Below are 256,504 nucleotides of genomic sequence, written 5' to 3'. Positions count from 1 at the left end.
CGTGCGTGCGGGAGAGGCGGAGCCACACGTGTCCACAGAACGTGTCCGGGTCTGTCCAGCTCAGCCTCAGGGGTGCGGCAAGGACAGACTTCGGTGGAAGTGGCAGGAGTTGCCAACAGAAACAGCGCTTCTCCCGCTGCATTTCGCAGCCTCTCGGGCTGTCGGCCCCACGTGAATCCCCCTGGTTTTCTCACCGACTGTGTCGGGATCGCACATCTCACCAGGAGAGCGAAGCGCTTAACCACCTTCCTGGGATGAGCTCATTAGGAACAAGCAACCTGCTTCAATGAATTAATGAAACGCTCCCGGGTCCTGTGCAGAATATGGCGAAGGGAGGAACAGTGGGAAGAGGGGCAGTGCCCTCAGCATGTATCACACTTGACGGTGAGGCGTTCTTGCCTGGGTGGTTTCCACTCGTGAAGTGAGATGCAGTGAATCTACGTCCGTGCAGAAGACGCTGTCTTCTCCACCTTTATTCAGTCTGTCTGGCCTACGCATGCTACTCAGTTCCTTTTGCGTTTTCCTGCTGGACATAATCCTATTTTTAAGTCTTGCCTCAAAGATGATACTGAGTAGATATCAGTGTGTGTGGGCGGGGGGAGGGGGCGGAGAGGGGGTACATGAAGGCAAGTGGAGGATAAACCCTAAATTAACAACCCTGGTGCCAAGTTCGAAGCCATTGAACAGAAAGATGCAAGCAAAAAGCTGGTGTACTCTCTTGGGACTTCTCAGCACAGCCCCAAAATACAATTAAAATTGTGCAAGAAGCCAAACTTAAACCTGTAATCGCATAGCAAGTTATTTTTAAAACAATTAGCAGTTTCAAAGTTCTTACGATGTTAAAAGTACATACATTTTTTTTCCAAGACAGTTTTGCAGCACAGCTAATGGGCAGGTGGGAAGAGCTCAGAAATGGGGATACGTCAAAGCAGACGCCAGTGTTGGCCACTTCCACTGACGAGCCAGGAGCCTCCGGGGGGGCCCTGCAGTCTCCCCGAGGCTCAGTTCCTCGGAGGAAGGAGGAAGGCATCAAAGTCGTTCCCTTCTGGGCCTACTTCCCTTTGTCACATTCTCCCAATCTGCATCAGACATTTACTTGCTAAGGATTTAGCGAATCAAGTTTGTACACAGCACCGATAGAGAACTGAAGCTCCAACAAAATTGGGGTGCATCAGTCTTTATTTTCTTTTTTTAAAAAAATATATTTTACTGATTTTTTACAGAGAGGAAGGGAGAGGGATAGAGAGTTAGGAACATCGATGAGAGAGAAACATTGATCAGCTGCCTCCTGCACGCCCCCTACTGGGGATGTGCCTGCAACCAAGGTACATGCCCTTGACCGGAATCAAACCTGGGACCCTTCAGTCCGCAGACCAACGCTCTATCCACTGAGCCAAACCGGTTAGGGCAGATCAGTCTTTGTTAACGTCTCCACTCCCTCTACCTCACTCCCAAGTCAGCCTCCTCGCACTGGGCAGGAGCCCCACCGGCATCCCTACTCCCATTTTTGCTCCCGAACACAATTTGATTGTCATTCTCCAGAACTCTGCAACAGCTTCTGTGGTGGGCAAAGCAGACAGTTTTCTGCTCTGATAGAGCCTCCGTTATATAGGGAGACAGACAATCAGTGAATGCACGTGGCGGGATGCACACAGGACGTGGTAGATGCAATGGAGAAAGTGGAAGCAGAGGAAGGCGACAGTGAGAGGACGGTGCTAATTTAGACGCGGCCGCCGTGGAGGGCCTCTCTGGGGAATATTTGCACGGAGACTGGAGAAGGGTGGGAAGGAGTCATGTGACTCTCCGGTGCTGACCTGCCGGTGGGGGGAAGGGCTTGTGCAGATTCCTGGGGCGGGTGAGTTTGGCTGGGTTCCTCTGAGCACCGGCATGTGGGTCTGTGTTTGCAGAGCAGACTGAACAAGGCAGCGGCAGGCGGCGAGGGGAGAGAGCTAATTTTGGGATCAGATCATGTAGGTCCTTGCAGGTAATGGCAAGGACTTTAGGTTTTATTTTTGGAAAAAAAACCACTGGAGAGTTTTGAGCAGGGAAGTGACATCACCAAACTGGCGTTCTCAAAGTCTCACTTTGGCGGGTTGGTGGCGTGTCACTGACGGGAGAGGAGGCGGGAGGCGGAGAAGCCGTGGGCATGGGGCGCACCCAGGCGAGGAGTGCGGGGGCCGCACTGGGAGGGCATCACGGGGTGGAAAGCACTGGAATTCGGGTATATTTTGAAGCCGCTTTGGCCTTGCTTACGGCTTGAATATGGAATGAGGGGGAGAGGGAGCCACGAAGGCTGATGCCAACATCTGGCGTAAACGGGAGACGCTGAGGCGTCATCTGCGGGAGGGACGGAGGGGGGGTCGCTGAGACTTGGATGGCGGCTCCTCTGTGATGGGTGACACCCTGGGTGGGAGGCCAGGAAGTCAGGGCGTGGCCACCTTCTTGGGTGAAATGGAAGAGGAGGGGCCCTGAGCTCCCCAGCAGGTGGCCCGGGCAGGCTGGGCCATGGGCATGTCCGCAGGCTGCTTCGTGGTTCCTTTCTGTTTGTTTGTGTGTAAATCCTCACCCGAGGGTATTTTCCCACTGATTTTCAGAGAGAGTGGATGGAGGAGTGGAGGGGGAGGGAGAGATGGAAACATCGCTGTGAGAGACACATGGATTGGTTGCTCCTGCACGTGCCCCGACCAGAACCAGGGAACCTGCAGCCGAGGTACATGCCCTCGACCGGATTCAAACCCGGGACCCTTCAGTCTGCGGCTGACCCTCTATCCATTGAGCCACACCGGCCAGGGCTGCTTCATGGTTCTTGCTTTCTCTGTGTTTTTTTGTTTGTTTGGGGGGTTTTTCCCTGTAATTTTACGTTCCTTTTGAGCTTTAGCTTTTTGGACCAGCCCAGCCCAGCTCAGCTGTGTGCAGGATGGCCAGCGACAGAAGATTCTGTCCCCATTTGTGCCAGAGGCCTGGGCGGGGTGGGGGGGGGGCGGCGGCAGGTGGCAGAGGAGGTTCCTGGGAGCAGGTCCCTTGGGTCCCTGGGTGAATGACTCCGCCCTGCCTGGGCTTCTCGCTCCAGGGAGAAAAGCTTGTGCTTAACCAGGGAGGCGGGGGCAGCCGCGGGGCCTAAGCCTGAGGTCTGGCCGGACGGCCCCTGAGCCACACTCGACCCCGAAAGCCGCCCATGTGTGTGTCATGGGGGACTGGCGTGTGACCAGGTGGGAAGACGTCTCCCAGGTGCCATTATTTTTTTGCACAGGAATTACAGTCATCTCCGTTTGGTTTGAAAGAATAGTCAGAGAAAGGCAGCTCCGCCTGCTCTCCGAGAGGTTAATTTCTTTCTGCCCTTGAATGCGGGGTGGATTTTCCCCAAGCAGCCCGTGCCCTGGAGTAGTCACATCCTGCAAATGTGCTCATCCCCAGGTCGGCCGGGAGAGATGGGTTGTGGGGAGCAGCCGTTGTCGTGGCTGTTGTTTCCTGCTCCTCTCACGAGGCGGCTCTGCCCAAGTCCCGCCCCTGACCAGGGAGCAGGTGGGAAAAATGAACCTTCAATCACTTGCTCCCCTCTCCTCCCCTCCCCTTCCCTCCCTTCCCCTCCCCTTTCCTTCCCCCCCCCCCCCGCTCTGCCTTCCCCTCTCCTGCCCTCTCCCACCTCCCCCCCCCCCTCGCACACAAAACCTCTGCCCAGCTGCTAATGACTGACAGGAACACGAAACCATCTGCTCTATCCATCCTCCCCAAACGGGCCAGTCAGAGGGGCAGGGAAGTGGAGAAAACAGGTGGGCTTCGTCTTCCCTTTAGTGGTCGGCCTGCTGCTGCACTAACAACTCCTCTGCTTGGGGGAAGATGACTGTTCACATATTCCTCTGGCGCCCTTGCTGGTGTGGCTCAGTGGATAGAGCGACAGCCTGTGGACTGAAGGGTCCCAGGTTCGATTCCGGTCAAGGGCACATGCCCAGGTTGTGGGCTCGATCCCCAGTAGGGGGCGTGCAGGGGGCAGCTGATCAATGATTCTCGCTCATCATTGATGTTTCTATCTCTCTCTCCCTCTCCCTTCCTCTCTGAAAAAAAAAAAAAATCCCTCTGGCAATGTAGTCCGCCTTGAGCGTGACCCGTCTTCCCTGCCCTTTGCCGCCAGAACCACGAGGTGGAGGGCCCGGGCTGGCTTGGCGCTGCGGGACCTCTGAGTGTGTAAACGGCGGCGTGCTCCTTCTCAGGTGGAAACCGGTGGCTTCTGGCCGTGGGGAAGGGCAGGGACAGTGCCTGGATGCTCCTCAGGACGGTGGCTTCTTCAGGGAGAGGCGCCAAGACTTGGATCAGTTCTCCGACCTGAGAATCCGGAATAGTCCGCCCTCCTCAGTCTGACCAGCGCGGCACCTGCAGGGCAGCTGCCGGGCCCAGGGCACCAGCCAGACCGCAGGGACGCCCTACGGAGCAGGACAGAGGGGTCCACACGCAGAGAGGGCCGAGGCTTCTGGAACATGCCGCTGGGGCCCGGGACGAGGGGGGATGAAAGCGTGCAAGACGCCGGAGGGTCTGAGCTGGCTGGAGGATCGCCGACTAGAGGGAGGTGCAAGCAGGGACTTGACGAGGAAGGCTGAGTTATCCTCCTCGCGTTAGTGCAGACGCCAAACCAGGCCCATTTGGCTGCAGGAACAGCTGGGCTGGCGCCAAGGGCCTGGCTCCTGACGGGCCGGGCTGGGCCAGAGCCCAGGGAGGGAGCCGCACGTACGGCCGAGGCTGGGAGGGTCGGGCAAGTGGGGGCAGGACTGAGGCTGGAGGCTCCTGGCCAGGCAGACGGGCAGGGCCGGGAGGGGCAGCCACTGGGCCCTGGCCAGGCCCTGCTTGGCTGGGAGTGTGTGTGTGTGTGTGTGTGTGTGTGTGTTAGGAGTGTGTGTGTGTTGGGAGTGTGTGTGTGTTGGGAGTGTGTGTGTGTTGGGAGAATGTGTGTGTGTGTGCAGGTGTGTGCATACATGTGTATGTGTGCATGCGTGTGTGTGTTGGGAGTATGTGTGCATGCAGGTGTGTGCATGCATGTGTATGTGTGCATGCGTGTGTGTTGGGAGTATGTGTGCATGCAGGTGTGTGCATGCATGTGTATGTGTGCATGCGTGTGTGTGTGTTAGGGACCAGGTTCAGGCAGAGCAATGCTGCAGAGCCAGGAGGTGATAATGAACGGATGTGTTTGGAGGCCCTGTGGCCCACCCATCAGGGCACATCCCTGCGTCTGCACGATGCCAAACTTCTCAGAGACAGAGCCATTCATCAGGACAAGCGGTGTCTTCCCTGGTTTCCTGGGGACTTGGTGAGAAGACGGGCCAGCGCTGTCCGGAGCTGCTCCTCTTGGTGGCGTGACTACCCGTTCCGTCCGCGTACAACGCGGTCGTCTGTCTGGTAATTACACAGCACTCTCGTCTTACGGCCTCTCTTAATGTCCCCAGTAACCCCGAGGAATAAATGTTATTTCTCCTCTTTTATAGATGGAGAACCTGAGGTTGAGAAAGGTTAACGACGCATCAAAGGCTGCCCGCTGCTCCGGCGTGGCGGTGGGTTACCAGGCCAGCCGTTCTGCTTCCCGTCTCATCCTGTTCCCATCTTCCAATGGTTTTCGGGGTCTTCCCTCCCCGGCCTGGGGCTGGGAGACAGCTCAGGGGCCTGGGTGCTAACCCGGTGTAGCTCAGTCCCCTCCCTGAGGCAATCAAGGTCCTATTTTCTTTTCTGTTTTACGTGTACAGGGTCCCCCACGCAATGTGGTTTTGAACAAAATGTTCCTAGGGCTCAACCACAGAGACCACCAGGCACACCTCTCTCCCGTGGGTGCGGAAATGGAACCTTCATCAGTCCCCGTGCAGCACTCGGAGGATTCTCGGCTCTTCGTTCCAGCCGTGCCAGCTGGACACACTCTCTCCCAGGGGGCTGGCCGCGGGCACTCCTCCAGGTCCAGAGAGCCACGCTCTGAGTCGGTGGGTCTTTCACAGGAGACGTGTCTGGTTGACACCAAGCCAGACGATGTGCGGCCGGGACCGAGGCCCCATCCATGCCTGCCCGTGTTCCCGCTCGCCTCGAACCAGACAAAGAAAAGGCTGGTGTTTCCATTTGAATGAGATGAAATAATGGCATGTCACACATCCCCTAAGCAGGTTCGCATTTGCTCTCGCTGTAATGACCACATCAGCATTCAGAGAAGCCGCCCGGCGCCCAGTGCCGATGTTGGTCTCTGGGACTGTCATGTTCTTGGTGGCCACAAGGTGTCAGGCGAACATGGCCGTGGGAGGCAGGTGCGGGAAGGTGGCTCCGAAAATGCCATTGATGAGTTCATTAGCTGAGTCAAACCCTTCCAGCGAGCTTGCTAGAGGGCGGCTGGGGCAGGCTGTGAGCGGTGCCATGTTGTTGCTCTGCTGACGGAGGTGCCGGACGCCAGGGGCTGGAAATCAGATTAAGATGGGCAAATATTGATTGTCCATGCTGGCGTGATTAAGTCCTGAATAATTAAAGGCCGCCGGTTTCCCAGCTCTTGCTGCAGCCTGCGTTACCATCAGCAACGGGCGCTACCCTGACGGAGTCCCCGGAGTGGCCGGGGCTGCGAGCGGAACAGGATCGGTCCGGGAAGCCGTCTCCTCGGGACGTTTGAGGACCGAGGAGATCAGGACCGGGTCTTAGCCACTATCCTGTCATTGTGACACGTGTCCTAGACCGAAATACATTACACAAACAAAGCCGTGTGTCAGAGCGTGCGCGTGCAGCTAATGTAGATTTGCTTGCTCGGGATTGATGTGAAGGATGGGTAGTAATTAGCAGCGAATCTGACACTGTTCTCTTAGTCCCCTGAGTGGCTTTCTCGGGATGGGACGGAAGGAAAAGCATCTGCAGGTGATTTTGTCCAAGTAGACATCATGGGACATACCTACCCAAACCTACAAGGTACAGCCTACTGCTCCCAGGCCTTACCAGCGATGGCAAACCTATGGCACGTGTGTCAGAGGTGACACGTGAACTCATTTTTTGGTTGTTTTTTCTTTGTTAAATGGCATTTAAATATATAAGATAAATATCAAAAATATAAATCTTTGTTTTGCTATGGTTGCAAATATCAAAAAATTTCTCTATGTGACACGGCACCAGAGTTAAGTTAGGGTTTTTCAAAATGCTGACACGCCGAGCTCAAAAGGGTTGCCATCACTGCCTTAGACGGTATGTAGCAGCCTTAGGCAGATGTCCCAATAAAACTTTATTTGTAAGAACAGGCAACGAGCTGGATTTGGTCCATGGGTCACAGTTGGCTTACACCCCTCCCTGCTTATGTCTTTGTCCATGAAATCTTTCTCCAAAGAGGATCCAGTACTATTGATTTTTTTTTTTCCCTACTAAATCTCGATGATGTTCAAGGTTACCCTCCCCGAGTCAGCAGCCAGACAGGTCTCATTGGAATTTGGGGAGTTTCTAAAGCTCCAAGTCACAGAGAAGCTCCTGGTTCATTGCCGGCAGTGCTCGTCACTCAGCCAGTTGGAATTCCACTCGCTGCGTCCTCAGAAGCCAATCTTATTTCTCTACAGATTCCGGAGCAGCAGCTCAGTCTGTCTCTATTCTCAAACCCATTTTACAGAAGAGCGATCCAAGTTAAGTGGTACCAGCCAATGGGAGAGCAGAGATGGGGGGCCACTTTCCTGGGTTGGTTCTAACTCTGTGGGTACACGGTGTAGGCAGGGGAGTAGTAAACGGTTTTAGCTTCTTGTCACGACAGCAGGGACATGTGGTGGAAAATGATCGGAATTCGGGGGCGACACAAACCAAACACACTGAACTCTAAATCCAAGGCGGCTGCCCAGCACCCTCTGTATCTGCAGCAAACACGACCTTGTGGAGCAGGGAGAGGCCGCGACTTAGTCCCCGGCGTGGAAGCAGGCATCCGCGTCCGTGCGGGGTCGAATCTCCACACTCCATTAAGCACACGGTCGTGAGCAGTGTCTGCTTCTCACCTGAGTGACGAGGGGGCTGTGGCCAGAAATAGCCCTCTGACATCTGTGAGTGGCACCTGGCTCTGCCGGCTTGGCAGGCAGATTCGGGAAAAGGTGACTCCGAGGTCCCTCGCGGTCACGGCAGCTGTCTGATGCCGTGGAGGCCCTCCTGCGGCCGATGGCTCGCCTACGGCATCCTTCTGCCCCCGAGCCCCACCCCTGTGGGGTCAACCACACCCTCTTCTCTGTAAGTCTTGCTCTAATCATGGCGCATCCATTTATGCCTCATCCTCGGACTCTTTATTTTTTTCAAATATATTTCTTTATTGATTTCAGAGAGGAAGGGAGAGAGAGAGAGAGACATCAATGATGAGAGAGAATCATTGATCAGCTGCCTCCTGCATGCCCCCCTGCTGGGGATCAAGCCCGAAACTCAGGCATGTGCCTTTGCCGGAACCGAATCTGGGACCCTTCAGTCCACAGGCTGACGCTCTATCCACTGAGCCAAGCCGGCTAGCGCTCATCCTCAGTCTCTTTTGATACAACAATTAATTTGAATCTTTCCACGAGCACAGGGCCTGGCTCTTGACAGTCTATAAGTATTTGAAAAGGGAAAGAAAGCTTCTCAATACAACTTCCCACCCCATCCTTGTTCTTTGTATACTCTCTCCGGGCAACGAGTGGGTGGTAACCGCCGCCTCTTCCTTTCCTCTGCCCACTTGGTCTGTGCCGTCTGTCCCTGGTGGGACGCACGTCTCCGCAGTGAGTGTGCCGTGTGCCAGGCAATGCACACGTCAGCTCACTTCAGCCCTTTCGACCTTCTCAGCCCCGCTCTGCACCCACCGCAGGCCGGCGCTGGAGCTAGACGGCGTGGCTGTGGACGCTGAGTTCTTCACAACGTAGCTGCATGACTCTCCATGCCTCACCTGCCTAGGCCCTGGGGTCAGCAGGGAAATGATAGTGTCCAGCTCATAGGCCTCAGAAGCTTTAAATGAGAGGATACATGGAGGTGCCTGGCACGGAGTCAGGGCGCCGTAGGTTTTTACTCTTCCTGTTACGCGTGAGAGACGATCGATGTTCGCAAACGAGTGTCTGTTTGCCTTTCAGAGGTTTAATGCTGAAGAATTATTTATGCAGCATCCGCTCCTGTCCATGGAGCCGGGAACGCATGCCACAGACGTGTTCCAGGGGAGCCACCACTAGACGGAGCCGGGGGGGTGGGGGGGGCAAAGAGACCGCAAGGAAGACGGAGAGGAAGAACAGCAGGCCTCCGTGTGAACAAGGAGAGAGAAAGGTGCTGTTTGTGCCATTCTCGCCGCCAAGCATGGGCGCGACCGGCTAAGGGTGGGGTTGGATCCTCTGGTGGTGGATCATGTGACCTTCCAGATGTACCGGCAGGTTACAGGCGTCTTGGGTCACGCAGCTGATCGGTAGTAATTTATTGTGAGCCCAGCAAAGCGCCCTCCTGAAAGCACATGCCCCTCCCCCCAAAAAGGGTGACCCCGCTTTGTTGGAACGACAGCGGAGGCGGACTGGGACGTGATCTCCAGGCACCTCAGCAAGGGAGGGGCTCCCGCCAGCAGCGACCCCAAGGTGTAGTTCATGGGCACGAGGCGGGCTGTGGAGAGGATGCTGACAGGGGTAAGGCATTTCCCCACATGGAGGCCGCCTGACACCTACCGTTCAAATGGCAGTGAAAACCGTGACCAATGAGAGGAAATGGAATCCTCCTCTCCATCCTCTCCCCAGCAGGACCCGGGCCGCGGGGCACGGCCAGCGACACGGAAGGAAGTGACGGGGACCACCCAGCGCAGAGAGAGCCGGCCTCTGCGCATCCCCTCCCGTCCCCTGTTGTCCCAGTTACAGAATTCACAGTCCACAGCTCCTCCCGCACAGGCAGGAGGCCGCCCAGGGCAATGGGAGCACACCAGGCGCTTTTGGTGGGGAATGAGAGGAAATCTCACACCACATGCACACACATGCACACACAGTGCACACATGCACACACGCACATGCACACACGCACACACATGTACACATGCACACACACATACTCACACGCCTAATGGATACATAAATGAAAAATACGTGCATTAACTGTGGTTGTTTCTCAGTAGGAGACTTTAACTTTCTACCTTTTAGTTCATCAGTATTTTCTCTTTTTTCCCCTCCCGGGATAGATATATAATTTTGATTTCAGAGAGGAAGGGAGAGGGAGAGAGATAGAAACATCAATGATGAGAGAGAATCGCTGATTGGCTGCCTCCTGCACATTCCCTACTGAGGATCGAGTCTGAAACCTGGGCATGTGCCCTGACCAGGAATCGAACCATGACCTCCTGGTTCATAGGCCAGTGCTCAACCACTGAGCCACACCAGCGGGGCTCCAGTGGTATTTTTAACCTCTGTCGTTGTGTAATCAAAAAGTAATTTTTTTCAAAAAGAAATACGGGGTAAACTGCCGATTTATTACTAACTTGTGATGCACATCCGAGTGGCCCATGCCATCGTAATGAAACCCCGGAAGACTTCGGTGAGCTTGCAGGATGCCCTGTGTGTTCCCAGGCTAAGTGTATTGGCTTTAAGGTAAGCTACGTGATTCTAAGTCACAGTGATTTATGGACTAATTAATGGCGCACAACAAAAATACTTAGAGAAACTGGCTCTACCCCCAACCTGAAAAACCTCCCAACAACAGGGAAATGGGTTTTGCAAGTTAGGAAATTAAATTCAATATATATTTATGAGGCCATTCAAAACGCGGAGTCCATTCCGACAAGTCCCGAGTAAGCAGAAATGTCCATGTATCAAAACCTAATTGTGCCAGAGTCCACGGCTTGGGGAATAAATTAAGTCTTAAGCTACCGAAGACATCGGACATTAATTTTCAGGCTTATTATAGCTCTGATGAGATGGGCATTAATAAATCCAGCAGGGAGGAAAAGAAGGCAAGAGTGACAAGGAAGGCATACCTATTGGTTTTCCTCGGCCAGGTGTTGATTGTTGATAATTCATTTAAAGCGACAGAGGTATTTCCACATTGAGGCTTCATTGCCTCAGCGGCTGGTTAATAGGGCCCGAATAGGGTGCCGAGTATTTCATAGACTTTGAGGGGTTCGTGTCTTGTTTCTGAGGCGGGGAGGGAATGGAAAGGATTTCCTGGGATGTAGTAAAACAGTTACCGTCCATCCCACAAACCTTTCCTGAGCACTGTACATGATAAAGTGGTGGTGCAGGCCACGGGTGGAATCTGGTGGGCATTCAGAGGAGGGAGCCAGTATGTGGGCTGGAAAGAGCATCGTCTGTAGAACTGGCCTTTGAAATGTCGGTCGGACTGAAAAATACAAACGTGTGGCTAGGAAATGACGTCAGGGAGGCTGGGACTTCCAGGGTACGGAGGCCGTGTGGACAAAGACACAGGGTGGGCAACGTGGGGCAGGTCCTGGAGATCGTAAGTCACTTCATTGTGTGGCAAAGCAGGTTCATGAGGGAATGTAATGGTCGTAACAGTGGACAGATCGCGGGGGGCAGGTTGTGGACGAACCAAAGAGTTTGCTTGTTGTGTGGTAGACAACGCCATGACGGAACTGATTTTATTGAGCCCCTACTAGAAGGCGGCCTGTGAATGAGATATAAGATTTCAGTTTTGGGGGATAATGTCACAATGCAAAAGTAAACTTCAGTACAAAATGAAAAACGTGTGGTGATAAAATACATGCAAGATCTATGCCGATACATCGCCGGGGCAGTTACTATAGTCGTGGTGTGGTGGGGTGAGTGGTCAGAAAGGGGTTATTGGACAGATGACCTGAACTCCGAATCCTGAGAATTTTAGCAAGAAAATAGGAGAGAAAGTCACCCTGTGTTTGGGAAAACCGGAATTACATCAGGAAGGCTGGGACTTGGATTGAACTCATCAAGTAGTCCCTTCATGTTGAATTTTCCATCCGACATACTTTTGCTAAGAACATTGGTGACGGGCTGGCACGTGTTTTTCCCGTGTTTGACATTAAGTACCAGACTCTCTCTCAGAGCCCGTGATAGATCTTAGTTCAGGATCAACGAAGAGATGTCAGTTATGCCTGTATCTTGAACAGTGTCACTCTGAATGGAAAATAGGCCGGTTTTCCCGCTAACAGAGTTAAAATTCTCTTGCCAATAACGCCATCCATGGATGGCCCGAGACCTGCAGCCGAATGCTCCTTTTCCTGTTTACAGCTCCTTCAGGACTGAGCAATCATTTTTTCGGCGTAAATAAGAAATTCAGCAACAGCATGAAAGTGTTTAAGTTGGCCCCTTAATATATAACTATCTGCCACCTACCGACTCTAGTTCCATTAATTATTTATTCTAAAACTCAAGTGTTCTGCATGATCTGTATTCATGTGCTACTATTCATAAGATTTCGCTTCAGCACAATGTCTTGGGGGTGAAAGAATGAGGATTGTACCTCTTTTATTTCATAGAGTTTAAATAGACTCGCACTTAAACAACTGAACGTTTCCATTGGCCTGGCTCATTCCTTGTACGTAAGGCCCTACGGTAGGCTGGCATGCAAAAACTTGACCCTCCAATGCAAAAGTAATCACTCAGCCCTAGCCGGTTTGGCTCAGTGGATAGAGTATTGGTCTGTGGACTGAAGGGTCCCAGGTTTGATTCCGGTCCAGGGCACGTATCTAGGTTGCGGGCTAGATCCCGCATGCGGGAGGCAGAGTGCATGCGGGAGGAAACCAATCCATGTGTCTCTCTCACATAGATGTTTTTCTCCCTCTGCCTCTCCCCCTCCTTCCCATTCTCTCTAAAAATATCCCGGGGTGAGGATGAACAAAAAAACAGCAACAGAAAACCCCAAGATGAATCACTGTACTTTCAGGCCAAACTCGCGAAGATGTGGTCAGTGACGTTGGAAGGGCAGAGGGGGGGACCGGGAAGAGCCGGGGCCCAGCAGGAAAAGGCAAGAGGAGAGGAAGCCATTTTATCATTTATCAAATATTTAAAACTATTCAAAACTCAAGCATAGATCTTTCCAGCTGCTGGAGTCTTTGTGGCCCATAAACACCACCGCCCCCCAGAATCTGCTCCTGCAGTGGGAGAGCTGAGAACGCCCTCATTTCAAGATTTTATGGTCAAATGATTCCAACTCCTATTGACTCCCGGGAAGAGCAGGCCCCGTGCCAGGCCTGTGCTGGCTGATTCCCTTCTTGTCCAGGAGATCGGATGATCAGGAAGGCGGGCCTGCCTTTTCCTCTTGCTGGCTCTTTCCACTTGGCAAGGGGGCAGTGGTGAGATGTCACTCAGCCTAGAGCCCTAGACCATCCAGGACCCCCTTCTCCAGCTCCCTCTGCCTCCCCGCAGGTGGGTCTGCCTCATCCGGGGCGTCTCTGCATCCGCCTTGGAGGTGAGGTGCTGAGCCTGGTCTCCCAGGCAGCTCCCTGAGAGCGCTGATGAGCTCAGGGGCCCACAGCTGCTGGGGGCGGGCGGCAGGGAGAGGAGGTAGGAAAGGCACTTCCTGGAGAGCAAACAGAGCTCGAGGATGTTTCTGGAGGCCACGCATGAGCAACAGGGCGCCGAAGACCCCACCCCCGAAGGGGCACATGTGTGCGGAATCATCACCTAATTCGTGTGTTACGGTGAAACGCCCGTCGCAGAGTCTAATGAGCAAACACATTAATTAGGATTCTTGTTTACTTCTCCACTGTCAACACTGGTTTGTGTGAGCTAACCTCTTCCGCCCTCATGAAAGCGAGCGGCAGCCGCCAGCCCAGGAAAACGTGCCTGCACTTCATCAGGCTGCCACGGACCAGGCAGAGGTCCTATTTCTCTCCGTCTCCCAACAGGGGTACCGCCTTCCTACGTCCTGTGTGTCCAAAGGATGTTAGAACACTCAGCCGTGACCCCGAGACGCCAGACCTGCTCCCCACAGTGCCCAGTCCCCCCATTAGCCTGGAGCCGGGATCCAGGGGACACTCCCCTGGCGCTCGATCCATCCTGTGACGGATTGTGTCCTTGAATGTGGCTCATTCCAGGTGCTGATGATGTCATTGCACCAGGTGGCACTGCCCACCAGTGTCCTTACATCTGCAAACCGTTACGAGAGGCCATTCCAAAGAATTCAAATGTTTCTCCTCCTTATGCAAAGCGGGGACGATCCCTCCTCTTGATGTTTGTACATGGGCGGTGTATTAGTTTGCTAAGGCTGCCAGAACAAAATGCCAAAGATGGGGCAGAGCTTAGAACAACAACAAAATGATTTCCTCCCAGTTCCGGAGGCTGGGAGTCCACGATCAAGGTGCTGGCAGGGCTGGGATCTCCGTGGGCTCCCCTTAGCCTGCAGGTGGCCACACTTTCCCGTGTCCTCACGTGCCTTCTGTGTGCCTGTGACCCTGGTCTCTCTCTTTTCTCACACGGACAGGCGCAGGGAGTCTCCTAGCCCCTGCCAACACCTCATCACGCTTGATTCCATTCAGGTTCATCTAAACGCACCACCGAGCCGCCATTCCAACCAGCACCTCCTGGCGTGATGCCTTATTGGTGACGTTAATTGCGAACTATCTGAGCTGCTGTCGGCACCACACAACCCAAGGACGCTCTGTATTCCCTGCGTCACGGGCCTCGGGCTTTTTATGTTGCTGTTGGAACACTTTATTCGCGAGGGTAACTGCGACGTCCCCCGGAGCCCATTATATCGTCCTCCCCGAAGCGGGGCAGGTGTCTGGCTTCTGGAAGGCTCTCGCTTCCAGGGGACAGAGGGGCTTGGGGGGTCTCCTAAGGGACCACATTTCCCCCTGAATTTACCATCTCCTTTTTCCTTTTCAGGGGCACAAGAGGCCTTCCCCGCCTTGAAGAGGAGACCCCGCACTCTGTATCCTTGCGGGGGCCATGTCAGAAGCGCCCGCCGTGCGGCCTGAGGCTGCGGTGAAAGGCTCGCTCCTTACGGCCGCCGCAGGTGCAGGCGCTCTCCCGCCCTCTCCTCCCGGCGCCATCAGTTCCAGCTCCTTTAGGCCGATCCACTCCGGCCCGTAAGCCATTCCCGTTTCCTGGCTCCCCCCGGGAACCACACTGCAGGCTCCAGGGCAGGCTGAGCGCTGGGCGGTCAGCGACAGCGCCCTTCTCTCGGATGCGTCCTGCCTGCGACACCGCGGCCTCCAACCCTCAGGGCAGCTCGGGGCCAGCCGCCTGCAGGCCAGCGCGCTCTCACCACTGGCTCAGGTCATTCCTGAGCACAGTCCCGTCTAGTGGTTAGAGACACAGCACGGAGCGAGGCCACGGAGCGAGGCCACGGAGCCCGCTGGCCCGAGCAGGAGTGAGGACTGGCTGGCCTTGAACTTCGTGGGGTCCCGCGGAGGCTTTGCTTTTCCGCGTGGGAGCTGCCAGCAGGAGCCAAGGAGACGCCGCGGATGGATCTCGGCGCTCTTCCTCTCGTAGTCTGGACCCGGCTCAGGGCGGCCCAAGGCCTCCATTTAGGAAAACCCACGCGTTCCCGGCGAGGGACAATGCAGGCGACCTGCGGGCGCTCTGATGGCATCACTGCATGAAGCGAGGAAACGGCCGGGCCATGGCTCTGTGCGCGCGGCCAGCTCTCCCTGCAGACCCCCTCCGCCAGCTCTCTCCCTGCAGACCCCCTCCGCCAGCTCTCTCCCTGCAGACCCCCTCCGCCAGCTCTCTCCCTGCAGACCCCCTCCGGCCAGCTCGCTCTCCCTGCAGACCCCCTCCGGCCAGCTCACTCTCCCTGCAGACCCCCTCCGGCCAGCTCGCTCTCTCTGCAGACCCCCTCCAAGGCCTGCGGCCTGTGCTGCGGGAGCCTGTGATCTGGCCACGTGGTCAGGAAAGCATGGCGTTTGGAGACCAGAGTTTCTGATGGGCCAGGACCGCCCGGTGGGGGATCTGATGAAGCGCGCGCTTCCACCTGGGCTACGGCCTCATGGACACTGTGGCTTCCGCTCCCATCTCTGGGATGGGGGCCTCAGACCCGACGGCGCCATGCACGTGATCTCGTTCTGTTCTCCCCCACCTTGTGTGAGGAAACTGCCTCCAGGCAGGGCATTTCGGGGGAGCCCCACGGGGGTCTGCGTGAACCGCAGGTGGTGGTTTAATGAACCTAAACCGAGGGCAGCATCGGCCTCACCTGGGAGCTCGTTGCAAATCCAACCCTCAAGCTCCACCCCAGACCCACGGAGTCAGAACCCCGGGGCGGGCCCGCGGGCTGTGTTACCCTCCGGGCGCCTTTGGGGCCCCGCTGGAGTCTGAGAAAGGCCCGCTCACGGCGAAGTATGACGACGATGGAGGAACACAGACGAGGAACACGGAAAGGCGGGACCTGCAGTTAGAACAGGTAAGCCGGGCCGCGTTGGTGACACTATGAAGGTCTGTTTGCTTTTCCAGGAGCATACGCCACCGGGTTTCATCACAAGTGCTCCCTGCAGCGTTTAGAATGCGACTCAGCCTGCAACCCTTTCATGCACATGTGTTCTCTTCCGGGGTCCGGGTTGTTGTAGTTCTTTATATTCTTTAACACAGCAGTTTTCTTCAAATTGCATTCTTTAGCTATAACAAGAGGTACATGCACCCGGATTTGTATTATACTCTGTTGCTCTAATTATGTAGATCCCGGCACAGAATAGGTGTGCAATAAATATTGGAGCACGGATGTATAGGGCCCTGTTATATGCAAGATCCTGAGTGTGTGTGTGTAAGAGTGTGTGATGTTAGTGTTAACAAGAAAAACCTGGTAGGAGAGATAACAAGTAAATCAGAGTAACTCACACGCAGGGGTGAGGCTGTTGACAGGGTTCTCGGAGAGGCGGCGCTGCACCGGGGTAAGGTTTCTATGGTGGAGAATGTGGAAAGGCATCCAGATTTTAGAAAGATCGAACTCAAGTCAAGGTGGTGGTCACCTGCGGGGCATTTTCAGGCTTCTTAGGTGGAGAGGCGTCTGGGGCCAGCGTGAAGGAGGGCCTTGGGTCCAGGGCCGTGGGGTGAGCAGTCCATCTTGACAGATGGCTGGATGGAGTGAAACAGACTGTTCTCTTTGGAAGTCATCCTTGAGCAGGTGCAACTTCAGGCGAGGGACATCCCTTGAAGCCAACTTCAGAAGCCCTCACCCCTTCCACATTGTACACTATCCGTGGTCACACGGCCCGCCCAGACACGGCCACCTCACCTTCCGCCCTGTCCACTGAATTGCTGCTGGAAGCCACGTTTTACCACCTTCCATTCATTGTAGACACACATAACATATCAGAAGCATCCAAGTTTACAGGCAGAAAAATACGAGTCCACCTCATGCTTGGAGCTGCAGTGTAGTACAGTGAAACCTCCAAATAAGGGACTCATCAGGGCTAATTAGTAGGTTTCCTGAAGGTGTATGTTAAAGAATGGACAAATTAGTTAGTGTACCTGTTTTGATTTATGTAGACACGTTTATATAATTGAAATTAAGTATGTATGAAAAATTTAATTTCACAAACAGTTGTCTATATGTATTACTGTCATGTTAAAGCGAGACTCAGTGGGTCTGGTAAATGCAGGCATTCACCCGCCACCTGGTGAGCAGAAGGGCGTGGCTGGGCGGGCTTAGCGCCGTGGGAACATGGGCCGCACCTGTTCCACCTGCTGCAGCAAGTCCTGCCTCCTGACGGCAGGGCCAGTGAACCAATTACCGCTGGTGATGCGGCGGATCACGTGCTCGTCATTCCGCAAACATTGTTTATGAGCAGTGATTCTTGGATTTAAGTATGTCGACTAGAGTTGTAGGTATGTAATATTTAGTCATGGTGGCGAAATTACTACAGTGTTTTTTTTCCAACATACGGCCTGTTCGCTAACATTTGTTAAAAATAACAGTGGATTAATAACAAAAACATAACCTGTCAATTATAAGAAAATCCTGGTTAAAAGCATTTTCAAATTAGCAGGGTGTTTATTTTCACATATGACATAGGGACTGAAAATTTTGTCCGTTAATCTGAGGTCTGCGAAATCGAGGTCTGCAAAGCCGAGGGTTTACTGTTGAGAATCAAGATGGTAAAAGCACTTAACTGACCCCCGTACCTGGCCTAAGGCTGCTAGTAAAGTCGACCGGTGTCTTGCTGTCACCATTACCTCTCAGCATTGGCGACCCCCTGGCTGACACTGTTGCTAATGTGAGCTCCCTGGGCAGGTCCTGCCTCACATTCATCGCCCGGGAGCACTTTAGAGAGAGTCATGGCAAGGCCTCTCGATGAACATTTCCAGAAAAATCTGAAAGGGGGAGCTGGAGCTTGAGAATATCGCCATCGTGGCCATCAGCATTGTAGACTCTCTACACTTTACATTTTACCCAGTAACTTCACGGGCATTCGCTCGATTGGATTTTCCCGTGAACTTTGGAAAATGCTGTTTCACAGATGGGAACACTGGGTGTCTAGAGCGGTGTGGTTCAATGGGCAATATATAATGTGAGCCACACGTGTAATTAAAAACCATCTCTGGGAGCATCATTAGAAAAGCAAAAGGAAAGCGTGCTTTCAAACACCTGCGCGCTATTCTCTCACATCCCGTCCACAATTTATTATTTAAAGGGACCTCCCACAGTGGGGGGTAAACCTTAATGTTAGGTTGTAGAGCAGTCATCCTTACATGTTTAGGCCTTTTCTAAATTAAAAAAATACATATAGAGAGAGGATAGCCCCGGCCGGTGTGGCTCGGTTGAGCATCGTCCAGAGCACCAGGAGGTCACCAGTCAGGGCACATGCCCGGGGCTTTGGACTCGATCCCCAGTAGGGGGCGTGCAGGAGGCAGCCGAGTGATGTTTCTCTTTCTCATGGATATTTCTCTCTCTCCTCCTCCCTTGCTGTCCCTTTAAAATCAATAAAAACATATTTTAAAAATAGAGTATAATAGATCCTCTACCCAGAAAAAAATCATATATATCCACAGAGCCTTCCACATGACTTATAGCACTTCTCTGCTAGAATTCCCTTGGCCCTCCCCAAATCTGGTTTGAACGGTTGGCGAAGAAGTCAGGTTTTTAAGAAGCACTTACTGCCACGGTGCTGTTGGGCCTACTTGGCAGAGCGAGAACCACCGACAAGAACGCACTTAGACCGACTGCTCTCCCCATCAGGAACTGTAACGACACAGGTGTACACGCGTGTTTAAGTGCGTGTGGAACTGCTGCAATCCTGGTCACACTGTTAGATTAATAAGCGAGCTGTGTAGCTGGGGACAGGAACTGTAACGACACAGGTGTACACGCGTGTTTAAGTGCGTGTGGAACTGCTGCAATCCTGGTCACACTTATTAGTGAGCTGTGTAGCTGGGGACCTCAGAACTAGGCATCCACCGACGAAAGGCTCTCCTGGCAGCGGCATCCTCTCTTGGAGACTATTTAATTTTTTCCAAAGGGAGAGCGACAACGAGGCAGAGAGGGATGGTGCCAATCTCGTTGCCTCCAGGTGTTTATCACCCCACGGGAGCCAAAACAATGATTTGGGGCTTCCTGGGGTGCGCATGGCTGATAAGTAGCAAAATGCGATTTCCTGGGAGAGTGTTTGCTCGCTGTTTCCCACGGGCAGAGGGAAAACGGTTCCCGCGCAGGACGGCCTCCCGCAGAGCGCACGTCCAGTGGGCAGAAATGGCATCACGTCCTCGCCTCCTGGGCAGAGGGAATCGCCTCTTCTTGGCAGGACTCCAGGTGTGCGATTTCCTGCCATTTCCCGTCTTTCATTAGATTAGAAGGACACCCCTCGGAAGAGCAAAGCTATCGGCGCTACTCTCTGGGCAGGGCGGCTGGAGGCACACGCGTGTGCAGCTTGTCTTTAAGGAAATGGGCCGCTTTCTTGTCACGCTGGGACCTGAGCCTATTCAGACAGGCGGAGGAGGGGCGGTCATTATTGTTTCTCTCCCAGGTTCTTTTCCCATTGAATGCATAGCTCACGCATTAAATACTAGTTGCAAGGGCCGCCTCTGAAGAAATGGGACCAGGTTAAGAAAGTGGGAGTTGTTTTTACTTCCACTTCTCTGGTGTGCGCTAGCCAGCTCACCGACATCGTTAGTGCTCACATAATTAGGCCTCGCCGAGTAACCGCCCATTTTACCAGCTAGCATTTCAGATTAATAAACACATCACCTCATTTTCAATGTTCCCACACCATTTGCATGCATCCTTCAGTTACGAAGAGCTCTTGGGTGGCGGGAGAAAATACAGGGGGGATTTCGGCATTTGTTAAATAAGTGCTCAAATATATAGATCTTATCAACGCATCCTAAAATCAATGAGGTCTTCTTGTTTTAGGGCCTATGTTAAACATGTATTGGGGGGCCATAACCGGTTTGGCTCAGTGGATAGAGTGTTGGCCTTTGGACTGAAAGGTCCCAGGTTCGATTCCGGTCAAGGGCATGTACCTGGGTTGCAGGCACATCTCCAGTAGGGGATGTGCAGGAGGCAGCTGATCGATGTTTATAACTCTCTATCTCTCTCCCTTCCTCTCTTAAAAAAAATCAATAAAATATATTTTAAAAAAATGTATTGGGGGCAGAATTTTTCTGCCAAAATAGATCTTAAATAGCTGGCAGTCTTCAATGTTAATATAAGGTTTTCATAAATGTTAGTTTCTCATTTCTAGTTAAATGCAATAATGCTCTTTTGTTGTTATTAATGCTCACCCGAGGATATTTTTTCCATTGATTTCAGAGAGAGTGGAAGGGAGGGAGGGAGAGGGAGAGAAAGATTGGTTGGTTGCCTCTTGCATGCACCCTGACCAAGCTGGGAATCAAACCTGCAACCCAGGTACATTCCTTTGACCGGGACTCAAACCCAAGACTCTGGTGCTGGGCCAATGCACTAACCACTTAGCAACACTGGCCAGGGCTGCAATAACGATTTATAGAAGATATATGTCTTGTTTCTTAGTTATTTGATTTTTCAGAAGCAAAATGAAGAAGGTAACATGTGAGTCACACCCTACCAGGTGTTGTAAAGCGTTCGCTCTCTCCCTAAGATTGTTGGAGAAAATTTAAAATATGATAGTTGGCCTTCGTAATTCTTCTGGACATCAGGTTATGATTACGGGCAGCTTATGTGGAATTTGTTGGCATCTATTTTAGATAACTAAAGGGAAGAACTACTTGTAGTGTAGAAAAAGTTAAAATACAGTTACAAGGGAAACGTTCTCTTACATGGAAATGGTCAGACCTGGGGCAATATTGGTGCCCGATGGACACTGGATACTTCTCAGGAAGAAAATTGAGCAGAATCGAGTCCTGATTTCCGGAGACAAAGAAAGAATTGTCCACAACCAGATATTTGGATCAAAACTCGGGGGGTGTTCCTTCTCTGTATTTTTCATTCCCCTGTATGACTAAGGCTGTCCCATTGAATTTGCTAAAAAAAAAAAAACCACCCTGGAGTTCTACCTGGTGATTCATATTGCGCTAGTCATCAGCTTCATTGCTACCACGCTTGCCGTCCTTGTCGACAAAGCCTGGGGATAAAGATGGAGGGGAAAGAACTCTAGTTCCGTTTCGGGAAGTTTCGGGAACTGCAGGTCACACACAGCGTCCCGTCTGTAAGTACAAGGAGCACGGAGCTCAGGGTTCCACACAGTCTGCATCATTCTGGGAGCAGAGAAACTGCCAAACGGGGGCTTATTTAGTAGCTGACAGTGGGTGAATGCACCAGCCTGTTTCCCATCGAACACAGAGCTTCCCACTTCAGAATGTGGGGACTTTACATCCCAGTAGATCTGGGTTATTGACTTGATGGTGGGGAGCAAACGCGATGAGACGAAAGGCGATTCCAGGGTTTCCTCACGGCTGCCCCGTTCCACTCAGAAGTCCCCATATTCCACCCAGTGAGGCCCGTCTGCTTTCTCCCAACCTGTGACTTTTAAAATTTTATTTTTTATACATTTTTAATGATTTCAGAGAGGAAGGGAGGGAGAGGGAGAAACATCAATGATGAGAGACAATCATTGATCTGCTGCCTCCTGCACGCCCCCTACTGGGGAATTGAGCCTACAACCCAGGAATGCCAGAAAGCAGACAAATAAAACCCACTGGGATGGGGTTCTTCAGGGAGCACCCCCTTTAGACGCTAAAGTTTAGAGGAATCTGAGGATCCAGAGGAAAAAGAGCATTTCATTTCACATTGGCTCTATACCCCAACGTGAATTTTTATTAAAAGCAGATCACATCGCTGCAGGAAATTCAGAAAGCTGTATCTCAGTACACGGGCCGCAAGCTATTCCTCACCACGTAGATCGTAGAGCCTCCTAGAGATAAAATGCAGATGGAGCGATGCCGATCAGGCCTTCATTAAATTTTAGAATTAGCTCGCGGCCTCCCCGATACCCGGATGTGCAGACTGGCCCCTGAGCCTCATGACAAAGCCACGAGCGGGTGATGGCCAAGTGCGCCGTGGCCGGAAATAGAGGGGCTGCCTGTGGTTCGTGCTAATAAACTCCAAGGCGCCCTACACTCCAATTTTCCCCCGGGAGACCCACCTCATCATGAGCGGCCTCCGAGCCTGGGAGCTATTGGCAGTTCGGGAGGGTTCTCGGCTGAGCCTGATCTAGAATTTGCTTCTCATGTAAATTGAAATTGCCAGTTTCTGACTGGCCACGTTGGCTCTAATTCATGTCCATCTTCCCTTACTCTCACATCCAGAGAGACTGTGGGTTTGAATAACAAACATTCAATCGACCCAGACGTGGATGACAGGCAGGGCGGGCATTACTTGTTTACCTTTGATTGCCTTTTTCGAATTGGCTTTTTCTGGGAACAAAACCAATAAGACACACTGTTCCCTCATCTGGTGTAATTTACCAGATGATCCCCTCAACCCCCTGGTGCCCACCCCCTCCCCCTCGTAAAACTGCGACACAGGGAGTGGGGGATTCGGGGTCAGGGTCTCAGAGAGCAGGCTTCCACCCAACACTGTCTTAGCTCATCGTGTGACCAGGTCATGGAGGACGTCACTGTCCTGAAGTCTCTGGCCGGGGCTGATGCTGTTTCTGACGGCAGCGGAGGCGGCTCCGCCACATTGGTAACCTGGAGTGGCACCCACGCTGGTCCCCCGCTGGGACCTCCGCCTTTGCCCCCACCCGCCTCCCCTCGCTGTCTCGCCCAGTAATTGGCCTCATCAAAGGCAGAAATAAGAACTGATCACACCCTGGGCGGTACTTAAAACAAACTTTATTCTCAGGCCCAGCAGCCATGTCTACTCGCTGCTGGATGGTTGATAGTTCTTCTAGAGAGTTTGAATATATTCCAGGTCCAATTGCGAACACTCCACTCCCTGCCACTTCCCTGGGTCCCCAGGTTGCCCCCACGACACTCCCTGTAAACACTGTGCTTGGAAAGACACATCCATCAGCATCCGTCCCTGGAGTCGCGTGGTCACATCGGTCTGTGAAAATAGCATGGCTGAAAAATAAAAGTCTCTTCGTACTCTGCCAACAGGCTTTGGCATAAGCTCGGCAATCGCTTAGATTTATTTACTCTTTCCTGTTATCGTCTTCCCCAAGCGGAAACAGTCTCAGGTTTTGCAGAAGGTGTCCAAGCTAGCGCACACCCTCCGCCGTCCCGGGCACTAAACCCGCCTGGCTGAGCGCGATCGGTCCACCACGGAGACGGCACACGGCTCGGCGGCTGTCCCGGCCTCCCAAGAAAGCGCAGTACGTAGGCAGGAACTGGTGACTCGTTAACTCTTCCGGGTTAAAGCAAACAAGAAAACGGAATGTCCTTTGGTGGGATCTGATTACACTCGTTCTATATGTAAACGGAGATGCTCGGACGCCGCGCGCGCGCTGCCCTTACAGAGAAACCGCACACCAGAACGGGAGGCCAGCACAACGCCAGTCTGCGCGGCGTCGGACGGGGGAACGCGAACAGATTGTCTGGTAACACAAATCGGCAAGAATACAAAAAATCTACATAGTACAGTATTTCAAGAAAAATAACTTCATTTGAATACAAAAGGATAGATACACTTTCTCCTTCCCCGTCGGCCGCCCTTGGACAGCGCGGCGCTCCCCGGCACGCGGCCCTGGGAGGCCCGCCGGGCGCCGGAGGGGCTGTTGCACAGGTGCGTTTACTGACATCAGACAAGAAACCTTCCAACCAACGAGGGTGACAGCAACGTCCATGAAGCACGGGTGGGAGGGGGCTCGGCGCCGCGGCGGGCCACGCGGCAGGTGCCCGGCCAGCAAAGACCGCTCCGCGTGGTGGGGCCAGGCGCGCTGGGCGCAGTGGTGCTGGGCGCACGGCGGGAGCGCGCACGCCTCTGCCGGTCGGTTCGGTTCGTGGGATCGTTGGTGCGGTCTTTCCTGCGCGGAGGGGCCGTCCCAGCCTGTCCCACGGGCGCTTCGCTCTGCAGCGACGCCACCGCCGGCTCCCGAGTCAGGAACGACCGGAGGTGACTCGGAGGCGCTGTCCACGGCTGAGAAATATGGCTTCGTTCAGTCGGGCCTCCCGGGGCGGGCGCTGCGTGGGCGCGGGGTGTGAGTGTGGTTCTGGGTCGGGAGCGAATGCTGGGGCGGGCGGCGGCGGCTTCCCCGGGACCCGGGCCGGCTGGTGGCTGCGGCGCCGCCTAGACGGCGAGCAGCGCGGCGGTCGGGGTCGGGGTCGGGGTCGCGGGTGGCAGCAGCGGCAGCAGCGGCAGCAGCAGCAATAGCGCCGCGTGGCCGCGCGGGGGCGCCGCCTGGCCCGAGCGCGCCCCGCAGCCGCCGGTCTCCTCGCAGCGCCGCTTCTCGCACAGGACGCCCGTGTAGGCGGCGGGGCACAGGCAGCGCGCGTGGTTGTGGCAGGTGCCGCCGTTCTGGCAGTGCAGCAGCTCGTTGTCGCAGACGTTGGCTGCAGGGCGAGGGGGGAGGGGGAGGGGGGCGGGGGGAGGGGGAGAAGTAGAATCAGTGTCAGTGCATCGGGTACATCATGTTTGCAGCTTAAAAAAATCGCAATTGATGGACGGATCTCGCTCCCCCCCTCCCCCCCCTCCCCGCCGCACACGAAGCACGTGACTCCAATTTCCAAACACTAGTTTGCTGCCTCTGCCCCCCCCCCCCCCCCCGCATCCCATGGGTTCTTTTCCTATGGATTTCTGGTGCAATCTGGGACAGTATCCTTGTCCACGTCGGGCTATCCAGAGCGAGGTAGCATCGTACTCTCTCAGGGGACCCGCGGTGGCCTCCAGGCTCTTGAAGGACAAGTGCCTCATGCAGGAAGGCGGGGCTTTAAGGGCAGATGATGCTAATTAGAATGCAAAGCGGGGCGGCGAAGTGACCAGGAACCTCTAAGGAGGTGACATTCTCCCCGCAGGCGATCCCCAGGCTACATGCATGCGCACAGAAGCCAAGGGAAGGGGCTGGGTGGGCCGGGGGCGCAGGGCAGGCGGCATGCGCAGGCAGGGGAGGCCAGGTGGGGAGGGAGAAAGCTGTTTCATGGAGAGGTGTGAGGCAGAGCAGTCACTCCTGCCCGCGGCAGCCTATGGTGGTATTTATCCTCCTGTAAACTGGGGATCTGGAGGCCAAGGTTGCCTTGGTTTCCGGGGGCCATAAGAAGTGCAACCGTGAAACCCTGATTAGCAAAGATTTCACTATGTTCATCGATGGATCGCATCTGTTTGACAATTGGAGACCAGCTATGCCAGAGACGGAAGTCCATTCCAGGTCCCTGCCACGTGACTTTCAGTCTCTAATAATTTCTTATTTCTTCGGCATTCTGGGTATTCTCGTTCAGGCCACGTGTTTCTTATTCTTTAGATAATCAAGGTTTCACCGATTTAGCGGGATGCTCACTAGAACCGGGGAAATTAAGACAGCAACAGAGGAGAAGCGCCAAGAACACTTCCAGCAACATATGCTGCTGGAGCGCTTCATCTGCAGAAACCCTGGGATGGGCGTGGGGGCAGAGCAGAAAAAGGCGTTTTCTTATAAATTGTAACATTTTCCTTTTTTAAAAGAATGCCAGGGGTACCATGTGAATTACACACACACACACACACACACACACACACTCAATATCAACTGAAAAGTGTGTAAAAAAGGTAACCCCACCTCCCAAGTACTAGTCAACAGAGAATGCTGCCTGGTCCTTACTCCTGGTCAGTGGTCATGTCACCTCGCAAAGATGCTTCTTACGGACACGCGAATGCTCTGGGTGCAAGTGAGCCGAGAGGAACGGTTGCTGGATGCTCTCAAGGTTAATCACGACGTGGCCCACACAGGCCCTGTGTTACCACCGCCCACCGCTCCTAGGCCACCACCTGGCGACGCTTGTACGAGGTATTGGTGTCATTGTCCACTGTGCTCACGCTTGCTGCCTGCAAGTGATACACTGCCCACTGAGCTCCTCAGCTCTAAGTCTTGATAGACAAGGGGGTGTTCTGGCTCCACAAGAAATGGCTGAGTGTGCAAGCGACCTCTCATCGGGTGGTGTGGACCTCGTGAGGGCCACACCCAAATGACAGCATTTTCTGAGCCATGGTTAGAAATGTCCAGAGCGGTTGTCATGAGGCCCAGTCTACTGGTGGCGAGAGATGAGATCAGGGTCAAATTAGATCAGGGCCAAAGCCTTCACTCTTTTGGGGGGGGGGGGGGGGTTGTTGTTAATTTGGAGAGCATGCGTGGGTTTTGGGAATTTTGTCTTGCTTACACTTCAGGAAATATCTGTTTCATTGGGGAAACGTGGAATAAACAGATCCCAATAGCTGTTTCCATTTCAAGGTAAAGATTCTCAACAGCTTTGTCCCAGGCAGCGGATGGCTGAGTGGGACACTTCCTCTCACTGTGGCCTGGGAGCTAGTGAGATATCTGTCCCATCAATATCGATAATTGCTTGCCTTGAATAATTGAGAAGAAATCAATAGTTAATTAAATATGCCCCCTTAAAAAAAGAAAAAGCGATTTTGCTGCTTCTTGGGCCTGAATGTAGTTCAGCTGCTGAAGAGAAGTATCTTTTCTCAAGAAGGTGGTGGTTAAGTTAAAATTCAGTGCTTTTCCTATGTTTACATAATCTACTGATTGATGTTGATCATTGTGAGAAATTTCATAAACATAGGAGGAACAGATGTAGCCGCATGGAGTGGGGGGGGGTATGTTTTCTGTAAGAGAGGCACAGGGGGGAAAAAGAGACGAAGAATATGTTTCCTTCCTTTAGAATTCACTGTCAGACATACTGCGTTTGGTCTCTTGATTGGGCTGTTCTTCCAACAAAGACAGAGCCTGATTATCCGCACAGCACGCTCTGTTGGGATCGTGTGCTAGGAACACATCTAAACCTACCGGCAGGTCTCACCTGCGAGGCATAAGCTTATGCTGCATCTCTGTGTCACTCGGAATCAAATCATGGCGCTTCGTGAATAAACTAGGTGGTTAACCACGCTCCTTGAGCTCTACGCCAGCACTGGAAACCTTGTACTGAACACCACAAAGAAAGCAAAGAAATCTAAAGCTCTGCTCTTGAGGCGTTCGAGTCTGGTTGGGAAGATAAAATATATATACGAGAAAGGATCTCATGTTAATTTCATTAAACGACCCTTATCGATTCCGTCCAGCTCAACCCGCGTATCTGCCATGTGCTGGGCACCCTGCCAGGCTTTACAGCTGTTGCCCTACCTGCCCTAAAGGGGCTCACCGTTTGGCAGAAAACAAACAAATGAGCGTAAACAGAAATGATTATAATACTATATATATGTGTGTGTGTGTGTATGTATGTGTATGTATATATATATATACATATATATATATACATATACATATATATATATATATATATATATATATACATATATATATACACACACACACACACACACACACTCTAAAGGAAGTATTTTCAAACTGCAGGGGACCTCAGATGCTGGTGTGACTAATGATTTGGGGAGATTAGATAAGAGGAAAGAAAGGAGATTGTGTTTGCACAGAGGCATGAACCAGGCAGCTGTGGGTGGAAAGAGCATCATGGATGGGAAATGGGAAGTAAAGGCACAGAGATGGAGCAACTGTCTCTCAATTCTAAACCCACCCATCCCTGCGGAGGTCCAGGCTGGAACCCTGCAAGCTGTCTCCTGGCTCCCACCACAGGGGGCGCTGGAGGGGCAGGGAGGGAAGGGGGAGGAAGATTTCCCTTTTCCTGAGTCAGGGCTCTTCCCAGCAGGATCCATCACCCCAGCAGCGGCCCCTCCTCCCCACCGACCCCAGCATTGGATGTCAGGGCTCAGCATGTTCAGAACCTCTTCACGTCCCCCTTAGAGGTTCCCGCCCCAACCCGCAGCCTCCCTGCCCTAGAGTTTGAGCTCCAGCTGCCAGGCCCCTGCCCAGCCTGCGGGAGGCGCCAGCAGCAGCCGGGCGTCGCCCCTCCTTGGGCCTGCAGGTCCCGGGCTGTGGGGCCTCCTCCAGACTTTCCGCTTCTCAGACCCCGTCCTCTTTCCTGCCACCCTCTGCCCTAGCGTGGGCTGCTTCCTGCTGCCAGTCACCATCTCGGAGGGACTTCGCTGTCTCCTCTCCTCCTGTTTAAATCCTAAGACACCTGTTTGACCTTCCCTGCCTTCTCTCTGCTAGAATACCTACTGTGGTTTCAGCCGGGCCTGGGGGAGCCACGTGCCACGAGTGAGTGAGCGATGAGTGGGCTGGTGTGGCTGCAAAGACGATGGAGATGGGGAAGGTAAGCCGTGGCCCGGGTGAAGGTTCTGGGTAGCTCGCCACAGAGTCCAGGTGATGGGCAGTGCGGGCGGGCGGAGACCTGTGAGCAGGGCCGTGTTTTAAACAGGGAGAAGGTGAGGCTAGACAAGAGCAAGGCCAGGCTGGAGGCCGGGAGCCCAGATACCACCATACAACGACCGGGGCTGAGTCAGAGCAACCGGAGCAGAGAAGGGACAGGTCTGGGGGCGGGTCATTTGAAACGGGAGGAGAGATTCTGAGGTTCCCGCTTTGGTGTTTGGACGCATCACCGTTTAATTGATGAAGAAACGAAGGTGGGAGGCAGAGTGTGGTAAGGGAAGAAAGCGAACCTTCCTTTGGGGGAAGATCTCTGGACCTTGAGGGTGTCGCGTCTTGTTCTTAGCGGGATCAGCCGGTTAACGGCCCAGGAGATACCGATTTGGAGCAGGGCCGAGGGTGGTCATGGTTACCAGGGGTGAAGCTGCGGGAATAGAAGACCTGATAATGGTGGAACAGAGGTGACGTAGACATGAAGGCGGCAGGTAGAACACCAAAGAACAGCAGTGTTTAAGCCAGAGGAAGAGAAGCAACGGCGCTGAAGGATGCTGAGAGGAAAAGATGTTAACAAAATGCAGTGAGGGACGCAGCCAGTGTGGCTCAGTGGTTGAGTGTCAACCTATAAGTCAGGAAGTCAAGGGTCGATTCCTGGTCAGGGTGCATGCCCGGGTTGCTGGCTCGATCCCCAGTGGAGGGCATGCGGGAGGTGGCCGATAGATAATTCTCTCTCATCATTGATGTTTCTGTCTTTCCCTCTACCCTCCTCTCTGAAATCAATAAAAATATGTTTTAAAAAAATGCAGCGAGGGATTGAAATGGACCACAGAAGGCCTCCTGCTGCGCTTGACTGTGTCTGGGAATAAATTGACGGACCGGAAGGGGCTGAGAGGAAGGGCCCTGTGAGTCGGGTGAGGGGAATATGCAAATGAGCATGGCATGTTCTCGGCTGAATCTGACAGCAGGGGTTCTGGAATAATTAGGAGGAGGACTGGAGAAACTGGAGGCATGACCATCGAATGGAGGTCTTTGGTTGTCCATCAAGTAGTGCTTTTCCACGGAGGGTGACTGTGCCTCCCAGGGGGCACTGGGCAATGTCTGGAGACATCTGTTTGGTTGTCACGACCCTGGGAAGGGCACGTGAGTGGGTAGAGGCCAGAGAGGCTACTGAATATCTTGCAACGCCCAGGACCCCCCAGCAGAAAGGACCGCCCCTCTGTTAACGTCAGGATAAGATGAGGAAGGCCTGGCGCAGGGTGTCAGCCACAGCCATGAAGAAGGACCGCTGTCCGTGCGAAGAGCGGGGAGAGGAGAATGGGCCGCCTTGGCGACTCGAGATCAGAGACAGCGAGTTTTCGGGTGCAGAGCCACGGGGAGTCGGGGTGACCGGAAGCACTAGATGTTGGAATGAAGGAGCTGGGTCATCTTCCTGGGGGTGCAAACACAGGAAGACTGAGATCAAAGACAGACCCTTGAGTACCGCCCGCAAGGAATTGAAGGGCACGTGGAACCAACACCACCCTCGTGGAATCTGTTCTACTTGGCGCCGGTAGGAAGGGGACCAGCAGAGGGGGAGGGTAGCTCAGGAACTCTGCCGCCGGAAGCTGAGGGTTAGGGTAGCAGTAGGTCTAGAACCCAGGTCTCCAGGAAGGAGGAAGGCGGCTGCCCAGCGCTGTGCTCCGTGCTGCTCAAGACGATGGAAGTCAATCTGCAGATCCGCCGTCGATTCTCAGCGGTACTGGCCGCTGCGCTGCTTCCTGTCACCGGACTGTGACGCGGCGAGGTCTTCGCAAGTGGCACTCTGTCACACCTTCTAGAGTCCCACCACCTCCTGGTCGCGCTCCAGGTACAGATCAGCCCAGACACCAACTATGGCCCTGGGCAGCGAAGGTGCGGGTCGGGAATGGAGAATGCGCCGGTCCCCTTCCTCTATATGTAGAAGACACAGCGACCTTCACAGTCCCTCTCAACACAAGGTTCGGGCATCTACCACCAGCGGGTGGGACCGGCCCCGGGATAAACACTCAATCCTGGCATCACCTCCATGTCATCTTGTGTGTAGATGCAGATGGAACATCTACTGGGAAGGATTTCTGTCCAACGTGCACCTAGCAGCAGCCCTCTGCACAGGTGCCTGTCTGTGTGCACCCGCCTCACGCTGAGCGCTCTGCACGCATTCTGTGACATGTGGACATGAAGCATGTCCCGCTCCTCTCCTCTCAGCCTGGAGGGTGCCATCTCAGTAAATGCAGGGGGTTCACTTTCAAAGCCCTCTGCAGCACTCAGCCTGGTCCCAGAGGCACACTGCCGTGTGCCGGGCACAATGAATCCTTGTATGATGATAAAATAGGAGTCCTCGACACACAAAGCTAATAGTGCTTCGACCACAGCCTGACTATTCCAAAGGACCATTTTACCTGCGATAAAAAGAGCTCATTTATGGTGTGTCCAAGACCCCCCCTAGAAGCTGCACCCCTGATGGGAGCGGTGCTCTCAGATGGAGTGGCCGGGATGACCTTGGCCTCTGCTGGATGGTGGTAGTATTCCCCTGGGGTCCAAACTCTGATGAAGGGTGTGGTCCTGATGGAAGGGCTCGGTTGGCCATGCGCTGTGAGAGCTCTGATCACAGCAGCGGCCATCCAGCGCAGCAGCAGGTAAACCTCCCCCCACATCACCTCCCCTGTGAGTCTCAGAAAACGCTCAGAATTTTCACAGTGAAAGGACAGGAGCAAGGATCATCTCTTCCTCCCTCTTTCACATCTTTTTTTTTTTTTAAATATATTTTTATTGATTTCAGAGAGGAAGGGAGAGGGAGAGAGAGAAACATCAATGACGAGAATCATGGATCGGCTGTCTCCTGCACGCCCCACACTGGGGATTGAGCTTGCAACCTGGGCACATGCCCTTGACTGGGATTGAACCTGGGATGCAGGCCGATGCTCTATCCACGGAGGCAAACCGGCTAGGGCCACATCTTCTTGCTTTTCCTGTAGCTTGGACAATGAGAGTCACGGGGCTGTAGCTGCATTACTCAGTTCTTTAACTTGATTTGGGTGGGTTTCTTGACTGCCGTACCCATTTCCTCTTGCCTGACCTCAATCTATTGTCAAAACGTGAATGAGGAGACTTTGATTCGTTTTCCCTCCACCAGGCCTTTCTGGAAGGTATAGAAAAGCAGACCGAGGGAGGGGTCGCCTGTGCTCAGAGGGCACGGCAGGACTTCATTATCGCGGCCTGTCTTCTTCTTTCCCTCTGCGACCTGCAGGGCCACTGATTCCCATTATGGCCGGTGCTCCATTACATCGCCCCGAGCCCGCTTTCTGTTCCTTTTCCGTGTGGGTCTTGTTCTAAGCCGTACGTCTCGGCCGCCTGGCCAGGGAGCCGTCTGCTTGAGCAATGCTGGGGCTGTATTTATAGACTTGAAAGTTTCTCTTTCCGGCTTTGTCTCCCGCGCTTCAAGGAACTGATGCGATGCGTTACCATGACAGCCTTCCTTGATGGTCGTATTAATACAGTGACCTCCACCTCCAGCACCTGAAACAGGCCCAGGATTGCCGCGGGAACCATGTTCCAAATTGTTCCCGTCCTTTCAAAGCCCGGCAGAGAATGAATAACCCCCGCCACGCAGGCCAGTAACAAAGGCGCCAGCGCAGCGCTGGGCCCTGATTGAGGCGTTTGAGGGAGTGCGGCCGCGAGATGAAGAGCTGGGCCGAGGACCCACTCACTCAGCCGTGGCGGCTGTTTTGCTAAGTGGAGAGATGGGAGGTAGAACACTGAGCCCACGGTGAGCTCCTGGGGCTGGAAGGAACCTCACGGAGCCTCGTCTGATGGCCCGGTGGGGGGTTTAGGTACACGACGTGCATGTCCCTGTCTTTTCTCACCAGTGTCGGGCCATGCCTGGCGGTGATGTGGTGGGTGCGGTGGACAAACAGCCGGGCCCGGCCGGCGTGGCTCAGTGGTTGAGCACTGACCTGTGAGCCAGGAGGTCCGGCTTCAATTCCCCGGCAGGCTGATCCCTGGCTGGAGGAGGCCAAGGGACTTGGTTATTCTGATTTCGATCTTTTTAAATGACACCCTGTCCAAACCCCCTAGAACAAATATCCAGTCCTCCGATGCTCCCAACAGGTCCGTAAAAGGAACTGTTACTCGAGAAAATGCAAGTGTCTTGCACTGAGATGCTAAGTCATTTGGGTAAGAAATGAATCATGTGGCCACCTCTTGCCATATTTCAGTATTTGTGTTATTAACTAACATATTTCCAGTCCAAGGACCCATTATCCTAAATGCCTACAAACATGATCTCAGGAAAAGCATGATCCCTCAGCACTCCAGGGCCCCGGACAAAGGACTCCCTGCCTTGCAAAGACGCAGAGCCTCAGGCGGCCCTGGAGCCAGCACAGCCTCTGAGCTGCGGGGCCTGCCGCCGAGCCCGCGCTGTTCACCGGTGCGAAGTGAGGGACGCTTTTACCTGCGAACATCCAGCCACAGCGGCGACCGTGATCGGTCTCCCGCCGCCTTCCCAGCCGAGAGGCCCACAGTCAGATTTCACTTAAAGAAAACATGTCACCTGCCACTTGAGTTTGTGGGCGACTCATACCGCCCGCGTGGACACGTCGGCACCACCCGTGACCGCTCATTGTGGTTTTGTCCTGAGTATTCCCGTTGTCCCCGGCACTGAACAGATGCCCCGTCAACACGAAGCAAGTACATACAGGTTGTCTTTTGTTCTCCGTTGCTTTCTGGGGGGGAGGATAGATATCTCTTGTGAGTAGACAGATGATGGATGGACAGACAGACATGGCACAGATGGGTAGGAAGCGCGTGGGTTGGAGCAGGAAGTGGAAGTGCCTGAGGAAGAAGGAGAGAACTGGACCATGAATTCACATGTGTGGGTTTGATTTATTGTTGTGTTGGGTTTTCTTCGTCGTCGTTTTTTTGAGACAGAATGTTTTTGAGGACTTTGTAAAGCTAAAATGTTAATTTGAGGTTCCTGCTTGCTGAGTTCTAACCCAATGTCTCCTTAGAGACTTCATCTTTCCTTTATGGACTTGGCAGGAGCATCCTAAACATGGACGAAGCCCTCTTAGGATTTTTAAATGGCAGGGACACTTAAGTATGAAGAATAGCTACTAAAATCTCACAACAGTCACTTTTCTCAATGGTTCTGTCCTCCCTCCCCCCCCCCCCCTCTGGGATTGCTGTAATTCACTCTTGTCTGCTGTGGTCTTGCGGTCCCCATAACCACCTCCTGACAATGCCAAGCCAATCTTGGGAGGCAATTTTATGTCAGAATGAAATAAAACCGTTTCCTTGGCAATGCCAATGCCAAGGCAAAACGCCTTGGTGTTGCTACATTCAAGGTGAGGACCACAGCATTACGGAGTCACAAGCATGTGCAACACGATGACAGGAGGCCTGTAGGGAGGCTGAGCTCCGAGGGCAAATGACTGCTAATTTTCAAAAACGCCACTGGCTACCGGGGGCCAGATGTGTAAGGGATCTAAAGTATATTGGCGAAGTTAGGGGAGGACAGAGGGGGAACGATGATAGACAGGTCATCAGCGTACCTTCTCAATCAAGTCAGCGATGACCATTGCAACTCACACTGCCCTTTCCCATCGATAAATTCCCGAGCCGCTCAAAATACGGAGGGCGAAGTGCAGTATCTCCTTGCTTTTCCTTGTGGAGTTGACCAGATGTCTGGGGTCTGGTGCAGGCAGCTCTCACCTGTTCACTCAGGCACATTCCTCTGTGCTGCTGCTGTTGTTGGTTATCACTCTTCCTGCTTGTCACAGCTACCCACGGTGTTTGCATGCATGAGTGTAGCAGCTAGCTAGGCTATGGCCGCCTGGCTTTAACTAGACAGAGCCCGGCTGCTGCCTCACAGGTCACAGAGAGACAGGATTCGCGGGTGGGGTGGAAGGTGATACCCTGCTGATGCTGAGTGAGAGGAGGAGACACACAGTTCAAAGGCTGTTAAGTTGAAGGTTAGGCTCTTTACTTCAAACTCGAAAAGCGAAGCCTTCACCCTGTTGGAACTAATTGCCTTCCTGTTTCCAATATAGTGATGAGAGGCCTTTTTTTTAGTCTAGGAAGAAGGTATATAATTTCAAAATAATCCCAAGTCTCCCAGAATCCATCAAAATGAAAATGTGTCTGAAATGAATACATTGCACTTGGTAATCTTCAGGGTTACTAAAGGTTACTAGTGTTAAGAATGGTTAAGAACTATAATTTAATACAGTGGTCGCCAACCTTTCAGACCTCATGGACCACCAGTGGTGGAAGTGACTCCTAAGGACATCATCGGGGTCCTCCCATCGGCCAGGGAGCAAACCGTTTGAAAAATCTGGCCAAACACAAGTACATTTCAATTCTTGACAATGTTCCCATGAGATCGGTGATCCAGTCCCTAGTACCGCCTTCCTCTCGCGCACATGCTTGCGCCACGCTGCTTGCTCTGAACTGGCCCAGCTCCCTCCTGACCTTGACTTGGCTGGAGGTGTCTCCTCTGGAATACTCATCCTCCAGAACTTCCCCTGGTGGGGTGGCTCCGCCCACAGTGGCTGACTGCCATTGGGGTGACCCCACCCATGGTGGCTGACTGCCATTGGGGTGGCTCCGCCCATGACAGACAAGTTCCTTTGTCTCCCATTGCCCTCTGACCAGCGTGTGAGCCGGAGCAGGTCTCCGTGAGTCTTCTTGGCACCACGTGCTCGGTTCTGGTTCTCAGTACCCAGAACGGCGCCTGGCCCCGACTTCACGCGCAGCACCTGTTTCTTGAATAAATGAAGCACCCTTCCTTATGGGCCCGACAGTGGGCGGGGGTACTAGGTTTTGTGGCCACCCTCCTGACTGGGATGGGTTTTCATTGTCCTTCTATCCCAGGATTAGATAAACTCTCCTGACCTTTGGGGCTTTAAGACGCGATGGTGCCTGGCCGTTGTGGCTCAGTGGTTGAGAGTTGACCTATGAACCAGGAGGTCACGGTTAGATTACCAATTAGGGCACATGCCCAGGTTTGGGGCTTGATCCCCTGGGGGTAAGGAGTGGGGGGGAAGGGGTGTGTGCAGGAGGCAGCTGATCAACAATCCTTTCTCATCATTGATGTTGCTCTCCTTTCTCTCTCTCCCTCCCTCCCTCTCCCCTCCCCCCTTCATCTCTGAAATCAATTAAAAAAATACATATGTAAAGACGAGATGGTGACTATAGGGCACAGTAAGTGGCTGGGCATTGGGCGGCATGACCTCCAGAGCTAAACGTCTCAGGAGGGAGACATGTCTGCAGGGTTGGTCAGTGCAGCTTTGCCCGAGGAATACCAGGCACTTGGCAACCAGCAGAAAGTCTCCCTCGGAGACCAGCCCGCTCCTCGGACGGAGGGACAGTTGCCAGCAGCGGTTCCACCGCTGGGCCGCCTCCTAATGTCCAGTTGGCAGAAAAGGGGAAGCGGAAGGATGAGCCGCTGTCCCCCAAAGAGCCCGTCAGATGCTGACAGCCATTTTCCCACGGAACTCCCCGCCCTGGCCCTGCAGACGCTGGGAATAGAAATATTCCTGAGTCCGTATGAGATCGCGGCCATAGAGGGAAACATTTCCTTTTTTCTTTCTCTTTTTTATGAATCCTCAGCCGAGGATAATTTCCCATTGACTTCTAGGGAGAGTGGAAGAGAGAGGGAGAGACAGATCTTAAAACTCGGACGACCCTATTCCCGCGTCCTCGGGGAAACCCAGGTGCTGTGATGTAGGGTTTTGTTTTCCTCCCACCGAGGCCTCGGGCTCCGGGTTATGCCATTCATTCCGCCTCAAAATAGAACGCGTACTTTCCACCCTCTGCATGCACTGCGGCTAGAGCAGCTTGGAAAGTACCCTCCCCCGCCCCCCGTGAACATAGATGTCGGCCTGACGGGGGGTGGAGGGGTGGGGGGGTGAGAGAAACACATCATGGTTGCCTCCCGAACGTGCCCCGACCAGAGCCAGGGCTGGGGAGGAGCCTGCAACCAAGGTACCTGCCCTTGACCGGAATTGAACCCGGGACCCTTCGGTCCATAGGCTGACGCTCTATCCACTGAGCCAAACGTTGGGTTTCTTTGTGAGATTTAATTGCCACAGTTATTCCGATGGTAAAATCTGGCTGCCTGACCAGATGCTGTCAGCTCAGGCTTTTGGGGGTGTAAAGGGGCAGGGGAGCCCGTCACCCAGAGAGGCCGCTGAGGCCGGAGGGCGCGCTCAGGGGGGCCCTCAGCTGTCACAGTGCAGGGGCCGCCCCGCGGCGGCATTAGGGCATCAGCCAGCGTGAGGAGGCGCAGGGAGCGGCCATGCCCCGTTCTGACATGGTCTCCGCTTACAGCTGTGCTTTGAGGCTTTCTCTCCCAACAAATGGAGTTGTTTCCTCATCTCGATATTCTCAAGGACAGAAAAGAGCAAAGAATGGGGGTCCCACCAAGACTGTACTTGAACTGTCTGTTGCTCTGCGTTCCCTCCCGGGGCCTCTGACCAGCTGGGGAGCGGGGGACGGGGGACGGGGGGAGGCTGGTGTGTGATTGAAAATTGCCCCCTGGTGAGCCCACCAGCCAGGCCTTCTCTCAGGGCGCACCCGCTGGGCCAGGCGCGGCTCCTCTGTGCCGGGTTCTGGGTTCAAGCGCTCCATTCGGATGATGCTCTAACCGACTCCCTGTGGCTTCCTGCGGGCCTCGCTGCCCAATGGATTTGGGGTCAGGAGAAAGGAGGGAAGGAGAGGGGGGAGGCTCAGGCCTCTCCCCGCCTGTAAGGAGCCCTCACTCTTTATTGCGAATAATTCCAAAGGACCCGCCTGAATAGGAATAACCTCACCTTGGAAATGCAGGGTTTTTCCCTGTGACTTCTTTTCTATGCCTGCCTTGCTCTGCCCAGGCGCACCCCCCCATCCCTCCACCCCCGTCAGGCCCACATCTATGTACACAGCGGAGGGGGGGGGGTACTTTCCAAGCCGCTCTAGCCGCAGTGCATGCAGAGGGTGGAAAGTACGCGTTCTATTTTGAGGCGGAATGAATGGCATAACCCGGAGCCCGAGGCCTCGGTGGGAGGAAAACAAAACCCCACATCACAGCACCCGGGTTTCCCCGAGGACGCGGGAATAGGGTCGTCCGAGGTTTAAGATCAGGCCGCGTGAATTCAGTTCCCCCCTCTCTCTCCTCTTGAACATGTTCGTAAGTCTTTGCAAAGTTGCCAAAGGAAAAAAAGCAATGAACCGCTCTCATTTCTTTTTCTCTTTGATACATTCCAGGTAATCATAAACAGTGTGCACCAAAGCTACATAAAAATCCAATACCCACTTTTTTATTTTTATTTTTTGCAGAGGGAAAAGAGATGGATAAGAGTAAATAGAACACATCCTATGCATGGAAAGTGACTTTAAAACAGCAATCCTTCCAACTCCCTAACTCTTTGGACGATGCCTTCTGAGATTTAGGGCGCAGAACAAATGTAGGCAGACGCTGCATGGTGTTCTTCACGAGGGAACAGAATGGGCAGCTTGAAAAGGAGGGTCTGGCCCACAATCAGGGTCCCACGGGGTGGGGGTGGGGGGCGACTATAGGAATTGGAAGCGCTGGGCCACCCGTTGTCGGCTGCAACACTGTCCCGCACGGCCCCTGGGTGGACGCCGGTAACTGCAGTGACGGGAACGGTAAGACATTCGTTGCACACTTCCGCTTGTTTCTCCGGGTGATTCAGCTTCTAAGAGGCCACCGGGCTGTTCTCTTCAGTAACTGTTTCGTGGAGACGGTTAACATGTGAATTAACTGAGTTCGCGGGCCTTCCGACGGAAGCTGGGAGCACGGTGCTCATTGCGGCCCGAGTAGCAGATAACTATTTTTTAAAGCCAGATGGTGGGGGGTGAAGGCGGTGACCTCCGTAATGGCCAATGTAACGACCTACTTTTTTGTCCCTGAAATGGAAGCTTCATTGAAAAGAATTTGGTCTCTCGGTTTATTTCTGGCAAAAAGCGCTTTTCACCTTTTGAACTTAAGGACCGCTGGCCGCACAGGTGGCTGGAGGCTGCTGCGATGGCCTGGCGGCTCCAGAGAGGCCAGCGGGACATTTCAAAGGATGCAGGCTGCTTCCCGGGGCAGGTCCTGCTTTTAGAGGCCCGGCCCTGGACGGGGACAGCAGTGGAACTCTGTGTCACCCTGTTAATCTGACAGATGGGAAGTGAAGGGATTTTAAGCCACCTTTCTGTTGTGTGTGTTTTTTATTGACGCTAGCCGTGTGGTGGAGAACATGCCCGAACTTTCAGGTGAGAGCACGTCGGAAGGGAATGTGTCCGCACCTGGACTGTCAGAGCACACGAGGTTCACTTTTAATGGGAAACGGAGTCTTTCCCTCGAATATTATGGATAAAAAAGACCATCGCAAGGATGGGTTAATTTTCTAATATCTCTAACTAAGGAGTCTGGGATATAGAAATAAAAAAGCGTCCTTACACTACTCATAACACGAAACGCCGAGAAATGAATGTTCTGTTTCTTAGATATTCCGGCAAAGTATTAGCGTCATCATTTTCTGATACTTTAGGAGGGAGACAGCCTCGTACTACGAACTCATAAGTCTAGTGATATAAATAATGTATGTCTGACTCAAACGGTAATATTTATAAAAGGATGTTGCAATTATCCTGCAACAAAAAAAGTCTTAATAAAAAATAAGTTATTGTTAGATAAGCCACCAAACAAAAGGTCTGTTTGCCTCTTCGAACGTATTTCCTTCAAATAGTACAACTTAGATGTGCCCGTTGTGAGAGTCACGCAGAACCCGAAGAAAGCCGCTCCTTAGCTGTGTGGGTGGAGCTGGCGCAGGGCGTCTGCAGGAGCGTGTTCCTTCACCTGTACCTGAGTTCACGATGCTCCAGACGCGTGAGTCCCTGGACGTGAGGCCTCATGCTTCAGCGCGGCCTCACAGAGAATGGTTTCAGGGCGGCGTCTCTGAGAACTAATAGCACAAATGCCATCCGACAGGGGTTGAAGTTATGCATCATGTTATGTGAGCAATTGTATTGCAACGTGCAGCCAGACTGAGGTATGGGCGGACCGATATGAAACCACATGGGACCTCGAACCCTGGGCTACAGGGCTTCTTGGTTGGTGTGAGACACAGGATTTGGGGCTGGCGTTGCATGCCCTGCCTCCTTAGAATGGCAGTCCGTTCTGCTAACACCCCGTTCGGCCTGCTAATACCCCGTTCTCCCTGCTGACACCCCATTCTGCGTGCTAATACCCCGTTCTGCCTGCTAACACCCCGTTCTCCCTGCTAACACCCCGTTCTGCCTTGCTAATACCGTTCTGCCTGCTAACACCCCGTTCTGCCTGCTGACACCCCGTTCTGCCTTGCTAATACCGTTCTGCCTGCTAACACCCCGTTCTCCCTGCTGACACCCCGTTCTGCCTGCTAACACCCCGGGCCAGCTTGCACGTGAAGCAGGCAGTGAGGAACGTGGGCTCCGGTTATCAGCGGGAGAGGGGACAGGGAGGGGGGTCCCTGGCCTCTGCAGGTCAATGCTCGGCTCCGCCCGGAGGCTTTCTCTGGCGTGTGGCCTGTCTGTGTCCGTGAACACCCCGAGAATGAGCGCTGAGCTCGCTTCCTCTCACCGAGGGCAAGCGGACCCTGTCTCTGGGCTCGGCTCCAACACTAGCCACGCAGGCCCCTCCTACCCTCCGGGCTCAGCGGAGGATTGAGCTAAAGCGGGTCCAGTTTGGAGCCATGGCCGTGAGTGTGTGGCCTGTGGGACTAAGAGGCAGATCTGTGTCTTGGTTTCATAACAGCTCTGTCGCCTACTGGCTGTTTGCTTCGAACCCATTACACTCTCTGAGCCCCAGGTCCCGTCTCTCTAAAATGGGTAGAGCCCGGCTGGTGTGGCTCAGTGGTTGAGCATCAACCTATGAACCAGGAGGTCACGGTTCGATTCCCGGTCAGGGCACATGCCCGGGTTGCGGGCTCGATCCCCAATGTGGGGCGTGCAGGAGGCAGCCGATCAATGATTCTCTCATCATTGATGTTTCTCTCTCTCTCCCTCCTTCTCCCTTCCTCTCTGAAATCAGTAAAGATATATTTAAGAATAAATAAATAAATGGGTATAGTAGTGCTATTTGCAGGGTTACTGGGAGGCATCAACGTAATAATATGTGTGAAATCCCCAAGCATGCTAGGGTGCCTGGCAAGTTTATTACTAAACTACGTTAGAATGCAATTGAATGTATGAAGTCTTGACAGGATGGGCGTCTATATTTGTAAGACACCGGCCTGTTTCCCTCGATGGTATTCATCTTTCCTGCTGATGAAAGTCACGGCCATTTCTGAAGAAAGACACATTCAGCAGGAAAAGCTTAAGTCCATTGGAGGGAAGGAACTGGGCCGGGCCTGCACTGCAGGGACCCCTGGGGGTTTAGCCATGATCGCTGCTGCGTTTGCAAAAGCACTTGCCAGCGAGGGCTGCTGGCTTTTGTGCTGGAAACCAGGTACCTGCTGAGGCCAAGAAAAGATCCCCAGGAAACGCCCGTCTTCTTTGCAAAGAGACGTGTTTTCCGTGTCTTTTTGGACTCTCAGTACATGGCCGATGCCTTTGTCATCCGCGCTCTAAAGAAACATTATTTTCTGTGTTCCTGGTTCATTTGGAGCCAGGGACCGGCGGTGCCTCGCTTTCTTAGAGGGAAATGAAAGACTGCCTTTAATTTAGAGAGAAATAAAAGACCGCCTCTCCCTTCAGGTGTGCTGACGGACTTGGAAGTTGACCCTGCTGTTTCACCCAACAATACAGTTACTTCTAATTTGATTTGGACACAAGAAAAATCTCCCTTCTGCTGTACCATTGGCGAATGCTGACCCCCGTCTGGGGGCACTGAGCTAATGTCAGGGAGACCGGCACCGTGAAAGGGAGCTCCATCCTCTCACTCAGAGAAGCCGAGGGCAGCGGGCAGGGAGCCTGAGCCGGGCGGGGGGGCTGGGGCTGGCCTTCGTCACCTCCCAAGGACCGGGAGCAGGCCTGAAGGCCCCCACTGAGTTTCAGAGCATCAGGCAATCCATATGAAGGTCTTCGTCCACCCCTCCTCCCCCCCGCCCCCCGAATCTCCCCTTTCCCCTGCTGGCTTCCGGGCACCCATGATGAACTGTCTTGTCCAAGATTGCTGGAATCCCAGCGTTCATGGTTGGGACCCCCATCCACGGGCTGAACGGCTCATGGACACTCGCAGGCCCCTGAGCTCCTCTTCATCTAGGCTTGGTGCTGCCTTCGAGGCTCTGCTCCCAGTGGAGCAGCCCCGGTGACGGTGACATTCATGGCGCTCGCTGTGTCCCCTGCAGGGCTTTAGACGCATGTCCCTCTGTCCCCCAACAGCTCCGCCAGATGCAAGCGCTCTGAGTGGGTACAGAGAAGGGACAGCTTGGGATGGGGAGGTTCTAGAACTTGCTCAACGGGACGCAGAGTCAGAGGCAAAGCCAGGATCACAACCCTCTGCTGTACGAGAGAGAATGACAGCAAGGCAGACCAGGAAGGTTCCGGGTTCCTTTCACCACCAGGGCCTGTGGGAGAGCCTAGGGCCTCCGGACAGGAAACTCCCATTTCCGTCTGAATTTACGTGCTTTAACCCAATCTCCTCGAGTTGGGTACCGTCCGGAAGGCTCAGGCTTTGAACCGGCTCTATATCTTCCATAGCAGCTCTCACGGTGGAGGGGTCCCAGCCAATGGCTGATAAGTACTTGGTTACTTATGTTTTCTTTTTTGAAAAAATATATTTTTGTTGATTTCAGAGAGGAATGGAGAAAGAGATAGATAGAAACATCAATGATGAGTCATTGATTGGCTGTCTCCTGCACGCCCCCCACTGGGGATCGAGCCCCCCAACCTGGGCCTGAGCCCTGACCGGGAATCGAACTGTGGCCTCCTGGTTCATAGGTCGACGCTCAACCACTGAGCCACACCAGCCGGGTGGTTATTTATTAATGAGTCCCTCAACCCCTGGTCTCTCGTTCCGCCCTGCTCCTTCTTACCCCGTTTCTCCTTCGATGATTCCTTACTCGATGTGCAGTTAGAATGACATTCATATTAGGACAGAAGATAATATGCCAGGATCGTGTGCAGAGAGAAGGCGCTTGTCAAATGCACAGACTAACGCGAGGCTGGCTGCCCGTGACAATGAACCCCACGCCAGCCTGCGGCTGGTGGCCGTCACACTTCCCTCACACTCTCCTCGCTCCTTACAGGGTCTGGCTCCTTCGCATTGTCACATTCCGAGGTGACACGGCTGGGGCTGCGGGCGTAGGAACGCCTCCTCTGGTGCTCGGGCCCTCTGGTTCACCATAAACCTCAGCCTCACTTCTCCCAGGGCAGCATGACTGGGGTCCACCTGGTACCCCTCCTCCTCCGTCTCATCCTCTGCAGGAAAACAACCCCATTCCACGCAACGCGAGAGTCTCCCTCCATGGGAGTCTCTTTTTGGTGTAAGAGGAGGAGTCTGGACTGTGCTGAAAAACAGCACCTAGCATGAACTTGCTAAGAATAGCCCAATAACCCCGCGGAAAGGCTCCCGAGTGACACAAAAAGAAAAAGAAAAAGAGGCAGCTGAAGGCGGGTCTGACATCCCAATCCCACAGTCGCCACCACTAGGTCCCAGGGGGCCGCGATGGATGGGAGCTGTCCAGGTCACTCCTGGGGAACTGCTTTACGTCCACATGCAGAACCTGGTCTAGCTGTTGGTTTGTTAAGGGGTCACCATAACTCAAGACCCGGCTAGCAGGCAGGGGTTTGAGTATTACGGGGTAATTTCCAAGATTTAAGATGACCCTAAAATTGATGAAGTGCTGCTAAGGTTAGGGAGAATTTAATGGGTAGAAACTCAGTGTAACAGCTTTATATTCCTGTTTGGAAGCTGGGAAACTCGAAGGCGCTGATTTTAGAGACAAAACCTTAAATTTTGCAGTTACAGATCGCAATTACAACGTGAAATAACCAGAAACTGTGATGCAATAAGTACCAGAGCCCATTCATTTTTAAGTCATTCTTTCAGGAAGCAGCTCTGACTTGCACTTATCCTGTCCTGTGTGTGTAACTGGATCGCTTTCTGAAGTTCGTTGATACAGTCTCCACCATTTTCAATGAAACTTTGAGGGCAGGGATCATCACTTATGGTTTTATCTCACTTTATGCTCTAACTGTGATAGAAACTGGGCTGAGTAACATATTATTTAATTCTCGCAGATTAAATGAGGTGGGTCCAATTCTTATTTTCACTTTACCTCAGCAAATTAAGGCTACGTAAGGGGAACCACGGTACAGACTGTATTTGTCACACACTAAATATTGGGTTGAGTCTATAAGGATTAAGGTACATGACGTAGGGTTGCAAATATTATATTTTGCTCCATTATCTTGAATTTTCTGTCATTGTCCATAATGTTCTTACTTTTTATCCCAAGACTCTGAAATGAACAGGTGTTCATGTTTTTTAATAACCCCATTTATTTCTAAAAATATAATTGAGTATAAACATAGTTTTTTTGGAGAGAGAGGAAGATAAAGCTATGAACAGGAATAAAGCGGCCATATTTGTATCTTTATACATTTGCCTTCCCTCTCTCTTAGAAAATGTCTTATCAAGACAAGTGTGCAATGAGGAAGTGGATTTTAAAATATGGTAATTGGGCACCTGGTAAAATATATTTCGCAGCAATGCTAATCATGTGTGTCAAGATAAAAGGAAATTAAGGAGGCTTAAGTTTTCAGTTCTCTTCAGAAAAATCAATTACAAAGCAGTTACGCTGCTGACACTAAACAACAAATCCTAGGACTTAGTTAATAAAAAAGCTTCCACTTTTTGAAGGTTTGTTTTTCCATCCAACAGGAGAGACGGGCGGCATTGATTTTTTTGAGGAAGAAAGGGCTGTTTACATCAGGTAGCTTGAAATCCAGACGGATTCTTGATCTTAGCCTGTTTGGCTCAGAAATGGCTCCCCATCCAGGGAATACATCTTCATAACGCTGTCCCTGGCCTGCAGTGCTCCAGGCCTTGGTTGGGTGCTCCCCCCACCCCCTACCTCTGACTCAAACTAGGGGAGCTACGCTGGAGCTCGGCTGGCATCTCACTTGGGGTTCAGAATATCAGGACTCACATTCACAGTTGGATGAAATCTCTCTGATGATGTACAATGTGGTCCTCAACTTTGGTTGCGTATCATCATTGCCTGGGAGTTTTTGTTGTTGTTAATCCTCACCTGAGGATATTTTTTAAAAAATATGTTTTTATTGATTTTAGAGAGAGAGGAAGGGAGAGGGATAGAGAGAGGGAAACATTGATGAGAAACATCCATTGGCTGCCTCCTTCACACCCCACACTGGGGATCGAGCCCGAGACCCCCAGGCATGTGCCCTGACCAGGAATCAAACTGTGACCTCCTGGTTCATGGGTTGACGCTCAACCACTGAGCCACACCAGCCAGGCCTGAGGATATTTTTTCCATTGAATTTTAGAGATAGTGGAAGGGAGGGAGAGAAAGAGAGAGAAAAACATTGATGTGAGACAGACTCATGGATTGCTTGCCTCCTACACATGCCCTGACCAGGGCCAGGGATTAAATCTGTAAGTCAGGTACACGCCCTTGACCAGGACTCGAACCCGAGACCCTTTGGTCCTCCGGCCGACACTCGAACCTCTGAGGAACACTGGTTGGGCTCCTGGGGAGGTTTATACGATGCAGATGCTGGGCCCGCCCTCAGAGAACTGACAGGAGTGAGCTGGAGCAGGCACACCGATAACTATTCCATTTCACTCTCAGCTAACCTTTCCCTGAGATGCCCAGTCTCGTCATTGCTGCCTTTGGATGATCAGAAACTGCTGTCATCCTCTCTCCCTTTTGTCCCCGTGACACCAACGACACGAAGGTGAAAGCCACCGCGGAAGAAGTCTCCCGACAAGCGCAGTGCCTGCTGCGCATCGCCTTTCAAACGAGCGATTAATAATTCATAACAATTAACTGAGTTATGAGTTCCTCTCTCAATACGTTCGCAAACATGAATAGATTAAATGGTAATTGCCATCAAAGTTTATGTTCCATTTCATGTCCCCAATAAAAGTTTATCTTGTGGAACTCACTTTGTATTTCCTTTTGATATATTCATAACCGAGTGCAATGCACTATATTAAAATATTTATTATTAACCTATCAAATATTAACCACTTTTAAATTATAGGGATGAAAGAAAACAAATAGGCAACTTGTTTAAGTTTGCACGATTCTCCTTCTTTTAATAGGATGTGGATTGGTAGACCATGTGCCAGCAAAAAACGGCAAACGGATGGTGTGGGAAGCGATATGAGATCCTGCCCCTTCCACAAATTTTTACGAGGTACGTGTATGCCCTGGGCCTCCCACCACCGTTATTTTAACACGAAGTGATAAAGACAAACGCAACCCGTGAGCTTTCCATCAGCCCAGCCCAGGAATCACCTGGGCGTCTTGTTAACACGCAGATCAGGCTGGGCTGGGGCCGGGCTCTGCATTGCAACCCATGCCCAGGAGGTGCTGATGGCCTGAGCCCACGGGGAAGCTGCACTAGAGGAGGGTGAGCAGGTTACTTAGCCGCTCTCAGCCTTGGCTCCTTGACCTGTAAAGTGGGGATAACTGCTGAGAGGGTTTGATGCAGGGTCAACAAGGCCATGTGGATGGCGAGCCGCCATTCCTGGCACGCAGTAGGACTTCGGTATTTTTCAAACAAGTGATAGTGTGAATCCTAAATGAGCAAATGGGTGAATGAATGACTGCATGGGCAAATGAATGAATCAGGCAACTCTACAGCCAGCCTCATTTGCTAGGGAGATTGAATTCAAAAGATTCAGTAAGACGCTGTTAAGAAGCCCTTCGACCACCTGATTAAATTGAATTTAGGACCAAAGATGAAATGAAGGGCATACATCTCCTACTGAGTATGGTGTGATCTGACCTCAGTTGTGGTACATGGAGGAACTCAATGAACATGATTGATCGATTCAGTCATGTTTGATTAGATGCACCTGCCAATAGGTGACTCACAAACTCCCCCCTCCTACGACTCTGGACAGTCTTCATAACTTCAGAAATTCCCAGACCTGATAAAACCAGATAGAAGTTATATGTCACCTCTATAGGCAGTTTAGCATCCTGGGTGCAAAATCAGCAACTTTATTTTTTCTTTTAATTAGAAAGAAAGGGAGTGCACTATCTCAGGAGAAACCTTATAATACATCCAAAGACCTTCTAAGTGGAAACAGTGAAGATGAGTCAGCAGGGTCATTGAAAATGCTGTGATTGCCATCCATCCCCAAGAAATTGCCAAATTATCCTGGTAACAGGCCCACCTGTAAACTCCCAAACTTTGTCTTTTTGCACTTAAAATCTGTGTGGACAGTGCAGTTGTCCATATTATAGATTTTCATGATAAAGAACACAGATTAACAAGACTGAGTCCATAGCGTCAATAATACTAATTAAAAAGAGGTCTTGCTGTGATTCCTAAAAATAATTACATCAATATTTCATTATTTGGTAGCGTTTTGTCTCTGAGACATATGCCCGTTTCCCTAAAGGCGTTGTAGCTCAGAAGAAATAACTACACCACATGATATTAATCCTACGATGGGAAGGAATATCGTTAAAAATGCATCTTAGCAATGATTTCTGTTCTAAAAGATCCAGCCATGTCTGGATGAACTCAACTGATAGCTACAGTGATGAGTTGGGATTGAGGTTGGACGCAGAGCAGATGAACTGCGTGAATTTCTGTGTATGTGCCTGTTTCAGATGAAATCCAATTTTAATGAATTCACACCAGTTGCTGAGTATTTAATGCCAGCCTCTTCTCCCCACTGGCAGCGATGGATAACTGAAGGTTAACTATCCTTTTTTAAAAATAGAGAACTTGCCCAATTGGCGTGGCTCAGTGATTGACCTATGAACCAGGAGGTCACAGTTCGATTCCTTGTCAGGGCACATGCCCGGGTGGTGGGCTCGATCCCAGTAGGGGGTGTGCAGGAGGCAGCTGGTCAGTGGTTCTCTCTCATCATTGATGCTTCTAACTCTCTCCCCCTTCTCCCTTCCTCTCTGAAATCAATAAAAAAATATTTTTAAAAAATAGAGAAGTCGACAAAGATGGGACGAAAAGCAGATGCCACTTACGTAGAGCTGGGCCATGACATTCTATTCCTGTTGGGCAGAGCCACACGACCCAGAATTTCCGGGGTTCAAATAGGCTTAGTTGCACTCAAAAGGGCATCGGGACAGAAAAGACATGGGTTCAAAGCCCGGGCCTGCCCCTGATTCAGAATAATTACCTCTGATATCAAAGGCAAGGGTAAGAAATACATTCTCAACAGGGTCTGTTTTTCCCCTGTGCCCTCGGCGTGGCCGCCTGATGTTACTGTAATTCTCTCTCTGTAGAGCTTTTTGCTGATATTCGAGGTGACAGGCTGTTCTGCTCACGGAGACGGATGACTCCTCACCAGCCTGAGCAGCCGGACTGCACGGTGGCAGCCTCACGGCTCTTCCATTAGCGGATGATTGTCCCAAATTGATGTAAATTGACTTGGCCGGCTCGGGCGCCTTTAAATGGTTGGCACCGACTATGGTCTCGCCCTGGAAATTATACGGTCAAAGCCTCCATGTTTCTGGAAATCCTAACTCTTTTCTTAATGTGAATGAGGGCCTGGTACATAGGAATTAGACACATGCCCTGTGGTACCCAGGGCCAGACAGGGCACGCTTCAATGAAATGGACGGTTTTTGTTTTAATTTTATTTTTTTAATATATTTTCATTGATTTCAGGGAGGAAGGGAGAGGGAGAGAGAGATAGAAACATCAATGATAAGAGAGAATCAACCTAGGCATGTGCCCAGATCTGGAATTGAATCGTGACCTCTTGGTTCATAGGCTGATGCTCGACCACTGAGTCACGCTGGCGGGACTAAAATATGTATGTTTGTTTTTTTAAATGTTCTCTTCTGCCTCCTGCTTCTCATCCTCTCCCCTTTACTGAAAGGTCCTGTTTCTTCATTTCTAACTGCTGCGTGAGTTTGAAATAAATCAGGCTATGACATGCAGGCCAATCCCAGCCTTTCTACATTTTTAAGTGACTGAAACAAAATCTAAAGAAAAAGATTTCATGGCATGCGAAAATTGGATGAAACTCAAATTTTCAAAAGATGTTACTGGAACACAGACCACACCCGTCCATTCTTGTGTCGTCCACGGGTTCAGGCCCAGCAGCTGACAGAGGTGAGCAGCCGGGACAGAGATTACATGGTCCGCGGAGCCTCAGATAATCCTATCTGTCCCTTCACAGGAGAAGCTTGCCCGCCCCTGGGATCAATCACCAAAGCCTCTGTCGCCATCAGCAAAGCGGAAACGACAGCATCCTGTAACCTGCCACCGCGAACTCCACGAGCCATTAATACTCACTGATGCTCGTTCGCCACTTCTCCCTACTGGAGCTGGGGCTACCCAATTGAAACCTCCGGTTTCCCACCTATAGAGCGAGGAGAATAATCTTACCTCGCTTGGGAAATAAGATGGTGCATTTATTTACATTCCTGACACAATGGCAAATGCACCATAAAGAACTGTTTATGGTTTGAAAAATGATTATTATTCCTCAGAAATGTGTTCATATGCACACAGGTCAGATCATTGGTATCTATTTTTAAAGACATGGAGTCTACCTTCAGTTGTCCATTCCTGCAGGGCCCCGACCTGCATAAACAAACACCCAGCCATGGAGGTGAACTGCACCCAGTGGATTTCCTCTGAAACAGGCATGTACACAGAATTCAGACCGACAAGGAGCCTTAGCACGTCAGGCCCCGCCTGGGGTTTCCCGGGAGGAGGTGCAGAGAGAAGACCAACCAAGGTGGCCAGGGCCACAGTCCTTGGGAAGGCGGTAGCCGCCACCCCGGAAACAGGGGCCCCGGCTTCACTAGACTTTAGTTCCCAGGTGCCCTCCCATCGGGCTCACCTGAGGCTCCTCTACCCCAGAATCCTGCTGTGATGGCGACGGAGGACTGGCCCTTCCCCGGATTCAAAATTCTCCTACAAGTTTCAAGTGCCTGGCCCTTTAGCAGTTGAGCTGGTTTGCGTACTTAGACATTATATATGCCGTTAGAAGAGTCTGAGACTCTCTCTCTCTCTCATTCATACACACACACACACACACACACACCCTCACTAGCAGGTAAGGAATGGCTCCAGGGCACCTCCACTCATGCTCTGCCTCAAGGAAGGAAGGAACGTCAGGTGTTGGATGTCCACGTGGCCTCCTGATGGTCTGACCCTCAGCGAGTCCTCCCTGCTGCTTCCACTCTGGGCCAATAGCAGGTAGAACTCAGCCTGCGTTTCTCCACGAGCTCTGGCATCTCACACACCTTTCCCTGTTAAGCGTGGAGGGTCCTGTGGTGTGAAATGGTAGATTCGGGCGTATTTGTCCTTCTCAATATTCCCCCCTAGTAAACGGGAAAGTTAGCCTGGATTGCCAAGCACCTACGAAGAGGTGCCCCCAGGGTCGGAGCCCAGCTCCCTCTAGGTCTGTCCTAGTCACAGCATCAGCGGTTCAGAGCCTGGGGTTTTGAACACATTCAGGATCTGGTCCTACTGTGCGGGGCGCTCTGAACAACTCTTTCCTCTCGAGCTGCCCCAGCAGCCTCTGCTTCCTGTGGCTCCTCCGGGTGGGCCATGAGGATGGGAAGCGTTGAAGCCCCTTTCACAGCCTCCGTGTAAGCCCACCGGCGCCCGGGGCATCGGGTCGGGGAAGCATTAGAGGTCGTGGGCTTCTGCTCTTGATCCCAAGTTAAAGTGGCGTTAAGAACAGAGGGAAGCCGGCCGGCGTGGCTCAGTGGCTGAATGTCCATCTATGAACCAGGAGGTCATGGTTTGATTCCCGGTCGGGGCACATGCCCGGGTTGTGGGCTCAATCCCCAGTGGGAGGCCTGCAGGAGGCAGCCCATTCATGATTCTCTCTCATCATTGATGTTTCTAGCTCTCCCTCTCCCTTCCTCTCTGAAATCAATAAAAATAAAAAAAGAATGTCACTACCCAAGGGACAGCTTTTAGCATGACAGAGGGGTGTGGCCTCATCCTGACAAATCAGGAGGAATTTCACAGCGGGAGCCAGCCTGGGGTTCCCTCTTCCAGGTCATCAAATGAGCCTCTCCTCCCCTCCCCCCTCCTTCCACCCCCAGGAGGACTCCCCAGCCTGTGTGGTGCCTACAAATGACCGCTTCCTAGCTTCGGCCTCCCTAACATTTTCCTTCCCCTGGAGGCTCCCGTGGGTCTGTTTAGAGAGCGCCTCCTCCCCGTTAGGAGCCGAGCCACAGTGACTCAGCGCCCTTCCCAGCACTCCCTGTTGGGGCTGAGGCTCAGGAAGGGGCAGGAGACCCAGCCCACGGTGCTGGAAAGGCAATGAAAAGCTCTGATTCAGTGGTGTCCGTGGCTTCAGCGACAAGAGAGGTGAGCAGGCCCAATGAAGGACCTGATGCCACACAGACGGCCTTGTCTAAGTGACGTGACGCGCCTGTCAGTGGACTCAGCCTGTGAGGTCAACGGGTGAAATGGGAGCTGGAGGCTTTCAGACCACGCGGCAGAGGGAGTGAGAAATCACAGGGAGGCGCCAGGAGGTGCCACCTTCACCTCAGAGAGGTGGTTGGGAGCGCCAATGATCACAAGTTGTTGGGTGCATGGGAGGTAACTTCATTGGCGGGGGGGCGGGGAGGGGGGGGCGGGGGAGGAAAGAGCTTCCTGAACCATCATGGCCCGGGAGCCATGGTGGGAATGACTCTGAGAGGAAAGGAGGTGGAGGGATCCGAAATGGAAACCAGTGGGGACTGAGAACCTGGCCAGTGAGACAGACGGGAGTCCTGGTGGTCAGGAGAGATCGGAGAGAAGAGCGCCAAGGGCCCAGCTGTGGCTCCTGCACAAAACCTCACTGCCCTCCCCTGGCCTCCTGGGCTGAAGGTCATTACACAAAACCTCACCGCCCACCCCTGGTCTCCTGGGCTCCAGGTCATTACACAAAACCTCACTGCCCTCCCCTGGCCTCCTGGGCTGAAGGTCAGAGGGAGGGCGGGTGAGGCCCTGGGGTCTTTCACTTGACTTGCATTGAAGCCGTGCCTTTCCTGAAAGCATCCCTCCTAGCAGCCCGTCCGGCTTCTGCTGGAACTTTCCCAGAGTCTGGGGACCTCTCACTCCCCAAGGCAGCCGATGGCGGCTCTCCAGCAGCTGGGGAGGCCGCAACCTGCGCAGCTCCATGTGCCCACGGGTCCCCCTCCCTCTTCCTGAGCCAACACGTCCACTCGTTACATAATAGCCCTTCAAACCCCGCTCACATGTGCCACAGGCCAAGTCCTGTGCTCACCGGCCTGCTCAGCTCTCTATGGACACCCCTCCTCGGAGACCGGACCCCCCTCCATCACAGCCTGCTGCTCCCAAGGACTTTTTTGTTGTTGTTAATCCTCACCCGAGGATATTTTTTCCACTGATTTCCATTGATTTTTAAAGACAGTGGAAAGGAGGGAGGGAGGGTGAGAGAGAGAGAGAGAGAGGGAGAGAGAGAGAGATATCAATGTGAGAGAGAAACATCCATCAGTTACCTCCATACACACCTGGACCAGGGATCGAACCGGCAACCTAGGTATGTGCCCTGACCGGGAATCAGGAATCGAACCTGTTGGTGTACGGGTGATGCTCCAACCAACCGAGCCACCCAGCCAGGGCTAATCAAGAGCTTTTCAGAGTCACCTAGTCAACAGTTTGATACTTCTAGTAGCCAGTCTTGCTGCACGTTCCGCACTCCCATCGTGTATAATAAACTTAAGACATGACTTCTTGCCTAGTGCACTCACACAGCAACCTGTGCTTGGAACTAATTAATAACCGAGTGCTGACCATCTACCCCAGGGCCACATTCATCATTTTCCTTGAATCTTCACGATTATCATGTGTTAGGGCCTAGTGTTACCGCCATTTTTAGATGAAAACTGTGCTTAGAGAGTCCAAGTAATTTCCCCTAAGTCTTGAAGGTGGTAAGGGGCGGAGAGGAGATTCAAACCCAGGTCCATATCACTCCAAAGCCTATGCATACACTCACTATCATAGATATAAACGATGGTGTCAGTAACTGGCAAGATCCAGTCCTTTCTGACTGCTGTTCCACATGGCTCCTCTAGGGGGCCTCAGCTCCGTGTCCTGTTCCCTCCTCACCTGGCACTGCCCACCTAAAGGGCCGCTCCTTGCTGCCAAGGCCACTGTGAGCCCTGCTCTCCCACTGTCTCTTCTTGGTGTGGGTTTCCTCTTGTCAGGTTAATATCACTGCCATTGACAATGAGGCTAACGCAAGGATGGGTTCAACTCAGGGCAAGCAGAAGAATGCGTGGTGGTGGAGGGAAGAGAGACAGGGAGGGAGGGAGGGAGAGAACCACCAATCGGTTGCCTCCCGTAGGCATCCTGACTGGGGATCGAGCCCACAGCAACAACCTTTTCGGTGGAGGGGATGACGCTCTAACCCACTGAGCCACCCGGCCAGGGCTGGACTGCCTGCTAATGCCATGCTCCAGATGCTGGCCCTCTGGCTCCTGGATCCACCTAACCTTGACCGACTCACGGCCCACTTCCTGACGCTCGTGACATTAGAGTGGTGGAACATTCCACCCCGGCCTTGCATTACGGAGACCTGCACCTTACAGGCAACTTCAATTCCGCGAGGAGCCAGCCACACCTTCCGCACAGCCCTGGTGCCACGGGCTCAGACAGGCCCTGCGTGCTGACATTTTTTTTCCAAGTGCCAAGCAAGCAAAGAACCCTCTAGAGCCGCACGGTCCAATATGGTAGACATATGTGGCCATTCCGCCTCGCAATATGGCCAGTCCTAATTGAGCTGTTCTGTTTAAGCACAAAACCCACGTCTGACTGCAGAGCCTGAGGGAAAATGTAAACCGTCTCCTTGATCATTTTAATGCTCATTATGTGTTGCAATGATACCATTTCAGACATTCCGGGTACGGTGAGTTGTTAGAATCAACTTACATTTATTTTCTTAAATTTTTTAAGGTGGATAACAAACCATGGAAGGTTACCTATCTGGTTTGCACGATTTTCTACTGGGCTGGGGATTTGCCTGGTGCCTCGTAAAGCCAGCTGGCCGGCCCGGTATAGATGGGTGCAGAGTTGGTGCAGAACTAAAAAGCAGAGAAGGTTACGCAGGACGCCAGGAGGCTTCTGCTCAGATTTTGAAATTCGCATTCCCCAGACACCCCACACGACGTGCCACCTCCCCTGACAAGGTTTTCAGAAGGCCTGCTGACCCTCCGAGCGTTGAGGCTGGACCGCGCGACCCCGGCATCCGTCCAGGGCTCCCTGAATGGTGCCCAACCTCAGAGGCGTAACATCAGCATTGATTTTTGCCATTTATCCTCCCCTGGCGTTTACATGCCCCTTAGATGGACTGCCGTTAGGTTTCTGGTTAAGATTCAGTGATGGGAATGATAGCCAGGGTAGCGATAGAGATGTAGATACCATTTAATTTATGGACTCTGGGGCTCCAAGGTCCCTTCTGGCTCAAGAAATATACGAACCACAGACACACCAGCCCTCGTTTTGCGGTGAGGGCTTCCTGGCTGGGTCCCTGTTGTGCCACTGAATTTACGGTCTGGCCAGGTACATGGGTCCGCGTACGATATTTCAATGTGAGTGGCTCTAGCCATCAGAGGGGCCGGAGCCGGGCCTCAAAGACACCCGCTGGGCAGCTGATGAACTGCTCTCCCTCCTCGCCATAGAGCGTGGCATTAGGTAGCTTTTACTTTATTATTTTAAAAGAGAAACATGGATATTTAATGCTTCTAAATGCAACCTAAGAAAGGAACGTCTATTCCGCGAATATAACAGGTGATAAACAGGCTTCCATTCTTCATCACAGTGGGTGAAGAAGAACAGGAAGAAAGAAAAGCGAGTAGGACAAGGAATGACAGAGAAAAAAAAAAAAACCCACGTCTTTCCCAAAGCAGACTCTGTAAAATATCCCGACTTTAAAGAATGGATAAGATAGCTACTTCTAGAACTTGTTAGGAAAATGGCATTTGGGTCCTGGCTGGTGTCACTCAGTGGTTAGAGCGTCTGCCCACACACGAAAGGGTCTCAGGTTTGATTCCTGGTCAAGGGCATGCACTTGAGTTGCAGGTTTGATCGCTGGCCCTGGTCCGGACTCCTGCAGGAAGCAACCAATCCATGTGTGTGTCTCACATCTATGTTTCTCTCTCCTCCCACCCTCTTCCCCCCTCCCTCCATCCCTTCCACTCTCTCTCAAACTCAAGGGAAAAAACATCCTCTGTGAGGATTAACCAAACATAATAAAAACAATAAAAGAAAATGGCATTTGGTTCGGAAGCAAAGGCATTCTTGAAATCCGTCTCCAACACTAGTGCCAATCAGAACTCGCTGGGTGGCGGGAAGGCTCAGGTAGCTTTCCAGGCTTGCCAGGGGTCGGGCTGGGCGTTTTTCTGCTCTGAGCGCTGCACGGCCGGCCAGGCAAGCAGGGGGGCCATGCTGCAGCGGGCGAGGGCAGCGCCCCAGTTACTTACGTCGACAGCCGGCGTGCCAGGAATTGCCCGGCAGACACTCATCACATTTAGGCCCCGTGGCTCCCGCCTTACACTCACAGAATCCCGAGCCATTACAGCGCTCATGGACTGAGCCCAAGGGGTTACAATAACACTCTGCAGAAAGGAGACAACACACAGGCTGGAGAGCAGGCCCCGGGCCGGAGGGTGCCAACACCCGCGCCCACGGCCACCAGCGCCTCGCTTCCTCGGGACGGATGCCACTAATGAAACGCTCTGGCATAGGCGGCCGCGGCAGGCCCATCGATTTACCTGCCCGGCCTCCCAGGATATTGTTTTCATGACACGGGAGGAAATCAACCGAAACCTTCCAGGGAGATAAGGCATCGCGCGCCCCACCGCCCACGGGGCCTGATGGAGAGGCCATCGGTGGGGCCTCTCACACGGTCGCATGAACGCCACCAGCAGGGTGGCCAGCGAGGCTCCGTCATCCACCATCAGGGCCAAAGCTGCTGAAATGATTCAAATGGGCTGACCTGTGACGCTTCGGGTCCGAGAACCGCCGGACACGTGTACAGTGCAATACGGATGCACTTGGCTCACTCACAGGCAGTTTTCCCTTATGACTCGGGATGGACACCCTGTAGGGACTGATCTGGGAGGCTAGTGAGGCGCTTATGCCGCTGAGATGCACACTCAGGAAAGGAAAAGAAATGCCGAGATCCCACGTAACTTTCTACGTTTGAGACTTTCCTCACTAGACTGTCTGAACTGTGCGTAATAAACAGAAACGGGCCGTTTTCCTGACTCGGCCCACAGCCTCGTGGGGGTGTTTTTACGGCCCGAGCACTGCTTGGCCTCGGGCTACCACTGGCCCGAGAGGTTTCAGGACCAGCTGGTTGGCGGCGTGTGGAGTTTGGGGGACAAAGTTTCTTCGCTTATCACCCCACCGTGGGATCGTGGGCAGGTTCTTGGGCTCCTCCATAACAAGGGGCCCATGAAGAGGTTTTCTTGTTAAAAAAAACCAACAAACCCCAAGTAAAATCATACCAAGCACATAACCAAACAGCCGCCCATGAGCCGCCCTGGGAATCCGTTTAGTATCACCCGGTTGAGCACCCGTTAGCCATGGAGACTCAGGGTTTAACACCACAGCGGGCCAGAGGCCCAATCTCACTCTTTCTGTCATGGGAACTCATTAGCTAATTTCTTCAAAAAATGTGGAAGGCCTTAGAACTGTGATTTATTTCGTGGTGATTAAATCATTTTTTTTTCCTCTTTCTAGTTCAGCATTCTGCTGCTGCAAACATGTAGAAGACAAATAGGTATACAGAGGTAAAAATAAAGCGAGGTTAACTCTAAAATGCTCTCTCCTTGGCTGGCGTGGTTTGTCCTTAATAACCAGTTTTATTTTTAATTGGCATTTCCTATTTTAATGTGTGTGTGTAGGGGGTTGTTGTTTAAAAATTTTTAAAATAGTAATTCTGTTACGGCTTTAAGATGTTTTACTGTGCATATGTATAAGTATGCACCTATCTCCAAACTGTAAGATGTTTTTTACTGTTTAATGTGTATACATTGACAATAAACCACCAATGTTTTGTTAGCCAGGTGGTAGAATTTTCTTTGGCCAACATGAATTCACATACTACCCTAGTCAATTAGCCCATAAAAATTGATTATTATGCCCTGACCAGTTTGGCTGAGTGGATAGAGCATCGGCCTGCGGACTGAAGGGTCGCAGGTTTGATTCCGGTCAAGGGCATGTACCTTGGTTGCGGGCACATCCCCAGTAGGGAGTGTGCAAAAGGCAGCTGAATCGATGTTTCTCTCTCATCGATGTTTCTAACTCTTTATCACTCGCCTTCTCCCTTCCTCTCTGTAAAAAAATCAAAATATACTTTAAAAAATTGATTATTATAAGGTTTTAGATGCAAAAATATGTAAACAAAGTTGTTTTATTTCTCCCTCAAAAATGTGAAACGTCTAAACCACGGAATATGCCAGTGGTTGTCTTAGGAAGCGGTGTAGGTGTAATGAACTTACTCGAACAGTCATGAGAACTTTAACAAGAAGAGGTGGGGCTACCCTCCACCTTCCACTCAAATACTGGGTTTAAAAGTATATTATTGATGGGGCTATGCTGTACGGTAGGTGCTGGGCTGAGGAGGATGGCCTTGGAGAACTTTTTTTCTTCTATGAAACTAGGAAGAATAGGCAGCACTGCTAGACTGAAAAACACCATGAAACATGTTGGGAGGTTTGATTCCATAGTTACATTGCAATTGATTGATAGGTTCAAAGTGTCTTGCGTTTGCTTTGCTCTACAGAAGGGACCGCTGATGACTTGAACTTGCGTTTCAAGGGGAATAAAAAATAATCCAATATCAGCTGAGCTACGTTTAGTAGCAACGGCTGGGCCCTGGCAGTGACTACCCAACGTCACACACCAGGCATCCGCTAGCTTCCTGCTGGAGTGTCTATGAGACAGAGGCATGCAAGGCTGCCCTCTCCACGTAATTGCTGCGTCATACAGGGCGATGCCATGCATCTCTGGAGACATGGCTGTGAAATTGGAATTTGGAATTTGTGTGAAAACCGGTAAATTCACCAGCGATCCCAAAGCAGCGATCACTGCGGCAACATGGATCCGCCTGCAGTTTACATTTGCCGGATTATAAAATGATGCCAGCGGTGTACAGCTATTTCAGCAGAGTCCGTATTTGGTCAGAGATTATGGGCTGTTCCCCAGTGGATTTGACGGCCAGCTGTTAAAGCGCCGTTTAAAAAAATATTTAGGGAAGATTTAGATGAAGTTCACATTTTTGTGAGATTACCGCCTGATTCTGTGCAAAGGCGCTGGGTAGATACCCATTCGTTTCCATGAGTGCTTTCTGTAAACATGAGCCCTCAGTTCCTTGTGGTGTAGCCTCTCAAATTCAATCCTCAGTCCTGCCTTAAGCCCTGTGGGGAGCTGAGTGTGGGGAATAGTGAGAAGGGTCCTGTGCCCGCCAGGGCTAACCGTGGGCCTTGGCCATGAGCCACAGGCTGCCCGTGGCCCCCAGGAGCAACCCTCAGCCTCAGTCTCGATTTCCCTGCCCTTGGTCGCTCCTGTGGGAAAACCGGAATCTAAATGTTATTGCTTCGTTGCACATATGCAGGTATGGACTAAAGACAAAAGACAGACCATTGCTGATACCAGCTGGCCACACCTTTCAGTTCATTCTCTAAAAATAATCCCCCCCCCCCTTAGGAAAAGGGCAACAAGTTAAGGAGCTGGTGTGGGGGGGGACACTGTAGCTACTGGCTGATGTGGGTGACGGCACCCCACATCACCCATCTCTGTGCTCACCAAGTCCTTTCCTTGGTTTGAAGAGTGTAAAATAGTGCTCTCCAAAGATTTCTAATTTCTACAATTCCCCAAAGGTTTAGGGTTTTAATGAACAGACTTTCCAGAAAAGGAAACAGAAAACCAAAAAACAACGGCTCTTGATTTTTTTTAAAAGTAGAAATAAAAAAAAAATGTCTACTTAAACTTTCCATATTTTATCTGCAGCTTGTGTTTTAAAAGACAAAAGCGGAATGGGCTGTCCTCTTGTCTGTGGATAATCAAGCGTGGATTTACGATACAACTATATCTCTTAGAATCAGAGGGGGAGCACAGATTGTCCTTCATAGATTATTTTAGGACTGGAAAAAGGCCCCACTTCCTCAGAACAGAATATTACTCCAAATAGCACATATTGGGGCATTGTAACATTACCGGCAATGAGAAAGTCCCTGGGATAGAATCTTTTCTCTTGAGGCCTTTTTCTTTAATTTATTTCAAGTAATATGAAATTAAGTTATAAAATCTTGTAATCGTACGTAAATAGAAATAATTAGGTTTCATTCCTGCGCTATTTATTTTACCTTTTCTCTTGCTTCCATATTTATGGTGTGGCATTTATATATTTTTACAGGTGACATTCAGCAACATGGAACTCTGCATTCAAAATTCAGACAGCTACATGTCTTTGGGTTGCTAGTAATATCCCCAAGTCTTTGTACCCCCAGTGTTAGAAAGGCAACTGAATTTCTGTTCCTAAGGTTGGAGTGGAATTGTGGCTCTCATTCCAAAAGCATTCCAGACTGTGGAACCTCAGAGAGAAGGCGGGGGTGGGGGGTGGGGTGGGTGGGAAGAGATCAAAGACCTTGTGTGCATATATGCATAACCCATGGACACAGACAATAGGGTGGTGAAGGCCTGGGGCAGGGGGCGGGGGTGGGCTAGAAGGGGTCAATGGGGGAAAAAAGAGGACGTATGTAATACTTTCAACAATAAAGATTAACAAAAAAATTCTGTAAGTAAAAGTCTAAGAAGCATAGCTTTGCTAATTGGGTCAGGGTGGCTGGGAGAACGTGTACAAGCTTTGAAGTCAGAAAAGGGACTCTTTGCTAACGCCATATGATGTGCGTCAACTTGCCTTACTTTTCTCAACTAGAAAATGGGAAATTATCAGTGGAACACTTACCCCTGACCCCCTCCCCGCACCCCCCCCCCCACTTTGTTAATGAGGATCAAGTAAAAAAACACATTCACAGTCAGCCCACAGTTCAACCAAGAGCTTGCTGCACATCCCATGGGATCCCCATGTGACCAGGGGTTCTCAGATGACTCAGCTAAGGCACACGGCTATTAAATAGCACACTGGGACTTGAACCCAGGTCTCCGGCCTCTAAGTCCAGTGATGTCTCCACTAATTCACAAATAATAAGTGAGGAAGGCTTTGAAAAATAGGACATACTGGAGACATACACCGTCGAATGTAAACGTGGCCCAGCCGAATTCAAAACAAGGTGTACAGCTAGTTAAATGAGACACTTGGCAAGTACCTATATGTCCTTGACAATCCAATTGGAGAGCGATAATCCCACAACTGCATATTGACTGGGTTCCTTTTTTTGATGAAAAGACCATCTGTCATTTTTCAGCTCCTTCATTCTGTTGAAATTAGTCTCTATGTGAAATATTCTACCTTTAAAATGGGTTGCCTATATGGTTATACCCATTAGTGTGGTAACGGATACACAGCCTTTACCATTTTGAATATATGCATTTCTCCCTAGAAAATGATGACGTGAAATTCCATTTATTGGTTCTTACTTCTCCATCAGCTCCCTTTCTTAAAGACAGGTCCCACTCTGCACAGGCAGGAGGGTTTTTTTGGATGGGAAGGCCCCTGATTCTCTCCAGTTGACATGGTCAACCGTCATGGTGGGTGGGGACAGCGCCCCAGGGACCCGACCCTATGGACTCAATTTTCCAGGGCTCACGAAGCTAAGAGAATTAACCATCTAGAATAATTTTGAGAAATTGCTTCTCTTTTTGGGGACTGTAGAAAAATCCAATAAATGGAATTTCTTTTCTGTGGATGAAAAAGGCAGGCAAGACTTCTACATTACCAACTGCATGTGGCTTTCAGTTGCAAATGGCAATATTTGTAATCAACCAACATTTGTTGATTAGCGATTATGTGCAAGAGGTTGTATCCTAACTTCTCACATCGATAATTCAAGCCCCTCGAATGAGTCCCCATTTTGAATGCTGAATGCATAGCTTCACTTTAAGGTTAGGCTGAAATGACCAGGTTTTAAGAATTCATGCAAAAGGAAAATTGAAAATTCTTTTATCTCAGAAACATTTTTCAGCTCATTATCATCTTTAAAGCAACAGTCACATAAGGATTCGCCATATATTCCCCCAACTACGATTTCAACCAGCACACGTGAATTTTAAGTCTACCCCAGGGATGTTTTCCCCGTTGAGAAAGTTCCTTCGAGAAAGTTCCTTCTGGCTCAGCCATGGTACAAATCCCCAGCCTCTCTGCCTTCCATAGCTCCCCATCGCGTGAAAGGCACAGAACAGTAGCTGAAATGATAAGGGGACTGACCTATGCACACATTCTCATCGTCCAGCTGTGCCGAAGCATTTCGGAAGTAGCCCAGCCTGCATAACTCACAGTGCTGCCCTCTAGTGTTGTGCTTACAGCTCACGCAAATGACTGTATTTAGCAGATCGATATAACTGCATCGATTGGAGTGGCCGAAGCATTCGCAGTCTTGCAAGGAAGAAGAGAAATGTATACAGAGTGTATACGGCAGCGGAAGAGTCATCGCACACCACATGCTTGGATACAATGAGGGGTGGGGAGGAGATGGAAGCATGGCATTACATCTATGCGGTGCGACATGACACATGGCGACGGCAGGTGGCTGTGACGGGCATGGAGGGAGCATCTGTTTCGAGCAGGAGAGAAAGGCCGGACATTCAGAACATGACGGGAGGCTGTCAATTCTTGGCAGACAGGATGAACAGAAGCATTTGCAGGTGCACACCTTTTAATATCTGGGAAGGCTTGGCTTCCGTGGATGCGAAAGTTTAATTTTTGCACACGGGGAACTTTGCTGTCTTTGCATCCCTTGCCCCGTTTCCTGTCCGTCTTCGCAGACTGACAGAAGAGGTGGGGAAGCGTGTGAGCACCTAAGGCCTGAATCTGTCATCACCCACGGCTCCTTGGACTAGAGCAGTGGTTCTCAACCTTCTGGCCCTTTAAATACAGTGACCCAACCATAAAATTATTTTCGTTGCTACTTCATAACTGTAATGTTGCTACTGTTATGAATCGTAATGTAAATATCTGATATGCAGGATGGTCTTAGGCGACCCCTGTGAAAGGGTCGTTCGACAGCCAAAGGGGTCGCAACCCACAGGTTGAGAACCGCTGACCTAAGGCCTGAATCTGTCATCACCCACGGCTCCTTGGACTAGAGTCTCTCACTACTGATGCTGTCAAGAGAGGAACCCATTCAGGGGTTCACAGAAGTCATGGCCAGTTTAATAGGGATCCAGACAACAAGATACTCTTTTTGTTTTGTTTTCTTCCCCCAAATGTCAAGAGGAAAGGTGGCCTCTGAGAGCCTCTCGGCAGGCCAGACCCGCATGTTTGCTAACATGTAGAGAAAGTATAAAAAGCAGGGAGGTTATTTGTGTAAAAACAGGGGTTCTTGGTATTTCTTTTCCTTCCAAGTTTCAAGCTAAGTCTTTGACAATAGAAAGACCAGGCAGCTCCCGTATCCCCAGGATTTTTTCCTTTGTCTCCTCAAAATGTTGGCGGTGCCTCTGACGCATCGGGGTGACAAGGATAAGAACCAGATGAGGAAATGGAGCCGAGAGGACGAGGACAGGTCGGGGAGGGTGGAGAGGGACTGGATCGTTCTCTCGGTTGCATCTCAACCAAAGCAAGAGGTTGTTCATCTAATTCAACCTTTTTAAAGGAAGTGATGGAGACCAAGCCCCCATTGGTAGCCACAACTGTCAAATCAGCCCCTTAAAAAAAGGTGAGGGATAACTAGATGGGGATCTAATTTGTCTTCTCAAAAGATGGGGGTAGACCTCGCTGGACATCTAAGAGGACAGTCAACCAGGATACTGCAAACCTCGTTCACCTAAAAACACTCCTCGGACTAATGCCTGGCTTTTATGTCATCTCACCGGGAAGCTAAAGACAGTCCCTATTTGAGCCCGTCCATCCATCCATTCTTTCATGCACTCAGTCAATACCTTTTGGGTTTGTCTACCATGTGCCAGGCACTATGGGAGGTGCTGAGGGAAGCTTTTGGCCTAGATACAATTTTGGAAGTATGGCCTTTGATGACCAAAGTAAAAATGAATAAGCATCATCACAAATGAATAAGGAAGAAGGGAGGAGACTAGCCTTCTCCTTTTTTAAAAGAATTAACATGCTTTACCCATCGGAATGCTATGGATTTATGCAGTGGAGCGCCGGTTCCGACAACGGAGAGCTGAGGTCACGGTTCTGACAGAATGACAGGAAATTCGGACCGAGGCAGAGGAGGACACAGGAAATGGTGCAGGAACAGGGTCAGCATAGTGGGGACTCCAGAGGCAAGAAGGAGGGGAGGCTCCTGAGGGCGAGCCGCTTCCCGATGGAAGGCTGTCTGGGTCCCTGCAGGTGTGCCAGGTGGGGATGGAGACGGGGATCGGGGACCCAGAGTGCGGAGAGGACAGGGAACCTTGGGCCTCCAATGTGGGAGGTGGGGGAAGAAGGTACTTGCGTAAGTTTAGTAGTTTTAGGGCTTGCCACGTTAAAAAGGTAACGCTAGAATTACAGGTCACCAAATGAAATTCTCCTAGGAAACAAAAGCACTTCGCCCCAATACACTATCTCCCTGAGGTACAGTTTCCTTGCGGTGGCATTTCTGACTCCGAGGGAACCTAAAAGGCCTCGAAAACGTTCCTTGGTTGAGGGTTTGAAACAGGGAGAATCTTTTTGGTCTGGAGACGCCTCAGAGACATGGTAGCAGGGAGGAGACCCAAGTCTGACATCTCATTCCCAAGGACTTCTTCCAGCTGCCCAGCCTCCTGAGGAGTGGGCTGCCCCTCCCGGCAGGGGTCCTCAGCGCTGTCCTCCCTGGTCCCTACCCCAAGTTGGTCCTCAATGCACCTAATGTAACAGCTTGTGTCAAAAGCATCCTTGAAGGCATACATTCATCCCAGGAGCTTTCGGAACGACATAGGGGTCCCAGTTGTTAAGAAGCTACTTTAGTGGGCAAGACAAGCAGGTGCTCAGATAGAACACAGAATAGCTGGGGTCAGAACACCCATGGTGCCACACGCGGCCTCCGGAGAAACGCAGAGACTCCAGAGGAGTTAGGAAAACTGACTTCACACTGGACTTAATATGAAACCTCTAGAGGGGAGGTCGAGTGTATTAAAAAAATAAAAAAAGGAAAAAAAGGAGGGAATGAGCGTTTCAGGGGAAAGGAGTCGTGTGCAGAGGCAAGAAGTTGGGCAAGTTTCATGACCTGGTTCCTTTGTGGGTGTTGAGGGTTCGGTAACATCTGCCCCATGGCCAGACCACATTTGAGCTCCATCTGGCAAAGTTTATCCAAGAAAAAAATGTAGATTTCCGAGTTCCACACTCTCGAACCCAGTCCACGAATGTCCCGAGATATGTCAAACATGACTGCCACTGATTTTTTGCATTTAAGGAATGCTACACATTTCTGGGATGACACTATTTGTTTCCAGATCCTCTTTTGAAAGCGAATACATTACTTTTGATGAGAATAAATGATATAAGTAATTATATAGTGATACACAAAATCCTACGAAGCTCAACACCCAACATTATAAACTTATTCAGAAGGTAAGGGAATCTTTTACATGCCTTACAATCTAGGAAACGGGCTAGTGGACACTTGATTCTTTTAACACTTCTAAGACTCTCCCCAGACTTTGATAAGTTGCCTTGCTTGGCTGTGATGTAAGCTTGAGAATGTAAAACGAGAAAAAGACCTTGGAAAGCGACTTGAAAAACATGAGGACACTAGATAAACGCAAGACGCTGCACATGTAATTCTGAAACTGCCGTGTTCGCTTTCAGTATTCTGTGAATTCATCACTCCCCAGCAACGAGTCTTCCCAAGATGGGCACGGAATCCACGAATGATCATTCCTGATCTCGTCTGAGAGGCTTTAGCATCTTAAGATCCTGAAGGAATAGCTCAATGACTCTTTGATCGTCCAGTTCACGGACCTACCATCTCCCCACTTCCCTTTCCACAAGAATGGAGTCCATGGTCCATCCTGGTAATTACTTCCTTTCACATATTCTCACTCTTTCATCCCCTGCCCCCCTCACCCCAATCATCGTCTCCTGGGCAAGTCGGGTCCTGGTTATGTCCAACTCTCTAGCTCTCCGTGCCTATACACCTAACAGCTGACTGTGGGGGTTTTATCCAACCGTTTGGGATAAAGTCTCACTTTAAGGTCATGACCATCACTCTTCATGGGTCCTCGGAGCTGCCTGGCAACCCTCCCTGAGCAGGGGGCTTCCCTCTCTGTTCTCCGCCTTCGCACCCACCATTGTTTCCCCCGCCTTTCTGCCCGTCTCCTCCCACGTCTCAGGGCGCAGTCACTGGCCCTCTTTGCTCTTCAGGCTCACCCTAGAGCCAGGGTTGTTTTTGTTCTGCTTGTTAATCAGCCCCCGAGGATATATTTTTCCACTGAGTTTTAGAGAGAGTGGAAGGGAGAGAGACAGAAAGAGAGAAGCATGGATGTGAGAGAGACACATCGATTGGTTGCCTCCTGTACTCATCCCAACCAGGGCCAGGGATCAAGCCTGCAACTGAGGTACAAGCCCTTGATGGAATGGGACCTGGGACCTTGGGCTGATGCTCTGTCCACTGAGCCACACAGGTGAGGGCTGTTTCTGTTTTGTAATCCAGCTTCATGACTTCATACACCATCTACATGCTAACCTTCCCCAAACACTGTGAACCCCTGATTTTGCAGACCTCAATTTAACAGACTTTGGATTTAACAGACAACATTTCTGGTCTGTATGTATCCGCACCATTCAGATTCCCTAAGAGTCTGGCTATATCCGATACATTAGAGAGTTTAGAAAAACGATGGCCACCCGGGAAGATATAGCTGAGTTAGCGATTAGTTTAGCAGGCAGCTGACCGTGGGTCTACGCAGGTCCAATTCAGGTGCGTGGCCTCACGACTGCCCATGACACTGTGACATGCACACGTGTACACACACACACACACACACACACACACATGTGATAACCCAGCCTCCAGGCTGCTCGGCTCCTAAAGGAGTTAGATCCCCTGGGTTTCCAATCCATTTGGAAGCCCCTCAAAAGCTGCGTGAAAGTACATGGGCGCGGGGGGCGGGGGGCGTAAGGCGTGGCGTCAATCCTTCCGTGTCTGCTCTCCCCATGTTCTGACCAGCTTCCCCCTTTCTCCAGGGGCCTCGGGAGGACCGGCTGGGCGTTGATTAAACTCGGGAAGAGGGTTTGGCTACGTTCGCTAAGGAATGGGGAAGCTACTGTGGCCACTTTCACCACTTTCCCCAGGTGGGGCCGAACCAAACTGGATGTGGCTAATCCATCTATTCATGGGTAAGAGGCGTTCACTTCAGAAAAGAAACACATATGCCCAGCAGTCAAGGGTGGAAGACAAGACACACCTGTCACAGGGGACGTTTGAAGGAAAAAGGCGAACTAAGAATAGGGGTCTACGTTTCCTGGGAAAAATCTCCATTCTGTGACTGACAGACGCCACCTGGAACGGGCCATCCATGAGTGCCAGGGGAGACGCTGCTGGCTCCCACTTAAAGACTGTGGCCTGACTGTTCTTCTCGGGTCACGGCCATGGCTTATGCCCAGTGTCGGGCATCCCTCGTGTTGGTTCAAATTCATTCCAAGTAAGGTTTGGAAGCAGAAACCCCAAGGGGTGTCATTTGTTACAACATCCAGTGGGCACCGCATACAGCCCCTGCCCTTCTGTTCTCATGAAGAGCATCCTCAAAACTCACACCGCGTGGGTTTCCGTGTTTTCAGTGCGAATGGACAACAGTGTTCATACGCTCACGCTCATGCTACATGGGAACCTAAGCTGCTCTGCTTCTTAGTCACACACGGATCTTTCGGAAAACGAAGTTGCAGCGCTGTTGGTTTGCAGCAACTTTCTGAGTGAAGCTTTTCCCCCCTCCCTCTTACAGGTGACATTCCCAGGACGAGGGGGTGCATGGCTCGGTGTCAGGCCACATGCCTCACCAATAAGCTGATGGGTACACCCCACAGATATTCCCGATTCATACAGGACAAGGTTTCACAACACACAGCGCAGGGGACCACTGTATGAATCCCAGAACTCCTACCTCTCTTGTGGTTTGCAACTTGAACGGAAGGAACTGTTGACAAAGCTACTTTGGGAGCCACTGGACAGGTTCAAAAGAATGAACAGCACATTAGAAACCATCGCGCAACATTCCCACGGCTGCCACTTATCACCAACCCACGGGGGAGGAGCCCTACTAGTACATGGCGGCTACTCGTGCGTGTCCTTCCCGGGGGCCTGTTTCCTCACAGAGGGGAGTCTTATCTGTGGCCGAAGATGGCCTAGCCCTGTCCGAAATAAGTCTAGAGGCTTTCTTTTCAGGGGCAAGAGTAACTACCACTCCCATCAAGAATCCCGTTATGGCCCTGACCAGTTTGGCTCAGTGGATAGAGCATCAGCCTGTGGACTCAAGGGTCCCAGGTTTGATTCTGGTCAAGGGCATGTACCTTGGTTGCGGTCACATCCCCAGTAGGGAGTGTGCAAGAGGCAGCTGATCAATGTTTCTCTCTCATCAATGTTTCTAACTCTCTATCCCTCTCCCTTCCTCCCTGTAAAAAAAATCAATAAAATATATTAAAAAAAAAAAAAAGAATCCCGTTATGCAAAGATCAGTCTAGGATAGTGGTCGGCCAACTCATTAGTCAACAGAGCCAAATATCAATAGTACAATGATGGAAATTTCTTTTGAGAGCCAAATTTTTTAAACTCAAACTAGATAGGTAGGTACATTGTCATTAACCTAATTAGGGCATTCCTAAGGCTTAGGAAGAGCCACACTTAAGGGGCCAAAAAGCTGCATGTGGCTCTCGAGCCACAGTTTGCCGACTACGGGTCTAGGAGCAATATGGCTGCTGTGGGACTCCCCGGGGTCCCTCTCTTAAAACAGTAGTTTGCGTTGCTAAGTTAATCAGCTGTATCGTTGCCTCTGTTCACCATGTCATTCTCTCTGTGGGACCACAGGCTACCCAGACACTGGGCAGATGACCTCTATTGAACTGATAAGACATCACAGCCCTCTGTGACCACGGTCCCCCATTCAGTAGCACCTGGACCTGGCTCTCAGGGTCACCTTGAACCTGTCCGCCTTGCAAAAACGGAGCCTCCTTCCCAACATGGATTACTTTTGCCATGAGACCGGTCGCTAACGGCAGGCGTTTTGCTCTAGGTTTGCCCGCCGTTTCTTTTCCGATTATTCGTGGGGAGTTATTGCTGTGGAAACAGCCCCAGCAGCACAGAGCTGGATGCTCCCTGCGGATGTTGACAAGATAAATGGCGGCCGCCCAGAACTGGCCTCCGCCGGGAAGCGCACCTTTAGCTGAAATCTCACGTCCCAGCACTTTACTCCACGGGGCTGCTCCCAGATCCATTCACCTGAACTCATTACCCTCGTCCTAACGCGGGGCGGCCGGCACGAACCGGGGACACTGCTGGGAGCCTGGTGTCCCGTGACACACAGACACAGGGCGAAACAAGGACACGGCTGTCTCGGGGCCTGAACGATGCTGCTTCCGTCCACCTCCACACCAGGGCGGGGGGTGCAGTGTGAGAGCCTGTCCTGCCTCCTCTGTTGAGGCTGAAATTCAGTGGGCAGGGCCGCTAGCCTTCGCCCGAACCTCACAGAGCTCCTCTAACACGGGGGGATGGAGCGCAATTTCTCCCACGCCTGAACGCAGGAGATCCACTCGGGGCATTTGATTATAATTCTGTTTACTGGTGATGCGTGTAGCTAGGACGGTCTCCATTTCAGCACTCGGGTCAAGGTCGGGTGACGCAGCCCTCCCAGTGGACGCCCCCAAGCCTGCTAACATGCCGTTTTGTGTAGCAGCTATTTGGGGTCCTCCCTTCCCCCACGTCCCCCGGGTCTGTACTCATTCGAGTTTAAAAGGAGCACCTGCAGGGGACGAAGGAAGGGAAACCACAGCCGTGCCCTGTTCCCTTCTGAGAAGGGAGGAGGCACAGGAGTGCCACATCCTAGCAGGGTGAACTCCTCTTTGTGTCTAGGGAGAGCTACGGCCTCGACGTTAGTGCGAGAGGAACGTTCCGCTGCGTCTCAGGCATCTTGCGGCCCAGTTTTTAAAAGTTCTGTTTCCTCCCGTGTCATCGCGCCGCCGTCTGCCAGGCTCTCTTATGTATGTATTTACGTTTGATGTTGAAAGTCAGAACATAATGAGGGCCCTCGGGCAGACTGAACACGGGTGGCTCTCAGGCCGGCAGAAGTGGCTGTGGATTCACAGAAGATGGCAAGGGGGCGGGGGGAGGCCCAGCAGAGGCAATGCACCGTGATTGATGGGGGCGGGGGAGAGATGGAGAGAGAGAGAGAGGGAGATGGGGGAATCTAAATTTCTATAAGTCAATATAGAGCAACTGTAAGAGAAAGCTGGTCTCCTTAGGGGTGGCCATCCGGCCTTGACATGAATTGTCCCCGACCCTCGATACAACGGATGTAGCCGTTTCCTGAACAAAAGCAAAGGCAGGCAGTGGAGCGATGCCTGAGCCACTCACAAGCCTGTGGGCCTCATTGTTGGTGGCCTGGGCTGGGAGGGCCACGGCACCCTGGGCCGGTCCTGGGACGGCCTGCCGTCCCGTGTAGCACGGTGCCTACAGCTCCTACCCTATCGCATTCCCCCCACTCTCTCACTGGAGCATTTCTGGGACACTCTCCATATTAGAACAATTTTTCCAAGTACGATTCTTTCAAAGACATGGCACTTATGACAATGCTCATATTTAGTGCTAAAAATATTAGCATCTGGGTTTTTCCCCTCCACAGGAGGGACTGTTGTATCAGTAGGAATTGGACATGCTCCTACCTTGTTTGGGGTTAGAAACCTCAAGGGAAGAAATGTTCGGCCATATCCTATTAAACTTGGAAGGATCTGCACACGTCGAGGAGAGATCAGGGCACGTTATTGTCAGCTCTCATGTCATTGGGTCGAAACAGAAAGTCATACGGACAGACACACAAGCCACACATCTGCCCTTCCACTCGGCCGTGACGTGGTCCACAAAACACAACCCCACACCACATGAGGACAAGCCCTTGATGACTCCCCAAACAGTGAATGGACATTAAATAGAGAGCCCCTGCGCTGGCCCAGCTCTGGCCATTTGCTTTCGCCACAGAATCTTCTTATGCAAACAGGGGGACAGCAGCAATTCAGACCCTGTAGGAAGCTGGCGCCTGGAACCAGGAGATAACACGAAAGGAATCATTTCTCCCTTGAGGATCCCGGGCTCTGCAATTTATATTTACAGATACCAACTGGCTGCATTCGTCTTCCCTGAGAGATTCTTTGGGGTATGTTTTAAGTGTGAGCCATTATCTCTGCGAAGAAATGGATTGATTTCCTATTTTTACTTATGCAATTTCTCAGAGAAAGGAAGAGGGGTGCCCAGAAGTTGTGGCTGAAGGAGAAGGGTCCGAGGTGCCTCTGATCTTACTTAAGGTTTGAATGTTTGGGTGCGTCTACATATTTTCCCGATGTTTTTAAGCTCAAAATACGTTTCTGGAGTTATTAGTTCCAATCCAGAAGTAATGGTAAGCGTTGCTCATTTAAGAGTTGATGTAATTTCTCTCTTAGATTCACCAGTATAAAAAACAATGACCCAGGCCCAGCGGTGTGGCTCAGTGGTTGAGCGCTGACCTATGAACTAGGAGGTCACGGTTCAATTCCCGGTCAGGGCACATGCCTGGATTGTGGGGGTGCGCAGGAGGCAGCCGATCCATGATTCTCTCTCATCACTGATGCTTCTATTTCTCCCTCTCCCTCCCTCTTTGAAATCAATAACAATAAATTTTAAAAAAAACCACAAAAAAACCTAAACCCCCCAAAAACAATGACTCAGGATCAGGACTGGATGCTTTGAAAGGATGTTTGCTAAGGAGCCGAGGCCATTACTATCAGACCAGTCGTTTCATGAGTCAGAACTACCATCCGCTGAGCTCAGCTCCAACCCCTCCTGAGCCCACGGGAGGGCTCTCACCTCTGGCCTCGGGAATCGGGAATCAGTCAGTGCTCCTGGCTGCTCACTGCCACGTGAGAACTGCGTTTGCATATCGCTGGCTGACATCTCGTAGGTCTAGTTCTCATCCCTGTCATTTGATCGGATCTCTTTGAGGAAGGGCAGAGCCTGGCAGAAGGCCTCTGTAAATATCTAATAACCGAGTAATTGATAGCAAGTGCCTCGGCGACGGTAAACAGGTATCATCCGATTGTTTCCTCTGTAATTAGATGAGAGCAAGTAACGTTCTTGTAAGACATGGAACGTTCACTCTAATTTTGGTTTTTTAATATTTGGTAGAGAGCTGATATAGTGTTGCTGTGAGCATAGGCTATACACAAGAGCTAAGGAAATCTTAATGCGGGCATTGCTATAGCTGTCGGTCTTTATGAATGGGAAAAGCACGTAATAATTCTCCACATCTGTCTCCGAGCGTTACTAAGGAAACACTTGGTAACAGGCAGGCACAACATGCAGGCTGTTGACGGCATGCTGCTGTTCGCCTGAGCACTTTGGTGAGTGAAGAGCACGAGTCCACTTGGACTGGGATGATCACTTTGGAAAAATGAAAAATTTGCATTTCCAAGGAATTAGTATGATTTCTAGAAGTTGTTCAGAAAAAAATTCCAAACCATTGTTATGGCTCTAAATAAAAATTATTTGTATTCCTAGCATCAAATCAAGAACATTTTAGTTTGTTGACATGGTTCTTTTTCCTGTAGGGGAGGCAAAAACAAGTGAGATGTGCAGTTTCAGTGACTGGTTTGTCTTGTTTAATATACTCTTTTCTTCGTGTTTCATGATTTTCCCCTAGGATGCCAGGGTTCCATCTCTAGGGTCTTCCTGTATGTATAAAAATTAATGTAGGTCATTCTACTTTTGAATTGTTCGTTTCTAGCCTATATGGAATTGCCAAGATAGACAGTTACCATTTGACTCCTACCTAGAATATAATTTTCTTCTGTGTCATGTACTTAAGATCGTTTCTTGGGGGTGGGGAGTGCATAGCCCTTGTATTTCCTGGGAATTAGACATTTTTTTTCAAATAAGTTTTATTATGTGGGATGCCTAACCTTCCTGAATAATGAAAAGTCAAGATCATCAGCGCTCAGACAAAAATCCTAATCTAATCTATGCCTATGTCCACTGGGACCAATTTCTACGCTATGTTTTTCCTTAGGAGGAAAAATGTCCTAAAAAAGGATAATGGAAATTTGTGGCCCCTAAATCCCTATAGCATTTTACTGTCTGTGCATTCATGCTTTACTATTTGGCTGTCATGAGATTTTTAATTTATTATCTCATCCTAATCTTTAAAGATTTATTTTATTTTATAATTGCAATGAAAACAACTTAAAATTAGCCAGTTACTGTCTGGTTACTATTATTACTCTAAGATCCAAAAATATTCAATGAATATTACTAACGAATGTTTCATTCCCAGAAGTAAAAAAATTAGGCACTTCGGAGGCTATATTAATAGTATAATTGAGGCAAAGTCTATATTATCCTATGCCATTCCAATAAAAGTTCTTTGCATAACATGAAGCTTCTGAGAATTTTTACCTGTGGGCCACTTGGTTCGAGGAGTTAGAAATTACAAATAGGAAAAAATGGTAACACATCGATTTGCATCCCAGCTCTACCACCTGGACAAGTTCCTCACCTTCTCTGGGTCTAAGCTTTCTCACCTGTGGGAGGGGGATGATGATGCTACCTGCTGGTCCCAGTCAGGACTACAGAGTTAATATTTGCTTGTCACTGCAGTGAGCTTTCAGTAAATGTCAGCTCTTATTATTCTAATTGTGGGTGCCATTGTAATAGAAATCAGATAACTGTCGCCTAAACAGTTCCTGCTGAGTGGAAGTTGAGAAAATAATGGTGTGCCTCCTATTTTTTGCAACTTTAGCTGTTCCCAAAGCAAGTGGTTCTGATATGTTAAAAAAAGCTTACTGTAGGGAACAACCCAGTTCCAGGGCCAACATCGATGAAGATGAATACTATTCAGAGAGCAATAGAAATTATTTTTGGAATACTGCGAAAAAGAGTTGATATTTAACATTTAAAGATAAAATGTTAATTTTCGAGTTTCTTGTAAGTTTGGAAGCACATTGGTTTAGACTGTGCATCAACACGTATCCTGCCTGACTTACTTTCTCTTTTTCATTCACGAGCGAACTCAGGAAACTGTGATGTGACAGTTTGGCTGTGGCACTCGAAGTTCATTTCCATGAATCAGAAAAACGGAGATTCTGGTTCTAAGCATGGGGCTCTGGAAGGATTTGTTTTTTCTCCTCTGCACCCCCAGGAAAACTCTCTGTGCTGCAAGTTGGGAAGAACGATGTTAGAATTGCCAAACCTGACTGTCTATTGCTGAGTCCATAGTGTGTCAAGCTGACAGCAAGCGTGAAGCGGACAGCTAAGTAGGGTTGCTCTAGAATATTACCTTGTCTTCTATCATACAAGGCGTTCACTCAGCATGAACCGTAGGCAGCGTTCACCTCACTCTGTGGACACCCTTTAAATGCAGAGTAAATTGTGATCACGCTTTCCTATGTTTTTTTCTAGAACTGCCTACTCCATCGTTTTCCATGGTGAATGAGACGAGATGGCAACAACCCAATGTCAGGGTGCCATGGAAGGAGTCCTGGTTTAGAAACTGGACACTGAGCTGAGATGGGACACAGCTGACCTTTAGCCACAGTGGCCTCCTCTGTAAAATGATGTTGGAAAAATGCTCCTGAAGTTGCCTACAAACACTAACTTTTATGTGATGTTTGGGTTCTACGATGGGGGTGGGGGGGGGCGGGCACAGGGAGCCACCCTGGGCAGAAAAAGTCACCATGGAAAAGGGGCTGGTGAGCCCTCGTTCAATGTGCCACTTCGGGGAGCGTCTCGGGTGGAGGCAGAGTCCCAGGGCCCCTCGGGTAGGTAGTGACTGTGGCTGATCCTCAGGGGACCCCGAGACAGCATTATGGATGCCTAGACAGGAATCCACACAAAGCCCTAAAGCTTTCCGGCAGAAATCCCCAGGCCCTGGGGTAATCTTCCCATCTTCACTGCCTTCTGCCTGCTCTCAGAAACAAGCCTCGTTAAATCGGTGGGAGGATAGCGGTCAGGTGACAGCGGTGGGTCTGTCCTTGAGATGACACGCGATTTTATTTTGTTGTAAGCAACTGTCCTGATTCTTTTTAAAGGTTTTTACTGTTCCAGGCTATGGGCAAGCATGTTTTCTAATCTGCGTGGCTTATTTCATGAAATGTTCTGTGTTCTGCAATACATTTGACATCTACGCCTTCTCCCTCTTCCTCAGCATGCTGGGAAGTCGGTGCCAGAGGAACAGTCCCCGACCCCCTCTCCTCAGACGTGGTCCCTGTAACTTCTGTAACGAATATATGGCCTGGCCAGCGTGGCTCAGTGGTTGAGCGTCGACCTATGAGACAGGAGGTCAGGGTTCGATTCCCAGTCAGGATACATGCCCGGGTGCAGGCTCGATCCCCAGTAGGGGATGTGCAGGAGGCAGCCAATCCATGATTCCCTCTCATCATTGATTTTTTTTTTTTCTCTCTCTCTCTCTCCCTCTCCCTTACTCTCTGAAATCAATAAAAATATATTTTAGAAAAATATGGATTTCTGTGTTTTCCCAGGTCATTGAAGTTCCCTGCACAGAAATGGATCGTTCAGGGACCAAGAGGCCCCAGATGCAATGCCCGGGGTGGGAAGGGGTCTGTGTTAGAATCAATAAATCCAGATGTCCCTCTGACTTCTCTCTTTCCCTTGGTCTAAGGTTATGAGCTTGAGCTGTGGGAGCTAGATGGGCCTTCCTGGTCTTGTTACATGGGCGAGCCCCTCGCTCACTGAGCCTCACTTTCAACCCTCGGCAATGGAGTCCTGTAGACACGAGGGAACGTTCCCTCCTTCTGAGCAGCAGCTCCGTCTCATGCTTCCCAGGAAGTGGAGCTGCTCACTGGCCAGCTCGCCACTGGTACCCCAGGAGGTCAATGACACCCACACTCTGAGTGTGGGGTTCACAGCTCCATGTCGGAAGATGCATCCCAGGACCATTCAGAGATCTTGGCAAATCTTTGTTTGAGCTAGAAATTTCCGGGTTCCCCCACTCCATGGAGATAAGGTACAGATAGCAGCTCACACTTAAAAAGTGGCTCAGCATTCTAACATCACCTGGGACGAGATGAACGCCTGAAACAAAGTCAATTTGCTCAAGGTGGGCAATTGTAGTCAATAAAATTCACGAAGCCTCTTGGATTTTTTTTTTTTTTTTAAGGAAGGGGTACTTCCTCCTCCTTCATTGAAATAGTTGGTTTAGTCTTCAGGATTAAGGAAGCAGCTATGTCCTAATGTTCATTCAACTTTCGGGTAACCACCAAGGTTTCATGGACGCGAGATGCTAGTTACACAGATATGAAATGGATCTGAGATGAGGATACTGGGGACATGAGAGATCCGAGTCCCTCCGCTCTCCTCCTAGAACATCAGCAAACAGTTCCAAATGAATGCAGCTTTGTCGCAGAGCTACACTAGCCTGATCCTTCCCCCGCCTCGTTATATAAAACCTAATTAGTTAAAGGGCAATTCAAATGAAACTTTTATTGGAGGGATTTAGAAGTATTAAAGTGCAGGGAGAAAGCAAACACGGCAGCTCCCCGAGGAGCACGAACACGGTCGCTAATAACCTCGGGTGGGCACATGGCTGACCTTGTGATTCTCCTCACGACCCAGCTTTCCTCCGTAAATCGGTCGTGAACAGGAATATCTGGATGCTGCTTGGAGAACAACTTTGACAAGGTCTCCAGCTCGAATGTTTTCCAGCATGAAAACACGCCTGGGCTTTCCCAACAGGCTGCTGGACCCCTGCAGGTAACCCTGCCCTGGTTTCCTCGTCCTGCCAATTACATCAAATTAGAGGTGGACCTTTAACTCTGTGACGAAGGCCGTGCTCATGGTAAGAGCAAACAGGAAAACGGAATTATTTCCCTTATGTGAACGGTCGTCTCGAATTGAGCGAGTTGGAGAGGAAGGGATGGCCAAACACCTCCACCTGTGCATGGTCTAGGCCAGTGGTTCTCCACCTTGGCTGCACATTAGAATCACCTGGGAATCTTTTTGAAATCCTGATCTCTGGGCCTCATCCTCTGGAAATTGTTTCTTTGTTATGGGGTGGGGCCCCAGAAATCAGGATTTTAAAAAGATTCCCAGGTGATTCTAATGTGCAGCCAAGGTGGAGAACCACTGGTCTATGCTTTTCATGCCAATCATCTGGAAGTCATTTAAGGAAATCATGTTTACTTGGGTTCACAGAATGTTCCTCTCTCTTTTGTTCCTTTTCAAAGAAATATTTGGATTTATTAAAAAAAAATTCTAAGTTTTCTGAAATGGTGTTTTCGGACATGATCTTTCATTTCAACGAATGGCCTACCTTTAACCTCCAACTCATCCCTTTTTAAAGCGATAATCACCCACACAAACCTATCTGCACATTAGGCCAATGCTTGCGGTTCTAATTATGTTCTTTATAAGATACTGTTATAAAGACATAATTAGCGAATTTACTTGCTTTTCAGGATGAAGGATCAGATAATATACGTTAGGAGGTAACAATTAGCTTGCCACCTTAACAAAGACGCCCACACCAAACCAACTATTAATTTGGATCAACAGCATCAACAAATGTTCACTTGAATAAATCGTGAGTTTGCTTATAAGGGCATAAATACATGAAGAGAAAAAAGAAAAACCTGAATGAATTACTCCTACCCCAGCAGGTAGCCAGGGCTCCTAGGGATGACCTATTTCGGGATTCATTCATTGCTGACAACATCACCAGTGTTTTTTCAGCAGTGGCCAAAGCACACAGAAATGACTGAGTTTTCAGAAATCCAGGACCTTTGGGGATGAGTGGACAACCTACTTCCTTATAGAGAGACAACAGCAGGTACCAATGACCTTAATGGGAAATTTGTATCAAAAACTTCTAGCAGATGATCGGAAAGGGCGACCACCCTGTCCATGCATTTGAACCCAACTTAATACAGGTGTTGACAGTTCGAGATCCATACCGACATCTATCAGGGCTCCAAAATCTTTAGCCCTTGTAAGTATGCGAACTTACGGTTACATACGTTAATAATTTACGTCGATAATAGACATCATTCGTTTTCCTTGAGATGCACTTTGATGATGGGTCTCCTGAGTGCTACACCTGTTGTAAGGGCAGCTTTCTATATACACTCGGTGGGACTATGTTCATTGATTCCTTCTGTGGGATACAGGGAACAGCCCTGGCCACGGTTTGTACCTTAGAACCACCCTTCCTGGGCCCTCTGGAGCAGGCAGCGAGTCATCTACCATGAATTCCTGAGGAAAGGAACCGGGCAGAGTGCCTATGCGCCCACAAAGAAGGAACCGTGCGACTGGCATTAAAGCAGCCTAGAGATACAGTCATGTCTGATGGTTTTATCGCACATCTCTGGGCCTGAAGGCCAGGCAACAAGCAAGCTAGTCCTGCGTGATGGTGGGTGACCCCAGGAAGCTCTTACGTCCTGTTTTCTGGAAAAAAAATCTAAGGAAACACCCACCGCACTCCACGGAGAACAGCCAGAGGCCCACTGAAGGCAGGCACAGGCGACCACGCTATCTGCTAGAGGGCTTTGGTTAGGGATGCAGGAGCTAAATTTTCCTAATAAATAATAAAGCCGAACACATTTCCCCAAGGCACAACGCAGCATCCTTGCGGGCCACCAGTGATTTCAAAATACAAACAAAGCCCCGCAGAACTGGGGTTTCCCGACTGGGTGTGTAAAAGGCCAACATCTGCTGATGCTCGGAGATGAGGCATGAGGCGGAGGCGGCAGGATGAGATGTCCCGTGAGCAGTACGGTGAGAGACCCATGCAGCACGCCCGACACGCCCCACACACAAACACGCCCAGCCCCGAGAACCACTTTCCATCCGTCCATTTCTGAAACGCCAGGCAGGCCGATGGCCACAGCGGCCTCAGCCATCTGCCTCCGCTTGCTTCCCGGGGTTCCCTGTCTGCTCTCAAATGCACGTGCAAATGCGACCCGCGAGGCCTGAAAGGAGCAAGTTGTGGGGGTGTCTACAGTGCCTCTGAGCGCTGCAGGTCCTGCACATCTGAAGTGGCCCCCCTCCAGAAGGCGCCATGGGCAGTGCCAGCGACAGGGCAAGCCAAAGACTGGCTGCTACTATTCATAGACTTTATGGCAAAAGACATAAGCGAGGCTGGGAGATGAGTAGGAATTCCAAAGACATAAAGGACCTAGGAGTGTAATACAGGACAATTCTCTACCATCCATGGAGCCATTTCCTAGATATTTCAGTAAGTGGAGAATTAGGTAGAAGCTGAAAAGGGAAATTTGGCTAGAAATTGGAGAATATACTAGAACTCCGTGATTTGGTTTAATCAACCAAACCGTGGGGAAGCACATACGTTTCTGTTGCACTACAGGCCTATCATCCACCCCCCAGGCTCATCCATGCTACTGTACCTCAAGGCCTGCATCTGGGTCGTGTCCTGCTCATCTGCAAGCGGCAGCGCTGAGGCTGTCTCAGCAGCAAGGCTGTGGGGAGGAGGCCGCGGGGAGGAGGCCACGGCGTGGGTCATGGCTCCGGCGGGCCTCCACGTGGCTGAGAGCACGCCCGCTGTTTACGGAGCTGCCAATTATCTCGGCACCGGCCCGACCCCGGCCCCGGCCAGCCTTAACCAATCCGCATCCGGGTGGTCCCAGGCTGGGTAAACTGGTTGCTTTGTGAGTGGGAACACCTGACTGGCACTTACAAGGCTCGGGAAGCGTTTTACCTAAATGATCGGAGACTGGGGCTGGTCTCACTTTAGCTGTCACCCTGCGATCACCCCGCACCGCCCGAGGCCAGGGAGGGGGAGACCACTGAGAATTCCTCTCCTGCTCCCAGTGTGGAGCCTCGCCTTCCTCACGGCTTGCTTTCCCTTTCGTTACTCAGCAGCCAGAGGTTGGAGCCACCAGAAAGGGTGCGATGTGTAAAAATGGGTGCAATTCTGCAAAGTTCTGGGGCCTTCTCAGCTTTTCAGGCTCTTGTCAGGGGTCCTTGGTTTTGTACAACGAGGAAGCTCCAGGCCATTCTCCCGGGACAGCTGGGAAGGGCTCTTTGCAGGGGCACCAGGCCTGACTTCCCCAGAGGGTCGAAGGGCATTTTCCTTTCCATTACTAATATTTCCACAAAAAGATTTCCTGCGGAAATTCCTAGTAGCCTGACTCCTCCATGCTGCATGTATATATATATATTTTAATCCCTCTTCCCTAGCAAACTTAAAACTAAGTGATCAGGAAAACCTGGCTCTCGGTATTTTAGGAGGGACAGACAGACCGATTTGTTTGCCCCTCCATTTCTCCAGAAAGACGGATCAGGATCAGAAACCTGCTCCTTTCAGGCCTTCACCACGACTGACTGATGCTGCTGGGATAACACAATCCCCTCCCCCGGCTTCGTGGGATTCTCCCTGGATTCTAAGGAACACGCAAGCGTTCACTGGCGTCTGTTCTCTGATTTTCTAAGTGACGGTGGAAACCGTACCCCGTCCAGGGGAGAGCGTTCAACTGGGTTGTTGGTTACTAAGTTTGGGTAAATAGGACTGCTCCTCTTTTCGCTCAATGAGCTAGCAGTGGTCGGCAAACTGCGGCTCGCGAGCCACATGCGGCTCTTTGGCCCCTTGAGTGTGGCTCTTCCTAAGCCTTAGGCGTGCCCTAATGAAGTTAATAACAAGGTACCTACCTATATCGTTTAAGTTGAAAAAATTTGGCTCTCAAAAGAAATTTCAATCGTTGTACTGTTGATATTTGGCTCTGTTGACTAATGAGTTTGCCGACCACTAAGGGGACTTAAGTAATGGCACCTCTGTGAAGCGGGCCCTCATTGATCAAAATGAAGGACAGCTGGGCTGTGCCTGATCCACAGGCTCTACCAGGTAACCATTTCACCCGTGATCGCATCCCATCTGGGCCGAGAACAAACCCAACAATTCACTCTACCGAGAAAATACTCGTGTCAGAAATGGAGGCGGGGAAAGTGGATCTGAGGAGCGGAACAACAAAGCGAAGCGAGCCTGGACTGCTTGGTGATTTTTTTTTTTTTACTTACTACCAATGCTGGAAATACTGGGGATGCCTAGGGAAAAAGAAAAAAGAGAAAGAAACGCTGTTAGACATGTATTAGTGCACGGCGTCGTGAACTCAATATAAAAATCTCAGAAACATAACGCGATGACATTCTGATCACGAGGACGTCGGCACAGAGAAAGCAGCGTATCTAGCCCTCCGCAGAAGCCATGTTGCTTTCGTGGTAGAACTCCAGAACTCATCCCCGTTAGGAAGTCAAGGCTCGACTTGCACAGCTGGCTCAAGGCAGTTTCATATCAACCCTGTTGTGTTTGCCTGTAACAGTGGTTCTCAACCTTGGCTGCACATTAGAAGCACCTGGGAATCTTTTTAAAATCCTGATTTCTGGGCCTCATCCTCCGGAAATTCTGTTTCTTTGTTACTAATGTTGTGGCCTCACCCCATAACAAAAAAACAACAACAGAATTTCCGGAGGATGAGGCCCAGAAATCAGGATTTTAAAAAGATTCCCAGGTGATTCTAATGTGCAGCCAAAGTTGAGAACCACTGGCCTATAAGGTGAACGGACATTTGTATGTGGTTCAAAACATATTCAAAACTAGGCTTCTGTTCTGGGCACAGAGGACTAAACAGACACAGCAGGAGCCTCTGCAAATAGACCCACATCATGGAATAGGTCTCTTTCTATGTGTCATGAGAAGTACGTGTTAGTGGGTGCAAGTCATTTGGCCTGTTATTTGATTGTCACATAACCATCATTTCTTGTTCTTCTTTCACTCATCAGATATGTGGATTAAACTCCATAATAGAAACTTAATTCGAGAATACACTAGATTGTTCCCATTGACCATGGACTTCATAGATTTTTCCAAGTTGTGCGAAGGTGGTGGAACCATTTCAGAACGCACTGAACTTGGAATAACCATGGGCATGGATGTAGTGTGCATCCAGATGAGAACTCCTGGCCAATGCTCTAGACCAGGGGTGGGCAAACTTTTTGACTCGAGGGCCACAATGGGTTCTTAAACTGGACCGGAGGGCTGGAACAAAAGCATGGATGGAGTGTTTGTGTGAACTAATATAAATTCAAAGTAAACATCATTACATAAAAGGGTACGGTCTTTTTTTTCAATAGTTTTATTCATTTCAAACGGGCCCTAGACAGTTTGGCTCAGTGGATAGAGCGTCAGCCTGCAGACTTAAAGGTCCTGAGTTCGACTCTGGTCAAGGGCACATGCCCCGGTTGCGGGCTTGATCCCCAGTGGGGGTGGTGCAGGAGGCAGCTGATCCATGATTCTCTCTCATCATTGATGTTTCTATCTCTCCCTCTCCCTTCCTCTCTGAAATCAATACAAATATATTAAGAAGAAAAAAAAAAGAAGACTCCTGGCCAAGAGGAGAGGCACCAGCTGTCCGGGTTGGGAGCCTTGCTCTTGCACTTGCTGCCTGTGTGACCTTGGGGTAAGTTGCTTAGGCTCCAGGAGGCTCGGTTTCCTGCCTCATCGTGTTTGCAAAGATGACAGAAATTGTCATATGCAGAGCACTCAAAACATGGCTTGGCAGGTAGTACGTGCTAGCTCCATCCTTGCTATGATGACGATTATTGATGCAGTTGGTTCATCAAACAAGCAACCCCATGATAGATATCGCCAATTAACAGTCAGAGATTCATATCTTCTCCACTAAATTCGGGTTGAGAGCATGAGATGGAAGTCAGATTGCACTGAGGGACAGCCCTGCTCTGCCCCCGATGAGCTGGGTGGCTGCGGGCAAGCTCCCCAGCTCTACCCGTTTCCTCACTGGAGAGGGGCTAATGATGTCTACGGCAAAGGGCTGCTGTGCGCGTTGAATGGGATAATCCATAAAAGTGTCTGACACACGGTACATAGTCCATACAAGGCAGCTGTTAATGAGCTGTTCGGACGTGCTGGTTACATCGTGAAATGTACGAGCAGGTGGTAATTGTAGGAATCATTAAACTTCTATTTTAGTATTTATTTTTTTGAACGACTGCCCTCTGCTTATTTTAATTGATCCCTGTAGATTCCTAGCTTTGTTTTCTTTAAAACCAAGAGCTGTTTTCTTATTTCTTCAAAGGGAGGGGCGAAGGAGAAATAAAAGCTTGCCATTCCTTGTGAACACCTTGGAAGGAATGAGATCCTACGTTCCATTATTAGATACATTAAAATTCTCTAGATTTCATTTATCTTTATTTTTAAAATATATTTTTATTGATTTCAGAGAGGAAGGGAGAGAGAAAGATAGAAACATCCATGATGAGAGAGAACCATTGATCGGCTGCCTCCTGCACGCCCCACACTGGGGATTGAGCCTACAATCCGGGCCTGTGCCCTGACCAGGAATTGAACCATGACCTGGTTCATAGGTCCACAGTCAACTACTGATGCATGCTGGCTGGGCCAGAATCTTTCAATTTTAAATGAACAGAGTTTATGGGGCTTCAGCTCAATTACTGATCACTGATCAACCCAAACCGGAGACCTCAATTTCCATCTCCATGTTTCAGCACTGTCCGTGCAGCAGCTCAAGCTGCACACGCTCTCTGCAGAGGGGAGCTGAACTCCTGACCCCACGCTCTGTAAGCTGCCTTGCCACAAGCGACAGTGACTTGGTACTGAAATTTTCTTTCCTTTGCAAATCCCCTGTTGAGTGAGGAATGATGGCCGCATCATCATTTTAGTATCAATGGCGGGAGGCTCCAAATTTCCCCATGATTGTGATTGAAAGCCCTGCTCCACTGGGGGAGGCTGCTTGCCTTTTGTAATCCGTCAGAGAGAATGGAAGTTGGGCTGCAGGAAGAGACGTCTCATGCGCTTGCAAACTCACAGGGAGCTAGAGGGCCATGCATAATGCAAAGCGAAGTTCTCAGTTCTCAGGCCCCCCGCCATGGAGAGCCAATCCCCAAGACTGATGAAACCCTTGCTGCAGTAAAGCACCTCAGACTCATGCAAAACTGTCTCTGTTCCTTCGGGGAGCCCCGCACAGAGAGCCGTGTTCGCTGCAGCGACAAACCCCCTAAGCCAGGCTATCATGCGATCCTGTTTTCCATCAGCTGACATTTGGATGCTTAAAATTCAGGCTCTTCCTCACGCTGCGGCTGGCCTTTTTGTGAGATGTCACCAGGTGAGCGCGTCCTCCTCCATTGCTGTCAAATGGGAATTGCTTCGAAAAGATTTTTTTCGACTGCTGGTTGGAAAAGAGCTTTTTGAAGTTAAGAACAACTGACTGCCAAGGGATGTCTACTGGTGTAGTTTCAAATGTTCTTCTTTCCCTCATGTTTCTTATTTAATGTCCAAACACCTGGGTTTTGGTTCCCCACAGACAACTGGTGAAGAACTTAATAAACCCATTGCATCTATTAAAAGAGCTTCGAGCAAGTCACGAGGAATCTTTTAAATATTGAAGGAACTGAGATAGGAATACAGTTCATTTCTTGAAAGTGGGCTTCTTCGGGGTGGGGGATGAGTCAATGAGTGAGATCCTATCTCACACCAGTGACAGCGCCCCTAAGCCACGGGACAGATGGTTTCAAAAAGGCCCATCGAATAAGCGACCAGACTGCGGCCACCAGGAGCTCTACCTGCAAAAGCCCCGCCAATGAAGACGCGGGTGATGAGTAAGAACACGGGTGTGTTCTGTTGCCATTACTTCCGACGCCCTCCCAGCCCTGGTCCCTGGTCCAAAGGGCTGTACAGAGCCGTCTTCCAGGAACGTGAAGGTGAAGGAAAGACCGCCTTTACAGCATTGCGCTGTGGCATCATCGTACAGGGGATCCAATCCGAGATGGCTAAAGCCACCTTATGCCAACAGAAGGGCTCCGGGGCCTGAGTGTACATGACAAACAACAGAGGTGGCCTTAGCGGATTGATTGACATGTGTGAAGAATAGTCGGAAGAGGGGTGCCCTGCACGTGGTGGCAGGGTGGCCTAGCAGTGTCTCAGGAAGAGGGATGGGGAACCTCCCACCTTGACCTCTGTGCCGCTGATGCTGGGGAGGCTGGCCTGTGGTCAGAGGCATGTGTCAGGGTGTTTCCACCCGATGTTATTAGCATTCAAGTCATTTACATTTCGTGACCCCGTGCTTGGCAAGCAGCCTTCTGATGATTATCTGGCTCCGCAAGGAGACCGACTCACAGGGGAGAGACTACACTGGTCCTAAGGTCTGGGGCAGTCCGGACTCCGGCACAGTCCTTCCACACTGTGGGGGAGCAACTGACATGTGGACACACTTTATCTCCCCCATAGAGCTGTCGCCAAAGGGAGACACTGCTGACCGGACTGGGATGGGTCCTGGTGTGGGATCTCGGTGAAATTCAAATGACAACAGCAGCGGAGTGTATTGCGCGCTGACTGTGCTCCTGCCACTCTTCCAGATGCCTCACATGCACGAATTTGTTTCACTTTTATGACAACCCAATGAGGTCAACACTCAGGTGTATTTCGTGGAAATGATATCTAAATGAACTGTATCTAAAGTTTTTGGGAAAAACTCACACATGAAGAGCTTGCCCACGATCATGTCAGTAAGTTGGGAAAGAGACTGGGATTTGGATTGAGTGGTGCTACCTGCTGTTCAGCTGTGGGCGTTGCTGCCATGAAAGTTGGCACGCTGCATGACCCCTCAAAATGCTAAAGCTTTTGAATTCCAGGGCCTATCTGGCCTCATGAGCTTCCGATAAGAGACTGCAGGCTGGTGGTTGCGTGGATAGTTTGGCATTTGGGGCTTTCTAGATCGGGCCCACGGGCTGGTTCACGCACCCAAGGCTCTGCAAGGAAGGTCCTCTCCTATTGGGCCGACAGGCTCCGCATCTGGAAGGCTGGTGGTCCGGTCGCCGAGGCCAGGAATGCCACTTGGGGAGGCCTGTGAAAACCAGCCAGGCGGTGTGTCACCTCCAGGTGACTGGAGGGGCCATGAGCAGCCAGGGAAACAAAGTGAGCCTTTCTCCTACCGTGTTCCCTTCACGTTCTCAGGGGGGCTCTTCCTTAGGAGACTGCGTCCCCTGGGCCCCTTGTGTTGGAGCCGATGAGCAGCGAAGGCCACTTTCCAGGAGACACAGGAACGTCAACAGGAGGTCAATGTACCCACAAGGGCACGATAGGGTTCTTTCGGTTCACTTATTCGTTCACCTGATAATTAATTCCATAAACACTTATAGGAAATAGATGGCCCCATTCTTAAATGGCTAGCATTTTAGCTCCCGAAGTCAAACAGAGCTGAGTTTAAATCTTGCTCTGTCATGCATTTGCTGTGGGACCTTGAGGCACCTAACTAACCTCTCTGTGCTTGTGTCTCCTTATTTGTAAAATGGGGGGTGGGGTGGGGCAGGGAGGACTGAATGCAAGAAAGCACACAAAGCACTTCCCAAAGTCTAAAAGCCTCTGGCGAGCTTAATCAAGAGTAACTGTCATTATTATTAGAATTTCGGTGATAGATAATCAATTGTAAGTGTCCATACATTGCCAAGACTCCAGAGAGGAAAGAGCAGTTGATGTGGGATGGGAGAGCCTGGTAGGCCATGCAGAGGAGCTGACATTGAAGAGCGGTCTTGAAAATGAGCAGAATTTCCATTGAGAGCAAAGAGAAGGATGACTTCGGTATCCAGGGTGTTGACTTTGAGATTTGCACAGCTGGAAAAATTGTCTGGATTCATTAGAAAAATTCAGGCTGTAACTGGTAGATTACTGTTGAACCAATAATACTAAGAACTAAAACCCAGGTATGGATCGGAATATCAAGAAAGCAAAAAACGCCTGTAGATCGAGAAGAGGCGGGGGGTGGGGTCAGAAAATGTAAAGCAAGGGCAGAAGGGGGTTCTTTGAAGGCAAAGAAACAACAAGTAGAGATCCAGGGAGAGAAGCAGGAGAGAGCGGGAGAGAAGCAGAGACCAGAGGAAGCCACTGAGGTCCCCTGAGAAGCAAGATGGGGTCAAGTCCTGGCTGGGTTCTGACCCTGACTCGCTATGTAAACCTCCAAGGTTCCTTCCCCTCCACCGTCATCCACTTCCACGTCTACAGCATGAGAACAGTAGCATCTTCCTATAAGGCTGCTGTGAGTTAGGAATGAGCTAACGCACTTAGAACACTTTGGAAATTGTCTGGATGATGACACATATGTGTTAACCTGGGAAAATATAAACCGGTCAATGCAAATGTAATACCAGAGAAAAGAAGGGAACCACCGCCAATTACTTTCCCTCACTCCGAGGGGCCCTGGCTAGTGTACAACAACTCAAGTTGGATTTCTGAGCAAACAAATAATGTCAGTGTCAGACCAATTTAATTTTCTTTCTTGGGAGAATATCAGACCGTGTAGGTAGAGGGAAAGGGGAAGATTGAATACAGCTCAACTAGCTGGGCTTGCTGTCTGCCTCCATGACATTTCTATCTGCAGCCTGAAGAAACAGATTAGAATAGCCTGTCCCCCAAAGAGTAGTTTAGAAATAGAAAGTTATTAGTGTCCCATGAACAAGGAATCTGGGAGACAGTAGATTAAATTGGCTACTTGACTACAGGATTCTCCAATTTTTTAAATAAGGTGATGTGAATAGCTAAGAGTTAGGATAAGGTGATGTGAATAGCTAAGAGTTAGGATAGTGGACAGCATTTTTCAAAATTTCTTGGCCATTAAATACTTTTTAAAAAATATATTTTATTGATATTTTTACAGAGAAGAAGGGAGAGGGACAGAGAGTTAGAAACATCAATGAGAGAGAAACATCTATCAGCTGCCTCCTGCACACCCACTACTGGGGATGTGCCTGCAACCAAGGTACATGCCCTTGACCGGAATCGAACCTGGGACCCTTCAGTCCACAAGCCGACGCTCTATCCACTGAGCCAAACCGGTTAGGGCAAATTCTTTTAAGGGTCATAGAACACAGTATGGAAAGCCGTTTGGTAATATTATATTACTAGAGGCCAGATGCACGAAATTCATATAAGGGGCTTGGCCCTGTAGCCCTGGCTTCGTCCGGAAGGTTGTCGGGAAGTTTGGTCTAATTAGCATATTATGCTTTTATTATTATAGATCTTTCCTAGAGTGATAGTTTCTAAGGTTGATTATTACGTTTGCAGCATCTCTATGTAGAAAAATATTGTGTGTTATTCTACGGGGATTAGAATTGAAAGAGGTGCTACTTAATTCTTTTATTCATGAGCTGGTCAGTGAGCCTCAAGAGAATCTGGACGGAGTTGCTGTGGAGTCAGAAGCTAGAAGAAGTAACATTCAAAACAGAATTCCCTCAGAAACAACATGAAGATCAATAGGGAAAAGGAGAGAGATGTCTTACTGATAAAACATCATTTCTACCCATTTCTGTTTAGAAATAAGGGGAAGATTTCGATGCGCACATCCAGGGACTACCCAGCATGGGTGTCATCCCCAAGTCACCGAGAAGTTGATGCTGAGGGGATGGAGGCCACGGCCACTTCTCTTTTACTTCTTAGGTTTTACATTTTTGAATTAGGATATGGCATCTCCTAAGTGTCCCTCCTCGAGAGCTGACTTGTAATTCACCAAATGGAGTCACAGGTCTGTGTGTGTGTGTGTGGGGGGGGGGGGGGCGGTTTGAGGGAGGGCTGCGCGCGCATGTGCCCGCGCTCATGTATGCACATGCATAAGAAAAAGCTACTATACAATGAGAATCATAACAGCGCTACCAGTCCTGTGCTTGACTTTAAATTCCCACGCTAAAAAAATGAGAGCAATTTCCTGGGCAAGCAACCAGGTAAGAGACGTGAACATCGTACCACCCGGAAAAAGGAGTTAATGATGCTAACCTGGACAGGAAAAGAAACTGGGGCCAGTATAATTCTTTCTCTACTTAAAAAGAAAAAGAACGTGGTTGGAAATGCAGAGACACTCACTATTGATGCTAAGAAATAAGTGTGATAACAATGAAAACTGTCCTCCGGTAGGGACAAGTCTGCGTAGGAAAAGAAGCCAAAAGATGAACTTAGTTTGAATACTCAGCGGGTGGCAAGTGTCACGCCGCGCACGTTGCTGCATTAGCTTATTCAGTTCTCTCGAATGCCCGGGGACAGGCGCCGCCCTGATCCCCACAGTCCAGGCGGGGAAGCCGAGGGTTGGAGAGGTTCGTCGGCTTCTTCGAGGTCACACGGCTAGTGAATGGACGGGCCGGTGTGGGGTCCTGGAGCCCGTGCGTGCTAGGCCACCGGAGTGCTGCCTTTCACCCATGGGCACGTTGCAGCACCGTCTGATACGGCAGAGAGTTCAGGTAAGGAGTTGGTGCCATTGTGAGAAGTTTCCATCGCAAGACAAGACCATCGTAGGTAAGCTCTAGGATCTTTAATCCGATTTCCTGCACGTTGAGAATTGAAACATTCGTCCAACCTCCTTGGCCACCGTGCCCACCTGTCGCCTTCCTATTTTACAGAGACGGGGGAGAGTCCAACAGTCTATGGAAGGACAGGAAAAGGGGAGAGGGGGATGGCCAACGGAGTCGCCGAGGAAACCCGAGGAGGTTGCGTTCCTGGGGCCAGGGAGTGGACGGATGTTCTGCAATAATCAAACGACGCGGGTGTGCAGTCGATCCCACGGAGAATGGAACAAGACGTTCATTTCCATGAAAAGTGTGGCTGCCACCAGGAGGTTTCCCCAGTGCGATCGTCTTGAAACAAACAGACGTGGAGGCACAGTTACAGGTAGAAGAACAGGGTCCTGCTAGCATGGAAGCCAACGGCTTGGACAGCAGCGTGCCCAGCCGCCCTTCTGGTGGCCTGGACACGTTGGCCTGCCCCGCGGGCCCACCGGGATGCCCGCCAGTGATGGTGAACTTGACTTTCTTCCGTCCTGTCTCACTGAAGACGTGGCAGACGCTGAGAATGAAATCGGAGCCATTTTCACTGTGGGGAGCTTTTAAACTCAATTTGACGACCGTGGCGATGGGGATGCTTAGATAGCCGGCCACTGGGCAGCAGAACAAATAAGCTCGGGGTTCCTTCGGAATTCATGAGCGATGGCCCGTGGTGACCCAGGAACGCCCGGGAGAGGCTCAGTTAATAAAACCCCCCTGAAAAATCAACATTTCTGCCCAACGGGGCTTTGTGTATTAATTTCAGGAGCTGGATGGCCATTTTTCCCTTTAACACAGATAGAAACCGAATCCCCTTATACTGAGAGATTTTTTCCTCTGCTTCATAGAAATTTCATCATCATTTCATGCCCCCACCCTCCATGGCTTGTTATTGGGCTCATTGCTCTTACGTCTACCTTGATAAGGCCCTGGGGCCGGTGGTACTGGTTTTAGGTTTTGGCTTCTCCCAGCTGTGGCTTTGAGGCTCCTGGGAACATTCCCTGCCTTGCACGGAGCAGGTGGCTTTGTGAGTGCTCCTGCTCTTGTAGCTTCTTCTCACCTGGGTGGGTGTGGGCTCAACCTCACCCCTCCTCTGCTTTTGAAAGATGGCAATTCTGGGCTTGTGCAAATGGCTAAGGGGCCCATTCCTGGGATTGGGCGAATCGTCTGGAAATGATGGCTTCTCTCCTTGAGTGTGTCACAGCATGGTTTTAGGGGGGCACACGCAAGTGGTCACAGGGCACCCCCCAGGGGTCCTGTAAACACAGGGAATACCTCGCTCTTTTACAGGGACACAAACATTTCTTTTCTCATTGTGGCCCTCGCACGCCTACTGTCACTCTCTTTATCTAAACCAGGGGTGGGAACCTTTTTCCTGCCAAGGGCCATTTGGATATTTACCACATCATTCCCCGGCCATTCAAAATCATCAACTTAAAAATTAGCCTGTTCTATTTGGTCAAACATTTAGTTAACTCGCCTCTAATGCCTTGGCAGGGCCAGACCCAATGATTTCACCGGCCTTATATGGCCCGCGGGCCGGACGCTCCCCACCCCTGTTCTAAAGGGCGCCTCTGCTAACAGGACCCAGGCCTCGGGTAACATCTCAACCACGGGGGTTTGGGGAAAGCCAATTATTTCAGTGGACAAAGTTGGGCTGCGGCTAAAATCGGAGAGGGAAGCATTTCTGAACAAAGCGTCTCTCAGGTCACCCAGCGTGAGAAACGACTGCAAATATTTAGAAACTTTCCCAGAAGTTATTTATGGTTCACATCGACTTAGAGTTTGAATGTCTTTGTTATTTTTATAGGAAACTAATCTGGGGGAGGAGAAAGCACCTGTTTCACCCACTCAGAAAAAACATTCCTCCTGCGATTTCCATCGTTTCCCAGCCCACGTGATGTGAACACCGGCAGACGGAAACGAACACGACCAGCGCTGACATGTGCTTAAAAGTGGGGGGACAGGGACGGGAGCCTCAGCTGCGCACAAAAGCCGGGGTGAGGAGCGAGCTACTCACAGGTGTTGGCGGTGCCCTTGGGGATGGGGAGGTACGAGCCTGGGCTCCAAGGCCGGCCCTGGTAGTTCTTCTTGCATTTCCCACAGTCGGGCCCTGTGGTGTTGTGCTCACACTCACAGGTCAGTTTGCTGTTGTCGTACACGCACACCGTGGCGTGGAGGTTACATTTGCACCTGGGCAGAGGAGAGACAAGAGGTCATTGTCAGTGAGGCTGGCCTGGTGGTCACCGGGCCTTTTCTCACCTGTGTCACCTGGTTGTGGCTCCAGTGCCACCTACAGGCTCCAGGGGAAAAGGCGGATTTGCAGCAAGTGCCCTGGGGGTGGGTGGGTGGGGCTCTGACACAGCCTGTCCTCACACCCCACTGGGAGGAATGCTAATCCCAGCTGGTGGGGTCCATTCCTGGGGCCTGAAGCTCCGAGACCATCCTGCTCCAAAACCAAGGGGTCCCCCTCCCCCACCCCCTGCAGGTACCCACACTACGGCCACACCTCAGCGGTTCTGCTGGGATACCATCACATCTATGACAATTGCGTGTGGGCTGGAACCACAGTGTTCTGCTCTGTTCTCCCTGAAACCAGAGGACAGTTCTTTTTGTTTATTTTTTAAAGAATATATTTTTATTGATTTCTGAGAGGAAGGGAGAGGGAGAGAGAGATAGAAACATCAATGATGCCAGAGAAGCATGGATTGCCTGCCTCCTGCAGGCCCCACACTGGGGACCAAGCCTGCAACCCGGGCATGTGCCCTTGACTGGAATCGAACCCGGGACCTTTCAGTCCGCAGGCCGAAGCTCTATCCACTGAGCCAGCCCAGCTTGGACAATTCTTATTTGCTTAAAAAGAAAGACAACCATATGACAGTGAGCTAGTCCGATTTATGTCCTGGAGCCCCCACGGTTCCATCAGCTGCTCTCACGCCTAGGACCGCATCGCCCATCAGAAGCGTTTCCCACCGAGGCCCCGAACCAGCCTGAGTGTCGGTCCTCAGCTGCCCCTCTCACGGCCAATGCGCTCATCACAAAGGAGTCTCAGAGCCGGGTCACCCGGCTCAGGGAAAAGGTGCTTGTGTCCTAGCAAGCCTAAGCCTACCCGTGGCAGTGGTTTGGGGTCCTCAGCCGAGGCCTCGCCTTCGGTGCCTGTGTGTGAGGCTATGATATATGAGAGGCCACAACAGAATCTGCAGTTTCCACAGAAATACATCCCCGCGTGCAACGTCTTCGACTGCAGAACTGCAAAGGCCAACTTGATGTCTGTTGAGGGAGCAGGTTATAAATGGTAACTCCCCAAGCACGGGCCTTATTCTCTAGAGAGTTAAAGCCTAGGTTGATGGCATGACCTTGAGTGGAGGTCAGAGCAATGTATGCAGGAAGGGGTGTGTCACTCAAAGGAGAGAACCAGGACACCCCAGCCGGGGGGTCGAGGACCAAGATCTGTCACAGTCAGAACTGAAAATGTTCCTCTGTGTGCGTGTATTTTTAAATATGTTTTTATTGATTTATAGAGAAAGAGGGAGAAGGATAGAGATATAGCAACACTGATGAGAGAGAGAAACATCATCAATTGGCTGCCTCCTGCACCCTCCCCTCCCCACACTGGGGATCGAGCCCGCAACCCGGACTTGTGCCCTGACAAGGAATTGAACCAGTGACCTCTTGGTTCATGGGTTGACGCCCAACCACTGAACCACACCAGCTGGGCTGTGTGTGTTTTTAAACTAGTCTGGCCTCTTCCAGGATCCAGGATGAAAATATAGAAAGAAAGCCAAGTTTCATAAAGACAAAGAAATATGGTGGTGTTTTACATTTGCTGTCTCCTGTGGCAGATGTCGTGGATTGGGCAAAGAAGCAATACTCTTTCTTAGGGAGGAAAATGCAATTCTTCAACAAGGGGTGTTGGTTTCCCTAGTGCAGGGGTGGGCAACCCCTGGCACGTGTGCCAAACATGGCACGCAGGTAACATTTCCTGGCACGCGAAACCCTCTCTTATAATCTTCCATTTACAATTTTTTTCTTAATATCGACATTTTTATTTTTCAGATAAATTCAGTGTAGGTACATCTTAGATAAATAAATAATTTTACATAACAAGTTATCTTAAAGACCATAGACATGGATTGATGAGAGAGGGGAAGAGCAATTTCTATGCCTCTGCCTTAACTCTCCCTGCCTTCCTAGATCCGACCAGTGTTTTGGTTTCATCCACATACGCTTGTGAATCTTTGTTCTCAGTGATGAATTTTGTTAAGTCTCGTAATAGGAGTAGCCTGATGGATGAAAGTAGTAGCTCGTGCATATCTCTGAAGGTCACGAAATATAAACCTAATGTAAAATCTCTGTCATCAGTGATGCAGCAGCAAAAGTCCCACTGATACTATCAAACGGAGTCATAAAGTCACCTGTCGGACTATCAGTGTACCTGTATACATTAAAAAATAAATGTATTTTTCATCATCATATACTGTGTTTTTGTTGCTCGAATGAATTTTATTTCTTCAAGGTTCTTCACATACGTACACCTTAAGAGACATCAAGTAGGTGTAACATGTTCTCAAAATATTAGGGTTGGCACGCAGAATTTTGAGTCAGAGATTTTGCTGATTTTGGCACGCACTCACAAAAAGGTCGCCCACCCCTGCCCTAGTGTCTGTCAGTGGCTGAGGCTCTCTCTTCTGCGCTGACGACCTGTTTGGAACACTGACCCACACTCACGGCAAGGAAGCAAGGGATGGCTACGACCATTCCTGACAGCGGCTGGGCTCGCTTCTGACTGACAGCCAAGGGCACCCACTCTCCCCGGGGACGAGCCTCAGTTTCCTCTGGGCTCTACTACAATTTGTGACCCTTGTAGCTACACCCTGCCGTCTGTCGAGTCATCGATGGTGATAAGCTCTAAGGCTACTATTCCAACACCTATTCAACAGACACATAAACAGAACCTCCGAAAATGGACATGAGTACCATCTTTGAAAAAGAGAAGAGAAACATTGTTCAGTGAAGAGAACTAGAGGGTGTTTCATTATGAGCCGGGTCTTGTAACAATCCTCTCTGTGCGGGGAGTGGCTTGTGCTAAGCTGCCTATGAAAGGAGCTTTCTCCTCCCAACACCAGCACCTTTATTTATGGGTGTGTTTACACATGGAAGATGTTAGAGACCCAAGTGGTGGAAGCACCAGCTTTACTGACTTAGCACCCTCTCCGGTGTTAGAAATTCCAAATGAGGAAATGAACAGTGAGACCCCTCCCCCCTCCCCCCCTCCCCCCTTCCGCAAAGAATAGGCTGGTTTCATGTGTGAAGACCAAGAACGCAATAATAATAAGTTGGATGATATATCTTGTTACTGTTAATACTTTCATATGTGTAGTCACTCTGAGATGCAGGCAATTTCCATCCTAAAGACTTCATATTCACTGAGAAAATAGTCTTTGAATAACAAAAGGAGGCGAAAAAAGAATAGATGAATGTTTAGTGGGTCATCTTCACCTGTCCAAAAGCTTATTAATCATTCGAGTCTCAACTCAATTCATGACTCTCCCTGATCTCTTCTGCCTACTCTAGACACCCTGCTATCTACCTTTCTGCTTTCCTTCAATGCTGCTGTGTGTTCAGTTTGGTTGATTGTTGCTTAAGACTCTGTGCTTTTAAAATTTTCACTCGTTGGCATAAATCTCTCCCATCTTAATGTGTGCATGTCGGGTAACATCCACGTTGCACCTGGTCTTTCCCATTTACCTCTTCAACGTCTTCCTCTCTCTTCTTGAGTTTCCTACACTTGCGGTCTCTGTTTTCTCATCTTCTCACCTCGCTCTTTCCAACGATCAAAGCCTCTCTTGCCAGGTTCATCCACAGCCCTGGTCCGGGTGTCTCAGCTGGTTGGAGCATCGTCCCACACACCAAGAGGTTTCAGGATCAATTCCCCGTCAGGGCACATGCCTACGTTTCAGTTTGATCACCCACTGGGGCACAAACAGGAGGCAACCGACTGATGTTTCTCTCTCTCTCTCTCTCTCTCTCTCTCTCTCTCTCTCTCTCTCTCCCTCTCTCTCTCTTTTCTTTCCTCTCTCTAAAAATCAATTAAAAAAACAAACATATCCTTGCATGAGGATTTAAAAAAAAAAAAAGATCATCTACAACCTCCTTGTTGAAAACCCAATGGATGTTTTCCCTGCCTCAAGGGCATCTTACCCACAGACCATTCCCTTTTCCCTGCCTCAAGGGCATCTTACCCACAGACCATTCCCTTTTCTTTGCTGGATTCTTGGTCTGCTTCCAGAACCCTCTTCTCCTGTGTGTTCTCTTCACAGGCCCAGTTAGGATTCTGGCCCAGCAAGGTAGGCCTAAGTGACTCTCCTTGGGCACCCGTATCCAGGTTGTCCCTTCAGTTTCCTCTGTGGTCCTTAACTGCCTTTGCGTTATAGGCAATTAAAAGCAAACTTGCATTGATTTTTGTTCCCAGAAAAAAAAAATAGACATATGCCAAATAAGCTCACACATTTGAAAACAGTTCAGGAGATCCAGAGGCTCTGTGTTACCCACAGAGATCCAGGGAACCCCCTCCTCACCCTCCATCATCACCAGGTGAGGATTATCTGATTGACGTGTTGGTAAGTCCTGGGTCTCCCTCTCCGCTCTCACTCCTGGGCATCTCAGACTCCACATATCCCCATCACATGCTTTGGCTTTCCTCTCCCACCTAGTCCTCCTCCTGTGGGTTCCATCTCAGCAAACGGCATCACCTTCCAATCAGTTGGTCAAGAATGACTCCTTCCCTCGCTTTCCTACCACATCTCATTGTCATCACTCAGCCTCTCCACAGGTTCTGAGATGCCTCCTCCTGACAGCTCTCAGATCCACCTGGTTCTGGCCACCACCACTTCCCTAGTTGAGATCAGCAGCATCATCTTGGATCTGGTTCATCGCGATGGCTCCTAAACAGAGCTTACTGCCTCCAGTCATGCTACTCTCTCACCCAATCTCAACACAACAGTCCAAACCACCATTTACTCAAAAATATGTGGGTCAACCTGGCTTAGAACCATAGAAAGATTTCCCATTATTCTCAGAATAGAGTCCACGCTCTACAACATGGTCTACAAGTTCCCTGGGAGTCTACGTCTTCTCCCACTGGAATGCCTTTCCCACATGCTCCCCTGATGCGGGCAAGGCTGGTCACGTGATAAGGCCCTCATTGTCCTACTACAGACGTGGGTTGTATTGTCACTGTGAGCTCCTGGGAGCAGCAGTCCTGTCTGCCTGATTTACCACAACATCCCTAGCATGTGTCAAGTGCTGGCGCATAAGTACTCAGAAAATATTTGACCAATAAACAGCTGGGCAGAGCACTGCTTGGACACCAGTGTAGACTGTAACTTCAGCAGCAAATCCGGGCCATCTGTCCTCAGTCACTCTGTGGTCTGCTGTCCTAGGGCTGAGCATGTGAAAGTGGACATCGAGGTGCCCCCACAATGGCCCGTATTTGGAAATGACCCCCTTTCATTTTCTACAGCTCAGTTTATTCTCATCAGCCATGCCAGTCAGACACTGAATTCTCCCTGTGGGACCCCTGCCCGGTGGCTTTTCCTCCCCTGGGGAAAGATGGATTTCACAATGCCAGGCGATAGCTCTCCATTCCCAGGGGTCATGAACTCCAGCCTTGTGATTTCCCAGACACCTGCTGGGCTCTCACAGATTCATTATCCACTTCCACAGCCCCCCAGCTCCCACCTCTAGCAGCACCTTAGGGGGGAGGGACGATACCAGTGGAGACCTAGCGGACTTTGCTAGAGGAGAAATGCACATTTATCTGTTGCTCTGGGGAGCACAGCCTACTCACCAAATCTGATCACACACCCAACTTGCACCAAGATGCCGCCCACAGAACTCACCACCTTGCTTATACCTGGGAGATCCACTTGTGTGTAAGTGACAAAGTGCACACGCTGTCAAATACGGGCACTGCTGAGAGGGACTTAAACAAAGTGAGCCTGCCCTCGCCAGTATGGCTCAGTGGATAGAGCGTCAAACTGCAGACTGAAGGGTCCCGGGTTTGATTCTAGTCAAGGGCACGTGCCTGGGTTTCAGGTTCGATCCCCAGTAAGGGGTGTGCAGGAGGCAGCCTATCCTTGATTCTCTCTCACCATTAATGTTTCTATCTCTCCCTCTACCTTCCTCTCTGAAATCAATACAAAAATATTGTAAACAAAGTAAGCGCTAATGTGCGATGCGATGGGCTGCAGCGTGCTCCTGCCCCACCCAGGTCCGCACCCCTGTGCTTCAGTGACCAGCTGGCACGAGTCAGTTTAATCTCGCTTGTGAGAAGGCTCCAGCACGGAGGTCTGTGCACCTGCCAGTCGGTATGAAATAAACCGGTACCGCCTGCCTGTTGTTGTTTTTTTAAATTGCATAACTGAATATATTTACCCCGGGAAGCATGTGATCCGCCCGCCTCGCCTGGAGTTCTAGGTGTGCAGATAGCATCTGGGAGTTGCCTTTCGGAAGCGCTGAGACAAAGGAGTTAGGAACGGGCTTTTTCCGGAGCAGGAGCGAGGGAAGCCAGGCTTCTGCATTGGGTCCGGGCTGGTGCTGCTCTGAGCCAGAGGAGGAGTGACATGCGGGGGGTGAAGGTCACGCAGCTCAGCCCCTCCAGACCGGGAGGAGGCCCCCAGCAATGTGCTCAGGGGGCATATATGCTCCTCCCTAACCTCACAGATGAGATATTACTATATAGTTTAATTTAATGAAGGTTTTCCCTTAACGAGCCCTCCCCCCGCCAGGGTATACATTTCAGGTGTTACAGGACCTGAGTCAACCTCCCTTTGCCCCCCTTCCCTGCCCCCCCCGTCCCGAATTGGATCGGCACTCAGTACACAAATGCGTCTAGAAGACAAGTCAGCACGAACATCAGGGCTTTGCAGAGGTCTTTCTACAAAGATGCTGCATTACAAATGCCTCTCACATCCCTTTTTCTGCCTTGGCATCCCCCGACCTTCCTCTTTGCGCTCTGACCTGTGGAGATGTAGTTTCCAGCTCAAGGCATGATTTGAAGTGGGAGATGGGCATCCCTGTCACTTAGAGATTATGAGTCGGGGATGCCGGACGCAGGCAGCCGGGGTTCAAATCCAGTTCAGATCCAGGTGGACGGTGTTAGTGAGCACGAGTGTGGGACCTGGGATCCGGACGACCCCCGCTGCAGGCAAGGCCGCGGGCCAGCCCGGGGGCCTCCCTTCCGGCTGCAAGCAGGGAGAATGCATTCCTACCTTGCTTCTGGCATTCCGTGCAGCCCCTCTTCCGCACCCCTGAGCTTACCTCTGGGACCCGGCATTGACTCAATCTAACACATTAAGCGCCCTGTCAGTCACTGGTGACTGACACTATACTTTCCGTCCAGAAGACAAAACAGGCTGGGCGCTTAACGTGTTCTAAGCAATGACCTGACACCATCTTACAGCCGAAGCCCAGATCTGCAGATGTCCAATGGGCCTGGTTTCATCCTGACCCCACCAGGGCTCCGACCTTTCCAGGATTCCGCCACCCTTTCCTCCACTGATTGAACCCGGACTCTGACAGCAGTCGTCACTGGGAAGCAAACATTCTTTCAAAAGATGTATTTTGATAGACTCTGCAAAGGCCCGAGTTCAATGGCAAATAGGTATCTGCTTATGGCATAAGTTTTGGAAAGCAGCCGCACACTCACAGACCAACCAGGAGGCTGGCCACCCTCCGTGTGTTGGGATCCTGTCTTATGAGAAGCACTCGGGAGAGAAGGGGCATCAGGGCTCTAGGCAGCCACCCCCAAATCTCAGGGCGGTGTGCCCACACTCTTGAGCGCATGCGTCCAGGGCACATGGAGAACCCAACGCGGGCCCTGGTGGGCTTTCCTCTCCTGGGCTCTGCTCTTGGAAGAATTATTTTTGAAAACTGATCTAGGCCTATTTTTTATTTTTTTTGGAAGCAGAGAAATGTAGTTAGTTACACAGTTTTCTCTAAAAATAAAAACTGAGAGCTTAATCAGTTCTCCACGGACACTGGGATCTTATGATCTTTTCTTAACTATATAAGGCCTTTGGTTTGCTCGCAAAATTGATGGAATGAGGACCAGAAAGCCTTCTTGTACAGCTGAGCAATAAATGACCTAGAGATCCTTATGGCACTTTTAAAACCCTCTAAAAGGCCCCTTTAAACTTTACTTGAAACCCTAAACTTGCCCAGAGCGAAGCATCAGATGGCATGATTCACTAAATGGCTGGATCTTTTAGGTAATATGAAACGTAGCCCTTTTTCCATCGCTCGGCCCTGCCCTGGAGATGGGAGTACCAGGACCATCAAATATAAATGGGAGCGTATAAATCTGAGAGGACGCACGTACGAGACAGACGCAGGTCTAGGATCGCGCGCTCTGAACCGCTCCCCACACTGGCCAGGAGTCTGCTTAGACAAGAGGGGCCTGGCATGGAAGACGGATTTCACGAGACAATGATGGCTATCTGGACGGCCACTGCTCTCGGCCCAAGTGATCAATCTGAACATCGGGATGCAAAGAGCTCGTTGCATGAAAACGAAACGAATCCAAAGCCAATGAGCAATGACTAGATGGCCCTCGATGCTCACTCTCGAGGCACGGCGAGCTTGTCTATTCTAGTCCTTTTTGAGGAGACAGGAAATTGAAGAGTTTCCAGCCCCAGAAATACTAACGATCACAGTGCATGGTTCCAGAATCTGTAAGAGAGATGGGCACGTGGTGTTAGGAATGCGGATTATGGGACAAAGGGCTTGAGTTCAAGGTCTAGCTCTACCACAAACCTGCTGGGTGGCCCCCTCGGAGCCTCTGTCTCCTCACCTATACTTTGGACCACTACTAGCACCTCGGCTACGGGATGGCTACACAGACTGGATGAAACAGGCCATGTGAAGGTCACATCACAGAGTCGGGTAGATAGGAAGTAGGCAGTAAATGGTAGTGATCACTATAGGGCAGTGGTTCTCAACCTTCTGGCCCTTTAAATACAGTTCCTCATGTTGTGACCCAACCATAACATTATTTTCGTTGCTACTTCATAACTGTCATGTTGCTACTGTTATGAATCATCATGTAAATATCTGATATGCAGGATGGTCTTAGGCGACCCCTGTGAAAGGGTTGTTTGACCGCCAAAGGGGTCACGACCCACAGGTTGAGAACCGCTGCTATAGGGAGAGATACCGGAACTTCATGGCTTGGCTGTTTGAAAGTCCTTCATACATTCCCTCCCTTCTTGCCCTCCTCTAACAATGTGGGGGGCTGTGATGCTCACTCCCCCAGCCTTCCCTGCGCTAGGGTTGGCCGTGCTCTGCAGTTCTGAACACATGACCTGCACGGAGAGGTCACGAACAGCTTTGAACCAGGACAGCGCACATGGGATCATTCCTTTGGTCCTATGTCTTTTCCTTCTTTTTTTTTCTCTTGTCTGGGATCCAGATGGAAATGCTCACGGGACTCCAGGCTTGGCAGCCCTGAGCATGGAGGCTCCACTGCGTGATGGGTCGGCGGGAGGCTGGAGAGAACTTAGGCCTGGCGATGACCTCCTCACTGTCGGAGCCCAGCCTGCGGCCCTCCCCTGTGCCCGCGAGCTCCCACCTGTTCAACACAGGCAGCTTTCCCGCTTTGGAAAACCATCCATGTACTCCTGATCTAAGAAGCAATCGCAAAAATCGTGGTGTATTCACGCTCTGTTCACATGGACTCCTCCATCCCGTGGTTTACCGTAACCAATGGCTAAGTTAAATTTCTCTTCTGGTTTTTCTTTTTATAGAGAAAAACAAACCCCACTTCAGTGAAATCTTTCATCTATTTTCTGAAAGTTTCCAGTTGGATGTGCACCCAACCATGATACCTCACAGGGTACTTCCTTGGATGAAGAAATACGCCTCCCTTGGTATTCTCCAAGAAGCCGGGACAACAGAAACAGGGCAGGCACAGGCCTGAAGCTCCCTGTGCTCCGGGAAGCCGGGCCTGCGACCCGGAGTAGCTGACGCTACAGAATTCCTTCCGAGGCGAGGCTGGCGGGTGCGTTTCTGAGCTCCCATAAATATGCATATGGCCGTCTTTCACAAAGGTCTGATTCCTTCCAATGGTTGTATTAGAGTCGGATTAAAAATGAATCAGGCTGAAGGTATAGCTTGATGACTGGGCTGCATGTTGAATCTGTACAAAAGCACACACGACAGCAACCTGACTCTGTACTTTGACTTTTCGCTACAAAATCTGAGAGAGACACTGAATTAGGCTCCCCTGGGCGGTATGGAACATTGGGGGAATAGCTTCCTCCTCATTCCCCCTTCTCTGAGAAGTACAATGACACCCCGTAGAGAAGAGTACACCTCGAGAAGCCTTTGTCCTCCCCCCACCCCCCTTATTTGGTCGCTGCTTTTGTTAACAAGCCTTGGAAAAGCTGAAGTGTGTAATTTGGACACGCTTTTAAACTTTCAGAGTCTAAACCCAATTTGCAAAATGCTGTTGACCCCTACACACCTCCAGAGAGGTAGGGAGCGAGGATGCATCAGCTGAAACGAGGTGGAAGATTCTGGAAGTCTTAAGGCCCACGAGGCATGCACACAGAGATGAAGGGGCTGGGACGGTACCTGCCCCAGGGCCATCTGGGGCCTGGAGGTGTCCCCTCCCCTGCGGTCCAGCCTGGAGATCAGCTGGGTGCCGACCCCAATGGGAATGGCCTCTGGGGCAGGCGGGGCTGCAAATAGCAGATGCCGACTGTGCTGCGGCCGTTTAATCCGCGGGCCGGGAGGAAAGGTCAATTATCTCACTTAGAGGGATGAGAGGCCGCAGTAAAAGTCAAATAGATGCGCGTTAGACAGCGCAGCTCAGGCATGGAAATGAGGCTTCTCCGGCGGCTCACATGGATGCGCCGGGAAAGGCAGGAGCTTGCAGACAAAGAGGAAGGCAGAGGCTGGCGGCGAGGCTGCCCGCGGGGCACCCCCTGTCCCCGAGGAGCCTGTGTGGGTCTGCGCAGTCACCCTGGTGCCTGTCAGGACCCTGCCCGGAAGCCAGCAGGTGCCAGGCGGAGCCGGAGACACAGGTGCTGCTGCCAGCCTCCGTCTCTAGCCCGTCCTCCCCCGGAGCCGGCAGCGCCTTGGCCTTTTCTCCCTCCCCGACAGCCCACTGTGGTCCTGACCTTGACCCTGGCCCGGCACCCAGCTCGCCTCTCCTGTCTGGGTGCATCCGGGGACCCAGCCTCATCCCCAGTTCCTGGGGCTGTGACTCTTCAGTCCAAAGCTGTCTGCCTGCTGTACATCCGTCAGATCCCGATCTCCACTTTTAACCAGGACCGACCCGCACCCACGTGGCTGGTGCCTGGTGGAGGGCTGGATGAGGAGGCTGACCCTGGCTAGCTCACCCTGGTCACGTCCAGCACCGGCTGGGAGGGGCGCCCTCTCCTAAAGCGACCGCCTGGCTGTGTCTCTGGAAGTGTCTTCTCCCCAGCCACGCCCTCTCAGAACCACCCTGAAGGGGGAGGCGGAATGAAGACAGCAGACATGAGAAAAGGGGGCAAAAAGCAACCAGGCAACAGAAAAATCCCCCAAGAACCCTGGAAGTCATGGGGATACGGCGACAGAACACAGGGCGCCCTACACTACGTTGGGAAGATGTTCCAGCCATTTTTATTTAAAGATCTAGGTACAGGGTAGCCAGTAGGCTAGGGACTAGTGAAAGGCCTATCTGCTGTCCTCTATCTATCTTTAATCTATCTATCTATCTATCTATCTATCATCCATCTATCTATCAATCAATAATCTATCTATCATCTATCTATCCATCAACTATCATCTATCATCTATCTATCTATCTATCTATCTATCTATCTATCCATCATCTATCATCTATCTATACATCTATCTATCCACCTATCTATCATCTATCTATCTATCTATCTATCTATCTATCTATCATCTATATATCTACCTATCTATCATCTTATTGTCCCCAGCACGGGTCACTTCAACTCTGTGTTCATGGATCGTGGGCCATAAGACTTCCTGAATCTTCCACCTTAGTTCCACCTGACGTATCCTCACTCCCTACCTCTCTGGTAGTGTTTAGGCATCAACAGTATTTTTCAAATTTGGTTTAAAATCTGAAAGTTTAAAGTTTGAAAGTTTAAAATCATGTCATTCATATACATATATACATCATATGCCACCAATATATATACTGGTGGCATAATTGCCTGTTTTACAAAAATGAGAAAAATTGCCTTTCTCTAAGACTACCATTGCCTTTCCAGGCTCAATCCTGATGCAACAAAAAATCGACACGTACCACGATCGTCTAGGGGAGTGGTTCTCAACCTTCTGGCCCTTTCAATACAGTTCCTCATGTTGTGACCCAACCATAACATTATTTTCGTTGCTACTTCATAACTGTCATGTTGCTACTGTTATGAATCGTCATGTAAATATCTGATATGCAGGATGGTCTCAGGCGACCCCTGTGAAAGGGTCGTTCGACAGCCAAAGGGGTCACGACCCACAGGTTGAGAACCGCTGGTCTAGGGTTTAAGAATCACACGGGAGGGGGGGCCGGGGGGGGGGGTTTCCCGGGGGTTAATCTGACCGCAGCCACGCACGGAGTTTGTTAGGCCAAACGATGCCCGTTCACTCAACAACAGTTCGCTGGGTGTGTGAAGTGAACTGGGCCCGCTGGCGTCCGACCCTCAGGAGGCTCAGCGTCCCTCTTCAGGAGTCTCCAACCCATGTGTTTCTACGTCCCATTTCCATCCTTAGGGTCCTTTATGGGGAAAAAAAATCTATTTGGGGCAAATATGAGGATCTACACTTCCTATTAGCGGCAGACGCTGGTTTAGAATGCCCAAGTCTCCATTCAGGATGCGGCCCCATTTTCCAATTATATCTGAAAGGAGTAGTGATTTATCATATGGCTTAATGCCATTAAACATTTATTGAGCTCCCAGAGTGTGCAAGGCATTGTTCCCGCTTAGCCGCCCCACGTAAAAGAAGACTAATGAATACAGGCGTGTTCCATAGATCAAGCAAGCAATATACATTTTAAGAAATTTATAAATATTTAATCAAGATGTTCTACAGTCACTCTGACAGAGAAACCTAAGCATCTTGGATTGCTAACATAGGAGTCTAAATCACAATGGGAAGGTCTACAGCTTTTGTGGACAAAGTGAATAGAAAACATCACGAAATAAACATTTCAACATGATTCCATACCCTGTCTCCTAAATTTCTCAGAAAGGGATTAAAGATCAGAGAACACCTTCCATCCCCAATAGACGAGATGATTTAATTCTGCATCATTTAAATCTAGATAGAAAATGTGGAAGATTTCATATTATCCCACTAGCTTCTATGTTAATAACTTGGAAGGGATCTGGAGTCTGACTTTATCCTTTCATCCTGAATGCCTTTAAATATGAAAACACACACACACACACACACACAGAAATGGAAGCCTTTGTCTACAGGTCTATAACTCTATTGGGTTGGCATTTTGTGGCTCTTTGAACATCCTTCTTGACTCTAACCCCTTTTGTCCTAAAGTTAATTTTAGCTGCACATTTCCAGGTCTCTGGGGAGACGGAGCCATAACAAACTTCGCTTTGAGACAGATTTTGGGGTCTACATTTAAGTAAAGATGCCCTGACATCTGTTCAGGCTCCATCCTAAGGAAGTCCTTCTATGATGGGAGTGGTGAACCTCTGACTTCTGACTTCTGATCTATCCAACTGGTATACCCTGCACCTGTCTCCCCACTGTGAGAGGGAACAATTTGGTGTGTGGGAGGTCTAAAGTGACATCATGGAGGGACCTGGAGAGTATTATGCTGAGTGAAATAAGCCAGTTAGAGAAAGACAAGTATCACATGATCTCACTCATATGTGGAATCTAATGAACCAAATAAACTGATGATCAAAAACAGATCCAGAAACATAGAAGCATGAATAGACTATTGAACCTCAGAGGGAAGGCAGGGGAGGGAAGGTGGAAAGAGATCAACCAATGAACTTGTATGCATATATGCATAACCCTTGGACACAGACAATGGGGTGGTGAGAGGGAGGGGGTGGGGACGGCAGCAGGCTGGAAGAGGTTAATGGGGGGGAAAAGGAGGACCTCTATAATACTTTCAACAATAAAGGTTAAAAAAAACTGCAGAGCTTAAAATACCACCTGAGTGGACATGGTTGCAATACCATTCAAAAATGTCCCTTAACTCTCCACCACAATTGTATTTCCCCACTAACAGAGCCACCCAGGTGAGCTGTTACAGACCTGTGCCAACTGCTGCTGTGGCAAGGCGCAGACACAAGTTCCAGAGCGTTTATCTGTCACTGGCTTACTGGCCGAGGCGGAGTAAGCAAGGTACATGGACACAGCGGGGAACGTGGTACATTTATGAACGGAAAGAACAATGACTTTCTGTTGAGTTGTTTGCTGCTGCTGGAGAAACAGCAGAGATTAATTTCACACTGTATAATAAAGCTTTGAAAGAAGGGAAAATAAAATAAGGCTTGGGCCTAACCACAGTGGTGCGCTAAGAATCTGCCTCCCCCAAGCAAAACAAACTCAGCGTCGTTTTAAGACCTTTAAAATAGATTTTAAATTCTTACGCGTGCAGGTCCTGAGGGATTATGTTAAATCGTTCTTACAAATCATATCTCGTGCCAAGTGGCATATAGGAAAAATATGCAAAAATATGATTATGTTTCATTGAAGATTCTGTCTATTCCATATGATGGCTGAATTTGAATTTTTATATTTATAGACATCATTACATCACATATGGTAAGTGACTGTAAAATATGCATTTATAAAAATTATATGGGTTTACCTATATGCAAATCAGTAAAGATAATCATGTGTATAATTTTTAAAATCATCATTGAATGCCTCAAAAATGGGGCTGGAATCCAGTTGTTTCTTTTGTTTATTATTGTTAATCCTCACCTGAGGATATTTTTCCCATTGATTTTTAGAGAGGGTGGAAAGGAGAGTCGGGGGGAGGGAAGGAGGGGGAGAGAGAGAGAAACATCGATGTGAGAGGGAGAGAGACATTAATTGTTGCCTCCTGCACATGTCCTGACCGGGGCCAGGGACTGAACATGCAACCCAGGTAGTGCCCTTGACTGGGAATCGAACATGAGACCCTTCGGTGCTTGGGCCAGTGCTTTAACCATTGAGCCACACTGACCAGGGGCAGTTGTTTCTATAAGTGATCGAGTGCCAAGAAAGATGACTGTGCACCATCATCGGTGGCCCTCTGGCTATGTTTCCTTGGAAGGAATCATCACTTTTTTTGGACAATTCCTAATACAATTCCATTTAAGTCATCAGCCATAACAGAAATGTTAAGAAAGGTGGAGGAACTTAAAAAAAACACCTGAAAGATCTTGAAATACTCAGCTTCCCCTATGCTATTTCTGTGTGAAATGAAACCAGCACCGTCTGCCTTGTGCTTGACAGTTTACTGAGTGTTTCCACAGCTATTCCGCGGTTAAGCTTCACCACAACGGGGATTTCACAGATGACGTAGGCGTCTCCGAGGCCTAGGGGACCGCACCCCCTCGCTGAGCAGCGGGGAGGGCGCCCCACCTGGGTCTTCAGCCCCACAAGTGCTCCCCTCGGCACCACCGCACCCCATGCTGTCAGCTTGGGCTCCGCACGCGCTGGGATAATGACAGACGCGTTCATCCTCCTGCTTAGATCCTGCTTAGCCAGCGTGCTGGCTACAAAGAGAATTAACTCACGGACACCGGCCTCCCGGGACAGCAGCAGCAGAACTGCATAGCGCCTGCCATAGCCAGCCAGGGTTAGGCAGCGACAGGCCCCAACCACCACACCACCTGGTCTGCGCCACTGACGCCAAACAGTGAACAAAAGGTCTCATGTCCTAACTCGCCTATGCTGCCTGCAGGTCACCTGGAATCCCACCCTTCCAGGCATTCCTTTGGGTGAGATACACCCGCCCCTTTTATTTATTTATTTACTTATTTATTTATTATTATTAAAAATATATTTTTATTGATTTCAGAGAGGAAGGGAGAGGGAGAGACAGAAACATCAATGATGAGAATCACTGATCAGCTGCCTCCTGCACGCCCCCTCCTGGGGATCAAGCCCACAACCCAGGCCTGTGGCCTTGACCCTTCAGTCTGCAGGCCCACGCTCCATCCACTGAGCCAAATGGGCTAGGGCTACCCACCCTTTTAAAAAGCACTTCTGTGATTGCGATGGAAACATCATGGCGCACAGGCTTGGGAAACTGTCCGAGAGAGCTCTGCGGAGAGGGGGTGGCGGTCAGAGCTCTTCTGATGGGTGGGTTTCGGGACTGGGAGCCTGGGGGGTGCCCGAGGCATTCCTGGCTACGGGCTGGGTGGGTGTGAGGACCCTCTCCCTACCCTGTTCCGGGCTCTCCCCGTCCCCGTCCCTGTCCCTGTCCCTGTCCGTCACTCTAAAGCAGCCTGTTCGCGCCGAGGGCTGCACAGACCCTGTCAGTCACACTCCGAGCCCGGAGCCGCGATGCTAATGGGGGAAGTCTCGGCGGAGCATCCTCAGCGCGGACACGGAGCCTGTCTGCCTGGGTAGCCGGGTCCATGCAGCTTTCTCCCGGGAGGAGTCATGTCCCGAGTGTCAGAAGTGACACCAGCTTTCAGCAGGAAGGGAGGTGTGGCACCCAGGAAAAGGTTTGCTTTCTCAGACCATTTTGCCTTTTTTAAATTTTTTTTGAGCTGTGAACTTCCCATGGCCATGTGCTTTCCTTGCAGCGGTTCTCAGCCTGTGGGTCGCGACCCCTTTGGCAGTCGAACGCCCCTTTCATAGGGGTCGCCTAAGACCATCCTGCATATCAGATATTTCCATGACGATTCATCACAGTAGCAACATTACAGTTATGAAGTAGCAACAGAAATAATTTTATGGTTGGGTCACAACGTGAGGAACTGTATTGAAAGGGCCAGAAGGTTGAGAACCACTGCTCTAAAGAGATGTAATACATGAGTTAAAAGAGTGACACAGAAGTTCCATTAGCAGCAGACATCTGTGTCATAGATATTGATCAATAACAAAATAAAGGGTCTTAAGCCCGCTTTTGTATAATCATAGGAATAAAAATGGAACCAATGTATTTTGGACGCAAAGCAACAAATACTCAGTGACTGGCGAACGGATAATCAGAAGCAGAGTCAAGAAGCAGTTTGGGCCGGTGGCCGTGCATTAAGGACTCTCTGTGCCGTAAACAGAGCTAGCAAGGACTCTGCACACAGTGGGTGCTCAATGAATGTTTCCTACCCTGTGGGTTGGCTGAGCAGATGAAGGGTGCAGATTACAATTTCAAGAGTATTACTTAATTCTGCAAATCTTTTAAGAAATTAAAATAAGCTAAAATATGAATGAACTACTTATGAGTTAGAATTATCCATTCATCACCAGAGACATCAGATGACTTGATTTCCTTGCTGCAGGTCCCCCCGGGGCTTCCCCTCGCCCAAGCAATCTGGCACTTGTTCAGGTCTCCTCCCCCAGCGTCTGTCACTTCCCCTGGAGTACCCCGCACTGCTCTACTTCCTGCTTTTCTCAGGGCCTCGCACTTGCCATTCATTCCTCTTGGCACACTCTCCCTCCAGACTTTCACATGGCTCACTCCTCCCCGTCACTTCACTCCTGCTCTGCTATCCTGCCCTCAGAGAAGCCTTCTCAGACACTCCTAAGGTAGCTGTCCTCTCATTCTTTTTTCCTTACCCTAATCTATTTTTCTTCGTGGTATGTATCACTGTGCAATATGACAAAATGGCCCTTGCCGGTTTGGCTCAGTGGATAGAGCACCAGCCTGCGGACTGAAGGGTCCCAGGTACTATTCCGGTCAAGGGCATGTACCTTGGTTGCAGGCTCCTCCCTCTGGTTAGGGCTTGTGCAGGAGGCAACCAATCGATGTGTTTCTTTCACATGGATATTTCTGTTTTTCCCTCTCTCTTTCACTCTCTCTAAAAAAACAAACGAACAAAAATCAATGGAAAAATATCCTCGGGTGAGCATTTAAAAAAAAAGACAAAATGTATTGTTTTGCTCACGTCACCTTCATCAAGAAGGTTTGATGACATAAACTTAAAAAATACAGGCAAACACTAACCAACAGACTTCCACTCTAGATGCCTTCAAGGACATCCGTGATTCCCAGAAAGAGGCCAAGTTATCAGCATTAAGAGGGGTTTGGAAGAGGCCGATTCCAGGCCTCGTGGAGGACTTTGAGGCTTCAGGTCCTCAGTGGAGGAGCGACCGCAGATGTGGTGGGAACAGCAAGAGAACCAGAGTCAAGATGGGACTGAACCGCTGCATCTCGTGCTAGAACTTGAATGACGAGGAGCTGCTCCTTGCGGCTGAGCAGGAAAGTGGTTCCTGAGATGGAATCTAGTCTCATTCAAGCGCTGGGAAGGCTGCTGAGATGACAGCAGAGGGTTTAGAACATGACACGCACTCAGCTGTGAGGCGGGGGCACGGCTGGAGAGGACTGGCCGGGTTTTGAAAGGAGGTCGCTGGGGGTAAGATGCTCTCCAACCGCGGCACATGCTACAGAGAGGTCCTGAGTGAGAGGAAGAGTCCGCCCATGAGGCAAACCTCGTGGCTGTCTTCCTTTAAGGAACTGCCACCCCCGCCTTCAGCCTTCACCAACCTGATCAGCCGGCAGCTATCGGCATCCAGGCAAGACCAGGCTCAGATGACGGTTAGCATTGTTAAGCAATAACATATTTTTTTAAATGAAGAGATGGACATTGTTTTTCTTAGACATTATCCTGTGGCGTGCTTAAGAGACGACAGTATAGTACAGGCATCTCTTTTATATGCACCGGGAAACCAAAACATGTGTGTGACTGGCATCACCGCGATATTCGCTTTATTGTGGCGGTCTGGACCCGGCATCACCTCTGACATATCCCGGGAGCTCATACTGAGGCGCCCCAGGAATCAACAGAGTATATTTTTCTCCCAAGCACCGTCCCCCCCCACGAAGATTAAAATACTCATCCCCTTTGATATTTACTTTCGGATTTTGCATAATCTTGCACTTAAAAACCTCTCTCTATTGCATTCTTAGGACTTGTAACATGTTCTCAGTGTCTAAAATGGCGTTCACCATAAGAGCTCATTTTAAGTTCTATATATTCAAAATCTTCGTCATGTATTTGAATGGAAGAATGAGTTATTTGTGAGTAGTTAGAAATTTCAAAGGAGTCATTGGGCTTACACAGTAGAGTAGGATGTAAGGCGATGGATTCTGCAGTTGGGAGTTTCTAAATGTTCCTGAGTTATGGGAAGCAGATGCAATTTCAATATTCTATCTAACGAAATGACTTCATCTATATTTCAAATGTTTCTGATCAATATTCCCCTTTATTTTGTATCAACTCACCATTATAACCACATATAATTCAAAAGCTAAGGACCGGCTACCCCGTTAAAAATCATTTACAGTTGTCACTGTGAAAAACAAATTGTTAAATACCACGGAGAAAAGCAATATGTTTATATTTTTATGGTAAAAATACACCGCCCCCCACCCCCAGTTTTTCTCCTTCTCTGTTAGCTTTTAAAGGCAGATTCTCTGCTTTCTTTCAACATTAACTTGTGATTCAGGCTTTCTGGTCATTTCTCAACTCTTTCTATCAGATATGTCAAGGAAAGGATGAAATGACTTCACTTTTTAAGGGACTATGAAATGCCTGTGAAAGAAATAAAAATAGTTATAATGAACACCTGGCCAAGCTTGTATATCTGGATAGAGATTCTTCAGCTCACGACTTTGCCAAACAGATATTAGGACTAAGGTGTCCAGAAAAGATGTTATAAACACGAATCGTTTTTAGCTCTTCTTTCCTTTCTCAGCTCACTGCAGGTCTGCCCATCTCCTCTGGCCCATTAAGACATAAATTTAGGGATTTGTTGTTGATATTATGGCTCAGTGAGGTCAACTTGCTGTAATGGATGGCCCTCACATACTGCAGGTGGTGCTCTCTCACCTGGAGAAGGAACCCACACCTGCCACTGTGGCTGCGACTCTGACTGGGGGGACCAGCCAGTGAAGACATTTGCAAATCCTGATCGTTGGCCTGAGAAGTGTTGCTTGGTTCGGAATTGCTGGTATCGGCCCAGATGGACTGAGGCCACGGAACACCCTCCAGAAGGAGCCTTTTCTGCGTATTCCCAGAGGCCCGACATATATTTCCTAATGCCTTGATGCCCTTCAAAAACAGCCCAACTCTTCCTGGGGAGGTTTCTTCCCAATTCATTAATTGTTCAGGAAACCTCTGCTGAGAACACCCGCTCTACCAGGTACAGCAGGTCAGTGTTCCCCAATCTTTGGCTGCACGTTTACATTTCTAGGCACCGAAAGGTGAATAGGACAAAGGTGAGTAGAACAGACTCTCTGACTTTCGGGAAGGAAATGGCCCACAGTATTTAACGGGACTCTAGTTTCTGCCGCCACGACAGTCCAGAACACACTAGGACCTTCTTACAACACCAGCGCTAAAAACACGTGATCAACGCTTTGGAGACGGCAAAAGAAAGTCCAACAGGCATCAGGAATAAACCCTGAAACCACGTAAACACTGAATCTGTGTGGGAATAATAACTGAGTTCTGTGGCCTGGAGCGTGGGGGTGGGGGGGGGTGGGGGTGGGGGGGGGTTAGACTGGTACCGAGACAAGACCATGAGCCAAGTGGGTCCAAGACCAACCTAATAAAGACGAAATGCAGGAGTGGCCAGGTCTTGTGGGAAAAGGTAAATTGATTGGTGTGTGCCCACATACACATGCTCATACCCACACCCACATGCCCCATAAATGCTCCAGAATAAGTCAGCAAGGAACGTTCTTTTTCTTGGCTTGGCTCTAAGTAGCAGTTAAGCCAAGAAATATCTCTGGTTGTTTTTGGTCACTGCCTAGCCCTCAGGGGCCCCCGGGTTTGAATATACCTGATGTGCATGGTCCTGAGAACGTTACGGTGTAAGTCATAACTTTAACTAGACTTGGGGCTATGTTGCCCCAGGTGCCTGAAAGAAAATCATAGATTGAGGACTATCAATGAGGAGAATAACCAAAAATCACAAAGCTCGCAGGAAATAAACCCCCCTATAAGAGAATCAGTGGGAAAGCTAAAAGCCAATCAAACAAACAAACAAAAAACCCCAAACATGCAAAGGCTTCAGAAATTGGAATAATCAGATCAAATACAAAATAAATATGTAGCCTCAAGAAAGAAAGAGAAAACTGAAACACCAGTGGGAAATAGAGACTGTTAAAAATCATCCGGTAGATTTGAAAAAAAACACAACAAAACAAACTTGACACAATGACAGAAATAAAACTCTACTCATTGACCTAAAAAAATTCAGTGAGAGTTTGATAGCAGGAGAAACCCAGTATAACTCAGATGGAGCCCTGCATAGCAACAGGAAAGGGTGCATGCGATCCACGAATTCTTCCAAGAACCCTTGAGGCCAGTTAATATTCTCACATTACTGAGGTGCAAAATAGAGCTCAGAGACACAGCCTTTGCCCAAGTGACAGAGAGAGCAGATGATGGAGAAGTGGATTTGAACCCAGCCTGGCTGCCGACAAAGATGGCCACTAGGCCATACGGAGCGCTTCCCGCTGGCTCTGTCTTATTCTTTTCCATCCCCCTCTCCCTTCCCTCACTCACAGCTGCTACAGCTGCTTCTGCCCCACTGGTTCCCTGGGTCAGTCCACCCCTAAAGAAAGGAAACGTTTATTTTCTCAAGGGAAAAAAAAAGAGAGGATGGCAGGGATAGGGGCACCCAGGGCGAACGGCTGTGTTTTGAACTCCTACTATGTGCAGGCTCTTTGTAAGTGCAGAGGCAGGGAAATCCTGGCTGTGCGGGCGCAAGACGGACGACTTAGTGAAGCAATGTGGACGAAGGGTTAAATCGAGACTGCCTGGCAGTAACTTGCAAATGCTATTCTGGTCCCCTAAGCCTGATCGAAGCTTCTTTTTAAACCAGGCACTGAACATTTTATCTGGGATATAAATTTTTCACTTGTTTTGACATGTCTGAAGATTTTTTTTCCCCAAAACTTGCCAAAAAAAAAAATCTAAATATATATTTGTGAGTGCACCTTGAGAGGAATCTATTCTCGATCTTCAACAGCCATCCCAGCCCGCGTGGTCGAGCTGTCACCCAGGGAAGGGCCGTGCAGGTGGCAGGTAGGGTCTGCGCCTGGACACCCTTTCGGGGGGATCCTCGGCCGGCATCTGGCTTGCTCTCAGACGAGTGCTCGTCTGCTCCAGTCTTGCAATCCTCACGGCTGCCAAAATGACTCGCTCAAGCCCCGTTTGGCTTCTGGCCGCTGACGATGCTAAATTCACACTCGGAGCCAGAGCACTGTGGTCGTGGGGCCGGTGTCTAGGGAGGGATCGTCTCCGAAGCTCCATCGCCGGTGGAGAAAACCTCCAGCTGCTGCAGGCTGGCGGCCGCCCAGGGTTTCTGAGTCTCCGACACTTACTTCTCCTTCGTGAAACCCATGGAATCGCAAATCCCGGGCAGGTCAGACGGCAACGCAGTGAGCACACAGGAGCCCCCGGACTCCAGCTGCGTCCGGGCTTCTCGGCTCTGCTTCCTGGTTGGCTCCTGGCTGGTACAACTGTATACTTTTTCTGATGTCTGAGGCCTGAGGACCCCCGGGGAGACCCCTTCTCGGGAAACAGATCAGTAACTTACACCGTCGCTGCCAGGGGAACACGGACATCCTGGATCCTGGGAGGACTATTCCCACACACACGTGCTCCTTCCCGTGTCAGATACATGGTCGAGGAATGAAACGTGTTCAATTCCAAACGTTTTTTAAAAATATATTTTTATTGGTTTCAGAGAGGAAGAGAGAGAGAGGGAGAGAGAGAGAGAGAGAGAGAGAGAGAGAGAGAGAGAGAGAGAGATCAATGATGAGAGAGAATCACTGATTGGTTGCCTCCTGCACCCCCCACACTGGGGATTGAGCCAGCAACCTAGGCATGTGCCATGACCGGGAATTGAACTGTCCTGGTTCATAGGTAATGCTCAACCACTGAGCCACACCGGCCGGGCCAATTCAGAAAGTTTTTAAAAGGAAAAGAAAGAAGAGCACAGATCTCAGGCAGGCAGCAAGCACCCTTTCCATGTGGGGCTTACTTTGAAGGGGGGAATGGAAGGCGTTTCTCTCCAAGGTGCTGAAAAGGCAACATTCAGACCACAGCCTCGAGGGCAGTTCTGTCTGCAAGTGGGGTTTCCAGGTCAGTGGTTCTGCGCTGCGGGGTGGCCATCACGAATCAGATGAAATGCCCTCTGACAATGCCATCGCGGGAAGAAGTGTGCTTTGAAGGAGAAAGCCAGACTAACTCGCTTCCCCTGGCGGCTGTGTCCGTGACTTCTATGCCACGGCCAACGGCAACTGTCCAGTGAGCAGCTGGGCTCCTGCCTCCCAGTGCCATCCACGGAATCTTGAAGAGCCCCCTCTGGGCTCTGTCTTTGGGGGTGACACAAAGAAGAAGAGTTCGTTGTTCCAGACATTGCATAGCAAGAAGCGGTTCCGGCTTCTAACCTGTTTGAAAATGTGAGCTCTCCTGTATGTTGATAACGGATTCTGGCATCAAGCAGCGTGAAGATAGCTGATACCACCTAGATTTTCCACAGAGCTTTTGAACACTGAAGATTATATATATATTTGTTGATTTCAGAGAGGAAGGGAGAGGGAGAGAGAGATAGAAACATCAATGATGAGAGAGAATCATTGATGGGCTGCCTCCTGCAAGCCCCCTACTGGGGACTGAGCTGGCAACCAGGGCATGTGCCCTGACTAGAAATTGAACCGTGGCCTCTTGGTTCACAGGGAGATGCTTAACCACTGAGCCAGGCTGGCTGGGCTTGAACACGGGATTTTCATTCCCAGTCAAGTCAATGAGACGAACTCAAACCTTGGGAACGATGTTCATGATCAGATCTACACCACTACGTGTGCGTGAACCGCTTCTCACTTCGAACCACGGGGTCGTGCCTTTTGTAGGAAGACAGAGCTATTGTAAGCGACATTTGGAACTACCCCAACGCATCTCCGTGTTTGAATGGTGTGGGGCTGCGTTTCCCGATAGAAAAAGAAAACATGTTGCTTTGGTCTGGTTTTTAAAAGATATGAGACGTTTGACTCCCAAATCAACCTCTTCTGCTGTTTTAAAGCAGAATTGAGTTGTGGAGGGAGGGCCAGGTGCAAGACAACTATCCTTATCACCGAGAGAAAACAAATGCCTGCCTTCGTCTACCTCAGCGGTTCTCAACCTGTGGGTGGCGACCCCTTTGGGGGTCGAACGACCCTTTCACAGGGGTCGCCTAAGACCATTGGGAAACACATATATAATTACCTATTGTTTTTGTGATTAATCACTATGCTTTCATTATGTTCAATGTGTAACAATGAAAATACATCCTGCATATCAGATATTTACATGATGATTCATAACAGTAGCAACATTACAGTGATGAAGTAGCCACGAAAATCATTTTACGGTTGGGGGTCACCCCAACATGAGGAACTGTATGAAAGGGTCGCGGCGTGAGGAAGGTTGAGAACTGCTGGTCTAATTAGACAGGGTCAGCGTTGTGGTCTGGGGGAGGTTTCAGAACCTACGTGAGATAAGTGTTTTGGAATGGAGGACCTTGCCAGTGTGTGTGTGCGTGTGTGCGTGTGTACGTGTATGTGTATGTGCGTGTGTGCGTGTGTGCGTGTGTACGTGTATGTGTATGTGCGTGTGTGCGTGTGTGTGTGTGTGCGTGTGTACGTGTATGTGTATGTGCGTGTGTGCGTGTGTGCGTGTGTACGTGTATGTGTATGTGCGTGTGTGCGTGTGTACGTGTGTGTGTGTGCGTGTGTACGTGTATGTGTATGTGCGTGTGTGCGTGTGTGCGCGTGTGCGCGTGTACGTGTGTGTGTGTGCGTGTGTGCGTGTGTACGTGTATGTGTATGTGCGTGTGTGCGCGTGTACGTGTGTGTGTGTGCGTGTGTGCGTGTGTACGTGTATGTGTATGTGCGTGTGTGCGTGTGTACGTGTGTGTGTGCGTGCGTGTGTACGTGTATGTGTATGTGCGTGTGTGCGTGTGTGCGTGTGTGCGCGTGTACGTGTGTGTGTGTGTGTGTGCGTGTGTGCGTGTGTACGTGTATGTGTATGTGCGTGTGTGCGCGTGTACGTGTGTGTGTGCGTGTGTGCGTGTGTACGTGTATGTGTATGTGCGTGTGTGCGTGTGTACGTGTGTGTGTGCGTGTGTGTGTGCGTGCGTGTGTGCGTGTGTACGTGTATGTGTATGTGCGTGTGTGTGTGTGCGTGTGTGCGTGTGTACGTGTATGTGTATGTGCGTGTGTGCGTGTGTGTGTGTAGTATTAAGGGAACGTGTGAAATTCTGCTTTGCATCTCTTTCTCTGAAATATCTTCGGGCCCAAGAAGAGGGCCCAGGCCTCAGAAGTGCAGCAGAGTGACACGTTTGCAAACAAACACCTCATCAAGTGGATTTGAAAAAAAGAAAGAAAAAGAAAACACCAACAGATGGGATGTGTCTGCCGGCCCTCCCTGCTGGGGTGCGTGTCACTGACGACGGGCAGAGAGAGCGGGAGGCCCCAGAGGACCCCGCCTTCTAGAAGGGAGGCAGCAATGACCCAGACGCACCTCTCTCTACAACAGACTCAAGGTTGATGAATGCCATGTCTCAGCAGCTGGCTTCTGTCGCCTCTTCCTATTTCCCTAGGGGCCCTTGCCTCTTAAGAAAGAAAGAAAAAAAGAAAGGAAGAAGAAAGAAAGGTCAGACCATAATTCTGCATCAAAGCCACTCTCCATTTCGATTTCCATAAAAACATTGGTAAACCTCATCTGTGGGTTTAAAGGATCAAATCCCCCTGCTCCCTGTAATGACGGGGGACAACGGGGAGTGTCTCCCGCCATGAGCAGGAACACCAACAGCCAGGCCTCTAGCTGAAGGCTCCCTCTGGGAGGGAAGACGTAACCAAGTCTAAATCAAACGAAAGTGGTGTCTGGGTGCCCGCGAGGCACTGCCGCTCAGGGACCAGGTGCTGTTGGGCAGCCTGCGGATCTTTTCTCCGGCCTCCACATCTGAAGCCGGAGCTCTGTGAGGGCTGGGCATCGCTGTGCAAACCCAAGGCAAGAGCCCGGCTTCTCAGACGCACAGCCGGCGCCCGCCCGCCCGCCGCCCTGAAGGGGCCGCGTGTGTGATGATCAAGCCGGTCTCTCCATCTCCGAAAGGCTCTGGGGCGGGTTCGAGGGCAGCGGCCTGTCTGGAGACAGACGGACACGTGCTCATTTTTGAAACGGAGGCGTCGGATGCCTGCGGCCTTCAGGAGGCGCCTCTGTTCATGAGAACAGACCACGGGGGATGTTTTCAGTACAAGATCCCTTTTTCCTTTTAACAAATAAAAAGCTTGTCCGGCACCGCGGGGCTGTTCACCTCCACGCAGCCCTGGCTCTGTGCGGCGGCCTCAGGAAGCGAGCTTTGCATTGTCTAGTTCACCCAGGGATGGATCGTCTGCTGGGCTAACGAGCTCTCCCCCGGCCTCCTCTCCCACAGGCAAATCCCCCAAAGCACAGTCTTAAATCAGATCCAGTTAGAGCAAAAGAGAGGAATGGAGGAACATTAAAAAAAAAAAAAAGGGTCGAGAAAGCCACGTGAGCAGTCGGCCAAGAGCCACCCATTCCATCCGGCGGCAGTGAAGCCGCGCACACCTCCGGTGGATATTAATGTGATAGATCTTCGTGGCAGATGGCGCTTAAATATACGGGTGGCGACCTTGACCTGGGACTGATGAGAAAGGCTGATGAAAGCAGAGCGCGCCATTGGAAACCTGGAGGCCCTGGCACCCGTCCTGGGACTGATTTCCTCATGTGTCACCCTGTCACCAGGGAGTCTGGCAGACATTCTTGGGACGCTCTGTGACAGTGGCTAATGACGTGTGTTGGGGGGAAATCGTGGCTCCCATGGCACACGGATCATCTTCTGAAGAAAGACGGTGGTGTGGATGGATGACGGGAGGTGCAGGGGGCAACACTGATGATATGGGGCCATTCGTCCTGGGCCCGCGCCTGGCCGGTGATGGACGGCTGCGAAGAAATAACTTGCAGGAGGGACGGACGGGGATGGAGTGTCTCATCCATGTTAGCAGAGGTGACCATCTGATTATTGACTGGCTGCTCTCAATCCCTGAGCAGAATTCGAGGGCCCCACAGGTCTCCATGTACAGGGAGATGCCTCTGTAGGGATTCTGCCTCCCAGAGGTGTCCAACGGCTGCATCAGAAGCAGCCCAGTCTGGCCCTGCCCGGTTTGGCTCAGTGGATAGGATGTCAGCTGCTGGACTGAAGAGTCCTAGGTTTGATTCCAGCACATACCTCGGTTGCAGGCTTGATCCTGGCCCGGGTCGGGTGCATACAGGAGGCAGCCAATCGATGTGTCTCTCTCACATCAATTTTTCTCTCTCTCAGGCTCTCCCTCTCCCTTCCACTCTCTCTAAAAATCAATGGAAATTCAAAGGGAAGGCGGAGGTGGGCGGGTGGGAAGAGATCAACCAAAGAACTTGTATGCATATATGCATAACCCATGGACACAGAGAATAGGGTGGTGAAGGCCGGGGTAGGGGCTGAGGGTGGGCTAGAAGGGGTCAGTGCGGGACATATGTAATACTTTCAACAATAAAGATTATTTTTTAAAAAATCAATGGAAAACATCCTCAGGTGAGGATGAACAACAACAAAAAAGCAGCTCAGACTGTGTTCCAAGTGGCTGAATGATGCGTGCGGAGAATTCGAAAGGCCGGGGAGGATTAGTAATGTTGGGGTTCACAGAGGCAGCTCATTTTAGAAATCTGGTATTTGAGTGGTTCAACCACATTCCTTTCAGCAAACTCCCCGGCACGGAGCAGATGGTCCCTCCATTAACAACCGTTTGCATTTAACTTACTGCAGGGATGTATGTACCGCACGCCACCGAGCAAAGTGAAAACATTCGGTGGCGACTAATTAAGTGTGAAGACACGTCGCTTCATGTACATTTTTCATAGCTCACGGTTTTATTTGTGTCAAGCACTTATGTCTGAACTCTGGTATCTGCCCCCCAATAATGGTGATGCTGAAACTATGTTTCTATTATTTCTATTATAAACTATGTTTCTATTATTTCTATTATTTCTATTTCTGCCCCCCCCCCCAAGGTTATCCTTTATATATCAGAATTTCCCTGATCAGTCAGCCACATTCTGTTTTTAAAAGTTAGAATGCTGGCCCTAACTGGTTTGGCGCAGTGGATAGAGCGTTGGCCTACGGACCGAGGGGTCCCAGGTTTGATTCCAGCCAAGGGCATGCACCTTGGTTGCGGGCACATCCCCAGTGGTAGGTGTGCAGGAGGCAGCTGATCGATGTTTCTCTCTCATCGGTGTTTCTAACTTTCTATCCCTCTCTCTTCTTCTCTGTAAAAAAGCAATAAAAAAATATTTTTAAAAAAAGAACTTAAAAAAAAAGTTAGAATGCTGTATGCTACTACCAAGCCCACCAAATGCTTATTTTAAGAAGCCTGCTTTGCCTGGAAAATAGAACATACTCCATATAAAATAGAGATGACATGTCTACTCACCAAAAAAGGCCGCTGTCAGACAAAGAGCGACTGGTTTTAATGGGGTTCGGAAAGTCCTTTCTGAATGCGGAATTCTTCTGTATCCTGCCTTCTTCCCCCGGGGCCCCCTGGAGTGACCGCACATAATTTTCCTTCCCCTGCGAGCCCTCTGCTCCGACTCCCTCCCAGCCCCTGGATGTGTCTCTGATCCCACTGTGCTTCTTGAGCCCGTGACCCTGACCTTTCTTTCCAGAGCAGATCGCCCGGGGCCCGAGGAAAGAGAACGCAGAGTGGCGTGCACGACTGCGAGCCGGGAGAAGAAGGCCACGCTCCCCCCGTCTCCGAGGATCCGGAGACATCTCTCTTCCTTTCTGCTGACCACCAGGGTCAGCGGACATTACGATTCTGTCACTGTGTGGCAAGGTGACTGCGGGATGAAGCCATGAATCTTTCATAACTACGGTTGTCTTACTCAAGAGCCCTCCGTGCGAAATGTCGGAGCAGGCCAGCCATCATGCGGGGGAGAGGGGGTGGCCGCACATCTGCGGCCCAGGGAGACGGGACAATAGGCCTGCCTGTCTCCAGAAAACGCCCCATCCTCATTCTCATGGAGATTTCTCCCTGCGAAGAACTCCAGGAATGTGGTGAGGACACGCGGGACCTGCTGGAGTCTTCAAAGGGAAAGGAAACGATCCAGACAGATAACAGCAGTGCCTTCACAAGGGAGCGCTGGAGTGTGAATTATGTATTAGCATCAATAGACACGCAGCCCCGCAACACGGAAAAGAGGAGTTTGTAGGAGAAGAAAACATGTTAATGGTTCCTACTGAGCGGGCCAATAGGTTGCAGTGAGACTAATACAAACATAATTGAAAACAAGGCAAAACTGCTTTGGAAGTCATCCTGTGCCTTTGTAACCGCTATTCCTGGGCTCGTCATCAGAACCACCGTTTACTTAACACGCACTCGGGTTTTGCCGACATTAATAACAGTGAAACTAACGCATCAACGTGGGCCCACTGGTTGCACTGTATAGACGAGGGGATGGGCCGGAGAGATTTTTAAGTCATGAAGTTTTTTTCCAGCAGCAAGCGGAGGAGCTGGGATTTGAACTCAGGTCTACCTGTTCCAAGCCTCCCTCTGCTGCCTCTCCATGGAAACCAGAACTGGTTAACAAACCCAGGCCTCAACTTACAATTGTCCTATTTCTGTTTGTATCAAAGACTCAGCTGAGGTATGTGCATTCCTCCTCTGGCATCTTATTTTGGTAGGAAAATAACACTGGCATCTTTACATATGCTGTTGCTAGCAGCGAAATCTAATAGAACGGTCAATACCAAGGAAAGGAGCAAATAATCAAATTGCAAAGAAGCCTCTTGGTTTAGACTCATCAATGCTAAGCAAATATTAAATGTGTAACCCGGAGAGATACCCTTTTATCTCTGCAGGACTCTTGTTTTCCACAAATAGCATTTCTGTTTAATGAAAACAGGATTAACTTTTATTGAAAACTGAGCCTGCCTATTCGGTCTGATTAAACACCAGGCCGCCGTGCAAACCCCCACTGCACTCAGTATTTCTGTGTGTCTGGAACCAGCTCACCTGCGGATACATTTTCTGGATGTACCCGTATTAGGGAAAAGGGTGAGACAAACGTGTCTTTCTAAGTGAGTGTGAGTATTCCAATAGGGCAGGAGGTATTTCCAATCATTAGTTCACATTCAACAATTCGAACGGATGAATACAGACAGTTCCATGTGGTTCAGGCTGACATATGGAGGTAATTGTTCAGAAGTAACCTTGATGAAGGAGAGACCATCCGAAGGTCGTCCTCCGGAAAGCGTCCTGCATCCCAGAGGTCTTCCTCCTCCTGCACCTCCCACTGTTGCCATAGCAACCTGGTGCCTGTCCCCATCACTCCACAGATCCCATTGCTTTATGATTTAACTTGTGAAATGCCTTCAATCCATCCAGACGGTGGCAACTTGAGGACAGGGGCTGTGGCTTCCCATCTCTGTAGCTCTAGCCCAGCGGTTCTCAACCTGTGGGTCGGACCCCTTTGGGGGTCAAACGACCCTTTCACAGGGGTCGTCTAAGACCATCGGAAAACACATATATAATTACATATTGTTTCTGTGATTAATCACTATGCTTTAATTATGTTCAATTTGCCACAATGAAAATACATCCTGCATATCAGATATTTACATGACGATTCGTTAACAGTAGCAAAATTATAGTTATGAAGTAGCAACGAAAATAATTTTATGGTTGGGGGTCACCACAACATGAGGAACTGTATGAAAGGGTCGCGGCATTAGGAAGGTTGAGAACCACTGCTCTAGCCACTGGCATGCTGCCAGGAACCAGTAAGCACTACGGGGTGTCTCAGACAATGCACACACAGACCTTTTCCGAGAGCTCAATGGCTGTTCCTCCTTTTCAGACGGAACCCACTGGGATGAATAATGACTCCAAGTGTGAATACATTTTTTGGGACACCCCGTGTTCGCATGCTTACAGTTATTTGCATGGTATTTTGCATTTTTCACGGTTCTTGAAAGGGAGGTGAGGTAGGCTCCCCATGATCCACAGTTGCGCTTTCCGCGTGGTCAACTGTGGTTGAAGCTATTAAATGGGAGATTCCAGAAATCAACCTTCCAGAGGTTTTCAACTGCGTGCCGTGCTGAGTATCCTGCCCTGTCCAGTGGGACGTGAATCCTTCCTTCGTGCAGTGTCTCCACGCTGTTCCCGGTCCCCACCCCTCAGCCGCTTATTAGCCAATTCCGTCATCAAATGGGCAGCGGTGGTATCGAGATGCTTGTGTTCAAGTGACCCTGATCTTACTTAGCAACTGCCCCCAGGGGCAAGAGGAGGGATGCTGGGAATTTGGACGTGCTGGAGAGAAGCCATCAAGTGCTCCCCTTAAGTGAAAAGGTGGAAGCTCTCTGCTTTAGGCTGTATCATCTCACATCACCACAAGAAGGGTGAGGACAGCCCAAGAAGATATTTTTTGAGAGAGAGACCACATTCACATAACTTGTATTTCGGTGCATTGTTATAATTGTTCTATTTTATTATTATTATTGTTACTGTGCCTAATTTATACATTAAACGTGATTACAGGTGTGTAAATATAGGAAAAAATATAGTGTATTCCGAGTTCAGTAATATCTGTGGTTTCAGGCATCCGCTAGGGGTCTCGGAACTTACCCCTCGTGGATGAGGGGGGACGATTGTATTATTTCCTAGGTTACAGTTTGGGGATTACAACCCATGTGATTTGACTCCCAGTTCAATGATGTTTTGCCCCGTTTTTTTGTTTTTATGACCAATCCCCACATTCTCACAAAGCTTATAATATCATTTCTGTTTAACTAAACATAACTGGTTATTCTTTTCTATCTTAAGCCACAACCCAATCATCCTTACACTGGCGAGATGTTGTATTGCATTAACAAATGTAATCAAATGGCCACACTGCCCTTTCCAAAATGAACTTCTTCCCTCTTTTAGTGAGAGGATATTTCCGACACCCCCTGGCCCAGGCTCAGTCTGTTACAGAAGGTGGCATGTTGCATGCTCCATGGGCTCCGTGCTGAGGTTAAGAAGGTGGTTGCCATGGTCCCCTTGTTAGTAACACTGCGTACTCAGCCGCATGCTCGATCTCCTCCTCTGTGCGGGTCCCTGTGGAACACAGGACAGACCCTAGCTCATGAGCTTTGAGAAGCACGGGGCCTCTGAGTGGCTCTAGTGAGCTAGTGGGCTGCAGGTGTCCCTCTGAACCCAGAAAGGCCCCCTCCCCACCCTCTGGTCTCTCGGATCTGGAGTCAGCCACCAGGCTGGGCAACAAAAACATGCCTCTGAGGCGGATGTGAACAAGATTTCTCAACTGCTCTGCGCACCCCGGGTAGGATGGCGAGAGAATGCAACCTGCTGTCCAAGACTTCTCTTGCATCTTCAAGATTTCCTGAGGAGGACCTCTTCCTTTATTGAGTTTTCTTTCTCTCTTAAAAATAAATCTTTTCCAAAGGAAATAGACATCCCCGAGATACTTTTGTAGTATACTCTCCATCCATCCCCTTATTCTCTACACTTAGATGACTAGCGCATATTCCAGTGGAGTCAGCAAACTCATCGATGGGTCAGACTATGAAACTATAAAGCCGATTATTAATGATCTGTGTGCATTCAGGATGATGCGTCGAAGGTAAAAATGCTTCCTAGGTATTCAGGTGTCCCTGAGAAAACCAGTGCTCAACTCAGTGAAGATGACAATGACTGCCATCTGTTTATTTCTAAAGAAATGTTTGTGCTCGGACAGAAACTCAAAATGTAAAACAGCAATTTATGTGACCTGTTGGTCATCGGTAGGCTAACTTACTCGTCTATTCACTAACAAATAGTTATCATATCTAAGTTTCCTCTCTCATTCTTTCATTAGTCTCATAATTCCAACCTCCCATAGGCCATCACCACATTTAAGCTAAAATATGAGCTCATACGAGTCTCAAGTAGGTAGCCCTCTCAATTTCTAAAATATCAATGGCACCATCACAATTCTGGCTCCCAGAGATGAAAAATGTGGCCATCCATTGCGGATACCCATAACTCTCTCTTCTGCCGTCCACTATCACGGTCCTGGCCGCCCCCCAGAAATGGGTCACTGCTCTGCACTGTGACTTTAAGGGTCCCGACCATCACAAATATAGGAACACATTTTTTTTCTCTTTGTGCTCATTCCCTCAATCAATCTGTATTGATTCCTACTATGTGCCAGGCCCCGTTCTAGGCATTGGGGCAGATCAGTGAGTGAGACACAAGTCCTATCTGGGTCCAAATTCTGCTTATGCAACAGTATCATCTTGGGCTAATTTAGTTAACCATTCTGTTTCACATAACAAAAAAAGAGGGAGTTCGATGATATGATTCCATGGTCTCTTTCAGGGCTAAGAGAAACGATTCTGCAAGGCTACGCTGCTCTGACTGCTGGGCATACACACTGCACGTATGATTCCAGTCCAGGAGCTCATGATGCGATCTATTTCCAACCTGCCAAATCGCTGACCCCTTCCCCGCCCCCTCCCATCATCTCCTGGCCCACCCTCTCCCCATCTGTTCCCTGTTCCCAGCAGCACTGGAGGAGCTATAATTACACATGGATGTCACCCGTATGTTGTAACAGCTTCGCTTCCCTGATATTCTGGCGAGACCAAAGGAGTACAAGCAGCCAGGGCAGCAGCACAGCGCCGAGACGAGGCGACACCCCGTAGCCGCAGCCCAGGTTCAGTACTGCTGGGCGCTCCTTTGTTGTTCATTAACACTCCCATGGAGCCAGGGAGAAGGCAACGTGCCTTCAACGAAAACCAGCCTGCGGTTTCCATACAACAAAGAGGAATAAATTAAATATTAGTTCATCTCATTTGCCTTTAAAGACATGATTTTAGTTTATTGGAGTGATTAGAGTGTGAAGAGATTACATTCCAGAGGAATGGCAATCCCCCGGCATCTCGATTTCTCTCTAAAACACACCAGATTGAATCACTTGGCATTTCATTTTTTTACATCTCTGCTGACTCTTCCATCACCATTTCTCCAGCTTAAAAACAAAACACAAAATATCCCCATCTATGCCAAGGCAGCATTTAATTTCCCATCATTCTTCAGTGCACAGGACTCCCAAAGGCTCAGAGAATAAGAGCAACAGTTAAAAAAAAGAAAGAAAGAAAGGTGTTCCCTATTACAGCTAGCCTTCCCCTGAGAGGGTCTCATCTTTCTCACCCAATGGGGTAACAATACAGAAAGGCTGATAACTAAAATTAGACCTTGCTGTGGGATATCAGTCTGTTCTTAAGTGCAAATAATTCACACACACACACACACACACACGCACGATGCTTTCATTGACTTCCTTAGTCCAGTGAAGGGCCCAGTGATACCGGGAATGAAAGGAAGCTTGTTTACCCCAGGAGAGTTCTGCTACTGCTAATTCGTTGGTGGGATTCATAGATGTCTTGGCTAAGAAGGTTTGGGAGGCTCTGGTTAAATAAATGGAAGTGTCTCTTTACTATAGGACAGTGATGGCGAACCTATGACACGCGAACTCATTTTTTTTGGTTGATTTTTCTTTGTTAAATGGCATTTAAATATATCAAATAAATATCAAAAATATAAGTCTTTGTTTTACTATGGTTGCAAATATCAAAACATTTCTATATGTGACACGGCACCAGAGTTAAGTTAGGGTTTTTCAAAATGCTGACACACCGAGCTCAAAAGGTTCGCCATCACTGCTCTAGGACATCTCGCGTGCGCCTGTATGCACTGTGACTTCCGGAAGAAAACATTGCAAACCACATGTCCCCCACATGTGTCTGAGTATGGCGGCCTTTGTTGGAAGAGCAATTCTGAGGAACGCGGATCCAGTATCACCCGCTCATGGTGAAGACGGGGCGGCCGTGCTTAGAGCGGCTGGGCCTCACTCTGCGCTCCCAGAGTTACCAGCGCAGCTACAGCCAGAACCGGTTTGGACTGCCAGCCAACGGTCTCTTATAAAATAGGACAAGTAGCCCTGGCTGGTGTGCTCAGTGGTTAGAGCGTCACCCACACACTGAAGAATCTAGGGCTCTGACCCTGGTTGGGGCGTGTGCAGGAGGCAACCAATTCATGTGTCTCTCTCTCTCACATCAATGTTTCTCTCCCTGCCTCCCTTCTACTCTATCTAAAATCAATGGGAAAATATCCTGGGGTGAGGATGAACAAAAACAAACAAACAAATAAGACCAATAATGATTTTGAGATTCTAATGTTTTGATCTCTGTCCTCTCTACATTCCTAGCACAAGACCAGTTGCCTTAGGCACCCGTCAGCCAGAAAGAGCTGACACAGTAGCGATGCTAACTACATACTGTTCTGGACTGGGATCTGCAGACCAACAGGATTTACAAGGCTCCTGTGTCACATATTTAAAAACTCTATCCATTCAGTCAATGTTTTTCCAAGTGGAAGCTCAGACACATACTCATTGGCCAAACCACACGTAATTTAAAAACTGACCTTTCTCCCTTTGCCACTCACTGATTGACCTTGTTTAGATACAATTTTGCTGCTGCTAGACCAGGGGTGGGCAAACTTTTTGACTCGAGGGCCACAATGGGTTCTTAAACTGGACCGGAGGGCCGGAACAAAAGCATGGATGGAGTGTTTGTGTGAACTCATATAAATTCAAAGTAAACATCATTACATAAAAGGGTATGGTCTTTTTTTTTTTTTTTAGTTTTATTCATTTCAAACGGGCCGGATCCGGCCCGCGGGCCGTAGTTTGCCCACGGCTGTGCTAGACACAGGTAGAAGCAGCAGTCCTGCGTTTACGTGCAGTGCTGTGAGTCCCGGCTACACGAGCACATTCAGTCCCAGAGGTGGCTGTCGGAACTGGAATACAGACCTACGTTGAGATGAAATCAACCCCTCTCTCCACAGTCAAATGATGACGACACAACCCTTGACCTTCACTCATTTGGTATTGTGTTTGCAGACTGAAGGGGGATGGTGTCTCTACTGACCCCTCGATCACATAGCTCCACACAGACTCTTACAGTGAGTACCCACCAGCGGCATGAGCTCCGCATGTGTCGGGAAATACCTCTGACCCTTGGGACAAAACCCACCAAGACCTGCTCAAGATGCCAACCACTGAATTCAGGTAAAACACAACTGCAGACGTTAGGTCTGAGGAGTGCACCCATCTCCCCTTGCTTGGTTCCGTGGCCGTAGCTATACTCTAGCTTCCTCTATACAAGTGAAGGGAGGAAGGAAGTTATTTCGTTTTTCTATGATGTGGTATTTTGCCCAAGGATCGTGATGCTTCTTAAGAAGGAGACATCTTTCCTTTTTGATGACCCACTCGTTTAAAAATATCTGTGGCACCGGGGAAGCGAGGATAAAGAGACAAGCTCTTGAACTGGGTTGTTTTTCTGCACACTAACGAAGTTGCTAATTTAATTGGAGGGATTATTAGATGCGTTCTCTCCTTATAATGGTGCAAACCTCAGAGGAAAATGAGCTACTTATGCATAGTTTCTCTTTTTAATTCAAGCAGTCCTTAAGGACGTAAAATATATGCTCCAAATCAGGATGGTACTCGGTCGTCCACTTAAAATGGGTTCCTGCCACAAATCTTTATTTTAAGTGTTTCCATGGGAGTTAAATAGCAATGTTTGTGTTTGTTAATTTTTATTTATGGTTGCTAAGCTTTTCATTCGAATACTCTTATTTACTGAACTTCATTCTCCTTTTAAAAGAAGAGCAAATTAAATTTAAAAATCTTAGATGGTAGAATAGTTAAATATTCATTTAACTTGGAAAGAAAAAGACTTGGGGATAGGATCATTGACTTCAAATTTACATAATTTTGTTGTATGAAAGAGGCAGACACTTATGTTCAATATGGTTCCGGAAAAGAGAATATAATCTAATAGGTGGAAGTTAAAAGAAAAAGCAGATTGCCTTCAATTGAAAGATACACTTTCTTAAAATAAGCCAAGGTAGTTGGCCATTTCCAAATTGATCCAGGAATGTTTGTGGCTTGTTTTACAACTGGATGATGCCCATGAAGCAAAAGTAGTTGTTGGAATTAAACGTTTATGGGGAAATATGAGAACAAATTAATACTGAGAAAATTCAGCTCACTAATTTTTTTCTCCCTTTCTAAAATGAGACACTATCATCACAATTTTATTTTCACAGTAAGACACCAGGCCCTAACACAATACGACAAATTAGCCTAATAATACATATAAAGTGAATGAAAATGAGGGAGGGAGCTCCGATAAACACACAGCCACTTTTACTCTGGCGCAGTAAAATCCCGAGCCCAAAGGCATGGGGAGGGCCACTCCCAGGACGTTCCGAGAGGAACAGAGAGCCAAGACCTATTGGCTAAGGATGCAATTGAAAGATGGCTCCTTCGGGAATCTCCTGAGATTCCTGCATGTGCTGAGCCCATGCCAGGCTGGGGTGGCTAACATACTGACAAAACATACGGTTTCTAATTAGCAGCCTGATGTTGTCACCTTCCTGCGTGTGGGATGCTTTTAACGTCATGGACCTTACGGGTCCTCAGTTTCCCCACCTGTAAAATGAGGCTAAGCAACACCTCCCTCCCGAGTCTCTAATGAGGATGCATGGAAAGGGGCTACCTGGCCAGAGCCTTGCAAGCTGAGTGCTATACAGACGTGAAGGGTTACTACGTCAATACTAATCCAGTGGGTAGATTTGGTAGAATGTCCTTAACTCATCCATCCCCGTCTCATTCTGATTTCCTCCTCTTTCCTGGATTATTTCTCAATTTCCTTCAGAAATCACCACTTTACTGACAGTACTGCACAGAGTTCTGCAAGTGTTCCATAAGTGACCAGCCATTCATAGTTACCTGGGGAAAGAACCCTATTATATCGATGTCATTCATTCTCTACACGTCAGCCATCACATGCGAGGAGATCCCATCCAAATGTGTGTATTTCCAGCTCAGGCCTCTTTCGGCAACACCAGAGGAGTGTTTTCAAATCCTTATGTGGACCCTCCACGCGGATTCCTACTAACATCTTTCCTTCAGCCCTTCTTTCCTTCAAATCTGATTGGCCCACTAAGTCCTAATGGCAGGGCGAGCAAATCTCAAAGCCGCATGTTATGATGGCTTCTGTGGAATTTGGGGCGCTCTCGGGACTCTCCACTTGAGCATCAGGACTTGGACTTCCAGTTGCTCCACAACTAAGCAATGGCCTAGTCCTCCTGGTCTTTCCCTGCATCTCCTTGTTCAACACGGCCCTGTGGGAATAGCCTTTCATCCCATGGCTCTGGAAAGCCCCTCCCTGCATGTAGTAGACATTTAAAAACCCAGAGAACTTTATATTTCTATGGCGTGGGGGACTCAAGGCCCAAGGGAAGAGTCCTTCAGTACTTCTTGGAGATGCCGGAAACCCATCTCCCAGGATCTGTCCAACTCCTTGGAGTTCCTTACCAGGTGTGCTGTTCTTAAGCACAATGAATCACCTAAAATATCCGTTGGGCCCTGGCTGCTCCACATTCTAAAGTACATATTTCAAGACACCGTGCAAATATCACATCCTCATCAAAGCATTCGCTAGGCTTCCTGCATTAAATGAGCCACTTTTCTGTTGCCAGGGCACTTTCCACACCGATGTGGCAAAAGCACGGACCCCACACGGTCCTCCTTCTCTGTTTACATGTCTGTGTCCTTGTGGGCACCAGCTTCTTGCGAGCACTGACTACGCCTGGTGCTTCTCCATATGTCCACCGTCTAGCCCGGCGTCTGGCCGGGATGGAGGATGAGTAGTTACTGGTGACAGAGGGAAGGTGTTATAAAAGCAGAGTCTGTTGGGTGGTGGTAAAACCCAACTTCGATGACTAAGACTCATGGGGAAGAATGAAGGAAGGCCAGGCCCCGTGCTTTGGCGCCTCTCACCTGACAGGTGAATTCTGGCAGATTTGTTCAAATTGCGGCTGAGAGAAGGACTCAGTGAACTCGCAGGAGGACCGGAAGCCTTTCGTCCTCCCCAGACCACTTGTGTGCTACGTGGCTTTCCCTACATTGTCCGAGGAAGCCTGGGGATGCCCGACTGCTTTCATGCTCTGCAGCTCCCCGCAGTGTTCTTGCTTCCTTTCCCATGATCACACACTTTCCCATGAACCATCTGAAAGCCTTGATTCAAGAAAGTGTATTTCCTGATTATAGCCAACATCAAGGTGGTGACATTCAAACAGTGAGGCTATATGAAGATATCTGGTTCCTTCTGAGGGTGACAGGGAAGGGCCTTTCTCACTCCCGACACCCCGCCCGAGGGGCTCTGTCCCTGGGCCTTTCCCAGTCCTGGGATCAGAGAGGGGCAGTGGGTTCCAGCTGGAGCAGCACCAAAAAGTGTGTAGAAGGGGAGCTTTCATGCTAGCGGTGCCCGGCTCCTTTCTCAGAGGTGAACGACAGAGGCTCAGAAGGCAAAGTCCTTTCTGCCAGTAGTGACTGATGGCCAACTACCTGCAAAGAGCTTGTGTAGCTGCCAAGGGTAAGACATGGGCGAACACCATTGCGGGAAATTATTGGCGATTATGTTTAGGGGTACTCTCTAACAAGACAAGTACTAGAGATGCTGGTTAGAGCTTTCTAGGCCACCGAGAAAAGGTCTTACAATTCTAGCCTAAAGATTTTGAAGTTGAAAAGGAATTCCTATCACCTTGTGACTGAATCCAGTACCTTGAGCCATTGCTGACAGCACACCTCACAAACAGGTGAGCATATCATCAAACGTTCACTGGTCTTTCCAGCGTTACAATGATTACAGTAAATCATATTACTTCCTTGAAACTGGGCACCTCAAACAAACAATAAATCAGGCTGAGTTTACGTTCTCTAAAATCAATGCATCTGACAAATATAATGTTCAACTTTTCAATGTAATTAGCAAATGCTTAGGAGGAAACAAAACACTTCAAAATCGAAACTTTCCATGTGTAACTAAGGAAACATTTTGTACCTTAGATTTCACAGCCCATGGGCTCAGCTCCCCGTCGGTATAAAAAGATGTTCGGAACAAACATCTCCTCCCCATTCCTCCCCTCACCTCTCATTTGGGTAGATTTTATTTATGCATTAGACGACCTTTTTGGCCATTAGAACCATCTTGCTTCGGCAGTTAATTAACACAAGTACCATAATTTAATACAGTTAATGCTACTTGATGTCCTTTAATGTACCTTCCATTAGTGATATTATTGTAGTATTACCCTGTAAATTAAAATGAGATGAAGACGAAGAGAGGCACTCTTTAATTAAGGTGCTGGCACACTGCACTCGTCTATTATTCATTAGGGAAAAGCAGCCTGATTTACGGAAGGAGGACATCCACAGTCAGAATTAGTCCCCGGAGATTATTAGGTTGATTGAACAAGGTAAGGACGGTGGGGCGGCCAAGATCGCCAACAGCCACCTTCCTCCTCTGCGACGGGAATAAGCGCCCAGCGCGAGGGAGGACGTGGCGGCAGAAGCAGCGTGTAGCCGAAGAGGGCTGCGATGTTTACGGTGGGAGTTTAGGTTCTGTCACCAGTAACAGAGGTCTCAGATGTGGCACATGCTAAAAAGAACCTAAATGCGACCTTCGTCTTATGACAATCACAACATTAAATTTTTTTTATACCAAACAATGCCAGCCAGTATAATACATAACCACCAACTGCATTTGTGCACAAGAAATAAAGACCTGGAATTCATGGTCAGCCAGCTCCAAGATCCCCCACCTGCTTTTGTGGCCTCGCTTAACATATCAAGGTGAAAAAAATCTTGTATTCTCTGCCCACTTCCCTACTGTCCCCAAATAACTCACTCCAGTTCCCACATTATTTGTGGCGTGACAGGCAGAAAAAAAGATCATGATAATGATCATATACAGACATGGAAAGGCACGTTAAATATTGCAACCATCCCATGAATGGAGGGAGGAGTAGTGATGGAAACAACTTTTTGGGAAAGTTTCCGTGTATGATATTCTCGAAAAGGAACCTTCAGAACTTGCTTTCCAAGATCACCAATTCCCCTTCAAGGCTCCTCTAGATGGTGTGCTCAGAGAAAGACAGACGAGGCTGAGCCGTTCAAGGGTGAAGCGTCTACCAGGTTCCACACTGACAGGTCTGCCACCCAGGCAGTAGCTCCCTCGCGGGGCTCCACGCTCCTTATATAACTTAGGAGCTGGAGACACGCCTGGCCACGGGCCTGGCTTCTTTAGTCCCTCCCCCAAGACTAAAAATACCCCAGCCATCTGGCGCCCAGCACAGCACACGCCAACATCGGCTTTGCCCTGAGGAATTTGGACAGGAGTTTGGAGGTGACAGAAGGGGACCTGATGGGAGGGGCTCACCTCTATTGCACCTTTGTCTCCTGCCCAGCTGCTTCTCAACCAGCTTACAGGTGACTGGGGACCAGGAAAAGGCAGCGGGTGAGTCCCAGGGAAGGGAGGTGTGGGCCCTCTCCGAACTCCTCGGAACCATTGCAGTGCAGTGGGAGGGTTCTACCAGGGTGAGGGGTAAAAGGAAAGTAGTAAATCTGGTGGGATTTTGCCCGGCCGGTGTTGCTCAGTGGTTGAACATTGACCGAAGAACTAGGACCGTGGTCGGCAAACTCATTAGTCAACAGAGCCAAATATCAACAGTACAACGACTGAAATTTCTTTTGAGAGCCAAATTTTTTCAACTTAAACTATATAGGTAAGTACATTGTTATTAACTCAATTAGGGTACTCGCAAGGCTTAGGAAGAGCCACACTCAAGGGGCCAAATTGCTGCATGTGGCTCGCGAGCCGCAGTTTGCTGACCACGAAACTAGGAGATGAAGGTTCAATTCCCGGTCAGGGCACATGCCTGGGTTGCAGGCTCGATCCCTAGAGTGGGGCGTGCAGGAGGCAGTTGATCAGTGATTCTCACTCATCATTGTTGTTTCTATCTCTCTCTCCCTCTCCCTTCCTCTCTGAAATCAATAAAAATATATATTTTTTAAAAATCCTGCCTTATTTTGTTAAAATTTTATGATTACTTAATTAAACGTAGATTACTTATGCATCGTTTATATTCTTATGTCCGTATATTCTGATTTAGAACTATCCTGTCATTTTTAGAATGAGTTCTGCCTTGATTTGCTTTCTTATTCCCATTTTTGCTGTACAGTCCACTCATCTATAGTTTTCCCAACTCATCATCTCACGCTCCAACCTCCACCCATGGCATCCCACACTTAAAAAATTGGGTTGAAAATCTCTGCTTTGGTGGTCCTGGTTCTAATGAGTGAAGCTTTCCATGTAAACACCTCAACGTCCTTAGTAACTTGCTCAATTGTGTGTCAGGTACATTATCAAAACCTAAGGTCAGCCTGACTGGGACCGATGCTGCCGAAACTCTTCCCCCTGTGCCTGCCCCACAGCAAGCAGGGGCCGGACTCAGGGACACATGGCAGCATAGCTTTTAAAGCAACAGCATCAACAGAACCGGAAAACACAGCTTGCCCCCTCTAAACAAATGTGTTGTTTTCCCTAAATGCGTGTGGCTCTGATTTAACCCATTTCAAGAAACTCAGCTTCCGTTTCAGAGATTTTTCGCGACAGAACAAAACCACAGAGAAGCCTCCCATGGTGCAGAACCTCCCTGGCATGTGGAAACAACAGGAAGATTCACTGCTTGTTTTCCAGTCCCTTTTCTAAGACACGCATCCCCCCTTTTTGCTTAAATTCTACGCAGTCCTGCCAGGTTCAGCCCTGAGGACAGCAATTCTGGGCTCAGGAATCACCAATGAGTGAGAAGGGCCTCAGGGGCCTCAGGACCTACCTTTAGGCTGAGAACCCGCTGCAGTAGAAATTGACAAACATTCTCCAGCTGCGAGAACAACCCCTCTCTCCCCCCACATTTCCTATGAACACACCCGTCACGAGGGAGAGACATGCGCTTACCTGCCGTGGACCTTGATGTCCGAGATGGCGTAGAAGTAGCGCGCCAAGTGCAGCTCGTCCACGAAAATCTCCCCGACGGCCGGCCTCAGCAACCGGATCCTCAGGTCCGTGACCGTGAAGAAGTCTCGGAGCTTCTTGGTCGTGTCCAGCTGGCCGTAGAGGGAGGCCATGTTGCGCAGCCAGGGCCCGGCGAAGAAGGCGAACCTGTCTTTGATTTCAAAGTGGATGATTTTGCTGTTGGTCATGTAGCCCGTGGAGTACTCTTCGGTGCAGATGATCTCCAGGACCGTGTGCTGGGACAGGTCCTTCACGGACTTGGGGTCCATGTGGAAGGCGTCCAGGCAGTCCGTGGCGTAGTACTGGTAGGGCTGCCAGGTGCGCCCGTAATCCAGGGATTTCTCCAGGATCATCTGGTCCGGGCGCCCCGACTCGAAGGTGATGACTATGTTGTCGGTGAGCTCGATGGTTTTGCTCCAGGAGAGGGTGATGTTCACCTGGAGAGGCTTGGGGTAGTCCTTCCAGGTGGCGGACTGCCAGAAGGTGGAGGGGTGTCTCCCCTCGAAGTCGAACATCAGCTCCGGGGGGTGTGCCAACTCGGGGGTGCTCGCGTCACACTCGTTGTTGCACATGTAGGGGTTGCCCTGGGGAAGAGGAACACAAGAGGGTGCGTCACACATGGGCTGGGCACACGGCTTGCCTTGCCATCCTGCTGGTGCTAAGAGGCCAGGAGAGGGAGGAAGGAAGGAAGGAAGGAAGGAAGGAAGGAAGGAAGGAAGGAAGGAAGGAAGGAAAGAAGGGAGGGAGGGAGGAAGGGAGGAAGGAAGGAAGGAAGGGAGGGAGGAAGGAAGGGAGGAAGGAAGGAAGGAAGGAAGGGAGGGAGGGAGGGAGGGAGGGAGGGAGGAAGGGAGGAAGGAAGGAAGGAAGGGAGGGAGGGAAGAAGGGAGGAAGGAAGGAAGGAAGGGAGGGAGGAAGGAAGGGAGGGAGGAAGAAAGAAAAGGAAGGAGAAAAGGAAGAAAGGAAGAAAAAAAACTGTTTGCAGTAATAATTTTTTAAAAATATACTTTCACTAATTTCAGAGAGAAAGGGAGAGGGAGAGAGAGATAGAAACATCAATGATGAGAGAGAAACATGGATCGGCTGCCTCCTGCATACCCCACACTGGGGATCAAGCTGTAACCTGGGCAGGTGCCCTGACCTCTAACTGTGACCTCCTGGTTCACAGGTTGACACTCAACCACGGAGCCATGCCAGCCAGGCTGCAGTAATCACTTTTATTTGCCCTAATTGGAGTCTCCTATTTGATTGTTAAAAAAAAAAAGTATGCTAATTTTCTTGCCTGGTTCCTTTCCAAGGGCGTTAGGAAGTGGAAACCATTTACTTATCCCGTATGTGTTAGACCCATAACGTGGCCCCAGAAGCACCGGAGACACGGAGTCTGCCGGCTCCATACCACCGCGGCTGCTCACAGAGCTGTTTTAGGAAAAGCAAGGAAATTCCTCCGAGCCTCAAGGGCGTGCATCCGGAGCCCCATTCCTCAAACAGCCAGATTCCAGGCAAAGCTTTGGGATGAGCAAGGAACCGAGATCCCTGCGTCCTGTTTGGGAAACCACACCCCCGGGGGACACTCGGCATCCATTCGCGTGGCCTCCAATCCATCATCCTCAACGGGGTGCCTGCTCCGTAGAGCCTGCGATGAAAGCATTTACTTTGCTGGCCGCCAATCATTAGGATGCGGTCTGCTGCAGGCTCTGGGGCTGGGCCCAGACATCTGCCACCCCATTAGCTGGAGTGGGATCGCTCAGGAAGACGGGGCGGGCCTGTGCTCAGAGGGATCAGACCAGGAAATGCCAGTACTTAACTGGGTGGGTGTGGCAAAGAGCCAGGGGACCACTGCTTTGCGCTCTGTGCCGGCCACCGTCGGCTGTCCATGGACGTGAACCGCTACCATTGTTCCGCCTCACGAAGGCTACTTCCTTCACAGTCCCATCAAACAAGAAGCTGAACAGCGGGCCCCTCGTTCCACCGCCACAGGTGGTGACACGTCTATGCTGCCCCAAGGGCTGCTCTCAGCCCTCACCTGGAGCTTCTCAGACAGTCACCGGCTTCCTGGTTTCTGCTTCTCTTGTGTTTAAGAAAACAAGGGATGTCACTGGCAGCCAAGCCTGCAGGTATTTCTGGCTGATCCTGACCCGGGAATGCTAAGCAGAAGCGGGAGCAAGAATCCACCCTGGGACACTGCCTGAGGCTTCCTGTTGGAATTGCAATTAGACTTTCTTTACCCCCCTTTTCCCTGAGCTGGGAGCTTGTCACGCCAGACCTGCGGGTGCATGGGCTGGGTCTCCAATGATGCATCTGCACTTTAGACGCGGATGCTGTTTCCGCTGACGCCTGTGAAATGGGAGGTGGGCATCGGAGACCTGCTCGGGCCCCAGAGGCCACCTTCTCCCACCTCGTCAGCGACTCTTCCCCTCGCTCTCCCCCATTAATGCAACCGGATCCCAACGTGGGCAACAGGTTCGGGCCTTGCATGTAACCGAGACGGGGCCGGAGAAAGAAGAGAAGGCGCGTTCTTGGGGGAACAGAGCTGTTTCAGAAATACAGGCAGGGCACCCGCGATAATGGAGATGTTTCTGCCCTCCCCTCTCGCATTTCCATTCCCCACTCCTGATCCCCGCGTCTGTGGCGCTATTTATAGTGTCCCCTTCGGAACGAGCCAGGAGGGGAGAATACGTTTCTGTTCCAGGTGGAATAAATCACCAAATTTATTATTATTTAAACTCTCTTCAGCATACCGGGGAGCCAAATGCAAAACTCCACGAATCAGGCGCGGGCTTCTTACGGAGGGCTATAAATACGGCGGAATCTGTCGGGATTTATAAATTCTAAATAGATGGAAATGCACACTTAACTGGAAGGGGTCAGATTTACACAGATCACACCTTCCTTTGAAATGTACTGAAAAAAACCGGGTCCCTTCCGAATCTAGCAGCACGCAGCCATCTGCACCATCATCAGGCTGGATGCCGCCCCTCCTCTTGACACAGGCGGCTCCCCCCGAGGTCCAGGGGATGGGACACAGGATGAGGACTCGGCAGGGCACCTGAGGGAGGCCCACGCATCTCCTTGACCTCAGCAGAGATGCGCAGAGCTTCTCAGAGGGGCAGAGCAGGAGGCGCGGCAGAGTGGCCTGGGAACGGGTCAAGGCTAGCATGCCCGGCTTAGGAAATATCCGTGACCATGTCTGTCTAAATAGCACACATTCCTATATTCAATCAAAGGCATCGACAATCATCACCAGTGATTTAGCACTTTAGGTCAGACACTTCACCCACATTATCCTGGGTCGTCCTTTTCATCCCCACCTCACACCACAGGAAACGGAGACACAGGGAGTGTCGAGGAAAGTGCCGGAGGTCACACAGCAAGGTCAGGAAGGTCAGAGCCAGGCCCCCCTTCTCCTGCCCCTGCCCCTGCCGGCTTGTTCAACTCCCAAGTCAATGGACTTCCTATGAGGCGGCCCAGCCTTGGAGGAGGGTGGCTGGTATAAAAAGAAGGGTCGAAGGTCAAATGAGTTTGGGAAACACGGCCTAACACAGTCTTGCGTTCGAGAGCTCTAATGAGCATGCTCACACATGAAGTTAAACTTTCCTTAGCTTCCTGCGATACCTACTTTCAGAAGCTTATCAGACCATGGACCCCGTTTGTTTTAGTAACCCCTATTTCTATAGCACAGAGCTAGTGCACGGAAGAGCATCCTTGGAGATTCTCTGCTCTGTATGACTTTCAGAGAGGAAGGGAGAGGAAGAGAGAGAGAGAGAAACATCAATGGTGAGAGAGAATCATGGATCAGCTGCCTCCTGCACATCCCCCACTGGGGATGGAGCCTACAACCCAGGCGTGTGCCCTGACTGGGAATTGAACTGTGACCTCCTGGTTCATAGGTCCACGCTCAACCACTGACCCACACCAGCCAGGCTAAACTACTCTTAAAATGGTAAACATGTGGATGCCAAACAGGCACCGCACAGCCCAAAGTTTTAGCCCTTCAATGAAGACTCGCCCGGGTGAAGCACCCAGTCCCTGCTTTTGCCCACAGGGCCATTCCGCTGGGGCTGAGCTGGACGTGGGCTCAGGATAAACGCTCACATTCCCATCACGTGGCCAGACATCGAGATGCCGGCCAGCACAAGGAGGAAAGGTCCCTGCCCTGCCCTGATCTGCCGCTTCAGGCACCAAGTAAAACCGAGAAGAGCTTCATGCGTTGGATAAGTGCCTGCTACACTTGATAATTATTGGTTGCCTATGATATCACTATCGTTAAGGCCCTTCCTTGTCTTGGCTCCCAAGACACAGCAGTGAACACATCTGAGTCCCTGCTTTTGGCAGCGTGTCTGTCTTTGTTGGGGGTTGGGGGGAGATGCACCAAGGAAACAAATATATAAGGTTTTATAATGTTCTGTGCTGCAGAGAAAGAGGCAGCCTATTGAAGGGAAGAAGGGCAGTGAGGAGGGATTCTGAGGGCGATTTTATATTGGGAGGTGACGGGAAGTCTCTCCTGGGTAACGCGACATTTGAGCAGATTCAGATCAATTCCCAGTTTACACTGGAGATGATCAGAGGTTGACCAGAAGAACAGTTTCATCCTTCATCTACTTTTCTCACCTTCGTGGTAATTCTAACAGCATAACAATTTACTGAAATTGATGGGTAAACAAATCATTTCACATGAGAATCTAAACCAAATGACTGTAGATACAAAAAAAAAAAAACAAGAAAGAAAAGAAAGAAATCAATAGAACTGTTCTTGTTTCCTACTCACACTCTTTTTAGGAGATTAATGATGTTCTGGGCATTAACATAATGACTGAGAGACAATGACATTGAGAGAAAATTAGCAGGATTAAAAAAATATATATTATTCTGGCCCCCTGAGAAGAAAGCTCCCATTTTAGGTGAGAGAGAAAGAAAAGAAGGCCAAAGAAGCTGAAAATGTTACCATTCTATAGAAAAAGAGAGCTGGGGAGAGACTTTTTATGCTAAAATATTTAGTGTCAATATTTCACAAGGTTGTGATCTGTAATGCTGTTGTTACAGAGAATTATCAATATGAAAACAATTGCTGTTAAAGGGATTAGATTAATTGCATTTTCAAGTACTTCAACCCCACCCTAATCCTCTCTAATACCACCAACAAAGAAATTTCTATATGAAAAATAACTTCCCCCTACTTGTGAAAACAAAGAACTTCTTGCTGCTAAATCCAACAGATTCAGGCATTAGCAAGTATCAGTAATTATTTTGTAGCCAGCAGGCATCCTAAAATAGATCTTAAGTCCCACTAGCAACAGATCCTTGACTGTCTATGGACAACGCAGAAAATATTTTATGACTGTGCTGATAATACCGACACCCTTAAGAGAGGCCTACATCGTCAAACAGACTCCGCCGCTAAATATTTTTATAACAATGAAAAGAGGAAGAAGGTTGTGATGCTTAATTTCATTTTAAAAATAACACTAATATTTTACCTCTGGGAGCCCTGAAGTTCGTTTTTAATTAGCACTTTGCCGCCCAAGTGGAATGTGTTGTTATTCTTCCCTAATGTGCTTTCAGAACTTCGAGGGATAAGTACAATTCGAGACGCACTTTTATTGTTTCTGCAGCTGGGAGGGCCCGCCTTCTGACAAGGGACACTTGGAAAACTACCACCGTTCACCTAACCTCTGCTAGACCTTCGGCGTTATGAAAGGAAGACAGGAAGAAAATCCTCAATAAGCAGTATTCAGGCAGTGCCTGTGGTTCCTGCTATTGTGAACTTGCCCTTCCTATCTTTACTCATTGGCAAGCTACCGGGAAAAACAGTTGGAGATGTAGGGAATTCTCCCGGGGGTTCTGCGACTGCACTGTGAGTCAGGTGCCAAGCAGGCACGCGTGTACATACAAGTGTCTGTGCGAAGCGCCCGGGGTCACACTGACTCTGATGGTGAAGAACAGTGAGACAGAGCTAGCTCACACCCATGTGCGTCTGGCTGGTCCTGGCCTGTTTGGTTGGGAAGAGGCATGCTGGGATAGCACCCCCCTGCTCTCACTGTGGCCAGGAGAGCTGTGTCAGTGTTACCCGACGGGGCCCGGCCCGGCCCGGCCCGGCCAGGAGTGCGTCTGCCTCAGGCTGGCCTGTAGAGGGTGGGTTCTTGACTTGGCGCAGGAAAGATGTCACAGGATGAGTCCAGGTGAGGTTGAGAGCATGTTTATTAAGGCTGGGACAGGGACACAAAGGAAGGACTTAAGGTAGACGAAGCTACCGGACAGAGCCTAGGCAGGGCACTTTGGTGCCCTAGAAACGATGTGGGACCCAGCTGGTGTGGCTCAGTGATTAGACATCGACCTAGGAACTAGGAGGTCACGGTTGGATTCCTGGTCAGGGCACATGCTCGGGTTGCGGGCTCGATCCCCAGTGTGGGGCATGCTGGAAGCAGCCGATCAGTGATTCTCTCTCATCATTGATGTTTCTCTTTCTCTCTCCCTATCCCTGCCTCTCTGAAATAAATATAAACATATAAACACACACACACACACACACACAAACACTCACACAATGTAACCTACATATTACGGGACTGTCCCAGCTTTAGATATTCTAAGCCTGCTATGACAGAAGTACTTATGCATTTGTCAGAGCGCAAATCCCCAATTTCAGTTTGGGAACTATGGCCGCCCTGAGAACCGTGAGGAGAGGGAGTTCTGTGTTTGAACTCCAGCTGCTCCGTCTTCTAATGAGACCCCAGCATATCCCCAAGGCTCCTGCTCGGCAAAGCCACGCTCGCTGCGAGGCCGAGGGAAGCCACTGCTTGGTTCCGTCCTGCCCGACGGTACGACCACCACGCGGCCTTTTCCTCGGGAATAAAGAGCCAGCAGAGCCTCTCTGCAGCCGGAATGCTGGGAGCCACATGGCAGGTGATGGCCATCACAGACACCCGTGCAGATCCCCCGGGGACCGAGGTGAGGACTTCCAAACCCAGGCAGCCTCAGAGGTCAGGACAGGCCAAGTTTCTAGAAGGAGCCAAATCCATTCTCCAGCCACAGCCCACAGAAATGGATCCCACAGAACGGCCTGAGCCATTCCTTTGTGTAACAGAAGAAAAGAGTAAATATGAATGGAAGCTGGGGGTTTGAAAGTGAATGTCGACAGAAAAGCACCGGAGTAAGATGACATGATTTACAATCGGTAGGAAAATGGCTTTTTAAAACCCGTGGCCTTAAAAAAAAATAGCACTTAGGAATCTTTGGTACAAGATGTGGACTTAGACCAGGGGTGGGCAAACTTTTTGACTCGAGGGCCACAATGGGTTCTTAAACTGGACCGGAGGGCCGGAACAAAAGCATGGATGGAGTGTTTGTGTGAACTAATATAAATTCAAAGTAAACATCATTACATAAAAGGGTACGGTCTTTTTTTTCAATAGTTTTATTCATTTCAAACGGGCCGTAGTTTGCCCACGGCTGACTTAGAGTCTCAAAAGAGATCAGGAAACAAACCCTTGAGTGTTAACAAGGCGCAGTGGAAGCGAGCTGCCTGCGGTTTAGGTTACAATGACGCGAGGGGAGTGGCCCTATCAGGAGGGTGGGGGGTGGGGGTTTCGAGATCGCCCCTCGGTGTGGGCGGGTGGGAGCATCCTGAATCTGCAAGTTCTCACTCGAGTCTCAGAAAATGCTGCCTTCCTCTCTCCCACGAGAAAGCAGGTCCGAGACCCACGTGAAGCCCATTTCGGAAAGCCAGCAGCTCCCGTAGAGGAGAGACACTCCACGCAGCCGAGGCTCAGGGGTCCCTCCATCAGGAGAAGCACCGGGACCTGAGGGGACCCGAATAGGACCTTTTCTAAAGCGATGCTTTCCCGGGAGTCCCTGCAGCTCCTGCTTACTCCTCACCCCTCCTGTCCGACTCTTCCCTCCCCAACCCACTAGACTAGCTGTTTATCGGGCGCCCACCACGTTAAAAGTCGTCATGAAGAACACAGAAACAACACAACCCAATGTCCCCAAGTTAGTAGCGGAGAGTAGACCCACACAAGCAACACCTCCCGCTCCTCAAACTAGTTGCTTGTGCTGCTAGAGGGAACGCACTGGGTGTTCTTGTGGGTAAACAGAGTCAGCAGCCGCACTGTGCAACTGCCTGGAGCGCCATTCTACACCCCCCCCCCCCCCGGTACATAATTAACCAGATATTTACATTACAGACACACTGCCTGGAGTGCAATGCCCCCAAAATGTGCGTTTTAGGAAAAATCCCAAAGGCGTTGCAGGCCTGGGACAGGTTTGGAGGCACGTGCCAAATCCCACTGAGCAGAGTATGCAAGAGCAGAGTCCAGAGGGCTCGGCTGGGTGATAATTCTCCCATTCCCCAGCCTTCCTGCCCAGCAGACTTCCCCAGACTTCCCTGGGGTGGTTGTAGCAACGCTGGCCTCACCACCACTGAGGCTGTGAGTTACACCATCCCAGCATCCAGTTCAGCTGGAACGTGTTTGCTGCCCCCCACCCCCGGGGGGGGGGGCATCTGGGTGGCATTCTCCATCCACTAACATCTCCATCTTTTAAGATAAGTGAATCTGGCCTGGCCGGCTGTGGCTCAGTGGTTGAACGTCAACCTATGAACCAGGTGGTCAAGGTTCAATTCCTGGTCAGGGCACATGCCCATGTTGCATGCCCGACCCCCAGTAGGGGGCGTGCAGGAGGCAGCGGATCGATGATTTTTTCTCATCATTGATATTTCTCTCTCTCCCTCTCCTTTCCTCTCTGAAATCAATAAAATAATAAAATAAAAAAAGTGAATTGGCCATCCTCCTGCCACCCAGTTATGATACGGAACATGTGCTGCAGTGGTGTGTGTAGTTGAAGGTACATAAGAAATACCTGGTGAGTCCAGTCCCCACCCACCAGGAATCCTGGTTCAGTAGATTGGGTTGGGCCCGGGAACCTAATTTAACAAGCACCCTACATGATTCTGAGGCAGACAGCCCTGGGACCACACTTTGACAAACACGGTGTATTGTTAGGAACCAAGGCTGTGGGTTAGATCTGCCTACATCTGGGGAATCCCTGCCCTATCACTTAGCTATTACATCACTTTGGACAAGCTGCTTTCTTCTGAGCCATGATTCTGTCCTTTAAATTCAATGTAATAATATGTACTGCATGACATTAACATGAGATAAAATTGCATAATACATGGTAAGAGTTTAGCATCTCCGAGGCATGCAGTACGTGCTCAACAATTAGTAGCTGCATTCAACACGGGCCACCTGCATTCCTTGACTTTGAGAATGACAGCGAGTGTTTCCACTTTCCAAGCAGGAACCCTGGGCATCATCGGACATTCCTTCTTTTTCCTCAATCTGTTCACCAACCAAGTTCCCTACATGCAACCCGTCACCACAGCTTCATTCGCACTGCCTACGCTTTCTTTAGCTTTCAAAATATTTACAATATGAAGAATGCTTTCTCCAGCATTACTATAATGGCCCCTTCAGTGGTCTCTCTCCATATAATATCGTCCTCTGATAGCCTGTTTCCTAAGAGCTGCTACAGCGGTCTTTCTAAAATCCAAATCTGTCTGTATCATGCCCCCACTTACAGCTCTTTAACGGATTTCTCATTACCTTCAAGAGCACAATTCCAATTCCTTAGCAGAGCTTGTAAGATCCTTCAAAATCTCGCCTCTGTATTTTTTATCTTTTACTAACTCATGTTCATACCTAATAATTTAGTCATACATATATATGTATATATATATACACACACACATATATATACATTCATATATATATGAATATATAAATACATGCACATATACACCATACAGTGCCATATAGATTATCACGCAACTCAGCACATTAAGTTCCAATTGTTTATTTTTATGTCTCCATCACTAGAATTCTGTGAGGAGAGAGAGAATTGGCACATAATAAGTGCAACAAAAATTTATGGATTTAAAGAAAGTAAGGAAAGTAGAAAGACAGGAAAGCAGGGAGGAAATAGGATAAATAGGATCAATTAAGGAGAGCTGAAAGTATGGGAGGGCTGGGAGGGGTTTGCCCACAGGTCTGTGATTGGGGATCAAGTAGATAATCAAGCTTCGAGAACGACCCAGTCCCCTACGCTGTAGATGGAATCTGTATGACGGCATACACGGTATAACACAAATGAGAACCAAACAAAACCTAAAACTCCAAGTCCAAGTGCAGAGCGCAGTGTGAGTGACTGATAGGGTTCCTGGGACCTGTGGGGAGGTTGGAGGGCAAACACAAATGGCGTGAGCTGCGATGGCATCCCAGTCCCTTCCTGGGGGTCATTTTATCTTCGTTTTTCTCTCCACCCTTCACGGCAGTATTTCTCCTGGTGGCTTTAGAGCTGGAGATCTCTTTGCCTCACCCCATCTTGCCTTGTTTATCCAACCCACAGCATCTTTCTGAGTTGACAGGAGTAGCTGAACACCAAGAGTTTGACTTGTTCTTGGGTGATTATGGAGAACTGAATAAAATCGAGAGAAGCAGTGAGTCAGCTGGTTGCAATTTCACAATGCCCCGGCATGGATGTGCCTCCGTGGTGCAAATCTCTGAAAGATGCAGGATGTGACCCATGGAAATGGGTGGAGGACAAAGGCCAACAGGCAATTGAGGTCCTTGATGTGTTTGCTTTGGGCAGAAGTGCAGGAATGGGGATAAGCACTCCCACACATAAGAATAAAGTCGAGGAAGAGGAGGAGGAGGAGGAAGAGGAAGAGGAAGAAGAGGAAGATGGAGGAGGAAGATGGAGGAGGAAGATGGAGGAGGAGGAGGAGGAGCAGCAGCAGCAGCAGCTATACAAGTACTGAATGGATAGAAAACATAGAAAACAAAGCCCGAGATGAGCAGCAGAGTGATGAGGAGTTTTGGAAGAATTGTCTGAGTCTTACGCTTTTCGTGGTTGAAAAAGCCAAAGGCAGATCAGCCAGAAGGACTAAAAATTCTTTAAAAATTCCATTTAGAAGAATGTGAAATGGATGGCCAAAAACCCAACTACAAGGATGTATATAGTACATATCTCCAGAAAGGTATTAGAAATTCCTCCATTCCATTATTCTCGAGCTATTCCAGAACTCAGGGTAGAGGATGAAGCGACTCTTTCTGGAGCGACCTCTTGTGGGCCAACACGTAGCGAGCGAGAGGGCCAGCTCCCCTAGAAGAAGGGAGAGCCCACAGATTCGGTCACAAAGTGAAAAATACCATTTAGTTACAGCTGGTTATACTGGTGGCTTACAATCCACATTTGAGTTCATGTATAGGGCACAGAGAAATCTATGTATTTGAATGTGTATATAAGAAGAGAAATAAACATTTAATCTGACCTCCAAGAAAATGAAAAAGCAATTTATATCCTAAAGAATAAAAAACAAACAAACATATTTTTAAAAAATACCAGAAGGAGAAGAAAAAGTACAAGATCAATAATGCCAGGTACTTGAGAGAAGATAAGAAGTAAGAAAAACCATTGTGGTTTGTCTTGAAAGTGGTTGTCAATGAGCTTGGAAATACTCTGTATAACAGTGTTGAGGCAGAAGCCATTGTACTAGAGAATGGTGGAATGATTAAAAAAGGGGGTGGCTCGGTGGGTAGCGCTTCTTTTGAGCATTGTAACAAAAGAACTATCAAACAAAATGAAACAAATATCAAGCAGGGATTCCAAACACACATCGAGAAGTCGGAGAATAAACGAGGAAATGGGATAGTAGTTTCATGGGGAAGAGGATCAAGCAGTGAGCTTTTAAGACTGATCGGTCTTTGAAGACAGAATGCAAAACAATGCAGTGGAAAAGAAGCATTACACCTACTCATGAAAGCAGGGTGAAGGGTGGGAATGAGCTGCTAGTATCTACTTCATAATTCTGGAAACAAAACATGGATTCCCAATGCAAAAAGCTCTCCTTTTTATTGACTAAGTCTTTCCACGTAGTCACCAGGATGCTCGAAGACTAAAATTATTGGAGAAATGTCTCCTTGCGTCCCTCCCCTTCTAATTGCATTAATCTGCTGTGGTTAACGCTCACGCACAGCAACCAATATGAGGATTGATTTGAGGCAATTTCAGATCTTCCTCGATATTAGTTCAGGCCCGAATCCGCGGAAAATCTATTTGTCCTGAATGGATTGCGCTAGTCTACTCAAGTGATTTCAGAACGGGGAAGTCAGAAGAGATTGGATTTTAAATATTAGATTATTTTATATTGGACTTGGGATCTAATATTAGATATTAAAGTGTAAAATCACATTGTCCTTATTGCGAGCCTTCTTCTCTCCCCTGCTGCGGGATCAGTATTGTTTTACAGGGCAGCCTGTGAGGGCTCGGGAGCCTCCGGGGGAGGAAAGATGTGTACAGAGCTCATGGAAGGGTGGGTGGGCGGCCCACGCTCTCAGATGAATGCCGCCAACTTTGAGTGCAGTCATTATTAGCATAGGACGGCCAGATCATATCTGACGGCTGCAACAAAAGAAATGCCACGCACAAGGGAACAAATACCAAGCCAACCGAAAGAAGTGATGAACCTGTTTTGAGTTATTTGTGCTGCTGCCCTTCAGAGGAACGTTCTGTCGGCCGTGGCACGGCCTGGTATGTCGACACCATAGGAAAGGCAGTGAAGAAACACAAATGGAGACCATAAATCTGAGCATCGAAACTTACACGAGCAAAGCAGGTTGACACTGCTTTCCGGCGGCACTATTTTGCCATATGCTAAGAATAGTCAGTATTGAGGCACGCTTTAAAAAAATATTAAGACCAGAAACAAAACGTGCAATGTCGAACCCTCACAGGAAACAAGTATTTGATTTTTATTGGACAACGAAAAGGCCCAAGTTCTTCAGAAAAATAACTAGTAAATTTGTTTAAAACAACAACAATAATAAAAGTGTATTTATTGTGGATCTACTACGTGCTAGGACTGTTCTGAGTACTCTATTCCAAAACAAAGAAACCAGCAAACCAAACCTATGGGGAGTGTCCTGCTATTATTCCCAATTTTGCATCTGAGGAGACTGGGACTTACGTGACCTGGCAGAATACGGAAAGAACCATATCCAAGTTGTTTTGTTTTGTTTTTAATGGTGAGGTAACACAGGTAGAAATAGACGCTCCAATATTTGCTTCAGCTCCCTGACTGGGCGACATTGTACCCTCCAGTCAATGGTGTCCATCCCAGCGCTTCCCAGGCTCTTCTATGAGACACCAGTTCAATGTCATTGTAATAAGAACGAGACAGAGTATAATTGTCAAGTAAGTCTGGGAAATGTTGGGCTAATTTGACAGGTCTCCTTGCTGTGTGACTTCTCATTTTTATTTTTATTTTTGGTGCTGAAACCCAGGATTGAATGAGGGACCTGACTTATCATTAAATGTATATACATATACATATACATATACATATACATATATATATATGTATATATATATATTTGATTTTAAAGCAAAAGGGAGAGAGAGAGACAGATAGAAACATCAATGATAAGAGAGAATCATTGACCGGCTGCCTCCTGCATGCCCCCTACTGGGGATCAAGTCCACAACCTGGGCACCTGCCTTGACTGGAATTCTAACCAGTGACCTCTTGGTTCATGGGTCAATGGCTCAACCAACGGAGCCACACCTGCCAGGCAAGACCACTTGTTCTAATAACCTCCTATGCCTAGGACCCCATCCCCATTGGTACTCCATTGGTGATAAGCAGGTGACGGTCGACCTGCCTGGCACTTGACAATTCTAAAAAAAACATTTTAAATTCACACGACACAGAGAATATGCTTATCAGGGAGTCGAAGCAAATAAATTGATCAGTTAGGGCTTGTTCAGGAATATTGAGGGGCTGCGCATGTTCAGTCAAGTCATGGAACCCCAGCTAGGCCGGTGCAGGCGACACCCCGTCACAGCTGCCACCCAGCAGTCAGCAACTGCCAGACCCCACTGACGGGAATACGCACCCTGACCTCAGCGGTGCTATAATGCCAGGGACAAAGTGCAACTTAGGATCGACTGAAAATGACCGCATCACGTGCCATGGCCTAGAAGGCCCTTTTCTTCATTTCTTGTCAATGATTTTATTGGTGAATAACTTTGGCAAAATGGGTTCTTGGGTGACATATTTGCCACTATTTGCACATCTGAGGATGTCTCCTTATATGAATGGCACAATTTCCTTCCAGAAATACTAGAATTGCTCCATGGGCTTCAGGTCTATGAAAAGGCCCTTATAGACTAGGATGAACGGTAACTTTAACTCCTGCTGAAGGAACCTAACGTTTCTACTCTGCAACTTAAGAAATTCATCATCGCCATCTTCTATAATTTAAGAATTTTAACAAGAAAGAGTTTGTGTCATTCCCTGATTATCCAGTACCTGAGCCATGATAAACTCCTTTAACTGCTATTTCGGGGTCTCTTTTCTCCCCAGAATTCTAAACTACAGGTTATTATATCTTCAATGATGCATTTTGACCCATTGCTTGAGTCTATAGGTTTTATCTCCATCACTGACCTCCCTGCCCATTACATTCTGGGCTCATTTTTTAAACCCGTGATTTCATTTTCGAAGTATTCTGGGTTTGGCTGATTTGATTACCCGCAATGTCAGGTCTGCTTTTTACTACTTTCAAATAAGATTTTTATTTCAGTTATTGTCATTTTCATTATGTAGCACGCTCTTCTTACCCAGGCCTGCTTTGGCTCAATAGAGACAATGTCCTCTTTTATTTCATTAGGAATAAAAAGTGGGTAATTTCAAAAACCATAGCCTCTATTTCATGGAATAGATCAGATTTATTCCTGAACCCTGAGGACTCGACTCTGTCTGTGGGGCCGACTGGATGCTCGGGCGCTTCATCTTTGAGACCAGTGTGTGGCTGTTTTCATCCTTGAAGGTAAGGTTTTGCTTGGGTGTCTTCAGCAACAGTCACTCTTATGGGAAGTGATGACTATGGTCCCGCCACCTTCACCCTCAACCAGTGGAGCTCATGTTCCAGAGCACAGAGACATCCCCCTAGCAGCTGTGGAAGAATGCAGATTCCAGGGCTCCACCCCCAGTGACCTCAATGCAGCACAGCTCGAGGGGCGTGCCAGGCACCGATATTTAAATGTTTAGTATGGGGTTTGCAACTGTACAATCACACAGAAGAACAATACAGTGAGCCACTCTGTACCGGTCACCCAGCTTCCGACAACTGTCATACGCCACTTGGCTCTCGGGGCACTGTGACGTGAAAACAAATGAGGGCAACGTCCTGTCATGGAGCTCATGGCCCCTGGGAGACCGCTGGCTCCCGTGTCTGAATAAAGGGTGATACCACGCACCAGGGCGATTAGGTGAAGCAGCAGCTGCATGGACGCTCGATGGGCTTTCGCTTGGAGTGTTGCTACAGGTTTCCAGGGTGAAACTTAGTTAGCAACTGGCTGTGTGAATCTGGGGATCACCAGTGGCCAGCGGTCAGACCCATGGGGGGTTAAATCAAGTGAAAAGATCAACAGGTTGAAAAGGGAGCCTGGGTGATACCACCCTGAGGGTAAATAGAGGCAGATGCGAACAGAAAGGAGCGAAGGTGGGTGAGCCAAACGTGTCAGAGGAAAAGAAGAAGAGTGGGTCGAGAGAATGTGAAAGTGGGACAAAGATGGCAAGAAAGTGAAGGAAAGAGGTTAAAATGTCTTCTGATTCAGGAGTCTACTTTGGGAGCTAAATCAAATACTATATCTTTATATTTAGGACTAGAGGCCCAATGCACGAAATTCATGCAAGGGGCTCGGCACCTGCCACTGCGGCAGCTGCCTCTGCCTTGGCCTCCGTCCACCACAGCTTCATCCAGAAGGTTGTTTGGAAGGACATGTGGTCTAATTAGCATATTACACTTTTATTATTATAGATTTGTTGAACAATTTTGAATCTCCCTTCTGTCTTCTCTTATAATAGTGTCCTTCATACACTTTATTGTGTATATGTACTTTATATACAGTCACAATAACAGATACGATTTATTCAGTGCCTACGATGGCTCTGGTTCTTCATAAACATATCATTCATTTACAAGCAAACCTGTAAAATCCTTATCATCGTCTCCATTTTAAAGATGAAGAAACACGGTGTTCCCATAACTGATTCAGAGAAGAGGGGAGTGGAGCTAAGTTGGGCAGATGTCAAGGTCTGACTCTGTACTTACAGCACAAACCCAGCACTCCCTTCAGGTTTCAACCGTCTAAGCTCAATGCCTTCAGACGCATCTTCATGAAGACACCGGGAAGCCAATGATTAACAGCAAGGATATGTGCTATTTCCAAACCCACGGGAGAAACTGGATTATTTAATCCCCTGGAGAAGCAGAAGCAGGCGGATCAGCAAAGTGAAGAGGGAGAGATCTGCAACGAATAAACCAAAAGAATGGACCAAAGCTTTAGGTAATGAGGCTTAAAATAATCACCTCTAACGGGGACCAGAAGCAAAGAAAGGAGGGTGAGCGAGGCCTCCAGGAGAATCAAAGGGACAGAAGTTGCTCCACTGGGCTTCATTTTCAAAAGGCAAGAGCACAATGATTCCTCCTGCACATCGCGTCCAACCCTCACGTAATTACACAGCCCCTCTCTGACACTGAAAACCGAACACGCTGTAAAATCCACGGGATGCCTTTAATTAAACGTTATTCTCAAAAGCAAACAGGAATGGATTTTGCAAAAGGGCAAGTGAAAATCAGGCGTCTGCGCGCTGCAGAGATGTCCCTTACGGGGTGCACGTTGGTGGATGGGATGTTGGATGAAAACACCCCCATCGGGTCAGCTCACTGTATGCGCTGCAACACTCTGAACTTGAGATGAACTCAGACCCACAGCACATGATGTTCTGAGGAAATGCCACACACTCGTGGATAAATAAATGATGCCAACAAAAGCGTGGGGGAAATGCTGAGGTATTCCCAATGGACACTGAAGAACTGTCAATGCACGAATCTCTATCACTCCACTGGGAAAGCAAAATGACCTCGCCCTCCTAGCCATGGATTCCATGAAACTGATGACTTTTTCAGATCACCTGCTTTATCTGATCTTCATCACTCTACTGCCTAGCATAAGTGTGACTACTGACAGCCGTGGTGTGACTACTGACAGCCGTGGTGTGACTACTGACAGCCGAGGTGTGACTACTGACAGCCGTGGTGTGACTACTGACAGCCGAGGTGTGACTACTGACAGCCGTGGTGTGACTACTGACAGCCGAGGTGTGACTACTGACAGCCGAGGTGTGACTACTGACTCACCAATAACCAGACAGATGTTTGGGTTATCCGGGTTCTTTTTTTCAACGTTTCGATTACAGTGGACATACAATATTATATTAGTTTCAAGTGTACAATATAGTGATTAGACATTTATATAACTTAAGAAGTGATCACCCAGGCAAGTCCAGCACCCATCTGGCACCATACATAGATTTTACAAAATTCTTCTTTCAAAAAAAATTTTTTTTTTATTGATTTCAATGCCTACGATGTGAATCCGGTAGTCATCAGTGGATGGGAGAACGAGAGAAAGATAGAAACACAATGATGAGAGAGAATCATTGATTGGCTGCCTCCTGCACACCCCCTATTGGGGATTGAGCCCGCAACTTGGACATGTGCCCTGGCTGGGAATCGAACTGTGACCTTCTGGTTCACAGGCTGATGCTCAACGACCGAGCCACGCCGCAGGCCAACAATCTTCTTAATTACACTCCCTATGCTGTATTTTACATCCCCGTGACCATTCCATAACTGGCAATTCGTATATCTTGATCCCTTCTCCTTTTTCACCCATACTCCCAGCACCCCTCCCATATGGCAACCAACACTTTGTTCTCCGTGCTTATGAGTCCGTTTCTGTTTTGTTTGTTCATTTCTTTTATTTTTTTTAGATTCTCCAAGGAAATGAAATCATACAGTATTTGTCTTTCTCTGTCTGACTTATGTCACTGAGCATAAAACCCCCTTGGTCTACCCAGGTTGTTGCAAAAGGCAAGATTTCATTCTTTTTTCTATGGCTGAAGGGGTTTTCTGTCTGATAGTGTGGGGAGGTGATGGAGTGGAGGGAAGGGAGGAGATAATTCACTCCTTCCCAGTCATGCTCGGAGCTGGCCCGGCTTTGGTTAGACATATGGCAACCCATGGGCATGCGGCCTGCAGGCACATAGAACAGCTAGCTCCGACGTCCCTGGGGATGCAGGCTGGAACCCTGGCCTCATGAATGCCCAGCTCTCGCCCAACGGTCCTCAGATGTTACTGTGAGTCAGAATCACAGGTGAAGTCATTATTAAACATTCAAGCGCTTGGACCACCTCAGCGCTACCACATTCAGCCTCTGGAGGTGGAGCCCTGGCACCTCTGGTCTCCTCGGGCTTCACAGAGGATTCAGCTGGACCTCACAAATGAGGCGTCACCGGTCCGGTCAGGGGGCCACACCGCATGGGCCAGGATGCTACCTACTCCCTGCGCAACAGATGGTGCTGGCGGACGCCGGCTCTGGCCTGGTGGCCAAGGTGCTGGTTGGCACTGCTGCCTGTCGGATTTACTCTTTGCAGAATCCCTTGTCTGCTTCCTACCAGGTGGAAACAAAAGGAAACGAACAAAGAAACAAAGCCAATATCCTGTAAACATTACAAAAGTGGAAATGTCTGAAAAATACACAGAAGAAAAAAATCATGTGTCATTCCAAGATCACCACTGTTAAGGTGGCAGGGAATTGTTTGCATTGTATATCCAGATAGTTACAACTACCCTTTTATGGAATTGTGTGCCCATTAAAAATCATCATAGTTTTCCTTGAGTGGTATGTGCCTTGTGCAAAGTGCTTTATATTCATTATTTCATGGAGTCCTCACAGCATCCCTTTAAGGAATTCACAACTATGCCCTCACTGTTTCATAGATTTAAAAATTGAAGCTTATGCCCTAGTAAGTTTGGCTCAGTAGATAGAGCGTCCTGGGTCGATTCCAGTCAAGGGCACATACCTCGGTTGGGTTGCAGGCTCCTCCTTGGCCCAAGCCCTGGTTGGGGTGTGTGCAAGGGGCAACCAATCGATTGTGTTTCTCTCACATCGATGCTTCTCTGTCTTTCCCTCTCTCCTCCACTGTCTCTAAACATCAATGGAAAAACATCATCAGGTGAGGATTAAAACAAAAAAAATTAAAGCTTAGAGAAGTCATGGTAGAGAGTGGCAAAGCACTGGCAAAACAGTCTCCTTCCTCACTTCAGTATTTGATATGCATACTTCCAAGATATTGGGAACATTTTATAAATAACATCACTAATGGCCCCCAACTCTTCTCTTCTTGGACTCTACCAGCCGCCCCTGACCTCGCCCATGCAGGAATTCGTGCACCGGGCCTCTAGTCGATTATAAATTGCTATGATGTTGCACTCACTATCTTCATGAATTTAGTTTTCTTTCTGTTTCCAATTATTTCCTTAGGATAAATTCGTAGAAAGTGAGTCAATATGTCAAAGAGTATAGATATTAAAAAAATATAACTCTTGATGCACATCGCCAAGTTGCTTTAACAAAAGACCATAAAAATTTCTGCACACATTTTTCATCTGCTCTGGCCAAAATGCTTATAAAGTCATTTCTCATTTTCCCTAACTATCTATAAATCCTAGGTGACCATCTTGGTACATTTATCTTTCCCTAAGTTCCTGATTATTTAAGCTCAGTTTCTAAAGATGGAATGGCTGGATCAATGGGCACCCACGTTTTAGAGCTGTAACACCCATAGTGCTTCTAAATTGTCTGCCAGAGGATCACAATTATATTCCCAGCAGGAAATGTGGGTGACCACTTCTTCACACCCTTGTCAACACCAAACATTTTGTTTCTTTCTGAATATTTTAATCCTCACCTGAGGATATTCCCCAACGATTTTAGAGAGAGAAAGAGAAGACAGACAGACACAGAAAGAGAAACATAATGTGAGAGAGAAACATCGTTTGGTTGCTTCCATATGCGCCCCGACTGGGGATTGAACCCTCAACCTTTTGGTGTATAGGATGACACTCCAACCAACCAATGCCACCCGGTCAGGGCTCTGTCTAAATTTTTAAGAACTAATGAAGTAGAAAAGCTTTTCGCACATTTATTGACTTTTTGTTCTTTCTTTCTTGCAAGCTTTTAAAAATTTGTGTCCTTTGTTTTTACTTAAAAAAAAACTCTTTGGGCCCTAACCTGTTTGGCTCCGTGGATAGAGTGTTGGCCTGCGAACTCAGGGGTCCCAGGTTCGATTCCAGTCAAGGGCATGTACCTTGGTAATGGGCGGCTGATTGATGTTTCTCTCTCATCGATGTTTCTAACTCTCTATCCCACTCCCTTCCTCTGTGTGAAAAATCAATAAAATATATTAAAAAAAACTCTTTGGGTTGCAAGTCTCCGTTTATTATTTATTTGAAAGTTATTTATATTAAGACTATTAGCTCTGTACAATACATTGCAAAGTACCCTCGGTTTGTCAATTGCATATTTCTTACAAATGTTTTTGATGGAGTAGAGTTTAAATTTTAATATGATCCCATATGTCAGTATAGTCCTTTATGGTATAGAGAAATGTGTTTTCACACCACTAAATGTAAATATTCACATCTAATTTCCTTCTTATGGCATTATTTAATCTTTAAATCATTTGAAACATTTTGCTGTGGGGTATAATAAAAAACCTTAATATATTTCAAGTAGTGAATAAATTTAATCCACAGCATTTCTTGAAAAATTAATTTTCCCCTTATGTGAAATGCTACCTTTACATTTATGAAAAAGACTCATACACATATAGACACAGACACATAAACATTGTGTATATATGTATGTTTATATGTATGCACACACACAACATATAGATACATACATATATATATACACACATACATATATCCATACACATATATATACATACATACAGATGTATGTATTTGTATGAAATACTTTGAAATATTTCTGCAGGTATAACCAAGATGTGAAATATTGTAATTCATTGATTTATTTGTATCTGTAATTCATTTATTCAATGCATATTCATAAGTAGGTTCTACATACAAGCATAATTAGATGATTTATACTCAATCTTATTATTATACCAGAGGCCTGGTGCATGAAATCATGCATGGGTGTGGTCCAGCTGGCATGCCCCGATTGGGGTGGGAGAGGCCAACTGAGGGTGGGGCCAGCTGGGGGGAGGGGCTGAGGGCTGTTGGCCGGCCAGCCCCACCCCCTGGTCGAACTCCCAGTTGAACTCCTGGTTAAGGGGACCATTTGCATATTAGCCTTTTATTATATAGGATTGACAGGGAAGAGGTCTCTCTATTGAATAAGAAGTTCTTTCCTCTAAACTTTATGGCACAAATGGTCCCTTTTGGTCATTAAGCACTTCATCATCTCAAGTACCGTAGCATGTTTTTATGTAATTTTAGACAGTTTTTGTTTGGATCCATATGAAGAAGATAAGCTATTTGTGGATAAGGACTGTCTGTCTTCTAAGTACCCCTCCCAATGCTTGGAAAATGTAAGCTTATACGCACAATACACATTTGAGATACATTTATTCTCTTTATTAAAAGTTAATTGTAATTCATTTACACTAATTTGTAAATGAAGCAGACTCAGGAAGATCAAATCATTTATCCAAGATCACACAACCAATCAATGACCCAGGTCTCTTAGCTTTCATGCCAGGGAACTTTCTATCCACATACCTTTTATTTTTTTCTAGCATTTAAAAAAATACATTTCTATCGATTGCAGAGAGGAAGGAAGATGGAGAGAGAGATGGAAACATCAAGGATGACAGAGGATCATTGATCGGCTGCCTCCTGCATGCCCTGCACTGGGGATTGAGCCCACAACCTGGGCATGTGCCCCAACTGGGAATCAAATTGTGACCTCCTGGTTCATGGTTCGATGCTCAATGACTGAGCAACACTGGCCGAGCTTATTCTAGCATTTTGATGGCTCTTCTAGCTGGGCTGCTCTGTGAAAAATCTTGGCACGAAGGCAGGGTGGGGAGGCTCTCAAGCCATGACTAAGTGTGTTATCAAATCATAAGGAAACTCGTATGGATTGTGAAATTCTATAGTTTAATATGTGTACAAATAAACATTATGTGTCTGGTTGACTAAGTTATTAGTGGTATAGGAATTAAATACATATACTGGAAAATTAAATACACATGGCAAAGAGATAATTGTTGAAGTAAAGAGAGAAATGTGAAAGATGGTTCTATCCTATGTTGAGGTCAACACTTTTTCAGTGGAAACATATTTGAAATTATAATTATGCTTAGCAAAAAAATATAATTTATATGAAAATATTCCTTGCTTTACTCCCCAAATCAATGGATAAAAGTCAATTAATATAAAAAAAATAAATCTATCTCTGATAGATTAGATTCTAATATATGTACTGGGGAATCTATGAACAAAAAACTGCAATAAATACTCAACAAAATTTTTTTCTGAATGCTCCTTCAATGCCAAACTGTATGCAGTATCTATGATAACAAAAGTGTAATATGTTAATGAGACTGGACAGCCGAATGACCTTCCAGATGTCCTTCCGGATGAAGCTGCCGCGGTAGTGGCTGAAGCAGAGGTGGTTAGGGGCAATCAGGTAGGCAGGCGAGCAGTTAGGGGCGATCAGGCAGGCAGGTGAGTGGTTAGGGCAGCCGTGGGCAAACTACGGCCCGCGGGCCAGATCCGGCCCGTTTGAAATGAATAAAACTAAAAAAAAAAAAAGACCGTACCCTTTTATGTAATGATGTTTACTTTGAATTTATATTAGTTCACACAAACACTCCATCCATGCTTTTGTTCCAGCCCTCCGGTCCAGTTTAAGAACCCATTGTGGCCCTCGAGTCAAAAAGTTTGCCCACCCCTGGTCTAGGAAGTCGTCTGAGAAAATTAGGGAGAAAGGAAAGAAAATCATTGAACCCTGATTCAAAAAAGACTTCAGGCCGAAACCGGTTTGGCTCAGTGGATAGAGCGTCGGCCTGCGGACTGAGGGGTCCCAGGTTCGATTCCGGTCAAGGGCGTGTGCCTGGGTTGCGGGCACATCCCCAGTGGGAGATGTGCAGGAGGTGGCTGATCGATGTTTCTCTCCCATCGATGTTTCTAACTCTCTATCTCTCTCCCTTCCTCTCTGTAAAAAATCAATAAAATATATTTAAAAAAAAAAAAGACTTCAGAACGATTCATTCAAGGAGACCCTGAATGTATAACCGTTCAATAAAGCTCAGGTCTCAAACCACTTCAGAATAAAAACGGTCCTTGATGTCCATTTGCCACCAAACTTCCTGAAAGGATGGTTCACACGCATTCCTTTCCTTTACCCCCTCCTCCTTCCTCAGTCCCTGGCACTCGTGATGGAAGTGCTCAGAGATACAGATGGATTAATTGCAAACTCTTTGGCTTCTTCCTAGATTACCTTCCCTCAAAATTTGACATTCTTTAAAATATGTTTTTACTGATTTTAGAAGAGATGAAGAGAGAGGGGGAAACAGAAACATGAGTGAATAGTGTATTATTTCTACCCTTTTTATTTGGGTAGAGAGAAGATATGTAAAAAGAAGGAAATTTATTCTAATACTTTATATACAGTCATATATGCACTATGCACATTTTATTAGGTTTCTGGATCCACAGCTGGTAGCAATTATTCTTCCTTCTATAAATGAATATGCCTATTATTCTTTTGTATCAATAAGAGTCCTACAAGTGCAGGAGGAAGGAGTCTCCAAAATGCCTCAAAAAAGCCCACATAAAAACAACCAAAAACAAAAACACAAAAGCTGCTGTAAGTAGCTATATAACTCTTCACAGATTTCAAGTTTTTATAAATGTCTAAACGTCATTGTACATAAGGGTGAAGGATATGCCAAATTTTGTTGGCCTGAAAAAGTGTACTCATAATTTGCATAACTTGAGATGATGAGATTTATACTGTTCCTTGCAAAATCTTTGGAATTGAAATAAGAGAGGTTATGGATGTCACAACGAATCACATCAATAACCAATAATTAATGTTTATCTATAAGCCATTCTATATAAAAAAAACCCCAAACACCCCGCAACCAGCAGACAATAGAAAGTACATTGACAAAGGCACTTGCTCTTGAAATATTCACCCAAAGGGAGAAACTTCAACAACGCACTTCTCTCTTCTTACTCCCATCCTTTTGTTATAAAATCTTTTTGCTTCTCAAAATGTGCAGCTACAACAATATTCATACACCACACCCTCATTATGTGTGGGAAAGCAGGTATAAATCACAGCAAGACAATTACGGCGTTGCAGGCCTCCACGGCTTCGCTAATGGGTGCTGCGACAAGTTTCAGCTTGCTAATTTTTCCATGGATGGTTCCTATGTCCTCAGCAGAAGGCCGAGGCATTACTGGGACAGCTCCCCACCAGTGGCAGGCGTACAATGAATTTCTTTTTCTTTTAAAAAAATATTTTTATTGATTTCAGAGAGGAAGGGAGAGGGAGAGGGAGAGAGAAACATCAATGATGAGAGAGAATCATGGATTGGAGCCTCCTGCACACCATTGCACATAAGGGTGAAACCTGCAACCTGAGCATGTGCCCTTGACTGGAATCGAACCCAGGACCCTTCAGTCCGCAGGCTGGTGCTCTTTCCACTGAGCCAAACCGGCCAGGGCGACAATGAATGTCTTGAAACACTCTACAGAGCCGGGGGTTGTGACTGAGGGACACCAAGGAGGTCCTCAGGGCTTCCCTAGTTAGCAAGTAGGAGGAGAAAAGTTCATGATCCCCTTCCACCCTCAGCTGCTCCTACACGAAGGGGCGCTCTTCATTTTCCCACAAGCACCTGAATAATCAGGGGACGATGCCTGGAAGGTGTGGCTCCTGGATAATCCCAGTCACAGAAGCTAAAACAGAAGCAGCTCCATGCCTGACACACCTGCTTAAGGGAGTCTGCAGCGAACACCTTCGAAATGACAAGCGGCTGCAGGCAGGTCTGTCTTCATAGGCTCCCGGACGCGCCTCCTTCTCTTGGGAGGAGAAGCTGACATTTATTCTTTATTGTTAATTCTATTGCTAACACCACTGGGGGCGGGGCGGGGGCGGGGGCGGAGGGCTCCCCACATCTGATGGAAAGGACAGCAAAGGCAACAGCAACAAAGGAAGGCTCTCTGCCTCCACGTGGGGCCTTTGAGACGCAGTGCTGGGCTGATCTGCAATCGCCAGCATTGTCCTGGCTATCGATTGGGCACCTGTGGATTCCAGGCACCAGCCGGGTTTCTAAAATAACCCCCGTTTCACGGCGGGTCCTCAAGCTCTCCTCGTTTCTGAACATTTCTGACCGGCGTCGACGCTGCCAACGTGTCCGCCGCCGTTTCTAATAAGCCTGGAGGTGGGTGGATTAACGCTGAATGTCAAGCGCCAATCAGAGTGGATGATTGCACACAGACACACAGTTTTCATATGTGAACACACGGCCTCGGTCCTGCCATGAAGTGCAGCACTCCGCCTCTGTCGCATCTGATCATGGCTGCACGCGTGTGAGCTCTCCGTGACCCTGTGTGCATGGGAGCCTCTGAATGGGGGAGAGCCAACATCAATAACCATGACAACAGAAGCGGAACCTATTTCCCTTCATTTTTCTAGAAAAGTGCATGGATCACTCAGCTGAGCCTTTTCCCTGGGATCCATCGTCAGTAAGCATGTAATCCAAAACTCACGAAAGAGCCAATTGTTTTTAATCCTCACCTGGGGATATGTTTTTATTAATTTTAGAGAGAGAGGGAGGGGGAGGGGGAAAGAGAGAGAGGATAGATCCATGTGAGAGAGAAACATCGATTGATTGGTTGCCTCCTGTACGTGCCCCGACCAGGGATGGAACCTGCAACCTAGGTCTGAGCCTTGACTCGGAATCGAACCTGCAACCTTGTGGCATATAGGACGATGCTCCCACTCACCAAGCCACCTGACCGGGGCACGAAAGAGGAAGTTTGAAAGCTGGACCGACACAGAGAAATGTCTGCCTCCTCAGCACAGGCTGGAGGTAGGCTTTCCTTGATTTGCAAAGTATACAGCATAGTTCTTTAGAAACAAGTGGGATTCCTTATCCACCCTACTGCAAATTATTCTACATAGTTATGCAAATTATTTCTGAATTTCATCCGTATTTTGCTGCAGCATCAAGTAGTATAAACTCAATTTTGGGGAGAACTCAGTATTTCCCAACTATTCCACAAAAACTTAACAGATGTCAAAATATTTTTTATAGGAGTGGCAATCAATGAGAGATAAATTACCCCTGAGATGCAGCCATGACCAACCTAATAAAATATGGATTTAAGGCCGAGAGTGCTGTACTCCTCCCTGAGGGACATAATTCTGTGCTCTTACCTCCAAGTCAGTGGACTAATGGACTTAATAGTAGCTATAAAGGGACTTCCATTCTATCCTGTAGTTTCCTTCCTTTTTTAACCTATCACTTTCTATCATAGTAAAGTTTGGTATATTCATTAATAAAAACAGAATATGCAAAACTCTATAAAAGAGCAAAAAGCACCCATAATTATGCCATCACATTTAATCCTTAATGTTTTAGATGTTTCTTTCTCTCAAATCTTTTTTCATGCATTTTTTTAAAACACAAAAACAGATCCAGAGACAGAGAAGCATCGATCAGACCGTCAAACCTCAGAGGGAAGGTAGGGGAGGGTGGGGGTAAGGGGGAGAGATCAACCAAAGGACTTATATGCAAGCCTATAGGCCTAACCAATGGACACAGACACCAGGGGGGTGAGGGCATGAGTGGGGAGGATGGGGGGTAATGTGGAGATATGTAATAACTTAATCAATAAAGAAATTTAAAAAAAACAGTCAAAATTATATTATATATAATTTTTATCCTACTTTTTTTTACTTGTGTAAATATTTTCCATGTTATTGCAAACGATGACGTACAATTTTTAATAGTTAGAAAATTTCCCATGAGGTGAATTTATTACGTTGATTTTCTTAAGTAGAGATTTGCTAAAGATTCAAAGATCTCATAGGTGTGCCTACCCTCCTTCAGTCCACATGCCGTCGTTTGCGCACATATAATGAAGGTTTCTGAAAGGCATCTATCAGTCAATACTTGGAGAGAAGGCATTGGGAGGAGGGATGGTCAAGTCTGCAGCTCGGTATCGTAAGAAATAGGCGAGTTCTTTCTGCCTCTGCTCAACGTTTGCAAACCCGCTTCATTAAGGGCGCATCATATGGCTACTCTCCTGATTCTTCCTTGTTTCTCACGATCAATCACGTATCCACTCACTGTGCGTTTACGGAGTCTCTTCCATGCGAAGGGGACTGCGATGGCCTCTGTGAGGAAACAATGAGGCCTGAAGGAGGAGCACCTGCCCTCTGAGAGCTGACACCAAAAAGGGAGAAGTTTACCCGTAAATAAAAGGAAGTGACGGTAAACACGAGGCGTTTAAAACAGGGGAAGGCCACATTGGGCTGAGATACTCCGTAAGGTTGTCCTCAAGAGAGAGAGCATTGAACTGAGCTTCCAGAGGAGGCATGCACGTGGAATCCAGATAGAATCATTTGAGCAGAATTCGATGCAATCATGAAGGGCATGTGACTGGATAATTGAAAGACAGCCTGGAGTGTAGGAGTCAGTGGCTGAGTTAATGACGTGGCTTAATCACCAGGCGACGGTGCTTGGACTCCATCTGTTATGCCCCCGGGAGCCACGGAGCTCCGCAGCACATTGATGAGGGTGCACGCAGCAGAGGAAGACAGCGGGTACGGCAGTCGTGTGCGAATTGGGGTGAGCAGAGAAGGAGTAACGAGCAAGGTCTTTGGATCAGATCTATTGACACGGGTAGGCCGGAGGAGGCTAACTCATTGGAAATAGTGAGACAGCCATCGATCGGACTTGCTAATGCCAAGGCAACCATTGAATACAAAGGAATAATGTTATCACATGTACTTAGAGAATGGAGAGTGAGTACGTGACAAGCTAAAGGGGTTATCTGCACTAACACCCTATGTGGCTGGCACTCCGTACTCAGGGACTGGGCAAGGGGGAGCGTGCAGGTTGAGGTTGAGCGGGGCTGGAGCCGGCTCTGTGAGGAGTTACCCTGGACCATCATGGCATCCTGGGAAAGAAGAGAAGGTAAGTCCTCAGAGGGAACAGAGCACTGGTGCCTGAGCAAGGTCACAGGGACTCCCACAAAGTAGGACTCGGTGTAGCCTGTTGAATCTCCTGTGAACTGAGTGGTGGAAGTCGGAGGGAAGATGGTCTCTGTAGAGAGGGACTGCGCGCTGTTCCGGGAGTGGAGTGCAAAGATGGTGTGAGCCTCATTTAGAAATGAGGCCATCCCAGGATGCTCTGGCATGAGACCGGAGGACCGGGCCCTACCATGAGGTTGGCAATCTGGAGCTGGCTGGAACCAAGGTGGACTGGCACCAGAGGGAGGGCTTGGGTGGACTTCCTCCTTAGGCAAAGTCCTCGGGCAGAGAACCAGGGAGCCCCAAGTGCCTGCAGAAGGGGGCTGACCAGGGCCTGGCCTGCCCCATTGCACTCTCAGGAGCTAGCACTTGCTCAGAAGCATTGCCGAAGCATCTTGCCTTTCATCGGCGAGCAGCGATGGAGAGACTATCTCTAAACTCTGGGGGGAACGTGTGACGGAAGACAGATGTTGATACATTAACTTGCTACCCATCTCACTAGCAAAATACACCCAGCGTCTGCAGATTCCAGAGCATTAATGAGGACCAGCTGGCACGCAGTCTCAGAAGGGGGGCTCTCAGCAGGGGAGCCAGGACAGCCCAACCAGCGTTGGCAGCACATGGGGCTTGGCACTGTTTTGGCGATTGACTCATTGGCAGCATCGATGAGGGTTTTCTATTGAATACACTAAAGGGGTGTATGGGGTTGTGCCAAACTGAAGAATAATAAAACTTCCATGGTGAGAAATTAGCGAAGTTCCCTTTGTTGTTTTATGAAAGAGATGAGCAGCTAAGCGTGCTACCTGTGAAGGATCCTGGGAGTTGGCAGGTTTCATTCCAAGGAAAGCATGTGTCAGACTCCGCTGACATTTATTCAATGCCTGCTCTGCCAGGCACGGCTCTGAGTGCTTCTACCACCTTCTCAAAGCGTCGGGCCAGGGACAGGAGCTGACCAGCAAATGGCTACCTGTCTGTGACAGGATAGGGAGCGTTTGCCAAAATGGTCATTGATTTGCTACTTTTTTTTCATTGGAAAGTCTTTCCAGGCAAAAAATGTCAGCCCACTACATAGCGTGCTTAGAAACTTCAGTGATTCACCTTCTGATGCAAGTTCCTGGTCTTGTCCTGGGCAGGTAATAAGGAACTCTCAGACCTGCACCGGTCCACAAACCACATTTTGGGTCAGCTTGACTTAAATACATAACCCCATGTAACCAAATAAATGAGTCAAACCTAATTGAGAAAAGTGGAGGGCATTTGCTTTTAATTTTAGAATTGGTCCATTTCCTCAGTCCTATGCCAATGACATGAAAATTTCATATTTTGTAACAGGGGGGTCAGTAGATAATGTCGAACGAAGACGGAGAGGTATATGCATATTACTTATGGAGGTCAGCGAGCCATAAGAATAAAAACAGAAATGGTTAAAAGAAGTTGTCTCTGGGCAGTGAGGCTGAATGCATGAAAGACCCTCCATCTTGGGTTTTCATATCATAAGTTCTTACTCTGATGGTAAAAAGGTAGAGCAAGCACACTCGCAAAAGCATTTGGTGAAGATCTACTGTATGAATGGGGATGTTACAGAAACAAATGAGTGCTTTATTTCCTTGAAGAATTGCTGACCCAATCGGTGAAATGAGACAGGAATACACCTAAGAGAAAGGCAGCACATAGTAGGTGCTCCCTTAGCCCAGGTAAAAGTTACCTGAACGGGAGCGGAGGGCAAGCCCATGCCCAGGGACAGTGTTTCATCCTATGTTTTGTAGCTTCTACAAGGAAACTGGGAGCATCGCTCTGTTTTGAAAGGACTTCTTGGAAGAGGGTGGTCTTGGCCAGTTCAAGGAATCCACAGGAAGCCGTGGGTTCCCATGGGCGAAGAGGACATGGAAAGATGTTTGCAACAAGATGGAGCCAAAGACAAAATATTCAGAGATGGGAATGAGTGGTGAGCGGGTGGCCGAGTGCAGGGGGTGGTAAGTAGAGTGGATCCTGAGCAGAGAATCCATATCATGGAGTTTTAATGGCACTGCTTTCTATACATTCTGCCACGTTTTATCTTGAGTCACGTCTTCCTGGCATGCAAAAGTGTCATGTGAACTAACGGGGGGTTCTACTTACTTACTAGACTTCGGGTTGCTTCTGAGAGAGACTGGCTTATTCAGAAGAATGCACATTTTAACAGCCTTCTGGAATTTAGAAAAGGCTTGTCATTTAAAACCCCTATAAATTAGATACACTCTAGTCTGCACAACAGACTTTTCCCGTGTTTTTTCTCACAAGATACACAGCATCAACACTTTGTTCAACGTGATTCTTTGGAGGAAGTCGCTAGACTTTGACCTCTGTGATCCAGAGAGCAGTGACCTTAGGCAAACGTCTACTCCTCAGAAACTGTGTGTAAAAAACAAACCTCCTTTGGTTTTTCTCTGAATCGTGCTCAAAATTTCCCGTAGTATTTTACGTTTTACTCAGTGAAATATTTCATTTTTCTCCAAAAGCCAAGCTTGCCCAAGACTAAGTAACTTCAATGGACGTAAGAGTCCAGGTACACTGTCCATTGCTTCATTCCTTAGAGCAGGTTTCATGGATTGAAAGTACATTTAGAGGCATTTCTGTAGAAGTACTGCCTCAGGGGCTTCAAGCCACTGTGGTCGCCATGAAAATGTGGCCTCCCGTATCTCCAGTGGCAGGGGCTGTGACTGACCAGGGCCTCAGGGCTGGGCTCTGCAGGATTCCTCCTTCTCCCTGAATGGGCTCTGGGCTGGAACCCCCAGCCTCGGTGCCCGCACTTGTGAGCTGTGAACGATCATGGTGCCCACCTGGGTGGGTTCTTGTACACCCCAAGTGGCAACACGTCCATAAGCCAATCAGGAAGGCTGGCGCCTCGGCGCCCGCTGCACGTTAGATGTTAATAAAGGGTCAGTTCCCAGTGCACAGAGCTGTGCCTTCATTCTCCAACTCCCAGCACCCGGTCCCATTATAGCAGGGTGGGGAACGTCCGGCCTGCGGGCCTTGAAATCATTGGGTCTGGCCCTGCCAAGGCATGAGGGGTGAGTTCACTAAATGTTTGACCAAATAGAGCAGGCTAGTTTTTAAGTGGATAATTTTGTATGGCCCGCAGATGACGTTATAAATATCCAAATGGCCCTTGGCAGGGAAAAGGTTCCCCTCCCCTGGTTACAATGGTTATAATGGTGAAATTCAGGAGTGAGGGAGAAAGCATGGTCAGAAAAAACAGTCACTGAGAAGCGAGGTGACAACGCGGGGCGGGTCTACACCACACGCTCAGCTCGTTTAGCACATCGTCAGAGAGCACGGGGCGCTGTGGGCTGCCCTGCTGCGTGGCCGTGAGCCCCACAGACTCACAGAGGAGGTGACAGGTATCAACATGAGACCATTACAGGGAAGCACGTAATTCCTATTCCAAATTGGAAAACAAAATCAGATTGTGAGGAAAAAAACTCCACTCATTTTTCAAACATTCATTTGGCACCTACTGGGTGTAAAGCGCCCCGGGGCACTCGGGGGCAGACACACGGAGAGAGGCCAAGGACAGAGGGCGGCGATGGGGTGATTACCGTTCCCTGGGCCTTGTATTCAGAAACAAGCGCCATAAAACGAAATCAAAGCAAACCAGTCCCCTCTGTCCTCCCAAAATCAAAGCAAAACAACAAACAAAACCCCCCAACACACACACACACACACACACACACACACAACCCCCATCACTGTGTTGGCTTTATATTTTACACTTCGAAAGGCCTAGCTCAGGGAACCCGAATCATCCTTAGGGGGGTGTTTCGTAACTGTAGAGCGCGTCTCCTGCTCTAACTCACCAGCCAAGACCTTCTTCCTCAAGGACCCAAACACCCTAAGGTCTGAGGCCAAGTTCATAGCCCTAGTTCTAAGCATCCCCATCCTCGCCCCACGGCTGCCCCTCCCCCATTGCTCTCCCATCAGGCATCCTTCTCAGGGGCCTTCTGTCCAGGCCTCTGTCAGCCTCCGGGTCACCCACACCATTTAGCAAAGCCTGGCATTGTCCCAAACCAACACACAAGCATAAAAAGCAAGAACCTGTACAGAAGGGGGGGAACAGCGACACATTCCGTTCCTTTACTGAGAAATGGGAAATTATTGATCGTTGCTTCTTGTCATCATGCAAAAAGCAAGCTGCTTGGAAACAAGGGAGGAAGGAAGACGCTCAGCGATCTTTAAGTATTTATGACGCGTTGCGCTAGTCGTGTTCTACAGACAGTTTTACTAGAGCGTCTAAGTGCTTCCGATGTCGGCGCACTTCACGGGGAGCCACGTTCATTCCTAGGGGTTGCTTTCAGGAGTAGCTTTTCAAGCGACTTGGGGAGCGGCCTCCAGCCTCAACATGAAGACCTGGGGTGGGTGGGGAGCAGGGGCTGGGAGGAGGGAGGGGGGATGAGAGATATCTGTAATACTACCAACAATAAGAAATATATTTAAACAAAGAAAAGGAATTGTCTCACTGAAGTAAAAGCATCAAGTCCAAAAAGAAAAGAAAAAAAATTTTACAAAGTCACAGGGCTGCTGCAAGAGTAAATTACACTCTTTTTAAAATACAAATGTTTAAAAAAACCCCAGAAAAATGCTCAACATCCCCCCTTGACAACTTGCTTGAAATCCACATCCCCTTTCACTTGCTCAGTGGTGTCCAGATTGGGGACAGGGCTCCCCGGGGGGCGCGCTGCCTCTGAGGGTTTCGGGTCCACAGAGCAGGCACCTAACCTTCCCAAGGGCGAGCTCCCTCCTCCCGCCCCAAGCACCTGCGGGACTTCACCGCAGCAAAACGCCCCAGAGGGCTCATTGGAACACATACGCCCGGCGGGTTCTTTGTCAAAAGCCACCGAGGACTCTGTGCGCCCGTCAGCCCGGCAGAGAGTGACAACCTTGTGGAGCAGATGTAGCGAGTCGTCAGTGTGTGATAGAAACTCCTCCATGGCAGACACCAAGCCCATGGCTCCACCTTCTGAAAGCAGCTACTGAGAAGGAACACTCTGCCACGTGCAAAAGAAATACTCAAAAAACACATCGAGCAACCTATTTCGGGTCTCTTGCAGAAGATGAGTTGTATCTATAATAATGAAAATGTAATATGCTAATTAGACCAGACGGCCCAACTTTCCGGACGACCTTCTAGACATCCTTCTGGACGAAGCCGGGCGCTGCAACTGCAAGGGCCAAGCCCCTTGCACGACTTTCGTGCATCAGGCCTCTAGTTTAATAATACTACGATTCAAAATGCTAAATGCTATTATTGCTGGTGGTAAGGAAGCCGGCCCTGTGGGAAGGCAGGGTGTGTGTGGACAGGGGCAGGCGCTCCATAAACATGTGTGGCTGAGTCGCTGGAAACCCCGGAGCTATTTTCCCGAAGCTGATTCCCTTTTGACTTTTTAAAGCTCCTGGCATCGCTCCTTGGTCAGAAGGGAATTTTAACAGGAAGAGACGGTTTTCGGTTTTCGCTGGAAACTCTGCATCATTGTTTTTAGAACGGGTATTAAACATGACAGCACAGGGTCTTACCTCCCCGTAATTCCCCCTTCTTATTAATGCCATTTTTTTCAATGCATTTAAAAGACAGTGCCTGGCCTCGATTCTGAGGTTACTAATATATATGCATGAGCCAAACATGATTGGAGTTGAGCCTGCAAAGCTCTATACCTTCTCAGGCTCTTGGCTCAGATGGTAGCACTGTTTTGACCCAAAGACGGAGAAATGTCTGTTTAGCCACAGACTCAGAGAGCCCACACAGCTGTGTCAGACTGTGCGTTTTCCTACCTATTGCTTCTTTTATTTCTTTTTTTTAATTTTATTTTTCAATTACAGTTTAGATTCCTCTATTACCTATTTTTAATTAAATATCAATCCATGCCAAACCGTTACAAAAATTGATAGCATAATTAGGTTATTTGGGACTCATATTCACGGAGGCTTAGTGTCTATCAGTTACCACATGATTTTGTTGCTTTATATACAAGCTTCTGAGTATATGCTATTAATGACTCATAAGCTGAATCTGTAAAAAAATGGGAAAGGAAAACTTGGACATTGTAAACTAAACTAACAAATGCATGAGGAGGATAAATTTGTTTAGAACACACTTGTTGACACACTTGTTGACACACTTGTTAACAAATGCACGAGGAGGATAAATTTGTTTAGAACACACTTGTTGAGCTCTAACTGGTTTTGTCTGAAATTCTTATAATTTCAATTAAAAATATTTTTAAATATATTTTTATTATTGATTTCAGAGGGGAAGGGAGAGGGAGAGAGAGAAACATCAATGATGAGAGAGATTCACTGATCAGCTGCCTCCTGCACACCCCACACTGGGGATCGAGCCTGCAACCTGGACATGTGCTCTGACCAAGAATTGAACCGTGACTCCCTGGTTCATAGGTTGATGCTCAACCACTGAGCAACACCAGCCAGGCCTAATTCATCTTTTTTACAGAACATAACTTTCACTGAAAAACTTAATTTTTAACTTCAAAGAAATATGTCAGGTTTTGACAAGGACAAAGGAGGGAACTGTTCTTTGGGGAGTGAAGTTCATACTCTCTACAGCGAGAAAGTGAGCAAAACGTTGGTATTCTGGAGATGAATGGAGCTTTCGTGAGCCTTTCTGACGGTGTAGATCATAACGGAAATACGAGTAAAGGCCTACTGAATGCTACATGCTGTTTACTTCCATCCTCAGAATGAACATATTCTTCCCATTTCATAAGCGAGGAAACTGAGTCTTGGCAGTGTTGTATAGTTTTATGACTTTGCTCAGATGAGAATTCGAAGAGCTTCGTTTCAGGTTGAAATCTGCCTGATCACACAGCCTGAGCTTTGCAGGAACGATAGTCAAGGAGCAAACAAGCCAACCACAGCAACCTGCAGTGGGACTTGCAGATCTTACAGGAACTATGCTGCAGAAATGATAACACGGTTTTGATCAAAGCACGACAAACTCCATACAAGTGACAGGTCAGACAATATTGAAACATTAATACCCTACAGTATGGCTCTAATTGGGCAAATGCACTGAGCTTGTTTTCTGTTTTAAAAAGCCACTCACTGTTCTTCGTCTGCCTTTCTGCTCAAGGTGACTTGTTTTGGGTTTTCACCAAATTTGGAGCCATTTATTGTGCAGAGGCACAGCTTGGAATAACACAGCAGCTGAATGGCATTTTTCATATCGGCGTACGGCGTGTCACACTCTGTGGCTTTTCAATGGCAGCTGAGCGTGAATAGAAATGACCACGCCAGCGACACAATCGCAGGGCCCACCGTTGGGAAGACATCAATACAGAACTGCCTTCAAGCTGCGGATGGCTACCTGCTTAGTTAAACTTCTGATATTTCAAGGCAGATGTTTGAACAAGGGAAGAAAAACGATCTCTAACAAGAACTCAGAGAAACCGCCACGTAGCTTAAAGACATGATACAAGACACAAGCAGGCGTGTTACTCTGAGAATTTGACTCTGTGACAGTGGCTTCTCCCGCTGGCACTCTGGGTTGCATTTTTAATGGGGAAATCTCTGTCACGAACGGCCCCTTCAGCCCTCACAAGGAAAAGAAAAATGGCAGGGCCTGGGTCAACCTCCAATAAACTGTGAGGGAGGGAAGATGACCAATAAGAAGTCTCTCTCCCTGTCACCTGATGGAGCAACTGGGTGGTAAAATGGTGGTGGGGTGTGGGTAAGAATTCTGGGAAACAGCAGGGTGTGTGTGAGTGTGTGTGTGTGTGTGTGTGTGTGTGTGCTGTGGGTGTATGTGTATTCTATAGACAAAGTGGAAAGATGTCGGCATAGATCTGTTCAATCGAATGACTAGAGAGCTAGGATTCTAGATTAATCTCCTGCCGTCTCTGACATCCATCAACCTAGATCACTTAGTTCCTTACAATGTTTCAATAGACTGATAAGAAGACTCCTAAGAGAAATAGCATAATATATTCTTTAAAAAGAATGTGGAGTTTTAAAATATTTAATTAAGATGTGTTTGGGTCATGACTGATTGTCATTATACCTTATTTCTATTTTTTAAAAATAATAACAATACTTACCAATGCAACCCCCAAATCCTTGAATGCTCAAACATTAAAATGAATGTTAAAACGGATTTGCCCCTCATAAAATTAATAAAGGCAAGTGCCGGAAGCATCACTCTGAAAGACATCTTTCCCGCGGGGAAGCTCTGTGGTTGCCTCGGGTGATAGGCCTGGAAGGAGACAAATGCTAAGCGGGAAGTCACGCTGTACAAAACCTGGAAGAACGTCTCTAACCTGCTTTGCTCAGGCTAATTACCCCCGAAGACGAGAGCTGGGTAGCACGAAGCCTTCATTAGCAGCCTCACTCCACTGAGCAGCCATCCCCACGGCGCTCGCCCTTCCGACTACATTCTTACAACGGCTCGTGTTCACCACTCGTGATTGGAAAAGACCAACTTCGTGATGAACGCCTCAATGGAAAGAGTATCAAATGGGCCTCAAAAATGAGTAGAGGCCTCAAGGGGATAAGCCGGCCTATCTTACAGGTTTTAGGGAAATTAAGAAAGAGAGAGAGAGAGAGAGAGAGAGAGAGAGAGAGAGAGAGAGAGAGAGAGAGAGAAAGCCGGCTAATTTGGAAGTGTACTAACTTTTCTACACCCACACTCACTCTCAGGCCCACGTATCCATTCTCCCAGAAGCCGGGCCCTGAGCCATGTACAGGGGAACACGAATTGGGATTCGCCATGTGTCAAAGCTTTGGGTGCTGTGGACTCCCATTCCCCTTCACAACAAAGGCGGCGACGCCTGGCCTTTCCTTCTCCTTCATCAGAACAGTCTCCAACAGCAGTTCCCACCTGAGTGAGCGCGCGGTTTGTGTGAGATAATGGTTTGCGGTCCTTTGCCACCAGGCGGTCTAATGGGCTGCTTCTCACTCCACTCCATTCTGCACCAGTGTTTCCCCGCTCAGGAGCACCCACGGTGAGGAATAAAGTTGTGCACCAGGGTGGTGTCTCCACTATGCCCACCACCCTCGGATGGACCTTTACCTTTTTGCCACCCCTACCTCCCCCCCGACCCCCGTGAACCTGTTAAAAGAACGCAAATATGTTCCCGGGAAATGTGGGTTCCACACGCTCCAATCAACAAAAGGGATTTCTAAGATCTTCTCATTCATGTATTTATTTAACTCCCAGCTACCACCTTGAGTAATTAAAATGCACCACGTCACTCCTAATACGTGAACAAGCATTTAAAGAAGAAAAATAGAGTCCTGATAAAAAAGAAATCAGGCCGCAAAAATCTCCGGCATCGAGAGCACGCACATCGCACACACGGGAGAAAGGTTGCTGATTGCTCTTTGAATGGAGCCAATAGTAAGGCTGAGGTGTTTATCTGGTGGGGGAGGAACAGACCGTGAGGGTAACACAGACGTAGCAAACGTGAACTGTTCATTACCAGCAGAATAATATTTTAGGAAAGAAAATAAAGAGTACAGCGTGAAGGAAAAGGCCTGGGAATGAGTGCTAGAAGGTTCCGGATTCATATCTATGAAAATCATCCAAAACAATGACTTCAGAGTTAAACTCGGTGGCTTTTAAGGTCTTTGCTGTGATAACTGCCTTACGTTTCATGCCTTACACGGGGTGATGCCTAATACCGCCCAGCGACCCTCCCAGGGCCCTGGTCAGTGTGTCCCTGTGACGTACGACACTGAGTTTTTCCCAATGGCCATTATCTGCTCCCTTGGCCTGGTGATGACTTTGTGTGAAAGGACCGAAATGCAAATGGAAACAACTGGAGATTTGTAAATTGCCGACTGCTTTGGAGCTTTGATGGAGTAGAAATATACCAGAAAAAAACAAAACAGAAAAGTAAATATAAGGGAAGAAAATGGAAACAATCAGTCTAGCATTAAAAAACATTGGTATTTGAGGAGGGCATGCTTATAGTTTTAATGGCTTTCGGGCTTTTAAAACCCAATCATTTCCATAGTGCCTTTTTTAAGACCAGCTCTTCCTAACTGTTTTCTATTTCTTGTCCCCAGTTCCAATCAAAGTTTGGTCACCAGGATCAGAGAGCTGGCTAGTTTTTAGGGCTTCCTTGGGGTACTCACCATTTTCACTCTGGGCTTTTCAGGGGAAACATTTGGGCTTCTTTGTAATGCCTCCCCCTCCCCTCCCTCCACCTTCCTCCATCCCAAGGATTAAAACAAACAACAGACAGTAACAGCAGCAGCAACCAAATGGCCTTATTCTCTGTGTGAGTGAAGATGGTCACACTTTCAGACTAAAGTCTCTCCCTCCGGAGGTCAGAGGTCAAGCCTGCCGCTGTGCGCTCACTGCAGGAACCCTGGCGCTCCCTCTGGTTAAGAGAGTCACCCAGGGGCGTGGCCTTGTGGAGCCCCCTGAGTCGGAGACGTTCCCCGAGTTCCAATCCCGCTCTGCCAGGTCCTTGTCTGTGAACGCAAGTGAGTTCTTTAATGTCTGTGCCTCAGTTTCCTCATTTGGAAAATCAGGGCCTAAATAGGGTTTTTAGTGAGGAAGGAAGTGTTGGGACTGGATCGTGGCGCATTAAAATTGCCACCGAGTGTCGGCTGTTATTATAAACTGTTTAAGCATGGCCCCCAATCTAAGTGGACACTCCAATTGCTTTTCTTTTATAAATAATATACAGTGCAGAGAGTCTGTCCTCTGTTGTTTTGTTTTCATTAGATTTTCTTTGGATCATTTCACTTAGGGAGTAGATGAAATAACAGGCTTTAATTCAGGGAGATGAACCTGCATTTTTAAACATGTAGTGACAATGACAATTTTTCCAGTAACAAACATCATGGGGATTTTATTTTTCTCAGCTACTATTAAAGTGGAAAAAAAAAATCCAAAACTTCTTAGGGCCATTATATACTTATTAAGAGCAGCCCTGGGCAAAACATTAAATAAAAAAGCACATAATCCCAGCAAGAGCATTCAACGTAATGAAATTCATCCTATAAACCCAGATGTGGCTGATCCCACCTGCTCAGGGCAAAAGGACGCGACAGGTGGAGCTGGGATTAACCTGGCCGTGTCTTCATGTGATGCTTTAATCCCAGGGCCTGGAATTGGAAAATGGGAGAGGAGGGCGGATAATCACTGACAATGTCCTAAATGACAAAATATTCTTGGCGAAAAGGCTCCTCGGGTAACGAAAGGCCTGAGGCCACTGCACCGGAGAGAAAGCCAGGGAAAGAATGTTGGGTTACGACTGTGGCCTGTGGGGCCCTTGCTCCTTGCCGGGGACATAGGGGGATAAGATCATTGGTTCTGGGAAATTCCAGCAGGTCCATTGGCACCTTTGTTCTGGACCCCTTAGCCTGCATCCCCCCATGAACATGTCAGGAGGGTTCTTTCAGCAGGGCCCACAGAAAGAGGGCTCTAACCCTCCCCCCACCTGATACCGTCACATCCTCAGAGCATGGCGCTGTGTAGCACTCACACTGACTGTGTTATCCGGCTGGTGTGGCTCAGTGGTTGATACAGGAGATCATGGTTTGATTCTCAGTCAGGGCACAGGACACGGGTTGCAGGCTCAATCCCCAGTTTGGGGCATGCAGGAGGCAGCCGATCAATGATTCTCTCTCATCATTGATGTTTTCTATCTCTCTCTCCCTCTCCCTTCCTCTCGGACATCAATAAAAATATATTTAAAAAGAAATAAAAACTAGCCCTAACGGCTCAGTGGATAGAGTGTTGGTCTGTAGACTGAAGGGTCCGAGGGTCGATTCTGGTCAAGGGCATGTACCTTGGTTGCAGGTTCGATCCCCAGCAGGGGGCGTGCAGGAGGCAGTTGATAGATGTTTCTCTCTCATCGATGTTTCTAACTCTCTATCCCTCTCCCCTCCTCTCTGCAAAATCAATTAAAACAAAACCAAAAAGAAGTATAAAAAATAATAAAAACTGGCTGTGTAGAGCTAAGCTGGTATATTTGGATATAAGTAAGTGACTTGGGCAGCTGGGTAGCAATTCAGTGTATTCATGATGATGTCCAAAATGACTGCCTTGGTGGGTTCCGGCCCTTTCATTGTCTTTGGTAAAAAGGGGGCAACTTCTCTATTTCTGAAGAGCTGACTGGGGCATGGAGAGAAAGTATTGAAGAGACGGGTGCATTCTATCACACATAGTCTTATTTCCCAATTTATATTTCAACTATAAGAGAAATATTTACAATGTACACACGTCACAAGGCTGACTTTTCTCAAATATTTCCCTAGATCAGGTTGGGCTCTAGTCTTGAAAAGATGTTTAACAAAAGTGAAATTCAGTGATACTCTCACAGCAATGGAAATATTTTCGATTTTCAATTGTGTAAATTATGACCCGAAGTGATTTCTAAACTGGTGTATTCAGTCCAACACTAATTATACAGGCAGATAGAAAATGAATAGCATATCATCTTTTTTTTTAAAAAAACACCCTGTATATTTTGAAGTCGATTTGCCGTTCTAATTTAGCATGGGGGAAGACCTCAAGCAGGTAGCTGAGGAAGGAAGAGAGAAGTGGGAAATTCTGACCAGAAATAGAATTCTCCCAATCTTTCAGGGAAGCAAAAACATTTCAAAGTCAAATCTGTCAGAAATGGAAACCGGCTCAGTTTGGACAATAAAAAAAACACACCCAAAAGCATAAAAAAAAAGCAGAACCAGTTTGGACATTTTGACAGGTAAAGTGAAGGCATAAAGGATGGCTGATTAATTCAGCTCGGATGCAATACTAATAGGACACAAGACCTCCTCTAATTAAACCCTCCACGTGCTCTCAGGCCAAATGCACGGCTTGCAAAGACCTTCCTAGTCTTGCCTGACCTTCATCGCCTGCCTCCCTTCGCTGTCTCCTCCTCCTTCAGGCATCAGCGACGTCTTGAGCAGATGCTCTCTGCAGCTTCAGCAGATGAAGCGCCCTCTGCCTGGGCCACCTGGCCGACAGGTGGTCCTCCCTGGGTGCTCCAGGTAACCTCTCTGGGCTGGTAGGCTCGTTAGGTTAACCTTGCAGGTCCTCCCACAAAGCCCTGACCTCTCTGAAGGCCGGGATCATGACTTGCATTCATGCAGAAAATAGAAGCATAGCGTCTGAAATCTCATAAGTATTCTTCAGCTGACTGATTGAATGAATGAGCGAATGACTGACTGAATGAATGAATGCTGCTCCAGAAAGCACCCCATGCTCCTCACCTTGGTTCGTGTCTCCTGAGAGATCTCTTTGGTGACACGAGAATATTGCTGAGAGGCCGGTGGAAAAGGCAATCAAACTAACCTGAGGGCTGGGAATAACAATGGATCGATACTGTCATTTCTGTGTGAAAAGGACAGCCATATTTAGCTGTCAAATAATTACAGGGACCTTTAGATGTTGGAGGTGTGACCATAAAGTAATGAAATGACTTCAGTAAACAATAGATGAAACCCGTTTCATTAACTTAAAGTTGCACTCTTACAGACACAGTTAACATGTCCCCTTTAATGAAGACTAGAGCAATAAACCACCCAATGAGCTTCCCAATACACATTGTTTTTAAAGTATATTTTTATTGATTTCAGAGAGGAAGAGGGAGAAAGAGATAGAAACATCCATGATGAGAGCGACTCGTTGACTGGCTGCCTCCTACACGCCCCCCACTGGGGATCGAGCCCGCAATCTGGGCCTGTGCCCTTGACCGGAATCAAACCTGGGACCGCTCAGTCCACTGGCCAACTCTCTATCCACTGAACCACACCGGCTAGGGCCGCAATACATGTTTTCAATTTCCTCAGAGTTTAAGAGTTCAACAATGTAAGAAACTTATCTATTAGAATAGGTCTGAGCTAGAAAAGATATAATAATGTGTGAAAGAGCACCGGAGGAGGGTATCGGGTGCTGAGAAAAACAGACCCTATTTTTCAGGATTTTGAGCGATTTCTAAATATGCTGAATGTACAGTTTCAAACCCTGGAAAACTTGTTTTATAGGCAACTTTATTCCCATAATAGTCTCAGCCCCTTCCCAAGATAGCAAACTCAGTTTTTCAGAACTGAAGGCTTTTTTTCTGGGGAGGTGGGGGGGTATAGGGGATGGTACAGGGACAGGGGCTGCTAAAAACCTTGAATCACTAGAATTTCCGCCTGGACTTGAACTTAGGTACCCGCACAGAAACAACAAGAGAGTCAATGACAAAGGGAAATGTGTAAACAATTAATTCCCCATCTAGCTCCAACTTTTTAAGTCACGCAGAAAAAGAAGAATTTCATCAAAATGGCCCTAGAGAGATTTACAGTGTGGTGGATGCATTTGCTTTTTTTTTTAATTTCTAGTCTTTGAACCGCTGGAGAAAGCCAACCAACTTCACAACAACTGCTGTGCCTCATCTTCTCATTCATCAATGTCCCGCACCCTCCTCCAGGCGGTTTCTCTCCTTGGGCAATTAAGGCACTTCTATCTTCTATGGAGCAGAATTACCTCTGCCGTCATGACATAATGGTTGGCTGAGACGTTTAACCATCTTACATCCACGGTGGTGTGAAATGCTGAGAAAGAGGTCATGTTTGTCCACGGCGGACCTTCTGAAATTTCCAGCCAGACAGGGAACGCTGTGGCTCAACCCCGAGGTGCGTTTTATTTCATTTTCATTATTTCCCCATTCACTGGGCTGTATGTTCGTGAACAGGCCTGCTTAATTTTTTAAAAATATATTTTATTGATTTTTTACAGAGAGGAAGGGAGAGGGATAGAGAGTTGGAAACACCGATGAGAGAGAAACATCGATCAGCTGCCTCCTGCACACTCCCCACTGGGGATGTGCCCGCAACCCAGGTACATGCCCTTGACCGGAATAGAACCTGGGGCCTTTCAGTCTGCAGGCCGACGCTCTATCCACTGAGCCAAACCGGCTAGGGAGGCCTGCTTAATTTTAACCCACCATATGAAAAGTCCTGGGAATCTTCAGTGCCCCATGGCTAAGTATTTACTGTTACTGCTGTAGCTGTTTATGACGATGATTAATAGACCTAAATAATAAGGTCAAAACGGAAGGAAAAGAGAGAAATATTCTTTAGCTTTTCTCTTCTGGGCAGCATACTTGGCAGGGACATACGAAGTCTCTTTCAGTCCTAACTGCCCATCTAATGCAGCCAGAAGCAGTCAGTCACAGAGGGATGGAACACACATGCATGCTTAACCAATGCATTCTTCCGTCCCCAGAGGGACGGATTAGGCCAGCCTTTCGCCAAACAAAAGGCTGTTCTCTTTTTTCATCTTAGCTCATTGTTTCTTTCAAGAGTACTTCTCTATTTAAATGTGTTCTGCCCCCACTGCAACATAATCCTATTAATAATATAAGTCCTTCCCGGGTGCTGGGGGTCACCCCTTGAACACAGCAGAGAACGGGTGTTTTCTGGCCTCACACCACCCCACGTGGCTTCCCCGAAGGAATGCATGTGGATTCTTTCCAAGGAATGGGGGCTCGCGAGCGCCACCGAGAGGGCAGACTCAAGCAGCAGCGGCCGCAGCCACCACCACGGGCTGCCACGGGGAAGGGGGGTCCGGGACAGTCAGGAGGTGCCGAGATCACCAAGCCTCCCTTCGCTATTTCAGCTGCTTCTCCTCCTCAGTCCCACAGTCCAACAGGTGGGCTGCGTTTCCAGGCTGCACGGTTGGCATGAGCTCGATCGCATCCCCATGGGCTGCTCCTCCCCGCGGGAAACACCCCGTGGCCACTCCGGCAGCCGCGCGGCAGGTGTTTATGTAAAGAACACACTTCACGCAGCCTGGCCTCCGCGTCACGGCTTTCCTGGAGCGCTCGCGTGTCAGCCGGGCCCCCTGGGCTTTCAGAAGTGATGAATCCTGAAGGATGTTTTCCCCACAGAAACCACACGGCAAATGAAACAAGTAATCAATCTTCGGGGCAGCAATCCGGCAACCACTTAACGAACATAATACACAAACAAAATAATTAATCTGAGCCCCGTCCTGAATGGCAATTCATCTCCTCGCTCCCGGTGATGCGTGGGCTCCGTGGGCGCGATAGGCATAGGTTAAGGTGGCAGGGGCGGGGCCCCCGCGCGAGCCAGTTCAGAAGGATGCTGACTTCAAGAGCAGCGTGTGACACAATGTTTACACGTGTGGGATGCCCGCTCCATTGTCTGCGGAGACATGTCACTGTCAGGCTAAACCGAAAAGAACAAATGCTCTCAAAGGAGAGAGGAAACAGGCGGGACATCCGCAAGCATGGGGCGATTATACTATGTAGACCAGTGGTTCTCAACCTTCCGGCCCTTTCAATACAGGTCCTCATGTTGTGACCCAACCAGAAAATTATTCTCGTTGCTACTTCATAACTGTCATGTTGCTACTGTGATGAATCGTCATGTAAATATCTGATATGCAGGATGGTCTTAGGCGACCCCTGTGAAAGGGTCGTTCGACCGCCAAAGGGGCCGCGACCCACAGGTTGAGAACCGCTGATCTAGACCAATCCCTGCCTCCTGGGGGAGGGCAGGCACACTTCATGATCAGTGCTCCAGGGAATGAAGAGGAAAGGAGCGGAATGAAAAATACAGGAGGGCCCCTAAGATCTGGCACACACAGGTGGGGGAGAGGAATTGGTTGATCTTCCCCGAGGAAACGGTTTGCATGGGAGCTAATTCTGATAAGGTAGGATGGACAGGGAAAGATAAAAATAGCTGCTTCCTTCCTGAGATCTTGAATTTAATGATTTCAGATTTCAGCTACATCACCTGGTGTCCTGAACTTCACTTTGTGTCCTGCAGACCAAACCTTCCTTGCAGGTTGGCTACTGCAAGAGTGAAAAGGAGCCACCGGCTGCATCTCAGGGGACACTTGGTCCAGGAGAGCAGAACAGACTGGTATTCAGCCTCACCTGACACAGGAGGGCAGACCCTACTGAGGAACAGGCTTCCTCAAGACGGTGTTTTTAACCCATGGAATCTGAGTGAAGCCATCTTTAGATTGTATTATCCCCTCCCCCTCCCCCCCGTAGGCTGGTGTTGAGAAATTTCCATGAAATTAAGATGGTGGGTTTCAAATGCTTGGTTACAACACATCTTCCCTGGCATCCTTTGGTTCTTCTTGGGTGGGAAAAGGAAGTAGAAACAACAGACGTTCTAGAAGAAAATGCTAAGAGATCTCTCCCTACTGCGGAGATGGTGACCCTTCGTGGTGTTGGCACCACCCATGCCCATCTCTAGTACTGGGAGTGCTCGCCACCCACCACCCTACAGCAGGGATGCTCTAAGTGGTCATGATTGGGCCAGCTGATGCTCTGACTTAGACTTTAGTTAACAGAAATAGGACTGGACAGTTGAGCCAGGGACCCAAACCACAGTCTGGTCTGAGCCGGTAAGATAACTCTTTCCTGGGAATTTGGAACTCAGGTGCTGAGAGATGGAGTGTGTTAGCTGTGGGAGCCCCGATGCAAAGCTAAGTGATATCGGCCTTAGCAAGTAGAACCTACCCATGAGCAGGAACATATGGGAAAGCAGCAAAACTGAGCAAACAGAGCGAGTCGGTCTGCTAGGAGAGCGAGGGGAAGGCCCCAGAAGAGAGCAAAACAGCACAAAACGCCCCAGAACTGCAAGAAGTCTCGTCTCAGTCTAACCCCTTATGGCCTCGCTACCTGCAATTTCCTGTTTTCGGATGTGGGTGTGATTGCTTGTGGGATTTATTCAGTAAACGCTGTGTTCACAGGCATTGGTTTCTCTGACATTCAATATAACATTCCTTGAACTAGAACTGGAAAGAATCACCAAATAGAAAAATCTGGGCCCAGGCATACAATTAGCAAGTAGTGTATCAGTTACTGGGTTTAAAAAGAACTACATGTGATAGGGCTTTGGGAAAAGATTCCATGCAGAAGGGGGTGTCAATGAAGACTTGAACTTAGCCTGGAAAAAGAACAAACCCACAATAATAAAAGGCAACTCTTATAAGATGCTTGCCATAAGCCAGGCACTCCTCAAAGCATTTAGAAATATAAATCATTGGATTTTCATAATATTCTCTGACATGGATGTTATTATCCTCATTGTCCAGACGAGGAAATGATGCAGAGAAAAATTAAATAACATGCTCAAAATCACAGAACTAATCAGTAGGCAGAAGTGAACCATGGGGGTATGTGAACCTGAAGTGTCTGTTGTTAAAAGTAGGTAATGCAAAAATAGCCCCCAAAAACCACAATAGAGGGACGCGTATTATGGCAACATTTCCCAAAGTGGATCTCTTAATACACTGTAGTTATAAAGTGAAACTATTAGCTTATGGTTCTTATAGACAGGGTGTAGCTTATATACAGGGTGTCCCCCCAAAATGTATTTATCCTTTGAATAATTATTACTTCCAATGGATTAAATCTGAAAAGAAAGAAACAACAATTGAGCTATCAGCAGTAAGTATGTATACATACATTTTTGAGGACACCATATATGTTATATACATACGTACACATGTCATCTGATAATACATATGAACTAATATATAGTGTAGATGTTCAAGAAGTTATTTTTTGTCGTTTTCCTCAAACCTGCCTAACCACAGAACTCTGTTTTATAGGGTGGTCTCATCCACATAACACATTTTGAAAACCTCTACCTCAGGGAATAATTAAAACAGTAATTTCTTATGAGACAAAGTCCAAATGCATGCATAGCTCCACACACTAACTTTCTAATTGCAATCAGTAGAATATCTAAACTTTGGATGAAGTAAACCAGGAGTATCCTCACAATTTCAGAAGCAGTTAGATACCTGCACAGCCACCCACTTTCTCATTAATGAAAGGAAAATATGACACTCAGCACTTTGAATATGAAGAAACACTGCCTTCAGTTTTGAACACCCTCCTTGACTTGGGATGCAACTGGAATAAGAAAGCTGAATAATAATTGACAGGTTAATAAAATTGCTTATATTGTGATTGTCATTATAGATGCAGTGAACTCACTTGGATAGCCACAAGCAATGAAAAATGCTTAAGTCACAGAAGACCTGAGGACAAGTGGATAGCGAATATGCATATATAATCTTTTTTTAAATATATATTTTTATTGATTTCCAAGAAGAAGGGAAAGGGAGAGATAGAAACATCAATGATGAGAAAGAATCATTGATCAGCTGCGTCCTGCACGCCCCCTACTGGGGATTGAGACCACAACAGGGAATTGAACCGTGACCTCCTGGTTCACAGATTGATGCTCAACCACTGAGCCACACCGCCCGGGGCGAATATGCATATATAATCTTAGCTCCATGGTAAGATTAAATCCTTGTTGCCCTCATGTCTGCTGTAACAACAGGTTTTTCACAGCATCTAACCCTCCCCCTCAGACTTCCTCAAAGCAAATAGTAGTTCCACCATCTGCTTTTCCCCTTGAGCAATTGAAGAAGACATCCTATTATATATGTGACCATCTGGTATGTACCTGATGCTGCCATTGACCATCACAGGTGAGCATGACTGAATCCTCACCTTGTCTTTTTATGGATTCAAAGCCTGAAACAGAAGCATCTGATTGGCCAAGTCATGTCACATTGAAACCCGGCTGCCAAAAGGCCTTGGAAATGCTTATTTATCTTTCTCAACTTCTGTATTCCAAGACAGGGGACTATATTCTAATAACATTACACAGAGTGGGGTTGTCCCTTTAAGTAGAGAGGCCCATGGCCAGTAAGAGAGCTAAAAAATGATCAAAGTCCACTACAGTGACCAGAGACCATTTTGAGTGACAACCCCAAGTTCTGCAGGAACCTATAAAATGGACCTAAAATGAATAGCTGTGATTGGTGAGGTTGGGCCTCTGGATCCACGCTCGACCTCACCCTCCAAACTCCAGCCTCCGACTTCCTTGTTTGGGTTGCACTTGAGAAGGTGGGCGCCAGACAGGATTGACAGAGCAGAGAACAGCGGAGGTCCTCAAGGCCTGGGCGCTGGGATTGGCCCTCACAGGAGAATCCCTTTGCTGGGAGAAATGAAGACCTTCTGCTTCAATGGCTGATGGATGGCATTGCAACGCTGACATGCAGGAAGCCAAGAAAGAGAGGCTGACCATGGGAAGGGGGAAGGTCAAGTGCTAATACTAGGACTCAACCCATGTCGCCTGGGCAGAAATTATTAGCGAAGGTCTCTGATTCTGTATGTAGATCTGTCGTGAAGTCACCAACACACACCGAAAGACGCCATGCTTACAACTATACGCATCATCGCATGTATTCCTCCCAACAGTCGGACGAGGTGGATACTATTGTTATACCCACTTTACAGAAGAAGAAACTGAGTCTTAGGTAGCTGAAGTCCCTTTTCCAACTCTAAACCCTCAGCTCCCAATGAACGGCCCCCTTCGCTGGATTTCTCTCCCACTCGTGGCTCTGTGACCTCCTGTGTAATGTAGGACTGGAAGAGAGAGAGGGAAGGACAAAGAAAAGACCAGCTAATGAAGCCATGATTGTTGCAGGTAGCGCTGAGGGTGCTATTGTGGGGTGCCTCATGGAGCAGCACCTCCCATTCAGGATTCAGGAGGCAACCAGGGGTGTGTGTGCCGATGGAAACCCTCGGAGATCTAAGATTATTCTTATGGACAATTACCCTTCCGGCTTTTCTTGCAGAACCAGGCAGCAGGCTCCTGAAATGTACCTCCGTGAAAAGCCAAGCAGAAAGGCAACCGCATCTCTGAATTCACTGGGTTTCTAGGGTGACAGTCATATCAATAAGCCACGGAGACGTAGCAAAAATAAAAAAAAAAAGTGACATGCCTCTCTAGGAATAACCCCGTCAGCGCCTGGCTCAGAGCTGCGGTTCTCGCCAGGAGAGAAACATACAAGGAGTTTTACCATTTACGTGCGGGTGTTGTGTGTTGTGAGAAATTACCTTCTGGTACACAGACATTTCCCTCCTTCGTAAAAGGGACTGTGGATTTTATCGGGTTTATTGCAACGCGCCTTTCGGTAGCCAGTTTCTCTACCTTACTCTTCCGTGGTGTTTTTAATAACTTATCACACTGAGGCTCTGAGTTAGCGACATTCAAGATCCCAGCATGAGCAGCTACTGCGATCACATTTTTAGCATACGCAAAAATACGGTTAAAATTATAATGTGTATATTTCAGGAAACAGGAGGAGACGAGAAAAGTCAACTTTAAACTTCGCCTCTGAAGACTATGCCTACCAAATGAAACGAGACCGAGATAAATTTCCATACTGCCAAACTGGGGTTAATAAATTCATAGTGTTCCTTTATGAACAATTGCATTTAAGCTTTTATTTCCCACATGGGCCCTTTTGGCTTAAACAAAAAGAATAAAACCCTCATGTAGGCATTATGCCAGAAGCAGGTGGAACACACCTCACGTGCCCCTAGTTACTGCCTACACACAAACGTGCCTACATCTGCCGTAAAGCCATAGGTAGGCAGCTCACCATTGTGCACACAGTACATCTAAACCCTTTGCGGCCTGGACTATTAAGCACTGAATAAATTCTCATATGGGAGTAAACGCTTTCAACTACTAATTTACAGATTCAGACTTTACCATTAGGTACATAAAATAAACATTTTTATTTTATTTTTAATCTTTATTGTTGAAAGTATTACACATGTCCCCGCCCCCCATTGACCTCCTCTAGCCACCCCCCTCCCCCTTCCCCCCACTCCCCGCATCCCCACCCCAGGCCTTCACCACCCGATTGTCTGTATCCATGCGTCATGCAAATATGCGTTCACGTTCTTTGGTTGATCTCTTCCCACCCACCCACCCTCCTTTGTTTTAATAAGATTGTAACAAAAATACGTATCATTTATTGAGCACCTAGTACATGCCCAGCTCTAAGTCAGCTCTTTACCACATTCATGATAACACCGCACACAACCACTTGTGGGAGAGGCATTATAATTGCCATTTTATAAATGAAATGTAGTCGTATTCATGGCTAATTTGCCCCCAAAGCACCTGCTAATAACCCGAGGCGGCACTGGAACCCCGAAGAGCTTGAGTGAGCGCCGTTCCCGACGCGTGTGCCCCGGCCTTGGTCCGCCTCACGGAGCTACCTGCTGAGAGCGCTTGCCTAGACGGACAGTTTCTAAATCACTCAACCACAGCGGCGTCAAACTAGACCGAGAAAACAGTATTGATGACGAGCACGGGTGAAAATCCACACAGTGAATGCGAATGAAAAGAGATGTATATAAATGGAGAAAAGCAAACTGCACTTGAAAAATCATTTCAATTTAAAAACTAGGCAGTGGCAGCAAGAGCAGAGATTTTTTTTCTTCTTCTTCTAAGAACGGAATAGGCCGATGGCGCATTTCATCGCGGGCGAGACTCTGATGTTTCTCCTGAAGCTGGAGATGCCCCTTTGCCAGGATGAGAAAAAGACCCGCCCGGATGCAAACTGGGGGTGCTTTATGCTCAGTTCACCCACGAGCACAGACAGCCCTGGCTTTGCTTACGGCTCCTGAGGTGTCAGATGGAGGTGCCACCATCATAATTCATCAACCCCTGCATTGCCGGTCATCTATTCGGATTAGGCTGATTGTGCAAGAAATGTTCACCACTGAGAACAAACTGCACAGCTCACTTCCTCCGGGCCTTTCTGATACAGGTCTGAGGCGTGGCTGTGAGCTCACAGGCCCAGCCCCCAGTAAATCTCCTTTATTTACGGCCACCTGGCGCCGGCTCCAGCCGTGTCTGCAGGAGGAAGACACAATCTTATCAGCAAAGGGCTCTGACACCAGACGAGGTTTCCCTCGCAATGCTGTGCTCCGGCTGTGTGAGTCGCGTGGGAGTCACAGCAGCTCCTGAGTGACAGGGGCGGTCTCCAGGGGGAGGCGAGCCTGGCCGGTGCCACACCAGGACCCAGGCTGCTGCCTGCTCACCCCCTTCACCTGGGGGCAGGTGTGTGTCTGAGAGAGAGAGACAGAGAGAGAGAAAGAAAGAGAGAGAAAGAAAGAGCCAGCAAGCAGGGGTGGAAGAAGAGAAGAAAGTGAGAGGGAAGAGAGAGATCCAGGAGAAAGGAGCTCAGAGCCATAACAATATACACAATTACTGAAATAATGGGGCACTTATCCCATAAGAGGAGCTGAAAACAGAAACCCCGAGTGGAGACACTGAAAGCTCCAACGCAAGCTCAGCTAATGGCAGTGTCCATGTCGGAGAATAAAAGGGGGCCCATTATTTCTCGACGGCGGCTGGTTTGGATGGAGCAGCAGATGTGGGGACACAATGCAGGACACCCCACGTGGCACCCACTGCAGAACAAGTTACAATGCGGGGGGCGTGGCGAGGAAGCCATACAGTCAACACTTTAAGTTTTCAGGCGCGTGAGCTTCAAAAGCTACAGGCCCCAGAAAGGGAAAAATAAATACTTCGAAATTCTAAAGTTTGATCTATGTAACTCGAACTTTTATCTCCACAGGATAACTCGTTGCAGATAACACGAACACTCTCATTTATCGGCTTATAGCTACACTAGAGGCCTGGTGCACCAAAATCCGTGTACTTCGGAGGGTCCCTCAGTCCGGCCTGCACCCTCGCACAGTCTGGGAGTCCTCGGGGGATGTCCGACTGATGGCTTAGGCCCTCTCCTCTGCAGGAAGCCACTGGTGGGCGATCTGGGGGTGCCGCCGGCCGGTCGGTGAGCAGCCGGCCCCATCCCCTTGATTGCCCCTCGGCTGCCGCTGGTCGCCACCGTCCCCCCCTCCCATCACTGTCCCCTCCCTCTGCCTGCTGGCACGTGTGTTGGCTGGCCTGGCGCCGCCTGATCGCCACCCCACCCCACCCCCCTCTGAACAGTCATTCTACCGTTTGGTCAATTTGCATATTACGCTTTTATTACAGAGGCTAGAGCAGGTGATCTCATGTAAAAAGTTATTAGCACTATACCTTCACTGTAATAATAGGTGTATATTCAAGTGTATGTATTTTACCTTCTGGAAGTTACTGTCATGGGTTGAAACAAGGCTTCATCACTGCATGGTGAATTTACCTCCAACGTATTTCCAAAGAGGGAGTTGGTAATTTTTGTTTTTCATTTCGAAATAAAACAAAACCTTCATAACGTGTTACCTGGCACACCCCCACTTCCCCGGACAAAATGAGGAGTTCTGACAAACTCTAGACGCTAAGTAACTCAGCGTGGCTCAGTGGTTGAGCGCTGAGCTATGAACTAAGGTCAGGGTTCTATTCCCTGTTGGGGCACATGCCCTGTTTGCAGGCTCCATCCCCGGTAGGGGGCGTGCAGGAGGCAGCCGATCAATGATTCTCATCGTTGATGTTTCTCTCTCTCCCTCTCCCTTCCTCTCTCTGAAATAAATAAAAATATATATTAATAGGAACAAAAAACCTCAGCAATAGCTGCAGAGCTCCAAGGAGAAACACACCACGTGGCATATAAATGTGAGCAAAACATACTTTGTATAATTTTTCAAAGGAATAAAAGTCAAGTTCACAAGGTGTGAAGATTTCCAACAAACCCCTTGATGCTCTGATCCAGCCTCAGAACTTTTAATCAGGAAGCCGCTGGCAGCCTTCCCTCCGAGTAATCAGAAGCTCGCTCTCCTGTACCTGACATGCGCTCACCTCTTATTCCAAAGCGTGGTTCTTTCTCAAATACGGCTTTTCATTATGTTGCTCCCTGGTGGCACTTAATCCTTCAGTATTAAAAAAAAAAAAATGCCCCCTTTAAAATTTGGAAATTCAGCCCTGGCTGGTGTTGCTCAGTAGTTAGAACGTTGTCCCTTGGCTAGAAGGGTCGTGGTTTCGATTCCCAGGCAACCATTCAATGTGTCTCTTTCACATCGATGTTTCTCTCTCTTTTTCTCTACCCCTCCGTCCCTCCCTTCCCCTCTCTCTAAAAACAAATGGGAAAAAAAGTTAAAAACTTAGAAACCCAATAAGACAAAGGTTATTTTCGTAGCCAAAATGTCCAGCCATGACATGAAGTAGATGAGATGGTCAGATGACTGAAGGAAAACGGCTGTTTTGTTTGCGGGGACAACCAAGTCCTACTTCTATTTATTTTCAATACAGAAATGACAGCAACAAACTTATACGTATAGAGCAAGGTTAGGGTCAGAGTGGGCCCACAGCTTACCCTATGCTCACTCTGCAGATCACAACCACAGGCAACATGAACCCATTGCTGGGCTTGGTTTGTTTGTTTTTTCTTTAATTATTGACTTCAGAGAGGAAGGGAGAGGGAGAGAGAGAGAGAGAAATATCAATGATGAGAGAGAATCATGGATCAGCTGCGACCTGCACGCCCCCCACTGGGGATGGAGCCTGCAACCCGGGCATGTGGCCTGACTGGGACTCAAACCGTGACCTCCTGGTTCGCGGGAGCTGGGCCTGTTTGCTGTTTTATTTGAAACATCTCACAGGACATTACCCTGCATTCTGCTAAGCGCCGACACTGGTCTGCACCTGTCAGACTGTTTAATACAGCTGTGCGGTGGGAAGACTGTCTCTTGCCACCCTTTTCTGAAGCCCTTGAGTTAGGTGGCGTTGGGATCTGCTTCGTAGTATTTTTCCTTTACGCCCCATGTACACAGACATATATACTCCATGGGCACTGTGGTGCTGCTGGCCGACCTTTCAGATGTTTAAAGACAATGATACAAACCTCCTTCCCACTTTTTAAAAACATATATATATTTATTGATTTCTGAGAGGAAGGGAGAGGGAGAGAGAGACAGAAACATCAACGATGAGAGAGAATCAAGGATAGGCTGCCTCCTGCACGCCCCCTACTGGGGATCGAGCCTGCAACCTGAGCCTGTGCTCTTGACTGGAATGCGACGCGGGACCCTTCAGTCCACAGGCCGATGCTCTATCCACTGAGCCATACCAGCGAGGGTTCCTTCCCACTTTTTATGCCCTAAAATATGTCCACGGCATTGAACAACCTCCCAAATCAACGCAAGCAGTCGGTGAGATTATGAAGACGTGGTATAACCGTGATGCCCTTGAGCCAATGACTGCACCTCTTGGGGCCATGCCCTGGGCCCTCCAGGCAGGACCGTGGTACCACCTGGACACTGTGGCTTCGGCGGCTGCCATGCTCTGCCCCATTGGAGCTGCTGTACTTACACAGTGTAGGGTCTGCTTAGGGTGGGGGGGGGGGGGGGGGACTCCCAACAACAGTTAGCAAGGCTCAGCGATGGTGGCTGACAGTTTGCCTATTCTTGCCTCTTTCCTGATATCCTTTGTGTAGCCCGTTCACTGAAGGCCACTGTTTCCCGGACAATAAACATCGCTGCTTCCATTTACGCCCAGGCTCGCTGTTCCAGGCGGCCTCCTGTCCCAGAACCCATTAGTGATTTATCAAAAGAGCAAAGGCCAGTGTGCAGGCAGCCCCGGAACTATTTTGCATTTGATTTCTGGTTCTAATAACATCACTATCGATTCAGTGTGCTCCGGCTTGGCCTGGGCCAGACACAACAGATCATTGTGTTTTTGAACTGTCAGTCACAGATGATCCAAGGCTTTCTGAAATCTGTGAGTGCCTGAGAGCCGAAGGTCCCTCGCACAGGCTGGGATCCATTAAACTTTATCTGAAAACCCCCAGTTGCCGAAAGGGGTTGTAAAGAGCTGCCTTCTGCACTGCTCACAGAGAAAGGCAATTTTTGTCAATGAAGAAATCTCGACAGCTATGTCCAAAAATCGTTGACGTCAACGAAGAGCAAAAGAAGAAAAAGGTGCTGAATAATTAGCTATTTTTTTAAAAAAGCTTAAAACCCACAGTAACCTTAAAAGATACTCATGCTGAGCCTCTCATCTTCCCGAAGAAACTAAAAACACAGACGGCTGGTGAGATGAAGGCATGTCACCTCATTTCAAAATAACTGAGAGGTGGAGGGATTTTTTTTCCAGTAGGGAAGAGCAAATTTACCTATTTTAACCCTTTAACTGGTCAAGTGTACATTCACTTCCGTTCCTTTTTTAAAGTGTGTTCACACATTGCACATAAAAAGTTCTCTCGCTTTTTGTCACGCACTCCACAAGGAAAAGCAAATTGGACTCAGGAGCCACAGGGTGCGCTGGGTGGCAACGAGGAGCAGTAAATGCATGGAACTTTTTACAAAGACCAAGGCGCACATGACTGCACACATTGGGGCAAAAGTGATCTTACAAAATATCTAAAACCTGGTGTGGGCAGCCAGAGGCGCCCACGACCGCGCCCACTGGAGACCCCGCCGTCCAGTGCAAAGGCCAAGTGAACAGGCTTTGGGCTAAACAGCCTGATTTCATTCCTGGCTCACTGACTAGTTAGCGAAGGGACTGGACTTCACTTGGTCTCCCGATCTGGGAAAATGAGGTTTCATTCCACTTAAAAGGGGGACCTTCGCCCCCGCCAATGCTTGTGGGTAAAGGTGGAGGATTAGGCTGCAAGAGCCCCACCATCTTCACTTCCAACATTAAACGTAAAAGAAAAGAAACGTTTCGAAAGCTGCTTTGCAATCCTTTCTGGAAGGCACTATTTGCATGTCTTCTCGGGTGTCACCGGATCCCTCCCACGTCAGAGCACGGCTGTCTGTCTCGAAAGTCAGGGGTGTGACTCCCAAACTCCTTTTATTTGTTTCTAAATATATTTTTATTGATTTCAGAGAGGAAGGGGGAAGGAGAGAGGGAGAGAGAGAGAGAGAGAGAGAGAGAGAGAGAGAGAGAGAGAGAGAGAGAGAGAAACATCAATGATGAGAGAGAGTCAGGGATCGACTGCCTCCTGCACACCCCGCACTGGGGATTGAGCCTGACACCTGGTCATGTGTCCTGACCAGAAATCAAACTGCCTCCTGAACTCCCGGCCTGAGTTCAGGAGGTGGGCGTGACACTGTGGTTTAGCTCTGACACGTCCGTCAAGAGTTTGGGAGTCAAGAGCGTGGCCCTATAAACCAGGAGGTCACCGGTTCAATTTCCCGTCAGGCCACATGCCAGGGTTGCAGGCCTGATCCCCAGTAGGGGGTGTGCAGGAGGCAGCCGATCACTGATTCTCATTCATCATTGATGTTTCTATCCCTCTCTACCTTCCTTTCTCTGAAATCAATAAAAAAAATATTAAAAATAGAAAAAAACATATTAAAAAAAAAACAGACGGGGGCCAGGGGGAGGTGTGTGTCCAAATAGAGATGCTCATATCCACCAGCCATCCTGAATGGGCAACAGACAATGAGGTAATTAATTCATAATCAAAACCCACAAGTGAGGTCTGTGTCTGAGGACACCGAGTAATCCTCGTGCCGGCGAGCCGTCTGGGAGGGACTCTTGCTTCTAGGTGTAGGGAACAGTAAAGACCCTGATTGTCAGGAAACTCACTAAAAGGACTCGACTCCCCGGCCGAACGCTTTCCAAGACGCCACGAGCACATTTCTCCCCCAATAGAGGATGCAATTTATCACCTGTTAGGGCTGATTTCCTCAGAGGAGCTCCTTTCTGGATAGGGCCTGGGACTGTGCACACCACGCTTCTTTTTTTGAACAACAGCCTCATCAAAGATGCTTGCTTCGGCACCTCAAATTCTGAATACCAATGAGTGGTCCAAAGGCCACTCCCTCCCAGTGGGATGCCGGCATTTAACAGACTTCATTGGAAACAGCAGTCATTTTAGAAACAGTCGAGCTCAAGCTCGATGGAATGGTTTTCTGAGTCCCGTAAAGCACAGCAGAGCAGTCGCCTGTCTCCCCGTGCCTGGGAACACTTCCTAACTTCCATCCTCCGGGTGCTGCTGACTTACAGGAGCCTGGCATTGACAGCTGTCATTCCGAGCACAGGTTTATACGATGTAATGTCTCCAGGACGTCAGATTGGTGGGTTTTAGGCAAATGCATCAGTCATATCTGAGACAGTCTTGAAACAAAGGCACAACAGGGCTAGGTGTCACGGGAAGGAAATGCAATTAAAACGATAAAAAGTTAATACACATTATATTGTCCATAAACCAGAAAAAAACACACGTTCTTATAGAATCTGTGTGTCAGCTTCATCCTACATGAAACAAAGTTCGACATTCGAGCTTCCAACTTCCATTTGCTCCTCTGCAGCCTGAGCTATAGGCACTGTCACCACCAGATAATGTCGACGCAGCTGAATGCTATCAGGACCCTCCGTTTGGACTAGACTATTATATTATCAAACATGAGATTGGGCAATTTTACATCCACTCCTTTAATTGATTCTGACTAGTAAGTAGGCAATCAATGGTGATTACAAGATGCAAAGCATTCCAGAATGGAAAGGAAATTAAATTTGGCTCATCGCTTCTGCTAACTGTACAAGTATAATACCTTTAAGATGAACAGCAGGCCGACTTTAATATAAATAAATATATCGTTTAAGATCCCAAATCAGCAACAGAATTTATGAGGCCACTTCAAAATGATGATGCATTTAAAAGAAAATTATGTTTTCAAAGGAACTGCTCTCTTTACACTGTTAGCAACAGAGGCCCATGGGGACACAATTAGTGGGAGAGAGAACACAAGGAAGATTGATTAAAAGAAAAGGGGGAGTCATGGCTGGTGTGGAGCACTGACCCACGAACCAAGAGATCACCAGTTCGATGCCAGTCGGGGCACACCCCCGGGTTGCAGGCTCGAGCTCCAGCAGGGGGTGTGCAGGAGGCAGCCAATGGATGATGTTTCTCTCTCATCGAGGTTTCTATCCCTCTCCCTTCCTCTCTCAATTAAAAAAAAGTATTAAAAGAAGAGGAAAAGGGGAAACCAGGGAAGGCAAGAGATCCAGAGTTTCTGGTTTCCATGGAAGTAGGCAAAGATGTGCAGACCAGAGCAGGTTGAGGCAGCTATGCGGGGAGTTCTCTAGGCCTGGGGTACAACTGGTGTTTGGTTGAATTTTTTTCACCTATAAGACCATTTGCATTACATGTCGTTTCTATGTTGTTTTTCTGGAGCCAGACTTGCCTCCCTTGAGGAGATATTATCGCGGTGAAAAGGATGTGATCTGGAGATGTTTTCATAACCAGGAAACCTAGAAGGTTCCACAGGGTGGCCCTTTGTTCCGCTCCCCTGGACTGAAGGGTGAAATGAGCCCAGGAGCTTGGTTCACACAGTATCAGGCTGCTACCCAGAGTGTCTGCGTCAAGAGGCCTTTATGGGAAACGCCTGGAAAGTCCCTAGACTGGTTTCATTGGAGGCTTCGTGATGGAGGGTCGGTCTGTGGGCCAAACGAGTTTCTTCTGTTATAGCCGTGTGTGAATTTCACTTCATCTGAGATGATGAAGAAGGAACAGATGATATGGAGGGCCAACTAACAGATACCGGGGGTTTGCCCTCCTTCAACCTGTGCCCCTCACCGGCCTGAGAGGGACAGGTACCACCCAGGGGTTGATCTGTCTATTCGTCTACGCCTCTGTGGAAGGCCCTGTGATTTAGCAAGAGGCAGAGTTCGCAGGATTAGAATTAATGCATGATATCTGAACGAAGAATCTCACAAGGAGCAAATGATAAGCCATATGAGATGAATTAGCCGCAAGATGCAACCAAGGGTCCTAGAATAAAGTATGCTGTCTATTGGAAAGACACACGGAAATATATTGGTTTAGCTAATACCTGCAGAGTCAGAATTCAAATTCTCCTCTCTGGGCTGTCTCTCCAGAACCCTTACAATGCGCAGCCCCAGCTGCCCTCCACCCACCCCACCCCCACTCCACCCCCCTCAGCTACAGGCTTTCCTGGAGCCTCTGGTCTTCCCCATGGAACGATTCTTGCAAGAACCACAGGCATCCCAGGGGTCTGCCTGGAGCAGACAGTCCGTCAGTGGATGGACTGGGACCTGCAGGGAAGGGAACCCTGGTTACCTTGTCGTCCCACCAAGATACGGGCCCCGTACATCCCTTTCGGCCCAGGGAAGTCCAGAGTGAAACTGTGACGTCACTATTTCTTAAGGACGTGAGCGTCCGTGGCTCTTCGATACGTGCCTGTAAGACTAGATCTACAAGCAGATGAACTCACCTGGCAAAGGGCGATATGAAATGAAACTTTACATTTTAGGGTTAGTATCCTCATATTTCATAACTCGGTTTCCTCCATTTCTAGTCTGCATTTTGCCTTAGTGAAGAATTCCAGGACTGGTCTTGGCCATCTTTCATATATATATGTATGTTTTCATTGACTTCAGAGAGGAAGAGGGACAGAGGGAGATATCAATGATGAGTTTCCTGCACATCCCACACTGGGGATCAAGCCCGCAACCTGGGCTTGTGCCCTGACTGCAAATCGAACCCTGACCTACTGGTTCATAGGCCGAAACTCAACCACTGAGCCACACCGGCTGGGCCCATATTTACAAATAAAACAGATTTTCTGAAGACAAAGCAGCCATGGTGCCCTTCCCTGCAGGTCCCAGTCTATCCACTGACGGACTGTCTGCACCAGGCAGGCCCCTGGGACGCCTGCGGTTCTTGCAAGAATCATTCCATGGGGAAGACCAGAGGCTCCAGGAAAGCCTGTAGCTGAGGGGAGGAGACGGGGAGAGGGCAGCCGGGGCTGGCATTGTTAGGGTTCTGGAGAGACAGCCCAGAGAGGAGATTTGAATTCTGACTCTGTGTGTATTTGTTCTTCAGACACAAATTCACTTTCGGGGTCGTTAGCATATCCCAGTGGGTCTAAGAGCCGAGCAGCTCTGAGGGAAAATGCATTTCCTTCCCCAAGAAGAGAAATCACCACGTTTTCTGCCTCCTTCTCACACAACCCTCTGCAATAGAATTCACGGTAAATGCAGAAATATGCCTCCATGTGACTTAAGTGAAGGAATCACCTGGGACTAAAAAGAATATTTCTAAGCCCCCAAATATATTGAAAAGTTTCTGAAACTGTCATGGCATTGCACACGTTCTAGGGTGGAGCATGGAAGATACTGCGGGACCAGCTCCCCCCGCCCCACAGGCAGGCGGACAGGACACAGCAGCAGCTCAGCCTCTAAGCCTCTTCCCGAGTGTGTCCGCTTTCAGAGCAGCACCCTTCTAGAAGTTCTCACTGAAAAAGGGATGAACACAGCCTTGGAGTGCGCCAGAGGGGTGCATGAATCCTCACAGCATAAGTCCTGGGGCAGACAGGAGGACCAGCCCGAGGGGGCGGCGAGGGACCCCTCCCTCCAGCTTCGCGTTGCTGGCTGCCTTTGGTTTGCGGAGAAGACGATGCAGTTAGTTACGAGAAAATGACTGGAGTGTGTACAGGTGCGGCTGGAAGGCCAAGGCTGGGCCAGCCGGGGACGCGCCCGTCTGACGCACAGAACTCATGTCCTTCAACCAGTTAGTAAGAGGGGCCGCCGTCCTGAGAGCCCGTCCCCACTGGTGACATTCCTACTGTTTTAGACTCACTGCCGGCTGGAGGCTTTGCTCGGAGGAGCAGCTCCAGCCTGTCTGTCCTTCCTTGAGAAGACCCAGCATGGAGGCGGCCCTGGGCTGTATCCTGAAGGCATCTTCCCGTCTCCAGCTGGGGAGGCACTCCACGCTCCTCGCTCCACGGAGAGTAGTTATTGGCTATCAGAGCCGTGATCAGCCCGAAAGAGATGCCCTTGGGGGTGGGGGTGCTTCCCCGCCTGGAGGGCTGACCATGACCCAGGACTCATTCCTTACAGCCTTGTCCAGCCACTAAGGTCACCTACCCCGGACACCACATGGGGCTCCTCGCTGGCTGCGGTGATGTTTTTGGTTGGTCCAGGCTTACGGCCTCATCCGAATTAGAAAACATGATTGATACCTGGACTGAAGGCACGGCAGTGCCCACTTTAGCTTCTCGGGGCCTTGGTGTCCTTCTCTCTACGTCGGGGGTGGTGACACGGCCTCTTCCGTGTGCTGTGAGGCTCCTGTCAGTACTTTCCCCGGTGGATGGCCTGTCACAGTCCCTCAGTCAATAATAGTAATGATTACCGTTGTTGTTGTTTCCCAGCTTCTCAGAAGATGTGCTGACTCCAAGCATCTGGGATAACGTAACATGGAAATGACGGCCAGGCCTCCGCAGGAGTGAGCGCTGACTTTCTGTGAACACGCCAGGAGTCTGGAACGTTCCCTGATACATCAGGTCCGAGGCGACTGTCTGAACGGATCTGATCACTGACAGAACAGCAGTGGAGTCTGAGCTCACACATTTACATTTTCCTGGCAAATGTAACAACACTTGCTGAACAACACTTCCAATATTAAGAAAGATCCACAAAGTGAGAAAGAGGGAAGAGAGAGGGATTGCTCCCCGGGTCCCAATGCATTGTGGGTGAAAGGGTTAACGCTGTTTCTGTATTGGAAGCATCGTTTCCACTTTGCTTGAGAAAGGAATCCCTGTGACTCAAGTCCTCACCGACCACAAAAATGTAATCTTTTAAAGTCGATGCAAGAGCAGCTTACGCTGATGACTTGGCACTTGGTAGTACGTACTTGAAGAATGAAGGCAGCATGGGGAGCTGCCATCTAGAAGCCAGATACTAGCGACCAGGCATTGCTTAATCAGCGACTGACGGGGAGGTTTCCATTAGTCTTGAGGTCTGGCGTGGAGAGAACCCATTCGTCCGCTGGAAGGTGGTCGGGGAGGTTTCGCGTCCAAGACCATCCTCTCACCGTGATGTGCATTGCGGTGACAAGGTGTCTTTGAGAGAGAGCTTCCAGTACGCCAAGGCCAGCTTTGTAAGTAAATTACACTGGAAGGTTTCTGCTGCTGCTGAAAAAATGGAAGCCTGCGCGTGCGTGTGCGTGTGCGAGAGAGAGAGAGAGAGAGAGAGAGAGAGAGAGAGAGAGAGAAAGAGAGAGAGATGCTTGCTTTCCAATGTGAGCCAAAAGTAACTTTAGCCAAGAATTCAAAATAACAGACACTGCTGGTCTATTTGGATGTCAGCTGGAACCGTCCCAACAGGACTGACTTGCTCAAGGGACCCAGCGAGGCAAGAGCAAGTCCCAAGGAAGGAACGGAAAGGTCAATGGTGAGCGCCATGGAGTTGGCTGGCGAGCAGGGCGTTTGTGACCGAAGCCAAGTGCTTCCTGCCCCGGCATCCTCCGGCTCCTGGCCGAGTCCCAGGGAGAGGGGACCACAAAGCACCCACAAAAAGAGCGAATGAAAGTCTCCGCCCTCACCTGGCAGCCTGAGCCCGTTTGCCAGTCACTGTAGCAGCGGCCAGCACTCGCTGGGCCCCACGCCCGACGCACACAGCCATGCGGGCAGTGCCACAGTGAGTGCCATCCTGTCGGTGGGCGAAGGAACCCAGCCAGAGAGAGGTGAAGTCATCGCCCACGGTCACATGGCAACCTGACCGAAGGCTGAACTTCAGGCCCACGAGGAGGGAATTCCACCCTCACCCCTGCTTTGATCCACCACAGTTTGGGGAGCCCAGTCTTCAGGTGGAGAACAGGGCCTCCTGTTATCCAAAACAGCCAGAAGTCTCTGGAGACTTCAGGAATTCCAGGGCACACAGCCGACCATTGGTGAGCCCCAGTTTTGAGCCAATCAAGGCGCCTGAGACTCCCCCATCTCTCTGCTTGGAGGCATCCCAGACCCCCAGGGTGGCATCACTTCGGGAAGTTGGACCATGTGAGGAGGAAGCCAGACGACAGACTGAGCAAATCTCCCTGGAATAACTGAGGAACCCACCATAGGGGAGGAGAACGCGCCATGCTGAGCGGGTGGATGGTCAAAGAAATACTGTTGGTTGCTAGGACCCCAACACTCATTTCCCCCTGATGAGGCTGAGGAACCACGTGATTGACATGGAGAGGGAGGTCCCTAGCAACGGAGCAGGGAGGAAGCTGCCGTGTGTGCTGGGTGCCAAGCTCCAGGTCTGCGCCCCAGCGCCCGGAGGCATGTGAACCTGCGCGCGCTTTCTTCCTGGGAAATAAACCCCATGTCACCTTAATGGCCAAATCCTTCTCTCCCACAACAAGGTGGGAAGGGGGGACACGAGGGTGGCATTTATCTCCCAGGCAGCGTTTTTCTTCCTGGCTGTGATCACCACTGTGTTTGAATAGCAAAGCGGAGAGAGAAAAGACCCCAAACAGTGCGTCACGGGGAGCGTGGAACACCGGGGACATCATGGGGTTCCGACGGGGTTCTACGAGGTAATCATTGTGGGGGGGCACTTGTCTATGCCACACAGTTGACACTGGGTAGAGAGCGGCTTGAAAGACAGGCTGACTCCAGTTGGAATCCCGCCTGCTCCCACTCGCTGCGTAACTGTGGGCCGCCAGGTGAGGTCTGTGCGCCTCCTTAAACGAAGAGGGTGCTGTCCTAGCTTATGGCACCAACATGAGCGAGGTCTGCTTCAGGCCCGCGCCGGCCCACGGAGCGCGGCCTCCACACGCCTTCTCGTGCACTTCTTTAGTGGGTGGCTGTCCCTCGTGGTTATTTGAGCAACTAAAATGGTAATTATTTGGAAGGGCTTCTATTGAAAAAAAAAATCTCTGGATTATTTAGATTATTTAAATTTCTATACCAGTAGAGTTAACCGAGGATTAGAAAAACGAATTCTCAATTTTATCTGGACACACATGGGCACTTGGTTGGGATGGAAAGATTGTTCGCCTGCATACACACCGATAAACAGCGTGCAACACCACAGAACACGTGGACAGGAACCCAGTGGGGAGCTCTTAAAAAAATCGCAGTAATCCACAGGAAAACGGGAGCTCATGCTAGTTAGTACAATCTGTAGGGACCAACAAAACCGTCTGACCCCGGAAGCTGCCCAAACAGCGTCTCCTCGGGGGACAGTGCTCGGGGGTGCTCCCCATAGGTCCTCTGCATGGTGACAGGGGAGAGGATGCGACCAGCCTGAACATCCGGGAACTTGACCTCAAAGACCATTCTCTCCACAGTCATGCCCAGCGTATTATGGAAGCCGACATCAGAGATGAAGGATATATTTTAATATATTTTTAGTGATTGCAGAGAGGAAGGGAGAGGGAGAGAGAGAGAAGCATCAATGATGAGAGAGAATCGTTGATTGGCTGTCTCCTGCATGCCCCACACTGGGGATCGAGCCCACAACCCCAGGCATGTGCCCTGACTGGGAATCAAACTGTGACCTCCTGGTTCATAAGTCGATGCTCAACCCCTGAGCCACGCCGGCCCGGCTAGCTGAGTCTTAATATTAGGCCCCTGAACGTGATTTCTGGCGGCAGGCAGTCTCCTCAGACAGGCTCCTAAGCTTCCAGATGTGAGAGCCATGATGCAAAAAATTGGAACAAGTATAATGGGCTTGATGGGGCGAAATCAGATCGATTCGAATGAGTGCATGGGCCCACTAAACATGAACGGCCGATGGGTTTACACGAGATTAAGACGGAAAATGGCACTAACTATAGTACTTCACGACAGAGTAAGGGGTTCTGCAGCTCAAATGAACGTTTTCATTTTGTTTTTATGTAAGCGATTTTCTACTCACCCCAGCACATGGCGGGCTCTGCAGCCTGGCATTTGCCACTGTGTCTTTTAAAGGCAGAATAATTCCAAAGTCAGAGGGGTCCCTGCCTTGGGGTGCTCCCAGTGGGCCCTGACCCTGCTCACCCCCATCACCCAGATGGCACACGGAATGCTGAGCACACCGTAGGTGCCTAATAAGCGATGTTTCCTTTCCCCTTCCCCTCCAGCACAGAAGCGAGGGAGTCCCTTTCTGGTTGTTGTGGGAACAACCAGACACAGACAATTAAACAGGGCGGGGCAAAAGTAGGTTGACAGTTGTTCCTATGGAAAATACAATAATTATACATAATAATAAAAAAATGAACTGTTGTTTAGAGCACTCACAACGGTGAGCCTATTTTTGTCTCACCCTGTAGTTCAGGTTCAATGGGCTCAGAAGCGCTGGACTTTCTTTGTGTAAATTCTTGGGGAGGCGAATTGTTTGGGCCCAGGCTGGAAGCTCCAATGAATAATTCACTACTCAGCGCTCAATAATGTCAAGATTCTTTTAAGGAAACAAGCTGTGTCGATGGACTTTTCATATGTTCGGTGACACCGAGTTAACAAGGTGGGAAATGGCTGGGCACTGCTGTTCTCGTAACCAAATGTAATGAGCACAGAGTTTGGACCCAAAGGGCCTTGGGCTTAAAGATAAGTTTCCACGTTTACTAGCTTGTGTGACCTTGACGAGGTCCCTTACTCTGGGAGTCCTTTCGACAGGGGCCATCTTTTCCTTGCAGTGTTGTGCTGAGGATTCAAAATAAAATTTGTAAAGTTCTTGTATAGTTTCTAACAAATAGCACTTATTAAGTGATAGATTACCATTATCATAGGCATTCAAGCAAACTCATTACTAGTAAATTTGCAATTGATAAAAAAAACCCAGCAATATCACAGATTTAAAGATTTAACAAACATGTGGGGTGATGTGACTGCAATAGAGAGCAATTAGATGACTTGCTCTAAGGGTCTGGCCATCCCCTACACCTTCTAATTCTATAGAACGCTTTCCTCCGGGAAAACAATAACATCGTGGAGATTTATGAGTCTTAAATATATTTTAATATATCCATAAAGAGATTTAAGCTCTTTTTGGAAATAAGACTGAGGGAGCCATTGATCAGATTTTGACGGGGGAATAATTTCACTGCTCGGCTGCAGTTTTCCAAACACATTTCTCCCCATCAACCGATGGAAAATTCGGTATTTCATTTCCCGAATGTTGCCCAAATGAATTGTGGGAGTCCAGCAGAAGTGCCTGATTGTACTTTCATTAGACTTCTTTGCCTTCAGGCCATACAGGTGCAATGAAAGAAGAAAGAAAATTAATTAAATTTATGGGCATGTTTATACCCTCCAGGTGTCATAAAATGCACTGGCTCAGACATTTTTCAAGTAATTAAGCAGACATCTCTGTGTTTCCTAATGAGTTGCTGCCCTTCCCTTTTCAATCTGGAGAGAGATCTCATCACCTGCCTTCTGTCCGCTGAGGGGCTTATTCCCCCGACAAGTCAACCCTCCCCTCGCTCTGCAGCGTGCTAAGGGGACTCCATGGACACAAACATGAGGACCTCTTGTCCACAAAAATCTTTCCCAGGGTCAAGTAGTAATGGCGCTGGGAGTGGTGGTTTGAGGATATTAAAATAGACCTGTTTGCCTCTTATGTGTGTTACTGAAGATGTTGGTTTATATTAAGAAATATTGTAAGTGAGCCCTGGCCAGGTGGCTCAGGTGCTAAGAGCATCATCCTGTACACCAGAGGCTGTGGGTTCAATTCCTGGGCAGGGCACACACCTAAGTTGTGGGTTCCATCCCCAGTCAGGGCAATGGATCCATGTTTCTCTCTCATATTGATATTTCTCTCTCTCTCTCTCTACACACACACACACATGCATGTATATACTAGTATATTTGACTAGTATCTCAATTACAATATTTTTTATACTCACCTGAGGATATGCTTATTGATTTTGAGAGAGAGAGAGAGAGAGAGAGAGAGAGAGAGAGAGAGAGGGAATTACAGGCATTAATTTAGTCTGGGACTAACATGAGATAAAGTTGACCTGCATCTTAAAGAAGGTGTTAATGTAATTTTTTAAAAATATATATTTTTATTGATTTCAGAGAGGAAGGAGAGGGAGAGAGAGATAGAAACATCAATGCTAAGAGAGAATCTTTGATCAGTTGCCTCCTGCATGCCCTCTACTGGGGATCGAGCCCACAACCCGGGCATGTGCCCTGACCAGGAATAGAAGCATGACCTCCTGTTCATAGGTTGATGCTCCCACCAGCTGGAATTTTGACAGTGGGCGTGGGCAGGCTCCCAGCAGACCAGCAGAGGCGGAGGCCACGTGTAACTGGTTGACAGGATGCTTCCACAGCACACCCAGCACTGCTCAGCACACCAGCAGCCTTGAGGAGCACTAGCTTCGTTAACCAAGCAAACCAGCTTACATAACACCATTAGGGTGCTACATAACAGAGCACACGTGTAATTGACTGCATCCAGAGGAGGAAGTGAGCACGGGTGGGTCGTCAGGGAAGATAGGCAAGGCTGGGGGGCGTCCAGAGGACGGTGCGGGGAGCGAGGCCCCCAAAGGAAGGCTGGGCCAGCCCGGCTGAGCCGATGGTCCATGGTCAGATGAAGGAGTGGGAGGGAGGGTTCCGATTGGGGCATGATGAACTCGGCATCTACCCGGGCCCAGAGGAAGGCACTGGTCTCCCCAGTGTGCAGTGTGGAGTGTGGCTGGGAAGCAGCATAAACAAGATCCGAGAGGCGCAGGGGGCCGGATTAAAACGGAAGGCTTAAAGCCAGGGAGAGAGAGTAGAATGTGAACCTTTTGTGTGGATTCCTCGGCAGTGACAGGTAATCAATTCTTTGCTTAAAAAATCACTTGAAGAAATCTTCAAGATCAACTCATCTCAACCCATCTTCCCCACACAACCTTTTCACAGAGGAAGAAATGTATGAAAAGAGTGTTTTACTACGATTCACCCAGCAGCGATGCAGGATGCCCTGGGCCCCAGGTGAGCACCCGGCCTTGGTCTCCACCTCCTGCATCTGCATCTCGGCTGCAGGCCACCTCCCTGCAGGGTGAGCCCGGGGCCGCCTTCTCCATCTGCACAGTGACCCGGCCCTGGCAGGGTTGCCTCTTGATTCTCTCCTTGTCCCTTTTGTCCATCCCCAGAGCCACTGCCTTCAGCCAAGTCCTCATCATTTGCAACGGGAGCACCGCGGGAGTTGTTGTTACTTTTCTCCTCGCCTTCAACTGTGTCCCCTTCCAGGCCATTCTCCAAATGATGCAAGTGGGACAAGGTTAGGACCCTAAGCCATGTTTCTCACACACACAGAGTATATAATTAAGGTGTACAAAATGCTGATTTGATATATGTATACACAGTAAAATGATGACTACTGTCAAGCTAATTAACATGTTCCCCATAATTACCATTTTGGGTGCGATGAATGCACCTGAAACGTGCCCTCTTTGCGTATCGCTAGCGTTCGAGGCAGTGTTATTAAGTCTAGTCATCAAACATCTTTCCAAAGTGCATTATTTCATTACTGTCCGCAGAGCAGAGCCCAAGCTCCTCTGCTGGATCTACCGCCGGGCGCTCCTCCGACATCCTCCCCCCACCCCCCGCCGACCCCCACCCACCACATATGTCCTTCCCGGGCACATTCCCAGACCATTGCAGCATGGCAGCCCTTGCCCCGGGCGTCCACCCTCTCTGGAATGCTCCTCTCCTCCTCCCTCAGCACTCAGCTCCAGCATCATCTCCTTCGGGAGATACTTCATCACACCCAGGTGCAAAGGACTAGGATCCTGACCTAGCCAACTTAAACCAAACCTGGACCAACTTAAACAAAAATGAGGAGTGTATTGGCAGACAGGACTGCTGTGGAGCTGGGCTCAGACACGGCCTGATCTAAGGACACGCCTGTTGTCCAATCTCTCTCTGGACCCTACTCCCCCCTCCCCCCAATATAATGGCTTCATTTCTTCTTCCTCCGGACACCACACACTGCTGTTCGGGTCCATGAGGTATAGTTTAACTCCCTACTTCTGCATGAGTCACAGTATGGCCTTAACGCTTTGGGTCTCTGGAGAGCTCAGGGCGCCGTGGCTCCTGGAGGCCAGAGCACCGTTCTGTCCCCGCAGCGGTGGCGAGGAGGTGGGCGTGGGGCACCCTGCAGATCCATTCTCCCGCCAACACCAGAGGCAATGGCAATGCAGTCCCTGGAACTTGGATTATCCTCACTGTTGATGCACCTGTCCCCTCATCTTCAATAGGCAAAAAGTGTTCAACCATTTCCAATGTTACAGACATGAAAGCAGGCCAGGCCGGTGTGGCTCAGTGGTTGAGCATCAACTCATGAACAAGGAGATCACACACAGTTCGACCCAGTCAGGGCACATGCCCGGGTTATGAGCTTAATCTCCAGTGTGGGGCCTGCAGGAGGCAGCCGATCGATGATTCTCTCTCATCACTGATGTTTCTCTCTCTCTCCTTCTCCCTTCCCCTATCTGAAATCAATAAAAAGATACAAGAAAATGTTTTCTCACAAAAGAAAGAGTGGAGATAATGGATTTCATAAGGACATTCCATGATGGCGTCCACCGATATAGTCACTTCACTTTCCGAGGGCCGGAGCTGGGACTCTGCATTAATTATGGTAATTCTGAAGTATCTGTGCAGGAGGACTGTGTGTATGAATAAGTAAGTGTCTCTTGGTAACATTTTTCTGATGAATAAATCAGGTTAAAATTGGAAATCTGTGTCCTCTGGTAATTTGTGCTGAGCCTCCTTTCCTGTGCAATCCCTCTTCAAAATGCACACACCTAGGAGACACTCCTTAAACATTGGTTGGATGGCTGAATTCTGATGTGACATTGAGGTAATGCTTTTAGCAGCCTCTAAAGTAGTACCCGTCACATACTTTTCATAAGCAGAGAATTGCAGTGATTACAGGACTGCAATGAAATTGAATCCTTTGGTAGAAGTTACAAACACTTACGCCTGCAGTGAGTTAGGGTTGTACTTCACATATTCAAGTCTCACCTTTGTTTTTAAAAATGGAGCTCTGGCTGGTGTGGCTCAATTGGTTCCAACTATTGTCTCATGCACCAAAAGGTCATTGGTTCAATTCCCGGTCAGGACACATGCCCGAGTTGCGGGCTCAATCCCCACCCAGCAGGGGGCGTGCAGGAGGCAGCCGATGGATGTTTCTCTCTCACATTGATGTTTCTCCTTCTCTCCCTCTAAAATAAATACATTGATAGTGTAGTTTTTAAAATATGTTTTAAAAAATGGCATAAGGACAACATGCATAATATATGTTAAACTATGGAACCAGAGACGGTTACAAAAGAGAATAAAATTGGTGAAGAGGACGCTGTCCTGTTACCTGAAAATATAGAAATGATTTCATTAAGAAGGCGGGGGGGGGGGGGCATAACTGAATGGAATAATATCATCCAATGATATATGGAGAGTAAATATGGTTTTATCAAGAAAATCCTGGAATCCTAAAATGAGGGTGTGCCCTTTGAGTCTTCAAAGAGTTTATCTTAGCACCACACCAAAAACATTGTTCAACTTTTCAAAGTGGGGCATCGTTTCTGTAACTCTTTGATTAGGTTATAGTGATTTAAAAAAATCAACTAATTCCAGGAGGGCTTAAATAACACATTCATGTACAGGAGACACATGGGAAGCATATGCTATTTTGGTGTCATATTCCTAATATCTTGAAGTTAAAATCAGTTGTTCCCAGAATATAGCCCTGCACTATTAAAAAGGACAGAATAAAAATTAAACGCACCGTGAGCCACCTGAATGGTGGACCTGGAAACTGTCAAGTCAGACAATTTTAGATCTGAAACCTTAGGAGACCACAGTACAAGTTCGCTCTTTCCATAATGAGAAAATGGAAGCCTAAAGGGCTGAAGTAGCTTGCCTGAGGCCTAACAACCAACAAAAGGCAGAGATTTGCTGGAATTAGACTCTGAGTCTCCAGCTGTAAGTTTCTTCTAGGATATGTGACTCTCCCAGTGACTGGAAAGGGTGGGGAGAAAAGAGAAGAGAGCAAGTGTTGGATTTTAAGGCAACTATTATTCCTGTCCCCTAAATATGAGCATTAGAATCTTAGATTGTGTGCATTTAAGCTCAGTATATTCAGACTAGAGTTTGGGAGTCAAAAATATAGTTTCAACTTTGCAGTATTGAAAAATTTCAAGCATATGTAAAAGCAGACAGAATCTATATTATAAAAGGCCTGTGGCCCTAACACCCTAACAGCCAAAGATAGGCGAGGGTGGGCGGGACTGCAAGCATGTTGAGGACCGTGGGTGGGAGGGGCGCACGTGGGTGGGTGGAGCCGAGCGATTTCAGGCGCTGAGCTTCTAGTAGTATAATGAAACCTCCATCCCTCAACCATGACCTCACAGCCAATTTGGCTTGCTCTATCCCCTACCTCATCCTGCCTCCTCTCACGCTACAATCTTGAAGGAAATCAAAGAACACACCCCTAAGTATACCAGTGTGTGTCTCCAAATGTAACTAAATACCATTATCACGAGTAAAGAATCACTAATAATTCCTTAACATCACTTTAAAGCCGATGTTCAAATGTTCAATTGTCCATAGATGTCAGTTTTAGAATTTGTTTTGAGCCAAGAATAATTCAAATTATACTAAGTTATTAAAAAAAATAACCAAACACACTCTAGGGATGAAAGTCACACTCGAGTCTACCTTTAATAACAACAATATATCACTGCACCCTGAAGAATGGGAAAGAATGTGTGTTATTACACGGGTCTGGAAATAAGGTCATTATGTTTGTATAGTCACAAAATAAGTGACCCAACTTAATGCACAGAAGAGTATGCTAACAGGGGTGAGTTTATGATGGAAAATGCAGTGGCCAAGAGGCAGGCAGGGTTTACACGCGGTGGTGCCCCCCATTGTGATGCTGGGCCAGGTGCCGCGCTGAGAAGATGAAACGGACCCTCCCCGTCACTGTGCGAACATATGCTAATCAATCATGGCAGGGATTGGAGGGCGAGCACTGATATACTTAGGGCAGGAGAAACCAGGAGAAAACCCAGCTGAGGTTGCAGGCAGTTGTGTGCAAACCTACTGATCTCTCTGGGGCCTCCTTATTGGTACAGAAAGGAGTAGGCGAGATGTCCTGAAGACTCTCGCATACCCAATGGTCGGGATTATAAGCAGTGCCCACCATTCTTATTCATTACGGGCAACTTAAAAGCTATCGCGGTGTCATTCGATTGGATGGTGAGGCATCGCTTCAGCTGTCACAGTGTCTGAGGAAGGAAAGCCCAAAGTGGCAACTACTGGTGTCTCATTAGGTTATTAAGCCATCTAGTAACAATCTAGTAAGTTCTTTCCTTTCTGTCTCACACAGCCATGGGTATCACAGAGATATACTAGCGCCCCCTGTAGGTCTGCCAGCGTTAGGAAAGGAAACCACAGCTTGCTCAGTTAAACTTGAGTTTCAGATCAACAATGAATAATTTCATGCGAAAGTTTTATATACTAAACATTTTCATTATTTACATGGGACACAAATTAGTTCAATTAGATGCTCTGTATTTTAATGGGCAACCCTAACCCTCTGACACATACACGTGGAAGGAGTTACGTTCATGTTACAGACCAGGAAACCGAGGATTAGGTAAACGATCCGTTAACGCAGGAAGGATATATGGCGGCAGTGGAATTCGAACACAGATCTGTCCAACTCTAAAACATACGCATTTTTTCACTACATTTTTTATTGGTCCCTAAGCACATATAGGAAACAATTTAAGGTTTCTTTAAATATGAAAAGAAACCTCAACCAATTCCATAGAGGTCAGAAGAAAAGCCAGGAGAGAGAGGAACCCTCCCTTCGGGAGAGAAAGTTATCCTAGAGACCAAAGGAAAAGGCAGTCTGGCCAACTCCCAGGCTCATTTCTGAATCTAACCCTGAAACATTTAGCATCTACTTAAGGGCATTGGTGTACGTATAATGCCCGTCTATTGTGAATTATCCTCCTCCGACTTCTTCTCTCCTGTTACCTATTAGTCGCTGTTTACCTTGTTTTGGACACACACGGAATTTACAAGAAGGAGAATTCAATTCTTTTTAAAAACATAGTCAGTGCTTCTCATTTTACAGGAAGCCACCGCGGTCTCCATTCCATTATTCACAATTAGTCAGATGCTGCTGTCAGTGGGAGCCACTGAACTAAAGCGAACATGAGGGTCAAACCCCCGGCGTCGCCGGTGACTTCCAAGCGGCAGGATGAGCTCGCACACGTGGCTCAGCAACTGTCACGGCCGCCGCTGCGCCCATCCCGGCGTTGCCATTGCGTCTCCACTTCCACAACCGAAGGCACACGTTGGAAATACAAGAAAAATAAGAGAAGGGGAGTTGTGCCCCCCAAACAGCAAATGCAGGCAAAGGGGGTGCTGGTTCCTGTGTCTCTAGGGCCCGGGAGTTGGGAGGAGGAGGGCAGTGGCCAAGCTGCAGACGCTGGCACTTTGGGGCTGACCGCTGGGCTCTGGGCCCTGGAGGTGATGAGAAGACTCCTGGGAAAACTCAGTAAAACACACTGGACCTGAGGTCAGGCCTTCGGATAAGGCTTTAGAACAAGGCCCACCCGCTTTCCTCCTGGGAACCCTGAGCGAGCTTCTCCCCCAGGATGGACGTGTGGAAGGAAGGGGGCCAGAGGCAGGAAGTGGGAGTCGGACAGGCGCGCGCGCACCCCAAGAAGAGAGTGAGAGAGCACGCACAGATGTTCCCGGCTCTGGGCTTCTCCCAATTATTTTATATGCTACATAAACTAATTTTTCTATATTGTTACTGTTGTGATTTTCAATTGTGGCAAAAAACACGCAATACACAATTTATCATCTTGACCACTTTCAAGTGGACAGTTCAATGGAATTAAGTACATCCACATTGTTGTGCAGCCATCACCCCCATCCGTCCCCAAGACATTGTTACGTTCCCAACGGGAAACTCTCTATCCATTAAACAATCGCTCCCCTTCACCCAGGTCCTGGCGACCACCATTCTACTTCCTGTCTCTATGAACTTGACCATGTCTCTATGAACTTTGACTATTGATGTCAGAGAGGAAGGGAGAGGGAGAGAGCAACAGAAACATCAATGATGAGAGAGACTCATCGATTGGCTGACTCCCGCATGCCCCGCAATGGGGAAAGAGCCAGCAACCCGGGCATGTGCCTGGGAATCTAACCGTGACCTCCTGCTTCACAGGTTGATGCTCAACCACTGAGCCATGCCAGTGGGGCTGACCTTGACTATTCTTGGCACCTCACACCAGTGGAATAATAGTGTTTGTCCTGTGGGGTCTGGCTTATCTGACTTGGCATCATCTCTTCCAGGTGCACCCATGTGGCACCCCGGATCAGCATTTCATTCCTTGTGTAGCCTGAGTGATGCTCCATGTGTGTATGAACCCCGCCTTCTGTGAATCTGGGTTAAGGTCGGTGGACATCTGAGTTGTTGCCACCTTTTGACTATTGTGAATAACGCTGCTGTGAGCAGTGCTGTACAAATAGCTGCTCCAATGAGGCATTGAAAAAACAACCACACTTTTGACTCACATTTGCCTACCAGGACACAGGTGTTCTAGACAACTGTTATGAGTCTTCAGGACTTTCTATTTATATGCATTCAAACCAGAACTGTCTATCTGTCCAGGGTGATGTATGGGGATTCTTGTGCCAGAGAAGGGGCTGGGCAGCTGGTGAACTGTACACTGTAAGGTCCTTTCTGAGAGACCAGAGCACTGAGACGTCCCATGAAGCTACCTTCACTATCGGAGTTCGACACTCAAGCTGTCGAGGGAAGATGGAGTCAGCGCTATCTGAGCAGCGAAGAGTGATTCTGACCGCGCGCGCGGGGAGTTTTGACGCCCTGTAGAGACCACCGGTTTTCTTTTGTAAAAAAATAAACAAAGAATGCGTCACAAACTTGTCCCCAAACTTCATTTGCACTTCTACATTCACTCAAACTCCTAGACACCCCAAATCGGACGAATATCAATGCCTGTTTTGTCATAGGAAGGCCCTCGAAAGGGATGGAGTTAATACTCTAAAAAATGGCATTGATTTGTACTCCACTAACCAACATGAGGTTACCAGGAGGGGCCGTTTTCCATGTAAATGAATGCCGCCTTAGCTGGATAACTTACTCCTTATCCTCACATCTGTAATCACAGGGGACTCTCCGGCTGCATCTGAATTTCCCCATTTTTTTCAGCTGAGTCAGGAATCCTGCTGCCAAAATCCGCCCTGTTATGTGGATTTGTGAATGTCTAGAGGGTTCTGGGCCCATTAACCAACAGATAGATTACCCTGAGACACAGATAGAACGTTTTCGTCTTCAACCGAGTTGGCCTCGCTCCAACCCCACCCATGTGATTTCAGGAAGTGTTGGAGTTTTCTTTAGACTCACACCTGGCAATCCCTAAAGAGGAAGGCATAGCTCTTGGTTATTAATTCCAAGCTTTAGAGCAGCATTAACGACACGTGCACTTTTCAAAGCCCTGGATCCTGACGCCAGCAAGGAGAGAGTATTTGGAATGTATTCATTCCAGACCCCACAGCGATGGTGCTTAACAGGAGGTGTTACTCAGGCAGAGCGAGAAGGGGGCTGCAGCGCGTGGGGCCACGGTGGAGGGAGGCCTGCCCGTTAAGTAAGAGACGTTGGCCGTGGCGGAGACCAGGCATCTGAGCATCACCCCTTGTCTTACCACCGGGTGTTGCCACCAGCCGACGTGAGGTCCAGACTCTCCCAGCCGATGTGATCCATTCAATCCCAGCCAGTGCCGCACACTCACTCCGCTCTATTGCCGCCTCACACCAGTGTGCAGCCGCTGAGCAGAAAAATCCATCGCTCGTTTTGTAATTAAGAACTGTCCAGATATTGTCATCAACTCCTAGCGGCACATAAGGATTTAAAAAAACAAAGCCTACCTCAGTGATGGCGAACCTATGACACGTGTCAGAGGTGACACGTGAACTCATTTTTTTGGGTTGATTTTTCTTTGTTAAATGGCATTTAAATCTATAAAATAAATATCAAAAATATAAGTCTTTGTTTTACTATGGTTGCAAATATCAAAAAATTCTATATGTGACACGGCACCAGAGTTAAGTTAGGGTTTTTCAAAATGCTGGCACGCGGAGCTCAAAAGGTTCGCCATCACTGGCCTACGTCATACCGCATACAGAGGAATGTCAGCGGACCCACCCAATCAGTCTTTCGTAGGATCCGTCAGCATGAGCACCTAACCTATATTCTCTGGGAAGCGTCTCGTCCTAGCCAGAGCTGAACCTGAGATTTGCACACCCACTGTGAAATACACGGTTTCTCCCCCCCTCTCCTTCCTTGTCACTGCCTCCTGCTCACATCCCTCATCCCTTCCCCGTAAAGGATAAAGTAAAGTCATCCTGTCCTTGCTTCTGAATCATACATGTCCCCGCCAACACCTGAGGCAGTGAGAAAGGATGAAGAAGTGACAGTCCCTGGGCTCAGTGTGTCTCGCTACTTTGTGGCGGAGACAGAAATTCAGACACAGGGCTAACTCGCTCTTGTCCGTCGACAGCTTCCATAAGAGCTGGCTCTGAGCCCTCGCCATGGTGTGGGGTCTGTTTGGAGCCAAAACCTCAAGGGCTTATGGAAAGAGGGTAGACCCCGCGCCCTTGAAAAGCAGTTATGGTGGGTGAGCTGCTCTGTTCTTTGCTGTATCTGTTCGTTCATTCGTTCGTTCATTCATTCATTCATTCACTCACTCAGTGCTCTGAACCCTAGTTTTCAGGAATCCTGTGAGTCACGTGTTAAGCTGCTTGCAGCATGAAGTGGGCCCTGAGGGGGCCACAGGGAAGTTTAAAACAGCTGCGTCAGCCCCACCTCCCGCCCCAAACTGGCGGTTAAACGTCAACCAACACACCGCTGCCGTGTTCATTGAATATTAGGTCTCTACTCTGCGCCAGGCACTGAGTGAGTGCTGGGATGCAGCCCTGAGTAACAGATTCTGTTTGGTTGTTGTTAATCCTCACATGAGGAAGTTCTCCCAGTGATTCTCAGAGAGAAAAGAAGGGAGGGAAAGAGGGAGGAAGGAGAGAGAAGGGGGGAGAAAGGGGAAGAGGGAGGGAGGGAGGGAGAGGAAGAGGGAGGGAGGGAGGGAGGGAGAGAGAGAGAGGGAGGGGGAGGGAGGGAGAGAGAGAGAGAGATATGAAAGAGACATATCAATTGGTTACCTCCCACATGCGTCCGACCGGGGCCAGGGATCCGACTTTTGACCCTTTGGTACACGGGCTGATGCTCTAACAAACACTGAGCCACACCGGCCAGGGCACAACAAAGATTCCTCAATACCAGTGGGAAGGATAGGAAATAAACAAGTGAATTCATAATTTTAAAAAAACCTTCAGAGTGTGACCAGCAAGACCAAGAAACGAAATAGGTGCTGACTGAGGACAAAAGAAGGACGCGTCTCTCTCTAGAAACAGCAGGGTCCAGGGGCCGAGGGGCAGTCTCCAGAGGCAGACAGTCCTGGGTGCGATTCTAAATGCTACGGTGGGAGGTCCGTGTCTGCGTACAGCACACGGTAGGATGATTAGGGAGCACTGCTTAGAACTGCTAAGCATAAGATGCTAGAACCTCTTTCACAGGGTGTTCCCGGCCAAGGAAATAAGAAAGATATTTTATTCTCTTTCCTCCCACAGAAACTCCCGAGGCCAACACAGAGCTCTACCCACAGTAGGACATGGATGAGTATTTTATTTTTTATGATGATGGGGCTAAAGCTTACCAGACATCATCACCCTAATTGGTCAGTGCTTCAGAAAAGGCAAAGCAACATTCCATGGCTTGGGCTGGTCCATCCAGGAGGAAGGACTTGCCACCGCAGTCCCTGCTGATCGGGGGCATGTTTCTGGGGCTGGGAAATGCCTCTGAAACGAGATGCAGGGACACCTAAATGCTAAACGGGCGCCCAGGCTTGCTCTTATTGCCCACCCCCGCCTCCCTGCCATTCCTAATGTTAGATACGGATCATAAATAAATGTCTCGGCTTGCATTTCAATAAAATATATGTATGTATTCAGATCTTTCATCACATGTTAGAGTTTTAAATATTTTAAACACGGAAGGGAAAGACTACATTGGTCTGGGGACCTGCGGATGCTTAGGGTATTTTTTTTTTTTAAAGAGAAATTGCAAATAGTGCAGGACAAAATCTAGGACAGCCACCGAGCCTGATTCCCCTAATAATTATTATTAATATAAAAAATGGGGGGTTCTATGGAGAGTTCTCCACCTAAAGGAGACAACCGGAATGAGATGCAAATCAGGGCTCTTAGATAATGAATAATGCAAATGAATGTTCTGCATATATTGCAAGTCAGTCTGAAGGAATTCTCTCTGCCTCACCTCACATTTCTCATGGATTTAAGCACCCTGTGTCACAAGAAATTAGACAAAGGAATTGCCAAGTAATGACAGAGGCCTGGTGCCCCAAGCCAGCACAGACAGCAAGGACAGTAAGATGCAGGATACAGCCCTAGCTGGTGTGGCTCAGTAGATAGAGCGTCAGCCTGCAGATTGAAGGGTCCTGGGTTCGATTCGGGTCAAGGGCATGTACCTCGGCTGCAGGCTCCTCCCCAGCCTGGGCCCTGGTTGGGGCTCATACAGGAGGCAACCCATGGATGTGTTTCTCTCACACTGATATTTCTCTCTGTCTTTCCTTCTCTCTTCCAGTCTCTCTAAAAATCAATGGAAAAATATCCTCGGGTGAGGATTAATGACAACAAAAAAGATGATATAGCGAGGAGGGCTCTAGTTCTCACTGCAGTGAAAACGATGCTGGGTTCCCTTCACCCGGTTAATTAAGTTGTATGACACCGTAAACTGTGATGATCTGTGTGGCTGTTATTTAAAGGAACCCGCAACAGTACTTTTTTTGGAAGGGCACTGGGAAGCTTTACAAAGCCATGGCCTCCCCGCCCCCCCACTGGGGGAGAAATAAATTACCTAGGAGCACTTGACTTTCTTTTTTCCCCCCAATGAACCAACGCTGTAAGTTTTTCAGCAGCCCCGGCAGAATCCACTTAACACTGCACTTTATGCAACGTTCTGGCTGCTGGAAAGCACTCGGTTCCCTAAGTAACCTTTGAAAGCGGACTCTCACTGGCTCAGCACATAATCCATTGATGTGGACTGTGGGTGTGCGCACAGCTAGTTTTCCGTCCTGGGCTATTTCCCCGCGATGTGTTTTTACATAGAATTCACTGCTATGGTCTCTAGTTTTCTAAGAAGGCGGCTCTGAAAGCAGAATTATTTTGCTTGTGGAACATAACTGTACCTGTCTCATGTTTTTTGTTGAATCGCTTTCTCTGCTAATCTCAGATTTTAACCACCTTAAAGCGTATTCCACTAACCCTGTGCACGTGCGATACACAATTTTCCATCGGAACATTTTAGGAGAAGCCCTGGCTGGTTTGGATAGAGCGTCAGCCTGCGGACTGAAGGGTCCCGGGTTTGATTCCAATCGAGGGCACATGCCCTGGTTGCGGGCTCAATCCCTAGTAGGGAGTGTGTAGGAGGCAGCGATCAATGACTCTCTCTCATCATTGATGTTTCTATCTCTCTCTCCCTCTCCCTTCCTCTCTGAAATCAATAAAAATATATTTTAAAAATGTTTAGGAGAGCTTCTAGCATGAGCAGCCACTGAGCTCTTTGTTTCAAGCTATGCTTGGGGGACCTCAAAACACAGAAGTGGACCAAAATGGAGCAACAACCTTACATCTTGTTGATGAAATTGAAATACGTTGGAAATTCCATGTTCTAAAGAAATAGGCCAGACCAACCACACAACACCCTCATTAGGACCACGACCACGCGTGTCTATTATTACACGAGGCAAACACTGGGTGACTTCTGGTTTTCGTTTGGTGGCTTTTCCTCTAAGTTTGAATTTCGGAGAAAAATACCCAGGCAACAAACTTGCTAAGCATTGTTATGTTAAATGCACATAATAAGACTATGAGTTTTCAAATAACAGTAAGAAATCAAGGACCCCGGCTGGGGTGGCTCAGTGGTTGAGCTTTGACCTATGAACCAAGGGGTCACAGTTTGATTCCTGGTCAGGGCACATGCCTGGGTTGTGGGCTTGATCCCCAGTTTGGGGCGTGTAGGAGGCAGCCTATCAATGATTCCCTCTCATCACTGATGTTTCTATCTCTCTCTCCCTCTCCCTTCCTCTCTGAAATCAATAAAAATATATTTTTTAAAAAAAAGAAATAAAGAAAATGACTTTAGGGACTTTGTAACATTTATTTGAAAGCGCAGAGGACATTTGTGTTGGCACCCAGGGGCCATTGGGCAACATCGGGAGGTGTGTGTTTTTCACACAACATCGGGAGGGTGTGTGCTACGAGGGCCTGGTGGGCAGAGGCCAGGGATGCCGCTCAGCACTCCACAGCTCAGGGGCCAGCCACCGATAACAAGGACCCACCCGGCCCCTCACCCACGGTGCCCAGGCCGGAAACCCCGCGCAGGCCATGTGCATCTGCTCAAGACAGGTCGAAGGGCCCCCCCTGGACCAGGAGCAGGAAGGACCAAATGGAAGCACAAGTGAGAGATGGCGGCGTTTTTGGAAAAACCTGGGTGTGGCCAATGGAAAGGAGAAACCTCTGCAAATGGAGATGGTGAAAAATTAGCTGCTGCCTATCCCTTCTAGTCAATTCCCTAACGGGGTGCAGCGCAGCATCTCCCTGCAAATCTCCACTGGACTCCAGTTCAGGCCGTCCCATGGCGTCCTCACGCCGCCCTGTAAGAGCCTGGGCGAATGCTCTTAGTGGTGCTGCTGCGATGTGTAAGCTGCTAAACAAATGAGAGCAGGCGGTCCGTGGCTTCCTTAGCTGAGGATCAATACAACTGAGTTATTTATAAGGGTTAATTCAGTGAAATGCTTTCTGCAGCGCATCTTGGATCCAGATACTTCAGGAAGTATCTGCTTTCCATGTCTACGAAAATGCATAGTGACTTTCAGAAACAAACATTATCATGTACTTTCCCAACAGCTCCCGACTCCAGTGAGTTGCTGACCACAATCGAACGGGGAGAAAACGCTGTCCGCTTAACTTACCCTAAATCCAGCCCTCCTACCCCAGAGCTCCTCTGTGCGCCATTAGCTTCCCGGCAGCTTTCCTACCGAAAAGCAGGGTCCTTGAGGGGAGGGACTTTGTTTTACTCAACTCCGTTTCCCTCTAGGCCAGTGATGGCGAACCTTTTGAGCTGGGCGTGTCAGCATCTTGAAAAACCCGAACTTAACTCTGGTGCCGTGTCACATATAGACATGTTTTGATCTTTGCAACCATAGTAAAACAAAGATGTATATTTTTGATATTTATTTTATATATTTAAATGCCATTTAACAAAGAAAAATCAACCCAAAAAAATGAGTTTGCGAGTCACCTCTGACACGCGTGTCAAAGGTTCGCCCTCACTGCTCTAAGCGCCCCGCCTTGAAGAGAGTGGGCCCTCCACAGGTAGCTATTGATCTGCACTGAATCGCTGAATTCCATTCCAGCCTGGCCCCCAGCAAGAGTCTGCGCTTGTCGACACAAAATTACCTGTGCCCCTCGGCAGACGGAACCAGCGGACAGGGCCACCGAGCTGCCCCAAACCGGCCTCGGCGCGACCTGTGGTCCTCCCGGGCACGCGGGCGCGCGGGCACTGCCTTGGGGATTTGCATGGCGAGTTGAACTATGGTGCCCGAGGGCTGCTGTGATTGATCTCATCCCCGCAGATTTCCTCCTTGTCCCCAAACGCCCCACTATTATTAGAGACCGGCTTTTTGTTTCAAATTGTGTAATGGCTTTTCATAGAAGACATCTGTCTTATAACTTGCCTTTCTTAGGAAAAAAAGCAAAAAAAAACCCACAAAATCCAGCAGAAAGCAAAGGGGAGAACAATACCTCGGTGGCATTCATTATCCCGGCGTGCTGTTCAGAGCTTCGAAAGGGGGACTGTGAGCGCTGATTGCCATTGAAATGAGACCTGAAGGATGCCTTGCAGCCCTGAAAACCCCACTTGCTGTTCTTGGGGCTCTGAGAAAGCCGGTAACACCCTGATGGCCACCTGAGGTAACAATCAATTTCTCCTATGAAGTTGCCCGGGGCGAGAGCCTGCTGTGTGCTGCTGCCAGGCTCCTCCGCAGGTCGCTGAATTCTAGACGCCTCTTGCTTTCCAACACCAACTGGAGCAGGACATAACCTCCCAGTGTGAGCTTCAAACCCAGGAGAGGCTTGCGAAGAAACCTCCCATTCCCACTGCATTCTCGTGGCAAGCACTCATCCTAACCCACTGCCTCTTCCTGAGCTTGGGGTTCGGACGAAGCATCCGAGAAGAACCACTGGGCCCGGCCGGTGTGGCTCAGTGGTTGAGCATCGACCTATGAACCAGGAGGTCACGATTCGATTCCCGGTCGGGGGCACATGCCTGGGTTGTGGGCTCGATCCACAGTGGGGGGCGTGCAGGAGGCAGGCAATCAGTGATTCTCTCTCATCATTGATGTTTCTGTCTCTCTCTCCCTCTCCCCTCCTCTCTGAAATCAATACAAATATATTAAAGGAACAAAAAAGAACCACTGGGCTGGGGTCTGCTAGGCAGGCAGCCTAGTTGTGAAAATCAGAATGCACTGGCCAAACGTGAAGCTAGTATTGATGACAATTGGTCTTGGGTACTTAACGGGATCGGAGCATTCACGCATTCATCAGCAATGCATTACAAATCAGTAAAATATTTATACTGCAAAACCATGGCAAGCCAGCATTTCAAATTCATTCATTCATTCCACTAACCAACAGCTATTATTTGGGAATATCTGTTATGTATCAGCAACGGTACTAAATTCTGAAAATATGGTTGAATCATTATTACCCTTGAAGAATCTATGGGCTGATATATAGCTCCCAACCCAGACCTTGCATTACAATTACCTGGACAATTTTTTTAAATATCTGTGAACTTCATCTCCAAACATAGGTCCAGACATTGCCATTTTGTAACCCCCCCAGGAAGTTGGGACCTGGGGCAGGGGATGAGATCCTCGCTCAGACAGGTGGGTGAACTGCACAGCCAATCGGATCGCAGTGCAGTGTGGGAAATGCTGGCACATACATGGACAGGATGTGAGGGGAGCACCTTGGAGAGTCATACACATCAGTCTGGATGGCGGGGGGGGGGGGGGGGGGCGGTCAGGGAAGCTTTACCCATAAAAAAGGCTTATTATGGTTTCTACAGAAGAACAGAAGACCTTCTCAAAAAGGTCAGAGAAGAAGGAGGGGGACAAGAAGCAAAGAACTAAGAAAGTGAACAAGAAGACGACACAGTCCAGAGCCCCATGAGACGTGGCTCGGGACAGCCAGGGTGACCCTGAGCCCCGGGCTGGGACACCCAGTGTCCGGCCACCATCGCAAGCCACCGACACCAAAGAAGAACCCAGCGTCTTTAACAAAGACCTTGAGGGAAGAAAATCCTTAATCCCAGATTTAAAAAATCCTTCCAGCGTCGCTGCCCATGGCTTTGAGGGGGTAAGACAGCAGGGGGCGGGACAAGGCTTTGCTGAGAGATGGAAGGCATCGAAGCCGCAAGCTCGATCGGAGCTGGTGCGGAGGCAGAGAGGGCATTAGGACGTGTTGCAGTTAAGCACATACACAATACGAAAAAAATAAAAATTGTTACTGGACATTTTGAAGCATCAATAACTCAGCCATTCATATTTTTAAATATTAAAAAGGGCACAGGGTTGGGTATTGACTTGAAATACAGAAAATGTCATGCAAAAAAAAATGTCTCTGGTATAGAACTGACAAAATAAGGCCATGGGCCTGTTTCCATGACATAGTAAGGGTTAGATTCCAACACAGTGAAACTGTGTCTTATTAAAATGGGGGTCGGGACACTAAATATTAGTACATTGTGACACGTAATAAGGGTCCCATTATTAATCTCCTGTTCTTATTAAGGAATTCAGAAAATAGAAAAGGGAATTACGGGCCTACATGTAATCTTTAATGTGAAAAATGGTTGCCTGAATTGGATGTGGGGTCAGCAATGGTAACCTGATAAATTATAATGAGTTTTCTAAACCGGACCTATATAATACTTGCTTTTAACACAAAACATAAATGATACCAAATGCCACATCCAATTAATTCATTTGCCACTGGTTTTGATTATCAGCATCAATAATTATGTTAAGTGTGCATCTGGCCATTAACCTTAATGATACTATAGCTGCCACTTAAATAATTAGTTTTTTGGTAGTAACATCAGTAACAATAATTTTTTTGCCTGTAATTGTTTGATTTGTCATTCATTAAGACTGCTAATTACAATTATCCTATGAAATCATCATCCACCAGCAGATCACAAAGATAAATAAAATATTTCCTGGGTACCGACACTTGTCAACCCCTTTAATTTTGAAGTATGACACAGACATGGCCCAAGAAAAACAGAAATAATTTATTCGTCTTCCTTTGGCTCCAACACACTTGCAGTTTCACTCCCTTGGGGTCTGAAACTAAACCTTTACATAAAAAACCTAAATGGCTAATCCATTTTGAAAATGGTTTTCTTAGACTTCCCAAAGAACAGATACGATGGTTTTTTTGGTGCATCAACTCACTTGGCTACAGCCATTCGATACTCAAACACTAATCTAGGTGTTGCTGTGTAGGTATTTTACAGATGTGATTAAAGTCCATAATCAGTTGACTCTTAAGTAAGAAAGGTTCTCCTGGGTAATCTAGGTGGGCCTGACTTAATCAGGGGAAAGGTCTCAAGAGCAGAGCCAAGGCTTCCCTAAAGAAGAAGTTCTGTGGAGAGCAGTTTGAGATCATGCCTAAGGGATCCAGTCTGCCCTTGACAGTCCCCCTTACCATTTTGGACCTGCCTAGCCAGAATCCATAACCCCAGAAGCCACTTCCATGACATACATCTCTTAATATACATCTCCTGCTATTGCTGCTTCTCTGGTAGAACCATATATGATACAGCAGGCTGCAAGGTGGCTTGGGTGTTGTATCAGAGACAACAGAACATAGAAAGTATGCCTTGTTCTCATACAGGTAACTCACCATTTAAACTTGCATCATCAGATAGCCATTCACTTCTTTGTGAGAGGCTATAAAACCACAGATATCTATGGAAGAGGTGACAGCATATACGATTCCTACCAAGGCCTTCACCATTAGAGGTCCCCTCCTCCTGCTGGAGCCCCTGAGAGGGTGGGAGCTGGAAGAAGAGCTGTGAAGGCTGGGGATGAGTAAGCAGCAGATGGAAGGGTTGCTGCCTCACAGCTTGGCAAGGGCCGGTCGGGCAGAACTGGCACTTTCCATCCAAATCTCTCTGGATTCCTGCTCAGTTAGGAGCGTGTCTTCTCCCTGGTGATGTACAGCCATAGGATTTCCTTAGCTGAAGGACAGTCCACACCATGCATCAAGCAGCTCTGAATAGGCCCTAGCGGGTTTGGCTCGGTGGAAAGAGTGTCAGCCTGCGCCCTGAAGGGTCCTGGGTTCCATTCCAGTCAAGGGCATGTACCTTGGTCACAGACTCCATGGCCACCAATTGATGTGTCTCGCACATCAATGTTTCTCTGTCTCTCCCTCTCCCTTCCACTCTCTCTAAAAGTCAATGGAAAAATGTCCTCAGGGGAGAATTAACACACACACAGAAAGAAGCTCTGAAATACTTTATTGCCGCTCTTTTAAAAACATTTCTTGCCACTCCTTATGTTACATTCAAGAAACAGAGTTTAAGAGAGTGATTGCAGGACCTGACGGGGATGGGTGGAGGTGGGAGGGGGCGTAGAGGGGCTAAATGGTGATGGGAAAAATAAAAGTAATTTTAAAACAAATAAGCAAACGAAAAGAAAACGGAGTTTGATACATAGACTACAGAGTCGAATGATTCATGCGTAGGGTAACTGTTGGAAACGGCTAGTTTTATTGTCACTGTACCAATAAATGCAGGTACAGTTTGGGTAGGAAAAGTAGGCTAGCCAGCCCTTAGTGGATTTAGTGATGGTTTTGGCAAATTTCATTGTGCATATCTGAAATGGGTCAGTTTGATCCATTTTCTAGAAAGTCATGCAATCACAGAAAATATCCAATAACCTCACGATATTGCTGTAGATTTTGTTGCTGGTGGTTTCTCTGAGTCAGCCCTCTATGGTCTAGAGCAGGGGTGGGGAACACCCGGCCCCAGGGCCATATAAGGCCCCTGAAATCATTCGGTCTGGCCCTGCCCAGGCATGAGGGGTGAGTTCATTCAATGTTTGACCAACTCTAACAGGCTAATTTTTAAGCTGATAATTTCCTATGGCCCGGGAATGAGGTCATAAATATCCACGTAGCCCTTGGCAGAAGGAAGGTTCCCCATCCCTGGTCTAGAGACAGACAGACCTGTTCTGAGATTGGAGGATTCAGCCAAACAGCAGAGAGATCAAAGTCATTGCCATAGACATGAAAACAAAGTTTTTGTGTTCGTCCTGGATGCGATTCAAAAGACAATTATTTTAAAACAGATTTACTACTGGGCTTATTTTGTTGACCTTCGCAAATGTCACCCCAAAGTCATTCCCCTTCTAGTCTCCTCCAGGGAGCAGAGAGGCTCAGAGCAGGCACAAACCAGAAGCATGCTGTCAAGTGAAAGATATTGCACATTTCTACGGAGACAGAGAAAAAAATCTCCAGAATATTAAAAAGAGAAATAATAAGATGTGCATCTCAGCAGAAGACTCTCCTGGACAAGGTGCCTCATTTCACAGATTAGCAACTACTTAATCATAAACATTCAGGTATAGCTCCTGGGAATGATTGCTATCAGCATCTCCCTGGACATTCTTCGGAAATGGGAATGAGAGCGCTACCCAGGACTTCCCAGGATCATCGTGGCCGCCCCTTAACGAAAAGCAGGAAGGAAAAGGCGGAGGAGGCCCCCCATGAGAACCACCTTGCCCATTCCGGACCACCCAGTTTCACGGCGGAACCCCCATTAGTTACACTCGGAATTGCAGGCTGCCTTTCCTCCAAAGATCTCCCAAGGTCTTTCTGCTCTCAATTTGCCAACAGCTCGATGCCTCTGATCCTACAAGCCCCGAGGAGTCTGTGCCAGGTCATTTCTGTGGAAACCTCTCATAGCCTAGCGACAGCCCGAGCTAAGGGGTCAATGATATTCCTAACTAGCGGAAGACATACACAGGGAAAGAGAAGAGGGTAGCTCTGAAAACGATTGTAAAATCAAAGGCGACATATCTACATTCTTCTTAGAGCGACTCCAGTTTCCATTCAAAGATTGGACTAATGCATGTTATACACCTAAGACAGTGCCTGGTACAATATACTCAATAACAGTTCAGTATTGTAAGTTGACAAATAGGCGATCATCCAGCACCTACCATTGCTTAGTTATTGTGAATTGGAGCCAGACATCTCAGCTTCCTGGTGTATAACATGGGGCTTTTCCACCTACTTAATCGGATCGACATGACGCAAAATGCATGAAACCATTTTTAAGTTATTTTTACACAAACGTCAATTATTAGTATAAGAGATCTGGGACTTGAACTCTGGACACTTCGGGAACACTGAAAAGAGTGAGTTATAGGCATTTATGTAGCCCAACTATTTCATAAACTGGGGGAGATGTAACCCCAGTGCTCTGCCATCGAAGGGTGGACTTTTTAGAATGAAGTTCCTCCCGGGGCTCATGCATAAGTGCAGGCCAGTCTAAGAATGGCTGTAGGCCCGTGGAGCTGTGAGGGTTTGCTCTGGAACACTGGGAGCGGATAAAATAAAAAGGCACTTAAGCAGTTCTACAAATGTTTCTTACTGGGAAACAATGGCAAAAGCGATAGCCCAGCCTGCCAGTAAAAACATAGCCTTGAATCAGCCATTTGGGAAACCTGAGGTTCGGACTAGGGTGCTGGAGACCCTCTGAGTATCAGAGCTCGGGGACCTAGATCAGGTCAGTTGTCAGTGTTCACATTCTGTGCTCCCCGGGGTCTTTCTGACTGTCGCCATCCCTGAGCAAGGGCGCCCGAGCTCATGATGCTGAATGGGCGTAGCGGCGATTCAACCTCCACTCACCCGTTGTGGTGCACGCCTCAGCTATGCAATTCGCATTCCTCGGGCAAAGCTCCTGGCCTGCTCAAACCAAGGGCCTGGTAGGTATGGAGTGACTTTTCTTTCTTGTTCTGAACTTTATACGTTTCCAAGTTAGTTATTTCGGTCAATCTTCACAAAAAATAGGCAAGAGGCACTGGGACACGGAAGGCTGAAATAGGGAGCTCGTCCACATTGCTTGGCGAGGACTCAATACGTGTTTACTGAATCTCCAGGTCATCTGTTAAGGACCCGTGGCCGGTGGTCACCGAGCTTGCAAGCAAAGAGGTAATGAGAATCACAGTACCTTCACACAGCCCTTCCCCCACCCACACAGACCTCTGCCTTTTCCCAAGGACCTTCTCCCAATGCTATGCCTCCTGATGGATGGGCCGGCGATGGGAGAGTAGGCCTCCTATGGGAAGTGACGTTCCGGGGAAACAGACCGCTGAGCAGAATTCAGATGAACCCACGAGGGCACAGTCATCACACTGATGACCGCTGAGCTGGGTCCCCCAGAGGGAATTCTTTTCTAAGGACAGTGAAAGATGAGGTTTCTCTTGGTCCCTTAAGCTGGGATGTCCTTGTCTTTCTTCCTGCATCTCCAGGCAGTTCCCTCTTCCCCCAGAGCTGAGCTCAAAGGCCGCTCCAGTGGCACCGCCATCGGTCGGCCCTCTGAGTTTGCAGTGACTCCCTGCCTTCCGCACCCTGTCTCTGCCTATGGGGCGCGGGCAGCGAGTCAGTTTCCTCTTCCTTGTACACAGTTTACTTTACAAAGTCCTTGAGGGCCGGGGCTTGCTGGGCATGCTCACTCCCATGAAGCTCGCAGAGCAGGGCTCCATGGCGCGAGGCATTACACAAGCCCCCAGGGAACTGGACTCACCGAGGGAGCACCACCAAGTTAAAGGACTACGTACTCCCAGGAACTACCCCCGGGCCCCCTTCCTCTGGGTTCCGCCGGCGGTTACTCGGGTATCACAGATGACGGCAGAGACAGTGCGAAGGAGAACTCAGGTGGCAGGAGAAGTCAGTGAGGGACAGTTATGCAAATAAGAGAGCCAGAGTGGAGACAGCAGAGATGTAGGAAAGCGGACTTCTAGAAGGATCCTTCACTCCACACTGTGCACGCAGGGCTGTGGGCCAGGTGTGACACCAGCTGCTGGGGATGTAACAGCGGACAAGGCTCCGCCCCTGCCTCCAGCAGCTCCTCCTCAGCCTGGGAAGCAGACAGGTGACCAATAATTCCCCGCTGGAGTGCCTCCTGTATTGTGAAGGGCAGCTTCCAACCATGGCAGGGCAGTTGCCGTCTAAGAAATGTTGTTTTGCCCTAACCGGTTTGGCTCAGTGGATAGAGCATCGGCCTGCAGACTGAAAGGTCCCAGGTTCGATTCCGGTCAAGGGCATGTATCTTGGTTGCGTGCACATCCCCAGTAGGAGGTGTGCAGGAGGCAGCTGATTGATGTTTCTCTCTCATCAGTGTTTCTAACTCTCTATCCCTCTCTCTTGATCTCTGTAAAAAATCAATAAAATATATTTAGAAAACAAAACGAATCTTGTTTCTTTTTTCAAAATTGCATTGAAAAAGCTGTGGGGCTAGACACAGTGGAATAGTACTCAGCTATACAAAAGAATGAATCTTATCACTTTCAACAGCCTGGCTGGGCCTGGAGGGCATTATGCTAAGGGAAATAAGACCACCGAGAAAGACAGGCACTGACAGATCTTATTTATATGTGGAATCTAAAGAACAAAATAAAGGACCAGACAAAACAGAAACAGAATCACAGACAGAGAGAGTAGACTGATGGTTGCCAGAGGGGAAGGGGGTTAGGCAGAGTGAGTGAGAAAGGCGAAGGGATTGAGAAGGATAGACTGGCAGTTACAGAATAGTCACAGGATGTACAGTACAGCCCAGGGAATACAGTCAATAATGTTGTAATAATTATGCACAGTGCCAGCTGGGTATTGGAAGTACCAGGGGGATCGCTGTGTAAAGCGATCCAGCCTGCTGTCTCCTCTCCCAGCTCTGACGCAAGGCTACCCTTCTGGGATGGAAGCAGACTCTCTTGCTAACTCTCTCAGTCGCGCCGAGGAGACACCTTGTGCACTGCCTTCATGGAACACACTGTATCCAAATATCATGTGAACGAAGAAATGGGAGCGAGTCAGGCCTGTGGATGGGAGGGTTCACCTGCAGGGCTCTGCTGTGCGGATCAGAAGCCCTGGATGCCTTTGAGAAAAGTGGCCAGAGAACTCGGTTTCAGACCCAGCCTTTCCATTCCCCACACTTGAACTTCCCTCCCACTTCTAAGCCTCCACGAGAGCCAAGCCATGGAGCCCATTACGAAATTTTATTAACAAAATGAGCTTTTACTCATTTTCGTATAGGTATTCATTTTGTGACCATTTGTTTTGGAGTCAAGATGTTGTTGTCGTGCAGCTGTCAAAACACTGACCCGCGCATTATCATCTCGGTGCATATGCCACTGTGGCCACGAATCATTTCAATCCTGTGCTATTTAGAAGGCATTTCATTTCCTTTAAAACAGCCATTGTGGGATGATTTTGATGTTAAATGCTGGCTTGAAGCCAGAGCCTCCTCAGCACTTAGTCATTAGCTATTAGGGAGGGGCAGACGGTCCACAGAACGGACAACTAAAGGGAAAACATGAAGAGGGTCCCTTCAAAGCAGAACTTGAGACTCAGAAGGACTTCAACTTCTTAGCAACGAAGATGATGTTCACAGAAATGAAGGCGATTCCTATCCACTGAGCACTGCCTGGGGGCCAGGCCCTGTGCCGGGATAGCATTGCCTTATTTTTCCTGGGAGGAAAGAAGTGACATAACTTAAGTTGGAACTCCACCCTTCCAATTTGTTGGAGTCCAAATCTCATACCCCTAAAGGCATGCCCTTTCCCAGTTAGACAAATCCGCTTCTGAAGGCCCCGGTCCCAGTATCCTGGAAATTTCCTACCAAGAAGGGGCGATGAATTGGCCCTTTTTGAGGAGGGTATGAAGAGGTGGACGCCTTGGTGTTGCTACTCCTAAAACAGTCCTAATTTGCCCCGAACTAACAAGCCAGTGTACACGATGTGTACTGCTCTCCCTACCCTGTCGGCCTCAATGGACAGGGTGGCGTCTGGCTGAGGTTTTCATCGGGAACGGAACCCACCCTCACTGTCTAAAGTTATCCCAGCTACTCAGCACCCGCAGGTTCCCATCACAGGGCCGAGCCCTTCCGCTGATGGATGAGGCAATATTTTGGTGTCATCTTGCAAAGTAAGCAAGGAGACTCCAGTTTATAAGCGCCATCGGGCGATTGTCATAGTCCGGTAAGGAAGACAGCGGTTTTCGGGGAGGGGAATTACAAACAACGAAATACCAAAGACAATTTGGAAAGCTGTGGCTTTTGTGTAAGTTGTGCAGGTCAAAGCATGTCTTTCAGTCCAGGTGGCCAGATGCAAGAGGCCGCTCTTAAAATGTGTCGCCCTCCGTGCAAGGGGCTAGTCAAAGCAGTTCGCTTCTGTTTTAGCTCAAGATCGCTTTCTCTGGATTCCGTGTTTCTTCCTGTTGATTCACCAAGATGAGCTTTTATTAGTGATGCTCAAACAATTTCCAAGTGACTTACTATTAAATATTTAAAACAGAGACAAGTGAGATTTAATTAAAGAAAGAGTTACAGAGAATTCCTAGATTTTTCATCTTGAGCAACTAAGTAAATATAAACGAATGTTTGCAGAAATGAAAAGACTAAAAGCTGAGGCAAAGAAATGAGTTTCATAATAAACGTGATAAGTTAAAAATGCCCACTGGCCCTCCCAGGGGAGATAGCTGGGGGGCAGGTGGCTGTATGGCTCACAGTGGTTATTGATATGGGAAAACAAAAAAAATCGCAAGGACCCCACTAATGACTTTTTGCAGCACCTCCCCACAGGAACATAATTTTTTAAAATATATTTTATTGATTTTTTTACAGAGAGGAAGGGAGAGGGATAGAGAGTTACAAACATCAATGAGAGAGAAACATCGATCAGCTGCCTTCTGTACACCTCCTACTGGGGATGTGCCCGCAACCAAGGTACATGTCCTTGACCGGAATCGAACCTGGGACCCTTCAGTCCGCAGGCCGACGCTCTATCCACTGAGCCAAACCTGGTAGGGCCATAATTTTTTTTTTTAAGTAGCCAACAGTCGCTGACTTCCTATTTTGGCTTGCGCTGGTGAACACAATATGCATTCCGGTCTCTGTGATTTCTCACAGCTTATTTCCATTTATATGAGCACGTTAATGGGAAAGCAAGCGGGAGTGGAAACAAACGCTGTTGATTGGCTCTCTTCTCCCGGAATGAAGATTCATCACATAATGTGGATTCCCAACATTCCCGGCCCTCTGTTTACAGAATCCAATTTCCCGGAGTTCTTTCAGATAAAAGGCTTTTAAATAACAAAATCACAGCATTGCAGCTCAGAGTCCAAATCATAACTGTGATTTTTTTAAAAAGGTTTTCTTGCGATGGTTTTATCCCACATGCAACAAATTGAATTAGGGGAGAGTTTACCGCAGAGGGACACGCGTGTCAGACGGGTTTACAGCCTGTTCCCCCTAGTTAGTGGGAAAAGTTACTTCATCTCATGCCTCCATTGCTTCGCCCCTCATTAAATAGGATCATGATAGGATCGAGGATTAGATCAACCAACGAAGGCCAAGCATTTAGTACAGTGCATGGCACCATGCAAGGTCTTGAGAAATGCCAGCTACAAATATGCTTTGTAAAAACTACTGCCTGCCCTGGCTGGTTTGGATCAATGGATAGAGCATTGGCCTGTGGACTGAAGGGTCCCAGGTTCGATTCCAGTCAAGGGCACATGCCCGGGTTGTGGGTTTAATCCCCAGTTGGGGGCGAGAAGGAGGCAGCCAATGATTCTCTCATTATTGACATTTCTATCTCTCTCTCCCTCGCCTTCCTTTCTGAAATCAATAAAAATATAGTTTTAAAAAGTACGGCCCAAGTTCAATTCAACAACACGCAGTGAGTTCCGCTTCCCACTTGCTCCTTACTATTGAGGCTGCCACCCCCGTGGGGGTTGGGGGTGGGGCACAGAGCCCGACTCTGCACCACAGGGAGGAGGCATCGGTGAGAGAGCTCCAGGCATCACCCGCCTCCAGTGAACTCACCGGCCACCAGCTCGGTTTCTACGTCGCACACTCACCCCCTTCTGATCCTTCTGCTGGCCACACACATGGGCCTGTCCTCTCCCTGGAGAGATTTGCCTGGGAGTGAATTAGATTTCCTCAGTTTACCTATTCCAAGAAGGACAGGGAGCAATAGGAACGAAACAGGAAGTTCCCGGTGAGGGTGAGAAATCACTGTTCAGATATGACCTGATGACCATGCCAGCTGCTGGGCCTCTCGGGACACCCACCCCCTGGAACCAGAGGGCTGTTTGTTTGTCCCGAAGCCGCAGGCAGCTCAATCCTCCATGTCATGTCTCGACATCAGTGTCAAGGCAGGTCAAGGTTGAACACTGATTGTGGTGTCTTCCTCAACTCACATCGCTAATGTTCCCAGGATGGACGCTGTGAATGTCTCTGCTCCCAGAAAGATGGGAAGAAACTTACAAGCTGCCAACCTCTAAGTCCTTTCTGGTCATCATGCGTGCAAAACAGCCTTCTTCATGTTCTCCTCTGGCGAGGAAAGGAGTTCTGAAATCTAAACATGGCACATGAACACCAGCCTGCCCCTTGGGCTGGTGCATTAAAGCCGATGCAGGCAGATGCCGCACCTGCTGCTGTAGACAGGTTGCACACTGTTAAAAAACATGTACTATTTTCACATATATAGGTTCATAAACAGCATCTAGTTTTGACATGTTTTTCAGTGCGCAACTGCTTCCAAAGACTGATTCGATAATACATCATCTGTACATCGCCCACCACCCCAAGTCAGGTCTTCTGTCACCATGTATTTGCCCCCCTTGACCCTTTCCTACCCCCCCACCGCCTTCCCTCGAATAACCATCATACTGTTGTCTGTGTCTATGAGGACTGGTTTCTTGCTTGTTCACTTGTAACTTTCAGTTTAATATCCCAATATGAGTGAAATCATATGGTTCTTGACTTTTTCTTTCTGATTTATTTCGCTTAACGTGATATCCTCAAGATCCATCCGTGCTGTCGCGGATGTTCAAGTATTTTTAAAGCCTTCCCTTAGAAAAGAAGGCAATCCCTCCTATCTGCTCACAGTGCCAGAGCTCGGCGTACCTGCCTCTCCCCTCTGTCTTGGGGGACCATCATCCCGAGCTGCCCCCGTGCGTAGCTACATGTTTCTCGCCATCCCTTCATGTACAGGGGAAACCAACAAGCTTAGATTCCTGATCGCAGTTCTCAGGAAGGGAACAACGCTCTGGAAAACCAATACTGTGTTCAATCACTTGCTCAATTAAAAACATGTTATTATTTATTTGTTGCCTGGGAGTGTGATATGTGCTCAGAGGTAGAGGAGCAACATAAGGTTTAGTCTCGGCTGTGTTCTCTGCGTCAGAGACCTACATCACAGCGTGTCTCCAAAACAGAATGTTGAGATAAAAAGAGCAAGTTACACCCGGATGTATACGGTATGCTTTGTCACATATTATCTCACTTAAAGAGTAGTGATCTAGTGAAAGAGTTTATCTACTCAGCATACTCCAGCATTAAGAAAATATAACTATTTATATAACTAATATAACTAAATATAACTAATCAGGGTCTATGATTTTTTGCTCCTGCCAGATAGAAGAAGTCATTCTACCATTAAGCAGGCCATTTCGCTGTCATTTAAATGCCGTGTCCTGCCCACCCTGTTGTCTTTTTCAACACTGTTTAACATAAGACACTTGACTACCAGAGAGTGTTTCCCAAGTGGCCCTTGGTTATGCAGCAAAACGATGTTCCGCCTCCAGATGCTGAGAGCTGGTCTTCCTTCTCCTGCACTCTCGGGCACACACTGTTTCGTATTCATTTTGCTTCAGACTCTCCTGTTCTTCCTTTGACTTCACTGGACTTGGACTCTCACCGCCGCCACCAGGTTTGCATGCGCTACATTCTCTGTGCACGCAGGCGTCGGGAATAATATCTGTGGGGCATGAGCCCAGCCGGGAGAGACAAGGGCACTTGTGCACATCGAGAACACTGTCTGCGAACAAGGTATCACATGGCTTGTTCCAGGTTTTGTTAGCACAGCCATTAGCTTTCTTTTTTTAACAGTTAATTGATTTTTTGCGAGAGAGAAGAAGGGAGAAGAGAGAACTACCCATGTGACAGCACAACATCTATGGGCTGCCTCCTGCACGCGCCTACTGGGGGATCAAGCCCGCCACCCGGGCATATGCTCTGACCAGGAATTGAACCGGCAACCTCTTGGTGCATGGGATGATGCCCAACCAACTGAGCCACACGAGCCAGGGCATCACAGCCATAATCTTTATCGGCTCCCAAGGCCTTTCCCAGAAACCACACATTGTTATGCCAACGTAGCTTCAAGCCGAATCCAATGGTCCCCTTCCAATCCCATCGCCGGCCTAAGTCCCCTAGACATGCCATAGGGTCCTGATGGGAAGTAATGGGAAGGAAGGCGGCGCACACCCAGAGTTAAAGATCAGGTGGGGCCCTTTGTACTTGATTCAATAGAGAGTAAGGCGCTACTGCAGGCTCCTCACCGAGGAAATGCTTCAGACAGTGATCAATCAGAAAGATTGATCTCCACGGAACTTAATTCGCTGCAAACACGAATTAAACTTTTCTAAGAAAAAAGTCTAAATAATGAACTAATAACAATGGAGTGTTAATAATGAAGGAACTGAAGGTTTTTAAAAATTCCATTCTGGCATAATTAAGGGATAAATCAGTTCGAATGAAATATGTCGCTGTTATTAAAACTTCATTCATTTATTGAATTATGTTTCATGCGGACGGAGTGCATTTTTAAGATTATTCGATTATTATATAAGTCAATGTCATTTCCCCGTTTTGGGAAAATTGATATTAATGCCTTGTCATTGAAAATGTAACCGAGTTTATCAAATTAACTTCTCAAAGGCCACCTGATAGCCACCAGATGGCTTTCCTGAGCTGATGTCAAGTCATAAATGTAAGTTATGGAGGCCCCTGAGACTCCCATGTCCCCACTCCCTCATCCCAATGGGTTCCTTCAGAATCATAAAACTCAAAGGCTTGCCACCACTTTCATAAATCCCATTTACACGTAATGAAATAGGCTCTATTCACCATGCTTAAAATAATTAAAGTTTTTTCCCCCCTTCTTAATAGGAGTCTATATAGAAACAGCACAATATAAAACGATTGTTAATAGACCTGCAATGGCACTTGAATAAATGCCTATCAAGGTCCCCATTAGTAAATTTCCTAAAGAAAATCCATTTCCATTTGAAATCCTGACATTTTATTTAGAAAAATTATACCCCTTCTTTTCATTATTTCAGTAAACATAATGAGGGCATTGCTAACTACCCCTCCGAGTACTTTCTTTTCTGCATTTTTTTAGTAATCTGAGCCTCCTTGTAATTAAAGGCACGCTACATTAATGATGCCTGGCGCCGCCAAGGGGGACGCTTAATGTCCACCTCATAATATTATGCCAAAATTACACGCACAGAAGACTTCTTAATAATCTTTTGTTTCCTAATTTGGTTTTGATTGGCTCCGAAATCCATCGCCGCACCCAAGGGCCCTCGTTTCTCCAGGCCTCAGCACTTCTGAGCCGGAGACTGCACGGACGCCCATGCCTCCTGCCGCCTGCAGCCCTCCTTTCAAAGCCTCTGTTGAACTTACCCAGGAATGAGCTGCAGGCCGGAAATCAGTGCCGATCATCTGGCCTGTGTGTGTGTCAGTCACAGGACTGTGGTGTGCTGCTCTGGCAGCTACATCTGTCCCAGCACAAAGAACAGCTCCGGGTTGTCCCCCAGCTTGGCTCCCAGGTCCATGCATGCCATTTGCTCTTCATGCACACAGAAGGAATGGCAGCGGCCGGAGGTGCGCCACCTGAAGCTTTGACGTGGCTCAGAGAAGGCTGTGACCCAGACCAACATGGTAGCCCAGCCCGAGACAGGACGCTCAACCCTCTTCTGCCTTCAGGTCCTCCCCCCTGAACAGAAACAGCTCTTTTTTAGCCACCACCAACTTAAAAGAAATGTGTAATATTAAATTAAAAAGAAAATGTATGACCTCAACATGCACAATTCGTACATATAGGGTGTTCCAAGAAATGATACACATTTTGAATAATCATTCATTCCAATGGGTTAAATCCAACACCGATTGAGCTATCAGCTGTGAAGTGTGTGTACATTTGGGGGGGACACCCTGTATATTCGTTTATACCTATATCTATGTATATCCCCCTATTCCATTATCCTGAGTAGAAATGGCAGAATTCTCCCATAAAACTAATGTTTAAAATGCCGGTCTTATAAATATACAACAACTTAAAATCACCAGACACCGAAGAGCTATTAAGTAGGTCAGCCAGGCTAATAAGCAGAGATCTGTTGTCCAATGGAATTACATGGTCCCTTTCTTCTTAAATGTCCCCTCTAAAGTAAGTGTGGCATTCACGGATGACACAGGACGACGAAGCAAGTGCAAACAGCAGGTGCACAGACCCTTAATGCATTGCCAGTGAACTTGAGCCTCATAGAAAATAAATGGGCCATGGGAACGCTAGGGCACTTCTCTGACCGAACGTCCCGTCGGTGCTCAGCACCGCTGTGGTCACAGCTAATAAGGGTGTCACCGGCTGAGCAGGTGATTGCTGAAACCATTTTGCAGCAAACATTTGCATATAAGGGCTAAGCGGGCCTGTGCGCAGGTGGCAGGTCCCCTGATGTAATGGGCCATAATGACTCGGAGGGAGCAGGTTGGATGCGTGTGTCAAGGAGGGGAGAGCATGACAGTCGAGACACAAATGACTCCGAGTCCATGAGACCTGGGGCTAAGGAGCCCTCAGCGGGTCTGAGATGACAGCATCCGGAGGCAGCCTGACCGCCTGGGGTGGGGAGCCCGGACCTGCCCAGAGAATGCGCTTCTATACTGGGCCATGGTCGCTGGCTTGGCCTACCACAGGCACACACACAGTCCAAAGTCTGCATTCACAGGACGGGCGATTACATCCGTTATGCCAATCATATGCACATTAAGGAGTCCAAACGCAGCCCCGATGGGTACCGTCTCACACGCCTTGCACTCTCCCTTGGAAATCGATTCGGCTCATTGACGATCAGAAACCCACCAAGGCGTCCATGCAGTGGGATCTAGTCCAATGTGGGCCTTTTCAAAGGACTGTCCTGTGGGGTTTCGCGTGAGCATACAGAGCACACAGGCGAGTCCAGGGGATGAAGTTCAGGGGCATCATTTGAATTCTGTGTTCCCCTTTGGTCTCTGACATCCCTTAGCCAGTAGGCTGGTAGGCACTGGCTCGTTTAGGGCCATAGACCGGTGGTCGGCAAACCGCAGCTCGCGAGCCACATGCGGCTCTTTGGCCCCATGAGTGTGGCTCTCCTACAAAATACCACATGTGGGTGCGCGCGTACAGTGCAATTGAAACTTCGTGGCCCATGCGCAGAAGTCAGTATTTTGTGGAAGAGCCGTATTTTGTGGAAGAGCCACACTCAAGGGGCCAAAGAGCCGCATGTGGCTCACGAGCCGCGATTTGCCAAGCCGCAGTTTGCCGACCACTGCCGTAGACCATGTCCCTGTAGAAGGCAGGGAGAGAAGTTCTGTAACGTCCCCTTTCCCACCCGTGATGGGGGGAAGGGGCGTGCGGCAGACCCCCAAGCACACCTTTGGGCACAGGGACAGGAACAGGGCTGAGCAGGCATTCTCTGGCCAGAGGCTGAGATGGGGAAGCTGCACATCAAACAACCCATTGAACACATCACTCGGGGCCCGTGCAAGTGGAAATGCTCTCTGAATGAGGAGATGCGCTATTTTACTGAGACGTGGAAATTCCTGAGCACGTCCAGAAGTGGCATGTTGTTACCAGGGCATGAGAACCTATATACAGCGCCAGAGTGTTCTTAGTAATATGAAAGCCTGGCCGGTATGGCTGAGTGGTGGAGAGTCAGCCTATGAACCAGGAGGTCACTGTTCTATTCCTGGTCAGGGGTTGTGGGCTCCATCCCCAGTTGGGGGTGTGCAGAAGACAGGTGATCAATGATTCTCTCTCATCATTGATGTTCCTATCTCTCCCTCCCTCACCCTTCCTCTCTCTGAAATCAATAAAAAACAATATTAAAAAATAAAAACTAATAATGTGAAGAGCTGGCCCGGAGCTCCTCTGTTCTGTAAGGAGTAAAAGATCATACAACCTATTACCTGCATGCCATTTCCCCGCAGATTAGCGACCTTTCCTGAGAGATGATTAAAGGCCTTACATAAAGCCCACCACTCCCCTGCCCTTTTCACACACTTACTGTAGTTTTGCAAATCTGTTTGAATGAACTCCTCTCCTGGAGGTCTCTGGTACCCAAGGGGAGACTTCTTTGCAAAGCGCATGCCTGCCCGCCTCCCAGGGAGCCAGGCCCTCCCTTTGAAATACTTAGTCTTCCTGGGGGACTTTAGTCACCTTGACACCTAATCGCCAAGCTCTTTCTCTCACTCCTCACAGCATCAGGTTTAGGTGATAATTCAAACCAGTCCCCAAAGGCACTTCTGAAAAATGGCAAGCCCTTAGCTTTTAGGTGCAAACACTCTTTATTGCTCATAATCGTTTCCTGTTGCAAAACCTCTTCTCCGGTGCTAGGTCTGGGATGATCTTATGCTAACCGGGGCCTGTTAACAGATGCTCCTCTGATGAATCGTTTCCCTCTCCTGAAAATGCCCGGCCAGGTTCTGGATAATAAAGCCAGGTAAGAATACCATTAAAGTCTGCCATAAGCTTCTATCTGCTCCGTGAAAAATGGGATCGCGGTGCCTGGATGGAATGAAGACCACCTATGACACAAAAGCAATGGCCTCCACTGAATGAACAGGCTGCCTGAATTCCTTAGCACATTCACGTACATCACTGCAATCACCAAACTCTGCTACTCATACCTTCGAGGTGTGCTGTCAGCAATGTCCCTGTGAAAATTCAGTGTGTCACACTCCAGCGTTACCTTTCCCATAGCATTTCCCTTCCCGCCCAGAAAAGGTGTCCTACCCACCATGAAAACAAGGAACTCTGTGACTCTGCTTATCCAAAGGACAGCCCGGGAGCTCCCCCAATAACATGGTTTCATCCAAAGCTGTCGACTCATAATGTTGGTGAGATGCCGGCGGAATGTGACTCTTGTTTCTACCAATTAGCCTGCGGGACACCTGGTTTTGTTACACGTTGTGTCTCTTAAAGTCGCAGAACCTAGCAACAAAGTTAAGTGAGGACTTGCTGTACCTTCAGCAAATATATTCCCTACATCCCAACGTTCAACTCTAAAACACCCATGGCAAACCGCAGCCCCTGAAGACAAGGGGCTGCGGGAACTGACAAGTAAGACTCCTCTTACTGGCTTATTTCGCTCGGCGTAATACTCTCCAGGTCCATCCATGCTGTTGCAAATGGTAAGATAAGTATCACATGATCTCACTCAGAGGTGGAATCTAATGAACAAAATAACCTGATGATCAAAAATAGACCCAGAGACATAGAAGCATGAACAGACTCTTGAACCTCAGAGGGAAGGCAGGGAGGGTGGGTGGGAAGAGATCAACCAATGAACTTGTATGCATATACGCATAACCCATGGACACAGGCAATGGGGTGGTGAGGACCTGGGGGTGGGGTGGGGCGTGGTGACAGGAGCGGGCTGGAAGAGGTTAATGGGGGGAAAAGGAGGACTTATGTAACACTTTCAACAATAAAAAGATAATAATAATAAAAAAGATGCCGCTGGGAAGGCTCCCACAACACATTAGCCCCTCTCTCTGCCCCTGCTTCTCTTCTCTCTGGTCTCCTAACCAAAGAGTTCCACATCCCAGCAGTTTCCTGAGGAGGAAAACCATGACATCCACTCTAGCCTCGAGTTGTGAAAGCTGGGACTGGCCTGAAGTCCCCACAGGGAGGTACCTCTGTGGTGGAAGGTGGTTTACCCATAGGTTTTCTCTGGACCCTATCGCACCACATACAGCTTGATCAGCTCCCCCCTCCAACCCGAAACTCAACTGCACCTGGATGTGTCCTTTGACAACTTGCGTACACTGGCCTTGTCTCCGTGAAACCTCTGGAAAGCGGAAGGTCAGGTCCAGAGGCTCCAGCACACTGTCCCTGGTGGTCCCAGATGGGACTCGCCTGCACTGGGATGCAGCGAGCCTGCTGCCTACTGGTCCCCACCCACAGATCCAGCTTATCGATGGGTTGAGTCTTTGACTCACCACATTGGTAGTCACGCACCACAAGCCCCCACTGACTAGGAAACCTTCCATTCCAAGGGGTGGCCTCACTCACCATCGCGCAGAACGTCTCGGGAGGGTCTCCGCACGTGATGTCGGGAGGGTCCAGCTTCACTTTCAGGTACTTGGTCATGTCCGTGGATTCCGGCTGACAGGCCATGTAATCCCACACTTTGCCTTCTTCCGTGTAGATCTGGGTCTTGCACACATCGTAATGTCCCCACACCAGGGGGTAAGGCTGCATCACCGACGACACTGTAACCCAGAGGGCGTGAATGGACAGGAATCTTGACAAATACATCTCTAAATTCTTGGCAATCTTGGCGGGAATTGGCGCGGGGTTGGCTTATCTGTGGCCTGTGTCTATTTTACACACACATGGATGTCTCCATGTAGGTAGGGCCGGATATAAAAAAAAGAAAAAAAGAGAATGAGACCTCAAAGTCGATGCCAAAACTGACTGTGAAGGGTTGAGATACTGGGCGCACTCAGGGATCTGGAGGACTTTGGTGGAAAGCTAACATACTGGTGCAGTGGGCTTAACAGCAGCCTGTGGACTTGTTGTTGTCCTAGAACATATCTACTCGATGGGTTCCAGTTGGTTTTTGTAAAAGATGTCCGGTTGCGGATCGTGATTCAGCAAAGGGGTGGCTCTCTGGCTGAGCATCCGATCACCCTTGGAGATCCAGGGTGTTCGCGGCTCACCAGGGCTGCTGGGACACACTCAGGTGTCAATATCAGAAGCAAGAGGGTGAGTATCTCTCACTGGTGTCTGTGTCCCGTCAATCATTCTCTTCTTCTGGCACCAACACCCCTGTGGAAACAATAATAAGAAGAGTTACTGCCCTTGAATCAATGAATTGTCAACTACAGGAAAGGTTGATAGTTCGGAGGTTGGACGCAACATAAAGCAAATGGGTGGGCTATGGGTCACCTTGTCTCAGCTGCTGTGATGAAGTGAGCAGACCAGAGAAATCATTCCCACTGGTCGGGGGGGGGGGGGGCGGGATTTCAATAGGAAGGATCAAATTCCTGCATGTCACCAAGACATGTGTGTGATGTGTGGTGTGTGTGTGTGTGTGTGTGTGTGTGTGTGTGTATTCTGGGGGAGTTATAGGTTTTCGCTTCAAAAACTTTATTTCCATCTTCACCAAACTGAGAGCAAGGAGCTGGCCTGAAGCATGTCTCACATGTGGGAGGGCTAGAAAATCTCCCAGAACAATGGGGGAAATGAGCACTTTTACCACAAAGACATGGAAGCTACCTGTAAGCCTTTTCTCTCTTGGCAAAGAGCCCCTAGAAATCTCCCAGTGCCTGCCTGGCAACCCACTTGGGTCCCCTCCCTGCAGCATGGAGCTTTGGCTGAAAGAAACCTTTATTTTCTCTCATATCTTCGTCCATGAACTCATTCTTCCATTTCACGAGACAACAGACTCGGACCTGAACAGAAATTTTGGATATCATCTTTGGAGGCCCCAGCGAGATTCTATGGCACGAATCCATCAAGCTGCAAGTGGTCATGAGACTGGAACCCCGAATGACAGCCCCTATGGTCTGTGGTCCCCTAGATCGCCCACCTCTGATGGAGCCCTAACAACTGTTGCCATCAACAAGGCCCCTTCCCAGTCAGAAGCAGAGTGGTCCTAGCCCCTCTAGCAGTTAGGGATTCGTAGCAGAAACCAGTGCGTCAGCCACACCCTGTCCCTTATAAAATTGCGAGAACCAAGGGCCTCCATCCCAGGATGAACACACAGGGTGGGGAAAGTGAGCAGGAACTCAGGAATCCTGAAGTCTAAAATGTATGAATGTTGCTAGGGCCAAATTTTTTGAACCAACTAATGGGAAGTTAGCAGGGCACATATTGACTGCTAGACAAAAGAACTGTCCCAGCAACCCGTGCGGGTCCCCTCCCTGTAGCAGGGAGCTTTTCTGTAATAAACTTTTACTTTCACTCAAAGGGGAAAAAAAATATTTTATATATATATATATATATATATATATATATATATATATTCAATTGCTTGTACATTTCTCAGCTTTTGTGAGCTGGAGTGAAAACTGGCTTTGTTCCCACTAGCCTTCCCCTTTAGAGTTGCCCATGAGGTTGGGAGAATTTAGCATCTTTTTGTTCAGTTGCATTTAGTCATAAAGATAATAACTCTGAAAAAAAAAAAAAAGATTCAAAATAAAGCCAAAGGAGAAAATTTTCCTTTCCTCGGAATTCTCTATTCTCTCACATCTTTTTACAGACATGACATCCGCATCTGTAGTTACTTTCTGCGACAGAAGAGAATTTGTCCCAAAGGCGAATATTATACGCTGCTTTAAAACAAAAAGCTTGGTAGTAAAACGCACAATTTAAAATGCACATTTAAAAATAGCTGAGGGTGACTTAACAGGCCGTGAAGCAGAATAATATGGCACTAATTCTAAGAGAAAATAAAAATGACTGTTGCAAAATACTCTTGCTTAACTGATCATGCAGCCTCCATAGCTATGGGTATAAGTCATTGGTGGGTTGAACTGGCAACTTTTCTCTTTGCGGATCACGGCCCATATGTAAACAAATGATAAAAGTTGGATTCTAGGTTTCAAAGCAAGTATTTGCTTAATTAGTTGGTCCATGTTGTCACAGTCCCAATCATTATTTTCGAAATCACTGAAAAAGGGCAAAAAGCCCAGAGTTCCAGAAAACAGCCTCGGAGACCCTCCGAGGGACATGAAGCAGGTTCACCATGGGCGTTGCCTATCTTCAAACAATCTCATCAAAGGAACCCGCTGTATTTTAATAACGTACCATCTTAAAATGAACGGAGCCACGGAAACCATGAAATGCCAGCAGATGGCTGAATTGTGTTTCCATAGCAAAGTAATTTATAATAATTGCTTTATGGATGCAAGCACCATTTTCATTATCTCCCATTCATAAAATGTTATCATACAGCTGCAAATTGTGATATTTCCTATTAGGAAAAGTTGAACAGTGGCGTTCCTGGGAAGCAATAATTAGCAGTTTGTCTAAGCATGGATCAACTACCCATTTGGATCCTCCCTGTAACGGAAAGACTACGCTGTGTGCTGAGCACGACTGGGAATCTTAAGCTAAAAAGGAAAACCTCCCTGAGGAGCACGTGATGTGGCTACTACAGTTTTCTATTTGGTGTGTGTGTGTGTGTCAGATTCACTAGTAGATGTGAAGTTGATATTTTCGGAAACATCCACCACTGTGACAAGTAATGATCTGAAGAGGTGTTAAAACAGTATAAATGCACATTTTCCAGATGATGTTTCAACAGTGTTTGCTGGTTTATTATAACCAGAACCAACACTTTCATGGTGTGTGTGTGTGTGGAGTGTTACAACGGAAGCACTACGGTATAAAATCCACTCGACCAGAAATTCGCTGCAATTCTTAGTGTCAAATGCACAGCAACTTATTTATCAAGGACCATATGTTCTTGAAAACCTGACCTGGGTGGCAATGACTCTGAAGTGACTAAGCACGAGCTAATTCTTAATATTCTTTCAAAAATATGACCCCACCAAAATAAAAAAGGGGGGGGGGGAACATATGTAATACTTTCAACAATAAAGATAAAAAAAAAATTATGACCCCAAGTACATATTTGAATTCTCCCTGAGGCTACTGCACTTTTTTTTAAACCAATGGAAGTTACCCCCCGAAACCACTTCTTCTGGATTACTGTCTTTATCCACATGTGGCCCTCCCGCCACCACAAAATAAAGGGTGACTGTATACAGCAGTGATGGCGAACCTATGACACGCGTGTCAGAGGTGACACGCGAACTCATTTTTTTTTGGTTGATGTTTCTTTGTTAAATGGCATTTAAATATATAAAATAAATATCAAAAATATAAGTCTTTGTTTTATGATGGTTGCAAAGATAAAAAAATTTCTCTATGTGACACGGCACCAGAGTTAAGTTAGGGTTTTTCAAAATGCTGACACGCCCAGCTCAAAAGGTTCGCTATCACTGGTGTACAGGCACATGGGAAATGTGGACACGAAGGAAATGTATGTGAACCTATTTCTATTTCCTGACCCGACAGCCATCCACTGTGACGGACCCTCATTAAACTCTACGGGAATGATAATGATGGTCATTACACAGAATTATGGACTAGACCATTGATCGGATTTAGAGAACTGACAAGGGAAAATGCAGAGGAGTGCAAGATATTTGAATACGAGGCCCTTGCCGGCCTGTGCGACAGCCGTCCCTGACAAGAGGCAGCCAATTATAGCTTCCATTTCTGGCACATAACCAGTTGTGATTAATAGTTTTCCATTCCATTACAGACGTACTATTAATGTATTAAAAATGTCAGGCCTTGGCAAGCACTAATACGGCATGGTCCGGGCGGGCTGCGGATTTACATTTAATGAGCTCCCATTGACATGGAGAGGGATGCCAGCCCCGGCAGGGCATAGGTCAGGAGGGGAGGGTCGCCAGAATTCTTTGATTCCGTCCTCATTTTCTAGATGCGAACATGCCTCGCCCAGCACGCATCCTTCACATTAGGGTTCCCTTAGTTCAGTGGTTCTCAACCTTCTGGCCCTTTAAATACAGTTCCTCATGTTGTGACCTAACCATAAAATTATTTTCGTTGCTACTTCATAACTGTCATGTTGCTACTGTTATGAATCGTCATGTAAATATCTGATATGCAGGATGGTCTTAGGCGACCCCTGTGAAAGGGTCATTCGACCGCCAAAGGGGTCGCGACCCACAGGTTGAGAAACGCTGCCTTAGGTGCTGGTGCAACATACACAGGTGCAAAATCCTCTTACTATAAGATGAATAGGAAATCAAAGCTATGAACTTTCATGGCACACAGAAACCTCCGTCAACATCAGGAATTCTGTATTAGTTATGGAGTTTTCAAAGAAAATAAAACCATGTGAAAACACTGCTTTTAACGTCTATTATTACCTGATGGCACCAGTCCCCATCTGGCTATGCTTACAAGCAGGTTAAAATCACCAATAGCTTCTTAAAAGCTAGGTTGTGGCGGCAAATGGCTAGGCAACCCGATTAGGAGAGGGCAGTCAATGACATCTTTGGGGATTTAATGATCTAAAAGAACCCCTTCTGGCCCAGGACGGAACTGCTTGCTACCTGATGTGGGCTTTGAATGTGTCCCAGGTGTGCGCATCACCTCACTCCTGGCAGCTCCAGAAGCACCATGGGCAGCCCCTATTCTAGCTCTTGACTTTGCAAACCTTGGGAACTCACCACGAATCCAATAATGCCAGCATCTCTCTACCTGGGCACTGAGAAGTCCTCTCGGATAAAAATGCCCATTAACATGCTGGGAGCTCTCCCTGGCTCTCTGACTGGTGTATAAATGTGCAGCTCCCACATAAAAATGTAAAATTGTGTCATGCCCTCAAGTTGATGGGTGCTATTGATCTGGACTAAAACAGCCTGTCACACGGCCTCGCACACATGGAACGTGATCTTTCTTCGGGATTCTGTAGCTAATCTCCCTCCTCCTTGGATCAACTTTCTCCCGGGGTAGTTCCTGGGCCCTCTCTTGCTGCAGAAAAGGAGCCTTCCCCAAAGGCGACAGGCAGGTAACGAAGACCAAAACGATGGGCAGTTACAGTCCAAAACCAATCGCCAATTTCATCAACGGAGAGGAAAATACTGCGAGTGAATCCACAGACTCTAGCTGGCTTTTCCCCACTCGTTCTGTCATATATATAATCTCCCCCAGAGGTGGGGGTGTTGGTAGTAGGCTATTTATGCCATAAATACTCAGTTCTTGGGGCACCTGAAATAGGCAGCGATTGACTCATTCCTCATAGACGTGAAGGGTTTTATAAATACACTTGCTTTTGAATGGGAAGGAACAAAAAGATGATCATCATAGTCCACTGACTGAGGCATCTAAATAATGCCGTACACAAATTCTATCACCTGTCAAAATTAGCAGCTTCCCACATTGCCCTGATGAGCGTGACTAGATTAGGCGGTGAAGTATAACGAATGTTCTTCGCGTTTATTTAGTGGCTGCGAAGTGAGCCTTTTCTCGTCCTCCTCCCCAGAAAGGTTTGCTTCTCTCCTTTTGTTAACTGTCTCCCAAAATATAAGGGATTTAACATGTTCTGCAACGTGACTGGCATTTTTTTTCTACTCAGACTTGATTGGCTCTTAGGAGCAACTGCCTATCATGAGATTCTTAATAAAAGCAAACAGCACACCTTTGTATGGGAGAGAGCTCGGCGTGCCCGAGAGAAGGCTGCTGAGAGAATTCGTCAGCATCTCCTTGGCAGGATGCGGGAAGGTGGGATAATTCACACCATCATTTCAGAAGCGGTGAAGCTTAAAGAAACCCGTTGCTTCATGATCACAGGACAGCAAGCCTTGCCTTCTCCTGCAGGGAAGTCCAGAGAGCGGAGAGGAGGAAATCTACACCCACCTGAAGTTTGGAAACAAAACTCTGGGGTCTGAAGATTAAATTACTTTTAAAGTATGCTAAATCTCTTACTGAACTACAATACAATGCAGTTCACACACACACACTCATTTTTCTGTGAACATACAATTGGCTTTTTGAGTTGAATGCAATTTTTATTTCTCCCTGAGCGACTTGGGGCTTTTGCAACTAAAACTCTCTCCCGAAATCTTACAACACTTAGACAACATAGCAACTAAATGGGTAACAGCTTAATTTTTGAAGTATGTTACTTGATTATTTTCCCCTGAACAATAATAGAAGCAAAGACAGGTATTTGCTCCAGTTACAAATATACCAGAGGACACTGCAAAATACATTGTCTGCCTCTTCTTAAAAAATAAATAAAGGTAGCCTGCATCACTTCCACGCACATGCCCAGGGAAAGCGGGCAAAACAAACATCTCAATAGAAAGACAGCTTTCTGTGCCAATAAAGTCTTTTCCTATAAAATTTTGAGATTATCCCACCTAATTTCCACTATAGGAAATATCACCAAATTAACAGACAAACATATGGAATTCCGAAGGCCCTCATGTTGGTCTTTCACTTCATGACACCCAGAAAAGGACAGAAATGCACCCGATGCATGGGAGCTGGGACAGCATGACGTGAAACGCCTGATGAATTATGTTCTTTGTATTGTGATCCACATGCACAGATTCAAATTTCCTCCTCATGCAACACTGAAAGTGCATACCTCCCCCCAAAGTCCTGGGCAGTTATGGAGCTGCTTTTTTTTTTTGCTCTTTCTTTTTGCCCGAGAAAAGGGGGTGGGGGGTATATTAGGCAAAGTGACACCGTTCAAATACTTGCTGAAACCAGGGCTTCCTAATTCCCGGGGTGAGACATGCTTTCCCAGGGCTAGACAAATCCCCCAAGCCTTGCCCCTCCTCCGACAAAGAGAACGTCGGGAAAACTTTTTCTAACCAGCCTCGCTGGTAAGTATATTTGAATCAAAGGTTTTGTTTGTCAGATCTTTCTGGTGTTTTCCCCCCCTCCCCCCCATTTCTGAAAGATAAGAAAACTCAAGTCTTTTCAGTCATAAACTAGGGCCTTATTTCTAGAGCAAAGCTACTGCCAGATACACCATATGTTGAGTGAAATGTTGAATCCTACTCAAAATTTTCCATTCCGAAGACCGACAGAGTGTGGTAGCCAGTGGGGCCAGTTCCCGTGCCTGGGCCAGGAAAAGAACGGGAAGGGGACCCGGAACAAAAGCCTTTACTCTCTGGAAATCTATACGATGGGGAACGCGCCCTCCGGCTTTTCCAAATAAAGCTGCTTTAAAATCCCCCGCTGGGAATTTTTCTCCCTTGCCCTGTAAAATGACAACCTCCTAAGTGGATTTCTGGAAAAAGAAAGAAAAGAAAAAAGAAAAAAAAAAAAAAGTCCCCAGGTGAGGCTAGTAAGATAAACAGCAGAGGGCGCAGTTTCTTTTTTTATCCAAGTTTGCCTGTGTATGCATCACTTAATTGGTTATTTTGGGCCCAATAATAGTCAGTATTATTCGTATTATATATAGATATCCACAGATCCATACGAGAGCAACTCATTGTCCCTAGCCGGATCCATCCACCGATAATGCAATGCCAGTAAAGCAGCTGAGAAACCATTCCAAACTGCATCCCTACACCAAGTGCTCCCATCTGCATCGCCCCCCCGCCCCCCGCCCCTCCCCCCGCCCGCCCCGCACAACCTGGGGTAGCCAGGCTTTCATCTCGCACCAATAAAAGGGATTAAATGCAGGGAACTTCAAATGCAATCTGTGGGATCCCTGGCTGCAAAGGGCCCGCAAGAGGGCAACCCCCAACCCCCTCCCAGCAAAGATAATTCGTAAAAGAAAAAAAGGGGACCCTTCAGTGCGTGGTGTGTGCTCAGGTGTGTGGAGGGAGAGCGCGCTGTGTGCCCGTCCGTCTGTCTGTCTGTCCAGCGAGGCACAACCCCGCATCCGGCTCTAGATACAACACCCCGGCATCCCCTGCTGGGGCGCGCGCCGGAGCCCGAGCCCAAGCCCAGCGTGGGGTGGGAGTGCGCGGGGTGTGCGCGCATAGGGGCTCCCGCCGCCTCCTCCCCGCGCTCCGCAAACTTCCTCGCCCACCCGGAGCCTCGCCTCCCGCCAGCGGCTGGCCCTGGGGGGCGGGAGGGAGGGGCAGCCGGGGGGGGGCAGAGGGGCTGAAGGAGGGGGACGCGGCGGCACTCACCATGTGGCCCAATGGCCCCGGCGCCCCTAGAGCCCAGCTGATGGCACCGGGTGGCCGCCCTGCCCAGCCCGGTGCACCTCCGTCGGCGGCTGCAGTGGCGGAGCCCCCGGGGGGCGCTCGGAGGGCGGAGAAGGTTCCCACCGAGCCTCCCGAGGGCTCGGGGCGCAGCGGGAGGGACAGGGTGTGGACCCAGCACCTCCGCAGCCGCCACCGCAGCCCCGGGGTCCCCATGGCGCCCAGCCCGCCACGGGAAGGGACTCGGAGCGCCCCCAGCCTGCGCCCGCCCGCCCGCCACTCCCTGCCGCTTAGTTACCTTCGCCTCCGGGCCCCTGGGGGAGCCTCCGGCGTCGCCCCCTCTCGGAGCCCCGGCCCAGAGCGGGGAATTCCTTCCCGCGGACGTCCTCTTCCCAAATGCGAACGATCAGGGACTTGGGCAGGTAGACGAGGAGGGAGCGGTGGGTGGAGAGGAAGCGAGGACGGAGAGGCGCCTCTCCCTCCAAAACCGGCGAAATTAACCAGGACTCGCAGCCTCCGGGAGGTCGCCGCCGTCCCGCCCGCCGGCTCCGCGCTGCGCCGCCTCGCGCCACTGCCTCTGCCACTTCTCGCCTTAAACTTTTACGGAGGGATTTTTTTTCCTATTTATAATTTTTTCCCCTCGCCCTTTAAAAATAAATGTTAAGCTGCAGGACGATTCCCTGATTCCCGGGGCTCAGCACCAGCAGCCGGGCGGTTCTACCCGCGGGGCTCAGCTTTCATTTTATTTCCGAGGAGGACGTGGAGCTTCGTCCGAAGGGACCTAGATCGGGACCATGATTAGCGTTGGCGCCAAGATCCTCCGGTGCCGACGCCGCCCGGCCTCCCTGCGCGCATTCCTCCACTCAAGTCAGAAATGTCACTGCACATCCCGGCGATGGCTGCGAGACGCGACGCACCCCAAGTCCCTTTGATGAAACAGACATGGCCCGGCCCGCGACGCGGCTGGATTGCGGTGCCCGGCTCCCCGCCCTGCCCGCTGCGCCCGCCCGGCTGGACCCGGCTCCCAGCGGCCAGCAGCTCCGGGCAAACTTCGGGGCGCGTGCAAACGCGGGAGTGCGCGCGGGGCGGGGGCGAGGGGGGAGGGCCGCCGGGGAGGCAGCCGGGAGCCCGGGGAAGCCGCAGCCCTCCGAGGGGTGGCCTGCACGCTTCACTTAGAAGCGGATCTTCGTCTGCAACTGGCAGCAAGTGGAAGGATTGCAAACCTTATACTCCCCGAGCCCCGCGCGCTCCGAGCGGTCCTAACTCCCTCGCGCTCTCTCGCTGCCGCGGCCGCTGCTGCTGCCGTGGCCACCGCGGCCGCCACTCCAGAACCTCAGGCTGCGGAGGCTGCGGAGGCTGGGGACCACCTGCCCCCCCTTCCCCCGCCCCGCGATTGTCCGCCAGAGCCTGGCTTCCCGGGTCTCCTCCTGTGCCGGTCACTTACGCCCTCGCCCATCCCATGGCGCACTCCTGGTTGCCCCTCCAAGCCTTGCCTGAGCGCATCCCTAGCCCCCAGCGGGGATGGCAACTGTGTTTCAGCCAACAATTCCCCTGCCCCGCCAGCGCCCCTACAGCGCTCGCCTAGAACCTCCTCACTTAGAAATTCATGCTCCTTGGAGAAAGTTCAAGTTTAAGAGAGAGAGGGGTGCATTTCAGGCCTTGCTGCCTTTCCCAAGACGGGACAAATGCCCCCAAGACTTTATTCACGCCAGCTGGGGGGGGCGGACCTACCTGGGGTCATTCTCAGCTAAACACTAACGCCAGCAACAACATCAAGACTTAGGAAGATACTGTGATTAGAAATAAGACGATTGCCTAGGCTAGGGGAACGAGTGGGTCTCAGACCTCCATACGCATCTCAAAACCCAAAAATAATCGGCGCGTATACTATTTCTACCCCAAGGACAGTGAGCAGGAAGGGAAATTGGGCAGATGAGAGGGAGAACACCAGGCACGCACGCGTGGGTTGCCAAGACCTGCGTCCCTGTGGGCCCGGATCTGGGGGAATACATTGTGGAGGGAGCTGTCTGCATGTCAGTGGCGCATCGACCTGGGGGCAGCTCCCTGTCCAGGATCCGGTGGGGATGCCCAAGGCGCAACAGGGGGTAAGCAACGGGCAACCAAATGTGAACACCTGGCCACTAATTTGGGGCCCGCATGAAGGAACCCAGCTAAGAGCAGAGGCAGTGTTTTTGCTTCGATGACTGGGGGGCGGGGTGGTGATAACAGAAGGTGCCTGGGGGAGAAGGTCTGAGCCTATAGCCAGACCCTCCTTGGCCCTGAGCAGTCAGGGAGGAGGCAGGGATTCTGGGCACCTGGGCCTGAGAGGTCCCACATCTGAGAAGCCCAGTGAGTCCTCCCTCCCTGATTCCCTAGGAGAGGACGCTGGGATTCCCCTGCTTCTCCCCCCACCCCCGCACCCCACCCTCCACCTCTGTGCTTAAGGACCCACAGCACACAGTACCTTGCAGGGCTGAAACTAGAAGGCATCCTTAGCCATGGCCATTCCTGGCTCCTCACCTGGTCCCCACCCAGCCTCCTCTAGGGTTGAAATACAGGGATTAGATGGAGGTGTCACTCAGCCCTGACCCTCCCTTACCGCCCCCTTTCCCCAGCCAGTCTGTTCTGGGGAACCAATGGGATTTGAGAAGCAATGCCCACTTCCCATTGGGCCCTGGCCTGAAGCACAGAGCACTCCCCCACAGAGGCCACCCAGCCCTCAGCCTGACCCTCCCTCCTGCCCTTGTCCCTCAAGGCAAGAAAACCCCTTCTGAATTTTCATTCTCGGCTTTATCTAATCTTTTTAGGTCTTTCTCCAGCAAAAAGCAAAGAAATGGATTCGAGGTCTGGAGACTCCCTTCTGGGATATACCAAGGTCCTGGTGATACTGGTTCCTGACCTGGAGAGATGTCCCCTTTCTTCTGCCAGAATCTTGGCCTGCCCTTCTCCTCCTCCTGCAGTAAACAGGCCTCATTCCAGGGCCCCTGGCTGGGGTCAGGGGGCAGACATGGGCCCCCAGGAGCCTGACCTGTGAATGGGGTCCCTCTCCAGTTGGGTAATTTATCACATCTGCTCTGCTATTTTCACAGACTCGGCAAATCACCAACTAAACGTGTGGATCTCAACTCTGGGCAGGAGATCAGAATCCCCAGAAGAGAATTCTCAACACTGACCCCCCCCCCCCCCTTCCCCTCTGAGCCTGAGACCTCCACCAGGGAGGATGCGCCGGAAGGACTCTCGGTGGATCCAACATTCTCCCTTAAACCGAGGCCCTGTGGACTCGCATTCACATACCAAAGCGGCTGTCCGCAGTTGACTTTGGCACATTTGTTTCTATCATCCACACGCATCAGGAATTGACTGTAGATATTTTCTGGGCATCAGGGAAAACAAGGTGGGACAGACTCACTTTTCCTATCATCCTTTGCTTTGTCCATCTCTATGTATTAGACTTTCTTTGGAAAGAACGATTTGTCTGGTTTTACTTAACCTTTCCACTCTACTCTCCCCCTCCCCCTTCAGAGGAGAACTGCTTGACCTTTGGCTGCCGAGCTCTGGCTGGTGTCCATGAGTTCCTCATTCTTTTTCAACTAGATGCTCATTTATTTGTAATCCTGTTAGGTCTCTAACTGTTGTTCATTTTTCTGAGTTATTAGCTGCTTAAAAACCTTCTTTGTGGAGATTTGGCAGGGTCCTGGAAGTACTTGTAACGTCAATCTGCCAGACTGGTAGTGGCGGCGCATTTGCAATGTATCTGGTCCAAAAAGATGCCAGCCTTCTTGTGAAGACTGTCAGGGACTTGATGTAAAGTAGGCAGGAGATCAATGTTCATTGCAGGTGGGAGTGATTTTTGTCCTTTCCCAGGATTCGGGTATGGCCTCCTTGGTAACAGGAACCAACTCCCATGACATTAAATGTAGGCCCAGATTCGGAAATACCCAACCCAGGGACAAGTTCTCTTTGGCCAATTATATACAGTGTGATAGATGCTTCTTATGCCTGCTGCCTGTGCCCAGTAGAAGCATCCTTGCAGGCAGCTGTTAAAACTTTTAGCTTGTTCTTGTCTCCATTCCGTGCTTGGGGACGTGTTTTATCACAGTGCCACTAGCGGCATAGTTTTGACAGGTTTTTGAAGTCCTTCTCTAACAGGATTTCTTCATGCTTCAATATTTTGGCACTTAAACCTCTTCCAAGCCCTAAGTATCTGGTCTGGGCTCCAGCCCTGGGCTACCAAGTACTCTTACCTTGACATTTTAAATTTATGCAAGTATCAAGCATGCCCAAGTGAGGTACAGCCACAGCCTCATTTAGTGCTTCCGTGGGCCACTAGCAGATCAAAGGACATATTGTTGAATAGAAGAACATCCACATATTGACTGTTACTGATTCTAGAACATGAAGGAGAGCAGGTGGTCTAAGCCACTGGTAGCTGATGACGGATGAAGGCAGCGTGACTGTTAGCAACCACATATGTGTAAAACAGTCTGCAAATAATGAAATTGACTGCTTGGTTACAATAATATATTTAAAAAGTAGAAATGTGGGTTTGTGTTTTCTTTAAGGAGAACGCATGCTAACCTCAAAGATAACCTTGTTTAGTCCAATAGTTCATGTCTCTTTACTGTTCCAACGTTACGACCCTAGAAGTGTTTGCGAGAGGATAGTTTTTTTTTTAATTTTTGTTTATCCTATCTCACCCAGAAGAAGTTACTTTTTAATTTTTATGCTTCCAGAACATGTGATGCTTTTATTTTATTTTTAGATATCTTTATCCAACCAGTGAAACTGGTCAAAATTATGACACCCTGGGCTTTTTCTTTTTAACCTATTTTAGTTTTTTTAGACTCAAAACCACAAAATGAATTCAGTAAGCTTCTACAAACTTACATTTTGTTGGGCTTAGTCTGTCTAAGATCATCGACGTCCTCCTTGGGAAAAGAAAACAGAAAACTGCAATTTAACTAGTATGCGGCTGAAAACTTCCGTCTTCGCTATCAACAGCTGTGTAGGTCTCCTCACATGTAATTTTCATATTTTCAGGTCCTCTCCACCAACAAAATCAGCAGCCTTTTCAGACTGAGACGGGAAAAAATATGAGGGAAGATTGAGTAATGCCCCTTGCCTGAGTTTTAAATCTTTCCATCAATTCCATCCAGTGGTTCTTCGACTCAAGGCAGGACGGACCCCAGGCCATCTGCCGGGATCTGTCCGAGGTGCTGGAGGCCAGGCAAGCACTGGAGTCAGAATGAGCAGGAGCAGGCTGGGAGAAGAGAGTGGCAATGGCCGTCGTGCATTTTTAACGTTGTACTCGAGACTGCTAAAGGCAAATGCAGTCACAGTGGTCAAGCTGGAGACTCCTCTTGTACCCAAGATGAGGCGAAAAGACACAAACTCAGAGGATGGCTCAGGGCTGCAAAGATCTCCATCGGCCGTTGGTCCGAACTACAGTCAAGGGCAGGTCCTCGCACCGTGTGATAACTGTGGGCAGGATGCACCAATGCAGAGCTGAAACTCCGTGAGCCACCTCGATGACAACATCTGTGATGAAAGATATTCCAATAACAGAAACGTGGCAGAGAGAGAAGAAACATCTAAGGTCACCGCCGTGCCACTGGTGTGGCGTGTACTCTACACCGGTGTTTCTCTCTGCTTTTCTGGACGTCCTGCTTCGGGGGTTAGGTGGAAGTCTGCTGTTCTGACATCATGACCGTCTTCCTGATACCTGTGTAAAGTGAGATTTAGGAAACTGCCTCTCTCCCCAGCCACTTCCCTGAAACTCTATCTGCCCCACCGGTCTGACGGCTGACTTTGCCAGAAAGGAACAGAGCTAGACGGTCAGTGCCCATGTGCCACGGTGTATATAGTGCCAAGATGCTGCAGCTGTCCCCATATTAAGACGTAATGGAGAGAGAGGGGAGCTGAGTGCTCCTCGCTCAGTGAAGAGTGGAGAGGCAGACACCCAGACTTCAGCCATGAAAACATCTGAGACCGTGAGAAGTTTAGGCCCTTCAAACGATCTTCTTTAGAAAATCCAGTGAGGGAGTAGAGTTCCAATAGCCCTGGGCTCCCAGCTAAGACGCCTCCTTGCTATGTGAACGTGTGTTGGTCATTGTGCTTCTCTGGGCTTAGCTACCTCATCTATAAAATGAGGACGGCCTTTGGGTTTGATTATTATTGTACTAACAGCATCGATTTTTGTATGTAGATTTCATTTCTATGCTTTGCTGGGAAGTGTCCTTAGAACTTCTTTGCCCATTTTAAACTTTGTGCCACCCCCATATTTCAGAAAAGATTTCAGGGAACTTACAGGAGACCATAATATTAACCAATGTCACCCCAATAAATTTGATTTTAAAAAAGAGAACATAAAATATGACCCCACCCCCACCCCCCGAAAGCAGCAGAAACAAAGTACAACAAGAAATAAGGCTTAAAACACTTTTCATAATGTCCATGCACAGTTTCCCCCTAAGCGGCCTAGCAGACAATAAAAAAGAACAAATCTCACCATTTAATTACAGCATCTCCGAGATTCTGTGTAAGCCAGGTATATAGAAAATGTATAACTGCTCTTTGTAATAAGACCAGCCACGCGTTTTTCCTGGGAGTCCTCACCAAAGAATACGATGTGATGAAATAACTTTATTTTTTTACAGCCTTCTTGCCAAAGATATGAATAAACAGGGGAAAAAAATGTTTCAGAGGAAAGGCAGTTGAATTTGAGACTTCAGCTGATTATCTTGGGCACCTCTGGGAAAGGCATGGATACACATGAAATAATATTTGTTTTAAGAAAGAAGAATCTCATTTTCTCACTTCGGATGTCACATAACTGCATACTTACAAACTCTCCAAATTACATCTCTGTCCCTTGTTCCAGAGTCAGACACGAAATCGAAGCCAGGGAAGGGAATCTGGGAAGACGATCCTAGTTTTGTCGCACATCTTTGTAAGAATTCTAAAGAATAAGAGCCTGGCCGTGGCTGGTGTTGCTCAGCGGTTAGAGCACCAGCCCCTGCACCCAATGGTGGTGGGCTTGATTCCCGGTCAAGGGCACTTACCTGGGTTGCAAGTTGTTGTTGTTTTCAAACATATTTTTATTGATTTCAGAGAGGAAGGGAGAGGGAGAGAGATAGAAACATCGATAATGAGAGAGAATCACTAACTGGCTGCATCTGGCACGTCCCACACTGGGATCTAGCCCACAACTGGGGCATGTCCCCTGACTGGGAATCAAGCCCTGACCTCCTGGTTCATAGGTTTGATCCCTGGCCCTGGAGTGGCACATGCGGGAGGCAACCAAATGATGTGTCTCTCTTACATCGATGTTTCGCTCCCTCTCCTTTCCCCCACCCCTTCCACTCTCTGAAAATCAATGGAAAAAATGAATACCCTCCCATGAGGATTAACAACAGCAGCAAAGAGAATATGAGATTGGAACATTCTGCCTGGTGCTGGGGAGCCTCGGAGCCAGGACATCACCACCAAGGTCGCTCAGGGAGGCTTCACTGTCCCCTGGTCCCGTTTTACCAAACTTGTTCAAGGCGAGGCTGTGTGAAATGTTAAGTTCCCTCCTTGGATGGGCCTGAAGGCACAACTCCTGAACACTTCAGGGTAATCAGAAAACAATACCGGTCAAGCTCTGCAAGGCAGCCCGCTGATAAAATCACACTGAAGACCCGCCCACCTGCTGGCAGTGCTCTTCAAGGTTGTTGGGGTTAGCAAAAAAAAAAAAAAAAAAAAAATGTTTCCAATGGAATTAGAGTATGCATTTGATGGGGTGCCCATGACACAGTTATCATGATTTGTGTTTGCCTGACTCTCATCTCTTTTTTTTAAAAAAAAAATATTTTTATTGATTTCAGAGAGGAAGAGAGAGTGAGAGAGCGAGAAACATCAATGATGAGAGAGAACCATTGACCAGCAGCCTCCTGCACGCCCCCTACTGGGGACGGAGCCTGCAATCTGGGCATGTGCCCTTGACTGGAATTGAACCTGGGACCCTTCATTCGGCAGGCTGACGCTCTATCCACTGAGCAAAACCGGCCAGGGCTCTCATCTCTTAAGTACGGCTTGTGTTAGATTTCTGTGAAAATCTCTACTCCCTGACGGTAATGAGCTTTGTGTGCATAAGGACTTCGGGGACCACCTGGAATACGTAAGGCAATAGTGAAAGAACACATGGGAAGTTCTCATGGCCCTGATTTCAAGTGGGGGTACAAACACGCATGATGAATAGGACACAGCTCCGTGCGCCCCGGGAGGGAGCCTTATTCCGAGGGCCCTCTGGCCCGTGGGCACCAGCGTGTGGTATGTGGAACGGTGTATGGCGTGGAGCTCCTCAGCCTTTGACAGCTAACCAGGGCTTATGACTGGCGGTGTTATTGCCAGCCAGTGAAGGGCAGCCAGAGCCCAGGGCTTGGCACCACGGAACAATAAAGCCTAATTGTTATTTCGGGTTGTGACTAAAAATGATTGGCTTTGTTAGATGTAAAGGTATTGGCTGCAAATTAATGATATTTTGCTCATAGTTCCGACTGGCTACCTTTAAATAATAGAATCTCAACACAAACCCAGAATTTATAATTAACGTGACCATTTGTCATGTCAGAATCATCTGATTCTTATGGAACTTAGCAAGAAGCAGACATCAAAGTTTTTTCTGCAGCTGTCCTGAGAACACCTAAATGAAATATTTTCTCATCCTCTAGTCTGCCAGCCAGAAATAGATGACTGACTAGCACAAACACCCAAAGACCTCACTGATCTGCAATTGAAAGGAAGGAGTAATCACATTCCACGGAACACCCATGGATAGAGTTCTAAATTCAACGCACTCATTTTTAAAATATAGTTTTCTTGATTTCAGAGAGAGGAAGGGAGAGGAAGAGAGAGACAGAAACATCAAATGACAAGAGAGAACCATTGATCAGCTGCAATCAAGCCCTCAAGCCTGGGCATGTGCCCTGACCAGGAATTGAAACGTGACCTCCTGGTTCATAGGTCAATGCTCAACCACTGAGCCACGTCAGCTGGGCTAAATTCAATATATTCTTTCTTGAACTCACATCTTTTGCCATTGATTAATGTGTATGGGGAGGGGGGGGGGGTGGACATCCTTGCAACAAATCCTACACCTGGCCAGAGCTTTCTGACTAAGTTAATCTGTCTGCTCTGGGCCTGCCTGGCCTTGGCCCATCTCTCTTTCCGTGGGCGCGTCTGGGGCTGTCCCCTCACATTTGTAAAGTGCACACAACCTGAACTAGTTCTGACAGAGCAGTGTCACCTGCCCCGCAGCCCCGCCCCATCACAGCAGGTCCGGCCTCTGTGGGAGCTGCCCCTCAGCTCACCTGCCTCTGGTCCCAGCAATAAACCTGTGAGAACCTCTCCCAGCCCACGTCAATGCTGTAAAACTTCCAGGAAACCTTCAAGGGAAGGAGCCTTCCTACTCCCCCCTTTTCTCCTTCCTCCTGGAAGGTAGACGTGAAGGTCAGAGCTGGAATAAACACCTGGAACCCTGACATTGGAGCCAGGTGTAGAGGATGGGAGCGAAAGATAGAGGACGCTGGCCTCCTGACATAACAGGCCGCCCTGTGAGCCCGCCCGCTGTGCTTGGAGCAGTGGTTCTCAACCTTGGCTGCACATTAGAATCACCTGGGGATCTTTTTAAAATCCTGATTTCTGGGCCTCGTCCTCTGGAAATTCTGTTCCTTTGTTATGGGGTGGGGCCACAACATGAGTAACAAAGAAACAGAATTTCCGGAGGATGAGGCCCAGAAATCAGGATTTTGAAAAGATTCCCAGGTGATTCTAATGTGCAGCCAAGGTTGAGAACCACTGGCTAGAGGGAGAGGTTTTTTGGGGTCTTCTTACGAAATCCCAAACATCCCTTAATAAACAGCTTCTATTCATGGCCCAGCAGAACCAGCCCCACACTCCCGAACTACCCTAATTGTAGTTCAGTTCTTGCAGTAAAATGATACATGAAAACTAACTCAGAGGAAAGGTGGGGGAGGTTAGCTGGGTGGGAGGTAATCAACCAAAGACCTTGTATGCATATATGCATAATCCATGCACACAGACAATAGGGTGGTGAAGGCCTGGGGTGGGGGCGGGGTTGGGCTGGAGGGGGTCATGGGGGGGAAATAGGAGGGCATATGTAATACTTTCAACAATAAAGCTTAAAAAAATAAACATAACAACTTGTTGAAAATTTTTAGATTGTTCCTATTGTTTCAATCTTCTAACTTGGAAGCATTTAATCGGGTTCTTTTTCTTTTCAAATGTTTTTAAAAATCCCGAGTTTCTCACTGTTTTAACGTTACTTATTTAGTTTCACAGGGGAAAGAATAAAGGGGAAACCAATGTTAAACCTTTTCATAGCAAACATAGTCTAGACCAGCCGTGGGCAAACTATGGCCCGCGGGCCGGATCCGGCCCGCTTGAAATGAATAAAACTAAAAAAAAAAAAAAGACCGTACCCTTTTATGTAATGATGTTTACTTTGAATTTATATTAGTTCACACAAACACTCCATCCATGCTTTTGTTCCGGCCCTCCGGTCCAGTTTAAGAACCCATTGTGGCCCTCGAGTCAAAAAGTTTGCCCACCCCTGGTCTAGACTCTCTGACCAGTGCCTTTTTTGTTTTTAAATATTTTTATTGATTTCAGAGAGGAAGGGAGAGGGAGAGAGAGGTAGAAACATCAGTGATGAGACAGAATCATGGGTAGGCTGCCTCCTGCACGCCCCACACTGGGGATTGAGCCTGCAACCCAGGCCTGTGCCCCGACCAGGAATCAAACGCTGACCTCCTGGGTCAATGCTCAACCACTGAGCCACGCCGGCCGGGCTGACCAGTGGGGTTTCCAAAACCAACCAGAAAACATGTTTCCCTATGAAACGTAATTAGCAAAGGCTCCCTTACCTGCTGGCTTGCCCTGCTGTCCTTCCCTCCAGGCGAACGGGGTGCCCACGGGACGGGTTATGGGACACAGTCTGAGCAGCTCGTCTCCAAAGACAGCGGCCAGCTCGCTGGTTTCCGATCCGAAGCCTATAACCCAACTGCTCCACTGGAGGCCTCATCGGAGCAGGTGTGGCCAATGTGTGTTGGAGAGAAGCACTCCGGGAGGGCGTGAGTGCGTGGAACCCGCCGCAGCCGGAAGCCTGGCCTTGACACTGGCTGCCCCTCTCCTCGGGTCATTTCCTTGACTTCCGAGCCCCGGTGTGTCGGCGGGGGCAGGGACACCTACTTCCCAGTCTGGTTGGAAGCAGCTTATTCCTGTAGGTGCTGCCCGGATGCGGGCTAACCCCTCCCCTGCCACAGCGCTCTGATGCACTGACCGTGGCCAGCAGAAGGCTCTGACCCTGTTTCTGACCCCGAGCCAGGGTGTTTACCTACTTCTGGCGCCCAGAGACCTGACTGGCCTCGCCCAGGAGCGCCGCCAGCGGAGTTCTGGCAGGGCTGTGCCGAACGTCGGCTAGGATGCCCTTCGAGGGGCCAATTCCCGTTCACGTGGAATGGACGCCTCTGCCTTAGACCCGGCCGGAAGCCCCTTCGGAGTGAGCACGGATGCTGCCTTCGGCTGGCAGTTAGCCTTCTGCCCTTTGCTTTTGGTGTATCCACTGGAGGGGGCCACGCTTGCCTCCCCTTGTACTGTGGCCAGTCTGTGCTCCAGGGAGACGCGCTCGGATGTGCGCGCTGCTGTGCGCGTGGCCTGGCAATGCCGCGGGCGCCGGGCACCAATGGCCTTTGAGAGAGAGACAGTGCGGGTCTCCATCGTGCTCCTGGCCTGGCAATGCCGCGGGCGCCGGGCACCAATGGCCTTTGAGAGAGAGACAGTGCGGGTCTCCATCGTGCTCCTGGCCTGGCAATGCCGCGGGCGCCGGGCACCAATGGCCTTTGAGAGAGAGACAGTGCGGGTCTCCATCGTGCTCGTGGCCTGGCAATGCCGCGGGCGCCGGGCAGGAATAGCATTTGAGAGAGAGACAGTGCCATCGCTCAGGAAGCGGGAGCAGCCCCTGGGGCGGGCGTTCAGGTGAGGTGACGGTGTGCGGGGTTACAGCTTCCTGGCAGCTGCTCTGTGAACCTGCCACACAGCCCTTCGCCCTGCAGCTCCGTTGACAGGGCTATTTCCGACATACTCTTGCTGACTCTTTATGGACCTTCTTTTCGCAGATGGAAACGTCACCGCTGGGACGCTGCACTCCAGGTTCCATGGGCACCTCCACCCCCTGGAGCAGGGATTGGGGCGCCAGGCCTCCACTGGGTCCCCGGCATGGTGAGCTCCGGGCCGGGACAGATGGCTCCGCTGTGCCCAGGGATGGAACTGGGGGGGCGGGGGGGGGGGAGCCTTCCAGATGTGGCGATTAATCAGCCCCATGAATATGTTTGGGGGTGTCCTAGGGCCTGGGTGGAACTCCCGCACAGGGCTTCTGGGGTCACGTGATTCCCCGGCAGCCTTCCCCCACGCGCTGACCTAAATGAGCACTCCTACAACCTTCGAAGGGTGTGACCAAAGGGAAGGGCAGAAAGGGCTCCAGCCGCTCTGCTCTCCTAGTTTCCCATCCCTGCAGACATGGAGGCCCTCGGGGTCAGGCACACGAATGTCTCCAGGTGGGGGTGGGGAGAAATCACGTGAGGTCAATGATCTCTCTCTCTCTCTCTCTCTCTCTCTCTCTCTCTCTCTCCTCTCATGGAACACTGGTGCTGGGCTCCTAAATCCATTTGCTTTGCTTATTTTTATTTTTTTATAAAGTGAACAGACATACGCTTGGGTCTCAAGGCATCACCTGGACCAGGTACAAGGGCCCACAGCAGCCCTAACCCTGAGCAGGCTCAGCGCTCAGTGCTCAGGATGAGACCTTAGCGAGACGATTGCAGAGCTATCATTGCGGGGG

At 48.9% G+C, this 256,504-nt stretch overlaps 1 protein-coding gene across 2 annotated transcripts; it reads right to left on the bottom strand.

Moving 5' to 3' along the window:
• Window positions 1-23,103: 23,103 nt before the first annotated feature.
• Window positions 23,104-244,800, bottom strand: NTNG1 (netrin G1). 2 transcript variants are annotated; one of them, XM_081113012.1, is made up of 10 exons: window positions 243,905-244,800; window positions 234,959-235,717; window positions 133,573-134,213; window positions 90,416-90,588; window positions 80,083-80,109; window positions 69,738-69,803; window positions 66,968-67,027; window positions 61,161-61,328; window positions 55,249-55,383; window positions 23,866-24,779 (listed from the first exon to the last, which is right to left on the bottom strand). In XM_081113012.1, the coding sequence occupies exons 2-10, from the start codon at window positions 235,202-235,204 to the stop codon at window positions 24,517-24,519; spliced, it is 1,779 nt and encodes a 592-aa protein (XP_080969138.1). In that variant the 5' UTR covers window positions 235,205-235,717; window positions 243,905-244,800; the 3' UTR covers window positions 23,866-24,516. The 2 variants fall into 2 exon arrangements, with proteins under 2 accessions (XP_080969137.1, XP_080969138.1); XM_081113011.1 differs by lacking the exons at window positions 55,249-55,383; window positions 61,161-61,328; window positions 66,968-67,027; window positions 69,738-69,803 and having other exon boundaries at window positions 23,104-24,779.
• Between the last annotated feature and the right edge of the window lie 11,704 nt (window positions 244,801-256,504).

Source organism: Myotis nattereri (assembly GCF_964212035.1).
Source record: "Myotis nattereri genome assembly, chromosome: 18".
NCBI classification, from domain to species: domain Eukaryota; kingdom Metazoa; phylum Chordata; class Mammalia; order Chiroptera; family Vespertilionidae; genus Myotis; species Myotis nattereri.
This window is presented reverse-complemented; position numbering and strand designations above follow the sequence as displayed.

Bases quoted from the DNA above. Each gene is read 5' to 3' on its own strand.
- NTNG1 (XM_081113012.1), bottom strand. From the start codon at position 235,204: ATGTATTTGTCAAGATTCCTGTCCATTCACGCCCTCTGGGTTACAGTG. The intron at 90,589-133,572 runs GTAAGCGCATGT...TCCTCTGCCCAG, and splicing joins GACATCAAGGTCCACGGCAG to GTGCAAATGTAACCTCCACG. The intron at 67,028-69,737 runs GTAGGAGCATGT...GAACCTGTCCAG, and splicing joins GGTTTCTAACCCCAAACAAG to TGGCTCCCAAAGTAGCTTTG.